The following is a 288,358-nucleotide window of genomic DNA, read 5'->3' on the forward strand; positions in this document are numbered from 1 at the left end:
TATAGGTTGATGCATAGAATTTTGCTAAACTAGACTTGGAACTAGTCTTGACTTTGAACCTGTATTCATCCTCACATTGCAAGGCAATCAGAAAACGTGTCTGCGAAAAGTTGAAGCTTTTGGTTGGTTTACAGGAAACTGTTTCAAACAATGAGCTACAGAGGCCAGACTTAACTTTATTTGGTACAAGAGGTTTCTGCTTCAATGAGTGATCGTGAAGTGGTAGGAAGAAATGAAAATGAAATCTTAACAAAAACAGTGTATTTTTCAACTGTGTATTATGAAGTACAGCTTTCTTAGAAGTATTTGCCATAATACTACTTGAAAGGATACATTTTTTAATTTTTTGTTGGACTCAAAACATTACTTTTAATCTTTCAGAATTCTATGGATTCCTTTTGAAAATTTCAGACCCGCAAAATTTAATGTGGAGATTTAATGTAACAATCCATGAAAGGAGTCCTTTACACTTTGAGAGAGAGAGGGAGGAAGGTAGGACAGAAGGGAGGAAGGAAGGAAGGAAAACTGCTTATCTTATTATTTCAGCCATTTTCTTCATATCACAAAGTTGTCTGTGATGATTAGTTTTCTGTGCCAACTTGGCTAGGCTATAGCATCCAGTTATTCAATAAAATACTAATCTAGGTGCTGCTGTGAAAGGTATTTGGTAGATATGGTTAATATTTGCAATCAGTTGACTCTAAGTAAAGGCGATTATCTTTGATAGTGTGGGTGGGACTCATCCAATCAGTTGAAAGGCCTTATGAGCAAAATCAAGGTTTGCCTGGGAGAGAGTTAGCAGTTTTTCCCCAGAACGTTTAGTTTGGCTTCTTAATCATTACACACTTAGACCATTTTATGGTGACAACATGGAAGTTAAGAGCAAGGCCGGAGTTATCAGATCCAAGCCTATATCCCAGCATCATTACCACCTATATGACCTTGGACAAGCTACTCAACACCTCTAAGCCTCAGGGTTCCCAACTATAAAACGAGAACAATATCTCACTGACAAGGTGCATGCGTGCGTATGTGTGTGTGTCTGTGTGTAGGATAAAGTACTGTTAATAAAGCTTGCAGTTCAGTGTTTTATGAAAAATTAGCAATACATGGTGGTTGAATTTGATATATCTGACATTTTAAAACTACACAGTGGGGCTTCCCTGGTGGCGCAGTTGTTAAGAATCCGCCTGCCAATGCAGGGGATATGGGTTCGAGCCCTGGTCTGGGAAGATCCCACATGCCATGGAGCAACTAAGCCCGTGCGCCACAACTACTGAGCCTGTGCTCTAGAGCCCGTGAGCCACAACTCCTGAGCCCGCGTGCCACAACTACTGAGCCCGCGTGCCACAACTACTGAAGCCCGCACACCTAGAGCCTGTGCTCTGCAACAAGAGAAGCCGCCACAATGAGAAGCCCACGCACCGCAATGAAGAGTAGCCCCCGCTCGCCACAACTAGAGAAAGCCCGCGTGCAGCAACAAAGACCCAACGCAGCCAAAAATAAATAAATTTATTTTTAAAATAAATAAATAAATAAATAAATAAAACTACACAATGTCTGAGGTGACAAGTTCCTTAAGCAAAATAACCATTACGCTAAATAATACTTTCTCATAATTACAAAAGCATACCTCTAACAGGTCAGAGGAACTTCCCTTCTTTCAGGATGACTTTCAGAATGTATTCAAAACATTAGTTTATCCAAAGGAAAATCCTCAACATGTGATGGCTACACTATATCTCCATCTGGTTGACTGGAGGTTTCAGTCACGTAAGTCAGGAAAATCCAGCCCCGGGCTCTGTGCTCAGGTGGCAGGGAGTGGGGTGGGTCAGCCTGGCCTTTTGTCCTGCAGGTGATGACACAGAAGGGCAGCTCACTGGGGTGTGAGCAGAGCCACCCAACAGGAGCGCCCAGTGCCCTCTGGACCCGAACAGTATCAAAATTTTCCCAGATGGCTTTTCAAATCACTAAGGAAACGGCATTACCTAAATATCTTTAAAAGGCCACTGCCTTCTGCAGTTCTCTTTGCTAATCTGGTATGCTAAATTAAAAATCTGGTGCAGAGTGTGATAAGTGGTCTTTTCTCCTTCAGAGTTACAACAGAGTACACTGATGTCCCCTGTGGTAGTGCAGGAAGAGAATCAGGCAGGATCTCTTCCTTACACGCAGGTAACACAACTCCAATGATTAACACTTTTATAGAGCTGTTCATTTGATAAAGAGTACAGAAATTGCATTGAATTGAAATCAGAAACTTGCGTCTACCTCACATTAGCCATATAACCTAGGGCTTGTCAGTGACCCCAGAGAACTTCAGTATCTTTTATATAATGGAACTGGTTTCATTTACTTTTATTTACTTAATGTGTTTATTATGCTCATCAAATGAGAATGTTTTAGACGTGGGTGTGAAAAACATAAAGTGCTATACAAATATCTGACACTGTTGCTAGTAATCAGTAGTATCTGAAATGAAGACTTTGGGAGGTTGTTTATGAAATGCTTATCCTAGGACGTCCACTGAGGCGGAGAGGTATCAGTCCTGCATTAGATGGGAATGATACGTACCGCCCACCAAGGACACTCTTGTCACCAGTGATAAGGGGAAGCCCTTCTGTCCAGAACAGGTCACCGACTCCAGCAGAGCTGGGAGGGATTTTGAGAGATAATCATCCAGACCCTCTGATTACACACCTGGGGAACCAAAGGCTTGGAGGGACACAGGGTTTGCTCAAGCCCACCTGGCTCACCCAAAACAAAAGGGGACTGGAATTCAGCTTCCAGGGATTTCAGTCAGGTGCTCTTTCAATGTTGTTTTACTCTCTTCTGAATTTTGATTATTAAAATCTAATTTTATTTGAACATAATCCCAAAGGGGAAATTTGCATGATTAACTCTGTGGCCTCTAGTGGCCAGAGAGCATCTTCTGAAAGCCTCAAAGGAAAATCCAGAGGAGAAGAAAATTACAGCAGTGCAGCCATGAGACAAGAGCTCGCAAATCATCACCCTAACATGACAAGCATCACTCTGGTCGCTAAATGACGTAACCACAAACAGTGTGACTCTCCTCCTTCTTACTGTGGTTATTTGAGAGGTGAGAAAGCACCAGCCCTTGGGACACTTCTGGAAAAACAAAGACTAGATGAGGCATTTTTTTCCCTCAAGTTTATTTAAAACCGAAAGATGGCGATCAGCTTTTGAAGGGTATCAACCACCCTCTTTCCTTCTCAAACACTATTTTACATCCACCCACTTAACACTTTTTATACGTAAGACCACTTAGTCACAGAAGAAAAGGAAGTAACCAAGACTGGCGGTTGATCTCATATGTTAAAAAGCTTCAAGTGACTTCCATAGACACACAAATTTGCAATGGAAAATTTTAATATTGTACATAAATTCTTGGAGTTGGAAGATACACTAAGAGTTTCTCTCCTTGAATCTTGCACCTGAAGAAATGATTCTCCCTGTGAGATCCTGCACAGAAAGCCACCTGGCAGCTCCTAGAACTGATCGAGTAACGAGCACTCCTCACTGGAGGATGGGGACGAGGGTTGGGAAGTCCGCTTCATTTATGTAGAATAACAATTATTTAAATATCTGACTCCGCACATCTCCTCCCAACTGGTCCCACCGCCCTAGGCACCCACAGTGTCCTGTACCTCCTCCTGGCATACACCTCACTTCAAGTGTTACAAGCTCTCACTTTTTCCACGCAGGGGCTGTGCCGGTCTTATTCCTCCCTTCCCCCAGCATCTAGCAATAGATGCCCAATAAATCTTTCATGATTGCATGCTTAATGATTGTGGTATATTCCCTAGAGATTTGCAGAGTAAATCAAGTTATTTTTCACACGACACCCTTTACATATTGTAAGATACTTAACAGAGCTTCTGTTCTCCAGAATTAACAACCCCGTATCCTGTGGCAACTCGTGGCCTGACTGATGCCAGAACCTATTCCACTGGAGTCACAGTGCCCCGAACAGGCCTCAGTGGTCAAAATCCCCTAAAAAATGTTACAAAGGCTGAGCGCAGAGGATTCCAGCAGAACACAACGAAACCGTTACCTCCCTCGAGCCCACTTCACCTCTGTCAACGCAGTCTGTGTTTGTACCCCTTCCTTATTTAGTCACAGAACATTTTTGGACTATGCTGCATTAAATTTCTATTCATTGTCGAGTAAATTTTTTTTGAAGGACGTGCATCCTATTGTTTGAACCTAAATACAAGCTTTAAATGTATGCCTGCTAATTTTTTCCAGTTCGCATTCCATGTTATTAAGAACACTGTTCACTCTTGATTCTCTCATTTCAGCCCTGAGATGCCCCTGTCTTCCCTGCACTGTCAACAGTGTTAGTGTCACCTGCACCCTGAAAATTACTAGAATTGAAGCAAGTGATCATGTTGACAATAGAGAACCAGACTTTTTAAAACTTATCTCTAACTTCAGAGGAAGCAGTCCTTAACTATGCCCAGCATGGGTGTGAGCACATTCCTATGCAATGCCCATGGGCATGAAGCATGACCACCCTCTTCCCCTCCAGGAGCCCATCCTTCCACTCAGAATGCCCCTTCCCTGGGACTTCCCTGGTGGTCCAGTAGTTAAGACTCTGTGCTTCCAATGCAGGGGGTACAGGTTCTATCCCTGGTGGGGGAACTAAGATCCCAAGTGCCTCGCTGCCAAAAAACCAAAACGTAAAAACAGAAACAATATTGTAACAAACTCAATAAAGACTTTAAAAAAATATGGTCCACATGAAAAAAATCTTTAAAAGAAAAGAGAATGCCCCTCTCCCTCCTAGATAAACTAATAAATGAGGAATACAAGAGCCATTACCTGATTGTCAAGCAGTTGAAACTTTTTATACATGATAGCCAAGTAGATATTTTTCAAATCTAAGCTAATCAGTTTTCTATAAATCTGCATTACTTTTAAATACCCACTTGTGTTCCAGGTTTCCCCATCAAAATTCCAGATCAGAACCGATATTTATTTTTCACTATTTCCTGTGCTCACTGCCTTTATCCAATCTGTTACTCAACCCTGACATGTCATCCTTCAAAGTGTCAGCAAGAGTTTTCTTTTTATTTATATTCTAGGCTCAATTTATTTACTTTACTTAACAAACACTGATGAAATTCTTACCCTGTGCCGGGCAATACATTTATAGGTGTTAGAAGTATAATTAATTTATTTATATCCTCATCTCATTCCAGAAAGTAATATAAATGATTTATAAGTTTACAAAGAAAGAGAGAGAGAGAGAAAGGAAAGAAGGAAGGAAGGGAGGGAGGGAGGGAGGGAGGGAGGGAAACATGACATTAAAAATAGGAGCAAATGGGAGAAAATTAAGACCAAGGCCATAAAATGGAATCAGGAATTAGGTTTAAAATCCATCCCATGAAGATCTATAAATTTCCTATGGGTGGATCAGAGTTAACTTGAATTTTTTTTAGTCAAGGCAAAATGGAAAAACCTGATCAATTTCATAATCAAAAGTATCTCTAACATAAAAAACCAGAATTGCTCAGAAGGACCATTCTTCTTGGTCCTGAAAGCAGAAAAGTGTTTTTCTTCAAGTGCCCACATGGAAATAGAAATGATCAGGTGTCCCCCCTCTTTGAAAAAGAAAATGATACTGTGAGTTCCTCTCCAACGACTTTCCTATTTTCTTTTCACCCAGGCTTTCCCTTGACTCACTTCCTGTTCACTTTCAACCCACTGCATTGAAACTTGCGTCCTTATGACTTCCCTGAAACTGCCTGACAAATAAAGTTAACATATGCTGTGACTTCACACCTACACCTGCTCAAGCTCCCTTTTCACGTCACCTTGATGCTACGGCCGGAGTAGTTCACGTGGAGAGCCACCTTGACGTGGCCGCTCCCCTGAAGAACCTACGGAGGACCAACCACGTCAAACCCGAACTCTTCGCCCAGGTTCTAAGGTGTTCACACCCAGCTTTATCTCCCACACTCGAGCTCACGCTCTCAAATCCAATGAAGAAAAAGGGCATGTTGGGCTTTATCTCCCACACTCGAGCTCACGCTCTCAAATCCAATGAAGAAAAAGGGCATGTTTGGCCCCTAACCCCCTACATCCCTCCCACCCTTGAAGGATCCCTTGAAAGGAGCCCTACTCGCAGGTTCAACCTTGTCTCCAGGCTCTAAGCAATCCTACACTTAAAACAAGGGAACATGAAAATCCCATTGTTAAGAACTGACTGGTGGTATGTTGGCCTGGGCCCGCTGCTTACGTCCACTCTGACATGAGTACTTTTCATCTTTTCCTCTGATCACTAGTACCTCACGCTGACTCGGTTTACTTTTGACTAACCCCATGCACCCAGGCGCTAACACTAGACCTCCACTAAGGGATCTCCTCTAACTTCCTGCCTTCTTGGGTTTCTCATTGTTGACTGCTGCTTCACCCTCTATTGATAGTTAGCTTCTCTCCTACTTGACTTGTACTTGCTTTGGACCCTTGATTAGTGTTACCCACTTTCCTTTCTCCAGGCAAATGTCCTGATTTCACACACTGACCACTTCTCGGATGACCAAGATTGCATGTTCTAGAGCTGGATCAGACTTGAGTCCACTGATTCTAACTCCTGGCCTGTCCTGTAAATGAATGAACTCAACCTTCTCCTTACAGAGTTCACACAGTATTTATTCTACTCCCATGTATTTTTATTTGTTTCTTTTTCTTCCAGCTTATACTGAGGTATAAATGAAAAATAAAAGTTGCATATATTTAAGGTGTACAACGTGATGTTTTGATATCCATATACATCGTGAAATAATTTCCACAGTCAAACTAATTAACATATCCATCACTTCACATAGTTATTCTTTTTTTGGTGAGAACAATTATGATCCACTCTCTTAGCAAATTTCAATATACACTAGAACATGATTAACTATAGGCACCATGTTGTACATTAGCTCTCCAGACCTTCTTTATTCTGCATAACTGAAACTATGAGCCTTTTGATCAACATCTCCCCATTTTCCCCACCACTCAGCCCCTGTAACCACTATTCTGCTCTCTGCTTCTATGAGTCCCATATTTTTTTACTGTCCCCCATTTTTAGGACGTTATACCTCTCTTCTGCAAAGCCAACTCTATCCTTCAAAGCCCACTACAAGTCCGACTTCAACAAGAATATTCTAGCATTTCACTCATATACCACTTCTGAACTTTATAGTAATTATAATCCATACTACATAAAAAAGTCTTTTTTTTAAATAAATTTATTTATCTATTTATTTTTGGCTGCGCTGGGTCTTTGTTGCTGCACGCGGGCTTTCTGTAGTTGCAGCGAGTGGGGACTACTCTTCATTGTGGTGCGCGGGCTTCTCATTGCGGTGGCTTCTCTTGTTGCGGAGCATGGGCTCTAGGTGCGCGGGCTTCAGTAGTTGCAGCACGCAGGCTTCAGTAGTTGTGGCTCACGGGGTCTAGAGCGCAGGCTCAGTAGTTGTGGCGCACGGGCTTAGTTGCTCCGCGGCATGCGGGATCTTCCCAGACCAGGGCTTAAATCCGTGTCCCCTGCATTGGCAGGTGGATTCTTAACCACTGCACCACCAGGGAAGTCCCTAAAAAAGTCTTATCTTTCTCTATTCCCCCAAGTATAAAACACAATTGTTGCTAATAACATTGTAATTATAAACAAATATTTCATTTCAGCATTAATTGCATTTCATTATTCAGAATATTTCAAAATAGGAGAGTTGTGTGGAGTTTTTATAAAATAAAGTACAAAGTATTGGACTATAAATTTAACCCATATATACAGATGGGAAGATAGATAGGAAGATAAATAGATCATTTACGTGATGTCAAAGCTGTAGAAAAATTTTAGCCTCAAGCTTTCAATTATATTCCAGCATAAATTCTATTCTGCCGTTGGTGTTTATCTAAAGAATGTATATTAAGTAGATTAAAGACAAACTGGGAAGAGGAAAATATAAACTATATAATGTAAACAGATTTTAGATGAACTGCTTTAGGTTATATTCTCTCTTGAGAGATTATAATAATTGTTCCAATATACGGTGTTGTGACTTTCTTGTACATTAAAAAGAGTATTTAGCACCATGTGACCAAACTTGCTACATTTATTTGGTATTTTTTGATACACATGAACAGTTAAAATTTGGTTTTGACGGATTAGCAGAAAGGAAATATTATTACAACACAAAATAAAATGAGATGACCAGCTAAATCTCTAGGATCTATCTCACTTTACAATTACAGCATTCAATGAAATAGTGAATCATCTGTTGCCAACAGATTCTTGAGATAACTTTCATTCCAATAATATGTAGACTGTATGCAAAGAAATGGACCTGGATAGTTCTTTTTTTATGGTTTCCAACTTTATTCCAAGGCTACAGTCTTTGTGATTAGAGACTGGATTGGGCCAATAAATAGCTATGTACCTAGGACAAGTCACTTAACCTCTCTGACCTTGTTCCCTCATTTGTAACATAGTGGTAATAAAAATAATTACACTTTCTTCTTCAAGACAACATTATGAACAACATATAAGATAACATATTGGGTTGGCCAAAAAGAACCCAAATGAACTTTCTGGCCAACCCAATATTTAAATGATACACAAATAACATTTTATATAAAATTTAATTTTTGCTTTAAGAATAAACATAACCGTCTAAAAACTGAATCTTTTGGAACGATAGTCACTCAACTTGAAAGAGCTAAAATGTTGCATTAATATCAGATGACTTCTTTCTGCCTTGGTTACTAGTGAATGGCCAAGCTTGTTGCTATAAATAAATGGGCACTAAGGCTGTTTCTAAAATATACATGTGGCTCAAGATTAGCCTTCTTCCGCTTTGTGGTCTCACATGTCTGACCACAGAAACTATCTTTAATCATGGCCTGTGCTTTTTAGTGACATCTAACTCCACACAGAAGAGTCATCATCCTTACTGAGATATAGAGACGTATGATGTGATTGACTACAATGTACTTCCTTTTTTATTTATCATTCTAACATGCGTTTCTACTTGGATAATTTTGAAAATATTCAGATCACCTCACAATATTGAGGTAGGCAAAGATCACTACTTCCTCAAGTCTATGAAGTTCTGATACAAAAATGGGCTAGCCAACTGTTCTTGACCTAATTTGCTTAACTAATAAAAATGTTTCCCAAGAAAGTTTATGAAATGACAACAGATTACCATTATTGTCCACTCTAACTGAATAAAAAGAGCATTAACTGCTGAACAATAGTATTTTGATAATCACTGGGGATCCCATCTTCAGCTGTGTCTTCGGTGCTGCTTCAGAACGGATGCACGCTCTTTGCCACTTCAGCTGATTACAGTCTTGTAATCAGAAAACATGGCAAGGACTCATGAAAACATGGTCCGCTGGAGTGGCTAAAACATCATTCACATTATGGGACTACGAGTTTTGTATAGTGTTTCAGAGTGAGCAAAAAGCTTACACATACAATGCATTGTCCTATACTGAGCAACTGAGCAACAGCTTGGAGGTTCAAATCCCAATCATCCTACTTCCTAGACCTGTGAACTCAGGCAACTTAATTATTTGCATTATCTGTAAAATGGAGATAATAATATTTACCAGGAAAGATTGTTTTGAAGAGTCAATGAAAAGCTGAGTTAAAATACTTATAGCAATACTTGATGTATTAATAAAATGTTATCTTTTCTTCCTATCATCTGTAGAAATTATGAGTTTACAAAGATGGGCATTCTTATTATTCTTATTTAGGATAAGACTCGAAATTTAATGACTTGCTCAATGTCATACTGACTGCAAATAACAGAAACGGGAAAAGATCCTAAGTCTCCCAGACCAAGTCCAGAGCTCTTTACAATATGTCAGAGTGCTAACTTATTTTTCTTGAAGCAGTTTTGTCATTTGACGTCATTTAGCCCCATCACTGCCCCCCAAAAAGCTACCAGTTGTATATAACATGTGTAAGTCACTGTAAAATCTACATACGAGCAATGAATCAAAATCATGGGCAAGCCAATGCCCACTACTTTCACGGGCACGTATAGATGTAATGTAAATGGTTGTGTTCTGAATTTTAATAAAGCAATACAATTCTATTTCTATTATATTCTATTTCTAAGACTTGATACAGAAATTGTGTCTCTATTTTAGTGCTGTTGTATGACCATATAAGAAAATGACACCCATTAGAAATAAACACATCAGAGACCCAAAGGTGTTAAGGCCTAAACAAATATCTTGTTAGAGTTTTTACAATGTGTGAGAATAACCATTACTGAAATTTCATTACTAAGTGCCCTGTTAAACTTCCTGATAAAATATCTGTGAAGACGTGCTAAAAGAATAAATTTCACACACACTGAATCATATGAATTTTTTTTAATCCATGGACTATTGCAGAGAAAACTGTTCTCACACAACTGTCTGGGAAGTCAGAAAGAATCTATGACCCCAATAAAATTCCTAAAATCTGAGTCCAATCTCCCACCCATACAGTGCCACCTGTTCCTCCTCTCTTTACATACACCTTCAGAAACCACACCTCCTGGAATGCAGTAAGGCTACGAGAGAGAAGCTGGCATCCTAAAACAACTGCTCTCCACAGGTAAACACTGAGAGGAAACCGGAAAAGAGGCGCCATGTGGACCCGCTGCCCATCCCACAGGATGGGATCAGCCTCTAAGGCCATTTTAACCCTGAAGACAGAACAGGGCAAAGGTCAGGGTGTGGGGCTGTCAGTACAAAGATGTCGTCGGCCCTTGACTCTATTTCTTCAACACCGTCCTCCCAACTACTACGGCCGACCAGCCAATTTCTTCCAAATGAATACAGTGCAGTTCCAAAGAGTTGTGATGGGTAAAAATCTTTCTTACCACATATATGTGTATACCTTCTAAAGAGAATAAATGCATTTTTTAAAGACCAAACAGAACATTAGAAAAGTTGATCCCAAAGAAAGTCCTCAATAAAGTCCCCAAAGAAGAAATTACAGAGACCACAATTCAATAAAAATTTGATATTAAAAGTACACATTTTTGTGGTTATAATATTCTGCAAAAACCTCAAGTCAGAAGGATAAATTTAAAAGACTATTTGTGAAATAAAATATAGCGCTATTTAGGCAACAAATTGAGACTACGATATATTAAATCACAACTTCGTGAATTTGATACCAAGCCCAAGCTCACTCTGCTCGCCACACGACAGGCCAGTAAGTCAGGAGACGAGGTGCTGAGGCAAGGAGTACAGCTTCACTCAGAAAGCCGGCAGACGAAGAAGATGGCGGACTAAGTTCCCCCCAAAAAAACCCATTTTATCAGGGTCTGGATGCCAGTTTCTTTTACAGAATCAGAGAAGGAAGTAAAGTAAAAAGGCAGAATAGAGAGGGAGAGGCGGGGAGGAAGTAAAGTAAGAAGGGTCATCAGTCTTGCAAAACATCTCCTGGAAAGGCCAGCCTTGGGGAGGGGATGTGTTAATTTCTTCTTTCTTGAAGCCATTCACAGGTGGGTAGGGTTCCCTGAGGCAGGCCATTATGTGTGATTATAATAACAAAAGCAACGAAAAGCAAAGGCTAAGGTCAAAGAAACAGATCCAACGTGGAGTCAAAACTTTTTCTTCAGGGCTTCCCTGGTGGCGCAGTGGTTGAGAATCTGCCTGCCAATGCAGGGGACACGGGTTCGAGCCCTGGTCTGGAAGGATCCCACATGCCGCGGAGCAACTAGGCCCGTGAGCCACAACTACTGAGCCTGTGCGTCTGGAGCCTGGGCTCCACAACCAGAGAGGCCGCGACAGTGAGAGGCCCGCGCACCGCGATGAAGAGTGGCCCCCACTTGCCGCAACTAGAGAAAGCCCTTGCACAGAAACGAAGACCCAACACAGCCAAAAATAAATAAATTAAAAAAAAACAAAAAACTGGCTCTTCCCTCTTACATTTTGTTTTTTTTTTAAAAAAAGACAAATGTATTAAATATTCACATCACAAAAAGAATGAGGAAATAGCCACAAAAGAAAGCAGTTGGTCAATGAACAATGAAGGTAATCAATGAAGAAAATACTAGGTTAAAATCTGAAATTAATAAATTGTAATTTGATGAATCCAGGAAAGGTTAACTGGAAGAAAATAAAATAATTAAATAGAAAAACCTCTGTTAGTTCTAATCAAACAGAAAAAAGTGAATTATATTTTAAAGGAAATATAATAATGAGATGATTCATTACCCATTCATTTGTTTGTTCATTCAGAAAGTCTATGGGTCGTGAAGTGCTAAATCCTAAGTGCTGGGATATAATAAAAAAACGACACAGGAAAAGTCATAACCTCATTGAGCCAATATTCCAATGGGGAGAGATAATAATAATAATAATGAGAAAGAGGGAGGGAGGAAAGAATGGTGGAAGCAAAGAAAGAAGGAAAGAAAGAAAAAGAACATGAGAAAAAAAGGGAAACAATGGGCAATAAATGCTAAAATAGAAAATGATGGGATTAAAGGCATAGAGAATATGGAGGCAGAGAGGTTTACTTTGTGTGCTCAGGGAAAGTCCCTGTGATAAGACAGCCCCCGGGAGCTGAAGGAAGTGAAGAGGTGAGCTTTGTGTATTTCTGGGAAGAACAAAGAGTAAGTACAAAGGGCCCAACCTACCAAGTAGGGTTGATGGTGGGGGAGGGATATTACAAACTCTCAAGTGGTTTGGGGAATCCAGGTGTGTGCTGGGTTGAGTCTGAAAAAGCAGCATGTCTGGCCAAGACTCCCCACACCCTGCCTGATGCTGGAGCAGCCCAGGAGAACCGCCTGGGGTCTCTACGCAGCCGGCTCCGAAAGCGTCAGAAGGCCCCTCTCCCTGAGTCATGCAGGAGCATGGAAAGAGCTGGAGAGTTGGACTGGAAAGGCCTTGCAGCCAGAGATGAGGAGAACTTGGCAGTGACCTGCCTGGACCAACAACTGAGGACTAGACAGGCCCGGGGATGAGTAGGCCATCAGTGTGGCTGGACCACCAAGGACCAGAGGGCAGTGTGGAAGGATGCCAGGATGGACAGAGGACAGAAACTAGGGCCAGGTGGTCTCTTCTGCTAAAAACAAGACAACAGGCCCAACATGGAGTCAATTTTGCTAAGCTCCATGTCACCAAATCGAGACAATTAATTTTCACTCTCCCAGAAATGAAATCCTACACCAATCAATCAGGAGTCACCTGATCAGCACTAGTGAGGTCGCCTGCCTGATAGACCCATGCCATCCCTTAAAGGAAAGTGCCCTGGCAATAACCAATCCGCTTTTTTTCCAAATATAATTCCTTGTTCCTGTTCCCTTCTGCCTGTAAAAGTCTTTCATTCTGTACAGCTCCTTGGAGCTCCTTTCTATCTGTTAGACTAGATGCTGCCCAATTTGAACCAATTTTTGCTCAAATAAACTCTTAAATTTTTTTAATATGCCTTGTTTTATCTTTTAACACTCCCTACCTACCCTGATGCTACAGTTCTATGGTAACCCCCAGAACAACTAGAGATTTTGAAATTTACTTAGAGGATATGAAATTTCAGTTTCTTAAATACATGAATTAATGGACTGAAATCCATATTCACTCAACTGTTGAGGAAAACGAGAATGCAAATATACATATTTCTATACAGATATGAAATACACATTTGGCACGGAATATATACACTGAATGCCAAGACATCTTTTTTTTTTTTTTGGCCATGCCACATGGCTTGCAGGCTCCTAGTTCCCCAACCAGGGCTTGAACCTGGGCCCTCGGCAGTGAAAGCATCAAGTCCTAGCCACTGGACTGCCAGGGAATTCCCCAAGACATCTTTTTTCCTTGCTCTATTTTTCTCTGGGATTAAGGTTATCTAAACTCTGGATGTCATCAATCTTGTACAGACCAAATCCTGGACGTGCTACGTAAATGACATTCTGCTGTAACCAAGAAAATAAATTACAGCTAAGAAACTGCTATGACAAGTACAGAGTCATGAGAGCAGAGAGCAGGGAAATCTGACTTGGGTTGGAAGACTGGGGACAGCTTCCCTGGGCAGGTGGATTTTAACTCAGTTTCCCGAGTGAGGGAGCCTCACTGCAAGCCTGTCTAGCAGGTTTTTTTCACACCCATTTTGCAGGTGAGGAAAAGGGAGACAGTGTTTACCTGGGTGGGGGGGGGAGGTCAGGCACTGTGGCACTGCAGGGGTGTCAAGGAGCTTTTATTCAGCCTTATCCATAACTGTTTACTTTTCATAGGGAGAATGGTTTTGTGTATTACTTGTGTAATTAAAAATCCATTTTTATATAAGTTTACATAAATCATGCCTGAGATCACCTAGCAAAAAATTGCCAAAGCTGAGATTTCAATTCAGGTCTGCCAGACCCCAAATCTCATAACCAATATGCTCTGGAAAACATCCAAACTTCCAATAATATGGCAATGGGTATGGAAATAATAGTAAAAAGAATACAGAATGAGATATTTTAATTGGGGGTCAGAGGCTCGGTGCCCTGGGTGTGTAGAATAGGTCTAGCACGGATCTACCAGCACTGGGGACTTTAATGACTGCTCCAGGGTAGCTACCCAATGCCTTTCCGTATTTATGTTCTTCTGTTTTTCTACGTCAGAGCTGTGACATCCCCTGGCTACAGTACTATGACTCGTGTGTACTGTTCTGCAAGATGAAGGAAAGATACAGAGCTCCAACAAACAAATAAATGAACGCCAAGGGCAGGACCTGGATCCTTGGCCTCTACTGGCAGAAGTCTCTTCCTGCTGTAAACAGACACACACACGGGGCACATGTACACACCCTACTACCACCACCGCTATTTTATCCAGCTCATTACTGGCAGCTAAGAGGAAATCTATGATAATCTGGTAAGAAAGGGTGATAGGCCTTATTTTATCACAATATAAGCATCAATGTTTTACTGCCTTGGAAACTTTAAGTATGTAAGTCAGAATTCTTTGTTGTAAGCAAAAATAAGACAAAACAAAAACCTAATTAAGCATAAAAGGAAGTTATGTATTAGAGGGCTATTGGGTAGCTCTTATAATCTCTACAGGGCCCAGAGGTTGGAAACTCCATTCCAAATCCTGCTGCAAAACTGTCCAACACATTGGCCATCACCACCACACCCCCGGGGAAGAGGCCCGCGGTGCTGCTTCCAGATGCCTCAGCACCGCTGCCCCGGGAACAGATTATAGCTGCCGTCCTCCACTGCTCTCCCTGCAAGGATCTGCAGCTCCTCTTTTCCACGTGACTAACCTCTGACTCACACTGGTCAACGTGCAGGTACATCTGATCAGCAGGTACCATGACAAGCACCACGTCCTTGCTACAGGGAGTCTGAAACATTTTTAATTTTCATTTACAGAGTGGGAGGTGGGCTCTATCTTATAAAGTAGGGGGTCTTCCAGGGGTTCAGATGCCTAGAAATCAAACAGAGTGGCAAACATCCACCAACAAGTACCATGGCAGAAATGAAGAGAACCAAAAATGTCTTTTTCTATCCTCGTTTTCTTTTTGGAAACAAAGGACTAAAAAACCAAAGTCAATAATGGATGTGACAGATCCATTCCAAAAACTCTTTAACATCTTCATTTTCAACCAAAAGTGAGTATACTACCTGAAGAAAACAAGCCTTCACAGAGGTTAAAGTGTACTGCTGCAAACTGGTGTAGGAGAAAATAGATGCCTGGTTGGCTTCTGGTCACCCAGACACAATTATGTGCCCCTTAAGCACCGAAGTTGCCATTCCTGCAGAACCTCCACAGGTGACCTTTCCCCTCCTCAGCAGCCCTGCCACCCCTGCACTCCCCCTCTCGGAAATAACACGTGCATGACAAGTGGAATCCCAAGACAAGACAAACGGCATCATTATTTAACATTGCTAAAACACACTGCTTTGGTCACTAAAATCCTCTCAGTACTATAATCACAGACTATGAAAATAACTATGTGAAATCTATTACTAACTAATTTTTCTGTATCTAACCTAGGGCTTAGATACAGGATCCCAGGGGTGGAAAAAAATAGAGCTATGCAGCTAGCCCTCTAAAGGTGTCACTTAATGCTTCAGGAGAAGTGCTGCTATTGACTTTTTCTACAAAATTATCATATTGGCTTTTAATTACAGTGTGTTATGGTGACACCTAGTGGCTAACAGGCATATTTTGAAATCCCCAATTTGATCAGTTTAAACGATTTTTTTTTCCATAAATGCAGACATAATGTTTCCATTTATGGATTCCGGCACATTTAAAGAAGAAAATAAATATATGAAAGTTAGAAATGCTCCCTATCACAAAGATAGAAATGCTCAGGAGAGCTCTAATTAAGAAAGGCCACCTTTAAAAAATTCTACTTACATAAATCTCTTGATATCAGCTATCAATCGTAGTTAAAAAAGAAATACAGACAATAAAATTATGCAAGTTCAGAATGAATGCATGCATTGTAATCAGTCAACCCTCCAAAAGTATAGGAATATGAGGCAGAATTGTTTAACATAAAATTACAGGGGTACAAGTCACAGATTTATAGGCCTGACTGGGCTGCTGATTAGCTATTGTGACCTTGAGCAAACTCTGTAACTTCTCCGTGCCGTAATTACATAATTCGTAATATAATAAGGTTAGAATTTAGATGACTTTTGAGAGTCACCAAATTACTACAAATTACTGTCAGTCACGTGGTCTTCCCCGTCTTGACGACCTCTGTTCCTAACACTCCAGAGTATCTGGGTGCTCTGTTCTGACTCAGGATTAAAGGCTTAATATACGTCAGTATTTCTGGTACATGAATTTTCTTTTAGGTCATAAAATTTAGGTCCCTAAAATTGAATTCATGTATGGTCTCAACCTTGAATAAAGGTTTCATAATTTCTTTAGCTGTTGAATGAAGTGATATTAGCTTTGAATGTTTCCTCCACTTACTTCACTAAAATGACGAAGGAACCACTAGCATCCTTTACTTGGTATTTAACAAACAGATCTTTTTTCACTTGATCCATGAGATTCTTAATTCTGTGTACATCCACCAAGTCTCCTCACAGTCTTCCATTTTCTACACCTGAAAGCCCTAGTCCTGTTTGAACTCATTTTATAGTTTTCCCTCTCCCCCCAACTAGACCTCCTCGACCACTTTTCATATCTTCACTTTCTCTCTTGTTATTTTAGTTTTCATTTTCTTTAAAAAAATTTATTACTGGGGCTTCCCTGGTGGCGCAGTGGTTGAGAATCTGCCTGTGAATGCAGGGGACACAGGTTCGAGCCCTGGTCTGGGAAGATCCCACATGCCACGGAGCAACTAAGCCCGTGAGCCACAATTACTGAGCCTGCGCGTGTGGAGCCTGTGCTCCGCAACCAGAGAGGCCGCGACAGTGAGAGGCCCGCGCACCGCGATGGAGAGTGGCCCCCACTTGCCGCAACTAGAGAAAGCCCTCGCACAGAAACGAAGACCCAACACAACCAAAAATAAATAAATAAATAAATAAATAAAATAAAATAAATTTATTACTACCTATTCTGAGCAGAGAGAAATTATAAATAATAATACATCAACGACTCACGGATCCACCACTTTTTTTTTGGGTAAATTTTAATATTTTGTCATATTTGATTTAGTAAAAATAGAACACTGCGCAATTGAGACCCTGTGTACCTATCCTCCATCCCTGTATCTTCACTATCTAGATTCGCGGTTTATAATCTACCTGCATATCTTTATACTTTATTACATATAATTATAAATAATATGTGTATTAGTTTGCCTGTTTTTAGATATTATGTAAATTTTATATACAAGTATATATCATTTTGCAATCCATGCAGAAGTTGTTCATTTTAACAGTAAAATTTACTAATCTTTTCCCTTAAGGTTTATACTTTTAGATTTTAAGGATCTTTCTCTTAGCTGAAGGTCATAAAAATAGTGTCCATTAATTTTTTTTAAATTAAAGCTTTAACATTTATGTCTTGAACCCATATTTTTGTGTATACAGTGAGGTTGGGAGTTTAAATTTATGGGTTTTTTTCGCATGTGGATAATCGATTATCCCAGTACTACTTATTGAATAATCTAAATTTTCTGCTAATTTCCTCCTCTGTCATTTTATTTTCCATATGAATAAGAATGTTCTGTCCTGGTTCTTCTTTCTATTTGTCTTTCTTTGCACAGATATTGTACTCTCTTAATTTCTATAACTTTAAGTAAATCTAGATATCTGTTCTCTCCACCTTTCAGGAAAGTGCATTCACTATTTTTGAGCCTTCCTTTTACATATGAATTTATGTCCAGAACTTGTCCAATTCAAAGGAAAAAGCTCTAGTGTACCTTTGTTTGGAATTTTATGGAATGTACAGACTAATAAGGGCAGAGTTCATATGTTTATAATATTTTCCTTCATGAACACAACATAGCTTCCTATTTATTTAGGTCCTCTATTTGTTTTGCAAAATATATTATATTTTCTCTAGAAATTCTTTCCTTTTTCTTGTTAAATTTATTCCTAGGTTCTATATAGTTGTTGTCACTATTATAAATGTTATGCTTTAAGTTATATTTTTCTCATTGTTTACACTATATAAAGAAAAGCAGTTTATTTTTACATGTTAATCTTGTATTTCAACAACATTATTAAACTTTCTTTAATGTCAAATAATTTCCCTGTATCATTCTTTGAATTTTCTAAATAGATAATCCTACCATAAAATAAAAAGAATAATTTTGTCTCTTCATTGCTAATAATTATTCTTATTTTTAATTTCTGCACCGGATATGGCCTGTAGCAAAATGTTGAATAGAAAAAGTGATAGCCACATTTTATGACAATACTTTAAATGTTTCACTCTTACTATGGCATTTGTTGTTAAGTTTTGGTAGAAATTTTTCATAGGATTAAGGAAATTCTCCTCTATTACTAATTTTTCAGGAATTTTTATTGTAAATGAGTATTGCATATTTTTATCAAATGATTTTTCTAAATTTATGGAGGTGATCATAGGGCTTTTATCTATTAATGGGGTGAAATATGCTAATAAATTTCATAACAGTAAAAATTCCTTGCATTCTGGAACAAACCCAATTTAATCCTAATGTGTTATTTTACCTAATATTAGATTGGATTTGCTAATATCTTAGGAATTTTGCTTATAAATTCCTAAGAAAGATGAACCTACAATTTTCCTTTCTCATGTTGTCTTCCTTGGTTTCAATATACAGGTTTTACTAGTCTTATAAAATGTGTTTACAAGGGTACTGACTCTCTACTCTCTGTAAAAGTTTATGTATTGGGATTATCTGTTAATGACATATTTGGCAATGGATTTGTATGTTTGTGAGTGTAAGTGAAGGGGGGAAGGGATTGCACGCTGAAGATTTTCAACCCTTCCATCCAATTCCCTTAATATAGATTTATTCAAATTTTTTATTCATTTTTCAGTCAGCTCAGATAAATTACATTTTTGTAGAAATTTGACCATTTACTTCCTGCATTGATAGTACTTGCCTATGATTATGCTTAATATCTATTGGATCAGTAGATCTGTAACCCTGACCTTTATCCATCCTTAATATTGTTATAGGACAGATCTCTTTTTTTCCTCCATCACTTTTGCCAGACAGACTTTCTTATTAACTTTACATAGAAATAGACAAATTTATTTCTTAATTCTACGTTCCCTTTCTATTAAATTAGAATTACAATTTTTAAAATTTTATTAATATTTTCTACAGGTCTATATCCCTGATGAATATAGATGCAAGAATTCTCAATAAAATACTAGCAAGCCAAATTCAGCAGAACATTAAAAGAATCATTCACCATGCTGAAATGTGATTTATCCCTGGAATGCAAGGATGGTTTGACATATGCAAATCAATCTTTGTGATATATCACATTAATAAATGAAAGAAAAGAATCATATGATCATCTCAACAGACGCAAAAAAAGGCATTTGACAAAATTCAACATCCATTCACAAAAAAACTCTTAACAAAGTAGGCACAGAAAGAACATATCTCAGCATAATAAAGCTCATATATGACAAACCCACAGCTAACATCATACTCAATGGTAAGAGCTTTTCTTCTAAGATCAGGAACAAGACATGGGTGCCCACTTTCACAACTCCTATTCAACACAGTACTAGAGGCCCTAGCTAGAGCTATCAGGCAAGAAAAAGAAATAAAAGGTATCAGAATTGGAAAGGAAAACGTAAAATTGTCTCTATTTGCAGATGACATGATTTTATACATAAAAATCAACCAAAAGACTCAACCAAAGAAACTGTTAGAGCTAATCAATTTAGTAAAGTTTCAGGATAAAAATTAACATGCAAAAAGCAGTAGCATTTCAATGTACTAACAACAAATTTTCTGAAAAAGAAATGAAGAAATCAATCCCATTTACAATATCATCAAAAACAATAAGATACTTAGGAATAAATTTACTAAGAAGGTGAAAGATTTCTACTCTGAAACTATAGGACACTGATGAAAGAAACTGAAGAAGATACAAATAAATGGAAAGGTATTCCATGATCATGGATTGGAAGAATTAATATTATTGTCGATACTACCAAAAGCCATCTATAGATTGAATTAATATTAATGTCGATTCTACCAAAAGCCATCTATAAATTCAATGCAATCCGTATCAAGATATTAATGGCAGTTTTTACAGAAGTAGAAAAAAAAACACTCCTAAAATGTATACGGAACCACAAAAGACCCCAAATAGCTAAAGAAATTCTGAGAAAGAAGAACAAAGCAGGAGGCATCACACTTCATGATTTCAAGCTGTACTTACAAAGCCATAGTCATCAAAGTAGTATGGTACTGGCATTAAAAACAGACAAATAGACCAATGAAACAGAATTGAGAACCCAAAAATAAACCCTAGCATATACAGTCAACTTATATTTGACAAGGAAGTCAAGAATACTCCATGAAAAAAAGACAGTCTCTTCAATAAATGGTGCTGGAATAACTGAACATTCACATATAAAAGAATAAAACTAAACCCATATCTTACATCACTCACAAAAATTAACTCAAAATGGATTAAAATCTTAAATGTAAGACCTGAAAGGGTGAAACTCCTAGAAGAAATATAGGAATAAAACTCCTTGATATGGTTCCTGGTAATAATTTTTCTTTCTTTTTTTTTTTTTTTTTAATTGTGCCTACATGACAAGATAGATGCTGCCTGAAACTATTGTGGTTATTATTTCACAATGTAAATCAAACCATCATGCTCTATATCTTATACAGTGATGTATCATTTATTTCTCAATAAAAATGGAAAATATATATATATACTGAATTGGCATCATGGAAAAATAATAACAGCAAAATTAAAGTATCAATAAAATTTACCAATCATTAGGAACTTGAGATGTGTCAGTTATTACTAATCCTGATAATAACTTCCAGTTTCCCTTAGGAAACTAGCATTTATAATGTTAAGTAACTTGTTTGTAATCTCACAGCTAATTTGATGACTCAACTGGGAAAAAGGATCCGTCTCTTTCTGACGCCAAAGTTGGTAACCTTTCTACCTAAGAACTTCCATGTGTCATTCATGGATCATAATCAGAGAGCACTATTGCTTATTTTGGGTATTTATTTGTGAACACTTTAACTCAAGTTTACTCAAGTAAAACTCATGTTACTTTTCTCTTTATTCACTACAGTCACCTCCATCAGCTTGTATATCCAGAGCTTATTTTTTTATATGTAAACTTGTTTAAGATGTCACAAATAGAGATTAAAGTCATAAAAAAATACACAAAATGCAATCAAGGGTAGAGACTCTGTCTTATTTATCTGTGTAATCCCACATCCTCATATAGTGCCTGATTTTGCTAAATAAATAAAGTCAGAGTGATCTGAAAATATTTAATCTACTTCATAAAGTACCTTACAGTTCATAAATAAAAATTATAAATACAATTCTTCCTAGAAATTATTGAAACTTCAGCCCGTAGCAACTATGTATATATTTTTTTTTAAAAAGCCTTTTATTTCGTGTAAAAATAAAGAGGAAAAAACTGAATTTAAGATCTAAAAATTCAAAATCATACTTCTTTCATGTAGCTATTATGTCAGTCAACAAATTTAAGTGTGCAAAAACCTTCATTTTTTTCAAAGGAAACTAACTGTCTATCAATAAGTTTAGACTTACTATGAAATAAACCAATGAGACTTATTACCATAACGTGACTCAGACCACGTGGTCCCAGGAGAAGTGTGGCATCTTGCTCTTTTCCATGGCACTAACCAAAAAACAGAACACATTTCCATCATCCTTAACTGTCTATCCTTTCCAGGATCAGCCTGGGGAAGGAAGGCGCAGGCCCTGCTCGGTAACTAACTCTCATCTCCTCAGAAGGTTTTCACTGCTACTCAGACTCTCCTTTCCTTCTGTGGTACTGAGAAACTTTATTAAATCTGGGGACAGAAGTAGTCCTCAAAATCTATATTTTATATTCTGATTTAAGCATCTGAATTGTACTTGCTTGTTGCTGTTCTTCCTGTGTGTTGTGTATCATCCTTCCCTGAAACAAAGAAGGCTGCAGGCCTGATGTTTGGGACAAGTTAGGGCAGCAGAGTACAGAAGGGTAAAGAGATTTCTGAAGAAATGAGGTGAACTGTCTGCTTTATCTGCAAAGAAGAGACAAGTCTTAGAAGCCAAAAACAGTTGGCTTTAAACATGAGTAAAGACAATAGCTTGAATCATATAAAATTATTAATAAACTATAATTATTACCTTATAAAAAGACAATTTCATACGGTTTAACCTAATAGAAGAGTATACATGTTATGAGTCAGTTCATCAGCTTAACATATTTTCTCTTTAGCAGGGAAATCAAGGACCATTCTCAATCTATATAATCTATACTTCTCTGTAGAGGAGGAATATAATTCCCTTCATAAGGCCACCTAAAGAGATTAGGGTCATAAACTCTCCATCACCTATGAAATTTGATAATATAAAAGCCGTCTGGACAGATTATGAATACCTAGAAGGTGGCACCGCGTCCTTTGGCACGTAAGAGTATGTACATTGGAGCCCGACAGCCTGGATTCTAACCCAAAAGTCTCTTTTTTGCAAGCTATATGACCTTTCGGTGCCTCAATTTTTTTAATCTATAACGAAGAGCTAGGGAAGGGTAAACTGGGACGAAGTGAGAGAGTGGCACAAACATATATACACTACCAAATGTAACATAGATAGCTAGTGGGAAGCAGCCACGTAGCACAGGGAGATCAGCTCGGTGCTTTGTGTCCACCTAGAGGGGTGGGATAGGGAGGGTGGGAGGGAGACGCCAGAGGGAGGGGATATGGGGATATATGTATATGTATAGCTGATTCACTTTGTTATACAGCAGAAACTAACACACCATTGTAAAGCAATTATACTCCAATAAAGATGTTTAAAATTAATAAATAAATAATAAAGAGGAGATAATAATAGTACCCATGTCACAGGGTTTTTATGAGGCTTAAATGAGTTAATGTTTGGAAGGGCTTGGCACATTCTGTGCTATGTGCTTGCTTATTAGTATTACTATTATTAGATATTATGTGTTGGATTCTGCCCCCCAAAGGTTCATATGTTGGAGTCCTAACCCCCAGTACCATGGAATGTGATCTTATTTGGAAACAGGGTTGTTGCTCTTGCAATCAGGTAACATGAAATCATACTGGAGTGGGGGGAATTTGGACACAGACAGACATGCCCTCAGGGGAGCACCCTGAGAGGATGAAGTCGGAGACTGGGATGATGCTTCTACTGGCCGAAGAATGGCAGGGATTTCCAGCAAACCACCGGAAGCTACGAGAGAGCTGTGGGACAGATCCCCCCCCCCCCACAAAGGCCTGAGAAGGAACCAACTCTGCTGACACCTTAATCTTGAGTTTCCAGCCTCCAGAACTGTGAGATGATACATTTCTGTTGTTTAAGCCACCCAGTTTATGGTATTTTGTTACAGCAGCTCTGGCAAACTAATACATTAGATAAAGCACTCCTATCTAGAAATATGACCAAGAAGTCTAAAATAAAATCTACTCTTCTAGTGTCATGGACATATATACACTACCAAATGTAAAATAGATAGCTAGTGGGAAGCAGCCGCATAGCACAGGGAGATCAGCTCGGTGCTTTGTGACAACCTAGAGGGGTGGGATGGGGAGGGTGGGAGGGAGGGAGATGCAAGAGGGAAGAGAAATGGGAACATATTGTATATGTATAACTGATTCACTTTGTTATAAAGCAGATGCTAACACACTATTGTAAGGCGATTATACTTCAATAAAGATGTTTGAAAAAAAAAAAAAAAAAAAAAAAAAAAAAAAATCTACTCTTCTTTAAAAAGACACCCACTTTCTTTGAAACACGTGCAGTCTGACAAAGAATAGCCTCCCCAAGTATTGGCCACAGCGAGAGAGAACAGGGACCCTGTTCTGCACAGACAACCCACTGGTAGAGTGTGATATGACACCGGCAGCCCAGGAATTCTCAGTACTTGCCAAGCAGGCTTTCTGCACGTACACATATGGCCAGGATAGGATTCAATATGATGTGCACTAGGTGGCCTTCCCACTCAGAAAAACACCTATGCCAATATGTCCAACATTTAAAACCAAGATCACCTACAACTCAGGATGGACTTAACATGATCCTAATAAATATTTATTTCCTCACTGAAAAACAAAGAGAGAGATTATCACATCATTCAATCAAACATTTTTATCTAAATGAATTGGACATCTCAGGTGAACTGTCTTGGTGTCTAATTTATTTGTTTCATTTCTGCATCTCTACATGAATAGCTCTTGCCCTTTTTTAGTTCAGTATCTTTGGTCTCTATACAGAATATAACCTTTAATTTTATGATTCACTTTTGAAAGAATAATGTTAGTCTCACCTTCCTTAGTTGTCAGATTTTAAGAAACAGGAAATATGCCTTACTCTTTAAAGAAATATATATATATATATATATATTCCCCATAGTCTCTAACTCACAGAATTCAATCAAGGATAACTTACTGTGAATGCCCAGAAAAGATAAATCTATAGAGACAGAAAGTAGACTGGTGGCTGCCAGGGGCTGGGGAGAGACTACAATGGACACATGTGATCTTCGGGGAGTGATGTTCTAAAATTAGACTGTGGTGTTGGTTGACTAACTGTACATATTTAGTAAAATCACTGACTTTTACGATCAAAATGAGTGAATTTTATGGTATATAAATTATTTCTCAATAAAACTGTTGAAAATTTTTAATAAAATAGGTCTCTATATGATTTGTATTTTCATAGCCAGCAACGCTGAGCTGTAGACATGTAGAATGGTGAAGGCTTAGGGCTGTAAAAAAAAAAAAAAAGCTGTTGCCATAGTACCGCTAATTAACATCTTTACTATCCATCCCATTTTCTTCTATTAGCAAAAGTGTCTCTGGCCATTCTCAGCATGGAAACATTCCTAGTGTTGGTTTATGTATGTTACTTTATTAGCTTTACAATCTTCATCTAAGGAAAAGCTAGTTGATCCCATGCCGGACGGACTGCCTAATATTCAGACAGCACCCGCTATGTTTTACGTTCAAGACACTGCCATTTGAGAAAGGATTATTTACCATGACAAATCGTAAATGGAGAATGAAACATAATTTAACTTGAAAAATGTTTCTGTGCCAGAGTCATATGCGCGTTGCAAGAGGGAAATCAAACTTCCCTTTAAAGTGGTTTTAATTATTCAGTCTCTGACGTGATTTCAATATAATCTAACCCAAATGCTGCCTGATTCTCCTTTGCCAACTCTGATGAGTAGTGTAACAATACACTGCGCTGTTTAGGGAAAAATCCTTTCCTCTTCCCGACAGTGTGGATTCCATACTCAAGCATCCTCAGTCCCCGTGAAGACTGAGTCACTGAACCGGAGGAGTTTACGTTAACTGAGTTTTCTATGTGTCTCCAGAACCCCCTTTGGATCCTTTTTTGGAACAAACTTTTAAGGGCCAGATCAACACAATCTAAAACGCAGGCTCCTGGGCTGCTGGTCACCCATACAGGAAGTCTTTACTATCTCCCCTAGAAAGACACAGTCCCACATTATCTTTTCAACATTACCTTGCATAATTATTTCTTTTTTTAATTGAATTATTATATTAGTTTCAGGTGTACAACACAGTGATTTGATACTTTTATACAAGTGATCACCACTATGAGTCTAGTAACCACCTGTTACCATAAAAAGTTATTACAATATTACTGACTATATTCCCTATGCTGTACATTACATCCCTGCGACTTATAGCTGGAAGTGTGTACCTCTTAATCCCTTCACCTGTTTCTCCTTCCCACCTCCCCTCTCCTCTGGCACCCCTAAGTTTGTTCTCCGTATCTATGCGTCTGTTTCTGTTTCGTTGTGTATGTCCGTTTGTATTTTAGATTCCACATAGAAGTGAAATCATGCAGTGTTTGTCTCCATCTGACTTATAGCATAATACCCTCCAGGTCCATCCATGTTGTCACAAACGGCAAGGTCTCATTCTTTTTATGGCTGTGTAGTATTCCCTTGTGTGTATATATATAAAACACATCTTCTTTATCCATGGACACTTAGGTTGCTTCCATATCTCAGCTACTGTAATAATGATGCAATGGAAATTGCTTTCTCTAGTCCACTATTCTCTGGACCAATCGATGCTCACTCGGTACTCGTTTCTGCCAAGGAGTCTTACCTGTTCTTAAAAGCAGAGACCATGTCATTCATCATCTTCAAATGTCCAATTATTAGATTCCACCCATTTTTCAAGAACTATCCCAATACCACCCCTTCCATAATATATTTCTATCACCAATCACATATAATTTATTCCTTTTATACCCTTTCTATATTGAACCACTTTTTCCACATTTATTATGTCCTCTTTTATTATAATAGTACCTTGATTATTTTTCTTACTCCTCATTATACTACAAGCTTGTGAAAATAAGAGGTACTTTGTACCACCTTGTGTTCTCCATTCTGCTCCCAGCCCTCAACCTCACCCAGTATCATTCTGAGAATTAGAAAGGGCTCAATAACATCAATTAAATCAAATAGTAACGGTTATGCCATCCTTATCTATAACTACAATATCCATGTATATCAATTCAAATGGCAGAAACAGTGAACAAACATGCCTTATCTAGTTTCCTTGTCTAAGGAGCAAAAAATACTTCTCCTCAATGAAAAGAACTTCTCTGTGAAAATTTCAAAGGGGACACATCTCTTTACCAATGTCCTTTTGCCAGTGTATCCACACACCTCCCCAGCTCTCATGTTTTGCATGCTTCCGTCAGCATCTGGAGTGATTTTTATATCACTCTACCTTCTAACACACAGAGCAGTGTGGTGTAGCAGAGAAGGTGAGTGATTTGCAGTCACTCAGACCCAGCTCCAAATTATACAGCTCAGCTGGATGACCTGGGCAGGCTGCTTACCCTGAGTTCCAGATTCCTTATCTGTAATATGAAGATCAACAACAACCCTGAATGGTTACTGTGAGGATTACATGGGAAAATGTGTTTAAGACATGATTTGCAATGCCTGGCATATTAAAGGTACTAATAATATTGAATTAAAGGTATCAAATCAATTAAACAAATATTTATTTGAGTGCCCACTGAGGGCTTTGCACTAATTTGCTCTGAGGACCCAATAATGAACAAGACTGGCACGGGCCCTGCTCTCAAAGAGCTTAGAGTCTAGTGAAGGAGCCAGGCCCTTGCATATGCAAATGCGGGCCTGTGACAAGCCCAGTAAACGCAGAAGTAAGCACAGAATGCTCGTAGGGCACAAATGAGGGGCGCCGATGGCATCAGAACAGACACCGTCACTCTTCTGATACCTTCAAATTGCAGAGAAAACCCAGTACCTACAAAGTATGGCTGTTATTAACATAAAATCTATGTCATGGCCCAGTGCTGGGGGCACAGTACAGGGTGCCAGGTACCATCTAAGTGAATCACCACACCTTCTAGGGCATGCCACAGTCCAGAATCCACAAGCACAGTCACATGGAGAAACAGGAGTCAAATCTACACACAAATGCCCATCATTTAGACATACAAAAGGACCTCAAGATAAAAGCATAATCAATACACAGGTATTATATTTGCATATTTTCCCAGTTTTGGTAATAAGTTAAAACTCGGTGTGAAGAGACAGGGACTGATTAGCAGCTTCCGTAAAGCAGATGCCCTGTGATGCTTCTAAAGCCTGCTGTCTTCATTTTCTAAAATAGCATGCTAATTTTAAAAGGCAAAATAATACAAGACATACAGGCCGGTGAGTGGAAAAGTTTCAAGGCTCACAAGGTCAATTTCTCATTGTAAGTGGCCCCTGGGGAGTGATGAGAAACCTGCGCTCCACTCATCAGACAGGAACCTGTGTGGCTATTTTACACTTCACTGTACTTACAGCAGCCTTAGCCAACCGAAAAGCTTACAGGGGAAAAAACAACACGAGTTTAGGTAAATGAAGGCCGCTGGCTTTGCTGTTTAACATGAATGACAGCGGTGACAGAGGGCCTTGAGTTCGTGTCTAGGGGCCACGTCCTCTGCTTCTGAACGGGTTTGGCAAAGAGCTGCAGGAGGGGGCCCGCCATGTCTCCAGCCCTGCCCAGACGGGGGGGCATCACCACACTCCTCTTATTCTTCTCTGCTCTGCACCCGGCAGAGGGGTGAATATGCACATTCTGACTTGCGGCCTAAATCCTGAACATCTTGGGCAAGCACAACCTAGAAAAGCCTTCCATTTCTTTTCAATTTCTAGGCAGGTCTGCTTAAACTGACTTCAAATATTGTCCTTTCTTATAATCAGAATACATACGTCACCATAATATTTCCATAAAGTGGCACCCTTGTAGCTCTCCTATTCTATTTCTTTCGCCTGGATTAAATCTTCATCAACTGGAAATAATAATGAAACTAAATACCATGAATTAATGCACACCTTAGTTCTTTCTCAGCAGAGAAGGATGGAATGGAAGGGCCCCCACTAAATGCACTGGAGCCTATCAGAGATGAACAGCTGCTAAAAACTGCTAGAAGGCTGATGAAACCTAAAATCTACCTAATTAAGAGCCATATGACACTGAGTCCTGACTTCTGAAAAGTAAAAATAATAAGATCTACCTCTAAAGGTGGCTGAAAGGATTGGGTGAAGTGCAGAGCTCACTGTGCCCATCGCAGGCCCTATGTAAATGGTACTTATTACTATTATTTTTACTCTGATTAATAAGCACTCCATAATAACCTTGGGACATGTGTAAACACAGAATGCAACAGAACTCCTCAAATATAGCGATTACGGACCTGACTGCCCAGAAGACGTGTGGTGTCAGGGAAATTACCTGGACCAGAAGTAAAAGATCTGGTCGCTGGACACGGCTCTGCACACTTAGCTGTGCAACCTGGGCCACCCATGACCTTCCTCTCTTCTGATTTTGTCATTTGCAAATTTAAGGAGCTGAACTAAATTATCTGTAATACCCCTGAGAGGCCACAGGCTATTATTTTTACGAATCCTCTAGGTTAATCAGGGCCCAGCCACAGTACCTGAGAGAATGAATGTCCGGGTCTGACCCCACACTTCACTTGGTGAGGAGATACAACTAGATAATACGCAGGAGCTTTGGGGGAGGGGATGGTGGCCACTGCATACAAGTTGTCTCCCTGGACAACTGCTAAGTCGGACACGTGAACTCCGAAACTTCTTCAAACCACATCCTCCGAGGCAGCTCTGCTAGACCCCAAATTCACTTTCTGGTGCCAGGAACAGGCCACTGTACTCATTGGTAACGAACGTGCCTATCTCCCAGGGTTCAAGCACTTGACAGATGCTATCACACTAAACTGTTAGTGTTTGAGAGCAGCTAGGATAAAACATCCTTCTACTGATAAGGAATCTGAGACACTGCAAGTCAAGCGACTTTCTCTTGAGCACCGAGCAAGTCAAAGGCCATGGAACGCTGCAAACTGTCTTTACTCCTCAGGCCTCCTAATTAGGTCAACCGCAGCGGCCCAGGCCACTTGGACGGCCCGTGCTATGGCCCTCTCCCCCGGCGGCCACTGCTGCGCTTCCTCCTCTGAGACCCCCCCCACCCCCCCTAACCTGACTGCTCCCCCCACGTGACATTCGAAGCTGCCCTTCACTCCACCATAAGCGTCACCATCAGCTCCACCACGCAGCCTCTCCCCTCTCAGCAACTCCAGGGGCAAATGCCCTCCAGACATCTTATCCACATCATGATGTTTGTTAGGAGGATTATTTAAATGCCTTCTCGCTAAACCCCATTATAGAGAACAGAATTCTCCACAGCCCAGATTGGAATTTGCACAAAATTTGCCTTCTGGTCTCTACCTCCTGATCTTTTCTCTCCCCTTCCAGCAAGACCAGCTAAAGAATTTGTGAGGCCCAGTGCAAAATGTAAACAAAAAGCTCTTTGATTAAAAACAAAAGAAAAAAAACCAACTGTGAAGAATTTTAAGACCATGACAGCAGAGCATTAAAGCAAGCCCTGGGCCCTGTGTCTCTTCTTCCTGAGCTCTGAACACCTTTAAAGACGCATGCTCTGTGTCTTCCTCCACCTGGACTGCCGCCCCGCCACTACAGCAGCCCCCAGCGACTGTCTGCCAATCCCTTCGTCCCGCGCACCACTGACATCTGCGTCCTGTCACAGCCCCTCAGAGACCAAGCAGTCGGCTAGTTAACTCACCAGATGAATTGTGCGCTGTGTCACCTGGAAGGTCCTAATCCCCACATCCTCATTTCAAGCGTGGCCTCCGGAACCCTGGCTGCACTGCCCTGAGGAATTCGTCACTGATCGGCCCAGGGGAACCCTGTGTGTGTGGACAGTGTGAATCCCAGCATCTGTCAAGTAACCTTGCCTGTGGCCCGCCTAGACATGGGGCTTAAGCCTGGAGAAAGTCTCCTCAGCAGAGTAATCCGTCTCCTTTCTCCAGGAAGACAGACGAAACAGTTAATTTCTCATTCTCTAGAACCAAATGCACATTTGTCAGCTAAGAACAAACAGCTCTGCCAATTAGCAGAGGTCTCAACCTGAATCAATAAACTTCAGCCTAAAAATAAAGCCACGCAGCCCCTTTGCAGTACCACTTGACTCAAAACAGACCTAAATGGAATATTCCTTAATTACCACTGTTTCATAATAGTTTTTTTGACCCTCTTTTCTCAGGCATGTTTGACTCTCCAGGGTATTTCTAGGCATTGCAATTCAGCAATTTTAAATCCGTTTCTAATCTCCAGATAGTATCATTCATCCTACCAAACAACCCAGGGCCTTGGCAGAAAGCAAAAATAAAATAAGAAGTTTATTATTAAGTACTGTATATCATTGTTCACATCATCCAGTATAACCAGCGTTTTGAATTGCTGGCGTTATTTAGAAAAGTCTGGGTGTTTTTCATGTGTCATTGAATTCAAGTACGTTTTGCTTTATGTTCTTGAAATACTGAGCATCAGCTGTGTTTCAGAAATTTAAACTAGAGGAATTCACTAAGGGAATCCTTAAAGAATTCTTTTGTAAAATAAACCACTGTTTTCAATATGAATAATCATCCTGTAATCTATATTTTCTGCCAGATATTTTACATATTCTGGTAGTAGGCAGCATATACTGTGTTTCGTCAAAGAACGATGCCCAAACTGCATCATCTGACACAGATAACTTAGATTTAGAAGCATTACAATCTATTTATTCAACTCATGAAACCATGTTACTAACAATCCAGTGCAGACGCCAAGTTCTCAATACGAAATGAATTAATTACAGTGAATATAATGCAGCAAGAATGGGGCAGGACTTGTATAACTATAGCATCTGTGCCACATGTCCTCCTGGTAAAGAAAGAAGTGGGGGGGTGGAGGGGTAGACATCTAGACACGTGTGCCTGAAAACTCTCGGTTACTACATAAAAACTGAAATAAAAATGTAAGATATGTACAATTCTCTAGTCCTCAATCAGAAGTAAATCAGAAAAGGGATGTAGGAAGAGCACAGAGCTCAGGGCTTAAGAGGCCTGAGTTCAGTGTGATTTGGAACAATGCAAAAGAGATCACTTTCTTTGTCAATGAAATGAAAGCTTTCAACTAGATTATCTCCAAAGTTGCTTTAAACTCTCAATTTCTGGGATAGAATTTCTACTTTAAAATGCGGTTGGAGAAGCAGCTCTAGTACAAGCTCTTCAACTCCTTACATAGACAATACCAAGATTTAAAAACAGAAATTTCACCGTTGTTGTAAAAGTCTCTTTCACAAAGCTGTTCAGCAAAGGTATGAAGAAAACAACCAATTAATATAATTTTCACACTTTTGTTTACCCTCTCTGCCTACTTAGAAAAGCAATAAGAAGGGATAAATGTCCACTAACCTGAAAAAAATGCCATCTTTCCTATATTATTGTATTTGAAAGTCTTCAGTAAAGTTAAAACAAATTTCATGTTTTATTATACATTATTTTCTGTATTATTTGAAAGTATGTTTGGGAAAAATGGATGTTGTGATGACAGCCCCAAATTTTTCTTTTCCAAACTAAAGTCATACTTTCTTGTGTCTCAGTCTCCCTTGTCTAATTCCTATTCGGGCCCTTTCCTTGGCTTCATCTATAGAAATCATTCAATAATCTCTATTGCTCTGATGTCCTGTATTAAGAATGCCTTGCAGGATTCTAGGAGCCCAGGATTATATCTTTTATAATGGCAATACTGCTCATTTTCCTTTGGACATAATTTTCTTTGGGCCAAATTACTTTTCCTTTATGTAAAAATGTTTTAAGCATAGATTTTCTATATCTTTAAAAACAAAACAAAACACTTATCTGAATGACTAGTTTTACAGTTGTTAAAGCAAACCCCAAATATTCAAACTTGTGGGAGGGAAAGTATGTTTTTTTTTTTTTTTAATGGAGGAAAGCACATCAAAGTAGACTTCTAAAGGTCTGGGATTGCCATTTTTTTAATTCCTTGCTTTCCATAAAAATTAAACATGTTTTAACTCATTTTGCTTGCTTATCATGTCCTTCCAAAGGTTTTACAATGTAGTTTCATTTTATTATTTTTCAGATCCAAAGACAAACGTTTGCTTTGTGTTTTATTCTAGTTCCTTATTTGAGAGACTCATAAGGACTCCATTGTTCAAATTTGCATGCTTCATAAAAATACATATTTGAGTAAATCATACTTACAAAGCTTAGCATTTGCTGACATCTCTCATTAACTACTACACTAATTTATAGGTTATAAAAAGGCTACAGGGAAGACACAGGACTGTCTCTAAGGAAGGTTTGTGATAGGAAAACTTGTGCAATATAATCCTTCTCCCTAAACTCCACGATTTAATCGTAAGTGAAAATTGGTCAAAAGAACATTAAGGGGCTTCCCTGTTGGCGCAGTGGTTGAGAATCTGCCTGCCAATGCAGGGGACACGGGTTCGAGCCCTGGTCTGGGAAGATCCCACGTGCCACGGAGCAACTGGGCCCGTGAGCCACAACTGCTGAGCCTGCGCGTTTGGAGCCCGTGCTCCGCAACAAGAGAGGCCGCGACAGTGAGAGGCCCGCGCACCGCGATGAAGAGTGGCCCCCGCTTGCTGCAACTAGAGAAAGCCCACACACAGAAACGAAGACCCAACACAGCCAAAAATAAATAAATAAATAAATAAAGTGTAAAAATTTAAAAAAAAAAGAACATTAACGGTAGTTTTTATTTTCGATGAATCTTGTTGGAAAGGGAATATATTCATTAATTGTTCTAATATTTACTGAGCATCTACTATACCAGTCTCGGTGCTCTGTCCACATATGCAGCTGAAGCATGGGTGAGAAAAGCAGGGGATTCCTTTGGTCCAGGAGGGAGATCCATGCAGGCTGACCCCAAGTTCTCTACCCTTCGCTGTACTGCCTACCAACCAACTCAAGGACCTATTTCTTCTCAGATTGCCCTTGTCCCTGAGCCACTACCTAGCCAGCTGTTTCCCTGAGTCCCTGGACACCACACAGACCTCCTGGAGTGGGATGGAGCTATTCATCACCATTCACCACTGCCCTGGGGACAGATCTGTTTTGTTTCCAGATTGTCAGCAAGTTTTGAAATAGTGATCTGCAGAAGAGCCATTTTAATCTCTGTGATTTTTAAAAAAAAATTTTTTTTTAAACAAAACATAGGAAATGTGGCCCAGGTGTGTTTGTTCCACCCATCTATAGCTGAAAATTCATACACTTCGCAGAAAGCGCCAGGCTTATATAAAGAATAAGGGCAGTGAAGTGAATTGTTTAGGTGACGAGAAACCAGACAGGCCTCAGCTTTGCAACCACGTCCAGTGGGCCCAGTATGTCTAAGGTATTTCTCACTTAAAGAAGCACATAATGGTGGTTTCCATCTGTGATAACAAGGGACTACTGGAGTTCCAGCTTCCTTGATATTTCACTGCGTTTGACTTTGTTAAAAAATAAATATATCACATTTCATATAAAAGAAAATATGGATTATAGGAGACAAGGCATATCTTGAAAGATCTTCTCACTACCAGACACCTAGAAATGCTAGAAATATATATATATATATATATATATATATATATATATATATATATATATATATAACAAATACCCCCATTTAAATGCATAGTTGAGCTCACAGAAAGTAACAGAAATCCCCAAGGAAAACCAGAGCAGAGCCATAAACCAGCATGAAATGTACAGGTGAACTCAGCTAGAGGGCTGGCTCTTAGGAGTCCTTTGAAAGCCAGAAAAAGAGATCCCAGGCTGTATCAGGTAGGAAGGTGAGCCAAGGACCCTCAAAGTGCTGCATCTTCACTGAGAGAGTAGACTGGAAAACCAGTTACCTGCAAAGACTGAGGACAAGATGAAGCAAGCATGTTGGATTCAGCATACCAGGTGTGTGCTTTCCTGGATTTAGCATTTAAATTTACCCTACCTGTGTGGTCCAGGAACCAGCCCCCGCAACCCCAAGTCAAAAAATAACAAAGTAGTCCTGGGTTGGAAGGGCCTGGGGCCACCTGACAGAGCCTATGCAAATCTTCAAAGGGATGTACCCTCAACCCCAAGCAGAGATAACCAGATCAACGATGCAAATGTAGAAAAAAGCTAATAGATGCGTCCCAGTCCAAATTAAACAGCTGTGCACTGTCTTCTTTTTTCTAGGAAAAGAACATTGCTTTCCTAGCTAAGTTAATGTTGCCTTAAATACAGTGGGGAAAACAATAAAATTCTAACTGATTCCCTGGAAACTAATCGGAAAGGACAGGACGAGACCACTAAGTGCTCAGGAGAAAGGGAAACCAAGTTAGGGCTGCTGTTGCTTTGTAATAATGAACTGGAGATCAGGACCCCAACAGCATTACTGATTTCCTGGGAAGGCCCAGAGAATGGATTCAGAGCAGCTGTCACGTGGAGGCTATAATGACCGGGCGTTAGTGACTGAGCTTTATAGGCTGGCAGAACCATGACTGTAACAAAGGCATCTTTAGAGTCAGTCATTTGAATAAATGCAGACAAAACTGATAGTTAGTTTTAATTGCTATTTAAGTGCATTTTGTCCTGGCAACAGTGTCGGATGCTCAGTTGACTGTTTCTAATTTATGTTGTCACTATGCTTCTGGCTCACACAGGGGAGAAGCCAAAGTTAGATTGTGTCTAAGTCAGCAGCAAGCCAGAGCTGACAAGACCAGGAGGTGAGTCAGGTCTCATGGCAGATGTAGGGCCACACTCTAAGACGTGGACCTTGAGTCTATCACGACAGATCCTTGCTCTGCAAGGATGCAACATGGGAAGGAAGTGCAGGCAGAAAGGACCAAGTGCAAGGCTAAGGGGGCAGAGTTAAAGGAAAGCAGGAGCGGCCCCGGTCATCCTGAGCCAAGGGCACAGGTGGAACAAGGGGAAATCTACCCAGAAACGAAGAGGAACTTCTCAGGATCTGGGAAAGGCCACGGATCCTCACAAAATGCAGATCACAAATATCTGGTCACCTCAGGGAAAGGGCCTCATCTCTTACTTGGTGATAAAATGAGGATTGTGGCTAAGAGACTATAGTAGCCTGGGTGGTTTCTTGGAGCAAGGTACTATCAGAACAAGGTACCCAGAACTCAAATGTATCCTAAATTTTCAGTAAAAATTCTGTGTCTTTGTAAGTAAGAACTTGAATAAAATACTTTTAAATCCTTTAACGAAAGAATGTAAAGCTAAAACAATTGCTTTAAAAAAAAAAAGCTTCTGTTAAAGACTAAAGAGGCGATGTGACATTCACATCATCCAAGATTGTCTTTGACAGATTGTTTCAGTACACTTTTCTTTTTGTCTGTCTTTTTAGATTAGTAAACAGGAATTATTAGCATTTTTATACAGTACTTAAGCATCACTGTAAATGTTTTCATAATTTATTATCGAACCACTTAATTTTCAGTTTAGTTAAAGGAAATGAAAACATTCTAAATGAGTTTTCCTAAGTATTGGGTGAACACAGCTAGAAACACAGCTAGCTGCTGAATATGATTATAAAATTTGGTTTGAAAAGAAATATACCTCTGTAGGCGGGTAGAAAATAAAAGTCTGTACTTCAATCTGAACAGAAAACTTTGCACAGCAGTTAAGTGTAGCAGCCATTCTGCAGGGTCTCAAAGCAGGTGATTATATTTGTGGACATGTGGGAAAATCCCTCCTATATGGGAATGAAAACACTGCCACACACTGTCGACTACTGGATACATTTCACTGAAGAACTCACCAGTGCCTACTAGTCAAGTCACTAGAGGTTTCTTTTTGTTCCAGAATATATTATAAAGTGCTACCGTACGAACGAATGGCAACAACTATTTAAGTAGGAGGCACTGTAAATAGTAGGCTTATTTCTTAAACAACCACCACCATCAATAACCAAGTATCCAATATTTCTTTATTCTGTTCATATGAAGTTCACTTTGGATTTTAACCATACAAAAATATTAAATATTCACTGATTGTGCACATTTGAACTTGTGTTACTTTGGACTTAATTTGGCTGAAACAGAAATAGAGTAAAAGTGATTATGCAGAATGTGCAGATCGAAGTTAATCAGAAAAAAAACAGCCTCTCAAAGGCAAGGGCATTCCAGAGCTGCACCAGCCAAAGCACAAGGATCCTGGTACCTGCCCTGACATCACTGAATCAGTCACAGCCGCCTAGGCGCCAAGGATTACAATGCTCCAACCCCATCAATTGTCCTGACCTACCCTTTTCCAGAGACACCACAAATGCTAAGAAATCTGCCACAAGCATCTACACCTTGTTCTGGAATTCTTCCAGGACTGCCTTCTACCTACCCATCCTGTTACTCTTCCCTCTGTGGCTTGTTTCCCAGCCCCTGCTGACACCCAGTTTTCACTCCATAGGAAGATGCTCCAGCTTTGTTCTGTTAAATAGGCTTTGAAACTGCCACTCGTTCAGGGTGTCACTTTCAGAATCTTCCTGTCTGCTTCTTGCACCCAAACCATGAGAAAGAGGAGTCATTCCTGAATCCCAGGCTCAATGCCTGGAGAGAGTCTCAAATGCCTGGAGCTGGGGAAGGAACTAGACAACGAGAAGCCAACGAAAATGACTGCATTCAGCAAACAACCTGGATCCTTCCCAACTAATCCAAACCCCACCCTTTATTTCCTGCACCATTGCTACATCTATTCAGCTCCTGACTTCCTGAAGTTTGTCTGCCTTTTCTATTCCCCAAACTTATCCTTTAAGCTTGACAGATTCAATTTCCCTGGGTTTAAACCTCAAAATCATAGAATACACGTAAAGGTACTCTTCTACATCATCAGGCTTCTAAATACTAAGAAACACTCCATCAACCTCAGCCTGATCTTTGCTGCTGTTTTATTTAGCATTCCTCCACCGCCACCACTCTGTTTCTCCCCCTCTTATCAATCACCCTCCCCCCGCCCCCCACACACAATTAACAGGAGGCACAGGACAAGGGCACTGGCAATCCCACCAGCCTCTGCATTCACCAGTCCTCATCCACAGCACTGTGCTCAGTTAAGATTTTCACAGGTGTTTTAACAAACTGGAGAATGAAGGAAAGTCCAAAAACTGCCCTATGAGGACCAGCTGAAAGAACTAGAAAGGTTTAGCTAGAAAACAGGCCTCTTTAGATCTTTCGATTGTTGCAAGTCCTTAGTAATTTGACTATTCCAGATTGAGTTTAATGGTTCTCAATAATTTGATAACAAGTGTTTGCTGTGGTAGCCGATTTATTGGTATTCAGTTCCCTGTCTTTTTTTTAAAGGGGGATTTTACTTTAAGCTATACATTTTCTAAAACTACAAAAATGAATTATTTGGGGAAAAAAAGGCTGACTACTACATTGAAGATTTCATGGAGCTACCGCTTCCAATCATCTGATCACTTCAGATGGGCTAATAATGTTAGATAAGACCTCTTTATCAGCAACGCATTGCATCCCACAGCACTGATTTCCATATTCAACAAAACCTCTCTTTGCATAGATACGTGTGTAAAAACAGAACATTCGGTACAGAGGCCAGAATGCCATCGAAGGTAGTTATTGAGACAGTCAAGTTCCTTTATGCCAGCAAAAATAAGATGCTGGGGGTCTTAGGGAATTTCAGAACCTGACTTCAAAAGGATCATACAGGGAGGAAACAGAAGTTAGCACGGTGGACTACTCTACAGCATAGATTTGTAAGTATGAGATTCTATAAAACAGCTGATGAATACAATACTGTTCGCTTGACATAAATGACTAGTGGATGTTTATTTCAAAAGCAGAAGTGTTAGCAGGTTTCTTCTAAGGAAAACAAAGAAACGAAGTAGTAAACACACATTTGTGTGGCCTAGGCTTTGAATACTTAAAACTTAAAGTCACTCGTGTATAAACGAAGCTTCTAGATGGAGCAGTAAAGGAAATATTACAGTTTTAGAGTAGAGTATGGTCTTTCATTTTATGTGCTTTTTGTGTGCATGTGTGTGTATATGTTTAGATAAAGATACATTATGAAATCAGGAACTTCAGAATTGTTTGTTTCAAAAATTACGCATTACCAATGATTAGTTCCATCATTTAATTAGCTGTACTGATTTCAAGTGTAGGTCGTTAGACGGTTTCTATGAAGTATTAACTTGATTTTATGAAATTTCTTCATTCTTTTATGTTATGCCTAAGCACAACTATTGCACAAATTACTTGTTTTTCACTTTTATTTTTTTTAAGTTATTTATTTTTTATTTTATTCATTTTATTTGTTTATTTTTGGCTGCATTGGGTCTTCATTGCTGCGCGCGGGCTTTCTCTAGTTGCGGTGAGAGGGGGCTACTCTTCGTTGCGGTGGCTTCTCTTGTTGCAGAGCACAGGCTCCAGGTACACGGGCTTCAGCAGTTGTGCCTCGCGGGCTCTAGAGCACAGGCTCAGTAGTTGTAGTGCACGGGCTTAGCTGCTCCGAGGCATGTGGGATCTTCCCGGACCAGGGAATGAACCCGTGTCCCCTGCACTGGCAGGCAGACTCCCAACCACTGTGCCACCAGGGAAGCCCAAATTACTTGTTTTTTAAAAGGCAAGAATTTTGTGTGCTATGACAGACAAAATCTCACCAAAATAAAAAATTTTTTCTAGGTTTTTCTAAATCTTATGTGACATGTCACATTATAAAATAAACACATTCAAATGACAACATTACATATGAACAGAATATCAATTGCCTACCAGCATAATAAGAACATTTAAATATGTCAAAAGGCTCAATTTAAGAAAATTTATTTATTTTCATATCACTTTGAGAAAGATTTCATTTAAACGTTAGAGGAAACTTGAATCTATTCCTGGCATATTATACATCTAACTCAATTAATAACTAATGCATTTATAACCACTCTAAGAATTGGCTTTCATAGATAAAATATATTCTTTCTTTAAAATAATCAGGAAAAAACATTGGAGGTAAAATCATACGGAAGCCTAAACTTGTTCCAAATATTCTATGCTTAGACAGTAACAGTGCACACTAGTTTTACCACGAGGATATTGAAAAATAAAAAAAGCTAGGTAAATTAATACATAATATTAAATAAGATAAAATATTTAAAGAAAAAGCAATGGAAAACACAAATAAAAAGTATAGGAATTTTTATGATATCAATGCATGAAACTAATAAAATTCTAAATAAGGAGTTAATAAATCAAAAATGTAGATAACCATAATCCAGCACTTACAAAGTGGAAAAAATATTTGCTTAAAATGTAAGGCTGGGTATTTATAGAAATCTTTGCCAAATATGCATTCTGCAGGAAGCACACAATAATTTTTTTGTTTGTTTTTGTTATTATTTTATTTTTAGGTCAATGGAATTTTTCCACATATCATACCACCAATATGAGAAAAAAATGATTATTGTTGATGTGAAGCTTGGTGAGTTTCTCCAATTTAAATCAATTCTATATCTTATCAGTTTAAGTCATTCTTTCACAGGAAACTCTTTTCTTGCCAAAGCAGAATTGTAGTTCTGTGGAATATTTGAGGCTCATTTATATTTTTACCAGTAAATGACCATGTGTGTTCTAATTTGAAAGGTATAATTTCACTGCAAATGTTCTTAATTGGATTTAACTATAAGCAAAATAAATATGAGTTTATCAACAGGAATTTTAATCAAATTCTAATTGTGAAGAACTATATTTTAAATTTTTTTTTAGAATTTACTCCTTTTGGAATCACCAGAAATATTTCTTAAAAGTTTGCAATTGTAAATATGAAAGTGTTTCACTCTGTCACTCTATATTTTGGTAACTGTAGATGTGGACGCACTACTTAATGATAAATATTGTTGAACGCAGGACTGCAGACATTTCCTTTTAAACCACTAGCTATTTTGGAAGTTCTTTGTCCTCACACTGTGAATTATATTTTCTTCATTTGGTCAGATGAAATTCCAAAGGCTGCCTTTTCCCTTCTCCTTTTAGAGGTATGAGAATTTTAATTTCTATTACTTTGTCTGCTTTCCATCTTCCAGAATTCGTTTGAAATATTGTGTTTTCTGTCTCCTTGTTTAATCTGCCTTTTCCTTCACGTTTAAGCCTTATACATTTCTTTACTAGAATTTTAGCAGTGTCAGTTGGAAGAAGTAATAAACTCAGGAGTTCAATCTGTTCTATTACCAGAAACTGGGTTAAATAATTGTGCATTTATCTCTTGGTTTCAACGTTGGAGGCATTATGAGGACATGGGGAGTGTTCTGTGATATTCCAGCAAAGTGGAGGTGCATAGTGATAGTGAATCCAGCAGTAACTGAAAGAGGGCATGCAGGTGGGCAAGGGACGTGCGGTCCCAGGAATCTTAGAAGATGAGCAGCAGGGCTCCACTCACTGGGGCAGCAGCCAACAAGGTCCACTTCTCAATGGACTAGAAAACCAGAGAAGTTCATAAAACAAGACTATTGTGTGATCTAATTTTTCTATGCAGAATACATCTTGTACCCAATTCTGTCACTAAGTATTTAATTTAATTGTTGATGCTTTTATGTCATTATATTCTATTAGCATTCCATAATTTAATAAATCTGTGAATGTTTGACTCAGAATACAACAACATGTAAACAACTACTTATACATGATTATCAAATAGCACTTGCACATAACACCAGGAAATTTACAGTCTAGTAAGAGTAAAGTCAGAACTATAAATAACATGATTTTTATATATTTGTATATATTTTTGTATATTATATATATTTATATTTATATTCCACTCCTTTTCCAACTGATGAGCCACCTGGGCCAGAGAACCTCCCTCTGCATCAGTCACGTAGCTCAGCACAGGGCTGCTACTCGTCTACATGGAGCCTTTGCTGGAATTTAAAAAAGTAGTCTTTCCACCACATGGATGAAACCCCACTTGCGGGTCATAGCCTGGAAAGGGAAGTGTGGGTGGATCTCAACCCTTCTCTCCTCCAGACCAGGCATCCGGGTTGGGGGACAGCCTGCATAATTGTACACAAGGGGAAGCTCTGGCTGGGCTGTCCTCTCGTCCCTTCCCCTCCACCCCTCAAGCTTGCCAGGGCTCTTCTGGCCAAACGAATCCTTCCTGGCAGCCCCATCCCTTCAATAGGATACACATGCCACATGTGTCTGAAGCTCTGCCGCAGACCTCGCTAATTATAAAGCTGGAACCTCAGCTACTACCATAATACGTGAACAACAGAAAAATAGGAACACAAGAGCAAACGCAAACGAAGGAAGGAGGATTTGCAGGGAGTGTGCTGACACACTGAAGAATGAATAAGATTAATTGGAAGAACTTATGAGGTCTGAGCTGAACTTTAAAAAGAGAAAGGGATGCAGTCTGACAGAACGTGTGCTTCCTGTACATACACTAGAGCTTAGGAAATATTTCCTGAGGGACAGAGTGTAAGAAGCTGAAGGACGATCACATTAACTGGAACAGAAGGTTTTCGCACACATGCGTTTTTCTAATATGTACAGTTCCGTTTTAGAGAAGAGGAAATTAGGAAACTGAGAGTTTAATTAATATGCCCAAGTTCACACAGCTAGTAAGAGCCTGAACTCAAGCATATGTCTGTTTGGCTTCAGAGCCCAGGATTATTTTAATATACCCTGTCACCTCTCAGGAACTGCGGGACTCCCCAAAACTCTAGTGCACCCAGAAATTACTTTACCTTCGCTGTGCTGCTGACCTCCGTGGGTGTTGCACACTAAGACTGCGCTGCTTTTGTCAAACAGGTGCGTTGAATTTATAAAAGAAAATATGATGACTTATAAACAGACATGAACTTTAGATACACAGATCACCAATGCGTGCACATAGATCCAGTAGATCAAGTGAGGAGACGATGAGATATAAAAACGATTGTTAAAGTAGAGCTTGGGGGACAAGTCCAGGCCCAGGAGAAGACAGAGATGACCAGCGACACTGACAGAAATGACACATGAAAGAAAGAAGTTCTCTACCATCCTCCCGCTTAGAAGATAAGCAGAGAGCCATCGGGTATAATCCGCCGCATCTTAGAGGTGATTACAGAGATGAGGAATCTTGAAACTTGAGGGTGCAATTACACACAGGATCAGTTAAGGACAGCCAATCGCTGTTAACAGTTTTCTCAGCCTCAATTATTTCAGTGTTAATCATCTTCAGTCAGATTTGTCTTTCTAGAAAAAGACTTATTTTCATCACACTATTATTGAAATACCTCAGTGAGTTATCCCTACCAACAGGGTAGAGCCCAACATTGAAGGCCATCCAGAATCTACTTGCACAAACATATTCCCTATAATAAACTCTCCCTTTTGCTTAGACTAGTGTGAGTCTAGAATAAAGTCTCCCGTTTGCTTAAACTAGAGTGACTCTATATTTGCACTCAAGAGTCCTAATTTTGTTCCATCCTGTAGATGCATGTAGCTTCCTGTCCCTTGGTTCTCCTCACAGCAAAGACCCACACAGAAAATGAAGTCCAGCAGACCACAGCACCCATAAGTTCTTATCCGCAAACCTGCAAATATACTTAGACCTGCACCTGTGCCTTCCCTGCCCCTTCCAATGACAAGGGGACAGGAGCTTCCTCCTATGCTTCCACTAGGACATCTCCAAAGTCCGACCCCCCCCCTTCTGAATCCCACCTCCTCCTCAGTCTTCAGAAACCTGAAATTCTACGGATTTTCCCTCTTTCTCCTATGTCTTCACCCTCTGTCCATGGCTACCACGGCCAACTTCAGGCTGAATCACTCGCAGTGTAGACTTTATGAAGGATGTCCCCAGAGATGTGCAGGCCAGGTCTCCATTTCCTCTTATTTTTTGCTGCTTGTTTCTGCCCTCCCCACTCCACTAAAACCACTCTCACCGGGGTTACAGATGACCTTCTTGTTAACAAATCTGAGGGATGTTTTCAGTCCTTTGCTCTCTTAATCTCTACCCAGGTCCTAACACTCAATTAGCCTTTTTTTTTTTCCTTTTGATAACTCCTCCCTTGGTTTCTGTCATAGCATATTATTCTGATTTTCCTCCTGCAGGGCCCTCTTTCTCAGTCTCTCTCTTAAACGTGTGTGTTCATTCATCTGTCTTGAGCCACCCGCTTTTCTTGTTTTATACTGTCTCCTGGACCATCTCATCTTTCCTTTTGGCTTCTCTTATATGTTTTATGAAAACTGCCCATGTTTACCTTGAGGCTGAATTTCTTCTACCTGAACTTGTTTCCTTTCCTTCTCCCACCGGGTAGAGTCAATACATCAACAAGTTCGGATAGCTCCTCCGCTAAAACATCTGAAATCTATCCCCTTCCCACCACTGCTACTGCCACCTTCCTCACCGAAGCTTGTAACATCCCTCACCTGGACTCCTGCAGTCACCTCCTAACTGGTCTCCCTCATTCCACCCCGGCCACCCTACAATCCATTCTACTACAAAACCAGTTTCAAATGTTAACACGTCTATTCCGTATTTTAAAACCTTCAATGATTTTTCAGCTTCTTACTATGAAACTGATGGTGTGTAAGGCCTATCGTGCTTGACTTCTGCCTCTACCCTTATGGCTTCATCTCCCACCACGTTCTTGCTGCAATGAACACTTTGGAGCCTTTCTCTCCGAGCTCTCTCCCTGCCATACTCTGGACTCATGTAGTGACCACATTCCTTTCATTTCCTCAACGAGGACTCGACCCATTGCCTCCTGACCTGGGCCCAAACTGCCTCTCTCCTTCACTCAGCACATTCCTGCACACCCTGTAGTTCTAGCTCAGCTACTGCTTTACCGGGATGCCTTCTCTAACCACCCCTGGGTCCGGTTAGGTTCTCCTCCCATGTGTACTCATGGGCCCCTGTACTTCCTGTTGCAAAGTCCCCACGTGAATTTTCACTGCTTGTTAGTGAGGATGGGAAGAGGAAAGACAGGACCTATGTAGACCCCCGGCAGCCAGAACCTGGTACATAACAAGTGTTCAACAGATGTTTCCCATGAGCCAATAAAGACTGATATAATACTCACTCCTTATCCTGAATAACTCATTGCAGATAAGTGTGAATATATATTTAGCAAAGTATTTCCGGCTCTCATTGAAAAGTGTGGATTTAATCGTTTTTAACAAATGTTTGAGTTTTTGTCTCAAAGTCTTGAGTTAAAAACCTTCTACGCCATACATTGTCGATAAAGCCTGGGCTGACTAACCTCTACCTGAATTTTAAAGTCAAAGTTACACTGACCAGAGTGGGGAAAGCCAGGTAAGCAACACTCCACTCAGAATTCGCCCTTAAAAAGGCTTATTTTTTTATTTGGCTGTTTACACTATTTTGTTTGGTTAATTACAAAGAGGCCAATTCTTGTTCAGTATATTGAGAGAGCTTTCTATAAATAAGAGTTATCCAAAGTGGGAAGACTTGGGAGTTGGTGAATTCATTGCTGGGAGTTCCTACATGGAAAGATCTTTTTCAGAGAGCTGTATTTTTTGAAAGCTGTTATTAGAGAACAGGTGGGCCGGATGAGTTCTAAAATCACAACTCAAAGCACCTATATCCCTATAAAATATTTATGAGATGAGTCATTTTATTCTCTTCCCTCCTTCCCATCCCCACCAGTGGCTGTGTTCCATTAACTTCAAGAACCCATCCTTATTTCTGTATGATTTATAACTTTGTCTGTTCTTTAGAAGTTGACTCTAATATATAATCATTTTAAATCGCTAGATTATACTAAGTATATGCTGCGTTTCTTTAGAAAAATGAGCAGGCGGAATTGTTGGATCTGTAAGATGTGCAGAGATGACTCTAAGAGGCCTCCTTCAAAGTAAGTAGCATGTAAATTCTATTACCATTATAATGTATATTTATCACATGATAAGTAGGTGTATGTTTATTCAACTGCTGTCTTAATATATTTTGCTCAGAAAGTAAAATTTGCATTTACACATGAGTAATTCCACTAGAAGGGCAATCATGCGTTACACTAAGGTTCCGTTTTCATTATTCATGGTTTACACTTGAGAATTCAGCAAGTTTAATGTTTTTAGAGAGTCTTTTACGAACAAATATTCTTAGGTTTTTTTAAAGTCTTATATTGTTAAAATTTTATATGTTAAAATGAGATTCTTTGATCCAAAATATTTACATGGTTCAAACCCTCTATCTACAAAGTGCCAGACCTTCATCCGTGGTTGCAAGAGGTGAGACTGGAGGGGTAAGCGAATGCTCACCAAGCTCCCAGGTCTCTTCTACATTTTGCCATAACTCAGAATGAAGCCATTCAGATGGGGCCAGTGGCTATACTAAAACGGAAAGCGGAATGCCTGAGGAGGGTAACAAACCGTTTGACTGGATTTGCTCACCTTGAAGAATCCCCAGGCCGAGGGTCCCTGTTGGGTTAACCTGAGAGCCTGACCTCGTCTGCGTGGAGACTCAGTCGCGGCCACACATCCCTGCTACAGTCGGAGCTCCTGGTATGCAGGCTCCCGCCCTGAGGTTTCCAAATATCCAAAAACGCTAACCAGCTACTGTGTGTCTGGAGGATGCGGAGGCTCCAGTGGTGGGTGGGAGAGACAGGAAGACCCAAAGCTCAGCATTTCAACTGACCAGCTGAGGCTGCTGAACTGCCCAGGCCCGTGGGAGAAGGAAGGCGAGAAGGCTGGTTTGGGAAGAGCTTCCTTCTCTTCTGCTGATGATTCCCATAGAGCATCACATCAACGCTTGCCTTCCTTCTACCTGCCCTGACACCCACCGTCAAGGCCGGCGAAGGCCAAGGAAAGAGAATTCACATTCCTCACCAACCAGGAGATAACAGTCACTTGATAAGTGCTTTATGTTCCTGACCTAACTTAATTTTCGGGGTAACTTTGTGGATAATAAAACTGAAGCTTGGAGATTTTAAGTTAGACCAAAAGCTATTAAGTCCAGCACAGGAATCAGAACCCAGGACTGTCAGACTCCAAACACTCCTCGTTCCTCTCTCCGCAATGCTGCGATGTCTCAGAGTGCTCCCGTATCTGTTTGGTACCTGCTCTCTCTCTGTCCAGAAGAAAGGAGGGGACGCAAAAGTGGAGTCTGTTATTAGAAACTCCAGGGGATGAGGGGACAAAGGTGTTTAGAATTACCCTAAGGGAAACCGGTAGCCACGGGACAGCATGAAACTGGTGAAATACTCAGAAAAAATTACAAGCAGAAATGGGATTAAACCAAAACTAAATTTTACTTCACAGCTTCACCCCCAACCATAATTAGCCCAATCACGATGCATCTCCATAAACTCATGACCCTTAGAGGCACAGGTACTCCCTTGCCAACAGTCACCAACACCAAACTTTGAGCTAACCCAGGACGGTGACGGTATCTCCTCTCACACTGTAGCTTTTCTTCTTTCCTATATGACAGTTAGGTCTGCAGGACACCGTGCCAAGCACTTTTCGTTTCGCTGGACTGGAAAAGGTGATTTTAGGTTTCTGTTTTTAAAGTTCTAATACGAGAAAGGAACAACGAGTCTGACACGGTTTCATGGAAATGTGTGCTGAAAGCAATCTCAACGGCAGTGCACTGTTAAGCCTCAGTGCTGAAGCAAACATTCCATCTAGAACTAGCAAGTACCACCTGAACTTTCAGAAAACAAAGGATATTTGACCTTTTTAGGACTCCCAATATTTTTCTATGTCCCAGGTTACTTTTTAACCTCTTTAACTAATCTTCTTTCACTGTGTTAAGTACCTGCTAATGCAGATGGCTGTCCCCTCAACACTGAGTACTGAGCTAACTACACCAGGTGATAGCCAAAGGGCAGTGCTTGCTTGTATCTATAGTGGCTTTTGATTAGATGCGGTTATTAAAAATAGGAAAAGTAAGAAAGTATCATAAACTGAATGGCAATGAACGCACTGAGTACTTTAAAGGAGGGAAAGAAAGTGATTCTGAAGAACAGTCGCTTACCAATTCACCTCAAAAAGCCCACCAAAATGAAAGAAATGAAGTCTCGAAGCCAGTATCTTCCACAGATATTTTCAAAATGGTAAATAGCCTTTTTCATACTGTTTAAGTCAAATGTAACTTGACATATTATTCACAGTGATAAAAACTAAAACCGTCAAGGTAAAAAAATATATAGCAAATAACTGACCAAGAAAATATTTATACATAATAAATACAAAGTTATGCATGCCAATAGGTTTTGCGGATAAACTCTAAGAGTCTAATAGATAAATGAGCAAACACATTGCTGGTGGCAGCAGCATACAACGTGTAACCCTTTTAGAAGCATTGATTCTACTTCTGTTAATCTCTTAAGGAATTACCTTGACCGCTGGCATGGCAAGCCTCAATGACAGCTGGGTTTTATTTGTTTTTATTGGTGAAAAATTAGAAATGATCAAAACACTCATTGAGAATAATTATGTAAACTATGGAATGCCCCCTTGTAGAATACTTCATGGTCACTATAAATGATACTGACTCCCAGTGATTATAAATTTACAATTACTCATCTAGAGATAAAAGAATAAATATTTCCTTAATCAAAAAAGTAAATAAATAAATTTACAATTATAAATTATAACACTATAAATTGTGAAGACATAAAAGGCTTATTAAAAGGGTATATATAAACTTGTGTGTACATATACATGTATATACACACCCCACACACATATAAAGTATGCACACACACATATGCAGAGAATGATTACTTCTTGGTTAAAAGCACACAAACATGCATACAACCAAAAAACTAAAAAGAAATACATCAAAATATTAACAATGGTAATCTGGGCCACAGAGATTGTAAAACTCTGGTTCTTTATCTTTTTTAATTTATTTTATCAGATTTTCATGTTTTTTCTACTTTTATATTTTTATAATTCTAATCACTTAGAAAGTAAAAATAAAACGTAAAAGATCACTGGGAAATAAATTTCCATCCCAAACTACACACAAATAGAGTATAACTATATCTTGGCATTATTTTCAAGATAGCATATTTCTATTTAGTTCAGAAAAAGCTTGAGAATATTTTAGTGCAATGAGCACCTTTTGTTTCTTTTCAAAGCCTTACTTTGGAGGAAGCATTACAGTGGGCCCAGTCTTTTGAAAAGTTGATGGCTACGAAATGTGAGTATCATGTACATATCATTTTTTAATAACTAGTCAGTTTTATTCTTGGAGGAAAATGAGGGAACTTGATGATGTATGCTTGCTGCTCTTCTCATAGCCTTCTAAACGGCAACTGCCAAAGTTAAAAAAAGAAACCTGAAAATAGTTTGCCATGTCAACCAGTATTATTTTCTTTGGTGTTAATTAAAGCAAGATTAGTCATTGTGAATATTTATTCTTCACAAGTATATGTGTAAAATCCCTTGGAAAATATGTTTAAGTAGTAACACATACTGAAATATACTGCCTTCCTGTAGCTTTCTAAAGTTATAATTTAAAAAAAACTAACAACTTCCTCTTCTTAGTGCCTTGAGAAGTAAGAATAAATTTGAGTTTTGATATTCTAAAAATCCTCAAAGTTTGCTTCTAACTTTATCAGTGTCTGATTTAAGTGGGACTTCATATAAGTCCATATTTAGTTATGTATGTGTCAGAATTCAGATGGTATAAATGGAAGATGATAGCAGTGGATGTGAGGAAGGTAAAGTCAGAGGCTCAACACAAGACATACGAAGGAGCAGTCAACTGTGTCTGGGGTAGGAAATTGGGAGGCTGTAGGAAATGATAAACACCAGAAGACAGGTACAGAGAAAAATTAGGGCACACTCAAAGAAAATTCCTGTTTGCTGAACTTGGTACTTCTTTCAAAATGCGGTTTGTTCCCCTCAAATGTCTGCTAATGATTTGCTCTAGACCTTTTTTAATTTGAGATTCCCTGTTAGCCTCTCTGTGAACGTTTAATCTGTTTACATCTATTGACTGTGGGAGGGGAGTTAGCTGTGATACCCAAGGTTTAAATTGGCAGGGGTGCCAGCAGTTATTCTGGGCAGGGTGCTTCCCGTCGCCCAAGGCTCGCCATGTTTCTGGGGTGCTGCCTGCTCTTCTCGACTCAAGGGCCCACCCCCACCCCGGTTCAAAGACAGCTGTCGCCACCTGGCCTGGAGGGCCATGGCACAGGTGCGGACCCCTGGCTACTCCTACTGAAACACCTTAGCCAGCCGGCCTGGCTCTTATTCCACGGCACCCACAGTGCTGGGACACACAGCTCCAGGCTCTGTCACCACCTGAGGGCCCACCTCAGGTAGCAGCCCTTCCCAGTGGGCACTGAAGGCCACGCTTTCTTTCTCTGACGCCACCGTCCCCGCCTCTCACTTTTCAGGTGTACCTCATAGTTTGTGATCCGGTTTGCCAGCATGATTGCAAATTTTAAGATATGTATCCTTTTGGTCAATTTTAGGATATTGGTATAGGAGGAAGAGACTAAAGTGTATGTTCAGTTGGCTATCCTGACTGATCCTCTGTTAATAATTCAGAGTTCGTCCCAACCCCCAGTAATCCATATTGTGCAGCACTGCCAGATTAATCTCCCTCTTGGAGTTTATTATTCTTCATCTGCAAAACGGCATAATATCATGTATCCTTTCAGCATCACTGTGCAGGTTAAATATACACCCCCTCGCTCAATGCCTGGTACAGAGGAGACACACAATGACTGAGAGTTATTTCTCTTAGAAATAAAGTGCTTGTCTTGAATAGCATTCCTTTTTCTCTGCTGCCCACCCAAAAGTCCAAAGTCTCCAACTTGGTTTGCAGGACTCTGTACCTAACCCAACACACTTTCTAACACTTACCTCCAGCTCTGTCCCTACACGTGACATGCCCTTCTGCCCCTGTGATGCCTGCTCTATCTTCTACATGCCCAACTCTCCTGGTCCAGGCTTTTGCCTCTCTGTCTCCTCTATCTACTCTGCCCATCCTTAAAGGTAAAATTCAAGTCCCACTTTCTCCTCTTGGAAACCTCCTGGAAATATTTTTCTCTCTCTCTTCTATTTGACAGTATCATTATTTACTTTGCTTCTAATTATGGCAATTTTGTGTACTGGGTTTTTTTCCGCAGCTGCATTCTCACTAGATTGTAAATTCCCTGAGAGCACAGATCACTTCTCATCCACCTTTCATCTTACCTCCCAGAGGCCGAAATTGTGCTTTGTACCTAATGGGCATGCAGTAAATGTTCAATGAATAAATACAAGACAAATATTAGTAAGAAAAGATCAAAACGCCATTGTGTAAGAGTTTAGGTCAAAACTCTTATTGTGTAAGAGTTTCTGTGCCAATCCTGGCAGCCTCATAAACTGAGTGAATAAAGTTAATTACTCAGAAAAAATTTTCAAGTGGGATCTTGGCTAGAATTAGCAATTTAGAGATCTAGCATCATAAGAATAAGTAAAGTCTAAAGAAAAGATGAGGACAGGAAGACAGCATACTGCTCTTCACAAAAATCACCAAAAACAGGGTACTAATCTTACCAGAAAGTGAATTACTGTGAAATTCATGTAAAAATTCAACAATCATGTAATAAAAAGGTGATATAAAACAAATCATTCTATGGGACATGCAATCAGAAAGATAAAACTAAGAATACAAACATTAAATGTGCCAGAGAATAGACTGCGTTTACATTAACCAAGCACAGGAGTAAAACTCATCCTCTAGGTAAGACACACAGATGCCTCCACACAAATTAAAAAACAATTTCTAAGAATATGTAGTTCAGAAACCCACATGGCAAAGATTCTCACAGAAGGCAAATTTTGAGCTGGGACTTAAATGACTCAGATTGTTGTAAAATGATAAAGAGTTCTGACTGTAAGTACTTTGCTTTCTGACTGAAAGCAAACAGGAAACGGTTTTAAAAGAAGGAAGTACAGTAAAGACAAATGACTGCTTCTTTCAATGAAGAAATGTAGTGTGTAGTATTCCTCGGAATTTGGTGTGAAGACTGGTCTCATTAAAAAATCTCCACAATGAATTAAAGAGAAAGTACCCTGCAGAAGTTCCAAGTTTACAGATGATAGAAAGTCCTTCAAGTTTCCAAACATCCAAGATTTTAGGAAAAAATTATTTTCAAATGGGCATAAAAGTAGTAATAACTTTTTTTTTTTTAATTTATTTTTGGCTGCATAGGGTCTTCGTTGCTGCGAGCGGGGGCTACTCTTTGTTGCGGCGTGCGGGCTTCTCATTGCGGTGGCTTCTCTTGTTGCAGAGCACGGGCTCTAGGCATGTGGGCTTCAGGAGTTGTGGCACGTGGGCTCAGTAGTTGTGGCTCGCGGGCTCTAGAGCACAGGCTCAGTAGTTATGGTGCATGGACTTAGTTGCTCCGCGGCATGTGGGATCTTCCCGGACCAGGGCTCGAACCCGTGTCCCCTGCATTGGCAGGCGGATTCTTAACCACTGCAATACCAGGGAAGACCAATGATCACCTAAAAGCTGAAGACTCTACAAACTGGAAAGGTCAAGACTAAAAAATAATTAAAATCAAAACTCTGATTAATCAACATTTTATTTTTGATTTTGATTAAAATATCAGAAAAGAATGCCAGAAAAGAATGCAGAAGGCTCATACATAAATAATATTTTTTGGCCAAATCTCAAAAGATGAGGATAGAGGTTTCCCACTAATATTCGAGTAAAGTATGCTTAATATAAATTTAAAAAGTATAAAACGGCAACTAATGCCCTTGGATGAGTCATTCAATCCTTCCACGTGTCTGGCTGACCTTCCTGGCACTGGACAGTACATTGAAAGAGGCCTAGAGGGTCACTGTGCTCGGCTCGTGTGCACCCTCTAGAGGGAGGAGAGAGACAAACGGGAAAGCCAACTAATAGCTTAATTAATTCCACAACATAATAAGTGCTTTGAAGAAAATAAAACCAGGTCGTATGACAAAGAAAGACAGGAGTAAGAGGGAAATTCAACGGGATGATTAGAGACAAACTGTCGGAAGGTGTAAAATCTGAGCTAAGAACTGAATGACGAGAAGCGGCCGGCCACACTGGGGTCTGGGGGCAGAGCGGCCCAAGCAGAGGAAAACCATGTTCAGAAGACCCTGAGATATGAATGAGGTTAGTGTCTTCAATTAACCGAAAGAAATTCAGCATAACAGGAGCACAGGGCCTTATAGGCCACATGAACGACCTTAAATGCAAAGTGACAAGCATTAATGTGCTTTGAGAAATACCCTCTGAGGATGGGGAAGGGCAAGGGAGGGGAGGAGATTAAGAGATACAAACTACTAGGTATAAGACACATAAGACCCAAGGATGTAATGTACAGTACAGGGAATACTGCCAATGTTTTATGATAACTTTATATGGAGCATGATCTATAAAAATATCAAATCACTATGTTGTATCCCTGACACTAATATTGTAAGTCAATAAAAGAAAAAATCAATAGAAGTATGCGCTAGTTCTCTTCTGAAGAAAAGAAGCAGAGAGACTAGTTAGAAGGCTATTTCAATAAACCAGTTAAGACTGGAACTCAGTAGGGGAGACAAAACCTGGAGTAATTAGCATATAGATGCTAATCGAAGCGGAGGCTCTATGAGCTCACTTAGAGGGACAGTTCAGAGGGAGGCGAGCAGAGATCCAGACGTGGAGCTTAGATGCACACCAATATTTCCATATCCAGAGAAGAGAAGGAGTCTGTGAAGGAGATGTTAAAGGAGCATCAAGTGAGTGAAGAATAACCAGGACAGCATATCATCACGGGAGGCAAAGAAGAGAGCGTTTCAGGAAAGGAGGTGTGCACTGTGTCTAAGGCTGCTGGGAAGTCAGGTAAGATGTGGAAGGAACAGCGACCATTAGGTGTGGCAACATGAAGTCAATTGTGCTGAGGTAAGAGCAGCCTTGGGGGCAAGGTGGAGATGGATTGGACAAGAGGAAGCAAGGCAGATGATACAGGGAATTATTTACATAAATTTTGCTGTGAAGTTCATCAGAGAAAAGCCCAGACGCTGGAAGGAAGCGTGAATGCAGTCCACGCTGGGCGTAAAGAGTCAGTAGTTGTTATTGGTTTTACTTGGGAAATAAAGCAGCATATTTGCAGACGACGGCAACCACTAGAGAGGAAGAAGCGGATGACACAGAAGAGAGTGGCGGCGACTTTAAGAGCAAAGGAGAAGTGCAAGGCAACAGGGAAAGCAAAATCAGGTGGGAGCCACAAATGAACTGTTTGGCCCACCCAAAAAGCAACTGGGATCCTTTCCTCTCAGGAGGAGAGTCAGAAAGGGCAGGTACCAGCGGAGGTAGGTTGGTTGATTTGGTGGAGAGAAGGTGAGGGAATCTCCACCTAATCAAACCTGTGTTCTCAGCTAAGTTTGAAGCAGGGTCATCAGCAGCTGAGGAGAGGAAGAGTTGGCATTGTGAAAGGACGGGATAGGAAATAGTTTCTGGAGAGCTGGAGAGCCACGATATAAGGGGAGGATGGTAGGATGACAGGGTAATGCTGAGTGCCCATTTTAAAATTTGCAGTGATGATTTCAAGTGAGAAAGCACAATTGTGTATTCTTCCATGGCCTGTTGTGTGCACTCCGGCACAGACACAAGAGCAGACGTACAGTTAAGCCCTTCTGGATCGGCAAGGGTTCTGAATCCCAGAATTTGCATCAATCTTAATTTTGGCCAAAATCATCCTTAAGTGTACTGAACACTTCCCTCCCTTTCTCAGTGATCACAATCACCGTGGACAGCCTTGGAAATGCCAGATGGGAAGTGTAGGATGATCGTAGTGCTGAAGGCACCGGGGCTGCTCCACGCCGCGGAGCAGCTGCATCACGGCAGAGAGTGCACACTACAAGTCACTGAGGGATACTGTTGTCCCCTCCTGTGTGTTCCCTCGGCTCTCCTCATCTGTGAGATTCTGCGCTGCTCACTGGGGATTGGCAGCTCCCTACACCACCCTTTATTCTCAGCGCTGCTACCCACAGCTGTTGCCATGGTTCCCCTCGCCATCCCTCTTACTCCCCATGCTGCCATGCCTCACCTTTCCCGCTAGCACTTCCGTCTTCTTTAACTTCTCAGGCATGTCCTCACCTTGCAGGGAAAACAACAGAACAACAACAAACCTGGCCTTTTGTAGACCTCAATGTTCAGTTAGTACATTTTCTGTCTCGCTCTCAAGAAACCAAAAAGTAACAACTATAATCCTCTGGTCTTTGGTGCTTCCTGGACGCTGAATAATTAGAGCCTGCCTCTTTACTTTTCAAAATCTACAGAGAGTCTCTTTAAAATACAGAAGCACGAGGGATCCAAAAGCCTGGATTGACAAACATTTCTTTACTGGGTACCCGTTACCCGTCAGGCAGCACGTAGGCGTGGGGCATGCAAAGGTGAGTGACTGCAGTGCTCGTTCTCAAAGGGCTGGCAGGCGAGGGGAGAGTAAGAGAAATAAATCAACACACAGAACAGACTGTGGTACAGAGGGAGATACGATGAGAACGAAAATAAGTGTGGACTAGGTGCTGCTTGTCAACTGACAGGAAGCACTTATCTAACCTGCTGTGGGGACAGGGGCTTCGGAGAGATTTTCTTCAGAAACTGAGCTACCAAACCTGAGTCTTAGATCAGGGTCTAAAGCCCGCCACACAGAAGGAGCTGCATATACAGCAGCATGGCAGTAACACACCACCTGGCCGGGAGGAGCAAGGCGCAAATCAGGACGGTGTTCAGGCATGACAGGATGAGGCTGGAGAGGCAGGCAGTGCGGTATCCTCATGGGCCCTGCAGCCACTGCCGAGAGGTAGGGGTTTTACCATTAGAGCAATGGGAAAGGCTGAAGGCTATAAATAAAGGGCCATGGCCAGATTTTTGTTTTACAGAAGTTTCTCTAATAAGAGTGAAGAAAAGATTGAAAGCAGATCAGATGGATGAACTTAGGCTTTTTCAGATTAGATATTTTACAAATATTCCCCCCAAATCATAAACAAAAATAACATGTAAAAGTAAAACAGAAGATAATGCCATAAATAAAACAGATAGTGTCTTTAATACACAAAGAGACCTGGAAATTCAAGAAAACAGTAACAATGCAAAAGAAAAATGGACAAAAAATTTGAGATTCACAGAAAGAAAAGAAATGGTCTGGAATAAAGAAAAAATGTTTAAGCATTAATATTTTTAAAACACAAATTTAAATAATTACAAGTCACTGGTTTTACCCAATCTGATTGGGAAGGAAGGAGTGTGTAGACATGTCAACACTGCTATTACTAATGAAAAACAATGAAATATTTCTGAAAGCAATTTTACAATAGGTATCAAGAGTCTCCAAAAATATTACATCATCAATCTAGTAATTCTACTCTTTTAATTCTAGGGAAATAATTAGAGATGCAAAGATTCATAAACCAAAATGGTCAATGTAGAATACGTCATAACATACAAAGGGGTAATAATCTAAATATTCGATAATGGTAGCACGGCTAAATATAATACAGTGTAGTAGTCCTGCAATGGACTATTACATGACCTTTAAGAGTAAACAGGAGGGAAAAAAAAGAGTAAATAAGAGAAAGTGTTTGCTACACCATATTAAGTATGAAAGAGTGATACAAAATTGCTTTCATTGTATAATGCCAGTAAGGTAATTTGAGAGTGTGTCTGTATTTGTGAAGACGAATGAATACTGTTTAGGTAGAAAGTTAAACATGAACAAAGGACTGAAAGAGTGAAAGGAAATAATATCAAGTTGTTAACAAACTTCTGTATTTAAGTTGCTTTTATAATACTACAGCAAAGAGAAGTTAGGAGAAAAACCAGAAATGATTAATATCATACAAGCCAAACCAGAGAATTTCAATAAAACAGACTTATTTTAAAACTTCACACAGAGGCTGGTAGAATTATGGAATTCATTTTCCCCAGTGGTACATATTAAAAATAAAATGGATTTAACACAGTTTTAGACACTTTTCTGGTGGCAGACTGCCACACAGACCATTTTTAGGATTTAATGCATGCCATGAGCCTTGCCGCCTTGCAGAAAACAATCCTGGAATAGATGGGCCACCATTCTGACTCAGACAAGAGGAATGTCATGTTTCCTTTCTATTTACATCAAGATACCAGCATGTGTCACCTGTGTGTCACAGAAATACTAATTTCAGTGACTAATTTGTAAGAACACACTAGGGAGTCCCAAAGGCACCACTCTCATTCTTCAAGGAAAAAGCGTACACTATGTGTGACATAAACCTAGTTCTTCCATCTTCTCAGTTTAATGAGCAATTCTCCTGTTTATCCCTATTACTCTGCTCAAGCAGAATCATGGTCTCTGGAGCGTTAGTGCTCAGAAAGGAGCATCATTTAAAACCTCAGAACGGGCCACACTGGGCTGCATCGCCTAATTTGGAAAAGGCTTTCCCACCTTGTAATCCCCTTGTTGTATGAGTCAACAGAAATTCTACAGTGAGCAATTCAGTTCTGACTTTAATAATTGCTCGGATTCCTGGAACACTTTCTTTTTCTTATAATTTATTTAATTAATTAATTTATTTTGGCTGCGTTGTGTCTTCGTTGCTATGCACGGGCTTTCTCTAGTTGCGGCGAGTGGGCGCTACTCTTCCTTGCGGTGCGCGGGCTTCTCATTGCGGTGGCTTCTCTTGTTGCGGAGCACGGGCTCTAGGCGCGGGGGCTTCAGTAGTTGTGGCACGTGGGCTCAATAGCTGTGGCTCGCGGGCTCTAGAGCGCAGACTCAGTAGTTGTGGCACACGGGCTTAGTTGCTCTGCAGCATGTGGGATCATCCCAGACCAGGGCTCGAACCCGAATCCCCTGCATTGGCAGGCGGATTCTTAACCACTGCGCCACCAGGGAAGTTCCCCTGGAACACTTTTGTACAAATATTTTCAGCTGCTTAACTTACATAAAAATTAGCCTAATGAAGATAAAATTCTATAAAACATACCAGTCATGTGAGCTACTTGTTCTCCACACCAGAGTCCTATCAGTAATAATCAGACAAGTTCAAGTGGTCCAGGTCAGCTTTCACTAGGATATGATACAGTAATACGTGGTACTAAAATCTCACTAATCTACAAGAAAGGTGCATTTCTTGTTCATGCTACACAATGACTGGGTCAACTATAGCTCTGTTGCAGGTCTTTATTCTGGCCTTCAGACTACAGAAGCAGCTCTTCCGGAATGTGTCCTTCTCACGTAATTTTTTTGGAGGGGTGGGGAGCAATGGCAGAACCCCCTGATAGTCCTCCTGAAGCCTTCTGCCTGACCTGCACATGACACTGTGCATGGGTGTCATTGGCTGACACAAGTCCAATGAGCAAGGCTGAAATAAGTGGGACATGAAAGTACAATCCTCCTCCAAGAAGGGCAGGAATAACTGAGAACAATACCACCGTCTACCACATTGGGTATCTATATAAAAATATATGTGGCAACACACGTATGGGTTCATCAGCAGAGGACTTGGGAACGTTGAGAACTGTTGAACCATTCGGCCAGCCCCAAAAGACCCTTCCTCCACTCAATCAGGAGGGAAGTTAAAGAAGGCAGGTACAGATGCAGGCAGCTTCTAGAATAAGAATCCCTAAACATTTTACTATACAGTTAAGCTAAACATAAATATAAACACAAATTCGGAATACTATAACATGTAATCTAACACTGGTTTCCAAATTATCCCCCAACCTGCTCCCTACCCCATCCGCTTAACCCATGCAAGCAGCCTGGTGGCTAAGTCTCATTCCAGGACCTGCAGATTTCATCTGGTAGCTTGTTTCTTTTCCTATTCCATAACTCATTTATTTTAGGAGCCTTATTTTCTGTTCCTAATGAAGCACTCAGTCAAAATTTCTCTAAGTACAAAGTATAAAAAATTGCTTTTTATTTTCTTAAATAGGATTCTAGTTCTTTCAATACACACTGCAAATTATTGGCTTCCAGCTTCACTTGTTAGGCCAGAAATGGCTTTCTGTTTTGATTTGTTTTGTTTTTTGGTTTGCCTACCCATTCAGCTGTTTCTCTAATAGGAGTACCAATTGCTACATCTGTATTCTCTGACCCCAGCTTTCTGTGTCTGTGATGAGGTGAGGCACATCTTAAAGTTAATTGCTGTGAAAACAAACTTCTTGTTTTAAGTGTAAGGTAAAATATATTCCCCCATTGGGTAGAAATACCAAATCCATATCCTTTCCTTGTTACATTTTTACACAAGCCCTACCCACATCTAGTCTGTCCTCTCAATTCAAACAATGCTTCTTTTGAACCCTCTCCCACCCAATGTCGTGAAGGCTACACTTGCTCCCATGATACTAATGAACCAAGCTCTAATCTTGTGTCTTCCTAGGATAGCACATTTCTTGCAGATCGCCAGCTTTCCCCAACCCTAATACCTCCTTAGAAGGTGTTATTAGAATCTGCCTCTGTTTGAGTTTTTCTCTTGAATACAAAATACCTTAATTGTTGTCTTTATTTTTGTATCAGTGCTGACAGAGCAGTAGAAGCCAAGGAGTCAAGGAGCCTGGCTTTCTGGTGCTAGGAAACTCATTAGATCCAATCTCTAATGTGAAGACCTAGGAAAATATGATTTTACTCACCATTGCTATTCCCTCTGATTACTATTATTTCTTGTAACAGTTAACAATACTAAGATATTGTCAGTCAAAATCCTATGTTTCATCACGTGTTCAATGCACCTACATACACATTTCTGTCACTATCATTGGAAAGTTACATTGTCTTATCATTTAGCAATTCAATTTCTCAGATATGCCAAGAGACTTCGTAGTCACCAAAAGAAGTTTAATATTTTTCTCAGAGGGTTCATCTTGAATCTTGAGAATACTTGATCCCCCCAAAGATTCTGATTAATGTGCCAGATGTGTGAAAACTCACTTAACCCTCTTCTTCAAACACTGGTGCCCACAAAATAGTGGCTCAATCGGGGAACTTCCTCCCACACGTTTGCCCCTATCTTCCCACTTCAGCAAAGACCAGAGCTGAGGATGACCGTCTCTGGCATCAAGCGTCACTTAATGGTTGTTCTGCACATCCTCACGGTCCCGTCCTGGATTTTGAGGCAGTTTCCAACACCCTGTCCGAATTCCATTCCCTGCCTCGTCCTTCATTTCTGGTGTGAACCATAAACCATGGGTATGAAGTTGAATTGTTCATCACCCATGTTCTCCTGCTCTAATTGCGTACGAGAAACACCCCGGGCTATACAGCCTGATCAGTTTATCATTTCTACATGGTCTGGACATTTTCCTTTCAACCCTGACCTGCCTGTTTAGATTCTAAACCTTGCTCTTACCCTCCAGTTTGTATTGAGGTTTTAGATTTTTCATGTCAGTTTCATGATCAGAGCTCTCTCCCACTGAGGCCATTTAAGTCCTGTTTCTGGGTCCTTGTGACCTAATTCCATCCTAGACCCAGCCACACTAGTGGGCATTTTGCTCTGAGTAACACGGAATAAAGGAATGAAGGAATGATCCCACCACTAACTGGCACTGTCAAAACATGCTTCAGATGCACAGATGTAACTGAGATGTGGGGTGTGTGTGTGTGTGTGTGTGTGTGTGTGTATCATTATATAATACTCACTTGTTAAATAATTTGGGAGCTCTGATTCAGATGTTAGTTTTAAACTGCATTACATATTGTTCAGATATTTTTAGGATGCTGACCCAGGAAAATAAACTGATTTCTCCTCTACTTTTAGATGGTCCGGTAGTCTATGCAGCATACTTAAAAACGGAGCACAGTGATGAAAATATTAAATTCTGGATGGCGTGTGAAACCTATAAGAAAGCTGCCTCACAGCGGAGCAGAACTTCTAGGGCCAAGAAGCTTTATAGGACTTACATCCAGCCAGAGTCCCCTAGAGAGGTAACCACACCTGACAATGCCGGCAACCGGAAATCATACACCCCAGGAAAGCGTTAGTGTCTGTCAAGCACACGTATGTGCCAGCACTTTACATCCAGTACCTCCTATAGTGCTATGTAGTCAGTATTGTTAACCTTATTTTACAGATAAGAAACCTGAGAATCTGAGAAGTTAATTTAACTTCTTCAGTGTCACACAGCAGTTAAGTAGGAAAGTTAGGCCAGACTTTAAATCTGGGATGTTGAGTTGGATGTTTACTTTTTCAAAAGCAAGTAGCTTATCTCTTATCAGTCTTTTAAGATACCAATGAAACTGCAAACAAAATTACCCTATTCCACTGAAAAGGAGAGGAAGAAAAAAATTAAACCTTTCCATTCCATTTTCATCTTCAATTATGCCTACTTATGTTCTACATGTAATTTCACTTTTCAGATTAACATTGACAGTTCGACAAGAGAAACCATCATCAAGAATATTCAAGAACCCACTCAAACGTGTTTTGAAGAGGCTCAAAAAATAGTGCATATGCACATGGAAAGGGATTCCTATCCCAGGTTTCTAAAGTCAGAAATGTACCAGAAACTTCTGAAGACTATTCAACCCAACAACAATTTTTGACCACCACTCAAAAGTTTAAATTGAAGATGGTATACTGAAAGTCCTGGCTTTGTGCTTTTAATATAAAAAAAAAAATCAGAAATGTAGCAGGAATGAAAGAGAAGAAATCAAACTATAAATTGATTTCTAGTTCTCAAAGAGAAACAGATCCTGAAAGGATGGACTACAGAACTCTTATAACATGAATAACACAATTTATGGCATACCTACATAGCTCACTTAATATATTAGGAAGGAAGGTCTTTCTTCATGACACCAGTGCGATAAAGTTTTTACTGTAGAAATCCAACTAGATGGATGTTTTCTTATTAATGAAATGTTTCTGTCATAATGCACAGATCAGTTCTTTAAAAACTGTAGTTATATGAGTTTTGTCTCTAGCTTGAATGTACTCTTTAGATAGAGTGCTCGTAATAACTTTAATTAGTAGACAAATTTGGTACTCAAAGTATAATCAATTGTATTATATCATAAGCCATATAAAAAGATGTGTTCTTGAGAGATATTTTACCTATAAAATCTTCCTACTATTACTTTTATAACTGAACTTCTATATTGCATATATCTTCTACATGTGAAAAATTCCAAATGAGTCTAAGCTATTTAAATGTATGAATTTCCTCATTTATTTTCATACTTATATTGCTATAGGGTAGAAAATTTGGTTCCTATATTTTGAGGTTTTTTTCCTCACAATTTGAATCCATCATGATGGTCTTGATAATCAATACATACAAATATAAACTAAAAACTTTATAAATATGTGATTTTTTTCAAAGACATGATAAAGTAATTTTTCCGGTAAAAGACTGTTTTTATCTTCCCTGTCATAGAAGCTTCTTAGAATCTGTCAGAATATTACAGAGGAAAGAACTCATGTCTGTTTCACTTGCTTTGTTCAGCACATAGCATAGGATAAATGTTCCTTAGTAGTGGATAAATATTCTTTACTTTTGATAAAGAATAAGATACTTAAAATATTTAATATCATTTTTCCAAAGAATTAACTGTAGGAAATTTTTGATCAAGATTTTTAGTTTTAGTATGAAAAGTGTTTCTCAGGTCTCAAATTTGACTGAAATAGCATTGCTATTTTAAAATGCCTATAAACCTAAGCTGTATCACATGAAGATAAATATTAACTGGAATTATTCTCATTAAACAAAGAATTATTATAATATAGAATCAATATTTAGGGGTTCATTTCTGGGAAAGAGAATTAGCTGTGCAAGAGAACATTTTTTGTTAAAAAGTATAAAGCTGATTAATGGGGGCTCTAGTTACTTGTAGAAGGTGTTACCACAGTAGTCCAATTTTATCTAATCCACTGAATTTAATTTATTTCTTTTAAAAATACCAGTATAAGAATACAGGTTTAAGTCTTAGATATCTGAACTTGATAAATGATCCCTAGGCACAATATGCCAGAAAAAAAAAATGTTTCCACGTGTTTCAAATAGTCTCCTCATCTCACTCCATCAGCAAATGAGTATATGCATGGGCAAGTCAGAAAGGTCATACATCCATGGCCTCGAGACACGTGGTTTCAGGACACCTTGAGCCCTTCTCACGCAAATTATACTAAATCAGCCAAACACTGATGTAACTAATAAATGGAATAACCAACATCCTTTGCTACTTATTTTTCCCCTTGCACTCCAACACAGGATAAGTCTAGAATTTTCAGTTTTGCTTATGTGCTGATTTTACCTTTCAAATACAGTCCCTCTGCCCAGCCCTCAGAGCACGTTCACCTCATGTTGGGGAAGCAAGGTGCCACATGGTGACAAGGAACAAAAAGCTTTGGACCAAGCAACTGGATTAGCGCCTATTCACGCCCCGCATGTCTCTCTCCGTACCTCTAGTACCAGTAGGCCTCAGTTTCTTCATCTATAAAGTAAAGAAATGGGGCTAGCTGATGGAGTGAGCCACATGCAGTGTGCTTTACATCCCATTACTAATGTATTCATCATTTCCTTCATGCTTGGACTCATTTTGAAGAGGAATTCCTCCAAAAATTGATGTTTTCATGGGAAGGTGGATAAGGAACTATTCTGTGTTTAACACCAACTGAGGGAGTTCTAAATTTTTTTACTTAGGAACAGAGAATTTAAACTTAAAGTGCTATCTGTTCAAGAACTCTATGTGGAAGTATGTGTTTCATGTGACTGACAGTTAAAATAGTTTTCAGATTATTTTAACTTACTATCTTAAATCCTGTTTGTTTTTCTTAGGATTTTTAAAAATTAATAAATATTTCATTTTATTAAAACAATTCAAAAATTGATTGTATTTATCAAATGGCTACAAGGTTATATTCACATTAACACATTTTTACATGATATTTGTTTTATCCTTATATTTTCATATTAATAAATTAAAAACATATTGTTAGAGTTCTGAAATCAGAACCTGGATATATTAATGATTTTTTTCCCATTTTTAGATATACATTTTCAATTTCTGGAGATGTACAAGATAAGACTTCATTGTTTCCTCATAAAAATAAAGCCTTATCTTCTCCAAAAAAAGATAGCGACAGAGATTTGTACAATTCAGATTCAAGCATCTTGGCAGAAACGAGCACTTTCCTGTTTATAACTTATCAGTCACACCACAGTTTTGGCAACTGCAAAGGACTTTTTACCAATTTTGGAAGGATGATTACAGAAAAGATATGTATGAAGCTTTCTTCAAAGACATAATGGGGTGTGATCTGAAGAAAATCATAAGATCCTACTGCCCCAAAATATCTTTCCCATATCTAGGACCTGAAATTTCCATCATGGTCATAAAAGATGAAAAATAGCATCTGAACTCAAGCTTTAAGTGAGCAGTGAAACACTGGTGCTGACACATTACCTGTTGCTTAGCAGAAAGCAAACTTGGGGAAAACAGAATACAGGCATATGGGATGGCACAGAGAAAGAGGCTGAGAGAACAAAGATATTAGAGTAAATAGAGGTCACCACATACCAAACAGGAGTGGGAACTTGGGGGACAAATGGAAATGGATTTCTTATTAAAATCTCCCTATGTTGATAATAGAAAACCAAAAGGGGAAGGAGGGGTTAGTTTAAAAAGCAAGTATTAAGAGGTACAAACTACTATATATAAAATAATAAGCTATAAGGATATATTGAACAGCACAGAGAATACTGCCAATATTTTAAGATAACTTCAAATGGAGTATAATCTATAAAAATTTTGAATCCCTATGTTGTACACCTGAAAACTAATATAATATAGTAAATCAACTATATCTCAATAAAAAATAACAATAAAATAAAGTATACAGGAAAAAAAAAAACTGTGCCTGTTCAGGCTATTTTGAAGTACTATTTCCCACTGAATAAACAGATGTTGAATGATTTTTTTAAAAAAGCAGTTACTCCCAACTGCTAAGTTTACATTTTAGTAGAAAAAAATGAATAGCATTCCTATAAAAATAAAAGAGCAAGTATTAAATTCCCCAATGAACAGTATTTATAGAAGCATTCCTTTAATAAAAACCTACCCAGCTCCTACTGAGTAGAGATATTGTAAATACGGACATTAATTAGAGGTTTCTTCTCTCAAGGATGTGTGAGCTGATAATTAAAATACAAAATAATAATGGCCAAGGTTGACGCGTGTACAGAGTGCTGTGGAATCCCAGCAGAAGCATCTACTTCCACCCTGGAGAACTTGGAAAGAGGAGAAGAGATGCTGTGTAAGATGATTCTTGAAGAGTAATTAACAGATCATTCAGAGGAAAGGAGAAGGCAGTGTGGATTGAAACAAGGGCTCAAGAAGGGGAATTCTGCGGCAATTAGGAAGATTTAAAAGATGGTGGAGGCTCTGAAATCAGATCTAAGTTCAAATCCAACAGCAGCTTTGAGAATTTAAGAAACTGCTTAACTTCTCTGAACCGTGTTTTCTCTTCGTCTGTACAATGATTAACAATAACATTAGTAACATCTTCCTCATAGGTTGTATATTTAAATGCATATCAAGTCTGTACTGTGGTCAATAAAGTTTAATCATACTATTAGGCGCCACAAAAGTCCAAATGAGAGGCCATGATCGTCAGAGCTAGGCAAGTGAGGAAAAGAGAGACATTTCTGGGGGAGAAACTGTGACTTGGTCAGATAAGGGAAATAAGGGAGAGATCAAGGCTGATGCAAAGCTTCTCATCTGAGCATCAGGGCAGGTACAGATGCCGTGAGCGGAGGAAGGCAGCCTGGGAAGGTGAGCAGGACTGGGAGACCTGCTGTGTGTGAGTGTCTACATGCCGTACTTGGGACTCCAGAGAGAGGCAGAAGTGTAGATCTGGGAGCTGTTAGCATGGCTGAGTCACTGACCAGAGAAGCTCTTACAGGGAAACTGCAAAACAGAGGGTAGAAACCCAAAGCGCTCAATCAAACCTTAGAGAAAAAAATAACATACTAATGACTCAAATTCGCGTTGTAAGCTCATCATGATATTTGCAGTAACGATAATGATCGTTTATTGAGTTTTCCTCTGTGAATATTGTGCTAACTGTCTGAATACATTATTCATTCATTCAACAAATAGTTTCAGAGCACCTTCTGAATGCCGACCTGGTTCTCAGGTGAGAACCTGAGATGCACCAACAAACCTAGCAGAAGACATGGCTGTCCGCATGGAGCTTGCATTATCTTGTGTAACAAAACAGTAACCAAGTAAAGAATATCACATCAGATTATGACAAGTGCTACAAAGAAAGGAAAGGAAACTAACATGATAGACAGCAGCAGAGGCAGGATGCGGACAACTGGAGAAAGACGTCAGGGGAGCTTCCCTGCAAAGTTCATGTGCTCCTCCCTCCTGACAGCCCTGATCGAGGCTGGGGACTCCAAGGCTTTGAGAAGTTAAATAACTTTTTCAGTGCCTCTCGGCTAGAACCAAGATCTTTCTGACTCTCATACCTTAACCACGATACGTACAGCCTCCCACAAACAAGCTAAATGGCAAGTAAATGCACAGTAACCTAATATATTAAAATACGTATTCAAATGTAAAGTGCTATTGCCTACACAGACTGTTTTAATATGGAAGGTCACTATTATAGCTACCGCTAGTTACTGCTGCTAATAAGCTCGTACAGATTGGTTTAAAACATTGCTGATGCTTAGGTTTCTGCTAGAAAGAAGAATTACCAGGCAACTGATTGATGTGATGATGCCCAAGTTCCAGTAATAAGATGAAACCTCCTCTCTTTAGTTAGCAAATACATTGTTTACTCCAGGAACTGAAACACACATGTTGAGTAGTCAGCTTATGTTTATGAAAATGATGCGGGGGGAGACAGGAGAGGAGCCAAGCCTGTCGAGAGGTTGGAGGTCATGGTACTTACCGTGCAGCATCCCACGCTGTCACCGCTGTCCTGGATGAAAAATGAGCAGGAGGTCCAGGCTCAGGACCATGGCCATGGCCGGTCAGTACTAACGGCTAAATCTTCAGATTGAGAGCCTGGAGGAAAGGTGTGGGCAGAGAGTGAAAATGTCATTAGAAACACTAAAAGCCAAAGAAAGAAAGTGCTGAAAGAATCTAGAATCAACGGCCAAAAAATTTAGAGAAAATAAAGTAGGAAATCATGAGGGTATTTTAGTTATTTTCACAAGCAGCATCTTTCTCATCTGAGGTCATTTTTTAAAAATCTATCAGCCATACATGCAGCAGCATTTGCCACTTTCTGAAGACACCACCCAACATCTGGCACCTACCACTGTCACGGTCAGTTTTGCTTAGAATTAGGAACCAGTCACTTAGGGCTTAGTTCATTTATCTAAGTATAAAGAAATGTGTTTATAGAAAGGATTTGACCAGTGGCATTTTCACATTTTAACACTTTATGGGCAGAATGCCTTAGAAAGAATAACTCATTTTCAAAAATCAATAAAGTCTTCAGAGTTCAGAAAAAATACTGATGTCCACTATTTTACTTGAGCCTCAAAACAATCCTACCAGGATGAATTTTTATCCCCGATATGTGAGAAGGAGAGTAGTGAGACCCAAAGATCACATGGGCCGGTGGTTGAGTGGTGAGGTTCTAGCATGCGAACAGAAATCCAGTAGCAGGTGGTAACAGGAACTGCCCTGCAGAGGTACGGCGTGAAGTAAGTGAGTTGATGGATTCAGACTCCCAGACCACTATACCTGGCAGGTCACCGTGAGCCTAAAAAGGTAGTTATTAAGACAGAGCATGGGATTTTAGAGAATAACGGCATGTGAGAATCAAAATGGAGGAAATCTGTAGATGGGATACAAGAGAACAATAAAATGAAATACATAAGGGGAAACAGAAGAAGCAGTATTGTAAACGCAGGGAGCAGCGGCCTCAGATGACAATCGCTAGAAGGGAGGAGGGGGAAATGAAGAAACAAGCCGCATGCAGAAGTGCTATGATAGTAAATAAGCAGTGCTTATAATGATAAACACCCTTCATTAGAGAGCTTCCATTCTTAATAAGGAAAGGAAACTTTTTGATACAAGAAAGGAATCTGCCAGATCTATAAACATACTTAGTTTGAAACTTATCCTGTAAAAGGAATGGTACACAGAAAGAGGCGGGAAAACCTACTGGATAATTTGACTTCTTGACAGGATTACTGCTCATCTTGCTGCTTCTAATTAATAATGTATTTAGCTATATTATTAGACACTTGGATGTGTTTTTCTGGCAGCAATGGTAACTGAGTTCTTTCTCACAGGCCTTTGCTAGCGAGAAGAATAATAAAAGACAGTTAAGGTAAATATAGTCTGCTTTCATGATGTAAGGCTGTCTGATAGCACCCCAGCCCTTTGGTGATTTATACACAAGTTACATCCCAAGTAACTAATCCTAAAATTGGACTGTACGTGCTAACTCAGTTTCTATGTCTCAGGGTGGCAGTTTGTTTCTAGAGTTGCCACAAATGAATGTTACTATTAGCTTAAAGCTTTGGTGAAAAGTGTCATCAATGCTTACTCTTTGAGAAGAGGAAAAAGAAAAAAGATACTAAGGTTCTGTTTCCAGAAAAAAAAACTTGGAAGCTACTAGATGCCAGGCACCGTGATAGTCATTTTGCATTTCTTATCTCATTTAAGTCTCACAATAAATGTGCAAAGAAGTTATTATTAACTACATTTTAACCTTGAGAAAACTAAGCTTCAGAGAGATTAAAAACTTGTCCAAGTTCACTCAAGGAACCAAGAAACCAAGCCAGGACTAAAACTAAGAGCTTTCTGACTCTGAAATAACCTTTCTTCCCATAAATCAAATGAGATTTTGCTGATTAAAGACCAAAATTGCAACTCCTTTCAGTCACATGCTTAAAATTAGCCTCTGAAATTGAGGAGACTCTTTTGTGACTGAGCAATGACTGATTTTCTTAATAAATCTCAAAAGAGATATTGTCATCATTCAAATTATATTGTAAGGATGGTCAGTCATCATCCTAAACACAGACAAGTTAGAAAGTTCTTTCTATGCAATATGCAACAGTTATTGATATGTGCACTCTGATGCACATTCTAAGAAAAAAAAAAACCCATAAAGACTTAATTTTAAAAGATATTACTGTCTTCAGTAATTCCCTATCTTTCCAAAGGCAAGGAAATTGTTCAGATAAACTGAACTGAATAATCTGAGTTTTCTGAAATGAGTACCCGTTCAGAAAACAGGACGATGTTAAGAAATCACCATGGCCCTTCTTGCTTGCTAGACTTCTCTGGAGCAGTCTCTCACCCACTGCAGCGTCACCGATCATCTACCCCCCGTCTGAGATCTCCACCTGAACTCCAGACAGGAACTGTGCAATGCCACCACACTTCAGAACCCCCATGTACACTCACCCTCTTTGTCAGTTATTGCACTAAAGACGTAATACATTATCATCACCCATGTTCAGTTACTCTGAAAAGCGGGTGATCTGCATCCCATTTTTCAGACGATGAAACTGTTACTTACCTGAAGTCATAAACCTAACAACTGATGGAACCAGGTAGCAATCCAAGCCCAGGTCTTTCTGATGCCAAGGCTGATTCTTGTCCCTCTCGCCCTGACTGCCTCTCTGTATAATTTCCAGTTCCCACTCGTGGGTCCAGAGCTCTCCTGATCCTTTTTGTGTCTATAACTGAATGCCACTTTTTCTCCTTATAATTCATCTCTGCTTTCTTTTTCTCCTGGATTCCTTATGAGGATGAATGGCGTCACTTACCAACTGTAATATATTTGTACGTTCACTTGTCTACCTCTTCCACTAAATTCTCAGTTACCTTTGTGTGCCTACAACCCGTTGGAGAGCCTGGCAAAACGTTTGACACATCTAATATATAAGTATTTGCTTGGTAAATGATGCTCTCCAGTCACCTTAGCCAGAACCCCGGAGGTCATCCAAGACTCATTCCTCGCCTGCCCCCGAGACCAGTACGAATCAAGTCTCATCCGTTCTACTTTAAACATCTCATGAAGCTGTCTTCAGCTTTCCACCATGACTGCCTTAGCTATGGTTTCCATTCCCACCTCTTGCTTGGATTACCACAGTTCTCTTCTGAATGATGGAAACACCCTTCTCTCTGAGGTGATTCTCGCCAAAAACATTGTCTACCAAAGGCGATCCGGTTCTTCAGTAACTCCTCACCGCCTCTACCATGATACATGTCTCTTCAGAGCTCTTACCTTGCAAACCGCTCTCATCTCGTCCTTTGCTGGCTCTCTCGTGCTCTCTCTCCCCCCACACATCCCATACAAACTGTATGGTCCAGCCATTATACACTGCTTATAAGCCCCTTAAACCTATGTGCTTTTTCTCTACTGTGGGGCTTCTTGCCCAAGAAATGCCCTTTATCCATTTATTTACCTCATAAACTTCTAATTAAAAGGCCAGTCAAAGGTTAATAATTTGTCATCCCTTTAAAGGGACAGTCTTCACGCCTGGTGGATCAAGATGGCAGAGTAGGAAGATCCTGAGCTCACCTCTCCCCAGGGACACACCAAACTACAACCACACACAGAACAACTCTGAGAGCAGCCTGAAGACTAGCAGGACAGATTTTCTACAACTAAGCATATAAAGAAAAGGCCACATGGAGCTGGGAAGAAAGGGAGGAGACGCTGTCTAGTCACAACCCACACCCCCGGTGCAGTGGCCCGCAGGCAGGAGGGACATCACAACCACGGATGCCCCCTGAGGAGCAAGGGGTCCATGCCTCACACTGGGCTCCCCAACTCAGGGGACCTGCACAGGGAAGATGAGCCCCATCATGTCAGACCTTGAAAGCCAGTGGGACTTACATCTGGGAGAGCCAGAGAGCTGCGGGACACCGAGACTCCGCTCGTGAAGGGCTCGTGCACAGACTCACTCTCACTGCGTCTCAGCACAGAGGAAGCAACTTGGAAAGTGCCTGGGTTATATGAGACGGAGATCTGTTGACTAATATTAGGGCCTGTGCTGGAGGGACAGGGATCTGGTAAAACCTTCTTCAGGGACAGAAGCGCTGGCGCGTGACATTTTGTTGTGCTCTCTTTCTACCTACCTGGCCTGGCACCGGCAGATGCCACTTCTGTCACTTGCCATCGTCTCGGCTAAAACCATGCACCCACCCTGGTGCTCTCCTGAGGACCAGCCCCGCTAACAGGCCCATCCCAGCTGGCCCTTCCAAAGCAGCTCCCACCCCCACCCCACCCCGCCTGGCAAGTGGCCTCTGTCAGCATCAGCGGCCCCTCTAAAGCAGCTCCTGCTCCAGGGGGCCAGCCCCCAGCCACAGCATGTTCACAACAGCCATGGCAAGGCCTCAGGGCCAGTCACACTGGGGGCCAGCCCCACACATCAGCATGCCCACAGCAGTTGCATGCAGACCTCTCAGCCAGCTGGCCTGAGGGCCAGCCCTGCCCACCAGCATGCCTGCAGCAATCACAGCCCAACCACAGCAAAAGGACACACACAGTCCACACAGGAGATACACCTGGAGCACCTGGCTCTGGTGACCAGGGGGGACTGTGCCACTGGGTCCCGCAAGACACCTTCTACATAAGGCTACTCTTTGAAGACTGGGAGATATATACCTCACATGCCTAATACATAGAAACAGACACAAAGAGTTAGGCAAAATGAGGAGACAAAGTAATAACTTCCAAACAAAAGAACAAGACAAAACCTCAGAAAAGGAACTAAACAAAATGGGAGATACAAAGTTTACCAGGTAAAGAGTCCAAAGAAATATTCATAAAGATACTCATTGAACTTTGGAGAAGAATGGATGAACTCAGTGAGAACTTCAGCAAAGAGACAGAAAATATAAAAAACCAATCAGAGCTGAAGAATACAATAGCTGAAATGAAAAACATACTACAGGGAATCATCAGCAGATCTGAGGATGCAGAAGAACAGATCAGCAATCTGGAAGACAGGGTAATGGAAATTAACAAAAAATTTAAAAATTAACAAAAACAGAAACATAGATCAATGGAAACAACAGAATAGGGAGCCCAGAAATAAACCCATGTATATATGGTTAATTAATGTATGACAAAGGAGCCAAGAATACACAGGGGGGAACAGACAGTCTCTTCAATAAATGGTGGTGGGAAAACTGAAAAGCTACATGCAAAAGAATGAAACTGGGCCACTTTCTTATATCACATACAAAAATAAACTAAAAATGGATTAAAGCCTTGATTTTAAGACCTGAAACCATAAAACTCCTAGAAGAAAACATTGGCAGTATGCTCTTTGATATCAGTCTTGGAAATATTTTGTTTGGATCTGTCTCCTCAGGCAAAGGAAACAAAAGCAAAAATTAAAAAATGGGACTACATCAAACCAAAAAGCTGTTGCACCATGAAGGGAACCATCAATAAAATGAAAAGGCAACCTTCTGAATGGGAGAAGATACTGGCAAATGATGTATTTGGTAAAGGGTTAATATCCAAAATATACAAAGAACTCACACAACTCAGTATAAAAAACAGTAAACAATCTGATTACAAAATAGGCAGAGGATATGAATAGACATTTTTCCAAAGAAGACATGAAGATGGCCAAAAGACACATGAAAAGATGCTCAACATCACTAATCATCAGGGAAATGCAAATCAAAACCATAATGAGATCACTTTACACCTGTCAGAATGGCTATTATCGAAAAGACAAATAACAACAAATAACAAGTGCTGACAGGGATGTGGATAAAAGGGAATCCTCCTGCACTGCTGGTGGGAATATAAATTGGTGTAGCCTCTATAGAAAACAGTATGGAGATTCCTCAAAAAATTTAAAAAAAAAACTGCCATATGATCCAGCAATTCCACTTCTGGGTATTTATCCAAAGAAAACAAAAAGACTAATTTGAAAAGATAAATGCACTCTTATGTTCACTGCAGGACTATTTACAGTAGCCAAGATATGGAAGCAACCTAAGTGCTTAAAAGTGGATAAAGAAGATTTGGTTACTCAGCCATAAAAAAGAAAGACATCTTGCCATTTGAGACATGGATGAACCTAGAGGGTATTATGCCAAGCGAAGTAAGTCAGACAGAAAAGACAAATACCATACAATTTCACTTACATATGGAGTCTAAAAAACAAGACAAAACAGAAACAGACTCAGATACAGAGAGCAAACTGGTGGCTGCCAGAGGGGCGGGGTGTGGGAAGTTGGGTGAAACAGGTGAAGGGATTAAAAAGTACAAACTTCCAGTTATAAAACAAATAAGTCACGAGGATGTAAGGTACAGCATAGGGAATACAGTCAATAATATTGTAATAACTTTGTATGGCGACAGATGGTTACTAGACTTATTGTTATGATCAATTTGTAATAGATATAAATGTAGAATCACTATGTTGTTCACCTGAAATTAATATAATATCGTATGTCAACTATACTTCTACAAAAATGATAGAAATAGAAAATAAAGTGATAGTCTTCAAACACGTGATCCTTTTGCAAAAAACTTCTAATCATTAAAATATGTACACCTGGGGCTTCCCTGGTGGCGCAGTGGTTGGGAGTCTGCCTGCCGGTGCGGGGGACACGGGTTCGGGCCCTGGTCTGGGAGGATCCCGCGTGCCGCGGAGCGGCTGGGCCCGTGAGCCACAACTACTGAGCCTGCGCGTCTGGAGCCTGTGCTCTGCAGCGGGAGAGGCCGCGACGGGGAGAGGCCCGCGCACCGTGGTGAGGAGTGGCCCCCGCTTGCCGCAGCTGGAGAGGGCCCTCGCACAGAGGCGAGGACCCAACGCCGCCAAAAAAAAAAAAAAAAAAAAAAAAAAAAATATGTACACCTGATTTTACAGGTTCAAAATATGGAAATTTCTTGCTTGCATTAAATATCACCAGTTATTTTATCTTTTCTGTTATTGTTTTTGTATTTCAGTTGATCTGACCTTCATTAGTAGGTAGCATTTGTAGCAGAAAAATAATATATGAGATATTAACCAAGATTCTTCATTTGGGCATGGGGGGGATGGGTGAGACGGGTGAAGGGGTCAAAAGGTATAAACTTCCAGGTATAAAATGAGGAAGTCACGGGGATGTAATGTACAGTATGGTGACTATGGTTAATAATACTTCACAGTATATTTGAAAGCTGCTAAGAGAATAAATCTTATAAGTTCTCATCACAAGAAAAAAAAATTTTGTCCCTACATGTGGTGATGGACGTTAAGTAGACTTACTATGGTGATCATTTCACGATATAAACAAATATCCAATCTTTACATTGTACACCTGAAACTAATATAATGTTATATGTCAACTGCATCTCAATTTTTAAAAACACATTTTTACTTTCATGTTCTCCTATTTTGTCAGCAGCAAACAGAGGCAGCTCAAGGAAGCAGAAAGAGCACGAAAAGCAAATGGTCAAAGTCTTGGCTTTGGAGTTCCAAAATAAAGACCTGAAACTTGTAGGGATGCCAAAGATCTTAAAAGATTTCTATTTGCAAGCACAGACTTTTCCTACTTTCAAAGGCTGTCTTGAAAACCCAAGCATAATGTTTATGCTGTTAGAAAAATAAATAAAGAGGTCTCTAATAAGGAGCACTTAGAATCACTCTTTACTGAAATTTTCCAAACTTTTTGTCTTTAGCATGGGAAATTTTAATTCAAGTTTATGTCGTATAGTTAATATCTATTCCCTTCGCTTTCTAGTTTTTATACTTTATTTTGCCAATAGAACTTTAGCAAACAACTCATCAGAAAAATCTGCTTTACTTTGACTGAAATCATAGCTCTCTTATAAATACTGTTTCCATAAACACACTTGGGTCTTCTCAGTTCCGCACTTTTCCCTGTTAGATTTCACCTGCGTGAAATATCTTCCCCTTTTCCCTTGGCTTTAAATAAATCCGGTGCCTCCCTCAATATCCAGTTTAAATCCCACTATGTTTTCCTAAAGTCCTTCATGATCACCCCTGGCTAGAAAGCCATCTCTCTCTCACCTCTGAATGCCCAGAGCAACCATTATCAATGAAATCCATGGGCCATAAATCTTGTGCCATTTTGCCATAATTTTTATCTTTATTGAACTACTTCTTAAAATTTTTATTATCGTATTCTTTTCAAGAATAGTACTCTTATTTCTGCAATTAGAGTATAAATTTTTGGAGTGAACTAAATATGTTTTCCACCTTTATATCCACCAGAGACCACATCAGTGGGTTGAAAGGCGTAAATGCTAAAAGCACATTTGATATGGTATTTTATCTTTGGTGATGATTATAGTAACAACAACAACAACAATAATAATAATAATAATTTATTAAGCATCTACTATGTGCCGGGTGCTATGCAAATCACTTCATGTGGATTATCTCCTTTAACTCTCACATAAACTTATGAATTTGGTTCTATTATTACCTTTATTGTTTAGCAGATAAGACAGACTTTAGAGTCTTGAGAAGTGTTAAGTCATTTGCTCTAAGCCACACAGCTAGAAGTGGAAAAACCATAACTTAGTTTAATCCTCAATGTTAAATTTCTAGTTGTAGGAATTCACATCTAGGACTTCTAGTTGTAGGAATTCACATCTAGGACTTCCTCAGATGGACAAAATTTTATTATCTGTTTTTTGATGTCATGGTTTTAGCAAATGTATTCTTTATTAAAAGCCAATCTCCATTCCAGTATCTAGATCATCTGAGAGCAATGGGAAGGCCCTCTGCAATGGTCTCCAGAAGTAAGAAGTGGATGGTGTTAAGGGTGCTTCATGGCTTTAATGAAGTGACATAAATTTTCAGGGAAAAAAAACACTAAATCACATTAATAGAAAACCTAATGAACCAGAACTCTGCAATAAATAATGATAAAATATTACACAAAGGTTTCTAAATATCAGAACTAGCGATAATTCTGAAAAACAACTAGGCAGTTAAAAAGCTCAACATGGAATAAAATAATTATTGTCAACTAAATCACTGTGAGAGAGAGAAGTGATTTTTTAAAACCTCCTAATTGGATCTGGAATTGGTGAAATCATCTGCAAGTGAAACCTAACTGAAGAAGATGAAGACAAAGAGACTGTAAAGTGCTCTGAGTACCATACTATCTGTTCCCGGTTTATTGTTTCCTACAGACAAAGAACTATTACACATGAAGGAGGATGAAATACTAAGGGACCTCTAAATAGTTAGGGTGTCTAATAAGACATTTCAAAACTAATAGTTCCAAAAATTAATTCTTGATCTTCCTCTAAAACCTATTCCTCCCCAGTTTCCCTCATCTCAGGAAACACCATTGCCTCTTCCCAGTTCTGCACTTTTCCCTGTTTCAGGCTTGTTTCACTGGCCTAAAATTCCTGCCCCCTTCCTCTTGGCTTTAAACAAACCCTGTTCCTCCCTCAATATCCAGTTCAAATCCCACCATGTTTTCCCAAAGTCCTCATGATCATCCCAGGTTAGAACACTCTCTCACCTCTGAGTGCCCACAGCAACCATCATCAATGCAATTCATGGGCCATAAATTTAGGCCCCAACCCTTGGAATCTTCCTGAACTCTGCTCTTTCTGTCACAGCCCACATGCAATGCATCAGTCAATCTGGTCATCTCTTCCTTTGAATTATACCCTGAATCCTGTTGAGCCACTACTTTGACCAAGCCACTGACACACTGTGCCTGGACTATTGCAGTAGACCCTTAGCTGGCCTTAGAGTGTCTACCTTTCCATTTCCATCATTTTCCCCAACACACACACACACACGCACACACACGCCAGAGTATTCTTTTAAAAATCAGATTATGTCACTCTTCAAAATTCTCCAGTGATTTCAATAGCACTCAAGGAAAATGCCCCAAATCCTTGCCATAGACTAATAGATCCACCGATACCTCACCATCAAGCCTAACTAATCTTCCTGCTACCATTCTCTACTGCTCTAACATCACCAGCAAAAACCCATCACCCTTCCCTCTACTCCAGACATGGGGTCTCTTTGCTCTTCTATGAACTCATCATCCTCTTCTCCCTCTACCCCAAGGCATTTTCACTTGCTAATCCCTGGGCCTGGAACACTCTCAGTTCAGTTCTCCGCTCAAATGCCTTAGGGAGACATTCTCTGATCACTCTACACAAAGTAACATTATTATCATCACCACCTCTTTCTCTTCCCCTGAACCTTATTATTCTTCACAACACTTGTCAATCCCTAACATGTTATTTTAATATATATTATAATATACAATATATATAAAATATATTTATATATTATAAAATATATTAATATATAAAATATATTAATATTTATAATATAAAATATATATAAAAGTATATATTTTAAAATAAGTTCTTGGGAGGTTCTATCTAATAGGAGCCTACAATAAATAAATAAATAATACATACTAAGAATAGTTTTTAATATATACTCAGTTGGTCATTTTGCAAACTTCTCAACAATGCAACGGTCCAAAAACGCAACTGCAAAATGCATGAAGTAGGGCTGATGAGGAGAAAGGTTAGGGATTAAAAGCAGTATTAGTGAAAACTTATGCCCATACAAAAACCTGCACACAGATGTTTATAGCAGCTTTACTCATAACTACCAAAACTTGGAAGCAATCAACATGTCCTTCAGTAGGTGAATGGGTAAACTGTGGTACATCCACATGATGGAACATTACTCAGGGCTAAAAAGAAATGAGCTCTCAAGCCATGAAAAGACATGGAGGAACCTTAAGTGCACATGACTAAGTGAAAGAAGCCAATCCCAAAAGGCTTTATACTGTATGATTCCAACTATATTGCATTTTGGAAAAGATAAAACTATGGAGACAGTAAAAAGATCAGTGGTTGCCAGGGGTTGGGGGAAGAAGGAGGGATGAATAGGCAGAGCACAGAAGATTTTTAGGACACTGAAAATACTCTGTATAATGACATGTGGCATTATCCTATCATACAGCATCCAAATCCATAGAATATATAACACCAACAGTGAACTGTAATGTAAACTGCAGACTCTGGGTGATTCTGATGTGTCAGTGAAGGTTCACCAGTTGTAACAGATGTACCATCTGGTGGGGCATGCTGATAATGGGGGAGGCTGTGTGTATGTGGGCACAGGGGACATACGGGAAATCTCTGTACCTTCCTCTCAATTTTGCTGTGAACCTAAAATTACCCTAAAAACAAAATAAAAGTAGTATTTGTGGATAAAAGTTACTTCACAGGGCTTCCCTGGTGGCGCAGTGGTTGAGAATCTGCCTGCCAATGCAGGGGACACGGGTTCGAGCCCTGGTCTGGGAAGATCCCACATGCCACGGAGCAGCTGGGCCCGTGAGCCACAATTACTGAGCCTGCGCGTCTGGAGCCTGTGCTCCACAACAAGAGAGGCCGCGACAGTGAGAGGCCCGCGCACCGCGATGAAGAATGGCCCCTACTTGCAAAAGCAAAATAACCTCATAAAAACCCAGATTATTATGGTCTTCATTACATTCTGGACTAAGTCTTCTCTCTGATATCACACCTACACAATGTCAAAGTGTTCGAAGGACCAATTTTCATGATAATTTTATTTTAGTAAATATGTTTATGTAGACAGTATCTATTTTATTACCTAATATTTCCTGGAAACTCTGATTATTTACAAAGAAATGAGTAGACCCTGTGTCAATAAGCTCAGGCTAGTATCTTCTGCCATCTAATGTGTTAAGAATTCTTGAGATTTTTCTGATTACAATTCAAATTAAATGCAAACAGTCAAGCAGCACACAGAGACCCCATTATCCACTCTCTGTGAGCTGAGAGGATGAATAATATAATGAGACATGTTAATTATTTGCTTTCCAGCAGCTGTGACTGATTAGTTTTGACTGGTACATCTTGCTAATATGATAGAGGACAGTAAATAGCAGGGCTTGTCATATTTTTCCAGGGCAAGGAAACTGTGGTCTCTAATGACTTGCTTCACTCATAGCTTGTTATGCAATTTGCCAAAGTGATGCTAGATCCCCACAAACTCTTAACCAAGGGAATTTCATGTTAGGGGACCCTAAGTTTTCAGAGCCCTCTGTCTCAGAAAAGTTGGTCTCTCTCTGTCTGTCTCTCTGTCTCTCTCTCTGTCACACACACACACACACACACACACACACACACACACACACACACACACACACACACTTTAGTTTCTGAATTGATAACATACAGAACCAAACCTATGGAGGTACTAAGAGATCCCAGCCACCATATGTACGTTTCTTTCTTTCTCCTTAAGATGCCTTTTTAAATCATGTTGCTTATTTTTAAACAACCAAATGCCTTTTGTGAGTCCACGAGTGGCAGCACCAGATCCAGTATGAGCTTTGAAATCTTTGAACTGCATGTGAGGGGTTTTGAATCATGGCCACCTAGAAGAAACCATCACTAGAGGTGTGTTTCTCAACCTTTTTTTATCACCCCCCCTTTAGATTTTTTTTCCTAATCATCCCCTCCCCATGAAATTTTAATACCTCAGATACACCACGCCTGGTTATGTACTATGGCCTTTTATAGGGCCACAGACCTGTAACATCTGAGATTTTCTTGATCCCCCAAGAACCTGCTTTCACCCCTTGGGGGCAAGATCACCCCTGCTGAGAAAGTGTTCACGAGAGGCTTCATTCTACCCCCTCTTCATCATTGTCTAAGTTACATATTCTCGCTGGACACATGAGCTCCTCAATATCTCATGTTTCTCATACAAACCGCTAGAACAGGCACCCCCAAGTCTAGGTCTTCCCCCCAAAGGAGGTGGTCAAGACAATGTACAGGGTACAATCACACTTCACCCTCTTTCTTTTCCCCCCAATAACCTAGGCTCAATCAGGTTCAAACAACTTCAAGGCAACCTTGATGGAAGAAAGAAAACTCAAAAGTGCCATGTGCAAATAGTGCTTTGCAGAAATACTGAAGGTATTTGAACCCACAGTCTACCTACTTTAATTAAGTACTTCACTTTTCTGAGCTTTAGCATGCACATCTATTAAGTGGAAACATCAATAGTTATTTCTTGCCCATTTAATAAAGATTTGTTAGCTCAGTTGAAAGCCCCCATGAAGACAACCAAAAACACTTATTGATCCAAAGAAGATAATTTTCCTAAATTTACTGCAGCAAGTAAGAACACTACCTTGACAAAATCTTAGAATCACCAAAGGGAGAAAATTAAGGACAGTTACTTATAGGGTTATAGGACCCGCGCCAAAAGATTTCAAGGTCATTTTGAAAAGCAGAGAAGCAGTCGGGATTGGGTAGAATTAAGGACAGAGTAACTTGGGATTGGTGGCCACAGTAAAGTGAGGTCTCGAGATGAGGGCTGATAAGCAAGCTGTTTTCGAGGCAGTTCTGAGGAGCAAGCTATTCGTGTTCATACGATAACCATTTTAGTTGGTCTGTGGTCTTAGCTTCCTGGAATGAAACAAAAATAATACACTTTGCTTGGTCCCAGTATCATTTAACACAGGAAGTGGAATTTGTTTCAATTCTCAGTTCCTGCAATATGTCAAACATATATATTGTGAACAAGTTCCCTAGCTTCAAGAAGCTTCTGCTCCCGCAAGAAAAATAAGCTTCAAAAAGATACTGCATGGATCAAATCTTTTAAAGAAGTGTAGGTTGCTAGGGAAGTGAAAAGAAGAGGGGGTCATTCATGAGAAAAATATAATAAAGTGTTCTTTGTAAAATGTCTAGCAAAGTCTCCAAGATAATGCAGGAAGGATCCCTGAGAATATCCACTGGCTTTTCAGTGCTTGGACCTGAGGATGAAAGGTGGGATGGAGTGGTTTACCCCATTTTTCCATTCTGAATTTGGAAGGATCTACAGATTAAGTAATTTAATCTATAAATATATATATATATATAGATTAACCTTCTGTTGTCCTTCCTAAAATCCTAAGGAAGACAGACTCTCCCTCTGAGTTTGTGAGGTCAAGCATTAAATCAAGGAATAGAAGCTATCAAGACAATAATCTAGAAACTATGAGTTCTAGTTAACCCAAATGGGCTGGGATTACAATCAGTAGAAAGCCATGCCCTGGTTTTAGTAAATGTTGCCTCTTAGTAGGTATGAATATAATATATGCATGTTTACGAATCATGACTAAATGTTTTCTCGACACAAGTCTTTGGAGGACAAAGGGTCTAACTCGTAAACCAAAATTCATCAGCAGTTGCAATCTAGAATTACTGAAGCACTGAAAGTTAAATAAATCTACTCAAGAAACCCACGCAGATCCAGGAACACCAGACACTTTAACTTCGTGAAATTATCACTTGGGCAGTGTCTACTCTGGCTCAGCTTTGACGGGTCCTCTGGCGGATCTTCCATGAGCCAACAACTCCTACTACCTTCTGCCCTCTCAGGTCTGGTGAGCCCACATGTACCCTCTTCCCTTCCCTATGGAAACTGGCTCCATTCCTACAGACCCATTTTGGAAACTGGCACCACCACACCAGGCTCACCTGGCAAACCTGTGCTAATCCCAAATGCTCTGGCCCATCACTTACTAATGTTGTAACCCTAAGGAAGTCACTTAAACTCTTGTGCTTGACTTTTCTCACCTAAAAATGGGGGTAACAATAATGTCTAGAATTTTAGAGACATTCCGAGGTTTAAGTAACATAATGCATGAAAAGGGGTAAGCACGGTAACTAAAAAACAGAGAACTATACATTTTAGCTATTGTTATTATTCATGCCTGGATGTGTCTCTCTGATTTTGTCCCTTCTCAATTGCTGCTGATTCCAACAGAATCTTAAATCTCATCATTTGATACCTCATGTCTTATTATTTTAAGAGCTTTCCCACTGGTTTTCTTACCATCAATTTTTCCTCTTCTTCATTTTAGACATTAGTAATTAATTATCCCCTACGTGCAACTTCCCATCCCATCAAGTTCCTGGCTTGAACACATTCTTGTGCCTCACTCTCAAGGTTTCCTGTAACCTGACTCTGCTAAAACAACCTAAACGCATTGTTAACGCACCATGGATTCTTTCTGGTAGTTTTCAGTAGAAACCAATGGCTAGAGGGAGTTAAAGCTATAGGTCTTCTCTCCCTCTGTCACTCAGAGTTACACCAAAATGAAAGCAAGACTGAAAGCTGCCTCTGCCACCGATGCAGTGATGTGACCCTAAAACCGCCACGCCACCTGTTCTGTAAGCCTGGTGGAGGCCCATCTCTCTATCCTTTCTGGTGTTCCAACAGCGTCTGTATAGAAAATTTACCTAAAGCAGATTCTACACCATTCTTTCTTTCCCCGGCTTCACTGAGATATAACTGACATGCAACACTGTGTAAGTTTAAGGTGTACAACAGGTTGATTTGATACACTTATATATTACAAAATGATTACCGCCATCGTGTTAGCGAATACGTCCCTCACATCATATAATTACCATTTCTTTTTTGGGGTGAGAACATTTAAGACCTACTCTCTTAGCAATTTTCAAGTGTATAATAGGGTATTGTTAGCTACAATCACCATGCTGTACACTAGGTCCTCAGAACTTATTCTTCTTATAACTGGGAGCCTGTACCCTTTGACCAGCATCTTCCCACCTTCCCCACCCTCTACACTCTTCTAATGGCAGGATGCAACTCACCTGGTCAGGGTTGAGCAACAGTATCCTCTGCTCAACAACCGAGCCCAGGTCAGGTGCAGAAACCTGAGCCCAGCGTGTCGTCCACAGCACGTGGTCAGTGGGATCTCTGGGCCTTGTCTGTGCCCCAGCTGCTATGCCTGTACAACGTTTCTCGACTGATCAGCCCTCATTTCATGGATTATAATAGCTAACATCCACTATACAAATTAATAAGGCAACTGATATTAATTGAAATAAAGACAGTGAAGCTCTCTGCCTGCCTGGGCCTCTGGCCCCAGGGCCTCTGTTTAGAGTCTTTCATACACCGACTAACCACTCCTAACGTGCGTATTCCTGACTACGGTATCTGAAATGTCGACCTTAGAGTGTAGACTAAATTAACTAGCACTTTCTATGCCGAAGCATTTGACAGTAAATTGCAGGATATAACGTCTTCTCTTTCCCTGTTTCCCACCACACACATTCATCTAGAGCAGGGTTTCTCAACCTTGGCACTACTGACATTTTGGACTAGATAATTCTCCTAGAAGGGGATGGACTGTGTATTATAGGATGTCTAGGTCAATTCTAAGACTGGGACCCACTTTGCTTACGGTGGGTCCCTGTCTTAGAATTGACCTTCTCTGCTCTCCTAATCAAACGTGACCCACGCTTTGAGACAAGATAGCTACAAGCACCTCAAAAACCACATGAAGCTCTCAGAAGTAATTTGTTTGACCTATGGGAATGCAGTTTCCAGATCCCCATGGTCCCCCACAGCTCTGGTTATCTTAGAGTTTCCCACTCCTCCCACTTTTTTCATTTATAGTACTCGCCAGGTCCTGTAAGAATAGACTTTGAAACCTCTACCTTAATATTAAACAGAAGTTATCCTTCCATAAAAGCTTCCACTCTTTATGTCCATAGTGACCTGACTTCTTTTTCTGGAGAACTTTTACACTCTAAAGCAGAGAGAGAGAGAGAGAAGGAGGAGAGAGAGAGATTCTGGTACCAAAATTTGCAACTTAATTGGTTCCTGTTAACAGAATTAAACTATTAAACCACAATATACAAAAGTCATTTATTCTTTAAATAGTCACAAAATCACAAGTAGTTAGATTGGCTAAAATATTGTTCGTGTGGATTAATATAGAATACGAGCTGTCCTGCAATTCTCAAAAGATCAAGGCCCACAGAAGACAGAGTTCTTTAAAAAATTCATGTGGGAGCGTCCATTTATGTGGCAATCTATGAAACTGTTTGTACTAGGAAAAGGTACAGGTAATAATTTTTTGTGAACTACTAGCTAAAAAAAATTTTTTTAACTCTCCTAGGTTTCTAAAAACAAACCCTATCATATTACATCAGGAACATTATAAAAGCAAATGCTGGCAAAACACAAAGTCAGGTGAACAGTGGCTGTTCTCAGCAAGGCTTAATAAACATAATAGGACTTATAACAAATTAATGATCAATAAAAGCACCGTGAAAATGCAGTGGTATATCTGTGTACACATTATCCATGTAGGTTAAATCACTTAAAAGTAGTTCTACCTGAATCCAATTTATAATATGTAAGGAAGATTTTACAGTTTTCCCTAAAATAGAAATGAGATAAACATTTGACAACATTTTATTAAAATACCTTATATCTCCACATTTGTTTTATCTCAAAAGCCTTTAACAGTGCAAAAAACATTTCCCAAACTGAAATAAATGTATCAGGAAAACATACATATGTGTCTGTGAACTATCTACTTTTTGTAGATAAACATAAACTATGTCACTGATCGTCTCACTCTTTTTCTCTTCCTTTTTTTCTATTCTTACATCAAACACCTTGCAATGTTACATCACAGCCAGACACCTCTCCCCAAAGAAAGTCTCTTTTTAAATAATATGGCCTTTTCTAATCTTCACAACTGCTGTTGGGGGTCATTATATTAAGTTTATAGAGAGGAAAATGAAATCTCAGGGAATTTGAGAATATTGTCTAACTTCCTAAGTGGAAAATGCAGAACCCAAACTCAGGCATATCTGACTCCAAGTCTGTGGTGTTTAAGCTACTCAAGCTGCTCATCAGTTTCCTCCCTCTCAGCACAGGGAGCCTGAATGTACTGGCCAGTAGGGTCCATCTAGTTCAGTTATCTATGTACAATCATTCCAAAAGGTTCATTTAAAAAAATTTTTGGCACTTTATGAGATAACCAAAACCTTATTTGAGAATGCAAAGAATGAATAACCCCTAGCCTGAGTAAGATGTATATGGATATGTATAGAGATATTACTGTATCTTAGAATGCATTAAGCAAATAAATAGTATCCATGCATAGTATTTATGATAAGTATTCAATGGATAAAAATGAGGTTCTGAATAAACTTGCATGACTTTCTCACAGTGGAACTGGTAAAACACTTTAACTAGTATGGCTGAGAGAATAGTCTCCATTCTGGTCTGGAGTTCTCTTTTATTAGCGTCTTCTTTTTCCTTAATGAATATTTCACTACTTTTGTGCCATCCTAGTCTATCATGGAATGTTGGTTTACTGAGCGCAAGGATCTTTATTTTCAGTTTAATTTTTCATGTGCTGAAAGTTCAAGTATGAGATTATTACATTCTAATAATATTTACTCATAACGACTACTCAAAACCTGCTAATCATTTTGTTAAATCTATTACTTTTATTATCTCATATCATATTTACAGAACATTGCAAGGTAGGTATTTTTACCTCCACTGTGTAGTTGAAGAAACCGAGGCTTATGGGCGGGTACGGTGTGAATTCTAAAGTCACACAGATGGGAGATGGTGGGCTGGAATTCAGATGCAGAAATGTCTAATTCCAAGCTGTGTACTCGGCCACCTTGCGGTACAGCTGAGGAGGGAATGTTTCTCTAACAAGCTTTGCAAAATGTCAGCTGCATGCTTTCCATGCTATCCCAGAGGCTTACATGGGCTAAACCTCTTCCTCTGTTTACATGGCATTCTGAGCTCTGGGTGAGGCAACTACTCTCTGTGCCAAAGGAAAGAAAGAGTACTTTATTCAGTTCCCTACGAAGGAAAGAGAGCTAATGTTGTTTTCCAGGAAGAAAACTATTACTTTCAGATTAATGATTGAGTTGAAGATGGGTCATCCATTGGGCAAATATTTCCTCTAGTGCAGCATTAAATCTTCTCCAGTATCAGTGCTCAGGGGATGTATTCAATTAATTCTATCTAAACGGAGGTTACATTTTAATCAAATTATCAATTTTATCAACTTATATATTTTATACAATTTCTATATTTAAGTTCTACAACTTATTTAGCTACTATCATTTGAATAATGTAAAATAATTTTAGCTATATAAAATAACAATTAAATTACGCAGAACTTAATTCTACCTGAAGTCCAACTTTTTGTAGATCCAAGGACATTAAAGAGCCTTAAAAAATGTTTCAAGTGGACATTTAAACTTCTAATGGGAAATGTTATAATTCACATACTGAAAAACACCTTGTCATGTACAAAGATGAAATCTGTGACCTCTTTTCAACATGCTATATTTAGTTTCCCAAGAAAGAGGAGGAGGAAGAATTTTGCAAATCTGTCCCCATTTCCTACCTGGTTCCTGCTAAAGCAATAACGGGCACTTGAAAAACGTCATTCTGTAGGATTACGGCGCTAACTGGCCAGCCGGGGCTAAACTCACACTCGACTATCTTGGCACCATGCTAAAACCAACTGAACTAGTTGGTCTTCAAAGCAAGAAAGGTTTCCTCTGCCGGTCTAAATACCTAGAGGAATCACTATGTAGTACTTTTTTAGTTTTTTTTCAACCCTAATTAAACGTAGTCTTAAAGTTTATCCTGAGAAATTTATTTCCCAGTGGAAATTTACCCCCTGGATATTTAAGTAAAGTTTTCTTGTTTTTTTTTTTTTCCCAACTACTTATAAAGCAGTATGCTAGAAGTCACATATCGGGGATCTACCATAATACAACTTTTAATAGACACAGGGGTGCATTTTAGCCAAAATCCACATACTTGGCTGAGGATGAATACATCTATTATTTACAGTTAAATACTTCCTCTACCTGGAGAGATTCCTATCCTGGAAGGATTTTAGAACATGAAGTACTAATATCTTATTTTGAAAATAAAGTGAGTGACAACCTTCTAAATCCTTGCCAGGAAGAAAAATGCTAAATATAGATTGTGAAACTCCATCTTGGGGAGATTAAATCATACCTGTATGAACACCTGAAGTCATGGCAACTTTCCACCGCAAACCAGTCAATTGTCATATTTTCAAAATTCTATACTTCCTCTGTGTTATTTTTAGTGCACTTTTGTAATCATTGTATCCTTTTTAACCATTCCCCAAATCCCCCCAATATTGCTTTTTACATGAATTGATAAAGCTCAGAAAAATTAATTCACTAGCTTAAAAAGGTAATCACAGAGTAATACACAAAACAGGATTAAAAAAAACACAGAAACTTGGGGTATTCTAATGAAAAAGAAAATAGCAAGTATCCTCATTTAAGTTTCAAATCATTAACTAAATTCAAGTATCATATAGCATTAATTCTAACACTCAACGTTTCCCTATAACATTACGTCATCTTGCATGAACATATCTGATCTTCAGAGCCACTCCTGAACGAGGAGACTATCATTATGATAATCTCCATTTTATAAATAAGTAAATAATAACTCAGAAAGCTGAAGTGTCTCCTAAGAATTAAGCTCGTGTCTCAGACTAGATCCTTTGTGTTTTCTAAGGCAGGCAAGCCCCATAAAAGTCAGGGTAAATCTTTACTGAACAATGAGGATAATCAGTTAGGACACAGGTCAAATTGCACTTTAGGAAACCCACCTGCTATATTGTATGTAACAACTATTCTGTGGTTCTGTAGAACAAGACCATTTCCACAATCATGAATGTGCCAGTATAACAGTAACAAAAAGCTTAGCTCGTCTGATTATACAGAACTAGTTCAATAACATACCCCTCATAGATTTCCGTCTCAATATTAAACATGTTACCCTCATATTTGGAGGTTTGTAGTTGCAGAGTAATAGTCATTGCTCAGAGAAGAAGCAGAAAGATAGGCTATGACTTAAGTTTCTAGGCAGAGACATTGTTTACATGTGCCATGTCTTTGCATACATAAACTATTCTACTCCCCCCATCACCAGGGATATTTTAGCAATAATAGCTTAAGTCTGAACCATCAACTAAATTAAAACAGGATTCTACCTACACTTTTAGTTTATGAATCTGACATAATGGAATTTAAGCCTTACACAGAGATTTCTGGAGCCCCTTGGACTTAAAATTTTAACTTTTAATTAGTATTAACTTGATACAGTTGCAGTAGAATGCAGCATAACTAACTACTTGATTTATTTTGAAAATGGATCAGATAGATCTATTGTCTTTCACACCTTTAACTATGGGTTTGACTAAACCACAAATCTGTACTTTGAAAGTATACACTGTTCTCTCCTTTTTAACCTTTATTGTATTAATTACCTCATGTGTATTCCTACACACTTATTTGCACGTGAACGCTTACACACATATATACACACAGAGTCTAACTGTCTACCTAAACTATTTTAAATATTTTTAAAGCTCAGTGCTTTCCCCTTTAACTTTCTGAACAATTGCATCTCCAGTCACCCATCTTCACAGTCCTAAATCTACGTCTCTCATTTTGTGCGTTCTCCTTAACTGCAAATCCACATGTCCGGTTTTCAGGTGGACCCCTTTGATATGAATGTTCCCAGAAGCAGATCAAATGCCTCATAACTTCAAACTCCTCGTCTTCCTCCCAAATGCAGTCCTCCTCCTGTATTAGAAATTCCATCTCATGGCCTCATCATACGCCCAGTTGCCTATGTTTGAAATCCCAGACTTTCAGATCATCTATCAGCCCCTTCTGTTACTCTCCTCCTCTAACCAGCTTGTCTGCTCATCTGATTACTTTCATCTAATCCGTGCTTCCATTCCCATCTCATCTAATCCTTGCATTCATTTTCTCACCGTTTCCATTAACGCTTCCCTAGTTTATCTCTCATCACTTCTCACCTCACTTCACCATGGTTTCTACTATTTATCCTTCCATGAATTTAGACCTCTTCCCCATTTCCTTATCCTTCATGAAGCTACAGTAACCTCCCCAAAATTAAGATCTGGCCATTTCATTCCTCCCCAAACCTGCAATGGCTCCCAACATCCAAAGAGTAGGATTCAGATACCTGGTTTTGGTATTTAAGAGCATTTTCTATGGGGATCCAGCACACTTCAGTTGTATCTCCCAGTCTATTCTTTTCCCTTGGTCTCTACTGTGAATTAATCTTTATTCCAATTACATACTTTCTATTACCTAAGACTCCTTCCTTTATCTTTCAAGGAATGACCTTTGTTCTCTCCTGTCCTTACTTGCATCTTGAAATGCTGCTGTAAAGTCCTCTAACTCTAAACTCTTCTCAATTCCCTGAGTCAGAATGATTGTCTTCCTCTTCTTTTCCTCATTATACTTTGCTTGCATCTCTGCCATGGTACCTATTATATACCACTTTAAATTATATTAGGTCTAGTTCAATCCAGTAAACATTTATTGAGGGTCTTCTCTGTAAAAGGCCAGTACTAGGGAAAACAAAATGATTCAGACAGTGTCTCTCCTCAAAAATTTACAATCTAAACAATCAACTGTAGCAGGCAGATTTTGCATCACAAAAAGATACAAACAAGGTGCTGGGAAGTCTTAAATGAAGTAAACCTGTATATGTCTTCCTTTCCCAGAAAAGGCCAGGAACCATCTTTCTCTTTCTCTTTCTTTCTTTTTTTCTCCCTCTCCCCCCACCACCGCACGCACACACACGCACACACACGCACACACACAGAGTAACACACAACATACACATACCATTGTGAGTGTCATGCAGTAAATATTACTGCAAGTTGATCAAAGTAGATTTAATGCATATTATGGGCTGAACTCTGTCTCCCCAAAATTCATGTGTTGAAGTCCTAACCCCCAGAACATCAGAGTGTGAATGTATTTGGAGACAGGACCTTTACAGAGATGATTAAGTTACATGAGATTCAAATGACTGAGTTAGAGTGGGCCCTAATCCAACCTAACTGATGTCCCTATAAGAAGAGAAAGTTTGGACACACACAGGGACACCAGGGATGTGCACTCACACAGGGAAGACGGCGTAAGGACACCGTGGCCATCTGCAAGCCAAGGAGGGGGGCCTTAGAAGAAACCAATCTTAATCTTAGACCTCTAGCCTCCAGAACCGTGAGAATCAAATTTCTGTTGTTTAAGCCACTCAGCCTGAGGTCCTTTGTTATGGCAGCCCTAGCAAATTACTACACTGCATATCCAAAGAACAACAGGGAAAATGGGGGAAGCTGATACCCTGAAAACTAACTAGAAAATAAGCACATAATTGAAAAGTAAGCTATGTAATTTGTACAGGTCTACACATTATAAAAGCAAAAAAAATATTCTGATTGGATGAGGTTTATGTAACCAAAGAGGAGAGTTATGACACTGCGTATACCAAAGCATGGACTTGATTAGGGATTCCCAGTTATTTTGCTACAATGTACTCCCTTATTATTTATCCCCTACATTGCACTCCAAGTACATGTTGCTAACTGCATTTGCTTGCTTGCTTGATCTGTCAAACAAAGCATGTATTATTTTCCTGTATACTAAAGAAAATGTGGGTGTGTGTGTGTGTGGGTGTGTGTGTGTGTGTACCTGAGTGTATTTTTCATCAAGGTGAGAATAGCTTGACATTTCAGTTAATCCATGAAATCATATTGCAGGTAAATACATGATTCTGGTAGACTTTTAGAAACACTGGAAGCAGCTTGAACAACATACCCCTTTGCAACTTTCTTGGATCATTAATAGTTTGGATCTCTATACCCAAACTGATATAATTGGATCACTAAACTCTACACTCCTCAGTGTTTGGCATAGGTTTTTACTAATGTAGATCTGAATTTGAGTTTTCTTGGAAAGTACATTCCCAAGCAATCTTCCTGAATGACTTTATGATAAAATGGTATTTTTTAATGTTTTTATTACTATGACCTTATAAAGTATATATGCATGACTTTCTGGTTTCTTGCCAAAATTAAATAAACAAATTAAATACAAATCCATTGCTTCATAGCACGACCTATGTTATAGTACATGCCACAGAAAGAATGTTAAGCAACGTTATTTATCTACAAAGTCTTGCATAACAAATTAGTTGTAAGTGAAACTAAACATAACTTACCAAATTAGTGACACTGAATTACCATGGAGGATTTATTTGACAAACTGACTAAGGTAAGCACTTACTGCTATGATTGTTGGAAATAATGAAGAGCACCCACTCACGTGAGTTCACTGGCACCATGTTCTAGTCACACAGGATGGATGTTTATGAGCAAGGCTCTACCGTGGTCAAAATTCTCAACTGACTGTGTGTAATTCACTAGCGGATGGAATAAATTATTAAGGGAAAAACAAAACAAAACCTAGACCGTTAAGTTGACACTTTCTGTTAGTTCACTTTCTTGATTATAATAGTTGTATATAAAGCAACTGATTTAAGTGTCACATAATTAACCTATCTTAGACATTACAATAGTGCAAATAAAATCACATTAATGGTTAAAGTAGTTTGCTCAAATGATCAAAGGAGTCAACTAACAGTGAGAACACAATTTTTCGGTTTCTAAATGAAGCTGGTCAGGGCCACTCCAAAGGGTTCTACCGGTTGTTCTCTGTACAAAGGCACAAGGCTGAGGCAGTCAGCGGAGGCTGAAAGCCAGCCTGACGCGATCCCCCAAGCCATGTACCTATAGGCACCAGAGGAGGTGCCTGTGACTAACTCACACAAAGGGGTCCTTTGGACCCCAGCAGCCCTGCGCCTGTCACTATTTTCTTCAACTAAACGACGCTAAAAATCCCACATGTTCTTAGAATCCACTCTGAAGAATATCTAAATAGAATGTGACTCATGAACCAGTTAAACCGTAGAATTCTTTTGAACGTGATTTGAACTTAAGCAATTGTAAACAGTTTTAAATTTCTGAATGACTATCCTTTCGCAAAAGATAAATATTATATTCTAACTACTTTCCAAACATTAAACTGCCAACGTAGAATTCAGCAAATTAATGGAATAGAAAGGCAATTTGTTGACTGGTAAGATATTATCTCAATGACAAATATAATTAACAAATGCACCTCAAGACTGTTCAAAACTGGGAATTCCCTGGCAGTCAAATCATTGAGTCCTACCTTCCTTCTATTTGTGTCCTCTATGAAAAGAAGCTAACTAAACAAAAAATTTAGGGTCACAAGATTAAACCATGTGCCAAATGAAAATTAAGATGATTTGGAAGTGAGAACTCACGAAAGAAGCAAATTGAGATATTCTTTTTCAGTAATTCCTTATTTCAAAATTCTTCTTAAAAATTTTCAACCAGGTTAACAACCTAAGGACAGTTTGCAACCACTTCGTAGATAGTGAGGATATCTATGAGGTGGGGGAAAAAAGGTGGTGAATTGCTGCCTTTCAGTTATGCAAGAAGCATGTATTTTTTGAGCATTTTCTATATGTCTTGGAGCACGTAAAGACAGTGTGTGTGACCTTAGCCCTTTAGAAGCATTCTTATTCTACGGGAAACTAAAATTCTTGTCATACATCAAGATTTTTACAAGAGCAGTAGAATAACATTTTATTTCTTTTTAATCATCAGCCTCATGGAATTCTACTGACAAATTTGGTCTTTGGGTTATTTTTGCTCAGAGAATATATTTTCAGGATGTAGTGTTGCTTATTATCCTTTTGTGCTTCAATTTGCTCTTGGGCTTCCTAGTTACAAAGCATTCATTCCACTGGCATTCTCTTCATCATTAATTGTTCAAGTAGCCTTAAATACCATTGTATTCTTAAGCAAAGGAGATGTGGTCATTATGGGTATATGTGTATATATTTTCATTTTTAAAGCTCCTTCAAATAGAGCCAGTAATAAAGTACAGATTTAAAACTACACCTCAGAGGTCTGAGAACCCAGTCAACCAGATTATATTGATTAAGAGTGGATTAAATCATCTGTGATTAAAAAATGCTTGCATTCATATACTCGCAGAAAAAAATCAAATTTCTGCTTAATAAAAGCAAAATTTCTAATGAATTCAAGTTAACATTCATATGATGGTATTCCTTAAATAGTAATATGCAACTGACACTCGTTTGAGTTTCTATCTGTGGAGAACAAACACTATAAGCGTATTCTGGTATATATTCCCCTTAGGTTCTATTTTGACTGTCTTTGCTAAGGTTAAATAACATTTCTTTCATCAAAACTGTATACACTCATCATAAGTAATCAAATAAAATGATGTAGTACAAAGCAAAAAAATTTTAAATCCCTTAAAATCCTAACATGTAGAAATCATTTTCTGAATATATTTTGACTTGCACTGTGGATATTTTTCTATATATAAACATTGAAGAGAGGATAGAAAAGTACATAGACGATAAATACACAGGCTTTTTAAAAATGGGATTCTACATACATGACATTTTAAATAGAAATTATTATTTAATTATACTTAGATTTAATGAAATAAAAATAAACTGAATTGATATATTAGGCATTAAAATAAATATTTCTTAAATACCTAAGTTCACAAAAGAGTTCTCTAGATCTGAAAAAAGGTATAAGAAATCATACTTTTAGCCTAGATTTTAAAAATTTAAACAGTATCTGTTAACCTTGTGCTCCATAAGATGAGAACACTGCCCCTTCTACTTCTTCTTACCTTTTCTTCCCACTCATGTTTGTTAAGTATATTAGGAGATAATTAATATAAATTCTATTTGTTAAATTATTTTCATATTGCCCTGAGGCACCCATCCAGCCTGCTAGTTGGATTTATGGCATCAATAAGTGAGTGGGAAAATTCTACCTCTTAAAAAAAAAAAAGTTAATTGAGTTGCTAAATAAATGTATTTTAAATTTACAGCATGAAAAATTGTCTTGAAAGACAAACATTTTTGTTTCAAGAGCCAGGCACTTAAGAGACAGAAGAGTTTTTCATTTTCCAAAAATCTGGGTTTTGAAATTCAAGAGGCAAAGCCCTGAAGAAGGAGCAGGGCATAAAGTTTATACCATAAACAAGACAAAAGTATGATGAAACAATAGCTAGTAGCAGCACAAATACAGAAAAACCCTCATCAACTGATGAAAAAGAGAATCAGAGGGAATGGAACTCTAGCTTGAGTATTTCCTGGCTCTCTGAGATACGGTTCACTCCATTCTGGAACAAGAACTATGGTTTGAGATGGATAACTGTAGCAGATGCTGTAGGTGCCCATCCCATACCCTTTTAACATTCACCATTCCCCTGAACGCTGTCCGAACAGTTTCAAGATGTAATCATCTGTTGACTTTGCCTCCGGGCTTCCTTTGGCTGCCAGATCCTGGTTGGCCCTCTCTCTCTAGTTCCTGGAGTTAACCCAGGAGCAGCTTTCAACCAATATCTGATGGGAGGTGGTGGATAAATACCTCTGCTCCTCTGCCTTTGGGTGGGGTTAATTTTAAGGTGTGTTCTATACTATCTCCTAAATTTCCTCAGAGTAATTGAGCCCCATTTACCTATGGTATTGATAGTAACCTAAGTAATGAGGCATCCTTTGTTTTCTTCCCTTCTCTGCCACTTCTCCACCCAACCGATGCTTTCTGGAATCACATCTCAAATCACCTCCCAAATACTTGCACCCACATCTTTATCGCAGGGTCTGCTTCTGTGTGAACCCCACCTAAGAGTGTAAAGAACAATAAAAGAGGTGTATGGGGAATCTGAGAACAGAAATGGGCCACACTTCTCTGTTTAAGAGATAGGTTCTCCTTCAGGTTCTCCAGAAAGCAGACTCTGAGATGAAGTTTAGAGTATATGGTGTTTAATAAAGAGTCTTGGAATCAACACCTGTGTAAAGGAGACAAGAGCAAGACTGAGCCAAGGAGGAAGGTCAGCAGAAGCTCAGTGAGGGTCAGCCAACCTCACAGGGCGCTCTGGAGCTAAAATGACTTCTTACCCTGCCTCAATTAGGATGTCACTGGATGTGGGCTACTTTGGAAAGTGTGTGACCTAGGGTGAGAGAGATGTCTGTGGCTGAGCCAATCTGAGAAAGGGATAACAGCTGAAGACTGTATACCCTCAGTACAGCAGGAACAGGGGTAGAGGGTCCTTCCTGGAAGAGGATCCTGAGAAGCACATCTTGGTGTCCACCATGGACCCCTTCTGCTACTCAGACCACTTCATGTAGTTTGGGGAAGCAGATCCTTCAAAATTTTCAAGGTTCAAGCATGTATATGTTAAATGACACCTTTCTCAAACTTGTTTTGGCTTTTATAACAGCTACAGATACATAATAGACAGATGGTAGGTAGGTAGGTAGATAGAGAGATAGATACATAGATAGACATATATACGGACAGATAGAAATTTGTCAGAGTTCTTCAGTGAAACAGAACCAATAGTATATATACATATAGAGAGAGGGACTGAGATTTATTTTAAGGAATTGGCTCATGTTATTGTGGAGAATGGCAAGTCTAAAATCTGAAGCGCAGGCCAGCAGGCTGGAGACCAAGAGAGGAATTAATATGGCAGTTCAAACCCAAAGGCAGTCTGCAGGCAGAATTTTCTTCCTCAACTGATGTCCGATTTTTTTCTCTTAAATTAAACTGATTGGATGAGGCCCATCCATATTATGAGGGTAACCTGCTTTACTCAACATCCAGTGATTTAACATTAATGCCATCTAAACAATACTTTCAACAGAAACATCTAGACTCATATTTGACCAAAGAGCTAGGTACTGTGGCCTAGTCAAGTTGACACCTAAAATCATCACAGATGTGTAGGCAGATCTATACATATCATCACAGATAGATGTTAATAATATTACTATCATTTTGCCTTTTCCTTCCCACTTAGCTCTCAGGTATTGCTTTTTTACTGAAGGCACTGTACATGCCTCTGTCACCTCACTTTTCTCTCTGCTTTGATTTCCCATTTCTAATCTTCCGAGGGATGGATAAAAAAGAGAAGCATACTTCTGAGTGTAAAATGGAAAGAAAATGCCTGTAAATGACAGCCAGAGCACTTACCCATGAGTAAGAGAGGACTTTAGTCTGGGCATGTGGATTTTGTGTTACTGTACTTGGCTACCCAGAAGTCTTTATTATTTATTTTTACATACCTATTTATATTGGTGATTGAGTTTGCCGAACATGTGAGAGGTAACAACAACGAGACTTTCTAAGAAGTTATTATGTACCCATTTTTAACATAGAAAATGTATAGAAAACTTTTTATTAATCTTATGAAATCTGATAATTCAAAAATAATACGAATGTTTTAATTAATGGAAGGGTCTCATTAATATTTGATATAATTTCCAATCAAATATTTAGAAGATGATTAATATTTTTATTTATTCTCTTTTGTAAAACTAACTTCCCAAGTTTCTGTTTCAACACTAGAGACCATAATCAAGATGGAAACTAGTCATCTTTTCAGCTTCCTGGAATTTATCATAATTAATCTTTGAATACATTAAGCCAAAATGTTAGAGGCATTTAATAGGGAAAGTAACATAACAATAAAAATGTTGAATTAATACCATCACTATTTCCAAATCAATAATGGAAAAATAATTCAAATGATCTATAAGTAAAGTCCCTTGTGGTTAATATCTGGAAGTATTGCTTGTAATCAATATCTGGTTTATCTTCTCAGCTTTGGTCATGCCTATAAAGTAATAGACAAGAAGCCAGACACAGCCTTCCTCAAATCACTGATATGAAGAAAGCTCTTTGTTATGAGCTGAAACTTAACATGCCTCATCTTTGGTATTTGTTTGCCCTTAATTGTGTCGTTTATTATCTATTGTAAGCAAGTCAGGCCCGGTTACAAATTCTTCGCTTTCTGAAATGTATGCTACTTACTGCTCTACACATGACTCAAGAACACGTTTACTTAATAACAAATCTTTTCCTGTTTCTCATGTCAGAAAGTACCAAGTAAGCAAATGGAAAGTCCTAACAGTAGGAGAATGCTTGCCAAAATCAGTGAATGTGACTTCCAATGGCACTCCAGATTCAAAAATAGAGTGGATTTTAATTATTTCCTTTGAGGGAAAATAAAACCACCACGGCACTTAAAAAGATGTCTCAAATAAGGCATCTTTCCTCAGAAATAAGAAATAACAGAGTGCTATCTGAAAATACCCCCCAATGTCCAGTCAGGCAGTGCTGTGAACACTTAAAATCAGAGCTTCTGCCTCAGACACTGTAAGGACCAAAGAGAGGACCTGTCGGCATAGGACATCTAGCCCTCATAGACCATTCCTGCCATTCTCTCCACAGGGCTGACAGGCACCAGAAATCTTGATCTCACCAGCAGGTGCCCATAATGTCAGCTTTCAACAACAGGCATTTTATCATAAGCACAGTGTATTTTTAATTCCTGGCAGCTAACTTTTCTGAACCAGCCTTGATCTAATGTTAAGAGAGCTGGGCCATTCTTTGAGCTTCACTTCTGCTCTGAGATGCAGGAACCTATTCACGACAACCCTCGATCTCTGCCGGCACTGTGTGTTTATCCTCCCTGCAGAAGTGATGGCTCCTGGACCCCAGTCTGCTGTGCCCACACCTTGGGGCACACTCTGACCCATGAAGTTTATTCCTCCGACTCTGACAACGAACGGTCCAAAGTGCATTCAAGCTGGTGTTAATTTATATCACGGCCCTTTCCCATACACATAACATAGAGTTGCAGCCAGAGTTCTTGCTGTAGAAAGCTATACGCTTTTTCCCCTAAGAGGGATCATTTAATTCCCCACAGGGAAAGATATGCAGAATAAGCCCCCAGCAAAATTACCAAGGCTGGAAACTGTCCCCCGCATCCGTTTTCAGGCTGTGGCCCAAAGCGTCCCTTTTTCCATATTCCAAGAAGGACTCTAGGCAGTGCAGAGTTGAAGGTCTCAGGCTCACAGAAGCCTGGTGTGAAGCCAGCTCCGAGGGGCCCGGGCACTGCCCTTGCAGTCAGGCTGCCTGGGCAGATCCTGGCTCCGCCAGCCGCCAGCTCTGGGACCGTGGGGAAGTCACGTAAAGCCTCCACACCTCGGTCCTTCCGAATGCATGGAGAGATGAGGGTAATAATGGGGTTGTTCTGAATACTCAAGGAGCTTGCCCACATGAAGTCACTAGTAAAATGCCTGAAACAGTGCAATGCTGATCCCTCATCAAACTGTCTACTCACAGCTTTAAAAAAAATAAATAAATTTATAAAAGGAAAAGGACCTGTGGGCGTAACTTGGGTTCTTTTTCGTCGTTACTTTCGTGAGGATGACTGAGACCAACACCACTCTGCCTTCAGCACAGGCGCCTCCTGGCGTTTCTTCAAACTCACCAAACACCGTCCTGGCGCCTGCTGCTCCTCCTGCCTGGAATGCTGGGTCCCCAGGTGGCCACGCCGCTCCTGCCCGCCCTCCAGGGTTCTGCTCAGACGTCACCGCCACAGAGAGAACGTTCCTGACCCCTGATCCGTAACAGCACCCGGTACGGCTCTCTGTTCTTCTAAGCAGCTTTACTTTCCTTCATGGCATTAGGGCCATCTGATGGTTCCTTATGTACTGATCTCCTTAGTGTCTGTCTCACTGCGTGTGAAGGCAGGGACTTCCATTCACTGTGCTCCCTGACGTCTGTGACAGTGACTGGCACATTACAGGTACTCAAAATTATGTGTTAAGTAAAGAAGTGTTGTTACTGAATGATTCCGCACCCAGCAGGTTATACAGAGGAACAGGGATGCGTGGTGTATGTCAGACAGAGGTCAGGGCTGCAGCTCCTCTCGTGGAGCTCAGTCCCCGGCCAGGACCCTCTCAGCTGCATGCATGCTAAGATGCCGAAAGGTAAAATGGACATTTCTCTCCACTATCTGACACTAGGCTGTTTCAATTTATTTCCAAAGAGACAATGTTTAAGATTTTCAATTGTTTCTATACATGTGGCCATAAAGAGAGATTGGAATTAATATATATTCTACTACAATCATTTGTCAAAGTATCATGGGCTCAGCAGACACAAAAGAACACAACTAGGCTTGAAACACCAGTTGCTCCCAGCTGCCAATTGGGTTGTTTGCTTTACTTAGTTAGGTGCACGTATCTTTTTCATTTCTATCCTACAAGTCTTGCCATAAAAACCATGGTGTCTAAGATCCAGCTCAGGTTATGTTCTATGTGGTTAAGTTTGCAAACCAGTGGAGGTCAAATCTGCACTACACTTTAACTGATTTAGATCTTGTTATTTCAACAAGCAAACAACTTAAGTGTACCGTCGTGGGGAACTCAGGGACAAGAGTGATCACATCATCGTCTGTGTACTCCGGGCCAAGGGGATGCTTCGCGAGGCTCAATCATATTGGTAGAATGGGCGCACTCTCTGCTCTTCTCAAAGATTAAACAGCTTTTTTATAAGTGGTATCCTAAATCAATATTTGTGATGCATTTTTTTAATGCAACAAGCAGAGTATGATTCAGAAAGATGCTTGTAATAATTACATGGAACTCCTCTCCTTTTCCAGCTTTCTTTCGTTTGAATAGCAGCCTAGTGACTCCTTAGGAAATCCTTATAAAGTAAGGGTGGTAACAAGAAAACCCATTTTACAAATGAGGAAGTGGTGGTTACTTACCCTAGGTTCAGGTTCTAACTGAAAAGTCAGGACAGAAGACTCTGTATCAGAGTCTACTGTTAAAGCTCCAAAAAGGGAATGATTTCTTTCCTAGCATGATTTTCAAACTTATCAATTGATCCCAAGGTAACGTAATAGTTTTTACAATTTCTCTTTAGCTTTGCGCCAGCACCGATTGCTATTTGTCACCAGCCTTGGAAAGGGAGCAAGAGGTTGGAGAGATGGCACGTGGATTTTTTTAAATTGAGATGTAATTTTCTCATAGCATTGTATTGGTTTTAGGTATACAACGTAATGATTTGATATATGTACATTTTGGGAAATGATTACCTAAATAAATCTAGTTAACATCCTTAACAATGCATAGTTAGCAACCTCCAAATATTGGTATATAATATAGTATTGTTAACTACAGTCACCGTGCTGTAAATTACAGGATTTATTTATCTGATAACTGGAAGTTTGACCACCTACTCCCATCTCACCCATCCCTCCACCCCACCTCCGGCAACTACCAATCTCTGTATCTGTGAGTTCAGAGTTTTTGTTTGTTTTTAGATTCCACATATACATGAGATCTTATGGTATCTTGTTCTGTGTGACTCATTTCATTTAGGAGTCCTCAAGGCCCCTATTCATATTGTCAAAATGGCAGGATTTCCTTCTTTTTTATGGCTAAATAATAATTTTCCATTATTTTCTTTATTCATTCACCCACCAATGGACAATTAGGTTGTTTCCATGTGTTGGCTATTATAAATATGCTGCAATGAATAGGGAGGTACAGATGTTTTCGCGTTAATGTTTTGTTTCCTTTGGATAAATACCCAGAAGCGGAATTGCCGGATCATGTGGTAGTTCCATTTTTACTTTTTTAAGGAACCTCCATACTGTTTTCCACAGTGGCTGCACCAATTTACATTCCTGCCAACAGTGCAAAGTTTCCCTTTTTTCCAAGCCCTTGTCAACATTTGCTACTTCTTCTCTTTTTGATAATAGCCATTCTAACATGTGAGAAGTGATATTTCATTGTTGTTTTGATTTGCACTTCCCTGATGATTAGTGATATTGACCTCTTTTTCATGTACCTGTTGTCCATCTGCATATCTTCTTTGGAAAAATGTCTACTCGAGTCCTCTGCCCTTCTTAAAATCAGATTGTCTGGGTTTGGGGGGGTTCTGGGTTTTTGTTTTTTTTTTGCTATTGAGCTGTATAAGTTCTTTGTATATTTTGGATATTAGCTTCTTATCAGGTGTATGATTTGTAATTCTTTTCTCTCATTCAGTAGGTTGTCTTTTCATTTTGTTGATGGTTTCCTTTGCTGTATAGAAGCTTTTTAGTTTGATGTAGTCTCACTTGTTTACCTTTGCTTTTGTTGCCTTTGCTTTTGGTGTCAAATCCAAAAAACTCATTGTCAAGACAGATGCCAAGGAGCCTATCCCCTATGTTTTCTTCTAGAAGTTTTATGGTTTCAGGTCTTACATTCAAGTCTTTAATCTATTTCAAGTTCAGTTTTGTGTATGGAGTATACAAAATGAATAAACAGAAACCTCAATTAAATAGAGTTGGGAGACTAAAATGGGGAGCTCTCATGGCCTGCAATGACAGCAGAGCCCAACAGGAAGAAAGACCCCTATTCTTTCCTGGCAGGACTCAGCCAGTGAAAAGCCATGAACTCTTTGTTTACTATCACCCTCCTTACTTCCTTTTCCCTTCTATAAAAGTGTTCTTCCTCCCTTGTTGTGTGGGGACTTGCATATGGCTCACCATGGTTGCAGAAGCCAAATTACAATTCTCTGGTGATCCCAAATAAACCCATCTTTGCTAGAGCAATATCTGGCAGTTATTTGTTTCAGGTCAACAGGGGTAACATAGTGGTCCAGTTTCATGCTTTTGCATGTGGCTGTTCAGTTTTCCCAACACCATTTATTGAAGAGACTGTCCTTTTCCCACTGTATATCCTTGGGTCCTTTGTTATAAATTAGTTGACCATACAGGCATGGGTCTATTTCCGGGCTCTCTATTCTGTTCCATTGATCGATGTGTCTATTTTTGTGCCAGTACCATACTGTTTAGATTACTATAGCTTTGTGGTATAGTTTGAAGTCAGGGATCATGATATGTCCAAGTTTGTTCTTTTTCAAGATTACTTTAGCTATTCAGGGTCTTTTGTGGTTCCACACAAATTTTGGGGTTCTTAGTCCTATTTCTGTGAAAAATGTCATTGGAATTTTGAGGGGGATTGCACTGAATCTGTAGATTACTTTGGGCAGTATGGGCATTTTTTTAAATTATTTATTTATTTATTTATGGCTGTGTCGGGTCTTCATTTCTGTGCGAGGGCTTTCTCTAGTTGTGGCAAGCGGGGGCCACTCTTCATCGCGGTGCGCGGGCCTCTCACTACCGCGGCCTCTCTTGCTGCGGATCACAGGCTCCAGACGCGCAGGCTCAGTAATTGTGGCTCACGGGCCAAGCTGCTCCACGGCATGTGGGATCTTCCCAGACCAGGGCTCGAACCCCTGTCCCCTGCATTGGCAGGCAGACTCCCAACCACTGCGCCACCAGGGAAGCCCCAGTATGGGCATTTTAACAATATTAATTCTTCCAATCCATGGGCACAGAGTATCTTTTCATTTATGTGTGTCTCCTCCAATTTCTTTCATTGATGTCTTACGTTTCCTTGGTTAACTTTATACCCAGTATTTTATTCTTTTTGATGCAATTGTAAATGGGACTGATTTCTTAATTTCTCTTTCTGATAGTTCGTTATTAGTATATAGAAATGCAACTAATTTTTGTATGTTGATTTTGTATCTTCCAACTTTACCAAATTTGTTTATTAGTTCCAATAGGTTTTTTGGTGGAGTCTTTAGGGTTTTCTATGTATATACCATGTCAGCTACAAAGAGAGACAGTTTTACTTCTTCCTTTCCAATTTGGACGACTTCTATTTCTTTTTCTTGTCTAATTGCTGCGGTAAGGCTTCCAATATTATGTTGAATAAAAGTAGTAAGAGTGAGCATCCTTGTCTTGTTCCTGATCTTAGAGGAAATACTTTCAGCTTTTCACTATTGAGTATGATGTTACCTGTGGGCTTGTTATATACGGTCTTTATTATGCTGAGGTACATTACCTCTATACCTCTTTGTTGAGAATTTTTGTCATGAATGGATGTTGAATTTTGTCAAATGTTTTTTCTGCATCTATAGTGATGACTGTATTGGGTTGGCCAGAAAGTTCATTTGGGTTTTTCTGTAAGATGTTACAAACTTTTTGGCCAGTCCAATATGATTTTTATCCTTCATTTTGTTAATGTGGTATATCACACTGATTTGCAGATGTTGAACCATCCTCATGTCCCTGGAATAAATCCAGTTTGATCATAGTGTATGATCCTTTTAATGTACTGTTGAATTCAGTTTGCTGATATTTTGTTGAAGATTTTTTTGCAACAATGTTCATCAGGGATATTGGCCTATAATTTTATTTTCTTGTAGTGTCTAGTTTTGCTGTCAGGGTAATGCTGGCTTTGAAAAATGAGTTTGAAATTGTTCCCTTCTCTTCTATTTTGGTGTTTGAAGTGTTTGAGGAGGATTAGTATTAATTCTTCTTTAAATGTTTGCTAGAATTCATCAGTGAAGCCATCTGGTCCTGAACTTCTGTTTGTTGGGTGTAATGCATTTTTAAATGTTTCAAAGAGCACTCTGTGTCTTAATAAATAGACAATATGAGAGGTGTGCTTACCCAGACAATCATTCTCTTAGGGAACATCAGTTTAATTTCAACATCATAATTATTTTGGCACTAAATCAATAAAAGCTCTTTCTCCTTTACCTCAGTTATGATACTTAAATGTTACTGAATTGAAACAATCATAAAATTGAGGAAAATACTGTATACCGACAACCTACAACAAATATGTCAAAATATCAACAATTTGTCCAATTCTTCCTGGCCTATTGATCGGTAAATGCCATGTCACTGCTCCAGCAGATCCCTGGGTCATTGTAGCTTCATGACTGAGAATTGAGGCTGGCCAAACTCCCCATCAGGGACCGCACAATCACATGCCTGACCCTCTTCCAAAATTTTAACATGCCCAAAACATTAACCCAAGTAAGAATGAGAGCACTCTTCTTCTTAAAGATTAAAGATCAACAGCTCCTGTTGCCTTTGGTGCCACAGTCACTGAAACTGGGGTCCTGGGTGCCTCCACCACAGCTGGGGTACAACTCCTAGCAACATCCTTAGACTGTCATCATTCCTTAAGGTTTGATAAATGTACCTTGTTTAAAAGACAAGCTCAGACTGGAGTACTCTGTGACAAAACTGGCCTGGGTGCCAAATGGGATAAAGTCTCTTATTCAATAACACACACACTGCTCTTGGTGAGAGAGTCTGGACTGAAATTATGTGCTTCCGAAGTCAGCTAATTCACGGTCTCACAACCAGAGCTTCCCTTTAGCCTCCAGCCCTGAGACAGAACCTCACCCACTAGACACATATACTCTGGTAGGGATGGATTCACTCTCAAGAGTGTCACTGCTCTTCCCTGCAGGCAAGAAAAAATGAAGGCTATGTAAGTTAATTTAAAATGTTTAACAACTTTGGATTCCAAAAGAAAGGCATCATTATGGGCCCCTTTCCTCAGAGGAAACTCCTCTACTTCTATGCAAATTTACGGTTACAGATGGATTCATAATGGAGGGTTTCTCCCTCTGCCCCTAGGGCAGCAACTAAACTCCAACAGATATAAGAGAAAAGGGGTAAAGTCTACTCCCTACATCCTAAGCAGATACCCTGGCATGGCTAAAATGTCTTTTTCAAAAACAACATATATATATATATATATATATATATATATATATATATATATATATATATATATAAAATGCCTTGCACATGATAACTATTTATCAACAAAAGGTACCTTTCGTGTTCAATGAAAGGTAACTATTGTTATTAAAAACATAATCACACAATGCACAGATTCTGCTGGGCCACTTCTCAACTGGAAAAACCACATGGAATGGCAAACAGTATTTAATTCCACTTTCTTAGTCATCTACATATTCACTTCAAAATTAGAGCTGAGGTCAATAAAACACAGACTTTTGTAACAGTCCAGATCAAACTCTTTTTTTTCCCCATCCCTAAATTTTACATTTGCAAGTAAATGACCAGAGTGTGTTGACTAACAACCTAAAATGATAACAGTATGTATTTTCATCAATAACTAAAATTGGCTTGGCTGTATAGATTCTTGAAAATCAAAGAAAAAAGGCAAAACTCATAAAAGGAGGATAAATTGGAATCAAATATTGTCCCCTGGATAAATTCCTTAATTGTGTGTATGCTCTCACCACTTCACAGACAAGTAAAACAGATAAACACACGTTCCTTTTAAGCCAAGAGCCTAGAGATGAATACTAACTCCTTTTCATTTGTCCGAAGAGACTGAGGATGAGAGATGCTCAAGAATGGAATGTGCTTCTATTCCCAATAGCCAAGACATGGAAACAACCTAAATGTCCACTGACAGATGAATGGATAAAGAAGATGTGGTACATATATACAACAGAATACTACTCATCCATGAAAAAAGAATGAAATAATGCCATTTGCAGCAACATGGACAGACCTAGAGATTTTCATACTAAGTGAAGTAAGTCAGAAAGAGAAAAACAAATACCATATGATATCATTTATATGTGGAATCTAAAATATGACACAAAGGAACCTATCTATGAAACAGAAACAGACTCACAGACATAGAGAACAGACCCGTGGTTGCCAAGGGGGAGGAGTGTGGGGGAAGGAAGGATTGGGAGTTTGGGATTAACAGATGCAAACTAGTATATATAGGATGGATGAACAACAAGGTCCTACTGTATAGCACAGGGAACTATATTCAATATCCTGTGATAAACCATAATGGACAAGAATATAAAAAAGAATGTGTATATGTATAACTGAATCACTTTGCAGTACAGCAGAAATTAACACAACATTGTAAATCAACTATACTTCAATTTAAAAAAAAAGAAAAAGGAATGTGCTTAATCAGTGGGAGTCATGCTGGCATCAGTATCCTGGGCTCTGGTCCACCTGTAGATATACAGAAAAGCAGATGACAGGGACACACATTCACAGGCCTGTCTCCCCAAATGAATAATAACAACAGCTTACATTTACATAGCACTTACTGTGTGCCAGAGACTGCTCTAAGCACTCACCAAGTGTGTGAGAGAGACTGTGTGTGTGTGTGTGTGTGTGTGTGTGTGTGTGTGTGCATCATTTAATCTTCACAACCACTCTATGAGAAAGCTACTTATCCTCACTTTAAAGATGGGAAAATTGAGGCCCAAGTTCACACAGCTCGCAAGTGGCAGAGCTGGCATTTAAACTCAGGCCATCTGAACTCTGTAGTCTGTGTTTTTAACCACCACGCTCTACTGCCTAGAGTGGAATCATCTCCCCTGAAGTGCCACCAGAGACAGTGCTATTCTTTCTGAGAACAGTGGTGGTGCTGCTGTCTCTTAGTTTTTCAGGTGTTCCTGGAACCTTAGGATTTTTCTGACTTAGCATGTCTGCAGTTCACAATAAGTGGAGTTCCTGTGTAACTTTGAGAAGTTCAGAGATTGAACCGGTCACTTAATTAGGCAACAGTACAGTGTGACTTCCTGTCCCCTGAGCAGCCCTGCACCGGGCACTGACAACTTACAAGGGAAAGGGAGGATGGCCCTGCTGAGGCCCAACCTAACGTGACAGTATTAGAGAATGGGCCTTTGGGAGGTAATTAGGTTTAGGAGAGGTCCTGAGGGTGGAAACCTCATGCTGGGAAGAGTGCCCTTATAAGGAGAGACACTAGAAAGCTTGCTCTCGCTCTCTCTGTCATATGAGGACACAGCAAGAAGGTGGCAGTTTCTCAGCCCAAGGAGGGAGCCTTCACTAGAAACCAATCATGCTGGCCCCTTGATCTTGGACATCTAGTCTCTAGAACTATGAGAAAATAAGTTTCTGAGTTTTGCGGGGTTTGTTTTTCTGTGTTTTTTAATTTATAAAGAAAAAAAAGCTCAATTCATTTTGTACTTTCTTTTACATCAACATCTTCTTCTTTCCTGCTTTAAAAAGGCTCACAGTCTCAGCTGAAACCCCAAATGTCAGTTTGTGGGGCACAATGTTATTTTATGGGTAAAAACGGAAGTGCTGATATTAATTAACTATTAATTAATCTCGATTAATTACAAAGCAGTTCAAAAATATGGAATGCTTCACAAATTTGCGTGTCCACCTTGAGCAGGGGCCATGCTAACCTTCTCTGTATCGTTTCGATTTTAGTATACGTGCTGCCGAAGCGAGCTCAGATTCCTGTTTTTAAAGCCACGCAGTCCGTGGTATTTGGTTATGGCAGCCCAAGCTGAGATAGACATAGACAGCGTTTAATGACAAAGACAGGATAGACACTTAAATCTGTGTTCATGGAAGAGAGACAGGAGCGAGAAACCATATTTAGAGGTTTACTAGAAGAAATATTTATGCATTTTAATAAAGAAGGTAAACAGGGAAGGATGGGTGTTTATCATGGTGGCAGATAATTATTATCATCATTGCTCTTGCTACCACTTACCGAACATTTAACATACTTTCTCATTTAATCCTCAAAAACAACCCTATGTGAAACTGAAATTTAGAGGGACTAGGTCATTTCCCCAGAGCCTATAGCAATATTGTCAGGACAAAGACGGGATCCTGGCTGGCTCTGACACCAAGGCCCCTGACTCTGCCTTGCATCATGCAGAAGGTGGGCAGGACAGGTCTGGGTTTTTACGACAAAGCTTCCAGAGCAGCTAAAATCCACGAGGGTAGAAACCCAGCAAACAATATCTAGAATTAAGGCTTTCAAAAAAAACAACAAGGTACTTCTTTTTAGCTCCTGCCAAGACAAAGGAAAAGAGCAGCTTCTTATCTGTACCATGATTCTCCCTTTTAAATTAATCCAGGATGAATAAAAAGATAGCATCAGCCAAAGATGCACATGGAGACCATATGATCAATCTCAAAATATCCTAAAAGGGACTTTGTCTGATCTGGATAACCATGTGCTTGTGTCAATCTTAGATCACATTCCCTTTCAGGTAAGTGTGAAAACTGGGAAGGATTTGATGCTTAAAATTTAGTAACAATATAGTATTATCAAGATTTTGGATTTGAAATCCAACGTACTCCTTTCTCCCTTCACTCAGAAAGCCTGTGCTCTAAAGTGAATTAATCGAGGAAGGAAAAGTTGGGTAACGCCTATGGAATCATTACAGTATGGCTACATTTTTTGTCTGAAGCTCTCTGCTCATTTGAGCATTTTGTTCTCAGGAACAGCCCAGTACTTAAGAAAAATTGTCCCACAAATTAGTGAAGGCATTCTTTGTCAACCATCTGGCAGGCTGTTAAACGGATACTTTTTTCCTTTTTTCCCCAGCCAAATGATTTCAGCACAATCTACTACCAGATGTCTTCTGTTTCTGAACAAATGATGATAGAAAGCAATCTCTGTCTAACAACAAAGGTATAAATAGTGAATAATCTTGGCTCCATTTAAAATGTAATGCAACAAACTGTGGAACCCTGAGCTCAAAGACACGCTGTTCAATTTTCTCTCAATTTTCCTAAGGATATTTTCTATCTCCCAAGATTATTCTAAACAATAAGGGGAATGATGCATTCAGAGATAAACAGATGATAAATGTTGGCTCTATTTGTTTTAGTATAAGAATAGTCTGCCTCATGAATTATAAAGGATTTATATGTGTGAGCAGAATTCAATAGTATAATCAAATAAGCCTTAAGAAAATGTTCTATTGATTAGCATTCTAAAATATTCATAATTATTGTTGCTCTGCATGCTAATTAAGCAAACTCAAATTTATATTAAGAAGTGTAATGTTTAATTCTTACACAAATTACTTTTATGTGTCAAATGACTTATATCCCTCCTATTCCCAAAAGGATTTAAAATAGATTACAATGAAAGATATAACTAAGAAAAGTAAAAAATGTTTAAGTCGAGGACTAAAAAGAAGATGTAAACATTCTGACTACAAGATAACATCATTGCTGCCACTGAGGTTCTGCATACCCTCGTACTAAGGTCTAATACATGATAGATGATAGATAGATAGGTAGATAGATAGACAGACAGACAGGCAGACAGGCAGACAGACAGAGAATAATAAATTGTGTGGCTGCCATTATGCCATAATTGCACAGTAAAAAACATGCCAACTCTTTAAAGAAACAGGATTTTTCCTGGCACTAGATTCAAACCAAGAGTTTATAGGTTAAGGGAAGAGAAGTGGTGAATAAAAAAGAAATACGTTATTAGAGTCCCTTTGAATAATCTTCAAACCATAAACTAGAAGTCTCTATGGAGATGGACCACGATGACAACATTCCAGGAATTCCAAGATGATGGGATCACCCCCCCCAGAGATGCTGAAACAAAGGCAGGATGGACACTACTTTCTCGGGGCTAGAACAGATGAACGGCACAGACTGGGGCGGCTCCAGGATCCAGGCAGTGGACAGAGGCTGTGGTGCAGCCGGGCACAGCACAGCCGGGGTGCGCTGGGGCCCGCGGCAGACAGCGAGAAGGCAGCCCCGCAGAGAGTACACACCCAGCCCGGAAGGAAGGGCACAAACAACACCCTCTTTTTGAGGAAATCCAACCCACAGGCCATGTGCTCCCAGCTGCAGGCAAAGAAAAATTATGTGTGAAATACTTCCTGTCAGATACGCTGTCGGTAATTACATGCGACATCAAGGTGAGGTTTTAAGCACAGCCTGCAGGATTTCCCTTCCATGAAAGATGTGATAGGTCACGGCAAGGCATCTCTTGCAACAACTAGAAAAAGCCAAATAAATTACCAAAAAGCATATCTTTAGAGACACTGAAGACCTATGGGGACAATGAGGACCAAATATACTACAATCACAGGAAGGGCAGGTTCCCTCCCAGGTGATCTGATCATCAGAGAGAGAAGGGATGGCAAGAGTGCCAAGCTCAGAACTCCCAGAGGGTGAAACTGACCTCCTACTCTTTCAGGGCACAAGAGACAGGACACCAGGTGCTCCAGGAAAAGCCTGAGAAGGTCACACCTGAAGAACATGGATACACCTGTCCTGGGAAATATGCAGTTATCATGTGACTCAGTGTTTCAGCCCTGAAAATATAATCTTCTATGATTTAGGAATACAGCCCAGATCTCATGACTTTCCTTTATAAGGCAGTACGGGTCTTCCATCTATGCATTTATCTAAATTCTTTGTTCACTTTGTTCACTCATTTGTATTGTTAGCCTGTGCTGCCGCTGGGAAAAATGAGATCTATAAGCTTACTCTCCACTATGTGAAGAGATATATATATAAATATATTTACAATTCCACTTACTAACTAATCCATTTATAATAGATTTTTAGAATAGTCACTTCTAATTTTCCATTTCTAGGCTTCAAGACACTAAAATATTTAGTCTGTTACTGACTATATTTGTTTTTGCATCTTTTTGAAACATATTTTTAAATACACAGTTAACACCTGAAGACATTCTCCATGTTGAAACGTTTTGAATCAGATTTTGTAGGTGGCCCATCCAATCCCATTGTCTTCCTCAGAAGTAAATGGTTTGATGTGAATCTTTTCAGTCCTTTTAAAGATACATTTATAGTCATATAAATGCAAATGGAGATATATTTAGGTTTTTATATGAAATATTTATGCAAGTATTACATAATGTGTTGCAACTTGGTTTATTCAAGTAAAAAGACAAATTCCTCATATATACAGATACCCCATACATATGTTATTTATTTTTATTTTGAAATGTTTTTCAAAACACATTTTAATCCTTTGTTATTCAGCTGAAAGTATTATGTTATAATTTATAATTAGGACAGAGTCTGTACTTTTACTAATAAAATTCTGAAATGAACTTTAAAATAACTAGAAATGTATCTTCATTACAGTCAAATTTTTGTAAGATTTTTTTTGTCTTAGGTTGTATTTATAACTCTGAATTTCCAAAAGTATTAATAAGAATTGAGGGGTACCACATGTTATTTAATAATAAGAACTTTTGAGTAGAAAGTGATCTGTGTCACATAAGAAAACAATCATCCTCCCTGTAGAAGCTGGTCATGGAAAGTTCACTCATTTCATTACTTTCCTTAAAAAGGAAACGGTTCCAACTGTATCTCCCACTGCTGTTCTCAATGTTCTGTACCGTCACTAACAGTCTTGTCCACACGCTTTTTGCTCTTTTTGCTTCTATGCCTCGCGACCTTCCTCTTCCGGCTGCGAGGCGCGTCCCCACGGCAACCCGTGTCCAAGCTCAGCTTGCCTTCAAGAGCAGCTCACTGACCCCCTCTCCAAAATCACTTGCTTTCTTTAGTTTTCCAATCAATAGCTGCGCTCTCTTGGACAAGTCACTAGAAACTGTACATCTATTTTCCTAGAGTATGAGAGAATCTCTCAATTTCCCCCCAGTCCCCATGTGCGGTGGTTCTAAAAACGCTCCCCCTTGATGGGCCCTCCACTGCATTTATCACATGTTCCTCTTTGGGGGGCTAATACAAGTCTCCCCTGTGGGATGGAGCCTGGCTCACCTCCCAGGCTAGAGGGCGGAGGCGGAGGGAAGGACTCGCTGGTGAGCACTTTACTTGAAGGCCTCCCTGTGATTTGGATCCTTACGATTTTTTTCTTTTTAACAGCTTTATCGAGGTGTCACTGACATACAACAACCTGCATGCGTTTACAGTGTAAAATTTACACTTAAATGTGTTCATACGTGTTCTCACACATTTATGCAACAGAGAGACCATTAGCCCAATCGAGACAATGAACATATATATCCACCACCCCCAAAAGCTTCCTTGTGCCCTTTTGCATACCTTTTATTCAAAATTTCTTCCTTCAATTAGGTGGCTATATAATTACAGATTCTTTTGTATGTAAATGATATTTAACTACCTCAGACTTAACCTTGGTTGCCTTAATTAAATTTCAGCTTGGCCCTCATCTTCCAGCTTTGACTAAGAATCATCTTATTTCCTGAAGCACTGTTTTTCAACCTTTTTTCCAACGCAACCAATCCTATCAGTGACTCTTCTCATTATGGGGAGTGATTCTAACACAGCCTTATGGTCAAAATCCTTAGTCTTGTATATGGCTTAACTGAGAGAAGGGTTTCAGCAGATTTTTCCACACAGACAGTCTTTAAAAATAAAAAGCAACTCTTTATAAAACACTCACGCATAAGCAAGCACTATACTATGATCATGACATTCTGGAACAAGAGGCACTAATAATCTGACAAGTATTTAAAGAAACAGAAGTTCCCAGGAAAATCAGGCCCATTGATGGTTCACAAAATAACTCACTCAGCAAGCACTAACCCCACCCTATTAGCCACCTCACACACACCCATCCTTGAAGATCACTTCCAAAGAAACCTTCTCAGCCATTACATCTTCAACGACACTGTGAATACCAGAATACCTACCTAGAGACTGAACACTTTAATATTCAAGGAACAGAACTGTTTGAAACAAACCTTTTACGATCATATATTTTTAAAATGATGACCTTATACAAAGTGAAGAATGGTGAGCACAGAGAGCACCACATGATAACGATGTAATTCATCAGGCAACAGAAGGCCAGGCCACAAGATGCAGATGAGAGCACGCAGATTTGACTGGAAGATGGCAGGGACATCACCACAAATCTCTGGTGATGCGCGAACTGTGACAATTTCCAGTTGTTGATGGAGGGAGGCGGGTGGATAAATGTGTGCATGTGTCTGTGTGTGTGTGACTGATGAGCTTTTTGAGAGGCTAAAATATCTGTAAACAATGGGGAAAATGTCTTAATCTAGAACAGACCAGTCCCAGACGTTCTGAGAACATTATCTTCCCAGTGAAATTTAATTCCTAGATGATGAGCTGACCTTAAAATCTGAGAATAGTCACACAGCTACTTGGCACTGCTTTCAGAGTAAGTTCTGTGCCCAACTTATCTTGTACCTCCCAGACTGAACAGTCTGTATCCAGACGCCATTGGGTGAGGAGTGACAGAATTCATAAATGCAGAGGAGAATAAGCCCAGCTGTGATCACAAACACATGAACTGACGAAATAGGGTTATTGCTTTCAAAACAGGCACTTCTGTTTCGTCTGCTCATTTAATAATTGTGAGATGACACTGCAGCCAGAGTGGGACAGACAGAAGGCTGGGAGGGAAGGAAAGAAGCACACCAGTCAGAAGCAGAGACAGTAGTGGTTACAGCATGGCAGGGCCAGGCCATCTGGGTTTGAATGTTGGTGCTAATATATACATATAAAGTTGGACAAATTCTTTAATCTCACTGTGCTTCATGTATAAAATGGAGATATTACCACAGGATCTTCACTGGATCATTCTGAGGATTACATAAGTTAATATAAGTAAAGTGCAAAAAATAGTGCCAGGCATACTATAAGCACAATTCATTGCTATTATTGTTCCAGTATTTCTTTCATGTTAATTTGAATTTAACATCCAAATAACTGGAGAGAAATAGGTGAAAATAAAATAATTTGGATCCTAGGTTGCAGGGGATACAAACCCAGCTCAGACTGGATTTTTTAACAGGACTTATGCTAAGAGAACTTAAGGAAGGTGTGCCTCTCAGGAACACGTGGACGGGACGGTGCCTGGTGAGCCTCGTACAGAGCAGAACCACAGACAAGTCGAACACCCTCAGCCTGCCCCCTCGCTCTTCTTCACGACAGCTTCCCTCTTCTCTTTCTCTTTGCAAAGCGGCTTCCTCCCCTCTGAAACCGTGCTGGGAAACACGTTGCTGACACACCATAGGCTGTACATGCTACATTTTAGGAACTCAGAGACGGGTTTACTTTTCTCAGTTCCAGTTTTAAAAACTTTCCCAGGGAAGGCGTCCTACAGCCCATTCCCCAGGCAGCCCCCGAAAGGTCCAGACGGATGAGGGGAGGAAGAGCTCCCAGTGCGGTGAGGCTGCGGGGCACTCCTGAGCACGCTGGAACTTCTTCTAAGAGGTCTCTACATGAAAAGGAGACAATATGAGGGCAAAAACAGAGTTCCTCCTCTGAATCAGCGCCTGCCTTCTTCTCTACCAGGTTTCCTCAATTGGCTTTTCTTCTCAAGCTCAGTAAGACTCCAGGAACAAAAGGAAATCTCCCAACTTCCTGATACTTTCCCACACTTGGAACAGAACTGTGTTTGTATGATACTCATTTCTGAATGGGTCTTGCTTGCTGTATTATTTGTTTGGTCTAAATTCCAACTGTTGATGCCTAAATTAGTTAGAGGAATCTCATTCTGGGTCCTAACCACAGGTTTCTGTTTTTAAGTTTCAACTTAGAAAATCCTGCCATTTGATTCATGTAGTTGAAATGTTGCGGCTATGTATCATAAACTCTGAAACAGAGTTTTAGGAAATACAAACCACTTTATATTCTGTTTGTTGCAACAGATAAAGAAGATGTGGCACATATATACAATGGAATATTACTCAGCCATAAAAAGAGACGAGATTGAGTTATCTGTAGTGAGGTGGATGGACCTAGAGTCTGTCATACAGAGTGAAGTAAGTCAGAAAGAGAAAAACAAGTATGGTATTCTAACACATATATATGGAGTCTAAAAAAAAAAAATGGTACTGATGAACCTAGTTGCAGGGCAGGAATAAAGAGGTAGACATAGAGAATGGACTTGAAGACACGGGGTGGGAGGGCGAAGCTGGGGTGAAGTGAGAGTAGCACTGACATATATACACTACCAAATGTAAAATAGTTGGCCAATGGGAAGCATCAGCATAGCACAGGGAGATCGGCTCGGTGCTTTGGGATGACCTAGAGGGGTGTGATAGGGATGATGGGAAGGAGGCTCAAGAGGGAGGGGGTATGGGGACACGTGTATTCATATGGCTGATTCACTTTGTTGTGCAACAGAAACTAACACAGTATTGTGAAGCAATTATGCTCCAATAAAGATCTATTAAAAAAAAATTTTGTTGCAATCTGTTTAGCATGTGGGTATGTGTGTGCCTGTGTCTGTGTATTTTTTTAAATAACATTTTCAGAACTTTTATTTTCATTAATAAAATGATATGCTTCCTTTAAAATAACTCCTGATACACCATAAGGAAGACACTGTTATCCTCTTATAGGTGCAGCTTTAAGTGCAGTGCCTGGCACACAGAAGTGGCTCAACAAATAATTCTTTAAAAACTGAATGAGGAAGAGTGGCCAAGATGTCAGAGTAGGAGGACCCTGAACTCACCTTCTTACAGGCATAGCAAAATTACAACTACTTACAGAGCAATTATCTATGAAAAAAGTGAAAGAAACAAAAAAAAGGAGAGAAGATAAATTCTGAGTGAAGAATTTGGCTTTTAAACCACTACTCCAGCAAGATCCTTTCATTTATGTAGGAAAATTCCATTATAAACTCTAAGTTAAGACAGAATATTAACACATTATATCAAGGGTACTAATAGTTATAAGACAATTATAAAAGTGGGGTTGGGCTAGGGGTTTGTTCCACAGCACAACTGGATCAGTGATAAAAAAGGACATTTGAAAAAGAAAGGGTCACACAACGGGGCCAAAATGCAAAAAATATACAGATGAATGGGTAGACTTACTCATGTAAACTAGGAATAGGAAAACAAGAATGAATTAAAGTTAATGATCTTGTCCAGCCCCAAAGAAGATACAAGGGAAATTTAACACAGAATCTGGGCTCTCTAATGATTTTTAAATAGTGGAAAGTGATAAAAACACAGAAGACGGTATATCATTCTGGATCTAGTAAACAAACTGGAATGTAAGGCAGTGTTTTGCTGTTCAAGTCACTAAGCCAGCAGACAACCTAGAGATATGCATAGAATGCTCCCTGGAAAACCATCTTGTCAGAGTCAAGCCCCTCCCATCCCTCCACCCCCATCTCTAAGGATGCATGCAGCAAATGTCTTTAGGCCATCTTCAATCACAGCTTCCACCTCTACTATAAAGGTAACCACATTCTCTTAATTGAATAGTTGTTATTCATTAGTTTCATAATGAGGAGTTCAGTTGTCATAATAAGGGAGAGAGAGTAAGGGGCTGGGTGGAGGTGTCCTGATATCTGGGAAGCTGCACCAGAGGAGCTCAGCTGATACCCTCCACCCCAAGCTTTCCACACTAAAGCAGAGAATCTGATAGGCCCATGTCCAAGACATATCCCCTGGGCCAAGTTTGTGCCCACTGGGCTTGGATGCCTGCTTGTATGTCTTTTCTGACTTATATTTGATCAACACACGACATTGTCCCGTTTCTTCTTGGTTATAAAATTACTCTTTCTCTTCTTTAACTGCTATTTATCCTTCTTTTTTAGTCTTTTTTTTTTTTAATTTTTAAGGATGTCAAATGTGATGTCATGATTCTTATTCTTCTACCTAGTAATCAATTAGTGTCTTTCATGACAATGATTATTCCTAATAAAACAATCTTTCTTGATTTTAAAAAAAAAAAACAAAAAAAAAAACAAGTTATAAGACAGTAACTATGGTATATATAGGTCTGCTTTGGTTTTTTAAAACATCTATGTAGAAATATAGGTACATATTTATATAAATGCATATATATATATATATTTTTTTTAATTTTTTTATAGCTACTTTATTTATTTATTTATTTATTTTTGGCTGTGTTGGGTCTTCGGTTCGTGCGAGGGCTTTCTCTGGTTACGGCAAGTGGGGGCCACTCTTCATCGCGGTGCGGGGACCGCTCTTCATCGCGGTGCGCGGGCCTTTCACTATCGCAGCCCCTCCCGTTGCGGGGCACAGGCTCCAGACGCGCAGGCTCAGTAGTTGTGGCTCACGGGCCCAGCTGCTCCGTGGCATGTGGGATCTTCCCAGACCAGGGCTCGAACCCGTGTCCCCTGCATTAGCAGGCAGATTCTCAACCACTGCGCCACCAGGGAAGCCCAATGCATATATATTTATCTCCCAAAATTTTAACAATGCTTAGAGCAAATTTTTCTTAAATCTTTTTAAGAAAAATTTATTTAAATTTTAAAAATTTCTGCTCACCTATATACATTTGAGTTTTTCTACAATAGCCTTGTATAACTGAAAAATTGTTTTTAAAAGTCACGGAAAAAAGGCCAAAGCTATCAATAAATAATTTTTTACATAAAAAAAAAAAAAAAAAGAAAAAAAGAAAACGACCTGAGGACTGGCAGAAAAGATTTTCCACAACTAAAGACATAAAGAAAGAACTACAACAAGGAGGGCAGGAGGGGCAGAGACATAGTATAGTCAGGAGTGACACCCCCTGGGTCGGTGACCCACAAATGGGAGGAATATCACAACCCAAGAAGTCCTCCCCAAGGAGCCAAGTGTTGGGCCCATATCAGGCTCCTCAGCCCAGGGGTCTTGCACCGGGAAGACAAGCCCCCAGAACATCTGGCTTTGAAAACCAAAGAGACTTATACTTGGAAGGGCTGGAGGGCTACAGAAAACAGACACTCCACTCTTAAAGAGCACATGCAAAAGCTCACGTGCCCCAAGTCCCAGTGGAGAGGCAACAGTCTGAAAAGAGCTCCTGGGTCAGACCCACATGCTGATGGTGGAGAGCCTCCCAGAGAGGCAAGAGGCAACTGGGACTCTCCCTGGGGACACAGATGCTGGCAGAGCCATTTTTAAGAGCTTGTTTTACCATGATGACACTGACACTGTCAAGCACATTTTGGAATGCTCCCTCTTGCCTATTGGCACAGGGAGTTTACCTGCTCATCAGTGGGCCAGCAGAAGCCCCAGGTTCACGTGGGCCACACAGAGAGCTGTTCAGGGAACCAGTTCCACCCACCAGCAGCCCCATGCTTCCCAGGCACACAGCCAACCACAAAGAAAGCCTACCTCGCTTTCCAGTGGGACCACAGTCACTCCAGGAGGCAGGGCCTTACATCCAACTGGGTCGGGGCTTTCAGCCCAACCTACCACTGCAACCACAGCAGCTGGCCTCACAACAGAAGGGCACAAGCAGCCCACACAGCGGGCAACACTAGAGCATACAGATCTGGTGACCAGAGCGGAGTGTGCTCCTGGGCCCCAAAGGAGGTCTCCTACATAAGACCGCTTCTCCAAGACTGCGAAATGCAACTTACCCACCTAACACATAGAAACAAACACAGAGAATCAGGAACATGAGGAGACAGGGGAATGTGTTCCAACAAAGGAACAAGATATGACCTCCGGGAAAAAAAAGAAAAAAGAAACAAAGTTGAAATAAGCAATCTACCTGATAAAGAAGTCATCATAATGATCATAAAGACGCTCACTAAACTCGGAAGAATAAATGAACACAGTGAAAATTTCAATAGAAAGTTAGAAAATATGAAGATAGACCAAAAGGACTGATGAATACAACAACTGAAACAAAAAATACATGAGAAGGAATCAACAGTAGATTAGATGGCAGAGGAATTGATCAGAGGACTGGGAAACAGAGTAGGGGAAACCACCCAAGCGGAACAGAAAAAAAAAGAATTAATAGAAATGAGGATAGTTTAAGAGACCTCTGGGATAATATCAAGCCTACTAACATTCACATTATAGGAATCACAAAAGGGAAAGAGAGAGGGGAAGGGACAGAGAACTTATTTGAAAAAATAATAGCTGAAAACTTCCCTAACCTGGAGAAGGAAACAGACATTAATGTCCAGAAAGCAGAGTCCCAAACAGATGAACCAAAAGAGGTCCATGCCAAGACACATTATAATTAAAATGGCAAAAATTAAAGATAAAGAGAGAATCTTAAAAGCAGCAAGAGAAAAGCAACAAGTACTATACAAAGACACATAGGACCATCAGCTGACTTTTCAGCAGAAACCTGGCAGGCCAGAAGGAAGTAGCATAATACATTCAAAGTGATGAAAGGAAAAAACCTACAACCTAAAATACTCTACCTGGCAAGGTTATCATTCAGATTTCAAGGAGAAGTAAAGAATTTTATAGAGAAACAAAAGCTAAAAGAGTTCAGCACACTACTGGCTTTACAAGAAGTGTTAAAGGGACTTCACTAAGCAGAAAAGAAAAGGTCACAACTAGAAATATAAAAATTACGAAAGGAAAAATCTCACAGATAAAGGCAAATATACAGTAAAAGTAATAGATCAACTACGCATAAAGCTAGTAGGAAGGTTAAAGACAAAGAGTAGTAAAATCATCTTTATCCACAAAAAGTAGTTAAGAGATACACAAAACAAAAATATTAACTATACATGTTGTTATATGTGAGTCACATGGCAACCACAAACTAAAAACCTATAATAGATAAGGGAAAAAAAAGAGAGAAAGAAAGGTATCCAAACATAACACTAAGATAGTCATCAAATCACAAAGGGAAGAAAGCAAAGAAGTAAGGAACAAAAAAGAATTACAAAAACAACCAAAAAACAATTAATAAAATGGCAATAAGTACATACCTATCAATAATTACTTTAAATGTACTGGACCAAATAGTCCAATCAAAGTACAAAAAGCAAACTAGAAAAAAACACATTCATGTGGAGTCTAAACAACATGCTACTGAACAACTAATGGTCAACAAATAAAAGAGGAAATCAAAAAATATCTTGAGACAAATGAAAATGGAAACAAAACATACCAAAATCTGTAAAACACAAAAAAAACAGTTCTAAGAAGGAAGTTTATAGCAATACAGGCCTACCTCAGAAAATAAGAAAAATCTCTAACAATCTAATCTTAAGATTTAGGTTTAACTTAAGTTAAACCTAAAGGAACTAGAAAAAGAAAAACAAATAAAACCCAAAATGAGTAGCAGAAAACAAATAAAAAGGTCAGAGCAGAAATAAATGAAATAGAGACTAAAAAAGCAGTAGAAAAGATCAATAAAACCAGAAACTGGTTCTTAGAAAAAATTTTAAAAATTGATAAAAGTTTAGCCAGACTCATCAAGAATGAAAAAAAAGAAAAAAAAGAGGGCCCATACAAAAGCAGAAATGAAAGTGGAAACCTTACAACCAACACCACAGAAATACAAAGTACCATAAGAAAGTACTACAAAGAATTATACGGAAATGAAATGGTCAAATGACAAGAAATCAATAAATTACTAGAAACAAAAAATCTCCCAAGAATGAACCGGGAAGAAATAGAAAATATGAACATACCAATTACCAGTAATGAAACTGAATCAGTTAAAAACAACAACAAAAAAAACCTCCCAAAACAAAAGTCCAGGCCAGATCCAGATGGCTTCACAGGGGAATTCTACCAAACATTTAAAGAAGAGTTAACACTTATCCTTCTCCAACTATTCAAAAAAACTGAACAGAAAGGAGTGCTTCCAAACTCAAACTATAAGGCCAGCATCATCCTGATACCAAAACCAGAAGAAGACACCACAAAAAAAGAAAATTACAGACCAGTATCACTAATGAACCTAGATGCAAAAATCCTCAACAAAATATTAGCAAACTGAATTCAACAAGACATTAAAAGGATCACACACCATAATCAGGTGGGATTTATGCCAGGGAAGCAAGGATAATTCAAATCCGCAAATCAATCAACATGATAGACCATGTTAAAGCACTGAAGAATAAAAATCATATGATCATCTCAATAGATGCAGAAAAAGCTTTTGACAAAATTCAACATCCATCCATGATAAGAATCTCAACAATGTAAGTATAGAGGGAACATACCTCAACATAACAAAGGCCATATATGAAAAATCCACAGCTACAATCATACTTAATGATGAAGAGTCAAAAGCTTTTCCTCTAAGATCAAGAATGTCAACTCTCATCACTCTTATTTAGCATGGCATTGGAAATCTTAGCCACAGCAATCAGACTAGTAAAAGAAATAAAAATAATCCAAATTGGAAAGGAAAAAGTAAAACTGTCACTGTTTGAAGATGACATGATACTATATATAGAAAATCCTACAGATGCCACCAAAAAACTACTAGAATAAGTGAAATAAGAAGTTTCAGGATACAAAATCAATATACAGAAATCTGTTATATTTCTATACACTAATAACAAACGATCAGAAAGACAAATGAAGAAAACAATCCCACTTACAACTGCATCAGAAAGAATAAAATACCTAGGAATAGACCTAACCAATGAGGTGAAACACTTATACTCTGAAAACTATAAGACACTGATGAAAGAAGTTGAAAATGACACAAATGTAAAAAAAAAAAAGAAAAAAAAGAGAAGAAAATGACGCAAGTGTAAAGATATACCATGCTCATGGATTGGAAGAATTAATATTGCTAAAATGACCACATTACCCAAGGCAATCTACAGATTCAATGCACTCCTTATCAAAATACCAAAGGCATTTTCCACAGAACTAGAACAAAAAATTCTACAATTTGTATGGAAACACAAAAGACCCTGAATAGTCAAAGCAATCTTGAGAAAGAACAAAGCTGGAGTTGTCATGCTCCTTGATTTCAAACTATACTACAAAGCTACAGTAATCAAAAACAGACATGTAGATCAATGGCATGAAATAGAGAACCCATAAATAAACCCACACTTATATGATCAATTACTCTATGGCAAAGGAGGCAAGAATATACAATGGGGGAAAGACAACCTCTTCCATAAATGGTGCTTGGAAAACTGAACAGCTACATGCAAAAGAATCAAACTGGACTACTTTCTCACACCATATACGAAAATAAACTGAAAATGGATTAAAGACCCAAAACCATAAAACTCCTGGAAGAAAACAAAGGCAGTAGGCTCTATGACATTGGGCCTAAGCAATTTTTTTTGGATCTGACTTCTCAGGCAAAGGAAACAAAAGCAAAAATAAGCAAATTGGACTACATCAAAATAAAATGATTTTGCACAGCAAAGGATACGGTCAACAAAATGAAAAGGCAACCTACTGAATGGGAGAAGATATTTGCAAACAATATATCCGATAAGGGGTTAATGTCCAAAATGTACAAAGAATTCATATAATGCAACATCAAAAAAAACAAATAACCCAATTAATAAATGGACAGAGGAGCTGAATAGACATTTTTCCAACGAAGACATACAGATGGCCAACAGACACATGTAAAGATGCTCAACATCACTAATCATCAAGGAAATACAACTCAAAACCACAATGAGAATGGCTAACATCAAAAAGACAACAAATAAAAAGATGTGGAGAAAAGGGAATCCTAATATACTGTTGGTGGGAATGTAAATTGGTGCAGCCACTATGGAAAACAGTATGCTCCCTCAAAAATTTTAAAATAGAATTGCCACATGACCCAGCAATTTCACTTCTGGGTATTCATCCAAAGGAAATGAAAATACACACCCATGTTCGAAAAGAGATACACACCGGTGTTCACTGCAGCACTGTTTACAACAGCCAAGATATGGAAGCAACCTAAGTGTCCACTGAAGGATGAATGGACAAAGAAGGTGTGGTATATGTATATAATAAAACATTACTGAGCCAGAAAAAGATAAAATGAAATAAAACCTTGCCATTTGTGACAATGTGAATGCATCTAGAGGGTATTAGGCTAAGTGAAATGTCAGACAAAGAAAGACAAATACCTTACGATCTCACATGTGGAATCTAAATAACAAAACAAATGAACAAACATAACAAAACAAACAGCTGCACAGATACAGAGAACAAACTGGGGGTTGCCAGAGGGAATGGCCTTAGGGGGTGGGGGTGAAATAGGTAAAGGGGATTAAGAAGTACAAACCCCCGGTTATAAAATAAATAAGCCATGGGGCTATAATAGACAGCCTAAGGAATATGGTCAATAATACTGTGATAACTTTGTATGGGGACAAATGGTTACTAGACTTATGGTGGTGATCATTTCATAACATATGCAAATATCAAATCACTATGTAGTATACTTGAACATATTATTGTATGTTAACTATATTTCAATAAAAATAAATAAAATTTTTAGAAAGTAAATGAGTGAATGAATTAAATGATTGGAAAAATGGAAAAGGAGGTAAGATCTCTTCAATCCTGTTACAGTTCAGAAGTTGTCATGCAGAGGAAAAAGAAGGGCACTTGGTCAGGGAGAAGTAGTCTTCTAGATTAAAAGCAACTTCAGAACCAAATGCCACGAGTGGTGCTTAACTGGATCTTGTTTTGGGGGAGAAAAAGGCAGCTGAATAAAACAATCTGGTATAACTGGGGAAATTGTTGATAATATGAGACAAGTACATTAATTTTTAACAGTACTATGGTTATGTAAGAAAATATCCTTCCTTCTTTGATATGTACAGTGAAGCATTTGGGATAAATACAATATTCAGTATTTATTTTAAAATACCTTAACAAAAAAAAAAAGAGGGAGCAAAGATAGCAAAAGGTTGTGGTACATGTATATATGGTGTTAAAAAAAAATTTCAACCTAGTAAATTTAAAGATCTAATTGGCTTTATTAGGTGATTCATGAATCGGGCAGCATCCCATCTAGGAAACAGAAGGGCCCTCCAAGGCATGGTAGGAAATGGAAGATTTTTTAGAAACGAGGGTGGGGCAAGGAAGTCATTAGCAAAAGAAAAGAAAGGGTTATATTGAGCCAGGGCAACTTCTTTTTGGGGGGAAGTAAATGACAAGGGTTTTATCATGCAGATTACCTCTTCTTCCTGGGAGGGAGGGAGGGATGGAGAAGACCCACATGACAGATGACCTCACTGGGGCTGAGCAGAAAATTCCAGACTGGCCGATTAAGATTACATTTCTGGTGAAGGTTGAAACTGTAATTAGTATAGGTATTAAACTTAGGGTTGGCATGGGCTTTAGCACAAGTGATACCATTTTGGGCCTATGGTTTTCCTCTTTAACAATGCCTCAGACAATAAAGGTGATTAAGTAGTTCTAAAACTAGTCTATGATCTTGGAGGTTTATTGTCAGCAGGTGTAACATACACGCTTTCCTTTTTTTTTTTTTTTTTTAATTTTTGGCTGTGTTGGGTCTTCGTTTCTGTGCGAGGGCTTTCTCCAGTTGCGGCGAGTGGGGGCCACTCTTCATCGCGGTGCGCGGGCCTCTCACTGTCGCGGCCTCTCCCGTTGCGGAGCACAGACTCCAGATGCGCAGGCTCAGTAGTTGTGGCTCACAGGCTTAGTTGCTCCGCGGCACGTGGGATCCTCCCAGACCAGGGCTCGAACCCGTGTGCCCTGCATTGGCAGGCAGACTCTCAACCACTGCGCCACCAGGGAAGCCCCCTCCTTTTTATCTACGGAAAAAACTAAAGGCCCTTTTAAAATGACACCAACTTGATTTCCCAGTATTTTTTAAACTTTTATCCTTCTGATACATCATACCCGAGACAAATCAGAATACTCACTCTTTCTCAAAATGATAAAATTTCAGGCTATTCACATCCCTCTATCCTCTTGGAATATCCTTTACTCTCATCTCAACCTCTTAAGATCCAATCTTCCACTGAAGGTCCAGGTGAAGAATCATGCAGACAAAACAGTCCCAGCTACAAGTAACCTAAGACTGCTCTACTATTCTAGAATCATGGGGTCAAGACTTTGGTGAGTATTGGAACCATCTCGGGTGTCTTTCAACATCCACAACCCCAAAATCACACTTCAAGAGATTGGGATTCAAAAAACAGGTAGTGACTGGAGCCAAGAAATCTGTATTTTTAATAAGGGTCCAGGTAACTCTCTCTGATACAAGTGCTCTAAGGACTTCAAGTTGAAACAAATATTTGTCTAGGCATACTTTTGAACCTTCCTAATTGTTTTGAATACATGTTTTTTCCACTATAGATTTAGTAACCTTAAAAACAAAGATCGCAACACAGCATCCTCTACATATAAAGCAATATTAAATATTTGTTAGAAAAAAGGTTGAGTAAGAAATTCTAATTGTTCCTAAATATTTACATTTCTTTAAATATTGTCCTAGTTGATTTTTTAAAAATATTTAAAGTTGCTGTACTAATACCCCTAGATTTACACATACACACAAATACACACACACAATTAACTTTAAACACACAATAACTTTATAACATAGACTATTCTATTACTGTCAGTGTTTGTACTTTTGTGGCTTTTTGATACAAAATCATATAGTTATAGCTTAAATAATGACTAATCAGCCTTTCACAGATTTTAGTTTTTACTAATAATGTCAATTTTTCTTTTAAAAATGTTATATTTTCAGTAAAGTTTAGAAAATATTGAGGCAGGAGGTAGATGGGCTCCAGGCTAGGCATTTACAAATGGCCTCCTGTTTACATTTCTTGGAGCAAGAGAAAGATGGGCTTCAGGCCGGACACTTACAACTAGCCTCCTGTAAGCATTTCCTGAGACAGGAGATAGGTGGGCTCCAGGTTAGGCATTTACAATCAGCCTCCTGTTTGCCCTCTGAAATGGAAGTAACAACAGAAACAGGATAAATAGCCAGGCTTTGTCGCTTGTAGACACCTTAAGATAACAGTCATGGCAGGAACAGAGAGGGGCAAAACCTTGTTTGAGTAAAGGATCAAGAGATCACATATCCTCCCCCTCCTTGAGGCAAGGGAGACACTGCACATATGCAGAAAGGCTCCTTGGGGGGTCAAAAGTCAGGGGACAACACCAGGCCATAATGAGTCTTGCTTCTCCCAGACACCTTTGCCTGGAGATCCATCTTGGCTGAGAGGTGTCTGCGCACCTAGGGGGAGGGTCCTGAAACAAATTGGCCAGCGGGGACAAAACAAGACAATTGGCCAGAAGGAAGACAAAGACCCAGAAGAACTCCCTACATAAACGACTTAACCGCCTCTTTACCATGTTTCTCCTCATTAGGGAGGGTGCCCACACCCTTCCTCTCTGGGCGTGCATCTCTGCCTTGCTTCTGTCTTAACTAAACAAACTGTTTCTCTGTGTGCTCTCCCACTTGTTGTTGTGCTATGTCTCTAATAATAAACTTTGTACCTGTTTTTACAGTTTTTGCCTACATGAGAAATGCATTTTTCACTGGAGGCAAGAGCCAGGGAAAAATAGCTTCTAGCCACTAGTCCTTGGTGGTCTAGTGGCTAGGACTCCTGGTTTTCATCCAGGCTACCCAAGTTCAATACCTGGGCACAGAATTAAGGTCTCGCTTCACGCCACTGCTCACTGCTGCCTCTCCGAGATCAATATGATGATTTCTTAAATTATAGAGGAAATGTATATAAATATATAAGCATATTTATATATTAAATACATATATAAATTTTCTCCACAATTTAAGGAATTATCACAATTCCGAAAGTCTACCAATAATATACAAACACACACATACACAGATGTATGTACACACATATGTGTACATGTGCAGAGAGAGAGGAGTTGACTTCAGCTATGACTGAAGTTAATTGACTTCAGCTAATTAATATATGATGTAAATGAGGTAATGAATCCAAAGTAACTATCCTCCTGGTATTCCACCCTAATTATTATTAAGTAGCTCACAAGTGTCAATCAGCTTGGACACCAAGGAAACTAGAGGAGGGCAGGCAGACATCTACACTCATCTTTCCTTTTTTTTCCCCGTGTACCCTCTATTCTTACTACTACTGTTGTCCCCTATATAACATGACTATGATGTGTTCAGGAGTAACATGCTGTGTTTATCTTGCTTTGGGTTTAAGTTTTTTGAAATGTAAATTAAATTAACGTTTTTCATTAAATTGGGAGAAGTTTGGGCCATTTCCTCAATTTTTCTGGTTCTTCTCTCCTTCCTCTCCTTCTGGAATTCCAATTCCATATGTTAGACTGCTTCATAATGTCTCAGAGGTTTCTGAGATTCTGTTCAGTTTTCTTTAATCTTTTTTTTCCCTTTGTTCTTGGATTATTTATTTGTATTGATCTTTTTATAAATTCACTAATTCTTTTTTACTCTATTTTTAATCTTCTGTTAAGTCCATCTAGCATTTTTTAAATTTCAGTTACTTTATTTTTCAGCTCTAGAACTTGCATAATTTTACATAGTCATCATTCCTCTGTTAAATAAATAAATATTCCTTTAAATATTTTGAACATTCTTTTAATTTTCAAAACGTAAACAGTTACCTGGAAGGCTTTATCTAGTAAATCCAACACCTGGGCCAACTCAGAGTAAGTTTCTATTGACCGCCTTTTATTCCCAAGTATGGGTCACAATTTCTCGTCTTTTTGCATGTCTTGTAAATTCTTGGTTGAAAATTGATATTGTAGCTAATATGTTGTAGCTACTCAGAGTTCTGATTTGTTCTTCTGAGAATTACTGAAGTTTTATTCTACCAGGCAGTTAACTTTCCTGGATTCTAACCAAAAATATTGCTTCCCCTACACACCTGTAGTTTCTTACAGCTTATTTTTTTAAGCCTGATCCCTTTAAGTCTCCCTGTTTCTATAAAATTCTCTAATAAACCGAAGATTTAGGCAGGGATGGGGCTCATTCTCTCTGTGAATTCTTGACTCTAGGGATCCCTCCTTATTTTCCAGCAGCTCTGCTAACCTTTGGACTTTGTATCATGATATTCCAAATCCATCCAGTTTCAGCTTTCTGCCACCCGTGCTGTGCAGAGTAGAAAAATGCACTCAGTTAAGAAAAGTGTCCAATTCACAGATCTGGATCTATATACTTATATTTTTCAGAAGTAGATTTCTCTCTAGTGTCTGCTTAATTTTCACTAAGCCCGTGTCTGTACATATGTAGCTCAGCAGTCAACCATGGATTTAGACAGTTTATGCTCTGAATTTGTGTCTCGCTTCTGTGGGTCTTATGTTACCAGGATTTTCCTTTAAATTTCTAGCTGCTTCCCCAATTCCAAATTCTAATCTTGGTATATTTAGCTGGTAAGTCTGCAGTTTATTTCCAGCACCATTTTCCACAACCGTATCTGTGGGAGGTGGCCATTGCCCTTGGACTACAAGCTGCAAACTCACAATTCTTAGCCATTTCAGCTACAGGTTTTCAAAAACTCTTACAGTTACATGTTTTTGTTTACTTTTTAATGACTTGCAGTGTCTTTCTATAGATTTTTTTAATCCAGTATTTTATAGGTGTCATCTGCAACTATTTTACTCTCTGCCATTAACTACATTTTTTTTTAATTGGAGTAAAATTGCTTTACAACGTTGTGTTAGTTTCTGCTGTACAATGAAGTGAATCAGCTATATGTATAGCTATATCCCCTCCCTCTTGGACGTCCCTCTCCCCCTCCCCCCCCCATCTAGGTCATCACAGAGCACCAAGTTGAGCTCCCTGTGCTTTACAGCAGATTCCCACTAGCTATCTGTTTTACACATGGTAGTGTATTTATGTCAAGCCTAATCTCCCTATTCGTCCCACCCTCCCCTTCCCCAACTGTGTCCACATGTCCATTCTATATGTCTACGTCTCTATTCCTGCCCTACAAATAGGTTCATCTATACCATTTTTCTGGATTCAACATATATGTGTTAATATATGATGTTCCTTTTTCTCCTTCTGGCTTACTTCACTCTGTATGACAGACTCTAGTTCCATCCACATCTCTACAAATGACCTAGTATCGTTCCCTTTTATGGCTGAGTAATATTCCATTGTATATACATACCACATCTTCTTTATCCATTCATCTGTCGTTGGACATTTAGGTTGCTTCCATGTCCTGGCTACTGTAAATAGAGCTGCAATGAATATTGGGGTACATGTGTCTTTTTGAATTATGGTTTTCTCAGGGTATATGCCCAGTAGTGGGACTGCTGGGTCATATGGTAGTTCTATTTTTAGATTTTTAAGGAACCTCCATACTGTTCTCCATAGTAGCTGTACCAATTTACAGTCCTACCAACAATGCAAAAGGGTTCCCTTTTCTCCACACCCTCTCCAGCATTTATTGTTTGTAGATTTTTTGATGATGGCCATTCTGACTGGTGTGAGGTGATACCTCATTGTAGTTTTAATTTGCATTTCTCCAATAATTAATGATGTTGAGCATCCCCTCATGTGCCTCTTGGACATCTGTACATCTTCTTTGGTGAAATGTCTATTTAGATCTTCTGCCCATTTTTGGATTGGGTTGTTTTTTTGATATTGAGCTCCATGAGCTGTTTGTATATTTGGAGATTAATCCTTTGTCCATTGCTTCATTTACAAATATTTTCTTCCATTATATAAGTTGTCTTTTTGTTTTGTTTATAGTTTCCTTTGCTGTGCAAAAGTTTTAAGTTTAATTAGGTTCCATTTGTTTATCTTTATTTTTATTTTCATTACTCTAGGAGGTGGACAAAAGAGATCTTGCTGCAATTCATGTCAGAGAGTGTTCTGCCTATGTTTTCCTCTAAGAGTTTTATAGTGTCTAGTCTTACATTTAGGTCTTTAATCCATTTGAAGTTTATTTTTGTATGGTGCTAGGGAGTGTTCTAATTTCATTCTTTTACATGTAGCTGTCCAGTTATCCCAGCACCACTTATTGAAGAGGCCGTCTTTTCTCCATTCTATGTTCTTGCCTCCTTTGTCATAGATTAGGTGACCATATGTATGTGGGTTTATCTCTTGGCGTTCTATCCTGTACCACTGATCTATATTTGTTTTTCTGTCAATACCATACTGTCTTGATGACTGTAGCTTTGTAGTATAGTCTGAAGTCAGGGAGCCTTATTCCTCCAGCTCCGTTTTTCTTTCTCAAGATTACTTTGGCTATTCGGGGTCTTTTGTGTTTCCATACAAATTGTAAAATTTTTTGTTCTAATTCTGTGAAGAATGGCATTGGTAGTTTGATAGGGACTGCACTGAATCTGTAGATTGCTTTGGGTAGTATAGTCATTTTCACAATACTGATTCTTGCAATCCAAGAATATGGTATATTTCACAATCTGTTTATGTCATCTTTTATTTCTTTCATCAGTGTTTCACAGTTAGTTCTAAGTACAAGTCTTTTGCCTCCTTAGGTAGGTTTATTCCTAGATATTTTATTCTTTTTGTTGCAATGGTAAATGGGATTCTTTCCTTGATTTCGCCTTCTGATTTTTTGTTGTTAGTGTATAGGAATGCCAGAGACTTCTGTGCATTAATTTTGTATCCTGCGACCTTACCAAATTCATTGATTAGTTCTAGTAGTTTTCTGGTTGCATCTTTAGGATTTTCTATGTAGAGTATCATGTCATCTACAAACAGTGACAGTTTTACTTCTTCTTTTCCAAACTGGATTCCTCTTATTTCTTTTTCTTCTCTGATTGCCGTGGCTGGGACTTCCAAAACTATGTTGAATAAGGGTGGTGAGAGTGCACATCCTTGTCTTGTTCCTGATCTTAGTGGAAATGCTTTCAGTTTTTCACCATTGAGTATGATGTTTTCTGTGGGTTTGTCATATATGGCCTTTATTATGTTGAGGTAGGTTCCCTCTATGCCCATTTTCTGGAGAGTTTTTTTATCGTAAATGGGTGTTGAATTTTGTCAAAAGCTTTTTCTGCATCTACTGAGATGTTCAGACGGTTTTTATTCCTTAATTTGTTAATATGGTGTATCACATTGATTGATTTGTGTACACTGAAGAATCCTTGCATTCCTGGGATAAACCCTACTTGATCATGGTGTATGATCCTTTTAATGTGTTGTTGGATTCTGTTTGCTAGTATTTTGTTGAGGATTTTTGCATTACGTTCATCAGTGATATTGTTCTGTAATTTTCTTTTACTGTGATACCTTTGTCTGGTTTTGGTATCAGGGTGATGGTGGCTTCGTAGAATGAATTTGGGAGTGTTCCTCCCTCTGCAATTTTTTGCAAGAGTTTGAGAAGGACAGGTGTTAGCTCTTCTCTAAATGTTTGATAGAATTTGCCTGTGAAGCCATCTGGTCCTGGACTTTTGTTTGTTAGAAGATTTTTAATTACAATTTCAATTTCATTACTTGTGAAAGGTCTGTTTATATTTTCTAATTCTTCCCGGTTCAGTCTTGGAAATTTGTACCTTTCCAAAAATTTGTCCACTTCTTTGTGGTTGTCCTTTTTATTGACATATAGTTGTTTGCAGTAGTCTCTTATAATCCTTTGTATTTCTGTGGTGTTAGTTGTGCATACACATGCACAACTGTCTACAAGAGACCCACTTCAGACCTAGGGACACATAGACTGAAAGTGAAGGGATGGAAAAAGATATTCCATGCAAACAGAAATCAAAAGAAAGCTGGAGTAGCAATACTCGTATCAGATAAAATAGACTTTAAAATAAAGACTGTTACAAGAGATAAGGAAGGACACTACATAATGATCAAGGGATCAACCCAAGAAGAAGATATAGCAATTTTAAGTATTTATGAACCCAACATAGGAGCACTTCAATATGTAAGACAAATGCTAACATCTATAAAAGGGGAAATCGACAGTAACACAATAGTAGGGGACTTTTAACACCCCACTTACGCCAATGAACAGATCATCCAAACAGAAAATAAATAAGGAAACACAAGTTTTAAATGACACAATAGACCAGTTAGATTTAATTGATATTTATAGGACATTCCACCCAAAAGGGGCAGAATACACTTTCTTCTCAAGTGCACACGGAACATTCTCCAGGATAGATCACATCTTGGGCTACCAATCAAGCTTTGGAAAATTTAAGAAAACTGAAATCATATCAAGCATCTTTTCTTACCACAACACTATGAGACTGGAAATCAATTACAGGAAGAAAACTGGAAAAAACACAAATACATGGAGGCTAAACAGTGCACTACTAAATAACCAAGAGATCATTGAAGAAAACAAAGAAGAAATTTAAAAAAACATAGAAACAAATGACAACAAAAACACCACAACCCAAAACCTATGGGATGCCACAAAAGCAGTTCTAAGAGGGAAGTTTATAGCAATTCAATCTCACCTCAAGAAACAAGAAAAATCTCAAGTAAACAATCTAACCCTATACCTAAAGCAACTATCGAAAGAAGAACAAAGAAAACGCAAAGTCAGTAGAAGGAACGAAATCATAAAGATCAGACCAGAAATAAATGAAACAGAAATGAAGAAAACAATAGCAAAGATCAATAAAACTAAAAGTTGGTTCTTTGAGAAGATAACAAAATTGATAAACCTTTAGCCAGACTCATCAAGAAAAAAAGAGAGGGGACGCAAATCAGTAAAATTAGAAATGAAAAAAGGAGAAAACTACATTCCTTTTTGAGCTGCCATTTATCATATCTAATCCATCCAAAAGATGTGCTAAGTTACATGAGATAAACTTACCCAGTACAACAATCCTATTATATTTATGCTAACACTGAGATCAAAAAGGTTAACTAACTTGTCCAAGGTCACTTAACTGATAAGTCTAGGATTAGGAATTAAACCCAGATCTCTATGACTCCAGCATTATTGGGTAATACAGTCTTTATAACCAAGTAATAATGATAATTGTTTAATGCCCTCTTACTATGTATCTGGCACAACAGGAAGAGCTTAGGGTAATTCATTATTGCTAATTAATACATTTACTCCTCACAGTAAGCCTATCAAATGGGTACTATTGTCAACCCATTTTACAGATGAGAAAACTTAGCCACAGTTTAGCTTGTTTGAAGTGACACTTAGGTTAAGTGCAACAGCCCAGATTCAAATGTAAGTAAACTTACTCTAGATTCAGGAACTGATTACACTTTCTAGAAATGAAACAAAATATAGTATATATACCTATAAAGATAATTGGCTATAACTTCCTAAACTGTGAATTGTCATAAAAATGACATCTGTCCTGTATCATTAAGAAATCGGTATTAAAATCAGGAGCATTATAAAATAATAGAATGTCTAGCCCTATTAATATACTGATATTAATATCAATCGATAGACTTTTCAAAAACTTTATAATTCATTTATTCAAATAAGTATACCTTAGAACATTGGCTAAAGAGCTGGGTTTTTAAATCTATAACAAGTAGAACTTTCTTAAAAATAGTTTTATTTTAAATCCAAATGATGTACTTTTACAAAAACTAAACACTTTCTTAAGTATATACCAAAAATATCAATGATTTAAATGTTGCTTCTGTATATAGTTTTTCCAAACATGAGCACCACCATGATCATTACCATTACAACTACAGCATTCTTTTTTTTTTTTTTTTATTCATTTATTTATTTATTTTTGGCTGCACTGGGTCTTCATTGCTGCACTCAGGCTTTCTCTAGTTGCAGTGAGCAGGGGCTACTCTTCATTGCGGTGCGCAGGCTTCTCATTGAGGTGGCTTCTCTTGTTGTGGAGCATGGGCTCTAGGCGTGCGGGCTTCAGTAGTTGTGGCACATGGGCTCAGCAGTTGTGGCTCGCGGGCTCTAGAGCGCGGGCTCAGAAATTATGGCGCATGGGCTTAGCTGCTCTGCAGCATGTGGGATCTTCCTGGACCAGGGCTTGAACCTGTCCCCTGCATTGGCAGGCAGATTCTTAACCACTGCACCACCAGGGAAGTACCACAGCATTCTTTTTAAAACTTGTTTTTCATCCAGAATTTCACACTTTGGTTTTTCAGTTGGATATTTAAATTCCACTATTAATCATGAGTCACTTTAGAAGCTATGATGATATTGAAAATGATTAATGTCATGTAACAATTTCATTTAAAAAATAAACTGTAGTCACTTTTGAGAAAGCAAATTTTAGGCAGTAAAGCTACGTGAAATCAACTTTTGGAAGAGGTGGTAATTTACTTAAAACTAGGGAAGTGACAACTATCTTAAGGTAACTGCTAAATTTTTGATCTCTTAGAATAGGCTCTTTGGGTAAGTTTAGAAACTCTCCAAGGTGAGTTGTCTGCTTCAGGTAACTATTTTCCTAATGTATACATAGCAACAGCTATCATATGTGGATTTCCCAAAATTAAATGGAAAACGGACACTGTTTCCTTTGTCCTACCCAAGCCTGTGAGGCAGACTGTGATCAGATAAGTTATTTCTGTAATTGCCAAACACTTTTGATTTCCAGTAAGGAAACGACTGAGGGAACTAGTAACAGAAATACAAAGCATTTAACACACCAGGAAAGTATTAGTTAAGCTTCTTGGCCTGGCAGATGCCAATACAAAATCAAAGCAGTCAATCCTCTGAAGAAATCAACTCTAGTCATTCCTATCTATAAGTAAATCCAAACCAAATTAATAAGGACATTTACTCCAAGTAAAGTAGCTCTAATTTTTCATTTTGTGACATGACATTTAAAAGGCAATACAATGGGTAAGACTTCCTTAAACTGTGAATTAGGTGAAATTATTTTGACTACTCCCATTTCATTTTCTGTCACATATCGTATCTTTCATTCTTGGAAAAGTAATTGCTTTAAAAAAAATCAAGCAACACTTTAAAAAAAAAAAAACAGAGTAGAAGGACTTCAAGGTGTTTCTCAGAGCCACTGAAAAAATTCTAATTAAAAACAGTTACAGTATTCATAGAAGAATCATGAAAATAGTCCCTCAAGGCAATCACCTCCCTTTTCCTAGAATGTTTTACTCTCAAAGAGCTCTCAGGTCTCCACTAGGCCAAAGCTAGTTGGTTAAGCAACAAACAAACAAACGACTCCTTCCAGGAGTAATTACATTTCAATAACAGACTCTTGAATGTGAAGTTCGATTTAAAGAAATAGATCTCATGTCTGGGATGTAGGCACTATGACAGAACAATGAGTTAGGTGTCTTTTCTGAGCAGAGGGTATTGCTCAGTAGTTTCTCCAATCACACAATGTGGGTGACTCTCTAATTTATCGGCTCCCTAACCTGGCTGACACAGGACCTACTCTGGTGAGGTCTGTTTTTGCTTTGGACCTATTTGTCACTTCATTCTCACTCAAGGAAGGAAAGCTTCAGAGTTTTGACTTCTTCTGAGATAGACTATAAACAAAAGGAGACCGGAAGGAGGAACCCAGAAACAGCTGGTGGTCGAAATAAGATGGTGGAACATACTGTAAAAACAAAACAAACTGCTAAATTGGAACGACAATATCCCACAGATAAAACTCCCACTGGTGCTCCAGTAAACAAAAGCCACACTAGGCACTGTGTCACCAGCATGTTACCAGATGCTCAGCTTTTATCTCATCACATTTCAAGGAAAAATAGAAGTCAGTACGGAAATCCTACTAGTTTGCTTCATTGAAATACTTCTGTCAGCCAACTCTGCTGTAATAAATCTGTTCTACAGAATAATATCTTTCTACCATCACCATACATACTTGCATTACTCTTCTTTCACAAAATCTATCCCACTGACATTTTTCTTAAGGATTGCATCAAATGAAACATGTTGATCTAAGGTTTTGTCTATGTAACTCATAGGTAAAAAAATGTCAGCATTTAAAGTATATGAAGTACATGGAAGCACCAGATGAGGTCTAAAAACGGCTCTTTCCTGCCAGCTTACTTGCTGGGTCATATGACTTTCATCAGCTTTTAAGTGAGTTGGATACCACCTAACCTTACACACAGGATATCTGAGGATGAATGATCAAACCTGAAACTGCTTTAAATCCTGAAGGATAGCCTCGTACTCAGTAAAAGGCAGTTTGGATGGGTTTTTAAATTTTTTTTCTTTGTTTTATGAATTAAATGAAGGGCAAACTCAAGGTTTCTTTTTACTTCTTTCTTACCAAATATGGCAAAGTCACTCATAACAAAGCTAAAATGTGAAAATCTGCCTATCCACCACGGCCTTTAATGGTCACAGATATTTGTTGAATGATCCTGGGATGAAATTTCAAAGACAAGGGTTGTGGTAGGACCTGGCCCCGCCCACCAATGGGCCAGCACCAGCCATGAGACTCCCCCCGGGGCTGCACACCAAGCTGGATGGGATCCAACCCTGCCCACCAGTGGGCATGCAGCCACTGCACAAGGGAGGGCCTGGCAGTCAACTGGGCCAGGGGCCAGCCTCACCTACCAGCACACCCATAGTAGTCAGTCCCAACACAACAGAAGGACCCATGCAGTCCACATAGGGGGCACCCCAAGAGTGTACAGCTCTGGTGACAAGAGGGGAGTGTGCCGCTGAGTCCCACAGGACATCTCCTATATAAGGTCATTTCTCCAAGATTGGGACATGTAACTGACTGACCTAACACACAGAAATAAACACACAGAATTAGGCAAAATGAGGAGACAGAGAAATAGTTTCTAAAGAAAGGAACAAGACATAACCCCAGAAGAAGAACTATGTGAAGTGGAGGTAAGCAATCTACCTGATAAAGAGTCTGGGGTAATGATCATCAAGATGCTCAACAAACTCGGAGAAGAATGGATGAACGAAGTGAAAAGTTTAACAAAGAGTTAGAAAATGTAAAGAAGAACCAAACAGAGCTGAAGAAAACAATAACTGATATAAAAAATACACTACAAGGAATCAACAGTAGACTGATACAGAGGAACAGATAAGCGAACCAGAAGACAGAGTAGTGGAAATCACCCAAGCTGAACAGAAAAAAGAAAAAAGAATTTTTAAAAATGAGGATAGTTTCAGACACCTGTGAGACAACATCAAGCCTACTAAAATTCACGTTATGGGGATCCCAGCAGGAAGAGACAGAAAAAAAGGGCAGAAGAAATTTATTATTATTTAAAGAAATAATAGCTGAAAACGTCCCCAATCTGGGGAAGGAAACAGACCTCCAAGTCCAAGAGGAACAAAGAGTCCCAAATAAGATGAATCCAAAGTGGTCCATACCAAAACACATTATAACTAAAATGGCAAAAATTAAAGAGAAAGATAAAATCTTAAAAGCAGCAAGAGGGAAAGCACTAGTTACATACAAGGGAACTTCCACGAGGCTGCTAGCTGACTTTTCAGCAGAAATTTTGCAGGCCAGAAGGGAGTAGCACAATATATTCAAAGTCATGAAGAAACTACAACCAACAGTACTCTACCCAGCAAGGCTATCATTCAGATCTGAAGAAGAGATAAAGAATTTTACAAACAAGCAAAATCTATAAGAGTAGGGAACTTTAACACTCCATTTACATCAATGAACACATCATCCAGACAGAAAATCAGGAAGGAAACACTGGCCTTAAATGATGCATTAGACCAAGTAATTATTTATATATATATATATATATATATATATATATATATATATAAATAAATAAAACATTCCATTAAAAAGCAGTAAAATACATTCTTTTCAAGTGCAAATGGAATACTCTCCAGGATAGATCACTTGTGAGGCCACAAAACAAGTCTTAACAAATTTAAGAATATTGAAATCTCATAAAGCATCTTTTCCAACCAGAACAATATGAGATTAGAAATCAACTACAAGAAACAAACTGCAAAAAACACAAACACGTGGAGTCTAAACAATATGCTACAAACCAACCAACTGGTCAATGAAAAAATCAAAGAGGAAATTTTAAAATATCTTTAGAAAAATGAAAATGAAACATAATGTTCCAAAATCTATGGGATGCAGGGCAAGTAGCTCTAAGAGAGAGGTTTATAGCAATACAAGCCTACCTCGGGAAACAAGAAAAGTCTCAAATAAATAACCTTATATCTAAAGGAACTAAAAAAAAACAAACAAAACCCAAAGTTAGTAGAAGGAAAGAACTAACAAAGATCAGAGCAGAATTAAATGAAACAGAGACTACAAAAACAAAAGATCAATGACACTAAAAACTGCTTCTTAGAAAAAAATCTAAAAAATTGATAAACCTTTAACTAGACTCAAGAATAAAAAAACAAAGAGAGGGCCCAAATAAACAAAATCAGAAATGGAAAAGGAAACCTTACAATCAATACCAGAAATACAAAGGAGCATAAGAGATTACTATGAACAATTATACTCCAATAAAATGGACAACTAAAGGAAATGGACAAATTCTTAAAAATGGACCTTCTTCCAAGACTGAATCAGGAACACACCAATTACCCTAATGAAATTTAATCAGTTAAAAAAAAAAAAAAACTCCTACCAAAAAACATCCAGGACTAGACAGTTTCACAGCTGAATTCCACCAAACATTTAAAAAGGAGTTAACATCTATTCTTCTTCAACTATTCCAAAAAAATTGAAGAGGAAGGAATACTTCCATACTCATTCTATGAGGCCAGGATCACCCTGATACCAAAACCAGACAAAGATATCACAAAAAAAGAAAATTATAGGCCAGTATCACTGACAAACATAGATGCAAAAATTCTCAACAAAATATAAGCAAACTGAATTCAATAGTACATTAAAATAATAATACACCATGATCAAGATGGCTTTATCTACAAATCAATCAATGTGATACACCACATTAAATAACTGAAGAAAAAATCATATTATCATCTCAAAAGATGCAAAAAAAGCTTTTGACAAAATTCAACCCATGTAGGGTAAAAACTCTCAACAAAATGGGTATAGAAGAAACATACCTCAACATAATAAAATGAAAATGCAGCCTACTGAATAGGAGAAAATACATGCATATGATATATTCGATAAGGGGTTAATACCCAAAATAGACAAAAAACTCATACAACTCAACATCAAAAAACAACCCAATTGAAAAATGAGCAGAGGACCTTAATAGACATTTTTCCAAAGAAGACATACAGATGTCCAACAGACACATGACAAGATGCTCAACATCACTAATCATAAGGGAAATGCAAATCAAAACCACAATGAGATATTACTTCACATGTGTCTGAACAGCTGGCTGTCTATTATTAAAAAAACAAGTGACAAGTGCTGATAGGATGTGGAGAAAAGGGAATCCTCATACACTGTTGGTGGGACTGTAAATTAGTACAGCCACTACAAAAAACAATATGGAGAGTCCTAAAACAATTGAAAATACAACTACTATATTATTCACCAATTTCACTTCTGGGTATTTACCTGAAAAAAACAAAAACACTAATTCAAAAAGATACATGCACTCCTATGTTCACTGCAGCATTATTTACACTAGCCAAGATATGGAAGCAACTTAAGTGTCCATCAATGGATGAATGGATAAAGAAGATATGAGATAGACACACATAATGGAATATTACTCAGCCATAAAAAAAGAAGGAAATCTTGCCATTTACAATAACATGGATGGACCTAGAGGGTATTATGCTAAATGAAATAAGTCAGACAAAGAAAGACAAATACCATATGATTTCACTCACATGTGGAATCTAAAAAACAAAATAAATAAACAAACATTATAAAACAGAAACAGACTCATAGATACAGAGAACAAACTGGTAGTTGCCAGAGGGGAGGGTGTGAGGGATAAATGAAGTATTCGAGGAAGATTAAGAGGTTACAGACTTCCAGCTATCAGATAAGTCACTGAATGTAATGTACAGCATAAGAAATATAGTCAATAATATTGTAATAACTTTGGTGACAGATGTTAACTAGACTTATCATGATCATTTTGTAATCTATAAAAATATTGCATCACTATGTTGTACACCTGAAACTAATATTGTAAGTCAATTATACTTCAGTAAAAAATTAAAATCAATTTAAAAACAAAAACAAAAACAAGGGGCCTGTAAATTTCAGCTGTGGTAAATATGTTTAGTAAAAACCCTTGGAATATTAATCTAAAACAAGAGTAATGACAGATAATTATGACTTTAATTCTTATGTATATGACTCAAGTTCAAAGAATCGAATATATATGTGTTGGTAATTGAAAAGTTTTTCTTCTACATGAACTAAGAAATAGCTAATCACAATCACAAACAATTTCTATTTACAGTGGGCCTGTCCAGTGAAAATAAAAATAGAATTCATTGAACATATTTGGACCCTCCTTTTTAAAAAGCAGTTTGAACAGATATCTAAGGAAACATTAGTTTTAAATATTATTTAAGAGAGGAGAGCAGTTGAATAAGAATACATATCCAATTTCATTTTATTTATGAATTCTGAATTTTTGCTTTATCATAATGTCTTTCCAAGGGAAGTCAGGTGGCATTCCCATAATCAAGTAAGGTTTCACTCTAGTGCCCTCAATGAGGAAGTTTCTAGTCATCCCAGCAGGAGGACTAACAATGAAGATTTTTCTATCTGGTGGTGCAAACAGAGAGGATTAAGAATAGGAACCAGAGATAAGGTTCTGAGCTTAACCACTCCCAGTGAATATAAATGAGACCTACACCTTGTTTCTTCGAGTATATGATTTCCTTCACTACCATGGGTTTATCAATTTAACTCATATCTAGCCAGATGACAAGCTAGTTTTTACCTCTAAAATTATTGACAATGATGTGTACGACCTAGAAGTAATCCAACAGAAATCTCTGGCATTTGAGTAGAGTTAGTAGTGCATGTGTGAATTAATGATGCATCCACAAATAATGTATTACTAGCCAGAAAGCATTTTCAACACAAATTGTTATATGAGAATCTTTTAAGAGACTTTAATGTTTTAACTCTGGAGCTGAAATTAAGACAGTAAGCATGTTTGTGTGTACGTGAAACGCCTTGCCATGGTAGCTTTTATATCTATCTATCTATTTTCATGATAGCTTTTAAAAACTGATTCTCCCCACCCCTCCCCTAGACCTTCTAAATAGCCTAACACATTCATTCAATTTGGAAATGTATCTTGGCAAAAAGTTCTCCCCACCCACCCAATTTATAACCAAGCCTCAAAGTAAAATTGTTTAGAAATCAGACCCATGAGGGAAGATTATTCTATCTGCCAAGGTAATGCTATGTGCTATTGTTTACACACACCTTTTTGTTGATAGTTACCCTGGAACTCAGGAAGCCACACTGTCCTCTGGGGAAATAAGATTAACCACGTGTGATGATATGCTGACATGCTGTTATAGAGTATTTCAGTGATACCAGAGCTATAACCATCTGAACTTTCAGATGAATGCATTTTGTTCCTACATTTTGTTCCTAATAGGTTTTAAAGGGATGATATAAGCATGGTATCAAGGTTTTATTTAGCAATGGACACTAAAAATAGTTACATGCACAGACATTATCCCATTTTTAATATCTTTGGCAGCAAGGCCCTGCTGTAGATTTAGTTCTCATTCATTCATTTATTCAATTTTCTTTTTCTACTAGAGAAAAACTAAGACCTTTTAATGAAAAAACACAGTACACTTATAGTATATAGACATCTTTAATGTCCATTTCTTCTTTCTCTTCACCTTCAGCTTTGCCCACTCACTCACCCCTCCATGTCTCAACACTAAAGTGATGAAATCATAACCACAGAGACTGAGAAAAATATTCAAGGTATTGAGGACTCCATGGACATTTCTTCCCCTTGTGCTGATTCCTAGTTCTTCTCCATGGAAACAGTTTCATTTTTTTTTTTTTCAACAAACATTGGTTGGCATACGACAATGTAAACAAAATTTTGTCCCAGGTTTCTTGTATACATTCAAAGTCTATCATATGACTATATCAATAAAGTGCCCCAGAGTTGAGAATACCTCAATGTTCCTGGGGTTAAAAATTCGGTAACATTTCTAAGGCACTTATACACTGAATATCTCACATCACTGAGGTATCTTAATAAATCATTGTTTATTACAGAGAAAAGTATATGTTTGCAAAAAAGGTAAGGAAACAAGATATAAATCTATGGTAAAAGTACATTAATATATGTTTTTCTTTCTTTAATGAAAAAGTATTTATCGAGATTCAACCAAATGTAGATCATTATGCTAGGAACCACGTGCAGGAGAAGGTCAGCATCAGAGAGGTTGAAAATATCATTGTAACACTGAAAAATTCCAAAATAATTTACAGTCTGGGGTGGGGGAGAGATTAAAATGGATGAAAGGTTAATTATTAATGTAACATAACATTATTTAGTAGATAAGAATATGTATTTGAATTCGGGCTTCACCAATTTTAGCTGGTGGCTTTCATTTAAATTTCCTGAGATGCTTCCTCACCTGCAAAATGAGGATAAGAAGAGTACCCTTCCCATGGAGTTCGAGGATTAAGTAAGAAAAAGCTCTTAGCACAATGCTTGGCACTTAGTGGGCACTAATGTAGACAAGCTCTTAGCACAATGCTTGGCACTTAGTGGGCACTAATGTAGACAAGGTCATAAGAACTTGGAAATGGAGTAGAGGTACACTGGAACAGAGCAGTTCAAAGAGAACTTCAGACATGAGGGAAGGCTTCAACAGGAACTTGAAAGATGGTTAGGATATGAGAGGGCAGAGGTGACGGGGTACTGTCACAGTCCGGGGGGATGGAGCAATAGAGGAAGGACAAACATGTCGTGTGCTGGACCAGTGCAACGAGAGTGAAGGTGTGCACTGAAGTTTACTAGGATGTAATACTGGAAAAGAAAGCAGAGGCCACATGAGGAACTTTGAATGAAAGGCAAAATAATCTGGACTTTATCGATAACAGGGAGTAATCAGAGGTTGCTGACTTTGCATATTTATCAAAAGTATTCACGTAAATTTATGAAATTTATCCTTTGACAACAAACTTCCAAAAATAAAATCCAAGATGGTAATTAGAATAACTGACCTGTTTAGAAGCTTGTTTAGATTTTCTAAACCATAAATCAGTCATGTCTCTGCTGTGTCTCGTTCCATTTCAGATAGATGCACAGGGCTCTTTGACTTTCAATGGAAAATATGATAGTTACCCTACTTTTACCTAAGAAACTAAACATGTCTGGCCTACTGAGGTCTCTAAGTAGAGGAGAATAACACAATGGTAAATAGAAATTACTTAATGAGTCAATTGTGTGCCTAGTCTTGAAAAAAAAGTCTTCAGCATTACATCACTCTGAACACAAGCCAGCTATCATCAGATCTCATTAATTAGATAAGCAGACCAAATTAAATTTCGCAATACTTAACTCAAGGTGATTTTAGGGTATACCAAAGATTCCGATGTATAGTTTGTGTCTTTTGAAATATTTTAAAAAATAAGGGCTTCCCTGGTGGCGCAGTGGTTGAGAATCTGCCTGCCAATGCAGGGGACACGGGTTCGAGCCCTGGTCTGGGAAGATCCCACATGCCACGGAGCAACTGGGCCCGTGAGCCACAATTACTGAGCCTGCGCGTCTGGAGCCTGTGCTCCGCAACAAGAGAGGCCGCGATGGTGAGAGGCCCGCGCACCGCGATGAAGAGTGGTCCCCACTTGCCGCAACTAGAGAAAGCCCTCGCACAGAAACGAAGACTCAACACAGTCATAAATAAATAAATAAATAAATAAATAAAAGAACGTGAATTTCTAAAAAAAATAAAAAAAATAAAAAAATAAACTAATGGAAGTTTTCAGTTTTAAAATTCCAGAACTCTTAAAAATTTCAAATCCAAAACCTAATACAAGCTTCCATGTAGAGCATTTCAGATTTTAAAATATATTCTTTTTGATTGTGATTAACAATAAATATTAAAGTATGGCATATATGTCCTTCTTCAGACATCATACTGAGATAAATGAGTCATTTGGGGTCTTGGTAGAAATTCCTCTATTATTCTAAACTAAAAGTTCAGTAGTAGATGTACAGAATTATGGATCCTCTCTGACCTGCATTCATTATTTTCTTTTCCTTCAGTATAGATATGGCTCAGGACCAAATCTAAAAATTTATATGAAGCATACCCTTTGCATACCCTTTGCAAATCTAAAAATTTATATGAAGCATACCTAAATATAGATATGGGAAAGCATTTATCATCTTTTACCAATGAAAACAGCTTTCAACTCCAGTGCCCAGTCTTGCAGCTGGGAACTGTAACACTGAAAGTTAGAACTGGCAAGAGACAAAACCGTGGAGGAAACAGTTTGGGGTTTGGGGTGTTTTTTAATACCTCTAATTCCATGCATCAGCCTCCTGAAAGAACAAGGCTACATTTTACAGTATCTTAGATCTTTAACGCAGAGAGCCTTGTGTTCGGGAAGCACATTTCTGCCTTTCTTTCAATCAGTCCTAGTTATCAGATTCTCTGTAAATTAACTGAAGTCAATCTGATGAATTAAATAATACAAGATTCAAAGGAGCGATGATAACATAAGTTATCAATACACCTTGGGAGGGCATGGGGACTGAGGGATCCGTATTTTAATAGATATGTTTTCAGACGAACTGCTTTAACCATTAGTGAAAGAATTTAAGTGCTGACTCTAAAAGCCAGGAGGGCACTTGGGGAGAGATGCTTTCTAACAGAATCCCCTCGAATCAACTCATTCAGACGACCCAGTCATCCTACCAGGCAGGTCAGCACTGCCTGAGGCTAAAGGAACCCTAACCCCACCCGCCGACTGAGCACTAGGTGAAGGGTCATCACCGCTTCCTCGACTCCAGGCACCTCTGTATACATAGCTTCATGGTCTGTATGGGCAGGACCTCTGTTCCTATTCAGTTCAGTTCCACGGCCATTTACTAAGCAGCCAAGAGCAGTAAGTAAAGCACTACGTGAGCTAATTCGGGGCTGCAGTTCTCGGCCTGGCTACCCAGTGACACGATGACCTGCTGCTGTCAATCGTGGGAAAGGAGAGGAGTTGTGATTAATACAAAAGGCACTGCTCATCCCTGGAAAGTTATTTAAGTTCTTCTTCACCTGGATGGCCAAAATCTCAGTCAATTCCCGGCACGGCTTGTGTGTGAACATGCAGTACTATGAACAAAGGTCAAGTCCCACCCACGGGCAGGGTCAGTGGTCCACACTCTCCCGAGCCCACAGCAACCACTGCTCCTGACTGCCCCTCCACCAGCCCACAAGTGTGCCCTTGAACTGCAAGAGGAATGTCGGAAGAGGCTTTGCAGAACAGCTGTAACCTGGTGGAGGTCACCTCAACAGCTCTCATCTTAAAATAGTTGAGCAAAATATTACTAGATTAAAAACTTCTTGAGTGCAACGACTATATTTTATAATCCATTGTGACATTCAGCATAATCCCTGATGTCTAATGTTCATTGAGCAAATAAGTGAAAACTTGAAGAGACTGGAAAAGGAGGACTTGTTGAGAGCAGTTAGGCTAACTGGATTGTGAATTTTAAACTGGTTTAGCATCCAGATCTTTTATGCAACTGAAATCTTATAAGATCAAAGGGTAAAACAGAGAAAGAGCAAGTGTGGAAAAAAGATGAGCCAGGAACTTCTGGCCCCTCTCCTCCCATCCCACTCGCCTCTACTGGTGGCCCTGAGGCATCCCCTGAAACCTTCAAGATCTCTCAGAGCACAGATTAAACACAAGCACACCAAACTTCCAATTCGCTAACTGCAAGGATAACATTTAACCTGGTTTATCATTGCAATTCTAGCACATGCCACAGGTTTTGGCAAACAGTAAGTACGCGGTAAACATGAATGAATGAACGAATGAATGAGCACAGGATTATAACATTTAATGAAATGTAGGATTATAACATTTAAATAAACTGCTCAAGGAAATGGAGTAAAGTTTAAAAAGACTCAATAGTGACCAACTCACTCATCCTAGGATTCGTATATAATTACCTTTAAAAAATTTTTAAGTCTAAACAACAAAAAAAATCCTCAAAATATATTCAGAGAAATTTTATTTTACTGTAGTAAATATAATATTCATTGGTGAGGGTCTTCAAGTACAGAAAGCTAATTAATTAACTAATTAAGAAACAAACTCCATTTCAGAAGGCGCTATTCCATTGTGCTTGAGTAGAATGAACAATTCACCTCCAAACTCGCTCATGCTCATTGTTACTTTGAAATTGAGCTGCGCATTATTTACTATTCTTTCAGAGAGTTATCTTTCCCTGGTCACTGGCCACAGCTGCTGAAGTGAGTGATTCTTTCCTCAGGTTCCTGATCTAGCTTTGCTCCAATTTCATGCTGCCTTTATGCTACTCAAAATTCATCTTCAAGTTACAGCTTACAGGATGTTTTCCCCCAACCCAGAGCATTATACTCATGTTTCAATCACAAACACAAGTATACTTGCCTGAAGGTTCCTCAAATGCAGAACCCTCCTAGAAGCTTATCAGGGGCATTTCTTAATTAGAACAACATACACTGGTTGCTAAAAGACAAAGAAGTGTATAATGCTTGCTGACAAACTGCATTGAATTTATAAAGCAAATTTATCCAAAAGCAAAAACAAAAAACAACTCTGTTCTTCCCTGCAGTCAAATGAATGTTTTCTACAGCAAGCTATACATTCAAAAATCTTTTGACAGGGGAGCCTTTTGTACATTTCCAATTTCTGGAAATAATGCAAAAGTGGTTCCAAAAGTTTAATTAAATTTATGCATACAAAAGTACTCAGTTATAAGACCAATACTGTTTATACTGATCAAGTTTAATGAAAATATTAACAGACTAAAATATTTTGAGACCTGGGAGCAGATTGGGAAGGTAGAAAAAACTGAGTTCTATTAGAGAATATCTCGTCTATAACCCAAGGTTTCCATCAGTCATTATTAGCTTTCACTTGATTTTAGAAATTCCATGAAAGAGATTATGTAAGCCATTGGACTTAGGTCTACAATTTTGCCGTATGTTCCAAATCATAAGGATATTCTAAGATTGATACACTCGGTTCCAAAGTTTAAAATTCCAGGAATTCAAAGATTCACTTTGTCCCCTCTCTTGAAGGATGGGTACTTGGTAACTCAAACAACTTCTAAGGTTAGCTCACGAAATATATCTGCAAAAACTTGAGCATAATTGATACTCAAACCCCGTGACTCATCTCTAAAAGTGCGGTTTTGTTTCCACTGGAAAGCTCTGAAATTCTCCAAAACCTATCGTTTATTTGAGTCAGAACATTCAAGCAATGGAGGTAAATTCAGCTTTTAGCATCTGGTCTATCCACACACTCAATTTTAGCTTAAATACCTGTACTTCCTTGAACAAATTAGGACCACTCATTTTTCTCTGTTCTCAAAATTTCAATATGCTCAGATTTCTGGTCATAACATACAAAGGTACAATTTGAGATGCACTCATATGCATCAAATTGGTTCTCTCAAAATCTTTTAACTGATTAAAAAAAAAAAAAACTTGATCTAAAAAAAGCAGCTCAATGAATATCTTCAATAACTTCCCATCCCCTACCCATCCAGCACCACATTCTACTTCAACTTCTTCCAAATATGCCATAACCAGGAGTCCCCAACCTTTGCGGCACCAGGGACTGGTTTCGTGGAAGACAATTTTTCCCGGGAGGCGGGGAAATTGTTCACGGATTGTTCAGGCGGTAATGCCAGCGACGGGGAGGGCAGATGAAGCTTCAGTCGCTCGCCTGCCGCTCACCTCCTGCTGTGCCGCAGCCAGGCTCCTAACAGGCGGCAGACCTTTGGGGACCCCTGCCATAAACTACTTCAGGGCTAAGGGGAAGAGAACAAAAGAGAGCTTCAAACTTGATCACTTTCTCCATCTGTGCTATTAACCTGGCTTGCAAAGTTTATTGCATAAACTCTGTTAGTGTATAATACAATGAAAGATGTGCACAAAAATAACTGTTAAAGACAATTATTAAATAAATGATTAATTTTGTTCTTTTCCTTGCAGATGCCCTGTGACAAATGAACTCAGTTTCTACTGATTCTAAGGTGATGGACATTTTCTGTCTCTTGATCTTGGTTGTAGTTACAATGTTTAAGTTACATTTGTAACAGGTTACAAGGCATACACTTAAGATTTGAATTTTTTACCATATGTTCATTACCCCACTGTAAGAATATGTTCAAATAGAGCAGCTAGATCTTCCCAAAATTAACCTGGGTCTCAGCTCTCACATATGTAAAATACTGATAATAATGCTGCCTTCATCTCATGGTTGTATAATTTATGTAACCATGTGAAGAGCTATTTTCTATACAATAAAAATTTTCTTTGCAAAAAAATAATAATAACGCCAGGCACCACTGAATTTACTAAACAAAGGTTAAGAGCATTTCGGTTATTTCCAATTGTTTGGAAATGTCTGCAGAGCTCTCGTTTCCTTCCTGCCTCTTTTCTCCTCGCCCTGGGAACGCATATTGCTCCAACCCGCTCCAGTACCTATTCAGCCAAGCAGAGCCTGGCCTGACCCCTGTAGTACCCTTGGGATTTGAGGCTGCTTTGTTGCAGTGCTGATGCCAGACTCTGAATACTGGGCAGGGCACCAGGAACCTTTTTTGCCTTTTCAGAAAGCAGGCATTGACTTTCTAAGCCTACTCTTAATGGAAAACCCCTTTACCCAAAGGTTTGTGTCTAAATGATTCTCTGGGTCTTTTTCCTTGTATTCTCATTCCAAAAGAGAAAGAGAATGAAATCTAAGTAGAAGGCTACCCTGGTGACAAAGCTTCTTCCCTTTATTTTGAGATTGGGAACTAGCACCGTGAAAGCAATTTTGTGTTGAATGCTAAAGATTGTTTTAGGCTTTAATACAGAGGTTTGCCATCACATTCTGATGAGCACTATTAATGACTTCTTTTCGTAAGAAAACAAGTCCTCATGTCCTCAGCAAAGCTTAAACAAAAACTTACATAGAACAGAACAAGATTTAAGGAGAAATATGCAGCTCTTTCTTCGTGGAGTGCAAACGTTTTAAGCCATGTCAGTTTATAGGATAGCTGCTACTCTTAAGCACTCTCCTTTGAGCAAGAAAAGTCACACTACAAGAAAAGTCTTTATAGAACAACTTCCACACTGGATGCTTTAACAGTATTTTCAACGTGGTTTTCCTAATCGTCGGTTTAATTTCACGAAACTGGTTTTGTGGCACACTGCCAGACACCACCACAATTTTCAGCAAATACACTGAACCCCTCTTGAAGCTGCAGCCAGAGAACCAATAATCTTTTTGCATAAATATATCAGTCTTATCAAACAGGAACTTTTAAGATCATTTAAAACAGCTTATTTCCTAACATGGCATATTCAAAATATCATTAAAAGCTATTTAAATTATTTTTATTTCCTCAGCTATTGATTCTATGGATAGGAAATGGTATGAGTCATGTATGAATTAAACATAAATATTAGGTAATATTTACTGAGTCCCTACTATGCCAGACAGTATGCTTAAGTTAACTCATTCAATCCTCAGAAAAGTGCTATAGATATATATTATTATTATTATTAGCCCTGTTCTACAGATGAGGAAAATTAGACTCAGAGAGGTTAAGTAAGTTGCCCAGAGTTACACAGTCATTTTCATGCAGGAAGTATGGCTCCAGAGCACACGCTCTTAACTCCATGATATGCAGTACAACTAACTCATCCACCACTTACTTACACACAACTCAGCAAGATAGCTTCTTGACAGGTAAGTAGGAAATTTAAAAGGGAGGAAAACATTCACGTTCTGGCTTCCATTTTTTTATCAGTGCTTCCTATCGTTTCCTGGGCGACCCCCATGCACCTGGCACTGTGTCAGAAGCTGCACAAACGGCATGAGACACAATTCCGGTCCTCAAGGAGCTTATTTCTAGTAGGCGCAGGAAGAGACAGAGAATAAAACTTTAAACAAGACAGACTCAGAATCCATTACACGCTGTGAAGGAAAACTGGATACTATGATAGCGAGTACCTCTGACACAAGAAGAGGGTACTTTGAGTAGAATGGCCAGGAAAGGCCTCTCTGAGGAGATGGCATCAGAACATAAAAAAAGTCTTTAGAAGGCAATTAACAGAAACCAGCTACACAGAGTTGAGAGATTAGGATCCGGGCAGAGGGAATAACAAATGACAAAGGCCCTGAGACAGGAAAGCCCTTAACTTGTGCAAAGCACTGAGAAGAAAGAAAAGGTGGCCCAGATGACTGAAACCCGGTGGGCAAGGGTATGAGTGGAAGAGGCTGAACTCAGGCAGAAAGGCAAGCTCAGACACAGCCCTGCCGGCGGAGCACAGGTTTTTCCTAAGCGCAGCGGGAGGCCCCTGGAGGGAGTCCAACAGGGTGGCGCTGACCAGGCTGGCTTACCGCGGACTCAGCAGGGGCACAGGCAGAAGCAGGGAGATGGGTGAGCAGCTTGCCGCAACAATCTAAGTGAGGAGGGAGGATGGCGTGAGGTACAGTGACACAAGCGGAGAAGAAAGGGAGTCAACAGTTCTTGAGAGCTGTTTTGGATGTGCGTTGACAAGACTCTGGGCTAAAAGCAAGTGAATGGATGGTGGTGACATCTACTGAGATGGAGGAGATGCAGAAAGGAACCGGACGGGCGTGGCGGTGCGGAGGTGGGGAGGTCGGGGAGAACAGATTCAAGAAGTTGGTTCTGGAAGTTCTATTCATATCCAAATACAGACGGTTTACATAAATTTTAAATTCTTTCTTCAGCCCTTCAGCATGGTGCTGATGCAATGCGTGAGCTCAACAAATATTTCCAGTTATAGCACAGACAAACCCTGCAGTGATAGTTAAGGTTGACAGAAGTTCAGTCTCGCGAGAATGTTACTGTTTCAAGACTTTTGAAACCCTTTGGATGATCCGGAAGGCTGAAATGTTTATACAAAAGAAAAGAACTAACCTCCTGTGTGTTCTAACCACTCCTGGATGGGCCTCTGGAACTGATCACCCACGACACCGCACCTCCTTCTCTCCTGGATACTATTTCAGAACTGCCCCCTCTCCCCACACTTCTAACACTCCTTCCTAGACTCGCTCTCAGCCCGCAACCTTGCTTCCTGTGTCTGTGCCCACATGTCCTTCCTTCTCACCAGTTACCATCTAGCAAAGTCTGCACTCCCGGCAGAGGTAACCGAGATCCCCTCTCCTGCAGCTGCCTGAGGACCGGGCCCAGCGTTTCTCCTCTCTCCTTGAACAGCAATCCTTCCTTTCATACCGGATCTCTGGGTCTCTCACATCACACACCAACACTGCTATTTTTCATTGCCTAAAAAAAAGGATTTTGATCCCCACTTTTTCTGCCAGCTACAGTCCTAGTTCTTTGCTCCTCTTTGCAGCAAACTCCTGAAAACTTTGTCTATATCCGTCATCTCATTTTCCCACCTCTTACCACTCTTTCGGTCTTAAATCCATTGCTAACTTTATCCCCACCACTCCTCTAAAAACAATTCTACTCAACATTGCCAATAACCCAGTAGTTTAATCCACTTGGCATCTCTCAGTCCTCATGTTACTTAACGCAAGTGATGACTCTCTCCTCCTTGGAATATTTTATTTCCCTTGGCTTCCAGGACACCAACTCTCTTGACTTCCTCCTCCTTCACAGCCAGACTTTCTCAAGTTCCTTCATGCATTCCTCCTCTTCTCTCCGACCTCCTAGCCTCAGAACATCTCCTTATCTTCACGCACTCCCTTCGTGACGTTTTTGAATACTGTCCACATGCTGTCAACTCCCAAATATTTATCTCCCTCCCAAGCCTCTTTCCAGACTTTTACATCCAACTTCCTACTCAACGTCTTCACCTGTATATCTAAAAGGTGTCTCAAATCTAATACGGCCAACGATGAGCATCACCTCCAAACCCTTCTTCCCGCCCCACAAACCCCCATCCCTACTGATGGCAACTCTGTCCTTCCAATCGCTCCAGCCAAAAAATATAGCACCATCCCCGATGCCTGTTCTCCTCTCGCGCTCCACGCCCAATCCACTGTTGTCTGTCTCTGACAGCTCAGAGAAGCTAAGTGACCTGCCCAAGATTCCTCAGCTAGCAAGTGACTGTTGAGATTCAAATCCAGTTCTCTCCAGCACTAGATAGAGCCTAGCTTGAATATTAGCCTGAAAATGAGTCATCCAGCTAACCACTAGAATAGACAAGGAATATATATGGTGTACGCAAATATTCCAAAGATTCTCTGTGTGGTAACTCTACACTAATACATTGTCTATATAATACATTACACTTTCACAGCTGGTAAAAGAAATCCGTTCCGCAGTTTTGTAAGCACACTGATGGAAGGACAATTTATCAAATATTTAATAGGGACTTCTTTTGCTCTCTGCGTTGAGATCAAATCACCAGACACAAAACCTTCCTTGCCACATTTGCCCAGAATTCAGATGAGCAGATTTTCCAATGCCCTTACCAGAAATGACTGTCAAAGATATCCTCTGATCCTCCTGACTCTGACTCGCTCTCTTTTCACATGGCTTTCTGAGTTTGGCAATCGTCAACAGATTTACAGAGCTGCAGGAAGACGCCGATGACCCCATTTCATTCTTCCTTTCCTCTGTAATTCTGGAACACAAGCATTATCAGATTGTCTCAAAGATGTTATCTGTCTAAACTGTTTTGATTCTTTGCCCCCAATGTTTTTGTTCCACATACTCTACATGATGTCAGGACCTATCATTTTCAGAAAAGGGCTTGGAGAAGCCACTTAGTTCACTGGGCATAAACATTGTTTACAAGCACTATAATGGGTCAGTTCCTTTAACAGAGACGCTTCCAGAGTCCTTGGTGGCCTCCCTAAAGTTTTTGCAGCGTTTCGTTTTAAATCCCAGTATGCAGCTTTTTGATCCTTTAGGCTTTCAGGAGACAGTGGTCTGTATCTTTTAGGGATGGCAGTGGGATATTGGGAGAATAAGTTTAAAGACCAGTCATTTTCATGACTCAGAATCCTTTCTCATATGGTAAATTGCAAATAGTGGCAATATTTATGTTATGGTTTTTAAATAATCTAACAATTTCTCCATTCCCCCACTAAGAGAAACTGTCATCTCTACTTTTTCCTTATGTTTTCAACTTGCTCATGCACCCCTGGGAACAATACTTCACTGTTAAAGCCACATGGGTCTGGCTGCTAGTTTTTACTTTCCTATGTGTGGAAGGAGTCAGAGCCAATAAATCCTTAGAGCTGCTGCTAAAAGAAAATCAGTCATAAGAACCTCAATCTATGCACAATCTCCCCTTAAGTTCTCCCATCATTAGTTGCACTCAATAGTACCTACTGCCATGGTCACCATCGGTTATTAACAATACGTAAAACACAGATAAACTCTTACCAAAAACTTGGCTTAAGAACATGAACTGGACCAAATATTTCAGGGTACGTTTATTAAACATTAAGTGTGTAGGCAATCAGAACTGTTAAATAATCTGTGGCTATCCAACCAATACACCTAAAACACTGTCTTTATCCATCCACAGGACCACACGGAAAACTGCGGAGTGCTGGCTGCTTCACGTTTCAAGTCTCAAACCTTCCATCCTCATCGAGGTCCTTACTGGAAGCATCTCTGTCATTCATTCCTCCCCCCAGGCTTGCTTCCACATGTGGCTCACACCGAAGCTCGGAGCCAGGCAAAGAACTTCCTCTGAATCACTCCAGCATAAGTGCTATTGACGTGCAACCCTGTGAGAAGCTACAGGCCACATAGAAGCCATTAGCCGCTTCTCATCTTCCTTGTTCTGTCTTTAAACACTTGGCAATCCTATTCGAGAGGAGGCTGCTTCCCCCGCCACAATCTCCTTTTCTATTTTTCCTTATGGCACGTTTCTGAGACTGCCACTCCTCGAGCACTCCTCTTTAGTATATCTTTATATTTCAGTCTGTTCTACACCAAGATGCTTTCGCTCATCAGATTCTAAACGGGACATGGCAAGTATAATGCCTAACAGCAATGACAAAACTGGAAGAAAGTTTTGGTTAGTCTATAGTCTAATGACCATGGAGATTCCAATGTTATAAAATACAGCAAAACAGAGAATTCCTAAAGAAAAGTACTTAAGGAAATAGAATGAACAGAACAGAGAATCTAAATTAATATTGTGGGGTAACAGATAAAGTTTAGAATCGGACTAAAGTCACCCAACACCACAGACCTCAGAATGTGGGACTCAAAGTCTACTGGAGAAAGGTCAGTTCAGGTGTGCACAGAGTTTAAGGCCCAAACTGCTTTTATTATATTTTGATGTTCGACATTATTAGAACATCTCTCGTCACTGAAGTGCTCTTGATCAAGAGTTCAGGTGTTTCAGCTGGTGACTTAGGCTCAATGGAAGACCTAGATTATCAGAAGGAGAGCCTGGCTGTAGGTAGCCTATGGACCTGACACAGCTAATGCAGCATGTGGACATGCCTTGGGGTTAACAACTGAGACTGTAACAATAAAACAAATGCTGTAATGTGCGGGAGCCAGAGCACAGGGACTTGGGGCAAACAAAGCTGGGCCTAACCCTAGGCACAGAGTTTGCTTTTCCCTACATTCTGAGAAGCTACTGTCTGATCAGAAGAGATATCACTGCTGCTGTAAACAAGGATGGCATCTAATCTCCTGTTTTCATGGCAACGCCAAATGGCCGTGACTGCACATTCTCCAAGAAGAGAAACTCCGTTAGTTGCAACAAGAATCTCATTTCTGTACCAAAGCAAAAATCATTGAAAACCTAGTCAAACCATGCTTCCATAACAGCAGTTTAAATCTCCAATTACAGAAAGAATTGCGTAAGCATTAAAAAAAAAAAAACCTCTAAATAAAAAGATAACAGCTACTGCTTAAAATTTCTTCTTATAGGAGGAACTATTATTTACACTCGTAGCAAAAGGATAAAATTTCCTAAATTAAAAGTCAAACGGGGGGCTTCCCTGGTGGCGCAGTGGTTGAGAATCTGCCTGCCAATGCAGGGGAGACGGGTTCGAGCCCTGGTCTGGGAAGATCCCACATGCCGCGGAGCAACTAGGCCCGTGAGCCACAACTACTGAGCCTGTGCGTCTGGAGCCTGTGCTCTGCAACAAGAGAGGCCGCGACAGTGAGAGGCCCGCACACCACGATGAAGAGTGGCCCCCGCTTGCCGCAACTAGAGAAAGCCCTCGCACAGAAATGAGGACCCAACACAGCCAAAAGTAAAATTAATTAATTAATTTAAAAAAAAAAAAAGTCAAACAGAAGGATAATTGTCATCTTATCTACAAATAATACTTTCTTGTACCTGTTGTCATGATCATATGTTAATCTGTAGACAATGTATAAATATCAAATCATAAATCAACTTCCTTATGTGGAAAAAAAAAATACTAAGAGAAACTATACTAAGAGTAGTGATATTTCCAGGATTTTCTAACTGGGTAGAAGGACAGGACAAATTCTAAGGCATTGCTAATTTTCAAATCTATGCATTAGGCACAAATTTATTAACTTATGTATGCCGTGCATTCGTTTCTTAGAAGTCTTTCCCCAACAGAAGGCCTTCCCTTACTTTGAGACAGAAGCATTTCCTACTTTGCCCATTGGTTACAAGATCCCTTGTAACACCACGCATCACTACTAGGCCCAGTAGTAGCTACAGGAAACGTCACGGAATTTTCTAATTTAGGGTGACCTAAATGCTCAATTATTAATATGCAGTAGCTGTTTGCTACATGGGACAGTACTTGGCCTGTTGGCCCAGGTCTCAGTGTTTACATTCAGTAGCATCAATGTAACTTGCAAATGCAAAGTACTTCCAACTGTCACATGCTCCCTCCTCCACACCCACTTTCTAGCTTGAGGTCCCTGATATTGACATCAATTCACACAGACTGTGCAAAAAGGGTTAACTTTTTATTCCCCCTTAAAAGAATGTTGAAGTGACATAAATATCAACTTATATATATCATAACACATACATATGAGGAGGTGGATACATGCTCAAGGTCATGAAGAGTATTTATGGCCACAGATGCTGCCCATAAGAGCTGAATGTAAATCATCAACAAAACGTACTGAAGAGACTCCAGCCCTGCATAGATACACATTATGATTATTATTTATATTTATACTGTATATTTTACATATATTATTTAATATGGTAAAAAATACCCATGAAGTCTGATGGACACAACCTTAACCAAACGATCAAGGTTACGATTACCGGATTTAAGCCACACTAATGTCATGTGGCCCCTGATATAGTGCAATGAGAAGAACACCTTACCTTAGGTGTTTTTTGCAAAAATCCATAATCCTAGTGTAATCATAAGAAAACATCAGACAAACCTAAAATGAGAGACCCTTTACAAAATGCCAAACCAGAACTCTTTAAAATTTGTCTCAAGGTCATGAATGGCAAAGAAAGACTAAGCAACTGTCACAGACTGGAGAAGGCTTAGGAGACCACGGTTAATGCAGTATGTTAGCCTGGGTTGGATACTGACAGCAAAAGGACATACGAGGGAAAACTGGTAAAATCCAGATGAAGTCTGTAGTTTAGTTAATAACACTGTACTAGTGTTAATTATTCCTTTGTTTTGACAAAATGCACTGTGATTGGGTAAGATGTTAACACTAGGTGATACTGGATGAGGAGCACACAGAAACTTTCTTCTATCTTTGTAGCCTTTCTGTAAATCTAAAATTTTTCCCCCCAAAAAAAAGTTACTTAAAAAAAATTAACGTATTACTAAATGTTACCAAATGCCAGCCACAGAGACCAAGAAATAATATGTATGTTAATCTCCTGAAATTCACACAAGAAAATGTTGCAAATTTGGTACCTAAGACTTAAGATTCTTCTCTCCTTCCTTATAGACAGCTGGATGTAATTAACGATAACCACCTGTATTCCAGCAACCTATCTTTAAATTCTAATAACTTAGCTAAAATTAAGCATATTCCAAACAGAATAAAATAAAAAATGAAAAATTTCCGAATATCTTAAAACCCCAACTGACTGCCTGGTTTCTTAATCTTTCAATGTATTTTATAAAAAGAAAGGGCTACTTTTTTTTTTTTTAAAGATTTATTTTTTTATTGATTGATTGATTGATTGATTGCTATGTTGGGTCTTCGTTTCTGTGCTAGGGCCTTCTCTAGTTGTGGCAAGCGGGGGCCACTCCTCATCACGGTGCGCGGGCCTCTCACCATCGCGGCCCCTCCTGTTGCGGAGCACAGCTCCAGACGCGCAGGCTCAGCAATTGTGGCTCACGGGCCCAGCCGCTCCGCGGCATGTGGGATCTTCCCAGACCAGGGCTCGAACCCGCGTCCCCTGCATTAGCAGGCAGACTCCCAACCACTGCGCCACCAGGGAAGCCCAGAAAGGGCTACTTTTAATTTTTCTTTAAATTTTCTCTTTTTGCTTACCTAATAAAACCAATCTTTCCTTTTCCTTTTAGTTTTCTTATATACATTTTAATGGAGCATCAAATTTGACAAGGCACATTTCACTTCTAAGAACTATTTATCTAGCTTACAAATTGAATGTTTAATATGTTTTGTCTTACAGTATGACGCCACTTTTGTCAAAAGAGTGTGTGTTTGAGTCTAGAGATAGTAGTCTGGAGAGACACACATCAACAGCGGTATGAAAGACAGCAAGCTGACCTTCAAAGATCCACACTCTCCTTCTCTAGTGCAAAGTTGCTGCCAGAAAGTGATGATCTAATTTCCAAGCCCCCTTTCTTCTAAGTGAAGCTATGTTACTAGTTTGGGACCATATAATGTGAATGTGTATCATTTCTAGGCCAAAGAGTTTAATCATGTGTTTCCTCCACACTCTCTTTGCTTTGCATGATAATCTTGAAGGCATACTCTACAGCAAAGTAATTCTTTGAAAGCAAAGTTATAAAACAGTAAGAAAACTAACACATTATTAATTTTATATTAAATATCACGCACCCTATGTCTGTGTAAGGATAGGCTATCCACTTCAATATAAGTCTTGCACACGATGTTCTACACATATATTTTTGTATATTTATTGAAAAAAATCCGTGTATAAATGGACCCACACAATTCAAACCCATGTTGTTCAAGGGACAACTGAAGGTCCTGCATGGAGAAAAAAAGAACAAACTACTTAATCTTTCAATCCCAATAATCTTCCTCTTACGTCTTGTGACTTTGAAAAAGTTACCTCTTCCTACCAGATAAAAAAGTTTTCCTCTTTAGGATAAAGTTATCTGGAAATGCTAGTAAGTATTCTGCTATGTTTTAGATCCAGTATCACAAATACAGTACCCCAGGGCAGATGTACATGTCATTTTAAAAATATTACCTAGATGCATGACAACCAAAAGTCAAAAGGATGTAAAGATTCCAGCAGATGTGAGAACTTAGAAAAATTAAAAGTCATAGAAACAATGAGCACCTTTAACCTGGGGGTACTCATTATTTTGTTTATATGTCCACAGCATACTTTAAAAACAATCATATATTAAAACGAAAGCAAAACCAACAAAACTATGCCTTTGACCCCACAAATATTTCATTATTTTATGCCTTTATCTCAGCCATAACGACATAACAGCCATGGCACAGACATGCAATTCTCCCCTAATATCTACACGCTTCTTCACGATTCTGGTCCTGCTAGAGATAGGTATGCTATATTACTAGCTTTGACCAAAAATTGTGAGAAGTAATGTGTGTCACTGCCAGGCCGAGGCAGTGAAAAATCCCAGAGGGATACTGCACAGATTTTCATTCCCTGCCTCAGTGAATGGAAAACTAGTGTTGAGATGACAGAGTCAAGATGGAACCTTGAATCACTGCTTAAAGTGAGCTGCCTTGGAGACCTGGCAGGCACACTGAAAGCTTTTATGTAATAACACACTGAGATTTCTGAGTTGGTTTGTTACTGAGGCATAGCCCAGCCTGCCTAAAACAGCACCTCCCAACTTTCTCCCTCCTTTGAATTCCACAGCATTTCAATCCATTTACTACAAAGGTACTTACCTCTAAGTAAGCTTTGGGCACTGTTATTTAAGCAAAGTCTTTGCTTAGTCTAACTCAAAGACTTTCAGTGAGACAAGTATATTCTTGAGACCTCTCATTCATTGCCTTACAGAAAGCATGGTATAAAAGAACGAATCTTAAAAAAATAACTGCACATCACAGACTAGTATTTAAATTCATGAACATAAAAGAGACACTGACAATGTGCATCTATAGGAAACAAAACATAAATGAGAGAACTAACTAATTGTATCTATTTTTTCTCTGTCAGCCATAGTGAAGAGGCCTAAATGTCATTTGCTCATTTACGGCAATACATATCAGAAGTACCAGAAATCAGTTTCTTCGCACTAAAAAAAAAGTGATAAGATAAAAATATCTTAGATTTACATATTAAAAGCAACAGCACTCGCTGCCAAGAAGGACTGCGGATAAGGCAGAATCTTCTCAATTATAATCAGTAGAACAGGGGAAAATGTTAGTGTAATTTCACCTGGCATCTAAATCCACTGGGGTAAGTCTATAAATACAAACATGTAAGTTAATTACTAAATGACTCACTTAGCTAAACAAGTCAGTATGTTCGGAATCTAAGTTATCCAGCTCTGCGCTGCCTCAGTGAAGCTGAAGTGGCTGTAATGGAAGCACACTCAGGTTTCCCAGGACAACCAAAACCAGTGCTTGCCCATCATTTGATGGATTCCTAACAAAATATAAACCCGATTTAAAACCAGAGCCCAGCAAAAATCTATGACACATATATTCAGATGTACATAAGACTACATTTTCCAGGTCAGCACCTTTTCACAACATATATTCCTAAAGGTCTAACTACATGCCTCTTTTAGCACACAGAAGGGTTGCGCTTAACTATGTGCATTAGAACAGTGATTTTTCAGGGACTTCCCAGGTGGTGCAGTGGTTAAGACTCCACGCTTCCAATGTAGGGGACCCGGGTTCAATCCCTAGTCAGGGAACTGGATCCCACATGCATGCCGCAACTAAGAGTTTGCATGCCACAACTAAAGACCCAGCACGACCAAATAAATAAATAAAAAAGAACAGTGATTTTCAGGATGGAGCAGGGAGTGAGACAGTAGAAGGAGAGTGAAGGCGTATTAGAATCACCAAGGGAGGATTTTCAAACCAGCTCACATGCCCGCCCCAGTCACCTTGGGCATCTGACAAGCCCTTAGAGTCTCAGGCCCTGTGGGGTTCGGGGAACAGGCGTACAGGCTGTAGGGGCCTCAGGGATCCTGCTCTATCCTCACACCTTCCCCCATCTGGAACTCCTGAAATGAAGACAGATACGTTTCTTTTTCTGTAAGACTTTTTAAAGGTGGACTCCTGAGAGAATAAATTCAAACAAAATACCCAGCAGAACAGTCTCAATGTTCCTGGTGGAGACTGAACCAAATGTTTCCTGAGCATCTCCTTCACACTTCTCGTCATCTCGGAGAAAAACAGATGTTCCAACTTTCTCACTTATGCTCACGCTCTAGGAAACAGAATGTCTCACAATACTGAATAGAACTGGAGGGATTATACTAAAATCTCTCAACAATGGCTTCATAGAGTTTTAATGCAAATGTAAAATTTAAGAGTATGGTCCCAATATAATGCTCTGCATCCTCCCAAAATTTCTTTTCTTCACAAAATTTTACTCTTTCACTGAAACAAATTAATACATACCTATGGTGTTCTGTGTAGTATCAACATTTGTCAGAAATATTTAACCAATTCTATTTGATTGAATTGTGTAATTTGACTCTTGGGCTTCAAATCCTACTGATTCAACTTCAAAAATATCTTAAATTATACCCATCTCCCCATCTCTACTACTGCAGAAATAAATCCAACTCATCACCTCTCCCAGGAGAGCATCATTTTCAGACTACTCACCCATCAGACTATACCATAAGACTTGTTGTCCTCCAACCCAGATCTCATCGTGCTGGGGTAGATTAAAACCTATTGTTGCTTCTGCATGACCTTAAAGACAAAGTCTAAGCTTCTTAGCTTTGCAAAAAACCTTTCACAAGCTTTAGACTCAATTCATGCAGCTCCCCACTGTGTAGTATTCTTGGGTCTCATTAAACTCATTAGATATTTTAAATTATTCCTGAATACAACATAACTTTTCTTTGACTTCACGTATGACATCTACTTCGCTTAGAATGCCCTCCCCCAAATTCTTTATTAAAAAAATAAAAATAAATTTTCCTACTGGGGGGCTTCCCTGGTGGCGCAGTGGTTGAGAGTCTGCCTGCTAATGCAGGGGACACGGGTTCGAGCCCTGGTCTGGGAAGATCCCACATGCCACGGAGCAGCTGGGCCCGTGAGCCACAATTGCTGAGCCTGCGCGTCTGGAGCCTGTGCCCCGCGACGGGAGGGGCCGCGATAGAGAAAGGCCCGCGCACCGCGATGAAGAGCGGTCCCCGCACCGCGATGAAAGAGTGGCCCCCGCTTGCCGCAACTGGAGAAAGCCCTCGCACGAACCGAAGACCCAACACAGCCAAAAATAAATAAATAAATAAATAAATAAATAAATAAATAAGAAAATCCTTTAAAAAAAAAAAAAAATTTTCCTACTGGTCCTTCAAGAACCGACTCAAATTATACTCTCTCCTCAAAGTGTTCTGGTTATCAGATGAGTGTAGTTAAGTTACTCTAAAACAGGGCCACTGTCAAAACAAGAAACATTTATTATCTCATAGTTTCTGTGGTCAGGAATTTGGATGGAGCTTAGCTGGTGGTTCCAACAGAGGGAATCTCACGCAGTCAGGACGCCGACTGGGGCTGTAGGGACCTGAAGCCTTGACTGGGCTGGAGGATCCCCTTCCAAGACGGCTCCTGCACGTGGCTACTGGCAAAACCCCTTGCTGGCTGTTGGCAGGATGCCTCAGCTCCTCACAACGTGGACCTCTTTATAGGGCGGCTTCAGTGCTGTGATTACCTGGCAGCTGGCCTAGATGAGAAACCTGTGAGAGAGAGACAGAGACAGAGACAGAGACAGAGAGAGGGAGGGAGGGAGGGAGGGAGAGGGAGAGAGGGAGAGAGCGTGCGCGCAAGGAGAAAACTAGTGTTTTTTATCTATTCGGCCACATTCTATTCACTGGAAGTGAATCACTAAGTCCTGATAATGCTCAAGAAATGCCTCCACCTTTGCAGGGAGGATTGTCAAAGAATTTTGACATACTTTAAAACAATCACAAAAGGTTTCCAAAATTTCCCCGGAAAGTCAGCTAGCTATTCCTTCTTCCGTATTCCCCTAGTATTTTTTCTATCTGTATTGCAAAACTGAACATATGGTGTAAGGAATTCATCTGAAAAGACATTGTGGGGCTTTAATACATAAACAGTAAACTTCTACTTTGCTATTTCCATATGTTTAAATCCCAAGACTCCTAAAATTAGATTACTCAAAAAATAATATAGGGATAACTGGCTAGTCATTTGGGAGGAGAAAGCTGTAACTCTATATTAATCTTTATATAAAAATAAATTCCAAGTTAAAGAGTTAAAGAATTTCAATTTTTAAATAAAACTACACATGTACCAGGGAAAAATATGAACATTTTTATCATCTTGGAGTAGAAAAGGACTTCTTGAGAATAACGTAAGAGCCCAAAGCCGTGAGAAACTGATAAAGATGACTAGTTAAATAGTAAAACAGCTGTATAGAAGAACAAAAGATTTAAACAAAAAGAAAATATACAAAAGACAAACAGGGAAATATTAGTAACATATGTAACATATGTATAATAAACAGAAAATGAATTTTCTTAATATACATAGAGTTCTTATAATAAGGAAAAGTGGACAGATGACAGATGGGACTTCCATTTCAAGAAAGCGGAGCACAGGCTATAATCTCCACATCCTATAACAAATCCTAAAATTTATAAAATAATTTTTAAGTGAGATTATACAAGAGATCACACATATACAAGTGATACACACACACATTTCTCTCTCACATAAAAGTGCAGGGGCAGAGTACAGGGACAGTAGGGCAGTTCTACCAAAGTCTTCATTAAATCAGGTTCCCTGCAGCTCCCAGTGTGTGGATGTAACTCTTTTGTCTCAAATGTCAGTTAGATCTCCAGCCTCTACATCTCCATTCCAGGAAGTATCCAAAAAGGAGCCACTGACTGAAGAAAGTTTCTAAAAACCACCATATGCATTTCTGCTTACATCTCTTTGACTAGAACTTTGTCATAAGACCACATCTAAGCCAAAGAGGTTTGGGAATATAGTCTTCATTGTTTATGTTCACATACTAAAAATCAGGGATTCTATTTTTCCGAGAGAAGAGGAAGAATACATATTTGGAGATATGAGTGGCTTCTGAATTCACTAGAAGTCAAAGATATGACAGAAACAGATTTAAGAAAAACCTCAGTGTAAAACATTTCTGAAAGTTAGAATTGAAAGACATGAAGACTGAGATCATTAGAACCATTCTATAGAAAATGTCCATGACTTATATACACTACCAGATGTAAAACAGATAGCTAGTGGGAAGCAGCCACACAGAACAGGGAGATCAGCTCAGTGCTTTGTGACCACCTAGAGGGGTGGGATAGGGAGGGTGGGAGGCAGACACAAGAGGGAGGAGATATTGGGATATATGTATATGTATAGCTGATTCACTTTGTTATAAAGCAGAAATTAACACACCATTGTAAAGCAATTATACTCCAATAAAGATGTTAAAAAAAAAAAAAAAGAAAACGTCCATGAGCTCCTGGTACTAAGCCTTGGAGCTGCCCCAGTTCTTTACCTTTCCACAATTTAATCACTTACTCTTTAGATTGTAAGATGTACCCCAATATCAAACCAATGGATGATGATACTTTTCTCTCCCTTAAATTAGCCAGAATCAGTTCCTGCTGTTCACAACAAAAATAATCTCAAGCAATATATTTCAAGATATTTATTTCAAAATCTTCAGTCAAATGCACGTGCATGTACACAAACACACACACACACACACCCACAACGGACGTGTCTCTTGAGAAGTAAAGGCTGGATTGTGTAGCTTATTAGCAACTATCTATCTCAACAATAAAGGGCAGATTTCTCTCCATCTCATTCCATCCTTCTGAATATCACCTCAGGGGTTCAATAAAGATTACAAAATATTTAAGGCTAATTCATTTTGAATTTCATGTTTTAAATGCAGATCCAATTATATTATTTGCCTACTTAAAACTCTGGGATGAAGCTCTATCATTTTTCAGGAAAAAGTCCAAACTCCTTATGATGACATAGCAATCTCTCTATAACCTGGCCACACACTAATCCCCACCCTCTTCTGTGTTCATCTGTGCAATCTCTTAGTCAACACAATTATTTATTGACAGCCTACTGTGTGCCGGCCACTGTTCTGGATGCTAGATATACAGTCAGGAATGATATTTAAAATATCTAGGGAGATTGGTTCAAGATGGTGGAGTAGAAGGACGAGTTCTCACTCCTTCTCACGAGAGCACTGGAATCACAACTAACTGCTGAAAAATCAACGACAGGAAGACACTGAAACTCACCAAAAAAGATACCCCACATCCAAAGACAGACAAAGGAGAAACCACAATGAGATGGCAGGAGGGGCGCAATCACAATAAAATCAAATTCCATAACTGCTGGGTGGGTGACTCACAAACTGGAGGACAATTATACCACAGAAGTCCACCCACTGGAGTGAAGGTTCTGAGCCCCATGTCAGACTTCCCAACCTGGGGGTCTGGCAACAGGAGGACGAATTCTTAGAGAATCAGACTTTGAAGGCTAGTGGGATTTGACTGCAGGACTTCAACAGGACTGAGGGAAACAGAGACTCCACTCTTGGAGGGCACACACAAAGTAGTGTGCACGTCAGGACCCAGGGAAAGGAGCAGTGACCCCATAGGAGACTGAACCAGACTTACCTGCTAGTGTTGGAGGGTCTCCTGCAGAGATGGGGGGTGGCTGTGTGTCACCATGGGGACAAGGACACTGGCAGCAGAAGTTCTGGGAAGTACTCCTTGGCGTGAGCCCTCCCAGAGTCCGCCATTAGCCCCACCAAAGAGGCGGGTAGGCTCCAGTGTTGGGTGGCCTCAGGCCAAACAACTAACAAGGAGGGAACTCAGCCCCACCCATCAGCAGACAAGAGGATTAAAGTTTTACTGAGCTCTGCCCACCAGAGCAACACCCAGCTCTACCCACCACCAGTCCCTCCCATCAGGAAGCTTGCACAAGCCTCTTAGATAGCCTCATCCACCAGAGGGCAGACAGCAGAAGCAAGAAGAACTACAATCCTGCAGCCTGTGGAACAAAAACCACATTCACAGAAAGACAGACAAGATGAAAAGGCAGAGAGCTATGTACCAGATGAAGGAACAAGATAAAACCCCAGAAAAACAACTAAATGAAGTGGAGATAGGCAACCTTACAGAAAAAGAATTCAGAATAATGATAGTGAAGATGATCCAGGACGTCGGAAAAAGAATGGAGGTTAAGATCGAGAAGATGCAAGAAATGTTTAACAAAGATCTAGAAGAATTAAAGAACAAACACCTAGAAGAATTAAAGAACAAACAAACAGAGATGAACAATACAACAACTGAAATGAAAAATATACTAGAAGGAATCAGTAACAGAATAACTGAGGCAGAAGAATGGATAAGTGACCTGGAAGACAGAATGGTGGAATTCACTGCTGTGGGACAGATTAAAGAGAAAAGAAATGAAGACAGCCTAAGAGACCTCTGGGACAACATTAAATGACCCAACAATCACATAATAGGGGTCCCAGAAGGACAAGAGAGAGAGAAAGGACCCAAGAAAATATTTGAAGAGATTATAGTCAAAAACTTCCCTAACATGGGAAAGGAAATAGCCACCCAAGTCCAGGAAGCACAGAGAGTCCCAGGCAGGGTAAACCCAAGGAGAAACACACCGAGACACATAGTAATCAAATTGACAAAAGTTAAAGACAAAGAAAAATTATTGAAAGCAACAAGGGAAAAACGACAAATAACATACAAGGAAACTCCCATAAGGTTAACAGCTGATTTCTCAGAAACTCTACAAGCCAGAAGGGAGTGGCATGACATATTTAAAGTGATGAAAGGGAAGAACCTACAACCAAAATTACTCTACCCGGCAAGGATCTCATACAGATTTGATGGAGAAATCAAAAGCTTTACAGACAAGCAAAAGCTAAGAGAATTCAGCACCACCAAACCAGCTCTACAACAAATGCTAAAGGAACTTCTCTAAGTGGGAAACACAAGAGAAGAAAAGGACCTACAAAAATAAACCCATAACAACTAAGAAAATGGTAATAGGAACATACAAATCGATAATTACCTTAAACGTGAATTGATTAAATGCTCCAACCAAAAGACACAGGCTCACTGAATGGATACAAAAACAAGACCCATGTATATGTTGTCTACAAGAGACCCTCTTCAGACCTAGGGACACATACAGACTGAAAGTGAGGGGATGCAAAAAGATATTCCGTGCAAATGGAAATCAAAAGAAAGCTGGAGTAGCAATTCTCATATCAGACAAAATAGACTTTAAAATAAAGACTATTACAAAAGACAAAGAATGACACTACATAATGATCAGGGGATCAATCCAAGAAGAAGATATAACAATTATAAATATATATGCACCCAACATAGGAGCACCGCAATACATAGGGCAACTGCTAACAGCTATAAAAGAAGAAATTGACAGTAACACAGTAACAGTGGGGGACTTTAACACCTCACTTACACCAATGGACAGATCATCCAAACATAAAATTAATAAGGAAACACAAGCGTTAAATGACACAACAGACCAGATAGATTTAATTGATATTTATAGGACATTCCATCCAAAAACAGCAGATTACACTTTCTTCTCAAGTGCGCATGGAGCATTCTCCAGGATAGATCACATCTTGGGTCACAAATCAAGCCTCGGTAAATTTAAGAAAACTGAAATCATATCAAGCATCTTTTCCAACCACAACGCTATGAGATTAGAAATAAAATACAGGGGAAAAAATATAAAAAACACAAACACATGGAGGCTAAACAATACCTTACTAAATAACCAAGAGATCAAAGAAATCAAAGAGGAAGCCAAAAAATACCTAGAGACACATAACAATGAAAACACGATGATCCAAAACCTGTGGGATGCAGCAAAAGCAGTTCTAAAAGGGAAGTTTATAGCAATACAAGCCTACCTCAAGAAACAAGGAAAATCTCAACTAAACAATCTAAACTTACACCTAAAGGAACTAGAGAAAGAAGAACAAACAAATCCCAAAGTTAGCAGAAGGAAAGAAATCATAAAGATAAGAGCAGAAATAAATGAAATAGAAACAAAGAAAACAATAGCAAAGATCAATAAAACTAAAAGCTGGTTCTTTTTTTTTTTTTTTTTTTATTTATGGCTGTGTTGGGTCTTCGTTTCTGTGTGAGGGCTTTCTCTAGTTGTGGCAAGTGGGGGCCACTCTTCATCGCAGTGCACGGGCCTCTCACTATCGCGGCCTCTCTTGTTGCAGAGCACAGGCTCCAGACGCGCAGGCTCAGTAATTGTGGCTCACGGGCCCAGTTGGTCCGCGGCATGTGGGATCTTCCCAGACCAGGGCTCGAACCCGTGTCCCCTGCATTGGCAGGCAGATTCTCAACCACTGCGCCACCAGGGAAGCCCCTAAAAGCTGGTTCTTTGAGAAGATAAACAAAATTGATAAACCATGAGCCAGACTCATCAAGAAAAAGAGGGAGAGGACTCAAATCAATAAAATTAGAAATGAAAAAGGAGAAGTGACAACAGACACCGCAGAAATACAAAGCATCCTAAGAGAATACTACAAGCAATTCTATGCCAATAAAATGGACAACCTAGAAGAAATGGACAAATTCTTAGAAAGGTATAACCTTCCAAGACTGAACCAGGAAGAAACAGAAAATATGAACAGACCAATCACAAGTAATGAAATTGAAACTGTGATTAAAAATCTTCCAACAAACAAAAGTCCAGGACCAGATGGCTTCACAGGTGAATTCTATCAAACATTTAGAGAAGAGCTAACACCCATCCTTCTCAAACTCTTCCAAAAAATTGCAGAGGAAGGAACACACCCAAACTCATTCTATGAGGCCACCATCACTCTGATACCAAAACCAGACAAAGATACTACAAAAAGAGAAAATTACAGACCAATATCACTGATGAATATAGATGCAAAAATCCTCAACAAAATACTGGCAAACAGAATCCAACAATACAATAGATCATACAACATGATCAAGTGGGATTTATCCCAGGGATGCAAGGATTCTTCAATATATGCAAATCAATCAATGTGATACACCATATTAATAAACTGAAGAATAAAAAACATATGATCATCGCAGTAGATGTAGAAAAAGCTTTTGACAAAATTCAACAGCCATTTATGATAAAAACTCTCCAGAAAGTGGGCATAGAGGGAACCTACCTCAACATAATAAAGGCCATATATGACAAACCCACAGCAAACATCATTCTCAATGGTGAAAAACTGAAAGCATTTCCTCTAAGATCAGGAACAAGACAAGGATGTCCACTCTCGCCACTATTATTCAACATAGTTTTGGAAGCCCTAGCCATGGCAATCAGAGAAGAAAAAGAAATAAAAGGAATCCAAATTGAAAAGAAGAAGTAAAACTGTCCCTGTTTGCAGATGACATGATACTATACATAGAGAATCCTAAAGATGCCACCAGAAAACTACTAGAGCTAATCAATGCATTTGGTAAAGTTGCAGGATACAAAATTAATGCACAGAAATCTCTTGCATTCCTATACACTAAAGATGAAAAATCTGAAAGAGAAATTAAGGAAACACTTTTGCAACATTTACCATTGCAACAAAAAGAATAAAATACCTAGGAATAAACCTACCTAGGGAGACAAAAGACCTGTATGCAGAAAACTACAAGACACTGATGAAAGAAATTAAAGATGATACAAACAGATGGAGAGATATACCATGTTCTTGGATTGGAAGAATCAATATTGTGAAAATGACGCTACTACCCAAAGCAATCTGCAGATTCAATGCAATCCCTATCAAATTACCAATGGCATTTTTTACAGAACTAGAACAAAAAATCTTAAAATTTATATGGAGACCCAAAAGACCCCAAATAGCCAAAGCTGTCTTGAGGGAAAAAAACGGAGCTGGAGGAATCAGACTCCCTGACTTCAGACTATACTACAAAGCTACAGTAATCAAGACAGTACGGTACTTGCACAGAAACAGAAATACAGATCAATGGAACAGGATAGAAAGCCCAGAGATAAACCCACACACCTATGGTCAACTAATCTATGACAAAGGAGGCAAGGATATATAATGGAGAAAAGACAGTCTCTTCAATAAGTGGTGCTGGGAAAACTGGACAGCTACATGTAAAAGAATGAAATTAGAACACTCCCTAACACCATACACAAAAATAAACTCAAAATGGATTCGAGACCTAAATGTAAGACTGGACACTTATATATAAAAGTCTTAGAGGGAAAACATAGGCAGAACATTCTTTGACATAAATCACAGCAAGATCTTTTTTGATCCACGTCCTAGAGTAATGGGAATAAAAACAAAAATAAACAAATGGGACCTAATGAAACTTAAAATCTTTTGCAAAGCAAAGGAAACTACAAACAACACCAAAAGACAACCCTCAGAATGGGAGAAAATATTTGCAAACGAATCAACGGACAACGGATTAATCTCCAAAATATATAAACAGCTCATGCAGCTCAATATTAAAAAAACAAACAACCCAATCAAAAAATCGGTAGAACGCATAGCACAGGGAGATCAGCTCGGTGCTTTGTGACCACCTAGAGGGGTGGGATAGGGAGGGTGGGAGGGAGGGAGACGCAAGAGGGAAGAGATATGGGAACATATGTATATGTATAACTGATTCACTTTGTTATAAAGCAGAAACTAACACACCATTGTAAAGCAATTATACTCCAATAAAGATGTTTAAAAAATAAATAAATAAATAAGTAAAAACCAATTCTCCTTCTAGTCAAAAAAAAAAAAAAAAGATACGTGCACCCCAATGTTCATTGCAGCACTATTAACAATAGCCAAGACATAGAAAGAGCCTAAATGTTCATCGACAGAAGAGCATTTAGAAGATGTGGTACATATATACAATGGAACACTACTCAGCCATGAAAAGAATGAAATTACGCCATTTGCAGCAACACTGATAGACCTAGAGATTATCCTACTAAGTGAAGTAAGTCAAAAAGAGAAAGACAAATGTCATTGATAGCACTCATGTGTGGAATCTAAAATATGACACAAATGAACTTATCTATGAAACAGAGACAGACTCACAGACATAGAGAACAGTCTTGTGGTTGCCGAGGGTGGGGGGGATTGGGAAAGGATGGATTAGGAGTTTGGGATTAGCAGATGCAAACTGGTATATATAGAATGGATAAACAACAAGGTCCTACTGTATAGCACAGGGAACTATATTCAATATCCTGTGATAAACCATAATGGAAAAGAATATGAAAAAAATGTATATGTATGTATAACTGAATCACTTTGCTGTACAGTAGAAATTAACATGACATTGTAAATCAACTATCCTTCAATAAAATAAATTTAAAGAAAAAAGGAATAATGAAAAAAAAAAAAAATCGGCAGAAGACCTAAATAGACATTTCTCCAAAGAAGACATACAGATGGCCAAGAAGCACATGAAAAGCTGCTCCACATCACTAATTATTAGAGAAATGCAAATCAAAACTACAATGAAGTATCACTTTACACCAATTAGAATGGGCATCATCAGAAAATCTACAAACAACAAATGCTGGAGAGGGTGTGGAGAAAAGGGGACCCTCTTGCACTGTTGGTGGGAATGTAAATTGATACAGCCACTATGGAGAACAGTATGGAGGTTCCTTAAAAAGCTAAAAATAGAATTACCATAAGACCCAGCAATTCCACTACTGGGCATATACCCAGAGAAAACCATAATTCAAAAAGACACATGCACCCCAATGTTCATTGCAGTACTATTTACAATAGCCAGGTCATGGAAGCAACCTAAATGCACATCGACAGACAAATGGATAAAGAAGATGTGGTACATATATACAATGGAATATTACTCAGCCATAAAAAGGAACAAAATTGGGTCATTTGTAGAGACGTGGATGGACCTAGAGACTGTCATACAGAGTGAAGTAAGTCAGAAAGAGAAAAACAAATAACGTATATTAACGCATATATGTGGAATCTAGAAAAATGGTACAGACGAACCCGTTTGCAGGGCAGAAATAGAGACGCAGGTGTAGAGAACAAACATATGGACACCAAGGGCAGAAAGTGGCGGGGGGTGGTGGTGGTGCTGTGATGAATTGGGAGATTGGGATTGACATGTATACACTGATGTGTATAAAATGGATAACTAATAAGAACCTGCTATATAAAAAAATAAATAAAATTAAATTAAAAAATTAAAAAATTAAATAAAATAAAATACCTAGCAACTAGTATAACATTACATAGACCAATTATAATGGATACTCAACCAGCAGACACCAGCTATAAACAACTGATAAAGCTTTCCCAGTGTGTATTATTAGAATACCAACCTGAAAACAGCAATAAATACAACAGAACCCCTCCCTGCAAGGAGTTACATTTTTTTAAATAGGAAGAGAGACAACAGATAAAACATTAAACTAATTAGTAAGAAAATTTCAAGTACAAGAGTATAAAGAAGATAGAGAAAATGTCATCTGAGGAGGTGACATTTGAGTTGAGATGTGAATTAATAAGATGTAATAAGATGAAATGTGCCCCCCCCCAATATGTCCATGTCCTAATCCCTAGAACTTGTAAATGTTGACTGTGTTTAGAAAGGGGAGCATTATAGATGTGATTAAGTGAGCACCTTGAGATAAGGAGGTTATCCTGGACTATCCAGATGGGTACTAAATCCAATGACATGTCTTTATAAAAGAAAGGCAGATGGAGATTTGAGACAGAAAGGAGACAAAGACACAGAGGAGTAAGCAATGTGAAGACAGAGGCAGAGATTGGAGTGATGCAGCCGCAAGTCAAGGAGTGCTAATAGTCACCAGAAGTTGGAAGAGGCAGAGAATGGATTCTCCCTGTCCTAGTCAGCCCAGGCTGCCGTAACAAAATGTCACAGATGTGGTGGCTTAAACAACTGACATTTATTTCTCAGAGTTCTGAAGGCTGGGAAAGCCAAGATCAAGGTGTTGGTTGATTCAGTTCCCCAATGAGGGCCTGCTTCTTGGATTGCAGACGGCCACATTTTCTGTTGTCTTAATTCACAATTCATAGTAATTTGTTACAGCAACCCTGGGAATCTCATACAGAAAGCAACTATGGAGAATCTGATAGAAGTATATTCTAATCAGAATGAACAGCAAGTGAAAACTTCCAAGGTCATCTATAGAGAATGTACCACTTATCAAAGGTCATGAAAGAAGATTTTGGGGAAATACACCATGTTCATAAAGATGCCATTTTTCTCCAAGGTAATCTATAAATCCAATGCTATTCCAATCAGTATCCCAAAAGATTTCTCATATAAATTTACAAACTGATTTTAAAATGTATAGGGAAGATCATAGCCAAAACAATTCTGAAAAATAAGAGAACAACAGGTATAATATTTACTTAACATATATTGTCTTATAAAGTTAGAGTAATTAAGAGAATGTGATATTGCTATAAGGATAAACAGATCAAAAGAGCTTAATTTCAAAACCTAAAAACAGACCTCTATTTATGAACATATAAACAATAACAAAATATATGTATACATATATATTATACACACACACACATATATACATATATTTGAAAAGTCAACACAGGTGGCATTTTAGATCAGAGGAACAAAGAAAATTTACTTAAATAATGCAGGTGCACATTATTATATTATAAATACATATATATTATACATAAATAAATATATATAATATATTATATATAACATATTTATATTATATATTATGTTATAGTATATGTTATATATAATTTATATTATATATAAAAGGAAATTTATATTATAAATTTATATTATATATAAAAGGAAATTCCAGGTAGATTTAAAAACTAAATATAAAAAAATCAAACTTTACAAATTTTAAAAAACAATATTGAGAAATACCTTTATGACCTCAGAGTTAAAAATTTCTTAAATAAGACCCCCAAATCCAGAACTGTAAAGAAAAGTATTTCATAAATTCAATTACCTAAAATATTTAAAGACAATATTATAATGGTGAAATGAAAAGGCTCAGAGTTTACTTCACTTGGAATTTATATAACTGACAAAGACTGAGTGTCAAGAATATATAAAGAACACCTACAAAACCAGTAAGAAAAAGACAAACAATTTTACGATTTGCTTTTCCACATTCAACATTCCACAGGTATACAACAGAGGTCTGCAGCTGCTGCATGATACACAAACACCCTTGACGCCTTAGTCGGGAGAATGGTCCCTCCTGGGGGAGGAGGTGGAATGGGGACCAGAGGGACCCACAGGACAATAATCATGTGTGCACTGCTTTCCTTCTTGACCTTTCTATTTCTATTTACATGGGTTTTCATGTTGTTACATGTTTCTATACCTGAATTACTCCATAATAAATAAAAACCCAACACAGTTAAAAACAGCAATAAACTGATCAAGCATAGGGGAAAAGAAAAGGACCTCATAGAACTGATTCATTACCTTCCCTGTAATCATGAACAGAGGTAAAATACTCATTATTAGCTTTTTGCAATTCTTCTTCCTGGATCACATATTAAAGAGTTAAAGTCTCCTATTCTGTATTTATATTAAAAAACTATATTTACCAATTTCACATTATGTTTAAACAATAATTCTTACAGTAATCATAAATTCTTCTGCTACTGCCTATAGCTCTTTTGAGTCAAAAAAAAATGAAAGAATTTAAAGATAATAGGTAACTCGGCAGAGGACAAAGCACAAAAGTCTTGGATGCGAAAGGCCTAGATATGACGTTCAGCCATGCCTATTACTTACTGAGAGGGCCTGCAATTTATACAACATCTGCGAACCTCCCTCCTCCATTCCTGATTTGTCAAACGAGAACACTAATTCTTCTTAGAAGGAGCTGTACATATAGGAGGTGCCTGGCAAAAAGAGGATTCAAAAATTTTTTTAAGCCAGACATGGCCTTTTGGGGTAGGAGATTTGTTTTTCTCTTTGGATTCCTTGGTTAATTAATATAATCCTCCTTTCCTTCCTTTGTAAATAGTGGCCCAGGGAAGGTTCACGGCGGGAGTCATCCTTCCCAGGTACAAGCAGGAAGGGGTGCTCTACCTAAACAGAATTTTAAAATGATAATGAAGCCCACTAAAAGCCTGCCTGTTGTTGACTGCTACCCTGTGCTGGCGATTTAAATAATGTCAATGCTAAATACTCCTCTTCTGCTATGGTAGACCACTCCCACTGTCCTCCCCCTTGGTAGGTCGCTGCTCTTTTACGCCTTCCTCTCTTTGTAGTACACAGCAGTTTAAATTCTGACAGCGGTCTGCCTGCTCTGTCTCTAACTCTGAAGCAGCTGAATGTGGCTGAAAAAAAACACACAACCAAGCTAACAATTCCAGTTTTGCATTCGTGACCTCAAATCCCAAATGGGCACTAAACACTGGTGAGTATTTTACTACACTTTCTTGGAATATTTGTTTTCTCACTATCCAAAATCACCATATCACACCTTTTTCTTCCTTCTCAAATCTACAACACCCTGCCCCTGCCATTCCGCTCATTATCAGCTGATGACTGACTCTTACTTCAATGAGCAAGTAGAAGGACTGAGATGAGAATTCCCTAATCTTTCCACCATCAAGCATACCACTTCTACCAGTGAAATCTACCTTCCTGCCTCCTCTTCCAATAGGTGAGGTATTCCTGCTCCTATATGCTTCTCCAGTGGCGCTTTGGATCACATCCCCTATCACCATTCCAAGGACTTCAGGCACACAAAAACCCCCTCTCTCTCAAGTAATAATTTTTAAGTAATGAAAGGATGGTCATGGATGGATGGATGGGTGAATCCATGAATGGGGAGAGAGAAAAAGAAAGAGAGAATTATGTTCCCATGATCACACCTCCTTAGAGCTACAACCCCACCTTGTTTTAGTTCCTTTCCCAGTAATAGTTTTCTAAATTGATGTCTAAAATCATTCTCTCCACTTCCTCACTTCTTAGCCTCTCACCAATTTGATCTCACTGGACTTGGTCACCACCATTCTGCAGAAACTATAGTAAGCAAGATCACCAAAAATCTCCATCACGTCCAAACCAACGTCATTTCCCTGCCCTTATCTCAAACTCCCCACAGCGCTCAGCTACTTACTGCTCCCCTCTCCTTGAGACGTTTCCTCCTCTTGCGGCAGCCCATTGTCTGGTGTCCTTCCTGCCTAACCATCTGCTTGTTCTCGGCTCATTCGCATCTTCAGATACTACCTGTACACTCCCTTCTCACAAATCTCTATCTCCAGCTCCCCTGAACTCTGTCTAAAAGGCATTTATTTCCATTTTACCATGTCCAGAACGGAACTCTTGATTTTCCCCCATAATGTTCATCTACCACGTTCACCTTATTAGCAACGGACACTACAGCCCACCTAGTTACTCAAGCCAGAAACCTAATAGTTACTTTTTATTCTTTTTCTCTCACACCCCAAATTACCTCATATCGTAACAACAGTCGTAACTCTGAAATATATCCTAACTCTAACCATTTCATTCTGTGAGATAAAATTCATATTTTATGGCAAGACAAGAAAAATTTAAACATAAAACATCTTCCCTGCCCCTTGGCCTCCTCTCTCCCCCCGCTGTGTGTTGCGTATCTGCATCATGCATCAACCATACCTCCACCATCAGCAAGAATACCTGGTCAGCCGTAAAGAGCAACATCCTCCCAGCATCAACAAGACAACTCCTTAAGAGGTAACGTTCCTTCTTGATCTTGTAAGGGGTCACATGACCTACCAGGACGACGCTTAGATCTGGATTATGTAAAATGTCAATAATATGTTATTTGATGTACAGCTCTCAGTCTCAAAAACAAACAAACAACCTCATATAATTGCGACCTGACTTCTAACCCACAGTTCTCAGAGCTTTCTGAGATGCTCTTCCTGGGCTATAATCCTCAAATTTGGCTTGAATAAAATTTTCCATTTCTTTCTTAGATCGACTGATTAATTTTTCGATGACAATTCCGTTCTTTATCATCTAAGCCACCTTCACCTGGGCTACTAAACTCTCCTTCTGCTTGCCCACACCTCATTCTTGCACCAAAAATTCTATATTCCATAAAAAAAAAAAAAGCGTAGACTTTTAAAGTGCGTATCAGATCACGTTGCTCCCCTGGTGAAAACTCTCCAAGGACTTTCCATTATACCTAAAATAAAATCCAAAACCCTCACCGTGGCCTAGAAGCGCCCACACCGTCTCGTTCATCTCTACCTAAGCGATTTTGTGAGGCCCTCCCCGTCGCTCAATACACTTCGGCACCTTCTTTTTCTGGATGCGATCAAGACCCTTCTCCTTAGAATAAGTTCACATCCCCGTTTGCCTGGGTGGTCCAGGTCTGCATCTGTTATCCTGATGTCCTACCCACTTTTGTATTTGTCCCAGACTTATCTTTTACTTTAATACCAAGGCTTATTAATAGTTACAATAAAATAAGCCAGGATGAATTTGGTAGATCCTCATTTTGTACTTCTAGCTACTACCCTGGTCTTGCCTAATAGTATGTGAGACACGTGCAGTGAACTGAGTTCTCACTTCAACTGGTGAAATCTGAAAGGTGACCTCAGTGAGGATCCTGTTTCCCAGACCCTTTCCAATGGGAAAGGACCACACAAGCTTCCGAAAACAAAGTGCGCTGGGACAAGAGGCTACGGAGAGCCAGCTCTTCCAGTTCCTGGTGGTGTGGGAGACGTCGTAAATGTCTCTGCCTCTGGTGTCTGAACACCAGAAAGAGACAAATCTCCTGGTGATTTGTGTGACCTTGGGTAATACCCTGTGGACTACTGGACTTGCTTGTCCGGGTGTTGGAGTCTCAATTAGCAGTGTTTGGGGGTTCCCATTTTGTGGGAAGCTAGTAAGAGAGGTCTGATTCTGAGCACAGATTATGGCCGATGACCTGAAAAACCACTGTGCAGACAGGCAGCAGCTGCAGTGAAAGGGCACTTGCTCTGGTCTGCCCAGACTACCTGGATTTTGGAAGGGACACCCAGAGCAGCAACGTCTGCAACAGCAGCTCAGAACGATGCCATTCAGCATACTCTCCCAACTTTAGGAGACAGAAACTTGGGACAACTTCATTGGACTAAGCAACCCTGAGGACCCATAGGGATATCTGGAGATGAGAGAAAAAAAAAAGATGGGCTGCCAGAGATTGTGAAATAGAGATTTAGAGTCATCTACATCTTCTGGTAAATAGTAGGAGCATTTTTTTGAACTCTACTCTGGGTCATTTAACTCTCTTCTGGGTCTCCAAAATGCATAATAAATCTGAACAAACTCATTGCTTGCAAGATAACTCCTACAAAGCCCTTGATGCCTTGTCCATGCTGGGTAAACAGTAGCTAGTATCACTGATTACCTAAGCAGTACCCAGATAATGTAAGGCTCCTAGAAGTTTCCAAGAAGTTATAGACCCTGATTTACACACTCTTAGAGTTTATACTCTACTTCGGTTATAACGAAATACATACGAATTTCAATGACAACAAAAGTCAAAATGAAAGTAAGCTCAAAGTTAAGTATTCCAACAATAAATGCTGCAGGCCTTCAAAGAAAGGGCATTATTTTGAGCTGGGTAATATCTTTTTATATAAAAATGACTGAGTCCATGATGGCAATAGGCTATACAAATCTCGGTCAACAAAAAGTAATACTAACAACACATCCCAAAAAAGAAGGTTGTAAGTACTGAGAACAAGTTGAATATTTTCATTTACTCTAAAAATAAATAATTTACTGTTGGAAGGTCAATTAAGGTACATACTGAAAAACGGTAGGAACTCAGGAAAAGAATAACATGGCCACCCATGCAGTGCCCACAATGCTATATGTACCTCAGTAAACTTCTTTGGCACTCAACCACACAGGACCAGAAACTACATTAGCAATGTCTCAGAGTAATAAAACTCAGGGATGCTAATTTATACAAACCAGGCCTATAGAGATTAATTGCCAATGGACCCTTTACACAGAGGAATGCAACTGTCATTTGGTCTAAATAGTGCACTTTTGGACACATGCTTCATGGAAACAAAATTTTCAGATGAGCTTGGTGAGGATGGACTCAGAATGGCGATAGGGCAGTTAATTTTATGGCTGCATATTCTATGACTTTAGATCTAACGGACTTACGGGTCCATCCTCTTAATAAGGAAAGAGTCACCAAATAGCCCCATACTTCATGTTGAACACCTAGAACGTGGTCTGGCTCCCAGCAGGCATTTAGTAAATATTTGCTAAATGAATGAATGAATGAAAGTTTCCCTGTGCTTGGATAGTTATTGCCAAACTTTGTCTTTCTGTTTTTCTACAATTTTTCCTGAAATGTTCTGAACTGCATTATTCCAATCAACACGTTTTTTGAATGACATATTAATACCTTCAATCCTTATAGTCAAGAGTCACTAGCTGGAAAGTCGGTTGTTCTATTAAAACAGGGTTTTTCAACCTCAGCGCTATTGACATCTTTACCCAGATAATTCTTTGCTGTAAAGGGCTGTCCCGCGCACTGCAGATAGTTCAGCAGCATCGCTGGCCTCTACCCGCTATGCCAGTAGTGCAGGCACGCACGCGCACACGCGCGCGCGCACACACACATACACGCTGTTTCTCCTGTGTTTCCCATTAATATTTACTTCTGCGATGCATGATGATGCTTTGTTTCATGGTTTTGAGGTAGTTCATGGCAACAGGACTAAGGAAAAGAGGATTGGCTTGGGGTGGAGTGAGGCAGGGTGGAAGGAGTTTGAGAGGAAAGAACAGTTGCTAAGAACAGCTAAGTCAATCAGAAATGTCCCCAGGCATTGTCAAATATCCCCTGGGGACAAAATCAACCAGTTCTTTAAAGTGACATCTCTGCTCTTATCTATTAAGTACTAATTTCAGAATTTAACAGTTAGAGACTACGTCACTGAGTCCTTAGTCTTCATTGCTGTCTCTCCTAAACGTCACCCTTCCCCCCACAGGTCACCACACCTTTACATAGATACACCACCTGCAGCAGTGATTTCAAGGGAGAGGGGAAAGAAAATAATCTGGAAGGAAATTAGGTCCCTCACTTCCACCTACCGCATCCAAATACAGTAGCCCTCCACATTCGAGGGTTCCATATGCACAGATTCAACCAATCATGGACTGAAAATATTCAGGGGGAAAAAAAATCCCAGAAAGTTCCAAAAAGCAAACCTTGAATTTGCCAGGGTCAGCAACTATTTACATAACGTTTACATTGTATTAGGCATTATAAGTAATCTAGAGATGATTTGAAGTATATAGGAGGGTGTGCACAGGATATATGCAAATACTGCACCATTTTATATAGAGACCTTGAGCATCTTCGAGTTTTGGTATGGGGGTGGGGGGAGATACGTGGAACCAGTCCCCTCACTACCCTGCAGATATGAGGGACCACTGTAATGCCAAGGGTCCTCGGAGATACAGTGAATGTGGGTCCTATTTTATCAGTTGACTCTTACCAACACACTTTGTCAGCTTTCATGCAGCACAAAAGAAAAGGAAACAGGAATCAAGTCCCCCCAAAAAGATGAAGAAGTTTGACTACAATGACCATCCTCCCAACAAAGACTGATGTGATTTTATCAGGTTTTCTTTAAAATCCAAACGCTTCTGGCTTACCTATTCTAATACAAAGTTACTGGAAAGAAGGAAAAACACTAAAGAATTTTGAAAAGTCAGAATTCTTGACTCATTGATCCTAAAAACAAATTTATGAAACAAATATAAGCAACATATTATGACTTTTTATAATTTAAAAAGCCTATTAACTTATATAATCATATTTTATAAGCTAATATAGCACATTAAATACGTAAGAAGGCAGAAATTAATACATATGCCAAATACCATCTGAGGTAAAGATTATTTTATAATTGAGAGAACAGGGACCCAGACTAACCCAAAGTTATAAATAACAGAACCAGGATGATGCAAACCTTGTGTTTTTTCCCCGACGCTACAGCACCTCCCTTGTGAGTGTAGGGGAGCAAAACCTGCCACCTCAAAATGTCTCTTTGGCATGCGGATTATTTTGAAATGAAAACAATCAAGGCCCAAAAGACTCAGGAAGAAACTTTGACCTTCCCCATAACTGCCTAAAAAACATTTCGATAGAGGGCCTATTCCAGGAAGGGAGCTATCCCCCATATCCCCGTATATAGTAGTAACTAGTATAGTAGGAACTAGAGTAGGAACTATAGTAGGAACTAGGTGTGTAGACAGGGAGGAACCTAGCAAATTCCTCTCTGTGTCCTATGTCTCTTCCTGGCCCAGCAAACATTTATTCACCAAACATTTGTTTTTCCATCTCCATGTGCATTGCCTTCCTCCCCTTTAAATCCCAAACCACAACCCCCAACATCCTCTTTTGTCTTTAGCTGAAGACGGTATTTAAGGGTGAGGGTTTCAGCCATTTGAGGAGTTATTCAGTTTTTTGGGGTCTCTCCCATTGTACATATGTTATTAAAATTTTGTTTGATTTTCTCCTGTTGATGTGTCTCATGTCACTTTAATTCTTAGACCAGCCAGAAGAACCTAGAAGGGTAGAGAAAAATTTCTTCCTGCTCAACATGAATATATCTCATTATTCTTTCTTTGATTTCATAAAACCTTAATAACTATCGTAACTTCTATGTATGCCTAAATTGTTGATACAGCAAATACCACTTTATCTAAAATATTTTAAAACACTATACAAATTTAAATATAAACATTCTCAATGATTTCAATTGGTTAAATTAAACTTTGTTTGGGAACTCCCTGGCAGTCCAGTGATTAGGACTCTGCACTTCCACTGCAGGGGGCAATGGTTCGATCCCTGGTCGGGGAACTAAGATCCCACAAGCTGTGTGGTGCGGCAAAAAAAAAATTTTTGAATAAAAAAATTAAACTTTGTTTAATTTTAACATTTTGATGGTCTTAAAATATAAGATAATAATATACAAGAGTGAAAAAAAAATTGAACACTTAGCCAGAAATTCTATTTAGTCATATGCTGGGATGATTCAGCTACATAAAGTTAGTTAAATCAAACATATGACCAAAACCTAATAAATATTTTTATAAAATAACTATATATAAGATGTTAGTATATTTGAGCCATGTTTGGTCCTATTCAGGGGAATGGAATGTTTTTCTGGGTGTTTTTCTTGACAAGACAGGAACTTTAATCCCATAGAAACTCTGGGAGCCTGATGGTCTCCTCTCCCTGGCTATAGATCAGGTCTCAGAAAGTCACAGATATTTTTCTGTTTTAAAGTCAGACATGGTATTTCAACAGCTTTTTATTATACCTTAGAACCAGATACACCTGCCTTCAGAGACATTTTTTCCTTCATCCTGAGTCTTCTCTTAATTTGTCCTCAAATGACCAGTCAGGAAAATCAGAAAAGTATAATGTGCCAAGAGTCACAAAAACACCATTCTGATAAGCACTGGGAGCAAGGGCATGTCTAAAAAAAGCTTTCATCTATTTCAGGAGCTCTCTAAAAGAGGCTCCTAAGCTAAATTTTTCAGTCAATAAATTTGGTTTAAACATGAAGTGGGTAACAGGATAACATCAGTCCAACCTTCAGGACTTTTCCACTTCAAATAATTACCTACAACAAAACCGCAGGTTAATTACACTTATCACCAGTAACCAACCTTTCTGCGGAAACAACTCTTTCATAAATACTTAAGAATAATAAAGGGCAACAGTCAGAAATGTAAAGACTCACAAAAATTTTGAACACTGTTCTTTGCCTAGCACCCACAGAAAAACCCTTAAGCCTAAACTGTGGTTACAAGTAAAGTATACCATTAATTTTGAGCAGAAGAAACTATTAGCATATGATCAGCTATCAATCACCCCAAGACTAAGCTCTCCTGACTGGAGTTGTCTTGTTTTGTTTTTGACTTATTTTTTTAAGTAAATGCTTAGGATCACATATTATTTTTCACAAAGAGAAAAGTACAAAAACTGTACTGACCTATGTGATTTATCATGGTTAACAAACCAATTTTAAAAAAGAAAAAAAAATTGCAACAAAACACATTGCTGATTTTGGTATTAGGGTGATGGTGGCCTCATAGAATGAGTTTGGGAGTGTTCCTTCCTCTGCAATTTTTTGGAAGAGTTTCAGAAGGATAGGTGTTAACTCTTCTCTAAATGTTTGGTAGAATTCACCTGTAGAGCCATCTGGTCCTGTACTTTTGTTTGTTGGGAGTTTTTAAATTACTGATTCAATTTCGGTAGTTAATTGGTCTGTTTGCATTTTCCATTTTTTCCTGGTTCAGTCCTGGGAGACTGTACCTTTCTAAGACTTCGTCCATTTCTCGTAGGTTGTCCATTTTATTGGTGCATAGTTGCTCATAGTAGTCTCTTATGATGCTTTATATCCTGTAACTTCTCCTTTTTCATTTCTGATTTTATTGATTTGGGCCCTCTCTCTTTTTTTCTTGATGAGTCTGGCTAAAGATTTATCAATTTCGTTTATCTTTTCAAAGAACCAGCTTTTAGTTTCATGGATCTTTACAACTGTTTTTTTAGATACCACTGTTTGCAGACAACATGATACTATACACAGAAAATCCTAAGGAAGCTACCAGAAAGCTACTAGAGCTCATCAATGAATTCAGTAAAGTTGCAGGATACACAATTAATACACAGAAATCTGTCACATTTCCATATACTAACAACAAAATAGCACAAAGAGAAATTAAGGAAACAATCCCATTTACCAATGCATCAAAAAGAATAAAATACCTAGGAATAAACCTACCTAAGGAGACAGAAGACCTGTACTCCAAAAAACTATAAGATGCTGATGAAAGAAATTGAAGACCACACAAACAGATGGAAAGATACACTGTGTTCTTGGATTGGAAGAATCAGTATTGTCAAAATGACCATTCTACACAAGGCAATCTGCAGATTCAATGCAATCCCTATCAAATTACCAATGGCATTTTTCACAGAACTAGAACAAAATTTTTTTAAATTTCTACAGAAACACAAAAGACCCCGAATAGCCAAAGCAATCTTGAGAAAGAAAAACAGAGCTGGAGGAATCGGACTCCCTGACTTCAGACTATACTACAAAGCTATAGTAATCAAGACAGTACGGTACTGGCACAAAAACAGACATATAGATCAATGGAACAGGATAGAAAGCCCAGAAATAAACCCACGCACTTATGGTCAATTAATCTATGACAAAGGAGGCAAGAACATACAATGGAGAAAAGACAGTCTCTTCAATAAGTGGTGCTGGAAAAACTAGACAGCTACATGTAAAAGAATGAAATTCGAACATTCTCTAACACATATACAAAAATAAACTCAAAATAGATTAAAGACCTAAATGTAAGACCAGATTACTATAAAACTCCTCAAGGAAAACATAGGCAGAACACTCTTTGACATAAATCGCAGCAATGTTTTTTGGATCTGTCTCCTTGAGTAATGGAAATAAAAACAAAAATAAACAAATGGGGCCTACTTAAAAGCTTTTGCACAGCAAAGGAAACCATACACAAAATGAAAAGACAACCTACAGAATGGGAGAAAATATTTGCAAACAATTCAACTGACAAGGGATTAATTTCCAAAATATACAAACTGCTCATACAGCTCAATATCCAAAAAACAAACAACCCAATCAAAAAATGGGCAGAAGATCTAAATAGACATTTCTCCAAAGAAGACAGACTGATGGCCAACAGGCACATGAAAAAAAATGCTCAACATTGCTAATTAATTACTAGAGAAATGCAAATCAAAACTACAGTGAGGTATGACCTCACACAGGTCAGAATAGCCAGCATCAAAATGTCTACATATAATAAATGCTAGAGAGGGACTTCCCTAGCAGTCCAGTGGTTAAGACCCCACGCTTCCACTGCAGGGGGCGCGGGTTTTACCCCTGGTCAGGGAACTAAGATCCTTCATGCCACACAGTGCAGCCAAAAAAAGAAAAAAAAGAAAGCTAGAGACAGTGTGGAGAAAAAGGAACCTTCCTACACTGTTGGTGGGAATGTAAATTGGTACAGCCACTACAGAGAACAGTACGGAGGTTCCTTAAAAAACTAAAAATAGAGCTACTATATGATCCAGCAATCCCACTCCTGGGGATATATCTGGAGAAAACTATAACCTCAAAAAGATACATGCACCCCCATGTTTATACATTTATAGTTATAAATAACCATGAAATGAGATAATGTACGTGAAAATAATCTCGAATTGTAATATCCTATATAAAAGTAAGATGCTATTAGCAGGACTTTACAGTGAAAGCCAAAGACACCATTTGGGCCTACTAATAGTCAACAGCTCCATCATTTATAGATCTTAGATGACCCTCAGTTTTTAAGGACTCCAAGTATTCATGTTTCCCTAACCCCATGAGCATATATCAGTCAAAAATCACTGACATTATGTTCCAGAAGCCTAATTCTTATTCCATGAAAGCCTGACAGACCTGAAAAGGATAAAAATCTGGCCTACGTTAATGCCTACACTCAATTATATAATAGTGCACATACCAAAGATTTCCAAAATGTATTTCAGAACAGCAAAACTAGTTCTCAAGCAGCAAAATTAACACAGACCTTGTCGATTTCCTCTTCTCTAACTGTTAACTGGCCACACTCTCAGGCGGTCTTTTACCAATGACTTTCCTATTGACATCGACCTTGTGACATTCTGCATCTTTTGCAAATTTTGCTATTAGGCTTTGCATTACATGTGCATTGTATGTTAGTGATTGTTAATTACCAAGACTACTATGAAGTGGGGAGAGGGTTTTGAGTGTAAAATGCATTGGTTTTCAACTCGTTAGTGGATGTTTTCCTATTCTGATGGCCTCAGCATCCCTGTGCACTCAGTGTGGAGACTATAGTAATGAACAGTCAGATAAGAAGGACACCCTATTCCTACCTCAAAGGGTTGTTCTGAGAATAAAGGTGAAATTCTGCTTGGCACACAGTAAGCCTCAATAAATGTTGCTTACTGGTATTTTTAAAGACAGAAGGCAGTAAGCAGAAGCCATTAGGCAGAAACAAGGAGAGGCAAAAGTAGTAACCAATTATGGAATAGGAAGACATCTACAAAGGGAAGCAAGGAGAGGAGTGCTGAGTCACAAGCATGATAGACAAGTAGAATCACCCTTGGCTCCCAGAGCTGGGCCAGATTTTGAGCACTGCAGCCTTGCTCAGAGTTTCCTGGCTCTCCCTTCAGACTGTGTGTACATAGTGACAATACACTGCTATCACCTGGGGTAACCGAGGATGCCTTAACCGAGAACTAACCAAACACACCCATGGGATCTCTTTGTTAAATTTTAGTCAACCAGACTTGCTTCTGGGGGAGATACTGACAAAAGAAACATTCCTTTCACTGAATGAAAGAGCCCCTTTCTTTTCTGATTTAACTGAGTCTCTTAACTGTTCTCTTCCTTCACTTTCAACAGATCCCAAAGGATACTTTCTCCACCTTCATGGGAAACATACACACAGACACACACACACAGTTTCTTGGTAATATATTAAGTGTGTACAGCACTCCACAATTTACAAAGCATTTTATTTCACATCCACAAGAGGAGAGTATAAAAATAACAAACTCTGGGAAAGGAATATAGGGATTTTCATTTTTAATGAGATCCCCAGATGACTAGCCAATCCTTTTATTTCACGTTTTTTCACTCACTAAATGAAAATCAAATTCCAGTTTTACCTTCCTGGGAATATTTGCACGTCATCTGAACTGAAGTTGTGGGTGTTTAAACACTCTTGAATCACACATATATAAACAGTCTCTTGGTTTATTACATAAATTACTAAGAATAACATTCATGGGTTTTCTATTAATTAACTAATTCATTATTTCATTCAACAATTATATTGAGCATGCAATTACCATGTGCCCAGCAAAGTATTCAAGGCTGGATTTCACCAGCTCAACTTTCACGATCGACCTTTTACAGACCATAATTACACAGCCAAGGTACCCATGAGGAGACCTACTGACGACAACCCAAACTGAGCTTCCCATAGAAACATCAATTCTACAGTGGAACAATTACAGACTTGGGATTCAAACCCTGGCTCTGCCGGACTTGCTTGCTATCTAGTTGGGGCAGCTTCTTCACGTCTCCAAGCATCTGTAAGATGGAGATAATAGCACCTACCTCACAAACGTGGAATGATAAGAGAGAATGATAATAATACACAGTGCCTGGTCAGTGTCTGGCACATATAATAGGTGTTCAATAAACAAAACCTACTGCCTTTCTTATGAAAGGGCTAGATTTTCTAAGGAAGATTATTGAAAACCCCATTCTCATGTATTATTATTATTTTTTTTTACAGCAGGTTCTTATTAGTCATCCATTTTATACACATCAGTGTATACATGTCAATCCCAATCGCCCAATTCAGCACACCACCATCCCCACCCCCCCACGGTTTTCCCCCCTTGGTGTCCATACGTTTGTTCTCTACATCTGTGTCTCAACTTCTGCCCTGCAAACCGGTTCATCTGTACCATTTTTCTAGGTTCCACATATATGCGTTAATATAAGATATTTGTTTTTCTCTTTCTGACTTACTTCATCTCATGTATTATTAACGTTCGCATTTTTCAAATGGAGAAAAATTAAGTTCAGGGAAGTTAAATCCTTTGTTCATGTATCAAGTGTGGTCAGCCCTTACTGTGTCCAGACGAGGGCTGTTCTCTGCAGATACAGGGATGCAAAGCACAGAGTCTCTGGCCTCAAGCACCACTGTCTCACAGAGGAAACACAGGAGAAGCGAACCGCCCCAGAAGAGGGAAGCACGGGGCTGTGGCAGCACACAAGTGAGCTCGCTCAGGATGCGGGGGCATCGAGGAGGCTCCCCAGAGGGGGTGTCCCAGCCGAGTCACGAGGGAAGTAACGTGACAAAAGCAGATACCCACTAGCAGCCTGGCTTGAATGAAACCAAATCCTTGTCTCCAAGACCCGTGAGTGTCCCACTATTCCACAGCTCCTGTGATTAGATTCAATTAACAAGGATTTTCTTAGCGCTTGCTTTATGGAAATGTCTGTACTAGATGGCAACAAAGGTGAATCATTATAGTTCTTATCTCATGACAAGACAGACATACAGATAACCAGCTCAACCAATACCAAATGTAAGTCTGACCTTCAAAATCAGGTGCTGGACTTCCTGCCTGAGCTCTCACCTAGTTCTCCGACTCCTGGTGGGGATGCTGGTGATTCCTCCCAGGCCCTGGGGAAGCAGGTCAGCAACACTGCCCACCCTGTGAACCGCCCCACGCGGCAAAGCCGGGCGGATGTTATTCACCACCTCATCTGTGAATTATAAATCTTCAATTTCTGCAAAGGAGCTTCTTTTATCACCTGTAGGTACCACGAGTTCTGTATTTCACTGTGCACAGTGTTTCTGCTTACTTGAAACTGTTTACAGTGGAAGTATTTAAAATATTTTACTTCAGGTATCTACATCTTTATAATTGAATTTTTTCTTTAGTTTTCTTTTGAGTGCTTTCTTCAGCAAATTTGGGGACCAGAATTATGCCTGCCTCAAAAAAATTACTGGGGAAACTTCCTGGCATTCTGTGCTTTGGAGCGATATAGGAATTATCAGACCCTTAGCAGTTTTCTTCAGCTCATCTGAAAAATCCGTTGAACCCTGAAGTCACTACTCACTAACAGCAGAGCTCCCCATTCAGTACAGACTCACCTTCACACGCCTTCTCAACACTGCACTCGATATAACCACTGAGTGACAAACGTGGATGAGTTCATTTATCTTCAGTCTTTCTTCTACTATATGTGGAATCTAAAAAATAAAACAAACGAATGAATGTAACAAAACAGAAACAGACTCACACATACAGAGAACAAACTGGTTACCAATGGGCAGAGGGAAGAGGAATGGGGCAAGACAGGCGAAGGGGATTAAGAGGTACAAACTACTAGGTATAAAATGAGTAAGATACAAGGATGTAATGTGCACCACAGGGAATATAGCCAATATTTCATAATAACTTCATATGAGTATTATCTATAAAAATACTGAATCACTATGTTGTATACCTGAAACTAATGTAATAGTTGATTGTAAATCAACTACACTTCAAATTTAAAAGAAATTAAGACAAGTTATTTTCTGTGTATGACTTTGACCACATTCCACAGCTTCTCGTAGGTGACTGTCCCATTTTAATAATTTCTAAATACCTTTGACTTTTATTTTTATTTCCTCCTTGGCCTACAAGCTCTTCATCTCGTACACTCTCCGTGTAAAACAAAACCCAGGGAAACACAGCATGTGGATCACTGGTACACCTTCTAAAATAATGTAATATCCCCGTCACCCATGACCCCTATAGCACACCCTTGTTCAAACCTGATGCTCCAAAAAGGAAACTTTTTCAGGTTACCCTGAGGACACTGTCCACTTACTTCTCAAGAGGCACCAACTTACCTGCTATTCAAGTCTGATAGGTTTCTGCTTCCACTTGGTCCTTTCTGCTTCACATATTCCCCAAGTTCCATATTTCTTATACGTCAGTGGTACACTTTCCTCTTTTACAGCAGTCCTACAAAGTTTCCTCTTTTCTTTTCTTCTCTCTCTGTTTAATTTCTTCCCATTTCAGTGGATTGTGGGGACGAAGAGGAGGTAATTGCACGGGCTCAAGACAAGACCTCAAAGCAGAAATCCAGAAAATTCTTTGAACTCTTTTAAGTGCTACCCAATTGATCATACTCTTAATAAGACTTTCTTACTTGTTTTCCTCTTCCTGAACCTAAGAAAATTATCTAAACTGATAATTGTACATATTATATATTATAATGTTATAATAAGTTGAACATTACAATCCAAATAATGCAATACTGCTTATATGCGAACAGAAATTCAGAGTTTAAAAGCAGTGAAAGTATAAAGGAAATTATTTTCTATCATTATGCAAGTTTTAAAACCATTAGGAAATGTTCTGTTTTCTAAAATCTACAATGCATTAGGCCTCAGTCCATTTGTCTGACAGAAGCAAAAAAGAGGCAACCTATTACATAATGGTCCAAACTGGAAATTCCTAAAAACAAGAAACAAGCTACTTTTATATTAGATCTAATTTACTATTAAATTGTCTAATTAAGACAAATACACACACACACACACACATATACACATTTATATGGCTTCATTCAAATATATATGGTAAGAGACAGTGAAAGGAAAACAAATGATAATACCATGTGACCTTTTTAATCCTGTGGGATTTGTTTTTCTTTTAAACATTTTTATTAGAGGAAATGTGAGATTTTTCACACGTTCATAATGTTTTAAATGAATAGCCTCTAAACCTGTAAACCTATTCACAATAGGTAAAAGTCAGATTTTTAAGAAAACCAACAAATAGATTATTTCATAAACTGCACACAGAAAAAATACCAACAGAAAGAACAGAAAACTTACAAACACTGCAAAGTTCAATGTCAGTATGGAAAGTTTATAAGGTTACAACAGGAATTCGATTACAGATGTGGAGAACATATGAACCCCTGGCACAAGTCTCACTGGTAACAGATGTCAAACGCCCTGGGAAGGTTACCATGCGTGCATTCATTCACTCATTCACTCATGCGCATGTCCACCCATCCGTTCCCCCAGCAAATATTTACTGAGGGTCCTCTGTGTTCCAGGATATAACAATGTTTAAAAAGAAGAAGAAGAAGAAGAAGAAGGAGGGGGAGGGAGAGAGAAGAGGGAGGAGGAAGAGAAACTGTCTAGTGACGAATAGTGACAAGAAACCAGGCAATTACAATTCATCATGGTAAGTAAATTAACAGGTGCTGTGACAGCACTTAAGAGGAGCACCTTATCCAGATATGTCAGTGGAGGGAAGAAAAGTGTGTAGGTGGTGTACACAAAGAAAATTCATTTAAGCGATACCTGGAAGAGTATGAATCATACAGAAGTCAGATAAAGAGTGGAAAGAATGGAAAAAGGTCCAAGTAGAGGGAACAGCATGAGCAAGTGGCTAAAGCAAAGAGGAAGCATAGCACGTGGAAGGAACTACAAAATATTCAGTAGGTAGGGGCATAGAGAGCAAGGCAGCGGTAATAGAAGATCATGTAATAAATGAAAGGCTTTCAGGGGCCAGATAGAAAGGATCTTGTACGGCAATTTAAGGAATCTGGAACTTATCTTAAGGGTAATGACAAGCCATTAGCGGTTTTAATCAGAAAAGCAATAATGACCAGACAAGTGTTTTAGTAGAATCATGCTGCCTGAAAACAGATCATTCATTAGAGAGGATCAATTAGCAGGTGAGAGATCAATTAGAAGTTTTGCCTGGATCCATAAGAGAGATGAAGAGAGAATCAGGAAAGTGGAAATGGAGTAAAGAGAAGTTTATAGTCTCAAGATACATTTAAGAAGTAAAATTAATAGGCAGGATAAACTTGATATGAGACTGGGAGAGGGTGGAACTCAAAGATAAACTCAATTTGTCTTTGGTAACTGAGATAGAGAACAAAGGCCAAGAAACAGGTTTAGGTGCAAAGATGGGAAATGCTGTCTTCAACAAGTTCACTTGAACCGCCTGTGAGTCATCTAGGTGAATCAAGCTAATGGACAATTAGCTAAAAAGGTCTGAGATGAGGAGAGAGACGAGCACGGACATTCATCAGCACACAGACCGCAGCTGAGTTTTGGGAGTGACTGCATAGCGTGAACGTGCAGAGCCAAAACAAAAGACATCTAAGGAACTTCAGCATTTAAGGGACAAACAAGCAGATGCTGCAAAGAAGGCTGACAGAAAACCCTCTTCCCAAACAGAAAGTCCATTTGATATCCCTATAAAAATTCCCTGGCTTAGATCTGGGAGACCCACAGAGAAAGTTCTCCTGACCAGCTGAAACTCACGCCTTTGCTAAGCTTTCTAACATCTGATAGCCACCATCACCTGCCCACTTCTCTACCCTCCCCCAAAACAACGGACACACAAACACTCTTACCTTTTCATCCAGTTCATAAGCTCTTCTCTCCTTAAAATAAAAAAACAGTCTGCTAAGAAGGTCTGTTTATATATTATACGACAAACAAACATTAAGTATTTAATGTTTAAAAAAAAAAGGGAGACACTCCACCCAGGTGGTAGTCTCCCAAAGCAGAGACACCTCCCTCCAGCAGTCCCTCAGGTTTGCTACAGTCATCCACCAGCCCAAGGGGTCATGATGTTCCCCGAGGGGCAGGGCAGCCAGGGTCTCCCAGAGGTGGGAGAGAGAAGATACAGAACAAACTGACAAGCTGACTGAAATTCTGTAGCTCTCAGCTGCAGCTGGGTGTTTCAGGACAAGAATTAAAGGCTTATCACCTTTTGGAAAGACAGCAGGAAGAATGACTCAGAGCATAATTCCTTGCACCTTGACATAAATGTTGATTTAGTCTTTCAAGAAAACTCTACAATATGTTAAAAAAAAAAAAATTAGCACTCTTGGAAAAAAACTGTCTCAGTCCTGCCAAAGATGAACTTTTCACACCAGCTTGAGCCCCACCAGATTCAAAATATGGAGTTTACTCACATATTTCCTGCTCTTCAGAGAGAGAGAAATGGAGACCTGCAAATACGAAGAGGCTTCCCTGGAATCCTGCAGTTACTCAGCATCTGGTCCTGCTGAATCAGTGCCTTGGACACCCAAGCCGTCGTCATTCCCACTGGACAGTGTATGCTGCGAGGGGTTTCTCCTCACCTGGTCAGCCGAGTGCAGGACTGCGGGAATGCTCGTTTAGCCGTCTCTGGGTTGGTGTGCACTGCAGTAAGAGTTCATCTCTGCCAACTCACGTGTCCCAACTTCACAGTGACCTGTGAACCAAGCCACAGAAAGAGAAGAAATGGGTGACTGTATCAATGCCTACTCCATATCCCAATTCCGGAAAACCTACAGTCTCCCTCAGGATCATGCCTTCAAGAAGAGAAAAGGCCACCAAATGAAATGCCGACATCTCACAGTCAGGGTGAATTTTTAAAAATGCAAATTGGGTAACTGCTCTCACAGCCAAAACACTGGCTGTTCTGTGCTCTGCCATTAACATGGGAAGGACAGACCAGGTTTCACCACAGATCACAAGACAAGGATGAGAGATTCAAGGGCCAGAGCCAAGCACTGAGCGACACCAGCCTGTATCAGCTGAGCTCAACACACATGAGAAATCCAGCCAAGACCTGCAGAGCCACCCAGCCTCACCGCGCCGGACTGACCAATCTCTAGCCTACTCCAAGCCATAGAAGTGAGCCCAGCCGAGTTAGGTGAAACGCCCAGCCCAGCCAAAGCCAGCGAACTCCCAGCCAACCTGCAGGCTCATCGCCAAAAGACTGACCTGTCACGTGAGCCAGACAAAGTTTGGATCTCCCACGGCCTAAGGGTCAACTTCTGTGAGGAAAAGCTGCATCCAACATCTAATACCTCCAGAGATGATAATTCTGAACAGAAGCACCCTGAAGGGCTTCTGTATCATCCAACATTTCGCCACATGCAAGAGTTTGAAAAAATCATGTTTTCTCTGATCACAGTTAGACTGCACATTCTTGAGGAGTGAAAACTTTTTAAAATTCCAATTATTTATTTCTTATTTTTCAAAGGTGAAACTGGTGAAGTTGAAGCCTCTCTAGCGTCCTCCATAATCTGTCCCGCATCCTTTCCCACATACGTTCAAGGCCATCCTGACGTGGAGGGGCTCTGAGAGCAGGAAGTTTTCTGTGGCCTGTTTGGGTAACATAAGACCTCCAGGGCCACAGAATGAAAAGGTAGTCAAGAGAAAAAAAAGCATTAGCCAATAATTTATTGTACTTGTCCCCTCTACCTCCCCTGCATTGAGGTCTACCCTAGTTACCAGACACAGGACTCGTTCCGGGCACACACTCGCAGGTGTTGTCTACGCTCTGTGCCGCCATCAGAGTCCTGGGTACCTGCATGGGCTCAGAGTAGCCTAGGGGGTCTGCTCATGGCCATGATGCTATGTGTTGCCCTGGTTCTGGACACGCTGTACCAGCCAGTGTCCGCCCTCCTAGAGAACATTAAACTAGACCTAGAGCCCACGGATTACTGTGGGAGATGGTGTTATTTATAGTCAGTCAGATTTTTAATAATTAAAAGCCTACCTTACGCAAATAAAGACAGAGAGCTAGCTACTGAAGTTCCTGCCCTTCTGGAGAAAAGACATCAAAATTTTGCCAAGTTTAACCTAATTCAAAAAGAATTTGAAGCATTTGAACCAACTTTAATGGAGGCCAGACTCAAGAACCAACTATCAGCAACAGAAAAACTGGAGGCCAATAAGAAGGAGGTGGAAATCTCCAACTCCTTGCTTAGGCTTAAAATACAGACCTTTACAAAAGAACTTAGCAAAGAGAAATCTAAGCATTTAGAACAAGTTGACATTCAAGAAATATTCAGTCTTTGAAAGATTCATCGAAACCCATCCAATATAAGTAACTACAAGCAAAACAGCCTTTAAAGTGCACCAGAAAAGCGAAGAACAACTTCAGACAGCACTAAAAAGATGCTTCAGATGACAATTCCCATCTTCGGGGAAGTATATAACTGCTTTCACAAGAAGCTAAAGAATGGACAGGAAGAGTGAGCAAACTTATTAATCAGAAAAAAAAAAAAGTTAAAAAAAAAACCTAAAATTCTACTGCATCTGGAACAAGTTCTAAATGATTAAGAAAGATTATTACTCAAGATGAGAGATCAGTCTGCAGTTCATGAAGAAAGCAACAAGGATGCAGAACCTTGAAACTAGATATAAACAAACATATCAGAAAATGAAGACTTCTAATAAGATGAATTCAAAGCAGTTTTGATGAAACTGACTCATGCTGCTGGGTTAAACATGGCTGATCTAGGCTTGGCTAGGCCAGGTGACTATGCTCACCTTCACTAGGTTTATTTTAAAATTTAATTTAAAACTCTTGAAGAATATGAAACCAAATGTACACTGCATTAACTGAAAGAGATAAAATAATTGAAGCACTGAAAGTCTGTAAGTCTCCAAATAAGAAAGCTTCACTATGATGAGAAAGGGGGACGGTAGTGGGGAGAGGGGAATGTACTTAGAAAGGAACAGGGAGAACCACCAGAGGCAACTTAACATCCTTCCTACACTGCACTGAGAAAAATAAATGAATTTTCACCAAATATCTAATGTAGAGAGAACTCACCCTGTGAAAATAGTGGAGAATTCTTTCAAAATATCAACAGATGGAAATGTCAGCATGTGAAGAGCTAGACATTTCCAAAACATTTTTCAGGAAGAACTTAAAACATTTCAAAAAGTAACCTTATATCCCTGATGTTCCCAATGGGGCATTTGGAAGAGCAAAAAGGGAGCACCAGGGAACCCAATGGATGAACAGACACCCAGAAAGCAGTGGCATCAGGCAGTGATGGCGCAGAGGCCAGGGCCTAGCGCCTGGTGGAGAGCAGATGCATCCTCCCAGGGACAGGACCACAGACGGAAGAGAGCCCTCCACTGGCCACCCCCATCCTCAACACAGTGCGTCCTACGCTGAAGCAAGCCAGAACTTGTCCTGGTGCTCCTTGACTGGTAGATGCTCAGGGCCTGCTGATTCAACCCTTCCACCTGAATGGAAGACCTGCCACCCTAAGAGCAGCAGGAAACAGTGGGTGCTAGGAAAGCAACAACAAAATGGGAAAAAGAGTCACCTGGAAGAAACCAGTCCTACTACAAAGTTCTGCTGAACACCGGGCCTGGGCACTATGAGCTATCATCAACCCAGACACTCACGCAGTCCCCGCAGTGTTTTTTTTTCACTTCCTCGCAAAGGAAGGCTGCTATAATTACTTCCACCCTGAAGATATGAAGCCTAGGCACAAGAAGGCTAAGCAATTTGCCTGGGGTCATAACTAAAATAATCCCAGGAACTGGGAACTAAAGGCAAGTATCCCAATTATGGACAAACCCTCCAACCATCCTGCTCTCCTAAGGATAATTTATGAAAATAAAGGCAAAGGTACTGTGTCTTTTGAAGCTGAGGACGTGAGCTCAGCATTGAGGACTTGAACATTTATAACTTGGCAGTTGGGTCAGGGCCTACTGGTATCTCCTTGAAAGCATTGTTCTTTTACCAGTTAATCCGGTTAAGATTTGGGAATTTTTGTTGGTTTAAAAAAATGTGTTTGGGAGAGAAAATCCACGAGGTTTTAGGTTCTTGCGAAGTAGTCCATGGATCAAAGACCTTTGAAAGCCAGTGTCTAAAATGAATTAATACTCCCTACATAGGAACAGTCAGCAAGCTGGAAATACCAGTGCAAATGGATTCCTTATTTACTAGATGAAAAGAAGCCTTTCTTCACACTTAAAAAAAAAAAAGATTCTCTGCAACTGATATCATATAGACCTTTGAAATCTTGTATATTATGATGCCAATATCCCAAGATTTCAAAACAATAATCAATAGACTTGACATTTTCATGATTTGACAAAATTCTGTGCACAGAAATTAAAATCCCAGGAGAACAAATGCCAGGAAAGAAACCCCTAGTTTTACCTCTGCAGTTAATAAGGCAATATGCCATCTATGTAACTTATTTCATCAGAAAGTGTTTCTAACCGCTTCCTCTCCCCTGAGATTCCATGTGGTCCACTGTCACAGAAGAGAGCAGTAAGAGGCAGATACTGGAAATGGTCCCCCAAACCTAGACTTCATACTAAGTGTTCTTCAACTACAGGAACCTACTAGAGGTATTTCAATATACGTTAGGATTTTTATTCGGGAAGAAAAAAAAAACTTGTGATGCTCCTGTTGTTGGTTTCCAAAGAGAATCCAGGTGCTTTACTTAGTAAGAGGGAATTATTAAATTTAAGTAGGCCCTGCCTGCATTTGAAGTATGACATACTTCATACGATGGGTGAATTTAAGGCAGAACCATGGAAATGCTCTTACTGAAATTACCAATACAAGGACCAGTGAAATCATTAACTCCTCTATAATACGTGTCAAGTATTTGGTTGAAACTCTGATTCATTCCTGACAAAAACACTTTCTCTCTTAACAATGCCTAGGTATGAAAATTACCTTCTAAGAAAGAGAGCAATTATGAATTTTAAATCTCAGACCATATTAGGAGTGAAGAGTAGAGTACATAATCCTGTGGGGTCATAAATTCATTCACTGTGGGGTCATATGTTCCGTCTGTTAAAAGAATATTCCACCCATTAAAGTTAAATGAGAATAAGACCAAAAAGAAAAAAAGGACAAAAAAGACAGACAAAATGACAAGACAGGTGTCACACTTCCTCAAATACACTCAACAATTAGGATACTAAAAGTTTTCATTATTTCCAATTACTCATCACACCGTTTGACACAGGGCACTTAATTTCCTAATTTTTTTTCCTTTTTTTAAACTTGTCACCAATTTAAGATTTCATGAGGTAAGCAACAGGTTTACAGCTTTTACAAATTTAGGAACTAAGATATCTTACTGACGAACAAAGTAAAGCACAGAGTAATACACAGAATGATCCTTTTCTTTTAAAGCATATATCTTGTTTCCTAAATTTCTAAAGCATAAGTATGAAAGTTATTATGTATAATTATTTTCAGATAATAATAATTTTTATTAATAATAACATACAGTGGGTGTGGAAGAGAGAAGTATGGCAGGGGACACTTCTGCTTTCCATAATCTCCTTTTGGTGTTACTAAAAACTTGTATTTTTTGTTTGCCTTCTTCTGTAACTTAAATTTTTTTAGATACAAAAAGTTCAAGAACCACCGTGCAAGCTTCCACCCCTTATGCGCTCAGCAGACAGCCTCTCCAGTAAAGGGCACGGTAGACTCAACATGGGAAATGTATGTGTAGTTCATCAAGCCACTCTCAAGCTGAGGTCTGGCTGTGCAGTATTTACATCCTACTGCATTGTTTCTTCCTCCAACAGAAGAATGGAAAGCATGTGTCATCTTCATATTAAGCAATCCCATTTACCTAAAAGCCACTCGCAACAACAGCAAAAAAGGGAAGTCATCAAACACTGCAGTTTTCACTTTAAATGTACGTCTGCCTGCCTTAACTTCAGTTGTCACTCGGAAATGGTTTGCAAAAAAAGCAAATAGTTACATTAAAAACTTACAAGAAACATCTGGAATAGTCTATATTTAAACCAGTTACTTACACGGATATACATATACCTTCACGACATACATTCACTGTCGTGAATGTATTGAGATGATTAAACTTTTCTGGCTTGAAGATCTCCGAAAAAGTTCAAATCCTAAACAGCTTACTTATTTTCTTATTTGTTTTTTACCCAGAGAACATTTATTAAGTATCTATTACGAGCTTGATACTCCACAAAGCTGTGACGTTACCTTGAATTTTACTAGTACTTACACATTTATAACCTAATAAACCCTGAATTAATCCTTTAATGATTTTTCTACCTTGAATAGCTATGCTTCCAGATATTTCCTTCTTCCACGCACACGCAAATTTTAAAGAAAAAACAAACTTTTGTATAGTACTTTAAAATTTGCAAAGGCCTTTCACGAAAGATTCCCATAATATACAGTGAGGCTGGCAAGAAAAACACATTCATTACTCTTAATAGAGATGAGAAACTGGTGCTCAGGGAGGTGGGATGCGACTGCCCCAGCAGTTACTTAGCATTTACTGGTGAAGCTGAGACTCTGTAACTACGTATCCTGACACAAGCCCAGCTCTCTCTCCTTGCTGCCTCTGAGTCAGAACTCCTGTCTTTTCCACTATGAGTGAATTCTACCATCCAAGGTTCTAAGTGAAAAACATACTGAGGTTTAAATTAGCAAGGAAAAGCAAGTGTCTGCATATTACACATATTTAATAAATAAGTACTGAATCATCAGAAAGTGAAAATAGCTGTAGGAAATATGCAAAGTTCTTTCAGAGATGAAGAGCATAAGGCTTGAGAAAAACTATATTCTTACATTTCACAAACACGCTTTCAAGTATTTATTACTGAAATCTAAATGATTTTCCTTTCCATAACTGAGTACATGGCTCTCCTCTTTAGTAATAATTGCAGGTTTTACTCTCCAAGTCAAACTGGGAGCTCCAACTACTGGCAGCTCATCTTAAGAATATGGTAAACTAGTCCCCATTTTCTTTTAACAGTTCTAACGCAAAGCAGAGAGAATATTTGCAGTCTTATACCTTGCTGTTAATCTCACTGTCTACTTAGACGCTTGAGGGAAAACCACTAGAATATTCCACTGCACGGTTCTAATCATGTTATCTGATATCAAATCATTTTCGAGTTGAGGTTATCTTCTTGTCCTTACCAATCAAACCGTTTAACTCGTGCTACAGCAAGATGATTTTTGAAGACTTCACAGACTAAGCTTATTCAAGCTAACTGTTAACTTCTCCCTCCCTCCACCGCCACCTCTCCTTTTTGCCAATTAAGTGTTCTGGTAAATTCTAAGGCAACTAAGAATGACTCAGAAGGAAATCTTGCATCCTTGCACTCTTACACTAAAATGATTCAGGTGTATGACAGCTGCGAGGTCTTGGTGTTTCCCTCTATCTCATCGTAAGGAGGTCTGTGATTTCTCTTTCTGCTCTGGAAGGACAGGGCAGCCAAGGACTCCTGAGGGATAGTCTACAACCCCACGGACAGACCCAGCCACGTGCCTGCTGGTGATCAAAACTGCACACCCAGTGAAAGCACTTTCTCCTGTCCCTTCCCTGACTAACGTTCATCCCCCAAACGTGCTACGAGACGCCCAGGCAGAATGCAAAATCAGTCACACCACCTGCCTCTGGACCGTCGCCTTTCCTCCCATTGGCGGTTTCCTTCCCCAAATTAAATGGAGTCGCAAAGAGGAACAGATGAGGGTCTCCCCACGGCCTCAGTTTGCAGACCAAGAAAGGAGGCGTGGGGAGAGGGCGTGCGCTCCAAAAAGGGGGAAACACATCCTAATTCAAAATAAGGTAATTGTATTCGGGTTCCCAGCAAGCAACCTTTACCTGCTGGGCAATCGTCTTTCGCTTTGGGGTCAGGAGCACGTGAGCGTGGGGGAGGGGAGGGGATGGAGAAAGGGAGGGGGAGGGCGAGCGTCCCGGCCGGGCCTGCAGCCGACCTGGCTCCCTGCCTCCACAGCCCTGCGACCCCGCCCGGCCGCCACAACTCGGCAGAGGTGTCTGGCGACCACTCGGCGGGAAACTTCTCTGCTCCCACACCAGCCCGAGCCGGTCGCCGCTCTTAGCCCGACTGCGCACAACGCAGCGGCCGCAGACGTCAACAGCCCCCTCGCTTCCAGACCCTTCGCCGGCAGCCGTGACTGCGCAGACGGGCGCTGACCTCGCCCCCATGCCCGGCTGCAGCTGGCCAATCGGCGTCCGCTGTTGGTGGGCGTGGCGTCGTCAGGCCCCGCCCCCGCGCCTCCGCCTTTTATAAATACGGCTGCGCACAGCCGGTTATTCAGAGTAGTAGTCTCAGTCGGAAAACGATAATGCCTAGTGCTATGTTCCTGGCTGTCCAGCACGACTGCGGACCCATGGACAAGAGCGCAGGCACCGGCCCCAAGAGCGAGGAGAAGCGGGAAAAGATGAAGCGAACCCTGTGAGTAAGGCTTTCTTCTCTCCCCCCGCCACCCCTGCGGACCCAGCTGTCCTGGGCGGCTGCAAACGCGGTACATTTGCGCTTGGAACTGGGTAGCGTGCACCTCTGCAGAAAAAAAAAAAAAAAATGTGGAAAAGGTTAATTTGTTAAGTAAGGTTTAAACCTGCGTGGGTAGGTATTTATTTTGTGACGTGAGCGAAGGACTCTCGGGTAGAGTTTAGAAACTGCAGAAAATTCTTGATGCAGAGGCGGTGGTAGATGCTGGTTGGCTTTTTGTCCCCCTGCATCGAAAATGACTTCAGGGAATCCTGCGGCCGAAGCGCGTCCCCGGCATTCGTACGTTGCATTGTAAATTCTGATCAGCTTTACACGGCTGCTGCGATGTAGATATTTTTTTGCTGATTCCGAATATATTCTTTTAAAATCTTTTCTTTTTTAAAATTGAACAGCAGATCTCACCCACTCAGGACTGTGGAACAAATAATTGTTCTGCATCATCTTCTTAAAATGAGTGTTGTAGTTGGGGGAGGAGGACGGGCAATCTCACACACACACATTCATTATGCACAGCTTCTAGGGTGGTCCAGAGCCTCCTGCTTGAAGGGTAGAAGGGAAGTGAGCACGGGCTGGCTCAGGGCAGTTCCACTGTGGGTTTCATCAAGTGTGAAATGTCTCAGAATTGTAATTAACGTTGCAGAAAAACTGCTGCCTTCTGTGGGCCAGAAATAACATCTGCTTTTTGAACTATGCAAACTAGATTCCTAAAAATACCCTATAATTGTAGGTAGTTCTACCCTTAGTTTTAAAACTAGTCATTATGTTCAGATGAGTGGATGAAACTAGTGTGTTTAGTATATAGGTGCTGGGTTTAAATGTTAAAGGTGTAAGACTGACAGGAAGAGTTGTTTTGTCTTATTTGGTTTGTCTGTAGCCACAAGGGGCAACTTCATTTGGTAAAAATGCCTTCAGCTGCATTGGCGATTTCAAGTGTGGCCACTAAGTGAATATCCTTTTTCTTTTTTCTTTTAAGATTGAAAGATTGGAAGAGCCGTTTGAGCTACTTCTTGCAAAATTCCTCCTCTCCTGGGAAGCCCAAAACCGGCAAGAAAAGCAAACAGCAAACCTTCACCAAGTAAGTTGAAAATCTTGTACTTGCGAATGAGCTCACTGCTGAGCTGAAAAGGGAACCTCTGACATGCGTGAGCTAATACGCAGAACTTCTCTTGCAGGCCTTCTCCCGAGGAAGCCCAGCTGTGGTCAGAAGCATTTGATGAGCTGCTAGCCAGTAAATGTAAGTTAAAACCTCTTGAATTTGATCCATTTCAAGTATCAGGAGAGTCTAGAAAGGTTGTGTCCACACAGCAAGAGCAGCTTGCCCAAGGGGAATTTTACTTTACAATCCCCATGACACGAGGCGTATTCTTTTCCTTTACTTGCCAGTGATTAACCAGGGAAATGCATGGCTTTTTCACTCTAGGTGGGAAAAAAATTAGCCCCAAACTGTAACGGCAGTTGCTTTTTGTTAAGGTTGAGTCAGGTTTTCCATTGCAAACAGTGTTTTCAAGAGACGTCGTTCCCAGAGAACTTATGGCTCCCCTATAAATATTTGCATTAACAGCGAAGCTAAGTATTTATGTATTTTTGTAGTAGTGTGCCAACTTAAGCGTTTTGCTGACTGGCATCTTAGTCTTTAAAGAGCTAAATTCTGAGGATTACAGGTTGACTGAAATCTAGAAAATTGCTATCATCTAGAAATAATAAAATATGGGGCCAGGGGAATGGGAGTTCTAGAAAAAACAAAAGGGATTATTTGGTCACTCCGTTCACTGTATGCATGCTTTCTTTCTCCCCCCCGCCACCCCCAGATGGTCTTGCTGCATTCAGGGCTTTTTTAAAATCTGAATTCTGTGAAGAAAATATTGAATTCTGGCTGGCCTGTGAAGACTTCAAAAAAACCAAGTCACCCCAAAAGCTGTCCTCAAAAGCAAAGAAAATATATACTGATTTCATAGAAAAAGAAGCTCCAAAAGAGGTAAGGGGAGATAAAAAGTTCCTTGTTTTAGCATGTTTTAAACATTCTCAGCACCGAAGTGAAACGGAAAGAATTGAAGAGACCTCAAATTAAAAGGGGAGTGGGGTAAATGTTTTTCCCCTACTTCTAGCTTTCAGGGAGGTTAATTACATTTCTTCAGTGACTTGGCTGGTGAAGCTAATCACACATTATAGTTTTTTTGTTGTTGTTTTCAAATATTAAATCGATTAATCTCTTAACTCTGAATATGGAATAAACCACTTTTTATGTTTTATTTCAGATCAACATAGACTTTCAAACCAAAACTCTGATTGCCCAAAACATACAAGAGGCTACAAGTGGCTGCTTTACAACTGCCCAGAAAAGGGTGTACAGCTTGATGGAGAACAACTCTTATCCCCGTTTCTTGGAGTCAGAATTCTACCAGGACTTGTGTAAAAAGCCACAGATCACCACAGAGCCCCATGCTACTTGAGATGAAAAAGGGAGCCCAGAAACGAGGACATTTCATTTTTTTCCTAAGGGGAAAGGCTGTCACCTGCCAAAAAGACTGACCTTGAATTCAGCCTGGGTGTTCAGGAAACATCACTCAGAACTATTGATTCAGAGTTGGGTAGTGAAACGAAGCCAGTAGCCGTCTAGGAGAAGCTGGTACTGGGACAGCTTCCGTAACTGATGGAGCACAGGGAAAGCGTGGTCTAAACGTGGCGTGTCTCACGCTGGAAAAGCAGGAGCTTGCGACTGAAAGATAACGATGTAACACTATTGGTCCAGAAGCATTTACAATCAATAGGTCTGGGGTTATGTGGCCTTAGTGAGCTGGCTGTACATTTTTCCCTAAATCAGTCCTTGTTACCACATAGTGGTTTAGCTGTAGTTTCTTTAGTACTAGGTAACCTATGTTTACTATGTGCAAGGGTATTGAAGTTCCTATGACTACAGATCATCAGTACTGTTGTCTCACGTAACTCTAAAACTGAAACAGTCTGTTTGAATTGTCAATTGGTGTGTGTAATAGAATGAGTGCTGTTGTGTAGAAAACGACAATGTCCATTATGAGTGCCAAAACTGTCCTGATGGCAGCTAAACTTTGAAGTGGTTTTTGAATACTTTTAATAAATTTATTTTGATACATAATGTTATTGAATATTTGGTCCAGATGTGGGTTGGGGTAGGTTTTTTTGGTAATTGAATATGGCAGGTACAAGGTGAAATATCTCCTCTCTGGTAAAGAAGAGGTGTCAGTTGATGGGCCCTGTTTAGTGAGAATTGACAATCCTCAGAACTGAGAAATTACAGCTGCAGGGAAGATCTACTCCCATCTCTAATGCTTTCGTAGGTCAAAGGAGGTCAGGTCACATCTTTAGAGCCCCCCTAAGATCAACCTTTCTAATACAATCTTGTAAAAATCAAGCTTGTTATTGAAAACATGGGAACATTGGCTTTAAAGCCTTTCATGAGTATTAAAGATCAGCTAAATATGAGAAGTAAAATGATGTAAGAGACAAAGCACCAAAATTATTCACACAACTAAGCTGCTCAAATGAAGAAAGAAACCAAATAAAGAGGAAAGTAGGCCTTTTTTATTTCCCTTGGTTCCAAGTTCCCCCGCAGGGTAATGGCATGAGCTTCCAAGATCCATGCCTGAAACTGTTCACTTCCATGATGGATCAGTACAAAATCAGAATTTCCCTGATTTGCCAGCCTTCATTTGGCCAATAAAGAATCTGGGGACTTCCCTGGTGGTCCAGAGGTTAAGACTCCATGCTCCCAGTGCAGGGGGCCAGGGTTTGATCCCTGGTCAGGGTACTAGATGCCGCATGCCACAACTAAAAGATCCTGCATGCGGCAGTGAAGATCCCGAGTGCCGCAACGAAGACCTGGTGTAGCCAAATAAATATTTTTTTTAAAAAAGAATCTGGTTGTGTTACGGCAGCTAATGATGAAGGCAAGAAGCACGATTTTGTGGCTTAGACTTCACCTAGAAGTGTGCTCTTTCTCTGGTTGAGAGAGAGGCCTTGAATCTGTTATTTTCCAAACCAGCTACTTAGAAAAGGAATAACTCTTCTCCAGCAGGCTGCTTTTTCAACCTTCTTGATGGTGGTTTTCATTTTGAAGAGGAGGGTGAACACTCATCTTGGAAAACCTGAGCCCATGTACTGATTTCTCACACCTTTGTGACCTTGGGAGTCCTAATCTGCCCCGGCTCAATTCACACCTTCCTGCCTATCCCACCGGCTCCTGTGAGGTAGTAAGGGGCTTTAGGAAGTGTAAAGCGCTTTTTAGAACATTTATCCTGATTCGCCAGAAGAAAACTTGACCTCCCCTGGTTTAAACTGTTTGCCTGGTGCTTGCACTGAACTTCACCTTCACCCCACTTTCTGGGACCAACAGGCACAAGCTCCATGAGAGACACGAACTAGTCTACTCCTGTGTCACCAGCAGCTAAAATAATACATCACAGGTGCTCCATAAATAGTGATAGAATACAAATTCTGAAGGGTCACTGAAAGAGATTTCTTTGGAGAATAAATAGGTCTGCACAATCCTCAATTTGGAAAGGTTTTGGCCAACAGAGAAACCCGGGAGTCACGCCATGTATCCAATTTGTCACCAAGTCCTATTTTTACTTCAAGTCTCTCTCCAGCCTGCTTTCTGTCGTCACCCTGATCAAAGGTGCCGCCATCTGCCCGGGCAACTGCAACAGTCTAAACTCACCTACCCTCACTCACTTTTCCCCCCTCCAGTGTGTTCCCTGCTTTTTAACTCTAGGAAGCCTCGCAACACAGAAACCTGATCTTGTCTCCTGTTGCTTACAAACCCCTGACAGGTTTCCCAAACAATCAGGATAAAGGCATCATCCTTAATATAGTCTAACACCTGCATGGGCTTGACCCCTTCTTCCACTCCATCCATGCTCCACCACGTGTCCCCCAGCTCTCTCTGCCAGCCTCACCGACCTACTTCTATTCCCCCGTGGGTACCATGCCCGCTGGTTCCATAGGACCTTTGTGCGTCACAGGCCCTCTGCATGGAATGCAACTTTAGCTCTTACTCATCATTCACAGATCGGTGCAATCGTCACTTCCTCAGGGAAGCCTTCCCTGACCTCCTTACCTGGGTCAGATCGCCTTTTAGGTGTTCTCATAGCACCAGCTTCTCTAATTCAGCACACTTAATAGAATTCTCATTAATTTGTATCATAATTAATAATTCTATCTTTTCCCCCTGGATTTGCAGATGTCACAGTTCAAGGACTCCGTGTCTTTTTCTGCTCACTGCCAGATCCCAACACCTAGCACCTTGACGGGCACACAATGCCAGCTGCATTAATGAATGCGTGAATATTAAAAACTCTTAAATTTTGGTGAAACAGAAAGTATCTACCAATGCACAAGGAACTAAGGACAAGGTTTTAAAAGCCCCATTGCCTCAAACATCTGAAAATATCTGCAGAGCTTTCTTCTTGGCAAAAAAAAATACCTCTTACTAAGCATGTTCTCTATAACTTTTGACCTTTAATAGAAGGAGAAGCCAGATCACAGTAACAAGAAGCAAGAGTTCCGACCGTTTCAGGGCTGCTAAAAGTACAGACTTTATTCAGGTGGTATTTTCCAATGTTCTTTAGTGTAGAACAAGCTGAAATAGATTTCAGTTTAGAAACCACGTACCTCCACAAATAAATATCACTTAATGTTCCCATTTGTTGGAGTTCGTACACTTAGACTCCACAGTCCACTCACTTTGATAGTATTTCATTTTCCATATATTTTAAGTTCAGAAGCATTTCAAAATGTAATTTCATACAGTCCCACTGAAAAAATTAGAATTGTGTATTATCTGTCATGTGAGCCCAGAGAGGAAATACATGAGTTTCAACGTGGTGATTTAAAATGATCACCCAAAATTTTATAGGAAACCGGTCTTTGGTAGAGGGTTTGTTTGACCACATTATTTGATCGTTTCTGGCAGTGATTCTTACCTTGTGGGGTTGGAGAGTGAGGAAGCTGTGTTTTTGTCAATGGCAAGAAGATGAGGTTGATCTACATTTCGGCATTGTATCCAAGGAGTAGCTTGGAATTGCTTGAGGCAACAATAACAGCCCCAAAAAGCTTCTCCTATGACCTGCTTTTAAAATCTAAAACTATATCTTTCATGTTTTCCAGACTCTCTATTATTGAAGACCATTATTTTTAAGAACTGCGTAGTGTTCTATAACATGTGCTTATTATAATTAATTCTCCTCCATTCAACATCGTAGTTTTTCTATTATATATGTTTTATAAACACTGTGGTTAATTTCCTTAATTATGTGAGTGATACACATTATGTACTTGTATACATATTACATATATGTGTCTGTGTAAATGATATATGTATATTAAAATTTTTCATCTTAAAAAAAAAAAAAAAAAGAATCACTAGAGGAGTAAGGAGTACATGCTAGCCTAAGGCAAGAGCATTGAACAAAAGCCTGATACTACCCATTGGGGGCCCATGATTCAGCATCACCAGAGTACCTGGCAGGATAAGGCCGGGATGGGTGTAGAAGCATGGCCCAGAACCAGGTGATAGAGGACGGTCTTGAACACGAAAGGTTAGGATTTTATTCTGAGGCGATGGATACCAATCTCAATTTAAATGTACAAAATAACCTGGGCAGCAAATGAAGGATGAATTGGAGTCAAGCAGATGAATTAGGAGACTGCAGTTATAGCCCAGAGGAGACATGCCATGTTGCCTAAACCAGGACGTTGTCACCAAATAATTCAATGTATTGGGTTGGCCAAAACGTTCGTTCAGTTAGAGACTCCATTGCGCAATAAAGTTCTTGGTGAAAATGAAAATTGTGTCTCTTATTTTTACTTCAAACCGAAAAAACTCTTTGGCCAACCCAATAAGTTCACAGCAAATTATACATCTGTGCAGAGCACTGATCTCAACCACACAGGGGATGGTAAGACATTGGTCCTCTAGGAGGCACCAATTAAGTATCTGATGAAATAATGTTCCAAAAGTAAAACATGAGGCGGGCCATGATTGGCGATTAATTATCAAAAGAGAAGTGCAAGACCCTTTAGCTGGAATGAATCAAGAAACAAAGTGAAGTGGCAATTTTTAGCAGATTTAAAAACTGGGTCGATTAGCAAGGATGAAGTGGAGAGCATCAGGGTGGAGAAACAGTTTAAATAAAGGGAAAGGGGAAAGCGGGATTGCATTTTGCATTGTGCTATGATATACAACAGCTAAATAAACAGATATTGTAGGCAGATATTTTTGATGGGGATGTGTATTTGAAAACTATTGACATTTCAATGATTTATTTTTGGCAAATATTTATGAAGAGTTTCTCCGGGCAAGGGAGATGTGAAAGAACAGGAGAAATGGTCATCTCTTGAGAAGGAAAGAAACAGAAAGGCTGGAAATTCAAAATCACAACTAAAAGCTATGCTTTATTTGTCTTAAAAACTGATTTCTGTAAGATCATCAACCAGCCTAGTCATCAAGCACACCACTGTTATGGTCCTCTCGACTAGCGCGTGATAGGTCAGATCCTGTGTCCTGTTTCTCATTTGTTCCCTAGACTACCATCTGAACATTGACTTTCTCACACAAAATATATGAACTCTGGAATCTCCCAAATCAAGATAAACTCCTATATCTAAGGCTAAAACTTCTCCACCATGTGGCCTTTTGCTGCCCATCCAATCTTATTTCTCACCACTGACCAGAAACATTCAATGCTGGATTTTCTTACTGTTCCTGAGATATATTCTTTTTCTCCTGTTATGAGATCAAATTGTTCCTCTTGCATAGAACTGCCCTTTCTTTCTCTAGATTTTACTCGTTTTTCAAGGCTCAGATCAAGTTTCACCTTTATGAAATCCTGCTAAGGGAGTGTGTCTTATCTTCCAAATAAATGGTCAATAATAACTGGACCATTTTGGCTTATTCTACTTAATTTTTGGAGTAACTAGTAAAGTTCTAGACCTGGAAGATACTCAGTGCCCATTGATCATTGATTCAGTAATTAGCTCATTGACTGATCGATTCACAAACTCCTCAGTAAAAATGCATGCAGAGATATAAAGGACTTAAATTTGCTAAACTCATTTGCAAAACAATGTTTTTTCAGGAGTCAACATAGTTTTTCATTTTTTTCTTTACGTTTTTGCCTTGCAAATTTAGAAAAAAACAACTATTAACTGTGTGGATCTTGGATAAGAACCTAACATTAGCTTTTCTCAAATCCCAAATTAATCTGATATTTATATAGTTTAAAAAGCACACTGCCCTATATGGAAACTTCCCTTAAGTGAGGCCGTGTGTTTACTTAGCTGTTGTATATCTTAGACATGTACGGACGTCACACCAAATCAAAATAATGAAAAGGAGAAATGGGCCAAAAAAGAGAATGAGAAGAAACTATTGGTATCTGCTGCTGTCTGCTTTGGGGTAAGAAGGGACCTGATTTTTTTTTTTTGTTAATGCATTTGCAACTTCCAATCTCACAGGCCTCTTGCCACTTTCATCCCAAATTACTCTTCAGTCTTTCGCTTCGGAATGCAACTACAGCTTGTCTACGACAAGTGCATTTTTAAACTAGGATACTGAAAGAACTAAGAAAATGCACATATGCAGTTTATGTGAGCCATGGTGTAGTCTGAGAAAGACCAGATATAAAGCTTGGTTTGAGAAGTAGGTGGTACTTAGCAGACCTTTGCCCTGTTTACAATACAAAAACAGGAAAGTTTACAGTATTAAATCTCTGTTTGGCACAAACCTGTGCCTTCTCAGAAGTGGCCACTGAGCCTGGTAATCTAAATGTCAGGGCTTAAAGTGCTACCTCTTTCTAATTTCTTCTACTTCTGTTTTCAGATTCCAGAACTTCACAAGGCCTGTAACTTTCTACAAAAGTGATAGTACGATGATGAACATTTTAAGAGCAGCTGATAACAATAATTTCTGAAATAATTTTGATCATCAGACAACTATTTTTAGGAAAAAAAGTCAATAATTCACCCCCTATTGAAACTGTTAATAAAGTATCTCTGAACTTTGAGACATTTTTCATCCAGAGAATGTAGAAAGAACCCAGAAACAGCACTAAACATAAAATCAGTAAAGGAGTGCGCTCCAATAAAAAAGATAATGTAATATAACATAACATGCCACATAGGTAATTTTAAATCTTATAGCCACATTAAAATATGTAAAAAGAAACAAGTAAAATTAATTTAACAATATATTTTATATAACCCTGAATATTCAGAATGTTATCATTTCAACATGTGATCCATATAATAAATTATGAAAGAGAAATTTTATATGTAATTTTTCTTATTAAGTGTTCAAAATCTGGTGTATATTTTTCACTTATAGCACATCCAGGTCCACACCAGCCACATTCCAAGTACTCAGCGGCCACATGTGGCTAGTGACTCCCTTATTGCAAAGCGTAACAGTAAAAGCTGAGTCTGAGATGACAGATTATAAACCAGAATAAATTTACACTTTGCCTTATTTTTTTCCAGTCCCCAAAATATACTTTGTAGCCAGCAGTTCTCAAAATCCTTTACCACCTTGCTGCTTTGAATTAGGAAACCTGCCTTCTATTTGCTGTATAAAGGCAGTCCAGCTAGATTGCCTGAGATCAGATCCCACCTCCAACTCGCACTGGTTGTGTCACCAAGCAGGGACATATTATTCAACCTCTTAACCTCACTGCCTCTCAGCTATATAACAGCAAGGAACAGATCCCTTTAACAGGTCTTTCTGCTCTTTTGATTTTTTTCAAAATACATGGATGGATACATGTAAAATGCTTATAACAGTGCTAGCAAATGATGTTTAATAGTAACATTATTTATTTAAGCATTAGCTACTAACACTACTTGGTATAATTTTCTAGACATGATGGAGATCAGTAAATATTGTTCACTGGAAGACCACTAGAAAATCCTGACTTGAAAGAACTAGTTTCTTAAGGGAACTGACTCCTTTGCACAGAATTAGAATTAGAATTAGAATTAGGATTAGGATTTTGCTTTCAACAACATTCAACAATATTCAGCCCGGTACCCACTAAGCAGCAAACAAGATACATGGTCTCTGCCATCATGGGGATTTCTGTTGCAGTAGATATCCCCTCTACAGTCTTCTCACTTACATCTATCATAGGATGATTTTGTCTGCAAAGAGTCGGAAACCCCAATCAAGCTGGCTTGCAAAATATGGAAATTCAAAGATAGGATTGACCCCAGTCATTGTGCAATCCGGGCTCCTGCTGTGACTGGGCATTGTTTCTCTAGCCCTCCTCTATACTTCAGTTTTGTCAACAGACTGGCTTCCACCATGGTCACAAAAGGGAAGAACCTAGGGGCAGGACAGGAATAAAGAGGAAGACTAGAGAATGGACTTGACACAGGGAGGGGGAAGGGTAAGCTGAGACCAAGTGAAAGAGTGGCATTGACATATATACACTACCCAATGTAAAATAGATAGCTAGTGAGAAGCAGCCCCATAGCACAGGGAGATCAGCTCGGTGCTTTGTGACCACCTAGAGGGGTGGGATAGGGAGGGTGGGAGGGAGACGCAAGAGGGAGGGGATATGGGGATATATGTATACATATAGCTGATTCACTTTGTTATACAGCAGCAACTAACACAACAGTGTAAAGCAATTATACCTCAATAAAGATGTTAAAAAAAAAAAGGGTTGCCACTAGTGAGAGGAGCGATGGAGACAAGAGATTGCTCCTCCAAGTACAGTGAAAAAGGTTTATTAAGTCTCCTTGGGTCAACCTGTAGCAGTCCAGAGAAGAAGTCATGCACAGATTGGCTTAAGGTTGGGCTTTTAAAGGATCCTTGGCAAAGGTGTGGAATCATCACCAGGATCCAGTACTACTCAGTTCAGGAGAGGGATCATGCCTAGGGTTGAGGTGGGCTGCTGAAGGAAAGTAGGGTTTTGTTAGTAAGGAGGAACTGAAACTGTGTGGGTGATCAACAATGTCTATCACACACTGCTAAAAAGGAACTGATATTTGCGTGATTGTTCTAAAGCCACTGCAGAGGCAGTCCACGACTCAAAACAGACTTGGGGAGAATACCAGAAAATGGGCCATCGTAAAGTGAAATTTAGAACACACATGATTTTTAACCCAACTGCATGGACTATTGTCTTCATCAGTTCAAACATGACTGGAAAGTATTAGATGAGCAAATAAATATAAAACAAGGAATATATTTAGAAATTTGATTTGCAGCTCCACTGCTTACAACACTACTTTCTAGTGTATTGCCTGTTCTCTTGGAATTAGAGTTTTCCCTTTCTAACTCACCCTACATACTGAGTCAGATTACTTTTCATAAACACCAACTTTACCATATACTGTGTTTCATTCAGTTTCATTGCTTTCCTATTTCCAAAGTACCATAGGAAGAGCACTGGATTGGGAGTCAACAGAATGAGATTTCTGATTGTAACAGCATTAACCATTTAGTTACCTGTCTAGGTCACCCGTCACCTCTCAGCACCCCAGTCACTTCATCTTTTTTTTTTTTTAAGAGTTTTGTTTTGATGTGGACCATTTTTTTTTAAGTCTTTATTGAATTTGTTACAATACTGCTTCTGTTTTGGTTTTTTGGCCCCAAGGCATGTGGGATCTTAGTTCCCCAACTAGGGCTCGAACCCGCACCCCCTGCATTGGAAGGCGAAGTCTTAACCACTGGACTGCCAGGGAAGTCCCTCCAGCCACTTCATGTTTAAGGGAGTTGATTGGATCGTGAAATCTCTTCTAACTCTAAAATCCTGCTTGGCTTTGGATCTTCTCTGCAATCTGCCTCTCCCCTAACAACCTTAATTTTCCCCCAAACAATCTACCATAAAATCACTGCTTTAATCTCTCTGCTTGCCTCCTTATCCCCATTAACAAAGCCACCATCATTTCACTCATATTGACCTGCCTGAATAGGTTCCCTACTCCATTTATCCTACCCATATCCCATAGATGCTTCAAGACTTAACTCACACTCCCATGGTACACCAGTTTATTAATCTCTGCATCTAATCTCTCATTCAGCAAATACTTGTTGAGTGCGTACTCTGTGCAAAGCACTGAGGACACCTCGTTGAATAAGAGAGAGAGGTTTCCTGCCCCTGGAACTTACATTCCACTGGGGTCAATAGATAATGAACAAGTAAACAAACAAGTCAATTCTAGATTATGGCAAATGCTTACCAAAAAAAAAAAAATAAGCTAAGTGGTGAGATAGGGAGAAAACTGGGTGGTCTGGGAAGGCACATTTTAGCTGTGCAGTATTGTCAGATGTTCTGTGAATTTGTATTGACCAACTGATGGACTAAACAAAAGCCTGGTTCTGCTTTGCAATAACAAATCCTCTTTGAATAAAATAGACGTAAAACTTGTTTTAGCTAAGCCATAGCTTTCTATTAATTCCAAAATAATTTTTATCCGTAAGAAAAAGAATCTTTTCAAGAACGTATTACATTCAGTGTTTTTATATTCTAAAATGTAACAACCCCTTGAGGTATTTCTCAAATCAGTAAAGATACGAGGTTTTTGCTGGTAAAAAGTTTTTGCTACTGTTATTATTGATTTTCTAAAGTTTTTGCTACTGTTATTATTTTGATACTCCAGGCTAATGTTTCTAGAGAGCTCCTGACCCTCTGATTATTTTTTATGGTTTATTTCCTCAGGTAGCAACCTGCTTCTCTTCCTAGTATACTCTCATGTTACTGACTTTATCACATACTTTATTCCCTGGGATAAAAACCTGTCACTATATATACTTTTTATGAAAGTCAGAAACCTCAACCATTCACATTACTGAGTTACTAAAGCTCAGAGATTCTCCTCACAGCTCTACTCCTTAAATTTACAATGTGAAGACATCAATAAAACTGGAAAATAAAATAAAATAAAATAAAATAGTGGAGAAAGAATTTACATGAAGACAACCAACAACAATAGTATTCTAAGTAATTTACATGAAGACAGTATACCTTTGGGCAGGTCCTCACCACCTCTCACCTGGATTCTTCACTACAACTTTCTCCTGAAAGTTCTCCCATCTCCAGCCTGGACATGCTCAGTTCATCCTAAGAAAGGAGAGTGGAAAGGTTGTGGAGCAGAAAGAATAATCAGATTCCAGTTGTCATCTCGATTCCACCACCGTAATTGTTGTTCAGTCTTTGGCTTAGTACTGAACCTCTCTCATAGACTGTTTTCTGACTTGTAAATTGTATCAACCTCATAAATGGTTTTAAGAAATCTAAGAAACATTGCACGCACTGTACTTACCACTGTGCAGGCACTTAGTAGCCAACCACGTTTGTTAATTCCCTTTCCCTTCCTAAAACTCAAATGAGATCACTTCATTTCTTTACCTAGGAAGACGTGTTCACAACACCATAGGACTTACATTCAGCTCCAAATCTACTGGCAGGCTCCTCTCATTCTGGCTCAATTACTTTTCCAGCTTACTTTCAGAGTTTTTTAAAATTATTCTCTTCACTCTCCACTAGGGCACCCTGGCCTGCCACCAAAGCAGACATCTTTACATCCCTTGACAGGAAAAGCTTCTCCGGAGCTCCACGCCCCAGGCCTCGGCATGTATTGTTTTCTTGCCTGAAATGCCCTTCCTTCCTCCTTAGTGAGACTGAGATTTCCTTACTCCTTCTTCAAATCCTTGATAAAAATTTGCTTTCTTTAAAATTTCACGGACAAACCCCTAGGCAGAACAAATACTTCTTTTTTCTGATCACCCACATTATTTTGTTCATGCCTTCATTATAGCATTTTTATTGAGATAATATCTATCCCACAACATTAATCTCTTCCCTTGTGCACTTGCTTGTAGAGACATTTCCCTGTCAATCAAAAGCATTCTCATTGCTTGGGCAAGACGTGGAACTGTTTCCCAGGAGGAAAGAGAACTCTACCTTGTTCAGTGTCCAGTTTGTTTCTTTGTTTATTATTATTTTTTAACACTTCACATATGATCTAGAGCACAGGTTCTGAACTTGTCCACAGACATTTTGGGGGTTTGTGCCCTTGGATAGGAGGGAATTACATCTTCATTTTCACTAACCCCAGGCTAAATTTAGCATTTTCTTCCATTGTGAATCTAGCAATAAACCACAACAGTAGTAGCGAGACATGAGACTCTGTCACAAATAGAAAGCACAGATATTTTTACGTCACATTACAGTTGTTGAAGATATTTTGAAATCTTATTTACAATCATTATTACTTCCAAATCTCAAGAGTCATTAGACCTGCCAGTAGATCTTGTTTAAAGTGTTAATGAAGAAGTACATGTATTACTCTATCATAGTTTAAGTAAATATTTTATTTTGAGATATTGTAGATTCACGTATAGTTGTAAGAAATAATACAGAGAGATCCTGTGTACTCTCTACTCATTTTTCCCCAATAGTAACATCTTACAAAACTACAGTAAAATATCACGACTAGTATATTGACATGGATAGTTCAAGGTATAGAATATATTTACGTCACCACAAGGATTCCTTGCCTTGTCTTCTTTATAATCATACATACTTTTCTCCCAGCCCACCCTATCCTAAACCCCTAAAAACCACAACCTCCTATCCATTTCTGTAATTTTGTCGTTTCTAGAATGTCATACAGATGGAATCTTACAGTATGTAAACTTTAGGGACTGGCTTTTCCACCAGCATCACACTACGGAGATTCATCCAAGTTGGTGTTTGTATCAGTGAGTTCTTCTTTTTATGCTGAGTCCTATTCCATAGTGTGAGTGTAGCGTCATCTGTTTAGCCATTTACCCATTGATGATGGCTGCTTTAAACTCCTTCTCAGGTCATTTTAACATCTCTGTCATCTCACTGTTGGTATCAGCTGGTTATCTTCTTTCACTGAGTTGAGATTTTTCCTGGTTCTTTGCATGACAAGTAATTTCATATTAAAATCTGGACATTTTGAGTATTTTGTTATGAGACCCTGGATCTTATTTAAACCTTCTGTATTAGTTGCCTTCATATCTCCCTACTCCAGTAGGAGAAGATAGATGCTGCCCTATTATTTCCAGGATTAGAAGTCCAAGTTTCCCACTTGGCCTCTGTTGACACCTGAGGGGGGACAGATGCTCATTTTTACTGCTGGGGAGGGGTGGGAGTTTCAGCTCCTAACTAGATCTCCACTGAAACCTCGCTGGCTCAGAGTCTGACAAAGGTGGAAACCTATCTCCCCATTCAGACTTTGCTGGCATGGGCATGGGTATGGCCACAGATTTGTGTGCGTGTGTGTGTGTGTGTGCGTGTGTGTGTGTGGTGTTTGGCTGGAATAGAGTACTTATTGTTTAAAAGTTTTCTGTCTTGTTAGGCTGAATCCTTCCCTGGTCCTTTGGCTAAAGAAAGAAGGCTTTTGTTGAGACTTTTCTGTCTGCCTGCCTTGACATTTCTGGGTCAAGACTTTTCTGTCTGCCACCTTTTTCAGCTCCAGATCCCGGATATATGAAGCAAAAAGACAATCTAGGAAACTCATCATATTATTATTCCTTGGGCCCTAAAGTCTCCAGCTGGTCTTCTTATTCTTTCCACTTTTCAGAGTCTTTTTATGATTGTTTCATATATAATATGCAAGGATTTTAGTTGTATTTAGTGGGAGGAATAGGGGAAAGAATATCTATTCCATCTTCCAGGAAGTGGAAGTCTCCTCTATTACTGTTTTTTTAAATATTTTGATGACTATATTTCAATATAATTGGTTTCCTTTGCAATCCTATATGTTTTATTTTTGGATTTGTAAGCAATATTCTGAGAATCACCAGCCAGCCATAGAGGTCCACAGCACAGAACCACCACTTTAGAGAAAAATTTTAAAAGGAGAACCTAAGGAGGCAGCACAGAATTATTTCCAAGATATGCAGTTGGCCCAGCTCCCTTCTTTAGAGCACACACTGGCTCTTCTAACTTCCACGCATCCTCTCCAACCCCACCCAGGGTTATGTGGAGAAGAGAAACTACAACAAGAACTAGGATAATTACATGGAGAGGAGTAGGGAACTGTCCATCACCATGCAAGCTGTCGCTTAGCAGGTGACCCAAGCCGGCGGATCTTCCTCAGAACTCCAGAGGACACTGGCTGCCATCCTGGGAGAAGTGAAGTTAGCCATTCTCCCCATCACTTTGAGTATAGGTTTTCCACAGGACAGACCCTTCTTAACTGTGCTATATTGGAAATTCCCTTTTCAGTGACCTAGAATACTCACAGGCATGCCTCCCACCTGAAAGAGACGGCAGTCTTGGTCACCCTGATGGCAGGTAGAGAAGGAGAAGGAAAGGCCACACACCAGGACTTGAGAGGGACTGCTCAGCCACTGTCACATTACATAGAATGTCTATCCTTTCATTAGACTGTGAATTCCTCAAAAGAAATTATACATATATATTATATATATATATACACATACACACATAACATGTAATACATATTTTACATATTTAATTACCAGTATTTAGCACAGATTGAGGCACATGGCAGATGCCTAATAAGTGTGGTTAAATGAACACATAAGCAAATCTATCCCATAGAGAAATGTCATATATTAGAATTTACCAAAAGACCTCATGCTTGTATATTTTTATCTTAGTTGAGAAAACATTATTAGATTATTTAAGACAAATTGTAGTCATCTCTTGGGCTTTCATTCCTAATTTCTTCTTATCCATCCACTACTACTCACCGACACATAGACCATAAAGTGTATGCATGCTTTCTCCATTTCACAGACCATCTGGCACAGATGTCATGCATGCTGCTACCTCATAAATATGCTAATGAATGGCTCAAGGTTTCCAGGTCCAGTCACACCAATGCCATTCCCCTCTTCCACCTCCCCATCCCTACCCCAAGGGTCAAGGTGAACACATCCTGCAGTGACAGTCTGGATAGCAGAAATAAAATTGATTCATATAAAATTCGAGTGATCTGCCATTGACTGATGGTAATACCTTCAGTTAACTAGAGTCTGGAAACACAAAAAGATAAAAATCTTAGGTGCAGCCTCATAAATCTTTAACCCATGTAGCTCTCCTCGACAGCAAACTCTTCTTGAAAGCAAATGACAATACAAAGAAACCATTTGCGGGAGATTGGGATAGACATATACACACTACTATACATAAAATAGATAACTAATAAGAACCTACTGTATAGCATAGGGAACTGTACTCCATGCTCTGTAATGACCTATATGGGAAAAGAATCTAAAAAACAGTGGATATATGTGTATATATAACTGACTCATTTTACTGTACAGCAGAAACTAACACAACATTGTAAATCAACTATACGCCAATAAAATATTAATTTTAAAAAAAGAAAAGTGAAAACAAACTGCCCATGTGTCTTGGAAATGATGTGCTATACACAAATACATTTACAAGTAAAACATATTAAAAATGAAAGAAAAAAGAAACCATTTGCATGTTTCAGTATTAACTAGCTACCCAACCAAGTCTAAGAAATGAAACAAACATTGCCCAAGAGCTGAAAGGAAATGACTAAGGAAGAGCTGGGAAATGGTTCACAGCATCAGGAATGACAACTTGTAAAGGACGGTGACATTCTTCACCTCCTCTCTGGGCAGGGTATACACGACAGCCTATGAATGGCCATGAAACACAAACCCAGGTTGGTCTTACTAAGGCCAATAACAAAGGAATCTTGGCAGCGAATCTGACAGCTAATACTGTGAGTGAGGTTACTGCCGAAAATAATTAGTGAATACCCTGTCTGGAACTCTTCATCAGCGCAGTGGGAACCACTGAAAAATTAATATGCTCGGGTCTCAGAAAGAACACCTTCTGCATCACCCAGATAGATAAAGAAATTAAAAGAAAAGAGTATCTTTTTAAAGGCAGATTAATTGATCCCTTTGCTGAAGTAGAAAAGATTTGTTGTTTGAAGTAAAAACAAAACAAATATCTGAAGTAAATAAAAAGTTTTGATGAAATAAAAGACAGATTTTAGATATGCTATGAGCACAGGGCAGACAAAACATGGATATTTATTTTGGAATTGATGATGTTTTAAAACTGTCTTGCCTTATTGTTGTAAAATTAGCATTCCAGGGTTAGAAGTCTCAAGCTGGATAAAATCATGACAGATGTCATGTCAAATAAGTTGCCTAGATTGGTTAAACTTCCAAATGGATTGATTTCCTTTACAGGCAGGCTTATTTTGTGTGTGTGTGTGTGTGTGTGTGTGTGTGTGTGTGTGTGTGTGTGTGTATTCACCCTGGGTCAGACTGGAAATTGGGGTAAGGAGAGGCAGCTATTCAAATCTCTTCTACAATCACTGCCTAGAAGAAAAGATGAAAAACTTTGGTTGACCATTCAACTGGTCCTTGAATGGAACAGAAAATAGGAACAGAGAAATTACATAAATCTAGAAGGGTTAGAATCTCTTTTCACCTGTAAAACTTTGGAGAATTCTGAGATCATATAGTAACTGATCTCTTTACTGCATCTCAAGACTTCTACATGATACAGTTCTCTTTATCTTTTACTAGATTTTTATACTTTCCTGTTGCAAGTACTCCTCCTGGTTGTACTCAGTTCACAGTGGATAATCTCGTTAATCATTCATTTAAAGTAAAAAAAGCTTCATGATACCTGTGAAGAGGTGAACTGCTGGAAGTAAGAAAAACAATAAATAATGGCACCTATCCTCTTAGTAAGTGTGGGGTACACTACAGTAAACCGTTTCGGGGTATATTACAAGTAATTTTGCTACCAGTGCTCAATTATTATAAACAATAAATATTAGTAATTATACTGATGCTGAATAGAAATTCAGTGACTCTATTTTTAACCTAAAAATTGCTCTTGGGACTTCCCTGGTGGTCCCGTGGTTAAGAATCCATGCTTCCACTGCAGGGGTGCAGGTTTGATCCCTGGTCTCAGAACTAAGATCCCACATGTCGCGACGGTGAGGCCAAAAAAATAATAATAATAATAATTAATATGTAAACTTAAAAATTGCTCTTGGCTCCTTGTCTTTTTTCAGGATAGCTGGGGTTCCTGGTATTCCTGCCAGTGGAAGAAAGTAATAGACATGCTTCTCCTAAGCTCTTAAAGTATGAAAAACCTAGTCCTTTGAAAACCATCAACCCAGGAAACAGACAGCTTCATGATGAAAAATAAACAAATAAATAAGCTCCAACTTCAAAAGTGGTATAAGAGCTTGCATCCATTTTGACATTTAAATGTTTTAATTCAACATTTATATTTTGGGGGAAAAATTGCTCATGAACTCAAATGACTTTATAGATCCTAATAGAACCCCCAAACCTAGCAGTTCTTGATGATTTAGTCCCTCATCTTCCGTGCCAACTTTATTATTTATACTGCTAAGAAGACCTTAGAATTGTATAATATCTCACAGTTTACAAAGCACTTTCACACCCACGTGAACCTTACAATAAGATAATGGGATATAGAATAGGTCTTTTAATAGAAAGAGGAACAAATCCAATCTCCTTATTTCACAAGAGAGGAAGAACTGGGGAGGTGAAATGACTTGCCAGTGTCACTTTGCTCATTTGGAACAGAACTCAGATGAGACTTCAGACTCAAGCTACTTCCCTCCACACCAGCTGCCTCAACTAGATTAGCCCATATTTTTAAAGACTCCAAACTGAGGCCCCAGGAGTTTAGGTGCCTTTTTTAAGGTTATACGGCAAATAAGTGCCCAAGTCAAAACTAAACCCACTTGCCAACTGTCCTTCTCTCTTCTTCATCGATTATGGAACTTTGATTTACTATTGAAGATTGTTTCCATATCATTTACATACAAGAAGAATAGATTTTCTCTAAATTTAAAAATGAAATTACTTTCCACCATTGGAGATGTAGACATATGTTTTCTTCTCCAGGCATTTAGAATGCACATTTGGAGCCAGGTGGATAAGTCAGGCCTGAAGACTAAGACTCTGGAGTTCTCACTGTGTCTGTATAAGTCAATGCGTGAGAACAAATTAGGTCCCCCAAGAAGAGCCTGTAGTGTGGAGAGACAACAGAAGAGGCTGAGCATCTGTTAGAGGCTATCAGCATTTCAGAGACATGTGGAGATCCAGTGAAAGAGACTGAGAAGCAGTTAACTGAAGTAGTAGCAGAGTCAAGAGAGAATGCTATTCGAGAAGCTACGGGAGAAAAGAGTTTTGAAAAAAATAAGTTCGGGTCAAACAATTCAAAATGCTAGGGGAATGTCAAAAAAGAAGCCACTGGACCTGTGTTATTTAAAAACATCTGGACACTCCTACACTGTTGGTGGGAATGTAAATTGGTGCAGCCACTACAGAAAACAGTATAGAAGTTCCTTTAAAAACTAAAACTAGAGCTACCATATGATCCAGCAATCCCACTCCTGGGCATATATCCAGAAAAGACAAACAGAAAAGATACATAATTAGAAATATGTAATTAGAAAAGATACATGCAGCCCCGGTGTTCACTGCAGCACCATTTACAATAGTCAACATATGGAAACAACCTGTGTCCGTCAACAGAGGAATGGATAGAGAAGATGTAGTTCATATATACAATGGAATATTAGCCATAAAAAGAATGAAATAATGCCATTTGCAGCAACATGGATGGAACTAGAGAATATCATACTGAATGAAGTAAGTCAAACAGAGAAAGACAAATATTGTATGATATCACCTATATGTGGAATCTAAAAAATAATACAAATAAATTTGTTTATGAAGTAGAAGCAGACTCACAGACATAGAAAACAAATTTATGGTTACCCAAGAGGAAAGAGGGAGAGGGATAAATTAGGAGTGTAGGATTAACAGATACACACTACTATATATAAAATAGATAAGCAACAAGGATTTATTGTATAGCACAAGGAACTATATTCAATATCTTGTAATAACCTATAATGGAAAAGAATCTGAAAAATTGCACATATGCACAACTGAATCACTTAGCTGCACACCTGAAAGTAACACAATATTGTAAATCAACTATACCTCAGTTTTTTAAAAAGCCATTATCAACCCCCTGATAAAACCCACGTGGTTAAAGATTTTGTAATTTATTGTTAAAAAAAAATACAGGGAATCTTTTTAGACCATTTTTGTGCAAGAGAGTAACAAGACAAGAATTGTCCTCAACAAGTCTGACCTGGCCGGTTCATGTAGGGTAGATTGAGATGAGGAGAAATTGCAAGAAAGTCAGATTACAATTGTGCAGGTATGAAAAAATGAAAATTGAAACTAGGATGATATCAGTAGGGACAGAAATTCGAAAGGGGCTTCCCTGGTGGCGCGGTGGTTGAGAGTCTGCCTGCCAATGCAGGGGACGCGGGTTCGAGCCCTGGTCTGGGAAGATCCCACATGCCGCGGAGCAACTAGGCCCATGAGCCACAACTACTGAGCCTGCGCATCTGGAGCCTGTGCTCCGCAACAAGAGAGGCCACGATAGTGAGAGGCCCGCGCACCACGATGAAGAGTGGCCCCCACTTGCTGCAACTAGAGAAAGCCCTCTCACAGAAACGAAGACCCAACACAGCCAAATAAATTAATTAATTAAAAAAAAAAAAAGCTCCTTTCATCTCCCTCTTTCTAAAAAAAAAAAAAAAAAAAAAAGAAATTCGAAAGGAGATGCAATCAATATTTGGAAAAAGTTAAAGCAAATATATATATATTACAATTCTAGCCTTCGAGGAATTTAGTTGAGGGGAAAATAAATTCTTACACAATGAAAATATTGGTCGATGTTTCAAGTCCATATTTGCTTACTAAGAGGCAATTCTCTGATACAGTAAGTGCTGATATCAGGGAAGCCTTGATAAAGAAGTATGGGTATAAGCAGGTCACTCAAGATACATTTAATTCATATAGAAGCCAGGCAACAGTTTTTTAGAGCTGAAGAGAAAGTGATGGTTTAAAACTATGTATTAACTTCTAATAAGGAGATCAGTCATTAAGTCGAAGTGGAGTTAGTCATTTAAACAGGCACCTGGTCAAACCAGTAATAATGACTTCTTTCCATTTCTAGAGAGAAAAATTATTTTGGGCAGCTTTATAGATGTAGTTCTCTAAATACTGTGGCTAAGAGTCCAGTTTTAAACGACCGTTTGCCCACGTTCTCTAAATAGTATCTTACCACGTCCCCTGAAGTGCCTGTGAAGACATCAAGAGAAAAATGCGAAACACCAAAGTCTATGATTGACAGGCACTGTATTGCCAGATTCTAAGAGGAAATTCTATTACCCCAACATCCCATGGAGCTGATTTAGGAATCACAATCTTTTGAGGACACATGGTTTACAACCTGAAAAAGAATAGAACTGTCTGCCTGAGGCTAAGGAGAGAGATTTTGATTTTTCCCCCAGTGCCCGCCTTTAGGCACAAAAACCAGGGGACCCAAGGGAACTGCGTTAGGGTTACGGTTACCTCCCCTCATATACACAGGTAGAGACTGCAACTCCCTCCACCCACTCCTTTTTTGCTTTGCAAAAAAAAGAAAGCAAGGAAAAGATTGAGGGGCTGGTAGAGGAGCATGGAGTGCTGGGAGGAGAGTGCCGACAAGCGCAGCATGTAGAGGAGATGGTGGAAGAGGTGGTGGAAGAGAGAGGGACCAGTCCTGGAAGCAGTGCCCAGGGGTGAGTTGCAGCATCTGTGCATTTCACTGCTTCCGAGAGACAGAGGACCAGGTAATAGGGATGGACCATCTGCCTCCATACATCAAAGTCTTATGTGCAGAATACCTTCAAGATGCTAGAAATGGGGCCATGAGTTTAAATGCATCAATATACCCTCAGTATGTCACCCAAGAAATGAGATTCTCACTCCCAAATGTCCACACACCGTTAATGAACTCCAGGATTGAAGCATTGGGTGTTCTTGGCTACTCTCCTGACTCTCTGACCTCACCTTCGTGGTCTCTTTTTCTGATTTCCAGGCTCTTCTTCTAAACCTCTTTGCCTGATAGGAATGCATCTGAGAAGAATCCCTTCTGAAAAAGACCAAGAGTTCAAGTTGACATAAATCGACAGTTGACGGTGGTTCCCCAAAATTGAATGCAGGGTTGGACTGTGTTAATAGAGGTGGAGTATATAGGATGAGGGAGGTGACAGACCAACTCTGCTGTGGACCTGTCACAGCACAAGCATCACTACCGTCCTGGACCCTATGCTACACAAAGAACATGTCCTCCTTGTGCTTCCAACCAAGGGTCTCTCTTTCCTCAGTCTCCCACTTCCCTGGACCATCTCATCTCTGTTGGCATCTGGTTGGTTAAGAAGGGAGTGTCTGATACAAAGGCACCTGATCAAGGAGGAGGGGAATTTAGTCACAGCTGGAGTCCTGGTTAGTGTAGGAGCAGAGTTGACCTTGTGGGAGGGAGGGATGCAGCACAGCTTTCTAATGATTTGGCCCAGAGGGAGTGTTCTTTTCTAAACACCACGAAAGATGTGTTTGCCAGCAGGCAGCCCTGCATCTCATGCACTCTCACGGCTCTGATTATCATTTCTATATTGATATCTGCCTTCAGCCCAGATAGATCTATACCCAACTGCTATTGGACAGGAGAATGTTGGCGGGAAGCTTCTGAGAAAGTTGTACTCAATTTTGAAAGAAATATGAGAAAACGCCTTCTCTCTTTCTGCTAGATGTGAATAAGAAAGTGGGTAATCCTGATTGCAACAAGCAGCCTTCTTGTTACCACAAGAAGGACCAACATCTAGATGAAGCTGATGTGGGACTTCCCTGGCGGTACAGTGGTTAGGACTCCACACTTCCACTGTAGGGGGCACAGGTTCAATCCCTGATCAGGGAACTAAGATACCGTAAGCCGCGCAGTGCGGGCAAAAAAAAAAATCTGGGTGAAGTTGATGCTACGGACCACAGTGTAGAGGTGAAAAGACCACTGGTCTTGCTAACATCACTTAGCTGCTGAATCAACCAACCCAGAAGACCACTCTATGTCTGAACTCCTTTTATGTCAGATAACAAAAGTCTTAACTGTTCAAGCCAGTTTTAATTGGATTTTCAGTAACAAAGTCAAAAACATTCTCACCAAAACATTACGTATCAATACTAGGTATTTGATTGATTGGGGCAAGGGCTTTGCACTGAACTATACACATTTACTAAATGGGCCCCTAAAGGGGCAGACCTATCATTTAGTCTTATTAAAAAACTAGAGACATAAGACCAGTAGCGATCTTTTATGATGAATATACTTCGGTGCCTCAGAGGGGATGTTTTAGAATCCCAGCTTGAGCACCCAGTAGCTGTGTGACCCTGAGAAAGTTACTTAGATTCTCTGGGACTCAATTTCTTCCCCCACAAATGGAGATAATCACCGTACCTATCTCAGAGGGTTATGGTCAGGACCAAATGAAATGATACATGTGTCTTAGGATTGTTTCAGCTATGAATAGCATTTAAAAAATAACTGGCTTAAACAAGAAAGAAGTTTCCTGCACTCTCACGTTCAAGTGTACAAAGATATGCATCCCAGGACAGGCATGGCCTTTTGTAGCATCAGAGACTCAGACTGCATCTACTTGGTTGCCTCTGCCTCAAGCTTCCCTCATGGTACACAGTTCAGTCCCTCTTCCACGCAGGAGGACAGAGGCAGAAAAGAAGGGGATGTTCTTACTCTTTTTTAAAGGTTTTACTCCATTTATAGTTATTATAAAATATTGGCTATATTCCCTGTGTTGTACAATATATCCTTGTAGCTTATTTACTTTATACATAGTAGTTTGTACCCTACCCCTATGGTGCCCCTCCCTCCTTCCCTCTTTCCACTGGTAACCACTAGTTTGTTCTCTATATCAAACTAGTCTGCTTCTTTTTTGTTTTATTCACTAGTTTGTTGTATTCCTTAGATTTCACAGATAAGTGATATCATATAGTATTTGTCTCCGTCTGACATTTCACTAAGCATGATACCCTCCAAGTCCATCCATGTTGTTGCAAATGGCAAAATTTCATTTTTTATGGCTGAGTAATACTCCATTGTATACATGTACCACCTCTTGCTTATCCATTCATCTGTTGATGGACACCTAGGTTGCTTCTATACCTTGGCAATTGTAAATTATGCTGCTGTGAACATTGGGGGGCATGTATCTTTTCAAACTAGGGTTTTTGTTTTCTTCGGATATATATTCTCAGAAGTGGAATCGCTGGGTCATTGTTAGTTCTATTTTTAGTTTTCTGAGGAACCTCCATACTGTTCTCCACAGTGGCTGCACCAATTTACATTCCCACCAACAGTGCAGGAGGGCTCCCTTTTCTCCACACCCTGCCCAGCATTTGTTATCTGCAGTCTGTTTGATGATGGCCATTCTGACAGGTGTGAGGCTGCTACTCTTTACGACATCTCCTGGAAGCAGCACACACCACTTCTGCATGTGGGCTCAGCTAAAAACCAAGGGGGTTGCTATGGGAGACGGGGAGAAAGCATCCAACATCCTCTGCCACAACCTGAGAGGTATGAATAGCAGCATCAGTGCATGGCAGTTATTCTTATTAGAAATCTCCGCTGCTTGAAGTCCTGCCCTGTGAAACAACATGGACGAACCTGGAGCACATCCTGCTAAGCGAAGTGAGCCAGACACAGGAGGACAAATACCGCATGATTCCACTTACATGAGAAATCAAAAACAGTCAGACTCATAGAAGCAGAGGTAGAAGGGTGCCTGCCAGCGGCTGGGGAGGGGAAATGGGGAGCTGCTCTCCAATGGGTCTAAAGTTTCAGTTACATAAGCTCTAGAAATCTGCTATATAACACACACTTAAAAATTTAAGAGAGTAGATCTCATATTAAGTGTTCTTAACCCAATTTTAAAAAAAATTCTCCTCTTTATCACAAGAGCAGGTCCTCTCCCAAGCCCCCACTCCCAGCTTCACTTCCATCCAAATCCCACCCAATCTCTTAGGCCCACTGGGGGTCTATTTAAACTACAAGTTATTGAGATACCACACTGTGTAGGCACAAGACATGCAGAAATAAAGATACAATTCCCACTCTCAAGCATCTCACTGTAAAGCAAGAGAAGTTACTGTCGAGTTGCCGCATGTGAAGCTGTGCCTGGCTCACAAGAAGTGCTCAGTGAGTCTCTGCAATCCTTACTCTTGTGGCTAAGGGCCTAGATATTGGGGTCAGGAGGACTTGAGCTTGAACTCCTGCTCTGCCACTTACTGTCTGTGTGACCTTGGGCAAGCCGCTAAACCTCTCTGCGCAGTTGCCTTGTTTTCATTCTTTGACAGCTGCATCCAGCATTTCATGTATTACAGGAAAGAACATTGCATCATAAAATTCTTTTCTTTTTTAAATTTATTTATTTTATTTATTTTTATTTTTGGCTGCGTTGGGTCTTCGTTGCTGCGTGTGGGCTTTCTCTAGTTACGGCAAGCGGGGGCTACTCTTCATTGCGGTGCACAGGCTTCTCATTGCGGTGGCTTCTCTTATTGCAGAGCATGGGCTCTAGGCACACGGGCTTCAGTAGTTGTGGCACACGGGCTTAGCTGCTCCGCAGCATGTGGGATCTTCCCAGGCCAGGGCTCAAACCCATGTCCCCTGCATTGGCAGGCGGATTCTTAACCACTGCGCCACCAGGGAAGCCCATAAAATTCTTTTCTAAACTTGATGTTTCGGCCTCAAGTCTTATAGATCACAGCACTCTAAGAAGTTATTGTCTAGAATGTGACTTCTAAATGTCCCTCTATGAAAAAGGAAAGTGATTACTTTTCTCTAAATTCCCTCATGGTATCTGATAAAGAGGTTTTAAACCAGCTCTTTTAACCAGTCATACTAACAGCATGTCTTGTCAAGCATTTGAGTTTCCAATATACCAGAACAATCCTGTGACAAAGGAACAAACCGTCTAGAAAACACATAAAACATCTTTGTCCAAATTTACTCATCTTCCAAGGAAAGATAAGGCAGCTAACGCTTGTCATCATGTATCTTGGAAATCTAAAAATAGCTTTTTCAGGAAACGCCAGATCTCCAAAACATGAAATAGAGAAGTTGGTAAATGGATCATTTAGGTTTGTTTATCTACAAGATTTCTGGTAGTTGAAGTTAAGGATGAACAAAGATTTGGTTGGATGGGTTCATAGTCAATGTATTGGTTTTATCATGAGAAGCTTAAAGATAGATGGATATTTCCAGTGAAAAATATTCCCTAGGTTTGCTAGAATAAAAAACAAAGGGAGAGGGAGGGAGAAGGAGAAGTTAAAGGAGGAAGAAAAGGGAAAGGAATTTTAATTTGGTCTACGTTTACAGGAAATGAGAGTTCTGGGAACCTCCAGAGAGGAATGAGCATCCAGTGCTTGGTGCTGACAAAAGAATGCACAATTCACTCTCTCAGAGGTAGCCTCACTGGATAGGAAGACGAGCTCAGTCACAGAGTATCTGATGACTTTCTAGAGGGACAGTCTGATTTTAAGTTATCAAGAATGTTTATCATCCCTTTCTACAGCAAATGACTCTCTAAGTCAAAGACTACCATTGAACAGTTTGTGGAGCAGGTGGGCTGCTTCAGGGGGTGCAATTTTATCTACAACATGTCTTGCCAGAAGGTTTTCGAATCCTCACTCAAAGCCTAAAAACCTAAAACTGTGCGTTGACAGTATTCACAAAAAATAGCGTTCTCGAAACTAAAGCTTCTGAGATTTCTCTAAATAAGTACGTAACGCTATCTTAGGAGATGCCCAATCCAAAGAGCACATCTCCTGTTCTCTTGCTCATGTGTCCCATTCTGTTCCTCAGTGGTTACTGTGGCCCATCCAAATGGAGTCTCACTGTGACAGCCAAGCGAGAGCAATGCTATCAGATCCACGTTTCCCAAAGAACAGCCCAGAGGCGACTCAGTTTATAGATCCAGAGTCTACAGATCAGGAGGTTTTTCAGGCTCCAAGAGGTTAGCAAAAGAAGTGAAAACCTGGGGGAAATGTTCTCAATGCCTTACTGTTGGTTATGATGCTTTGGTTTAGAAGTAGCAAATCTGACTCAAATGATTCAACCAAACTGAAGAAAGAGGGAAAAAAAGGAAATGTGCAGACTCAGTGTTGTGTTCGGTCGTGATCTGATCAGGAGGCCACCCTGTATCCGCTTCTTTGTGCTCTCCCAGCTCTGCCCTCCTCCCTGTGTCCGCCTTGTCCTCTGCCTGACTTCCTTCATCACGGGAAGATCTGCAGGAATTCCAGACTTCACGTTCTCCCACCACAATGTCTAGAGGAAGTGGCAACATCTCCATCACTCTCCCATGTGTGAGTCGGGGTGTTTGTCCTAGAATCTCCTCACCCATCCACTTACGTGTGCTGGGGGGAAGGGGGGTGTTCACAGGCCCCCGCTGAAACCGACCACTGTGACAAAAGCAAGGGCTTAGCCGATTGGCAGTGAGGGCTCTTCCCTGGGCCTGAGGGTAAGGCCAGCCCTACCTACTTCACCCACCATAATCATTAAGAATGTTAAAATAAAAACTCCCCTGAAGAAATATCTAGATGCTGGTAGAAAAGGGGAAGGTGGGTGGAGTCAAGAAAGAATTCTGAGGAGGTAAACAATAGATGTTTACTACAATTATTTAGGATTCTTCTTTTTTAAACTACAGAAACCACTTCTAACTAACCTAAGTAGAAAATGGAACTTTATTATAAAAATCCCCCCAAATCTGTTAGGTTTAAAGGCACAAATGCTACTGGACTTCTGGAAGGGTCAGGAATGGAGGGTAATAAATCATTGGAATTTTCTCTCCGTCTTTGATTTCTCCTCCGTGTATGTACGGTTTCTTCTCTGGGTGTGGACTTTGTTCTAATGTCCATGTGGTGGGTAAGACTTCCACTGGCTCCTGACTAGATGTGAGGTCCAGTTCCCAGAGAAAATGCTCTGGGTCTCAGTTTTAGTATTCTAGGAAAGAGATTCTAATAGTTTGTATCAGGTGACTCCCTGGTCATGAGATGGAGTTCCATTTTATGAAAGGACTCCCAAAGATCCACTTTGGTGACTTTATGAATGGCAGGACCATAGGGGCAGATCCCAGAGAGGGGATGGCTGAGAAAACCCTCCAGTAAGTATTCAGTGTGTACCTACGACAATATGTTTTGCATGATATTGGCCACCTGAGACATTTAGAGCAGTGGTCCCCAACCTTTTTGACACCAGGGACCAGTTTTGTGGAAGACAATTTTTTCACGGACCGGGGGTGGGGGGGATGGTTTAGGGATGATTCAAGTGCATTACGTTTATTGTGCATTTTATTTCTATTATTATTACATTGTGATATATAATGAAATAATTATACAACTCCCCATAATGCTGAAAGGAGGCGGAGCACAGGCAGTAATGCGAGCGATGGGGAGTGGCTATAAATACAGATGAAGCTTCGCTCGCTCACCCACTGCTCACCTCCTGCTGTGTGGCCTGGTTCCTAACAGGCCATGGACCGGTACTAGTTCGTGGCCCGGGGGTTGGGGACCCCTGATTTAGACTATAAACTTTGTCCTAAAAGTGAAAATATATATAAAAAGAAGCAAACTATCAAACCTGGGACTTCAAAGAAAGAAGCAAGAGAAAGCTCTTATTCCTCCCCATCATTTGGCTGAAATCCTTCTGAGCATCTCTGTGCTCCAGAAACACTTGATACTGGTGCCCATGAGCACACCTGACTCCATTATCACAGTTATTTCCATGGGTGTTTCCTTGAGAACACAGCATCCTTTTAGAGTTGGAGAGAGTTTTCAATTCACTATATCCAACAACCACTGTAGTACCTATCTCAGAGCTAAAACTCATTCCTATTTATGCAACAGATGGGTTAATGATGATAAGTCTGAGATTATCTCATTCCTTCATTCACTAAGCATTTGAATACATGCTTTCTTTGAAGAACTATTTGAAGAATTATAGAAAAAGTTAAACATTGTATACCTTGCTTCTCCCACCATGACCTGTACATACATGAAAAGAAGTTCAAAATGTACTTAAATGAAAAAACAACCTATGCTCCCTTAATAAGTGTTTTCTTATTCTGTCTCAAAGTATTTAGTTGACTATTGTTAATTTAAGGTTGTCTTTTGTTATGAAACTCTATAAAAAGGAGCCCAATACCATGTACTTGGAATAGGGTAGGACTCGATAAATACTTGTTAGTGAATGAATGTTGACTCTAATCTTACCTTACAAAATGCTTCCCAACATTTTTCACATCATGGCATATCTAAAAAATTATGGTTTTTTGGTCAAGACCATTAGGTAGGCTCCATGAGGCCACTCCAGGTCCAAGGTAATTAGGGATGTATGGTTTTTAACAACCCCAGGCAAGAACTGCAGGGATCAATATCTTCGCACATCTTCATATGACAGCCAACAGGAAGAGTAAATGATGCATAGTCTGAATTTTTCATCCTAGATGACTCAACTCCTTTTAGGCTGAGTGACAGTTGCAGAGAGCTTTCTGTTTTAAAATCATCTTTTAGGTAAGTCATTTTTAGCATTACTGCCTACATCAGTATTTCTTTACAATGAGGGATTGTGATTCCCAGCAGAACTGTGGGGAAAATTGATCTGGAGTGATGTTTCCTAGTTATCTCAGCTCCCGAAGCACCAACTATTAAAGGTTTGGATTTCTAGCTGATGAAATAATATGTGCTTTTCTTCTCTCCATCTCTTTTCCTCCTCTATTTTCAGGAGTTAGCCCAGCCACAAAATCTGGGAATGTTGAATTACATTTCCCAGTGGGCAGAGACAATATACAATACCACTTAATGACATTTTCAAACACCAGAACCGTATATTCTTTTGCCTATAAAACTTGTCTTCCAGGATGATTCACAGACACTCCCAAACATAGCTCATTCCCAGCCCCTCCTCTTACAGACATTTGCTCTCTCCTCTCCAGTGCCCCCTGTTCTCCTCCTTCTCTTGCCTATTCCTGTGTCTCCACCTACAGTCACCCAGGCCCGAGTCTCATAGTCGCCATGAGTCTCTCCCTCCCATCCCACTGCCTCCTTTAGCAAAACAGCCACTCAGTCTTAGCATTTTACCGGATAAGCTGTCTCAAATTGTTTTCCCTCCACCCTCATCTTTTCTTCCTGGAGTCTTTTCAAAATTCCCCTGCCTTCATTCCCACCACCTTGACTCAATTCCCACTACTCTAGCTAGAGTGAGCTTTCAAAATATAGGAAAACACAGAAGTCCCCAAACAGCCAAAGCAATCCTGAGAAAGAAAAACAGAGCTGGAGGATTCAGGCGCCCTGACTTCAGACTATACAACAAAGCTACAGACATCAAAACAGTATGGTACTGGCACAAAAACAGAAATATAGATCAATGGAACAAGATAGAAAGCCCAGAAATAAACCCACACACCTATGGTCACCTAATCTATGACAAAGGAGGTAAGAATATACAATGGATAAAAGACAGTCTCTTCAGTAAGTGGTTCTGGGAAAACTGGACAGCTACATGTAAAAGAATGAAATTAGAACACTCCCTAACACCATACACAAAAATAAACCCAAAATGGATTAAAGACCTAAATGTAAGGCCAGATACTATAAAACTCTTAGAGGAAAACATAGGCAGAACACTCTCTGACATAAATTGCAGCAGGATCTTTTTTGATCCACCTCCTAGAGTAATGAAAATAAGAATAAACAAATGGAACCTAATTAAACTTAAAAGCTTTTGCATAGCAAAGGAAACCATAAAAAAAACAAAAAGACAACCTACATAATGGGAGAAAATATTTTCAAATGAAGCAAATGACAAGGAATTAATGTCCAAAATATACAAAGAGCTCATGCAGCTCAATACCAAAAAAACAAACAACCCAATCAAAAAATGGGCAGAAGATCTAAATAGACATTTCTGCAAAGAAGACATACAGATGGCCAAAAAGCACATGAAAAGATGCACAACGTCACTAATTATTAGAGAAATGCAAATCAAAACCACAACGAGGTATCACTTCACACAAGTCAGAATGGCCATCAGCAAAAAAATCTACAGACAATAAATGCTGGAGAGGGTGTGGAGAAAAGAGAACCCTCCTACACTGTTGGTGGGAATGTAAATTGGTACAACCACTATGGAGGACAGTATGGAGGTTCCTTAAGAAACTAAAAATAGAGCTACTAAAATTGCTGGAGTAGGATCCAGCAATCCCACTCCTGGGCATATATCCAGAGAAAACCATAATTCGAAAAGATACATGCACCCCAATGTTCATTACAACACTATTTACAATAGCTAGGACATGGAAGCAATGTAAATGTCCATCAACAGAGGAAAGGATAAAGAAGATGGGGTACATATATACAATGGAATATTACTCAGCCATAAAAAAGAACAAAGTAATGCCATCTGCAGAAACATGGATGGACCTAGAGACTGTCACACTGAATGAAGTAAGTTGACAGAGAAAGGCAAGTATCATATGACATCACTTATATGTGGAATCTTAAAAAATGGTACAGACATCGGGTGCAGAGTCAAGATGGCAGATAAGGAGGATGCGGAATTCGCGTCTCCTCACAAATAGGGCACCTACCAGGCACTGGTGGGGGGCCATGGACACCTAAGGGGACCGGAGGAATCCCCGGCAACCGGGTAGGACGTGGGGCATGGGAGGAGTGAAGGGGGAGGAGAAGTGGAGGTGGGACGGGACTGGCACCCCTGAGTGGCGGCTGGGGGAGGGGAAGGGATCCCACACCCGAAGGGGGAAATTGGGGAACCATTGGGAGGGCAGAGGATGACAAGGGAGTGTGGCCAGGTTTCCCCTGCCCACTTGGGCCCCCAGGAACCTGCTGAGATCCCGGGCCTGATCCTCTGCCCACCTAGGCCCCATCTAGCCGCACAGGTCCTGAGGGAATGGGAGGGAGGGAAGGGGGAGCAAAAGTAAAGGCTGGACCTCCAGGACTGGCACCCGAGGGGTGGCTGGGGGAGGGGAGGAGTTCCTACACCGAGAGAGACCCACCCACGGTTAGGGGTCCAGCAGGGACGGGGGAGACCCTGGGGGAGACAGTGGGGGGGGGGCGTGGAGGAATGAAAGGGAATGGGGCCAGTGCTTTCCCTGTCCACTTAGGCACCAGGGAGCCTGTTGGGCTCCCAGGCCTAATCCTCTGCCTTCAGAGCCTCCCTCCTGCTGTGCAGAGCCCAAGCCCCGCCCCTACACACCCACCCAGGGCCCTACCTCTACCCTTGAAGACCCCCTCTGAGACCCCCTGCAACATGCTGGGCCTAAACCCCACACACACACCCTCACTCAGGGCCTTACCTCCAAACTCGGGAACTCCACACTCCAGAGGCCCTCCTTTACATGTGCTGCCTCTCCCCTTCAGTGCAGGTCCTAAGCAGAGGCCCCGCTCCATGCTTGAAGTCACGCCACCTAGGCCCCGCCCCCAACACCTTTTCCGGCTGCATGGGTCCTGAGTCTAGTCCCCGCCCCACAAAGCTCACCCTCCCACCTGCCTAGGTTCCACCCGACCCTAAACCCCATCCCCGCCTAAACTCCGCCCCCATAGTCAAGGTTTTATTTTCTTCTTCTTCTTTTCTCTTTTATTTTATTTTATTTTTTTTAATTTTTTTTTTTTTTTTTTTAATGAGGATCTTGAATCAGATGCGTATGTTTGATTGATTGATTGATTGATTTTGGCTGTGTTGGGTCTTCGTTTCTGTGCGAGGGCTTTCTCCAGTTGCGGCAAGCGGGGGCCACTCTTCATCGCGATGCGCGGGCCTCTCACCGTCGCGGCCTCTCTCGTTGCGGAGCACAGGCTCCAGACGCGCAGGCTCAGCAGTTGTGGCTCACGGGCCCAGCTGCTCTGCGGCACGCGGGATCTTCCCAGGCCAGGGCTCGAACCCATGTCCCCTGCATTAGCAGGCAGACTCTCAACCACTGCGCCACCAGGGAAGCCCTCTTTTCTCTTTTAAACGGGGGTTCTGTTTTACTTTGTTGATTCATTGTTGTTGATTCATTTATATTTTCATTTTTCTAATAAATATTTTATTTCTCTAATTTTATTTTATTCTTTACACTGTTATTGTTCTCTCCTTTTGGCTCGCTCCCCCCAGCCCCCCATTTTTCTTCTTTTTTCTGTTGTGGTTTTATTTTACTTGTTGCAGTTGTTTCAATTATATTTTTACTTTTCCTAATATATTTTTTACCTTTCTAATTTTATTTTGTTTTTATTCTTTGATATTTTACTGCTCCTTTTTTTCTTTCTTTTCTTTTCTTTTGTTTTGTTTTGCTTTTTGCTGTGCCACACACCTTGCAGGATCTTGATTCACAGGCCGGAGGTCGGCCCGAGCTCCTGTGGTGGGAGCTCTGAATCCAAACCGCTGGAATAACAGAGAACCACAGACCCCGGTGAGACCTCCCAGACATCCTAATCTCAGCACCAAGACCCGGCTCTATCCAACTGCTTGCAAACTCCAGTGCTGGATGCCTCAGGCCAAACAAACAGTAAGACTGGAATACAGCACCACCCATCAAAAAAAAAAAAAAGAAACTGAAATGACAAAAAAATATGTTACAGACAAAGGAGCAAGGTAAAAAACTAAAAGACCAAATAAATGAAGACGAAATAGGCAACATACCTGAAAAAGAATTCAGAGTAATGGTAGTAAAGATGATCCAAAATCTCAGAAATAGAATGGAGAAAATAGAATAAACATTTAACAAGGATCTAGTAAAACTAAAGAGCAAACAAACAGTGATGAACAACAATAACTGAATTTAAAAACATTCTAGAAGGAATCAATAGCAGAATAACTGAGGCAGAAGAATGGATAAGTGACCTGGAAGATGAAAAGGTGGAAATAACTGCCAAGGAGCAGAATAAAGAAAAAAGAATGAAAAGAATTGAGGACAGCCTCAGAGACCTCTGGGACAACATTAAATGCACCAATATTCGAATTATAGGGGTCCCAGAAGACGAAGAGAAAAAGAATGTTTCGGAGAAAATATTTGAAGAGATTATAGTTGAAAACTTCCCTAACATGGGAAAGGAAATAGTCAGTGAAGTTCAGGAAGTGCAGACAGTCCCATACATGATAAATCCAAGGAGAAACACTCCAAGAAACATGTTAATCAAACTATCAAAAATTAAATACAAAGAAAAAATATTAAAACCAGCAAGGGAAAAGCAACAAATAACATACAATGGAATCCCCATAAGGTTAACAGCTGACCTTTCATCAGAAACTCTGCAAGCCAGAAGGGAGTGGCAGGACATATTTAAAGTGATGAAAGGGAAAAAACCTACAACCAAGATTACTCTACCCAGCAAGGATCTCATTCAGATTCGACAGAGAAATCAAAATCTTTACAGACAAGCAAAAGTTAAGAGAATTCAGCACCACCAAACCAGCTTTACAACAAATGCTAAAGGAAATTCTCTCAGCAGGAAACACAAGAGAAGGAAAAGACCTACAATAACAAACCCAAAACAATTAAGAAAATGGTAATAGGAACATACATGTTGATAATTACCTGAAATGTAAGTGGATTAAATGCTCCAAGCAAAAGACATAGACTAGCTGAATGGATACAAAAACAAGACCCAGATATATGCTGTCTAAAAGAGACCCACTTCAGACCTAGGGACACATACAGACTGAAAGTGAGGGGATGGGAAAAGATATTCTATGCAAATGGAAATCAAAAGAAAGCTGCAGTAGCAATTCTCATATCAGACAAAATAGACTTTAAAATAAAGACTTTTACAAGAGACAAAGAAGGACACTACATAATGATCAAGGGATCAATCCAGGAAGAAGATATAACAATTGTAAATATTTATGCACCCAACATAGGAGCACCTCAATACATAAGGCAAATGCTAACAGCCATAAAAGGGGAAATTGACAGTAACACAATTATAGTAGGGGACTTTAATACCCCACTTTCACCAATGGACACATCATCCAAAATGAAAATAAATAAGGAAACACAAGTTTTAAATGATACATTAAACAAGATGGACTTAATTGATATTTATAGGATATTCCATCCAAAAACAATAGAATACACTTTCTTCTCAAGTGCTCATGGAATATTCTCCATATAAACCATACGTTGGGTCATAAATCAAGCCTTGGTACATTTAAGAAAATTGAAATTGTATCAAGTATCTTTTCCAACCACAATGCTATGAGAATAGACATCAATTACAGGGAAAAAACTGTAAAAAATACAAACACATGGAGGCTAAACAATATTCTACTAAAGAACCAAGAGATCACTGAAGAAATCAAAGAGGAAATCAAAAAATACCTAGAAACAAATGACAATGAAAACACGATGACCCAAAACCTATGGGATGCAGCAAAAGCAGTTCTAAGAGGGAAGTTTATAGCAATACAATCCTACCTCAAGAAACAGGAAAAATCTCAAATAAACAACCTAACCTTACACCTAAAACAATTACAGAAAGAAGAACAAAAAACCCTCAAGTTACAGAAGGAATGAAATCATAAAGATCAGATCAGAAATAAATGAAAAAGAAATGAAGGGAGTGATAGTAAAGAACAATAAAACTAAAAGCTGTTTCTTTGAGAAGATAAACAAAATTGATAAACCATTAGCCAGCCTCATCAAGAAAAAAAAGGGAGAAAACTCAAATCAACAGAATTAGAAATGAAAAAGGAGAAATAACAACTGACACTGCAGAAATACAAAGGATCATGAGAGATTACTACACGCAACTATATGCCAATAAAATGGACAAACTGGAAGAAATGGACAAATTCTTAGAAAAGCACAACCTTCCAAGACTGAACCAGGAAGAAATAGAAAATATAAACAGACCAATCACAAGCACTGAAATTGAAACTGTGATTAAAAATCTTCCAACAAACAAAAGCCCAGGACCAGATGGCTTCACAGAATTCTATCAAACATTTAGAGAAGAGCTAACACCTATCCTTTTCAAACTCCTCCAAAATATAACAGAGGGAGGAATACTCCCAAACTCATTCTACGAGGCCACCATCACCCTGATACCAATACCAGACAAAGATGTCACAAAGAAAGAAAACTACAGGCCAATATCACTGATGAACATAGATGCAAAAATCCCCAACAAAATACTAGCAAACAGAATCCAACAGCCCATTAAAAGGATCATACACCATGATCAAGTGGGGTTTATCCCAGGAATGCAAGGATTCTTCAATATACACAAATCAATCAATGTGATACACCATATTAACAAATTGAAGGAGAAAAACCGTACGATAATCTCAATAGATGCAGAAAAAGCTTTTGACAAAATTCAACACCCATTTATGAGAAAAGCTCTCCAGAAAGTAGGCATAGAGGGAACCTACCTCAACATAATAAGGGCCATATATGACAAACCCACAGCCAACATCGTTCTCAATGGTGAAAAACTGAAACCATTTCCTCTAAGATCAGGAACAAGACAAGACAATCAGGTGAGTGCCCACTCTCAACACTATTATTCAACATAGTTTTGGAAGTTTTAGCCACAGCAATCAGAGAAGAAAAAGAAATAAAAGGAATCCAAATCAGAAAAGAAGAAGTAAAACTGTCACTGTATGCAGATGTCATGATACTATACATAGAGTATCCTAAAGATGCTACCAGAAAACTAGTAGAGCTAATCAATGAATTTGGTAAAGTAGCAGGATACAAAATTAATGCACAGAAGTCTCTTGCAGTCCTATACAACAATGATGAAAAATCTGAAAGAGAAATTAAGGAAACACTTTTGCAACATTTACCATTGCAACAGAGAGAATAAAATACCTAGGAAAAAACCTACCTAAGGAGACAAAAGGCCTGTATGCAGAGAACTATAAGACACTGATGAAAGAAATTAAAGACAATACAAACAGATGGAGACATATACCTCTTGGATTGGAAAAATCAATATTGTGAAAATGACTATACTACCCAAAGCAATATACAGATTCAATGCAATCCCTATCAAATTACCAACGGCATTTTTTACAGAACTAGAACAAAAAATCTTAAAATTTATATGGAGACACAAAAGACTCCAACTAGCCAATGCAGTCTTGAGAAAGAAAAACGGAGCTGGAGGAATCAGGCTCCCTGACTTCAGACTATACTGCATAGCTACAGTAATCAAGACAGTATGGTACTGGCACAAAAACAGAAATATAGATCAATGGAACAGGATAGAAAGCCCAGAGATAAACCCACACACATATGGTCACCTTATCTTTAAAGGAGACAAGAGTATACAATGGAGAAAAGACAGCCTCTTCAATAAGTGGTGCTGGGAAAACTGGATAGTTACATGTAAAAGAATGAAATTAGAACACTCCCTAACACTGTATACAAAAATAAACTCAAAATGGATTAAAGACCTAAATGTAAGGCCAGACACTATCAAACTCTTAGAGGAAAACATAGGCAGATCACTCTATGACATAAATCACAGTGAGATACTTTTTGACCCACCTCCTAGAGAAATGGAAATAAAAACAAAAATAAACAAATGGAACCTAATGAAACTTAAAAACTTTTGCACAGCAAAGGAAACCATATACAAGACCAAAAGACAACCCTCAGAATGGGAGAAAATATTTGCAAATGAAGCAACTGACAAAGGATTAATCTCCAAAATTTACAAGCAGCTCATGCAGCTCAATATCAAATAAAACAAAGAGCCCAATCCAAAAATGGGCAGAAGGCTTAAATAGACATTTCTCCAAAGAAGATATACAGATTGCCAACAAACACATGAAAAGATGCTCAACATCACTAATCATTAGAGAAATGCAAATCAAAACTACAATGAGGTATCACCTCACACTGGTCAAAATGGCCATCATCAAAAAGTCTACAAACAAAAAATGCTGGAGAGGGTGTGGAGAAAAGGGAACCCTCTTGCACTGTTGGTGGGAATGTAAATTGATACAGCCACTATGGAGAACAGTATGGAGGTTCCTTAAAAAACGTAAAATAGAACTACCATATGACCCAGCAATCCCACTACTAGGCATATACCCTGAGAAAACCATAATTCAAAAAGAGTCATGTACCACAATGTTCATTGCAGCTCTATTTACAATAGTCAGGTCATGGAAGCTACCTAAGTGTCCATCAACAGATGAATGGATAAAGAAGATGTGGCACATATATACAATAGAATATTACTCAGCCATAAAAAGAAACAAAACTGAGTTATTTGTAGTGAGTTGGATGGACCTAGAGAATGTCATACAGAGTGGATTAAGTCAGAAAGAGAAAAACAAATACCATATGCTAACACATATATATGGAATCTAAAAAAAAAAAAAATCAGAAGAATCTAGGGGCAAGACGGGAATAAAAATGCAGACCTACTAGAGAATGGACTTGAGGATACGGGGAGGGGGAAGAGTAAGCTGGGACAAAGTGAGACAGTGGCATGGACATATATACACTACCAAATGTAAAATAGATAGCTAGTGGGAAGCAGTCGCATAGCACAGGGAGATCAGCTCAGTGCTTTGTGACCACCTAGAGGGGTGGGATAGGGAGGGTTGGAGGGAGGGAGATGCAAGAGGGAAGAGATATGGGGACATATGTATATGTATAACTGATTCACTTTGTTATAAAGAAGAAACTAACACACCATTGTAAAGCAATTATACTCCAATAAAGATGTTAAAAAAAAAAAAAGAAAGAGAAAACCCAATACCGTATGCTAACACATATATATGGAATCTAAAAAAAAAAAAAAAACAACTGGTCTGAAGAACCTAGGGTCAGGACAGGAATAAAGACAGAGACGTAGAGAATGGACTTGAGGACACTGGGAAGGGGAAGGCTAAGCTGGGATGAAGTGAGAGAGTAGCACTGACATATATACACTACCAAATGTAAAATACATAGCTAGTGGGAAGCAGCTGCATTGCACAGGGAGATCAGCTCGGTGCTTTGTGATCACCTAGACAGGTGGGATAGTGAGTATGAGAAGGAGATGCAAGAGGGAGGGCATATAGGGATATATGTATACATATAGTTGATTCACTTTGTTATACAGTAGAAACTAACACAACATTGTAAAGCAATTATACTCCAATAAAGATGTTAAAAAAAAAAAAAGAGCCATCTGTAAAACACTAAGCTTGAGGTTCCAGGTGTATAAGCAACAGCTGGGAGCTAACATGTTTGAACTGATCACTGGTTTGCATAGAGGGTCTTGAGACCTCTACAAATATTGAGCTTATAATTTTATACCCACACATAATTTTGTACACATAATGGTTATTATAAACTTTCAGCAGATTCAGAACATAAGGAGGACATAAATTATGGCATTGAAGAGTAGAGAAACTTTATTATAGCTCATTTAGTTCCAATATATTGTATTATATTTCTTCCTTTTCAATTCATCAATAGAGAACCATACGACATTTCTATTCTACAAACATGGTGAATGATGGCCATAATATGTATTGATAGTAATTTATGAATCACCATTTTCATTATTTGTAAATTAATAAAATAATTTACAGAGATGGGGATTTTCAGTTACCTTTTATTTCTTTTATGGGTCTTGTAAATACAGTTGTCACTTCCTAGATAATTTTTCAATATTAAATTATTAAATCTGCACTAATGCAATATCAAACATTCATCATTCAAAGATTCTTGTTTCTCATAATTTATATGTGCTTTAAGGAAGGAACAGCCATGCAACTGGACTTTTTTTTTTAGCTTCTTTTGGAATAAAACATTTTTCTTAATCTCTGTTTTGTATTACATTGTGTTTTCAAAAAATTAGAAAACAGAAATTTCATAAAAATCATTAAATTTTAAGTTAAATCGCCTGACATTTTTCCAAAAAGAACCACTTTACTCATATAGTCTTTCTAACTTGTTTTCTACATGCTTGTCTAATTTAATGTTTATGTGAGTTATCACATCTTGAATTGTGAACAATTTAACTATATAACAAATGCCTTTGTATTAGTTATCAGTTTATGTACATGATAAAATCAATCCTATTATTTACTCTGCTGTTAATTAGAGCCTCTTTCGAGCTACTAATTCTGCATTTAGAAATAAAGTGATATCACTCTGAAGCATCTAGATTAGGCCCTTCGGTATTCACTGAAATATATTCAAATTAGATTTAAAGTATATCTAATAATGTTCTTATTCTCTGTAAATTACTAATACAAGTAGTATACAAATCATATTTTTAACCACACATCTTCCTCAATCAAAGGTCCAAAACACATTTACTAAGCACAGAACCCACATTTCTTTTCCATACCTAAGAGAAATACAAAAAGTGAAATTTGTGGAAAGTTTTCAATGAGCTTATGAGCTGTTCAATGAAATAAGATATTTGTGAAGATATAATTAAGAGTACTACAAAAATTTTACAATGACAGCTAAATGAGTAATGATAACTAATATCAAAGTTATTTTGACACAATCGTCTTGTATTTTATTTCAGATCTCTTCATATCACTAACTCCTCCTTGAGGTCAAATGGACTCAAAGAAGACAACATGTAAACTGTAGATCTCTATGTTTGACCAGTTAATACTGGTACATCATTTATAGGAAGCGCCTCTTGATTTATGACCAGTACCAGTTTCCATAAGATTTCATTGCTTATAACTGTTAAACACCTTAAAATTGAGTAAGAATCCTGCTGCAACATGAGAAAAAATTCTTCAGTTGACTTTAAGCAACTGTGGTCAGTTGTTTTTTTTTTTTTAATGGGCACATTCTGTTCTAGTCTTATTTATATTTAGGGAGATTTTTCTTTTCCTGCATCTCCTCAAAGATTAATTTTATTTATTTTGTTTCATTTGCCAATGACGCATTGTTTAGAGGAGGGTCAGCTATTCTAAAACAGGGATGACTTCTCTTGTTAGACAACGTCCAATCGAAACAAAGCAATTAATATTTCTATAGCAAATCTTGACATCTGAACGATTTTCAAAAATTTTTTCCTCCTGTGTAGGGATTTCTTTTTAATGTGATAAGTACAGTGCCTAGAGAAAGAAATTGAGAGATTTTTGAGTATCAATAAAATGACCAACATAGCTGAATACTGACGAGAGTTGTTCCCATGCCTCAGCTTCTCAACTATTTTCACTTATTGTTAGAGTTGCACGTTTGAACTTGTCTTCTGATTATCACCCATTAATAGAGATTACAAGTCTTGGCTCATTGTTTTACAAAACATGCTGTAATTCAAATGCCTTAATAGCAGTTAAGAAGCAAGGGCACAAATCAGGTTATTCTCTTTTCAAAGCCTTAAGTTCACTTCTTGTAAAAGGTGATATTTCTTGCCATTAAATACGTAAAGCATTTTTAGAATATGTTCTCTCTAGTCAACAGCTTGGTGTAAAAGTCAAGTATATACCAGAAATTAGAGAAGGGTAAGGGTAATAAAATCCTCAACCTGTAGAGTGGATTAGCTGTCTCCTGAAAACCAGCCCAGAAGGAATTCACTCTACGATGTGGTTAGTCATGAGCAAACCACTTGGAAAATAATCAGTCAGAAATGATATAATCTAAAACATAGACATTGTAATAGACTATAACAATATATTAAGATGAGAGAGTGAAATTGTAGTCAGTGCAAATCCAAAGTACTGATCACAAAAGAGTTTCAGGAAAATTAGAGCTGAAAAATATAAATGAATCAGTCCTGGTTTAAGATCCCAGAAGATGATTTCAGACTAATCAGAGGAGAAAAACTCTTCAGGGTATCGCAACTTGATAAAAGATATCTTTAAAATATTCAGTTCCCTTTGCTTATTCCCTATTCACCAAATTCCTAAATAATATTTTTTTTCCTGAGTGGAAATTTCCAGGAAGAGAATACCTTGGGCAGAATTTGCTCTTATAAATTAATAAATTTGTGAACTTGTGAAGCACAAATCAATTAAAACCTTCTGAGACCTAAAATCCAGACTGGGAACAAAAACATACCAATTTGTGATACTTGAGCCAGACTGCCAATTCCCCTTCTACCCTGCTGTTGCCAGTTCATTGCTAAATATGGACCATTTATAAACATTTATAAACATCACAAATAGAGTTCACATAAGCAGAATCTCTAAGACTGTGATGTGAAACCCATATAAGTGGACCTGAAGACTTTTTATTTTTAACATTAAAGGCCCAGCTACATAGAAAGTTGAAAGAACTTAAAACTTTAAAATTTCCACTTACGTAAAAAAAACATGTAAAATTATGAACTCAGACCAGAATAAATAAAACAATGATCACTTTCTGTGTGTGAGGCATATAAAAATAAATAAGACATAGTTCCTGTCTTCAGAGCAGTCACAGTCAATTTGGAAAGATAAGATCCATGAATAAATAAAAAGTTCACTAACAAAGTCAGGCATGACACCAAGGTGAAGGAGAAATCTGTGTAGATTAGGGATGAATGAACTCTAAGAAGAAGGTATGATTTGAGCAGGCCTTAAAGGAAAGGAATGGGAAAATAGGTAAGGAAAGATATTTACCTAGATAGGCATAAAGGATGCACAAAGCACATTCAGGGAGAAGATGTCCACATGTGGGACTTCAGCAGAGAGTTTATCTAAGATTGAGTGGGAGATAAATTTAGGAAAATAGAGTAGGATCAGATTTTAAAAGCCATCGAATGTAAAGATTTATCAACCTTTAAGACTGCATTTGAGGCCAGGAACTATGTCTTATTTATTTTGGTAGTTTCCTGTTAGCCTAACCTACTGCCTTTTACAAAGTAGGTACTCTGTGTGTGTGTGTGTGTAATTGAGTTGGCTTCTCTTGGAGATGTAAAACAATTAAAGTCTTTTAATAGTGACATGACATGAAAAACAATTTCATAAAAAGATTTACATAGCTAAGCCAGATGCTCTAGATGGGGAAACACTAATGGGAGGGAGACCACTTATGAATTAGGAAAGTCAAACCTACTTTATGTTTGTTTTAGTAGAAGTTAAGCACCTCTTACGGGTTTATTTTTAAAGACAAGATGATAGTTAAAGTTGGCACTTAAAAGATGCTCACATGTTAATTAACCCACCACATGACTATGGGAATGCAAGGTGTACAAAACAAATGTTATAATTATGATGTTTGTAATTATTATCAGCTGCAGCATCTAAGTTGCGGCCAAACATTTCTACCAGATTTAGAAAGTGTTAGGGCATATATCTACTGACTCTCCCTGATACGATTTTCCTGGTAGAAGAAAAGCAAAAATACTTTGACGTTTTCTGTGGAAAGTATCTGAAAATTTCAGTTCTTACAATTGATACATCATAAAATGCTGAAGCTATTTTAAACAGGGCTTTGATGGGAATTTAGGCTTAATTTAACATGTAAGGTATGTGGAAAACTGAGGCAAATATGTGAATTTGGTTCCAGATATCTGATTCATGAAAAGGAGAAAGTAAAGAAAAAGGAAGAAAATTTGATTGTTGCTGTTTTTTTAAATCACCAATTGTGTACAAATAAGTTTCATATATAGGCTTGGCTTTAGAATAAAATCACTTGTGAGGTTTTATATTTTACAGTTTTCTGTTTCTAGGAAGAATACCGTGGTCCTTCAACAGGTGTCCTAATCATCACATCAGCACAACTGAGCTTCACATGGAAATCAAATTGCACTTAGACCCCTTACCCAGTAGGAAATTAAACAACATACACTGTGCACCTGGGAGGACAAGAAGTCAAAGGCACATCTATCACCTCTGAATTACAGCGAGGCCTATTTCAAAACAAGGTTTTCCTCTTCAGGACCATTTTAAATAGTCAGTTAGTAGGTGGTTGGGAGGAGCTAAGAAAGGAGGGCCTGGGAAAGATAGGCATCAGATAATGAGTCATCCCACAGGGATTCGTATCCATTGCAATGTGCAGAATGATTTCAGTTTGAACAAAAGCCCTTCAAAAATAAAGTTGAATTCAGTGCAATCCCTATCAAAATACCAGTGGCATTTTTTTCACTAGAAATAGAACAAATAATTTTAAAATTTGTATGAAAACACAAAAGACCTCGATTAACCAAAACAACCTTGGGAAAGAAAAACAGAGCTGGAGGAATCATGCGCCCTGATTTCGCACTATACTACAAAGCTACAGCACTCAAAACAGTATGGTACTGGCACAAAAACATACACATATATCAATGGAACAGAATAGAGAGTCCAGAAATAAGCCCACATAAATCACTCCAGTAAACTGAGACTTTGTAATTTCATCAGGTTACTATTAAGAAGCAAAAGTTTCACTTAGAACAACATAGAAGTCATTAGACCTCTCAAACATTTATTAAACCATTTATTGATTTGTCAAGTATTTTTAATGCTTACCATTCTAGGTCCAGGGAGTAAAGAGGAGGATAAAGTCCCTCCTCTCATGGAATTTACATACTAGTGAGGAGAGAGACAATAATCAAATATATCAAATGCCAGGAGGGATTGGTATCAATGAGAAAAAAAAAAAAATACCAGGGTAAAGGTGATCGTGATGGTGATGGGGGGATGGGGGTACAATTGTGTATTGCAGGCTTAAGAAAGGTCTCAGAAAAGGGGACACGGGAGATGTGAAGGAGGTGAGGGAATGAGCCATCCAATTATATCTGGGAAAAGAGTGACCCCGACAGAGGAACAGCAAATGCCAAGCCCCCAAGGCAGGAGAGTTTTATACACAGCAAGTTGCCTGCTGTGCCTGGAGTGGGGATGGGGGGTAAGGGGGACACAGTGGATGACAAAGGTGCTGGGTGGGGGGATTCCAGAAGGAGGTCAGAAAGATTATAGAGCCCTTTCAGGCCACAGCAAGTATTTTAGCATTTCCTTTCAATGGAAAGCTCTTTGATGATTTTGAGCAGAGGAATGATTTGCCATTTTGGAAGGGTCACTGTGGCAGCTGTATGACAAGGAGATGGGCTGGATGGAGAAAGGGAGACCGAAGAGGCAGCATTATAATCATCGAAGTGACAGGTAATCCCCACTTGGAGTAAGGAGAAAGCAGTTGCTAAGAAGTAGTAGTGTACATGATATACTTTCCAATAGACCCATAAGATTTGTTTATGGCCTGCCTAGGGAGTGTAGAAAAATCAAAGATGAACACAATGTTTTTGGTCTGAACAACTGAAAGGATGGAGTTGCCATACCCTGGAGCACTCGGAAGGACGTACCACTGAGGGGCTGAGAGGATGGTGGAATTAAGAGTACAGTTTTGATAGGTAAAGGGAATTAAGAGGTACAAACTAGCAGTTATAAAATAAACAAGTCACAGGGATGTAACGTACAGCACAGGAAATATAGTCAATATTTTATAATATCTCTGTATGGTGCATAATCTACAAAATATAAAATCACTATGCTGTACACCTGAAACTAATATAATATTATAAGTCAACCATACTTCGATAAATTATTTTAAAAAAAAAAAGAGTACAGTTTTGAATGTGTTACATGTGAGATGCCTATTGGACACCTGAATGGAAAAATCAAGGAGCCAATTATAAATATGTATGGAGTTCTAGTGAGAGGTCGAAGGTGAAAACATAAATTTGGGAATCATCAGCTTTTGGATGATATTTAAAGGTATGGGATTGGATGAGGTTACATGGGGTGTGAATACAGAGAAAGAAGGTGAGGTTCTGATACTGAAGCAAAATCTAGAGTTTGGGAACAAGAGTAGGAACCAGCAAAGGAAGACTGAAAAAAAGTGGGCTAGTCAAGCAGAGGAATAAACAAGAATGAACGGGGTCCTGAAAGCCGAGTGAAGAAAGTGTTTCAAAAAAGGACGGAGTAACTTTCAGTGCTGCTGACTGGCCCAGGGAGCTCTGAACCAAGAATTTGACTTTCGATTTGACAATGTGTAAGTCATTAATAACCTTGACAAAGGAAGTTTCTGTGGAGAGGTGGAGAATAAATGCTAATTGGAATGGGTGAAGAAGAATCAGAGAGGGAGAATCAGAGACAGTGTAGACAACTCTTTTAAGAGCTTACTTGTAAAAAGCAGAAGAGAAACGGTAACTAGAGAGAGACATGGGGATTCAAGGAAGGAGTTACTAAAATGAAAATTGCTTCAGCATGTTTGTTTCTTGGTGGGGAGCCAATAAAGATGGGGGAAAGATAAAGGGAGACAATTATAGGAGCATGTCCTTTATAACACGGGAGAGGTGGAAGCCAACAATTAAAGATGGCGATTGCTTTAGATAAGAGCCCTGAGGGTGGTTCTTAGTTGTATCAATTGATCAAATTAGCAGCCTGTTTGAGGACTGATGATAAAGTTTTATTGAGCACTTACAGTGTACCAGGCACTGTTTTAGTCACTTGACATATTCTCTGTCTCATCCTCAAAACAACTCTATGAATCAAACTGAGCCCACAGTTCATTCATGTATTGAATCATTGAACAAAGAGTGAATAAGATCCCACTGTGTTCCAAACACTATACTAGCTGTCGGGGAATAAAAAGTGAATGATAAATTATCTGGTAAGAATTGTGTAATGTTCATGATGGACCAGGCTTTTTGTTTATAACTCCATATTTATCTCATTTACTTCTCATACCAACCCTGTGAGGTTGGTATTACTGTTCACAGTTGGTATTACTGTTCACAGTTGGTATTACTGTTCACAGTACATAGATTAGAAAACTGAGGATTAGGGAGTTTAAATAATATCTAGGAGAACATGTCAACGATTCAAACTCAGACTGTATGATTCCATTGTGTTACTTGCATGTTCCCTGCCCTCTATCCTTTACATCTGCATTACTGAGATAAACAAAAATCATGCAAACAAAAAAATTTTAAATAAAAAAAAAAGAATTGCAATGTGCCAAGCACATGACTGAGTGCTGAACCAGAGAATGACGGAGGAATAGGATTGGGGAAATCTGTAAAAAAGATTCGTCAGGGAAAGCTACTTTCTAAGGAAGCAACATTTCAGCCAAGACCTAAGAGATAAGAAATATTGAATGAGGGTGGGAAGAAACTTCCAGGTTAAGGGAAGAGTAGTAAGTGCAAAGGCCCTGAGGTAGAAAAAAAAAGCTGTGCATGCTCAAGGGAACAGACTAGAATCAATTTGGTTGGAGCATAAAGGAAGAACATAAGAGTGACTTGAGATAAAGTGAGGAACTAGGGAGAGCTCTGATTCTGCAGGGTCTTGAAGACCCAGAAAAGAGGAGTTTAAATTGCATTCTAAGTTTAGTGAGAAATCAGTGAAAATTTTAAGCAGGGGAGGAGAATTTAGCCCAGGAGAGAAAGAAGAGAGCTTTCCTGATTCTGGGGAATCAAGCAGGCTGATTCCTGCCCCACACCATTCCACTCAGTCTCTTTTTCTTGGCCATTTCATGTGATAAATTTGAAATCTAAATATTGAGCATTTCTAGGTTTTCAACTTCATATCAGCTACTGTTACTCATATCAAACTTGAAAACTGTTTCAGAGAACAATTTTTCCAAGTTACTGCTTATTAAAGCACTCTTTTCCGTCCCCAGCCCTCCTCCACCCTCTCTCCCCTCCTTTCTGTACCATTATCTTGACTGGTCCTCCCCATTTCTGCCAAGGCAACATCAAAGCTTTTCTCTCCCTCTTGCTCTCTTTCCTTGTCTTTGTCACCTACATTTTCTAATCATTCTCTAACCAGGCAATAATGTTCTTCCCATCACGATTCTCAGGTTAGCGTCCTGTGTCCTTCAAGATGGCATTTGACAGAGGCCAGACTTTGTTTTCCAGAATGGTTTCTATCAAAGTCACAGAAAAGCCTTGAATTGAAGAATTAAACTGCTCAAACTAATTCTGTTTGAAAATCCACATCAACAGGGTTCCCCTCCCTCCAAGCCATTTCAAGACTGGCATTTTTGTTATTGGATTTTCCACCCAACCCTTACTCTTGGCGCCCCTGGCTGCTCCCTGCCTATTATCTTTCTTCTCTCATTTTTCTCACAATTCCACCCACTCCTCATCATTCTCCTCAGTAATCCTGTCAAGAACTCAATTTTCTCCTTCCTCTGCTATTAAATAAAGTGGCTTACCCAGCAATTCTTCCCTTTTATGGAAGAGAAATGAGGGTGGAAGTAAGCTCTCCTCTGCTCGTCCCGAACATAGCATGACTGGGTTTCCAACACAGGTACTGTGTCATCTTAGATAACTCACAGAGACCGTGCACTTAAACCTCATTAAAATGGAAATATTCATTATAATTAGAGAGTGCTTGCTGAATTGTACATCACTTGTTCACTGAAAGCACTTACTTTTAGGGTAATGTGACGATAATAAATGCTACTGTGGGAGAAGCCTTGCATTTGCCCAGAACTAGACCAGAAACAAAGGGACCAGGAAATTTAAAAAGATTTCAGACCTGTAGGGAATTCTGGATCTTAGATGCTAAAGCAGCCTAATTAGGGCTGGGGCTGCCGTGCATTTAGTCTACCTGGCGGAAGGGAAGGTAAAGATATTGCCAGTATTTGGAAATTATACCCCAAAACTTAAAATCAGGGATTTTCCTCTGAATAATTTTAAACTGTGAAGTTAGCACACAGAGATGGAAGTTTTTCTTCAAGGTAGCGGCTGTAACCCTAAATAATGACTTGTAAGTAGGAGGCTGAAGATTCTCCTCTAATTACGTGAATAAGGTATAGATGTAATTGGGATTCTCAGTATTGAAAACTGTGGCATTGATACCGGTGTTTATATACCTAAGAAGAGAAGAAGAAAAGGGAGGGTATAGGTCCCGAGACACCCTGCATCCTGTCACGCTGTGACTCCAGAGGTCCATCCAAGGGACCCCAAAAGTGGGTTTTCCAGTAGCAAGCTCTCTATATAGAGCATTGATTCAAAATGGTGATTGCTTTTAAGTTTACATTTTGATATAATTTCATTTGTGTTAGTATTTCCTCTGTCTCTCTCTGATTTTTTTCCTGCATTATTTGCTTCTAAGTTACAGATGTAATGTCCTATTAAAAACCCCAAAATGGAGTCATTTGCCCCCATGACGGCAAACCAAGACTTAATTGCAGTTTCAACCTCTTCCAGGAATGTGACCTTTAAACAGACCATCTGAAATTTCCTAACCAGCACTAGTGAAGTAATCTATATAACAGGATCCCTGCTGTTCCCTCCCCCCCAAAAGAAGATTGCCTGTCCCCAAATAATTCTTTCTTTCCCATTGCCAATAACTTCTTGGCTCCACCCTCCTTCTGCCTTCCATCGTGTACCACTCTTTGGAGCCCCCACCAGTTGTTAGATGGGATGTTGTCTGATTCATGAATCACTTAACAAAGCCAAAGAGATCTTCAAATTTAATCAGTTGGATTTTGTTTTTTAACAGCCCTTTACGCCTAAATACTTCAGTGTGTATTTCTTATCTAGCCATGGTACGATGATCAAAACCAGGAAATTAATTTTGGCTCAATACTTTCACCTATTCTATGGGCCCTATGTGGATTTCACCAATTATCCCAGTAATGTCCTTTCTAACAACAACAAAAATCAAGGATCAAGCATTGATTCAGTTGTCATGTTAGCCTCTTACCTGGAACTCTTCCTCAGTCCTTCATGACAGTGACATTTGAAAAGTGTACGTCACTTATCTGACAGAATGGCCCTCAGTTTGAGTTTCTCTGATGCTTCCTTAGGATTAGGTTTACTTTACGCATTTTTGGCAGGAATGTCACAGAGTGATGTTCTTCTCTTCTTGGTGCTTAGTGATTTGTATCAGGAGGCACTGATGTCAGCTTGCCCTATTACAGTGATGTTAACTTCAATCATTGGGTTAAGGTGTTTTCTGCCAGGTTCCTCAACTGTAAACTGATTCTTTTTCCCTTTAGAGCTAATAAGTATTTGGTGGGGAGCTATTATGTAAATATCCTGTCACTACTCAAACTTTCATGCATGAGCATTAGAATTTAATGGTGACGTCTGCCTCAATTCATTATTATTATCATGGTTGCCAAATGGTCATTTTCAAATTCCATCACTCTCGCATCATTTATTAGTTGGCTTTGACTATAAGGAAGACCTTTCCCTCCATCCCTGTGATTTTCTTTATTTACATATCAATATAAACTCACATGGTAGATCATAACACACACATAAGATAATGGATTATATTTTTTGCTATCATTTATTTTGTTTTTTGGGTTTTTTAAATATTTTAATTTTATTGGAGTATAGTTGATTTACATTGTTGTGTTAGTTTCAGGTGTACAGCAATGTGATTCAGTTATACATATACATATATTCATTCTTTTTTAGATTCTTTTCTCATATAGGTTATCAGAGAATATTAGGTAGAGTTCCCTGTGCTATCTAGTAGGTCCTTGTTGGTTATCTTTCTTATATATAGTAGTGTGCATGGCTATCATTTATTTTGATTCTCAAATTGATGCTCAGATTTAGCCACAAACTGATGATTTTTTTTAAAAAATTCAGATTTCTGGCTTTTATCGAAATATCAGTGCTCTGGAGAAAATGGGGCAATAATTCCATGGATCAGAGTAGCTGAGAAAAATGTAAATAGGCTTGCCTTCTCCAATTTCTGGATTTTACCTCCCTCCCCCCACCAGCAGTTGACTTGACTCATGTATGTTACCTAACTTAGCATGTATGCATCTGACTCTATTATAGAAGGACTTCTCATGCACAGATACAAATTCTTTTTGATTTTAACCTCTCCAGAGAAACTCGCTGATTATGATTCCCTTGTAGATTGACTCCAGGAAAAACATGAGCTGAACACACAGGTTTTTCGTTTCTCATAACAGTTATTTCTTATAGTAAATTATTAAATTGGCATTTTGGTGCCTACCTAAGTTTTGTTTGGCTTTGAGTTATTGCTACTCAGTCTCTCGGGATCTATTTAGACCTGGACGCTAACAGGAATGTGTCTTTGGCCTCTGAAATAGAGGACAGGTTCCACAGTAGCCAGTCAAGGCACTACTGGCCTTGTCTGCCCCAATCAGACTTTCACTAGACCACACGGGCACCAAGTCCACCCCCAAGTAAGCAAGGGTAGTTTATAAAGAGCAGATACAAAGCAAGAGAAAATACAAAGAGAAATGTTCATGAAGGACTAATATGGGGAGAAAGAATGACATAAATGGAAGTTGATGACTTATTACTCAAGCAAGTAAAAGGTGGGAAAAAGAAAAGAAAATCCTGAAAGACCAGAAGCAGTGATGTGATGAGAAAGGTGTGATTGAAAAATGGAGGGGAAAATACCTAAGGAGAGACTAAGATAAATGCCAAGCAAACCAAGCAAGTCAAACTGGCCACCCAGGTTTCTTCTTGTGATGTAAGTTGTATCTAAATGGTTTATCGTCCAACGTTGCTTTTTTTAACAGTTCAGTTTAGGGTAAAGAGGCCCTGAACTGAGCTTAACGGGGATCTCCCTCTGGAAGTGTTGTGACATAAAGGTTGTTGGTAAATCTGATGTCATTTAATAATAATCTGTTCAAATTGTCTTTTTGAGCAGTATAAATAAATACAATGTTTAAACACAATTACAATTAAAATCTACAATTTAACACATATATGCCAAATAAACATGATTTTCCAAAATCATGGAAAATGTTGGAGAATTTTGAACATTATAACCAAACAGTCTTTTGTTGCTAAAGAGATGAAAGAGAGAAAAATATAGCGTTCAGCGTTTTGTTTTGCAGGAGCCCTTATAGAATGAGAGCGGCATCGCCCAGCTCCTTCCCCGGGAACCACACTCAGCATCCCCGCATAAGGCTGTCATAGCTTTAAACTGTGTCTGTGAGCATCTGTACTTTATCTCCATTTATTTTGTGCATCGTTAGCAAGATGTATCCTGAGATAATCACTTCTTCACTTTATGCCATTTCGGATAAGGAAAGGTTTCATAGGAACATTGTATTTTCAGAGAGTAGAGGAAGCCTGTATGACAACTCAGCGACTTCACGGAGAGGGTTTAAAGGTCAAATCTCCCCACCTAGAGCCCGCAATTCCAGCCTGCTGCTACCAAGCTTTTGTAGAACTTTCCTGCAATAATCCCAGAGTAGGCGAAGGGCCTGGGTTTTCCCCTTCTCCAAATCCCAGTGCCCCTCACTTTTCTCTGCCCTTGCAGTCCAAAGAGGCATAGAGCAAGACAGAAGGTGAAGTCACCTACAGCTACTTAAAAACGACTGAGGCCCATTAACCAAGCCGCCCTCTGGGGTGGGAGACAGGATTGTGGCTTTAGAACATCCATATCAGCCTTTGACTCTGAACCTCTTGTTTGTTCTGCATCTTATCCTCTCTGTGTTTCTCTTCGTCCCTGGCCAAAAACCAAAACCAAAACAAAACAAAAAAAACCAAGAAAATAGTATCATCTTTGCTCCCAAGGTGCTCAAGGGATTCAGTAAGTCCTAAAGGTAGAACACTTCAAACAGTTTTAAACAGTGGCCAATCAATGGTGATGCTGATGAAAGATTTTGACTATTTAAACATGTGTTAAGTGGCATAAACCTATTGAGGGGAAGAGGAAAGGATGATACCATCCAAACCCCCAAAGCTAGGCCTGTTCAAAGACTTCTAATTTTGATACATCCCCACTCAAATAAGGAGGGGTTATGTTTGTTTTCCCTCCCTGTCTCCCAGCACAAGGCAAGCATATAACTATTGAATCTGTTAATCTGAAAACCATTGCTCTAATGAAAAAGCCTAAGACCCCAGTCATAGGTCTGACTCTGATATTTGAGTAAAGCATTTAACTCCTGCTTGTCCTAGTTTACCTGCTAGTTGGAAGGACTAATGCTTGCCTCTGCTTAGCCAAGAGTCATGAGAAAAATGAGAAATGGGCAGACCTGCCATAGGACAAATGGAAACTAAGACATTGAAATGATAATGTTTTATTTTCTTTCTATAAGGATATTATTAAGCAAAATAGGTATAATAATACCCACTTTTCAAATGTCAATAAGTTGGTACAGCCACTATGGAAAACAGTATGGAGGTTCCTCAGAAAACTAAAAATAGAATTACCATATGATCCAGCAATCCCACTCCTGGGAACACACCCAGAAAAAACTATGATTCAAAAAGATACATGCACTCCTATGTTCACAGCAGCACTGTTCACAATAGCCAAGATACGGAATCAACCTACATGTCCATCGACAGATGAATGGATAAAGAAGATGCGGTACATATATACAATGGAATATTACTCAGCCATAAAAAAGAACAAAATAATGCCATTTGCAGCAACATAGATGCAACTAGAGATTATCATACTAAGTGAAGTTAAGTCAGAAAGAGAAAGACAAATACCATATGATATCACTTATATGTGGAATCTAAAATATGACACAAATGAGCCTACCTGCAAAACAGAAACAGACTCATAAACAAAGAGAACAGACTTGTAGTTGCCAAGGGGGAGGGGAGGAGGGAGAGGGACAGACTGGAAGTTTGGGGTTGGTAGATGCCAACTATTACATTTAGAATGGAGAAACAACAAGGTCCTAATATCTAGCACAGGGAACATACTCAGTATCCTGTGATAAACCATAATGGAAAAGAATATAAAAAATGAATGCATATATGTGTATAACTTTGCTGCACAGCAGAGAGTGCCACAACATTAAATCATAAATCAACTATAAATCAACTATACTTCAATAAAATTTTTTTTAAATAATAATAATACCCACCTTTCATAGGGTTACTTTGAGAATTAGAAATAATGCATGTAAAACCCTTGCAGTGACTGATGTAAAATAGGAGACCAGTAAATTATAGCCATGATTGTTATCATTATTACTGCTGAGGGACTTTAAAGTCATTTCTGCCTCCTGTAAAAGGAAGAGCACAGAACAGCTGTGCAAACAATATACAAGTTCCTTGGACTTAATAGAACATGTGCACGTCTCAACTTTCAGGAGTCCACTGTGTTCTTGTTTACTAAATGAGGACACCATGAGCAATGACCATGAGTCAGTTCTGCCCAGCCTTCCTTAGATGTTACAAAAATCAGCAGAATGTTAATTAGCCGGAGTCATGGCTCTTTAAGACTCACACTGGTGTGTCTCAACAGAATTGCATTACAATAGAAATAGGATGTTTATTTTTATCACCACACCTTGAAAGTCACCAAGGGTTTAGAAGTCAGTCTGTCACTGAGAAACTCCCAAAGCAAATAATATGATTATCTCTTTACAGGCTTATCATTCAGTCAGGCTGAACATGGGACCACATGCTTGGATGATCTTTTTGAAAGTTCCCTAGCTGTGTGATCTATATGAAGTATATTACACTCGCCTAACATGTTTTCATTATTCTTAGCTTAGTCAATTCTCATACTGCCTCCATATGAGAGATTTCAGTAGGTGTTATGATATCCACGTTACTGATTTAAAAACTGAGATGCTGTGACTTCCGCAGGGTCGGTGATTAAGGCAGAGCTAGAATCCAAATTTCTGGATCTACCTTCTTTCCACTGCACTTTGCTATTTCCACATACCTCCAGTGCTCCGGGAAAATAAAATGCTTCTAAGCAATTCACGCTTTTTTTTTTTAATGACCATAAACAATACAACCAGACAGGTATAATACTAATTATTTTAGGGAGTTAATCCGATCTTGCTATTAGTAACATATAAGAGGAAAATAACTTGGTGTCTCAGAAGAGAAACTTCCATAATCACTAAAGATAAGAACTAATCTGCGACTTCCCTGGTGGCGCAGTGGTTAAGAATCCGCCTGCCAATGCAGGGGACAGGGGTTCGAGCCCTGGTCCGGGAAGATCCCACATGCCGCGGAACAACTAAGCCCGTGCGCCACAACTACTGAGCCTGCACTCTAGAGCCCGCGTGCCACAACTACTGAGCCCATGTGCCACAGCTACTGAGCCTGCGCTCTAGAGCTCGCATACCACATCTACTGAAGCCCGTGTGCCTAGACCCCATGCTCTGCAACAACAGAAGCCACCGCAATGAGAAGCCTGTGCACCACAACAAAGAGTAGCCCCTGCTTGTCACAACTAGAGAAAAGCCCACGTGCAGCAACGAAGACCCAACGCACCCAAAAATAAATAAATTTAAAAAAAAAAAGAACTAATCTGTCAGAAAACTGACCCCAGCTAAGTGTGCAGGCAACGGGAGGAGCTTCAGGTGGAAGTCTGTGTTCCAGGCTAATTCTGGCTCTAATTAGCTGTGTGACTTTGGATAAATTCCTTCTCTCTCTAGGGTTGCAGTGTTATCATCTATATAATAAGGGAGTTGGAATGAATGTAGCTGCAGGATGTTGAATGATCATATTTACAAATCAGCACCACCTCCATGGAGGCGCTGAACACTTTAGCATGAACACTGATAAGATGAAGATTAGAGACTAATAAAGTTTACAGTACTGTTCTGTACAATAAAAGACGTGAATTATTCTCAAGGATAAGCTGTAATAAAATATATGGTTGCACCAATAAGTGCCTCAGAGCCTTATCAGCGTCAGAACGAACGATTATGGCCTCTGTTCACGGGGCTTACTGAAATGTCCCTGTCACTGCAATTTTCTAATTTTAAGAATATCAGGTTTTCTTTTCTGTGCCCAGTTCACCCTTGGGTGCTGGGCAGCAAGGAAAAGCAGCCTCCCTAAGGTCACCTCAGGCCTTGAGGAGAGCCTGTTTGTCCAGGAAAAGCCAGCCAACCTGACCACCCACTTCAGAAGGTTCTTCTCTAGGAGACAGGGGACTGCCTTTCCTCACTTTCCACGCACACAGTCCGCAAAATGTATTTTTTATGATTTTTTTCCCTCCTAAAGACTTCCCTGAAATTTATTCAAACCTGGTTTTACCTGACCCCTGTCCCAGAAATTTGTTTTTTCTTATCAGAATTGCCATTTAAAGTAATCAAAAATTCCTTAGGAAAAAAATGTCAATTTTCTCTAGCTTTATAAATATGAAGCAAATATATCTGTTTATCTTGAATTTTGGCGAATGTCCCTTTTAACACTTTATTCATCTTGAGAGAAATGAATTCTAATATTCCTCAGAAGTTCCTTGAGAGACCATTAATGAATAGTACATCCTTAATGCTGCCCTAGAGAAAGACAGATGATTTCAGATGTCTGAAAAATAACCTTTTATCTTTTGTTAAAATTTTGAAAAAAATTCATTATTGTACCACCGTATACCATTTTGTATATAACCTCAAAAAGAGCAGAACAAATTTTCAGAATTCTAAGAAGGGTTCTAGACACAACTCTGGTGTCTTTCCTTCAAAATTGTTCAAAATATGGGTTATTCCATAATATAGCAAGTATATGATCTAGGTTTTCTGTGACCATCTTAATTTGGAAGACTCCATCCCACCCTATAAATAAGTAAACTTCTGCCTGTCAGACCATGAATTGGATATAATATCATGATATGCACTGACCACAGGGAAAATGTCTTCCCTTAGAAATACTCTAACCTCTTTGCACAGTAACACAAAGAATTTATACAGAAATAATTTATGAATATTATTAATTAGTACATAATTAGTATATAATACTAATGTTATATAAATTAGTATACTATATTATATATAATAATTTAACATTAATTAAATTAATGATACCTTCAACTCTCTTAGGAATATGAAAATGAGAAATGGTATTTTTAATTCATGCAGTTGTCTCTTTTTTGATGTTGGTTTGCTAGCCTCAAATGGCTTACAAATGTGAAGTGGAGGTATGTTATCTTTCTACTGTATAAATATACTAGGGCTTTATACACTCCCTGGGTCTAAGCTACCATCTCTATGAAGATGACTCTTGAATCAATAATTCTAGTAGTCTGTCCTTTTTCTTTGACCTGTCTTCTGAACCCTAGACCTATATGTTCAGTTGACATATCCAACTCACATTTCGAATTCAACAAAATCATACCACCCTCCCCTAATCATCTGAGGAAGACACACTAGAGTTAATTCCTTTCCTTGGTCATCAAATTAAAAAGAACATTCAAAATTTTCAAACCAAAAGCCTCTCAAACTAGAAGTGTTATTGCAGTCAGCATAGGACAGTGGCCCAGTATGTGAATTTTGACATAAGACAGAGCTGAGTTTTAATCACCACTCTGCCACTGCTTGTATGATAGTAGGCAAATTATTCGGTCTCTCTGAATAGTTTTAACCAGACAATGGGCATAAGCAAACCAACCCTATAGGGCTGTGCGAGGATTTACAAAGGTAACACATGTTCAGGAATTAGCGTAGTCTCCAGTTCAGAGTAAGATCCTCATCTTCTCTGTCTTTTCTAGACTATCATGCTAGACTACTTGGCCGGCTCTCTGCTTTCTGTTTTCTTCTTTAGTCCTTCCTCCACAATCTTTGCTTTTCCACAATGAAGACCTAATTACAGCTTCCTGTTTTGCCAAGGAAAATCAAACTTTGTATTGGAGGAATGAAGCTGCCATCACTGCAATCCAATGGTCAACCTTGGCATCACAAACAGTGATGAAATCTGACAAGTAGTATCTCTTGATGAGATAAAATATGAAGTACCCAACATTACATGTGTTATATCAGAGCAAAAAACTGTTTCACTGGAATCCACTCAAGCCTGTAGGTGTAATTTGTACTTTATAAGAAATACAGAGGATAGAAGCTAAACACCACCAACAAATCAGACAAACCCAGAAGATGGAACACAGGTAACTGGACTGGCGAGAGAAGGGACTATTCTGAATTAAAAGATGTCAAGGACCTACCGACATAATGGTGGTCCTGGGTTGGATCCTCGTGTTGACAAACCAGCTATAAAGACATGTGGGGACTATTGGAAATGTTTAATATAGACTGAATAATAGACAATGTTAAGAAATTATTATTAATTTTAAAAGTTTCTATAGTGTTATTTTTATACAGGAAAATGTTATTTTTTAGAGATGCGACTAAATCATTTGGGGGTGAATCATGATGTTGGCAGTTTAAAGTGCTTCAGTATTAAAACCAATAATTTTTTTAAAAATCCATAATCTTGAGTACATTACCATTGTCTATAAAACAGTGCTACTAAAATAGAAATGTAATGCAAGCCACATACGTATTTTAAAATTTTCTAATAGCTACATTAAAAAGGTAAAAATAAACAGGTGACACATTTTAATAACATTTTATTTAATTTAATATATCCGAAATACTTTCATTTTAACATATAAGCAGTATAATACGTTATTAGTGAGATTGGGTAACATTCTCTTTTTTTTTTCATACTGATCTTCAAAATCCAACGTGTGTTTCACACATACAAGCACATCTCACCTTGGAGTAGCCACATTTCAAGTGGTTGATAGCCATATGCAGTTAGTGTCTCTGGTATTGGACTGTGCAAGATTATATAAGGTAAAGTTCAAATTCCTCTAGAATGGCATAACAGGCTATTTTTAATCTGCCTTTAGCCTGTGCTTTCAACCCCATCTCCTCTGTACGCCCTATGCTTCAGCCATTCTGTAATATGCCCAACTCATGCACACCACGTGCTTTTACGCAGACCACATCCCTCCAACAGACTGAGCCCTCGGCTGTTCTCAGTCTGAAGAACTTCAACTCTCATGGCGACAAAGACACTCCTTTAATGACATCTCATCGTGCACCTGCGATTCTTACCAGGGCTTGTTCTTTCCCACCCTGGTTAAATAGTAAGCTTTTTAACAGGAGGACTGTCACACTCGTTTTTGTACTCCCAGCATGTTTGATGGAGGAAGGAACAGAGGGAGGGAGCGAGGGAGGGAGGAAAGGAGGGTTTTTGTTGCTTCCAGCTCTTCATAGTTTTATCCCCATCTTACAAAACCACAACTATAGAACACAAATACTTTTTTAAATGGGAAATACCAAAATTATGACATCAAATTAAAAGCATGGGCTGCAATAATGCTGACCCTTCACTGATACTGAGATGGGGATCAGAGTAGCCATGAAGAGGAAATAATCTTTTGGAGAAAAAATAATCTTTTCTTTTCTCCTTTAATTTAATTTATTTATTTAGATTAAAAGAATGACTAGCTGTGTGAGGTTTATGAACTTGGGCAATTCAATTAATTTAGGCCTCAGATTCTTATTCTGTAAAACAAGGAGATTGAATTAAGTGATCACTAAAATTTATTTCAGCTTTAAAATTTTATGGCTTTAGGGTTTATCTATGCATATATGAGAAACATTCATGACTGCACTAAAAACTTCATGATAATACTTTAGCATAGAGGGAGGAGGGGTTGAGTAAAATCAGTGTTGTGATCAGGGCCAAAAGGAAAAAAGCAAGCTTGCACGTAGCTGCAGAATCTTTTCACACCAGAGGAGGCCCTTGCAACATGCTGGGTTATTATTAGCCCCTCTTCTCTCTAGGCCCCTCCCATTTTGGGGCTACGATTTACCACCCGCCCTATCATAAAACACTTCCAAGGAGCAAGCGTGGCACCATTAATCTCTACGACACACAGTTAAAGTCAGATATTACGTTTCCAAGACAAGACAGTGAAGACTCCCCACGTTCTTCTTTCAGGCCTTTAAGAAACCAGATATCCAGAGAGCAATGAATTAAAATATTTAAGAGGCAATTAAAGTAACTGCAAAATAAGTGTGAGTGACCACTGAGTTTTTTGTTTGCTTGTTTTTTTAGGGTTTTTTGTTATACCTTCTCTGTTTGGTTAGTTACAGAGTCTCCTAAAGCGAGGATGAGTTAAAATCTTATTAGCGCTGGTGTGATAGGTCTGCAGCACAATACAGTCTGCTCGGACAGCATATGATATCTGTAATCGTAAACAAGTGGTTAAAAAAGTCACTTTTTTTTTTTTTTTTTAATGGGGAAAGGGTGATCAGAGGCCAGAGCAGTGTTTTTCAATGTGTGGCTTGAGGTCCACCTGCATAAGAATTATTTGAGGAACTCAGCACACAGGCAGATTCCTGAACCCTATTCCAGACCTGCAGAATCACAAACCCTATGTGGAACCTGGGAATTCTGGTTTTTATCAACTGCCCCAGATGATTCTAATGCACTGGGCTAAAGATCTTCCAAACTTAAGCAAAGATTCCTATAGGAATTTCTGTAACAGGAGGTGGGAAATAAATCTACGTTGTATGTGTATGTGTGTGTGTATTTAACAAATTGGATGCTCAATGCTGACAAAAACAAACTAAAATGATTGGTCATTTGTCCTTTGATTCAAATAGTTATGGTGAGTCTTTGGCCATGTTGCTGTAGTAGTTTACAACTATCAGCAAACAGAAAAATAATAAACTAACAAGGCACCAGTTACTAGATAAAATGGATCTAGTTCTCATGGTTTATGTACCTTAGCCTTCTTTTTCATCCTTGGGAACTCTTATTCCTAATACTCTTATGACAACCAGTCATGATCAACATAATGAAACCATACTACAAATTATTTCATTATGTTGGGTCCAAAATTCTTGGGATGAACAAGCATGCTATAAGAGAAATGCCTGTATTTTATCCAATTTCTATCAAAAGACCACCAAATATCTGCATGTAACAATACAAATGCATTTATATACTTCTAGATATCTGGATATGTTTGATATTACACAAATAGTCAAAATGCCTAGATTTTTGCTTTAAAATATCCACTTTTCTTTATCATGTTTTTAAGCCCTCTATCAAAAATTATTTCTAGAAAAATCTTCTACCTTGTGAACACTATATTTGAGCTGAGCCGTGCAGATAATAATACAATTAAATAGTTTTTCTCTAATTCTGCTATTATAAGTAAAACTAATCCATCATTAAACAATTTGAGAAAGTACTACCTAAAAGGGAATTGAATTGTATTTATGCTGATTCTCTCCCCAGAAAAATTCTGTCTTGAAACCGATCTAGAGAAAGAATCTTTTTGAACGTAACATATCCTAATGATTCTTCAGATAAAACTTTGCAATAGCAAAATTTTCTTTTCAATTAACAATGTTAAACCTAAAGTGATCCACAATATCCTTTGAAAATAAAATAAAACAATCACACATTTAAGAGTTTGCAAAAAAATGAGAACCACGATGGGCATTCTTTCCCTTTATTGAATTACACAATCATTTTTTCATAAACAGCTGGTGAGCACTTTCGCAATGATATATATGACATGAGGGAGGGGAGGAGATAGATACAATTCCTGTTGTAAAGTGGTTTGCATTCTCAGTAGAGTTCAAAGACAGTACAGATATAGGTAGCTATTATAAACTAAGAAAGCATACAAGGAGAATGTCGTTTCTTCCAAATGACTCATGGAAAAACATAGACAGAAGAGGGAGAGGAGAGTAGAATTTAATGACTAACGAACAATCTCAATGATCTTCAAGGCTATACCAGTACACTAGGAGCTACCTTTGCCACTCTGGGTCCCCGTGACAGCACCCCGTTTTGGCAGTTCACCAACTTCATAACTTTCCTTACACTCATACACTATCACAACAATTACTCGCTTTGTGTTCCGGTCCTTGGGGAACTGGCATTTTTAAGCATTAATTTTAATTAATATGATCACACTTTTAGTAAATTAGGGTGTTATACCTTCTCGACAATATTTATATTTTAGTAGCACTTTTCTACCTCATTAAGTTATGTTATTAAAGAGTGTCTTAATTTGGGTTCTCTCAGAAACTGATCCTGAATCAGGATTCAAGTAGTGCAAATAGTTATTTTGGAAGATTTTCCAGGAAATGGGGGAGGAATGAGGAAGTGCAGGGCGGGGGGGGTTGGGGGTTGAGTGGAAAGTTGGAGCAAATAAAGGGTGAATTATCAGGCAATTTACCATGGTGGGTAAATAGAACGTAATCTCTCTGGGGAACTCTGGGCCCCGATGAACACACCTCCAAGTAGAGTAGGAGCTGGGGCATTTATACACCAACTACCACCTGAGGGCTGCTCCGAAGGGGCATTAATTCTTTGGCACTTTCAGCCACTTCACAAAGTTGACTCAGGTGGCCAGAGAAAACCCTCAGACAAGAAATGCAGGGGCTAACAGTTGGAGGTTGGGCCTCCCTAAAGGAGATTCACAGGGAGACAGATGGCAGCCTTAGCAGTATTTGCTCCAGAGAAGAAGAATCATTTGAAAACATTTTGAAAGAAATAATTATTTTTTCTCCTCCTCCTTCTGGCTTCACTTACACAACTCTTTGCACATAAACTTCTCTAGCTCTATTACAGAACTGAAGTCAAAACATGTATATTAGTTTACATTCTACTGTTTGTCACATAATTTATCAGCTATTTTCATATGTCTACATGTTCATAAATTTCACTTGAAAGATTACATAATATTCTTTCCTACAGATGTATTTACTATTCATCTCTTCTTATACTCACTGAGCACCCGCTGGGAGCCAGGCACTGTGCCCAGGGGCTGAGGATAGCGATGCAAATGAATGTGAAGGTTTTGAAGAATGAACTCACACATCTGTAGATGTGCACTAAGTTCAATGCTAGAAATATGTTCAACTGAAAGAGATAACTGGGAAGAGGGTGATTAGTTGAGGGCCCTCAGAAGAAGTTCCAAACTGGGGGATGTTGTATTTACATTTTGAAGGACAAACAGTGAGGGCGTGTAAAGGACTGAGGTGTGAGTATTCACTATTGTCAGAGTGTGTGCAAATAAAGAGCACAAAGAATCCATTTCACAATTCTCATTGGATATTTTCATTGTTTTCCTCTCTTGTTGTTACATCTGTTGTTACAGATCATATTGCAATACACACCTCTATGCTTCCAACTTTTTATTTCCTTTAGATTACTTTTTAAATGTGAACTTCTGAAACTGGAAATAACCAGGCCAAAGGAAAGTCTTTTTTAAATCGGGAGCTATGTCTTAACTCTGCAGTGTGGATAATGGCATTTCCAGCGAAACTATCCAGTGACCTAAAGTGACTAGACGGGGTCTGCAGTTTCCTTCCTTTCTGTCTCTTCTGTTCAGCTTTGGGCCTTTTCTTTGCAAGTTTCTACAGGGTGGCTCAGCTTTGGGGCCACGTGCTTGGAGACTCTACTCAGGCTAAACATGGTAAACAGAGCGGAACTCTACAGTTCAGACTATAAATCATCTTGTATTATAATAGGACTGCTTTTTTTGTTTGTTTTATTTTTTAACATATATCTACTCTTTTTTGCATTTCCTTCCCATTTAGGTCACCACGGAGCATTGAGTAGAGTTCCCTGTGCTATATAGTAGGTTCTCATTAGTTACCTATTTTATACATAGTATCAATAGTGTATATATGTCAATCCCAATCTCCCAATTCATCCCACCACCTCGCCTTCCCCCTTGGTATCCATAGGTTTGTTCTGTTTAAAAATTGTTTAAAAAACAATTGTTTAAACATCTGTTTAAAAATTGCTCCTTGAGGAACTTCAAGATGGCAGAAGAGTTAGACGCGGAGATCACCTTCCTCCCCACAAATACATCAGAAATACATCTACATGTGGAAATGCTCCTATAGAACACCCACTGAACGCTGGCAGAATAACTCAGACCTCCCAAAAGGCAAGAAACTCCCCCCGTACTTGGGTAGGGCAAAAGAAAAAAGAAATAACAGAGACAAAAGAATAGGGACGGGACCTGCACCAGTGGGAGGGAGCTGTGAAGGAGGAAAGGTTTCCACACACTAGGAGCCCCTTCGCGGGCGGAGACTGCGGGTGGCGGAGGGGGGAAGCTTCAGAGCCACGGAGGAGAGCGCGGCCACAGGGGTGCGGAGGGCAAAGCGGAGAGACTCCTGCACGGAGGATCGGTGCTGAGTAGCACTCACCAGCCCGAGAGGCTTGTCTGCTCACCCGCCAGGGTGGGCGGGGCTGGGAGCTGAGGCTCGGGCTTCAGTCGGATCGCAGGGAGAGGACTGGGGTTGGCGGCGTGAACACAGCCTGAAGGGGCTAGTGCGCCACAGCTAGCCGGGAGGGAGTCCGGGAAAAAGTCTGGAGCTGCCGAACAGGCAAGAGACTTTTTCTTGCCTCTTTGTTTCCTGGTGCGCGAGGAGAGGGGATTCAGAGCGCCGCCTAAACGAGCTCCAGAGACGGGCGCAAGCCACGGCGATCAGCGCGGACCCCAGAGACGGGCATGAGACGCTAAGGCTGCTGCTGCCACCACCAAGAAGCCTGTGTGCGAGCACAGGTCACTATCCACAGCGCCCCTCCCGGGAGCCTGTGCAGCCCGCCACTGCCAGGGTCCCGTGATCCGGGGACAACTTCCCCGGGAGAACGCACTGCGTGCCTCAGGCTGCTGCAACGTCACGCTGGCCTCTGCCGCCTGCAGGCTCGCCCCGCCTCTTCTGTACCGCTCCCTCCCCCCGCCTGAGTGAGCCAGAGCCCCGGAATCAGCTGCTCCTTTAACCCCGTCCTGTCTGAGCGGGAACAGACGCCCTCAGGCGACCTACACGCAGAGGTGGGTCCAAATCCAAAGCTGACCCCCGGGAGCTGTGCGAACAAAGAAGAGAAAGGGAAATCTCTCCCAGCAGCCTCAGGAGCAGCAGATTAAAGCTCCACAATCAGCTTGATGTAGCCTGCATCTGTGGAATACCTGAATAGACAACGAATCATCCCAAATTGAGGAGGTGCACTTTGGGAGCAACGACATTTTTTTTTTTTTCCTTTCTCGCTTTTTGTGAGTGTGCATGTGTATGCTTCTGTGTGTGACTTTGTCTGTATAGATTTGCTTTTACCATTTGTCTTAGGGTTCTGTCTATCTGTTGGTTTTTTTTCTTTTTTTTAGTATAGTTTTTTGGTTTGGTTGCTCTCTTATTTCTTTCTTTTTTTTATTACTTTTAAAATTTTTTTAATATTTATTTTTTTATTTTAATAATTTTATTTTATTTCATTTCATTTGATTTGATTTGATCTTTTTCATTCTTTCTTTCTTTCTTGTTTTCTGCCTTTAATTCTGAGCCATGTGGATGAAAGTCTCTTGGTGCTCCACCCAGGCATCAGGGCTGTGCCTCTGAGGTCGAAGAGCCAAGTTCAGGACATTGGTTCACCAGAGACCTCCCAGCTCCACGTAATAGCAAATGGCAAAAATCTCCCAGAGATCTCCATCTCAATGTCAAGACCCAGCTACACTCAACGACCAGCAAGCTACAGTGCTGGACACCCTATGCCAAACAATTAGCAAGACAGGAACACAACCCCACCCATTAGCAGAGAGGCTGCCTAAAATCATAATAAGGTCACAGAGACCCCAAAACACACCACCAGACGTGGACCTGCCCACCAGAAAGACAAAATCCAGCCTCATCTACCAGAACACAGGCACTAGTCCCCTCCACCAGGAAGCCTACACAACCCACTGAACCAACCTTAGCCACTGGGGGCAGACACCAAAAACAACGGGAACTACGAACCTGCAGCCTGTGAAAAGGAGACCACAAACACAGTAAGTTAAGCAAAATGAGAAGACAGAGAAACACACAGCAGGTGGAGGAGCAGGGTCAAAACACACCAGACCTAATAAATGAAGAGGAAATAGGCAGTCTACCTGAAAGAGAATTCAGAATAATGATAGTAAAGATGACCCAAAATCTTGCAAATAGAATGGAGAAAATACAAGAAACGTTTAACAAGCACCTAGAAGAACTAAAGAGCAAACAAACAATGATGAACAACACAATAAATGAAATTAAAAATTCTCTAAAAGGGATCAATAGCAGAATAGCTGAGGCAGAAAATGGATAAGTGACCTGGAAGATAAAATAGTGGAAATAACTACTGCAGAGCAGAATAAAGAATGAAAAGAATTGAGGACAGTCTCAGAGACCTCTGGGACAATATTAAACGCACCAACATTCGAATTATAGGGGTCCCAGAAGAAGAAGAGAAAAAGAAAGGGACTGAGAAAATATTTGAAGAGATAATAGTTGAAAACTTCCCTAATATGGGAAAGGAAATAGTTAAGCAAGTCCAGGAAGCACAGAGAGTCCCATACAGGATAAATCCAAGGAGAAACATGCCAAGACACATATTAATCAAACTATCAGAAATTAAATAGAAGGAAAAAATATTACAGGCAGCAAGAGAAAAACAACAAATAACATAAAAGAGAACCCCCATAAGGTTAACAGCTGATCTTTCAGCAAAAACTCTGCAAGCCAGAAGGGAGTGGCAGGACATATTTAAAGTGATGAAAGGGAAAAACCTACAACCAAGATTACTCTACCCAGCAAGGATCTCATTCAGATTTGACGAAGAAAGTAAAACCTTTACAGACAAGAAAAAACTAAGAGAATTCAGCACCACCAAACCAGCTTTAAAACAAAGGCTAAAGGAACGTCTCTAGGCAGGAAACACAAGAGAAAGAAAAGACCTACAATAATAAACCCAAAACAATTAAGAAAATGGTAATAGGAACATACATATCGATAATTACCTTAAATGTAAATGGATTAAATGCTCCAACCAAAAGACAGAGACTAGCTGAATGGATACAAAGACAAGACCTATATATATGCTGTCTACAAGAGACCCACTTCAGACCTAGGGACACATACAGACTGAAAGTGAGGGGATCATGCAAATGGAAATCAAAAGAAAGCTGGAGTAGCAATTCTCATATCAGACAAAATAGACTTTAAAACAAAGACTATTACAAGAGACAAGGACACTACATAATGATCAAGGGATTGATCCAAGAAGAAGACATAACAATTGTAAATATTTATGCACACAACATAGGAGCACCTCAATACATAAGGCAAATACTAACAGCCATAAAAGGGGAAATTGACAGCAACACACTCATAGTAGGGGACTTTAACACCCCACTTTCACCAATGGACAGATCATCCAAAATGAAAATAAATAAGGAAACACAAGCTTTAAATGATACATTAAACATGATGGACTCAATTGATATTTATAGGACATTCCATCCAAAAACAACAGAATACACTTACTTCTCAAGTGCTCATGGAACATTCTCCAGGATAGATCATATCTTGGGTCACAAATCAAGCTTTGGTAAATTTAAGAAAATTGAAATCGTATCAAGTATCTTTTCTAACCACAATGCTATGAGACTACATATCAATTACAAGAAAAAAATCTGTAAAAAATACAAACACATGGAGGCTAAACAATACACTACTTAATAACCAAGAGATCACTGAAGAAATCAAAGAGGAAATCAAAAAGTACCTAGAAACAAATGACAATGAAAACACGATGACTCAAAACCTATGGGATGCAGCAAAAGCAGTTCTAAGAGGGAAGTTTATAGCAATACAATCCTACCTCAAGAAACAGGAAAAATCTCAAATAAACAACCTAACCTTACACCTAAAACAATTACAGAAAGAAGAACAAAAAACCCTCAAGTTACAGAAGGAATGAAATCATAAAGATCAGATCAGAAATAAATGAAAAAGAAATGAAGGGAGTGATAGTAAAGAACAAGAAAACTAGAAGCTGTTTCTTTGAGAAGATAAACAAAATTGATAATCCATTAGCCAGACTCATCAAGAAAAAAAGGGAGAAGACTCAAATCAATAGAATTAGAAATGAAAAAGGAGAAGGAACAACTGACACTGCAGAAATACAAAGGATCATGAGAGATTACTACAAGCAACTATATGCCAATAAAATGGACAACCTGGAAGAAATGGACAAATTCTTAGAAATGCACAGCCTTCCGAGACTGAACCAGGAAGAAATAGAAAATATGAACAGACCAATCACAAGCACTGAAATTGAAACTGTGATTAAAAATCTTCCAACAAACAAAAGCCCAGGACCAGAAGGCTTCACAGGCGAATTCTATCAAACATTTAGAGAAGAGCTAACACCTATCCTTCTCAAACTCTTCCAAAATATAGCAGAGGGAGGAACACTCCCAAACTCATTCTACGAGGCCACCATCACCCTGATACCAATACCAGACAAAGATGTCACAAGGAAAGAAAACTACAGGCCAATATCACTGATGAACATAGATGCAAAAATCCTCAACAAAATACTAGCAAACAGAATCCAACAGCACATTAAAAGGATCATACACCATGATCAACTGGGGTTTATCACAGGAATGCAAGGATTCTTCAATATATGCATATCAATCAATGTGATACACCATATTAACGAATTGAAGGAGAAAAACCATATGATCATCTCAATAGATGCAGAGAAAGCTTTCGACAAAATTCAACACCGATTTATTATAAAAACCCTCCAGAAAGTAGGCATAGAGGGAACTTTCCTCAACATAATAAAGGCCATATATGACAAACCCACAGCCAACATCATCCTCAATGGTGAAAAACTGAAACCATTTCCACTAAGATCAGGTAGAAGACAAGGTTGCCCACTCTCACCACTATTATTCAACATAGTTTTGGAAGTTTTAGCCACAGCAATCAGAGAAGAAAAAGAAATAAAAGGAATCCAAATCGGAAAAGAAGAAGTAAATCTGTCACTGTTTGCAGATTACATGAGTACACAGAGAATCCTAAAGATGCTACCAGAAAACTACTAGAGCTAATCAATGAATTTGGTAAAGTAGCAGGATACAAAATTAATGCACAGAAATCTCTTGCATTCCTGTACACTAATGATGAAAAATCTGAAAATGAAATTAAGAAAACACTCCCATTTAACATTGCAACACAAAGAATAAAATATCTAGGAATAAACCTACCTATGGAGACAAAAGACCTGTATGCAGAAAATTATAAGACACTGATGAAAGAAATTAAAGATGATACAAATAGATGGAGAGATATACCATGTTCTTGGATTGGAAGAATCAACATTGTGAAAAGGACTCTACTACCCAAAGCAATCTACAGACTCAATGCAATCCCTATCAAACTACAACTAGCATTTTTCACAGAACTAGAACAAAAAATTTCACAATTTGTATGGAAACACAAAAGACCCTGAATAGCCAAAGCAATCTTGAGAAAGAAAAACAGAGCTGGAGGAATCAGGCTCCTGGCCTTCAGACTATACTACAAAGCTACAGTAATCAAGAGAGTATGGTACTGGCACAAAAACAGAAATATAGATCAATGGAACAGGATAGAAAGCCCAGAGATAAACCCATGCACATATGGTCACCTTATCTTTGATAAAGGAGGCAAGAATATACAATGGAGAAAAGACAGCCTCTTCAATAAGTGGTGCTGGGAAAACTGGACAGCTACACATAAAAGAGTGAAATTAGAACACTCTCTAACACCATACACAAAAATAAACTCAAAATGAATTAAAGACCTAAATGTAAGGCCAGACACTATCAAACTCTTAGAGGAAAACATAGGCAGAACACTCTATGACATAAATCACAGAAAGATCCTTTTTGACCCACCTCCTAGAGAAATGGAAACAACAAAAATAAACAAATCGGACCTAATGAAACTTAAAAGCTTTTGCACAGCAAAGGAAACAAGACAAAAAGACAACCCTCAGAATGGGAGAAAATATTTGCAAATGAGGCAACTGACAAATGAGGCAACTGACAAAGGATTAATCTCCAAAATTTACAAGCAGCTCATGCAGCTCAATATCAAAAAACAAACCACCCATTCCAAAAATGGGCAGAAGACCTAAATAGACATTTCTCCAAAGAAGATATACAGATTGCCAACAAACACATGAAAGAATGCTCAACATCATTAATCATTAGAGAAATGCAAATCAAAACTACAATGAGATATCATCTCACACTGGTCAGAATGGCCATCATCAAAAAAATCTACAAACCATAAATGCTGGAGAGGGTGTGGAGAAAAGGGAACCCTCTTCCACTGTTGGTGGGAATGTAAATTGATACAGCCGCTATGGAGAACAGTATGGAGGTTCCTTAAAAAACTAAAAATAGAAATACCATATGACCCAGAAATCCCACTACTGGGCATATACCCTGAGAAAAACCATAATTCAAAAAGAGTCATGTACCACAATGTTCATTGCAGCTCTATTTACAATAGCCAGGACATGGAAGCAACCTAAATGTCCATCGACAGATGAATGGATAAAGAAGATGTGGCACATATATACAATGGAATATTACTCAGCCCTAAAAAGAAATGAAATTGAGTTATTTGTAGTGAGGTGGATGGACCTAGAGTGTGTCATACAGAGTGAAGTAAGTCAGAAAGAGAAAAACAAATACCATATGCTAACACACATATATGGAATCTAAAAAAAAAAAAAAATGGTCATGAAGAACCTAGGGGCAAGATGGGAATAAAGATGCAGACCTACTAGAGAATGGACTTGAGGACACGGGGTGGGGGAAGGGTAAGCTGGGACAAAGTGAGAGAGTGGCATGGGCATATATACACTACGAAACGTAAAACAGATAGCTAGTGGGAAACAGCTGCATAGCACAGGGAGATCAGCTCAGTGCTTTGTGACCACCTAGAGGGGTGGGATAGGGAGTGTGGGAGGGAGGGAGACGCAAGAGGGAAGACATATGGGGATATATGTATATGTATAATTGATTCACTTTGTTATAAGGCAGAAACTAACACACCATTGTAAAGCAATTATACTCCAATAAAGATGTTAAAAATAATAATAATAAATAAAAATAAATAAATTGCAGAACACCAATATGACAAAATGCTAATAAAAAATTGCTTGTCTTTCAAAGTAGAAGAATCCCCCCCGTATTAACTGAATTGATCTAGCAACTAGAAGGCAAGTTGTTGCCTGTTATCAAAAAAAAAATTAATAACTTTGAAGACTATTTCAATTATTTATATTTTCTATTTCTAAAGCATTTAACTAATATTTTGATGAAATGAATGACAAGGTTTTCTTTCTACTCATCAAATCTTCAAATTAAAAGAAACGTGATTGACAAGAGAAAGAAAAAATCTCCTAAGTCCTTTATCAGTAGTTTTTCCATAAAACCTAGTAGTTTGGGGTAAATTACTTTTTAAAATTATACAACATGTCAGGTACAAAATTTTTGTCCATATATAGAGAGGAACAAGTATTTGAATCCATAGTCACCAAAATCTTAGTGTAAACCTCTTAGGAAGTTTTAACTAAGTCCAATAAAGGGGGGGAAATACTATATTTACACACATACTTATTTCCTTCACAGAATTCGAGACAATACTTGACTTAGTCATATCCCAGACATAAAAAAATAAAGTAAATAATCCCGATTCACACAATTCCTGGCTTTTACAGTCAGTAGTGTTGTTCATTTTCCTGTTTTCAATTTTTCTTGATTAGTTGCATACTTGCAGTCGTTATTGCTTCAGATGAAATTGCTTCAGACCATTTCCTAAATGAAATTATGAAATGTCTCTCACTCCTTTGATTTTTAAAAACAATCATTATTTCTTTTCAAAGTAGAGTAAGAAAAATATAACACAGAAAATCTCTCCTATAGATTTACCTAGTGTAGCTTCTATCTAGGGATGAAATTCAAATTATCTTTTGGGCCATCTGGTCCTCACTCAAGCAGAGTTATTCTTAAGAGGGAGTTGGAGGTGTTAACTTCTAAATCTCTCTCTCTCCCTTATTTTATATAAACAAACTCCTTGAGACAGAATCTTCATACTCACACCTGGCTACCCAGACCCACCCTGGCAGCAGTCTGTATCCTATACATCTCAAACCCATTAAAATGGCACAATTCGGGGTCCTAATAATCGGTGTCATCATCTGATAACTAATCCTTAATAAGATGTTAAAGGCTTGTGTAATCAAGTGGCTTGATGTAATCAATTGGCTTGATGTAATCAATTGCCGTATTGGAAAGAGCAATGCATTTGAAATCTGAAGATGCTCTCATAATCTTCCTCTACCACTTGCTGAGTTATCTGAGCTTCCATTTAACAGTGTAGTTCACATTATTGAGCACCTATTATGTGCCACTATTCTGTGCCAGGGACTGGGGATACAAAAATAACTGAGAAAAGCCTAGTCAATGTGCTGGGGTAGTTTGCCAGTGGTGAATGAAACAGAAAAGTGAAAAAAGATCATTTCAATACATTGATATTAGACACATACTCTGCAGGGAGAAAATGGAAAGCTAACTGACATTCAGATTTTTTCTTTTTCCCAAAAATGTGAAGCTTTGTTAAACACCTCTCAGAAAAGACAACTTTCCCCTCTTACTGGAACTGGAAAGTCTTCTTACTTTCTCTCACTAAACCTTATTTGTCCTAGTTTAAAGACAATATATGAAGCTTCCTTAGGGATGTTGCTGCTGATTTAGGAAAGATTTGCAAGCCCTGTGTCAATGAAGTCACTGCTATATTGGGCATATGTCGAAAGTAAGTGAATGAGAAGATCTAATCTAGCTACTGGAAACGAACAAGAGAACATCTGGTCCTCACTTATTTACAGGTGAGGAGATGGAGTTTGGAGAGGTCAAGGGGCTTGTCCAAGGCCACACAGCAAGTGGTTAAGAAGACTCAAAGCTAAGTCCCCTGACTTTCACTCATTCTCTCATCCATTCCCTTAATGGACACAGAGTACCCACAGCACACAAATTGTGCAAAGCACTGCAGGGAATTCAGCATGCATGACACAGGCTCTCTGTTCCTTCTCGTTCAATTTAATGCTGAATGTCAACTGCATTTTATGACCGAGATGAAGAGTTAGATTGGAGAGACCCTGTTTATCTGAAGAGATGAGATGAACAAAATTTAAAAGGCTGAATTAATATGAAGTATACAAGGTGACATGAGTCCTCAGGGTAATACAATTAATGAGCCATCGCTTATTGGTAGCAACTAAAGAATATGCACGCTCTAATCAGAACAGTAGCTCGGTTGAGTGAGGATAAGTGACCTGAACTGTGACTTTGATCTTAATCTCAGGGACAAAGAAGAGAGAGAAACAGCAGAAGGGAACCCGCTTTCTAAACAAAGGAGTAAGGAAAAGACTAAGATAGAAAATTTGCTCCTATTCATTGACCAAAGAGGGGTGGGAGTTTTATCTCGTGGGCCCTCTAGTTCAAAGTGTTAGCTCTACAGAACCAGACTATCATGGGATTCCTAGTGAATTAGAACTCCTACTGAAATCCCTTTAGGTTTAAAAAAAAAAAAGTATATGAAAAGTAAAAAAAGAAAAAAAAATTATCTCTGTGCATCCTTTATTGCAGTGTTTATTGAACTGTTCTGAGATGTGATTCAGTGGATTCAGCTGTCAGATGCGGCTGGTGTGGCAGTCTCAGTAATCACGATCTCTTTCAACGCTAAGAAACTGCATTCCAACCAGAAATCCAAACTGAGAGATGAATTTGTTGCTCCTTGTGTCTTTGGCTCCTAGAATCCCTGTAAGAACTGCCTCTCTGGTTGTCATCCTTTTTTGATGTAGGGACTCGTACAGCCCAGACTGCTGGGTGTACCACTGGTTTCCGCAGACCTCAGATGCTATAAATTTGGAAGTTGCCATTTTTCATCCTTTTTCTGCCTAAATCTTCTTTGGACACAACAACTGGTCATTTCACTGCTACGCATTCCGTAATTTCATTATGATTAAGTGGTCACAGTAAAAAGAACAAACACCCTGGTCCAAGTCTTGTTGATACCAGGTAATGTACACATTTAAGTGTATCCCTTTAAACACAGAAGAAGCTAATATCTGTTGTATACCATCTGTGACAGGAGAAAATAGCCTAAAAGAGAAGCAAGGGCCACAGGTGTGTCTTATCTTGTGTGAATTCCTCATTTTCCAGTCACTGCCAGGCAGAATATTAATATACCTATCTCCTTTTCTAAGGGAACTTGTACTTGAAGTGGGGAAAAAAGCAAGATTTGGTTTCATAGAAATACTGAGTTAATCCTTTCATAAGCAAATGAAAACAGGTTGACAATTTTAGTCCCATTTTTAAAAAATGTCTTCTTATGAATGCCTTCATTTTCTCAATGCACCACACAAGAGAAAGTGGGTTTTTATAGGCCTTTGGGGTCAGGAAGAATGTGTGCCTGGAATAAAGCATGTCAGGTTTCCAAGCTGTAACTAAAGTCATCCACAGCTGTAGGGATCTTTTTAGGTTTTCAGAAACAGGTTTTCAGAAATTGTGTGTAGAGTTACAGAGAGTAGCCTATAAATGTCCACTGCAGGTCTGCAAGGAGCACCGCATTCAGTGAATGTAACTGGTCTGTAAATCCTATACAAGAAGGTCATAGCAATATTTCCACTTTATCTTCCCCCACATCTCTGATGAAAACAAAAATTAGACAAGTGTACATTCTTTGTTTATTTGCTTTTTAGGTTTGAAGGATTTTTGTTATTTTAATTCTTGTTTAAACCAGTGCTTGGGGAACCTCTTCTGAGTTCAGTATTGGTCAAGCTTTGGGCTGAAACAAGCTGAATTAGGCCCTCTTTCCTAACACGCTTAGTTCCTCAGATTAGATACATTCTGTGCATCTAAAAATTGTGCAAGTATGAGAAAAGGGCACTCGTGGTTGACCACAAAGCAGATTGGGTAAATTACCATCATGCAAGGTTACTAGGCAGAGTCTTCAGAGGTGACTGATCCCTGTTTTTCCTATATCTGGCCCTTCTCACTACCTTATGACAATAGTACTGGAAAAAACTCAGGCTACAACAGCAGCAGACAGGCAAACCCACTGCCTTCTTTCATATTCTAAACAGTCCCAGAGCATGGATGAGACAGGAGCTTTCCCGATCACGCTGTCCACCACCGGCCCTCTCCCTTGTTCAACCATCTGTAGTATAACTATGCAAAACACTCCTTGTGTTAACTTCATTTTTTAAGTCCAACTTGGAATGTGGGGTTCATGCGACACAGTGAAGTCAGACAGACTGGATTCAAATTCTGAACTCAAGCACGTTGGACTCACTGTGTGCTCTGAGCAGGGTACTTGAACTCTCTGGGCTTTCACGGTCCCATCTGCAGCGCAGTTCGGTACAATCCCATTCAGTAGGTATTTATGAAATGCCGCAGACTGTGCTGGGCGGAGGGGTGGAATCCATGTGGACCAGCCTTGACAAGTAGGGGGAAAAACACAGCAGGCAGGTAAGGAGGCTGCAGAATCCCCACAGCATGTGTGCAGGGCCGAAGGCAAGTCACCTGGGTACCATGACGCCTCGGGGCCCGGATACTTTTGCTGCCGAAACCCACAATGGGCCACGAGGCAGGGAGGACTCACATGGCATCTCCCAGCCCTCGAGAGGGATGGGTTGCTCTCCAGCTATGACGTTCCCTAGCGGCTCGTGGAACTGAACCAGCCGGGCCCAGGAGGAAGCCACCAGGAGCTCTTGCCAAGTTCGGAAAAACTCAGACCTGGATCCTCCTCCAGAAACAACAACCCGCTTCTCTTTTGAGAAGAAGAAAGGAGAGAGGGAACCTGAGGGCAAGGGAACTTGGCAAGTAGGCAGAGGGGACACTTAGCACGCGCTTCCCTTTCAGAGGCTGAGGCAGGGAGCCCAGCAAAGCCTCACAGAGGAGAAAGGAAGTGGGGAGAAGGGCACAGTGTCCTTCAGGCAAGCGCTCTGGGGTTTTCTCTGCACAGCTGCTGTGGAACAGAGTCTGTCTTCTCATCGTCCAGACCCAGGATGAGGCCAGATTGGTGCTCAGACTCCTGAAAGCCTTGACGTGCCCCACAACGATGCCCAAGAGAGCATTGGCACATAGGAGGGGCCCGTGAAATATGTGTTGACTCCATGAAAAAATGATTGAGACAGAAATGACCCCAGTCCTCCGAGCTCCCAATTCTAGTGGGAACTCAGTCACATGTGATGCCAGAGAGCAAGCCAGGGCTGGGGGACCCAGGGCAGGAAGTTACCCCAGATCTAGGAAGCCAGATCTGGGAGGAAATGGTGTATCAAGTGTGACCCGGAAAAATGAGAAGTTAGACAAACAAAAAGCAAAAAATAAGGGTTGGGATGAAATGAATTCAGTAAAAAGAAAAAAGACTATTTCAGGCCAAAGGAATGGTTCAAAGATGGCAAACTGGCGGCGAATGAGTGGATTCCATCAGCAGAGCTGTTTCATTCAGCCAGAGAGTTGGCTCATGTTTAAAAATTAGAATTTACTTTAAATACCCGTAATTACAGTTTCTCTTTAAAGGCACGAAGGAAGCCTGTAAAGACGCTGACAGCTGAAGGAGACGTGGTGCATTTAAAGCGTTGAAGATGTGCTGTGGCTGAAACGTAATGTGTAACCCGGAGAGTGGAGATATAATCGTGTCTTGAAGGCCTTTGAATGCCATTTTAAGGAGTTTGAACTTTATTGCAAGAAAAACAAAGAGCCACTGAATCGCTTTAAGTGAGTGAGTGACAGCTCGTGTCTGTTTTCCAGGAAGGCCGCTCAGCTGATGTCTGCTGAGTGGAGGGAGTTGTGCAAGACCAGAGGTTAAGTGACCCATTACAAGATAATCGCAGGAATCCAGGCAAGACAGGATATTTGCCTAGACGTGGAAGGGGTGGGAATGGGGATGGGGAGATTCTAGAAGCATCCATTCTCCCCTTCCTCATTCTTAACATTACCCTCCTTTGTTTAGGGTGACGTTTTGCCCAGTAAAACACCTCCCCGGATTCCACTGTGCAGTCTTGTCAATTTTCCAGAACAGCTGTACCAGTCCTAGACTGTTTCCCTGCATGTTGTTTGTCAGGTGACAAAAATAAGTCTGTTTCTGATCAATATGCATTCAATACAGTGCATCTATCAGGAGACAGAATTGACAGAATTTAGTAGACATAGGAGGATACTTACTTTGTAGAGTTGTAAGGATTTAGTATGTAGAGTACCTAACACTATCCAAAATAGAAGCCGGCAACAAACACTAATTTTATAACATTCTCTCTTCCTGTGCCTGATGAGGAGTAAGCTTACGTAGGTCAGAAACAAAAATTCTGGTCCTCCTTCTACATTTATTTAGTAACTAGCATGTGAAAGGCATCTTCCACATTGTACACACCAAGCATTTGATACTGACCCGCCAGCAATTTTAATAAATGTTTAAATATTACTTAGATATACAGAAAGTAATGTTTGTAGCAAATGTCCTCAGACACAAGTAAAATCCCAAATGGATTATTCAGGCTGATGTAGCTACAGAAGATAATCGTACCAGATTTTTTTATTCTATTTTATTTAGCACTTCTAGCAATTTGATCAGTTTTGACTCATAGTCATGGGGAAAGCAGAAATGAACTTTATGTTTGAAGATTTTATTCTGATTAGATAATACTTTGGGTAATATCTGATCGTGGATGAGAATATTGAAAGCAGAAAGCAAACATACGAAGGCCGCAGAGAAATAGCAAAGTAAACAATAAACTACATACAGTTTCCTCTCTTTCAATGCAGTTTTTTTATGTAAAGAGGGATAGAGGTAAATGCATAGGTAAATGTGTCTTGATCTTCTCAATGTCTGCTGAGAACAAAGTGAAATTAAGGCAAAAACCAATCCAAAAGTAGCTCTAAATATGATCTCAATTCTATTGGGAAAACAATTACGTATCTACGTGTGTAGTGAGGAAAGCCATACAAGAGGGCTGGAAGGAAATGTACTAGGAAGTGACCATATATTCTCATGGAATAATTTAGCTGCATGTGATTTGCTGTATTTCCAAGTTTTCTGTGATGGCATTTATTACTTTTATAATCAAGAAAAAAGATGTTTATTAGAAAGCATATTGTGCAGCATTCCTTTGACTTGACAAACAGAGTCATTTCTGGGTCTTAACTTAGCAAATCTTTTCCTTAAATTAATTTTTATTGGAGTATAGTTGCTTTACAATGTTGTGTTAGTTTCTGCTGTATAGCAAAGTCAATCAGCTATATATATATATATATATATACACATATATATATATATATCCCCTCTTTTTTGGATTTCCTTCCCATTTAGGTCACCATAGTGCATTAAATAGAGTTCCCTGTGCTACACAGTAGGTTCTCATTAGTTATCTGTTTTATACATAGTATCAATAGTGTATGTGTCAATTCCAATCTGCCAATTCCTCCCACCCCCGTTTTCCCCCTTGGTATCCATATGTTTGTTCTCTACATCTGTGTCTCTATTTCTGCTTTGCAAATAAGACCATCTATACCATTTTTAACTTAGCAAGTCTTTGGAGTGGCTCCAGTTCTGTGGACGTTTACCCCCTTTCACAGGAGTATGAAGAAGGGGAAATAATATGAAGTGTGGATGAGGTAACACAGTCAGGGGACAAGAACAGAACCACGGACAGAAGCACCCAACAATACTAACTGTGAAAATTTATATTAATAAACCAACAAGTGCTTTGAGTTTGAACTTCTAAAATTATTTTGATATATACAAATCCATTACACACAATACAACAGGATTGTAATGTAAACAGATGTGATGAATAGGGTCTGTGCTTTGTCTCGCCACACTTAATAGTATACAAATGCTCTTCGGGAACCGGGGAAATCTAGTCAACTATAAATAAAGGGAACTATGATGCCCTCACACCAAAGCTCATTCAAATCAATTGGATGAGCAATTCTGTCCTAGAAATTTGACCCTTTGCTGTTAGCTAATCACATTTACCAGAGAAAAATACATTAATTGAAAAAATAAATTGGCTTCTAAAAAGAAATGTGATCTTCCAAGCATATCTGGTAAGATGTATTTTACGGTATTTGGGGAAAGGGGGTGTCTTTGGGCAAAGAGATTTGATGACTTATTATTTCCAAAGAATAAAACTGTTCCTCCAGTGGGAAGAAACTCAATGATACTAATTGATGAGCAAAATATTAAAGGTTAAAGAAATAGAGCTAAGTAAATTTTCTTTCCTTGGGTAATAGAATAAGAATAAAGGAAAGGACATGGGGTTAAGAAACCTTAGGAGCAAAGCAAATTAAGTTGGTTGGACTGGTTGACATCTCTCAGAAGTTTGCTTTTGACCTCTCAAAAAAAAAAAAGCCATGCTAAGGCAGTGAGCTAAGAAAGTGAATTGTTATGTGCATGGCTATGGTATGATGTCCTTGCAGTGTTGATAGTAAGAGGAGTATCTGAAAGTCAGGACAGTACACAGGGGCTATAAAAGCAAGAGCTGCAACAATACGCAGGATGATGAAGTGAAAGGAGAGTTAGAAAGAAGCACAACCATCCAAGAGGCAGTGTAAAGTCAGATGCCATCAAACTTTACCACAAGGAGATAAAAGAAAAGGCCAACGTTGATAACAAATGACAAACTGTAATATCCGAAGAGAAATGGGGAAAATCGAAGTCACATGTCCTCATGTGAATATCTGGATGGTTCCCAGATACACTTAGCTTAAGCAGGGTTACGTGATCTCTGAGTTCTTCCCCCCTCTGCTTGGCAAAAAATGATGGAAGGTTGTCTCCAATTCTGATTTGATTTCCTTTTTTGCAACAATAAGGCAGATTGTTTACATGCAGGAGGGGGAAGAAAAATTAGGAGCAAAAACAAACATGTTATTAATTTGGAAAACAGAAATGTAATTCTAATGATCAAGCAATCTTGCTTGCTAACAGAGCAATTTCCTGAACACTGTGATAAAGAACAAAATGTATAGAAATTGATACTGTAAACATTGGATTTTTAGCAAACCCTCTCATTTGGTGAGGTTTTTTTTGAAACAAAGCTGACCTTATTTTGTTTTAGGTCACACCAGAGAATTTCCACTGAAAATGACTAAACTGTTGCTCTTACCAAAATGGTTTTCATTCTGTGACGTTATTTTGTTTCCACCCCAACAGCTATACTGCAATCCTTTTCTGGTACTAACCACCCCACAAGTTAAGGACTTAGTCTTCCGCAAGACTGACTCCACTTCAAATGCCAGCCACACTTTTGGGGTTCCCAGGCCACCCATATTTCTGACTGCCTGGTTACAAATTGGGGGATTCCCATGACCTTCTCAGGTTCGATAATTCACTGGGATGACTCACAGAACTCCGGAAAATGCAATACTTACTGTTATCATTTTACTATAAAGGATATAGATCAGGACCAGCCAAATGAAGCGACTCATAGAGCAAGGTCTAGGAGGACCCTGAAGGCAGAGCTTCTGTGCCTTCTCCCCATCGAATCGAGCTGCATCACCTTCCTGGCACATTAATGTGTTCACCAACCTGGAAGCTCCACTAAGCTTTGGTGCCCAGAGTTTCCATTATACAGGCCTGATTAATGAAAGCACTGGCCACGTGACTGAACTCAATCTCCAGTCCCCCTTCCCTCCATGGAGGTCAGGCTGGCTCAAAGTCCCAATTCTCTAATCATGTGGTTGGTCTTTCTGGAAACCACCCCCATCCTGAAGGCATCTAGGGAATGACCAAGGGTTACCTCATTAGCATAAACTCAGGTGTGATCCAGGGGGCTCATGAAGAGCAAAAGCTCTTCTACCACTTAGGAAACCCCAAGGGTTTTAGAAGCTTCCTGCCAGGAACTGGGGACAAAGACCAGACAAATTCTTTTTAAGCAACAGACATATTAAACCAAGAACTGAAAACTGACACAAAAACAACAGATATTTGCAAGACAAATAGAAAATTCTGTGTTTCTCATTTACAGTATACATCTGAAGGATGAGAATGACAAGTCTGGTATAAATCACACAAAGTTTTTGTGACTTGAACATATACCAGAGTAAGAAAACATCAATCCTATCCCAAAGGAGGGTTGGCTTGAGCAAAAACCAAAGGCAAAATCGGGTTCTTTTCAATACACTCACTTTTTATTTCAATGCTCTCCATTTCCCTAAGTGTCAGGCTTGCTTGTAGTTCTCTGTTGACTATTTCTTCCAAAGTGTTAACTTCAATAAACATTTATTCAGCACCCCCAATACAGTACAAAGACTGTCATAACTAGGTCCCTGTCCTCACAAACCTGTCAGTCTAAAGGAGGTGACAATTATGTTAACAATTAAGCAGCATGACAAAGGTAAAAACAAAGGACTTTGGGAGCGTTTGAAGCATCAGCATTTTTGAGAGAAATCTTGGAGGTGGCTAGGAGGAGGCAGCACTTCCAAAGGGTCTTGAAGAATGAGTAGGATTTCAGTACAAGACGGAAAAGCAAGAACTTTCCCAGTTGAGTGAAGAGACACAGAGACCCAGAAGCTTAAAACCCTGTTTAGTGAACCCAGGTGGCTGCAACAAAATGCACGTGGCTGAAAAGGTGGTTGAGGCCATATCGGGGGGGGCTTTAAATTTTGAGCTGATGAGTTTGAATGTTATTCTTCAGGCAATGGAGAGCCACTGAAGGTTGTTGAAGAAGATGCTTCACTGTGCCTCAAATTCCTCTTCTCTAAGTCCTTCGGAAGCTTACAGACAAAAACTGAACCAATTTAAAAGATTATTGAAATAGTCCAGACAACCAATCACAAAGAACCACGGTACTGAAGAATGAAAGGAATACCAGAAAAGAGAACCAACAGAATTAAGTAATGGATTGTGGGAGCAGAAACAGGAGGTACTGAAGACAATTTCCAAATGTCTAGCCTGTCTTCCTGGGAATATGGTGTCATTGAAAGAAATGAGGAAATGTCTTAGTCTGCTCAGGCTGTTATAATAAAATACCATAAACTGGGTGGCGTCAACAGCATTTATTTCTCACAGTTCTGGAGGCTGGGAAGTCCAAGATTTAGGTGACAGCCAGTTCAGTTCCTGTGAGGGCTCTCTTTCTGGTCTGCCAATGGCTGTCTCCTTGCTGTGTCCTCACGAGGCAGAGAAAGAGAGGAAGCAAGCTCTCCAGTTCAGTAACAACTAGCACCATTTACCATAATTTTAAAACCTGGCATTGCACTCACCCCAAACATCCTCACCATGACCCCCAAGGTATCCCTCCCTGACCTGGTTCCTGCCTCTTTCTTCAACATCACTTATTATCACTTCATTTCGCTCTTGTCATTCAATAATATTGAGATACATATAATTCATGGAGAGGTCACAATGTTTTAAGGTTCCCTATCCTTACTCATGCTGTTCCCTGTCTAGAGTGCTCTTTTCATATCCTAGTCTTCATTTTCTTAATGATACCCCTCTTTCAAGGTTCAGTTCAGGCATCATCTTTTCATAAAACTTTGCTGGGACATATCCCATGAGCTGAATTGAAATGTCATCAAATGTCATCGTAGGATGTACTGTACCATAAAGTGGTCATTGATTCATTTGTCTGCTTTTTCCACTGGACTGTTAGTCCTTGAGAGCAGGGATTGTTTCGTTCTGCTTTCTATCTCCAACACCTAATAGTTTACAGCAGATGACTGCCTGTAAAAAAGAAAACAACAACCCCAAAGTGTGCCCAGTTAATTAACTGACTTCTCAGTACTCAAACATTCATGGGTGATTAATGTGCAAAACAGCACCCTCAAATGTTCTGCTCCTCTTTCCCTTGTGCTGCACTTGTTATTTAAGGGTCTATTTAAAGGGGCTGTGTCTAGACTAGCCAAAGAAGGCAAGAACAAAAAATTCTAAATGTAAATGTCTCAATTTCTCTCAAGTAACATGATCTATTTTTAAAACAACCCTGTGGACCATTCCCAGGAGAGCAGAGTTGAATAGAGCATCTTCTCATGAATCACCTCACTAAGCTGATTCTCTGTGAAGAACAGGGGAGAGGGTTTATTTGAAATGAAAACCCTGGAAAATGAGAAACAGAGAATTATGTGGACAAACCAGCCAAGGTTTACTAAAGGTTTAGGAATACTAACGGGAGAATTTGAGTTTGACACACAAACATAGATAAACCATTTTTCCAAAAGAGAATAAATGTGATCAAAGGAGTTAGAAGGAAAGATGATTGGGCAGAGAAATCTAGAAGACATTAAATTAGAAATTTCATTTGTTCAGACTGTACTGTATTTTCACTGAGAATGCAAGTTCCTGACCCCAGTATCATTTTTACTGAACTCCCACAGCGAATGAGGCTTTGTTCAGCTGAGTCTAACATGACACCAGTGTAAACCATTCAGCAAGCATAGCCAAAGGATCACTACACCAATAATTAATCAGGCTTTCCATTCATTCTCCTTTCCAGGGGTTAAAGAGTTGGAAGTATTATGTCTAATAAATTGAAATCTGCCAACATCTGCTAGGTCCAGAAGAATCCATTATAAAACAAAAACGTGCCCCCCAAAAAAACTATTTGGCCACTTACATTATTTTCTGAAGCATTTTCAAACACATCCAATCTAAAATTAGATATTTAAAACAAGTTGTTACCAATTTGAAAAAGAACACAAAGTTAACTACTTTATAAGCTTAGCAGAAATAAAGGGTCCATTAATTGTATAAACTTTAGCAAAACCTCATCGTGGCATCTTGCTTAACGTCCTATAAACGAGAAATAGTCAATACCTGTGATAAGAGCAGAATGAACAGCTTCAAAAAGGGCTGATACATCAACAACCATTTGAAAACCTACATAAATGAAAGACTTGTTGGGCCTAATGGAAATACTGATAAATGGAATCTTGAGTAAGAGCTATGAAACTGAGTGCTATGAATTAAAAGAGTGCTTATGATTTCTGATTTGCTGGAGGATATGTAACAAGTCAAGAAATTCTGATACATTTTAATATTTCTGAGAATTGTTTTTGTATATAATTCAGGGTTTAATTCTTCAATCTAAAACCTAACATTTTTCGGGCACCTACTATATATGAGGAATTAGATGAATTAAAACAAAAAAACTGCTCTCAAAGACCTTACACTCCAGTAGTGGAAACTGGCATGTAACTAAACAAAACTGAGGATTCATCTCAACGATAAAAGTGTTGGCGGAGAGAGGGATTATCTCCCAAGTTTGGTGTTCTGGAGGTGCTCACAACTGAAGGCATTCTTCAGAAGGGGAACCAAATGCTTTATCTCACAAACTATAAGTTCACTGAAGGCAGAGACTGTCTTTTACTTCTTTGTATAGTTCATAGTACATAGTAAATTTTCAATAATTGTATTTTGGTTAATTGCCCAAGACTGTTCTGCTTGATAAGCCTAGGTGATTTAAAATTTGAAAAACTGGAGGCATCCAATGAAAGAGGAGTCAGTGGAACAATAATAAGTAATATCTCTTCACAAGTAATTGTAATTGAGTCCTCACTGCCTTGAGGACAATCTGACTCATCTTGTAAGTAGAGATTACCTATTTTTGCTCTTTAATTGTTTTCAAGCATGAATGAGCTCGTGGATAGGTCACACAAAGTTTTGAAGTTACTATTATCATAAAATATGACTCTTTCCTCTAGATATATTTTCAATTTGTTTTATAAGCTCTGTGAAAAATGGTGCAAATTCAGGAAGCTGTTTCATTCCTCTACAAAGTTCTGAGCAAAATAATAGACTAGGAGAGGGGTCTCTGTATGTATCCATCCATCAGCTGATAGTTTATAGAATGAAAAAGGACATTGATATTGCTCTGATTTTTTCTGTTTTCTTAATGAGGAGAATTAGGTTTTTCTAAAGACATAGCTTATTGATGTAGAACGTGTTTATGTAGAACAAATCATTTCCATTAAGTCCTCCAGATAATGAGAGTCGAAAAGAAAAAGAAAAATCTAGTTATAATCCCTTAAATATTCTCCATAGGTCACCTTACCAAAATTAAATATTTTGTAAATATGGTTATTTTCATGCATGCAACGCTTGACGATACACATGTGCATGCATCACATCACACTCATCAGAGAGCCATCAGCAGATACTGAAATACTGTTTAGTGATTGTCAAATTAAGGATGCAGTCATTTGAAATAGCACCTAGGCAGTTTTCATATATCTTCACTCTATTACAGTATATAACTTAAAATTCCCGACTATCGCTCAATTCAATCAATAGTCCATCAAAAACTATTAAAAGTGTCTATTGATTTCCAGGCACCATTTTAAAATGATTTGCCAAGAGTCTGTTATCTTAAAAGCATGTGAGGAGCTGCCCCAGCGTGTTCCCCATCAGCCTCCTCCAGGACAACCGTGATCATGAAGTACCCTCCAAGGATGGTGACAATGCCATTGGTCCCTCTTCAAGCACCAAGCTTCTCCACAACAGATGGGTTTGGACCAAGATGGGTCTAACATTTCTACATCTTCCTTAGACAGCTGTGTTTGACTCTGGAAAGAGTAATGTTCATTTTTAGGCCCACATTTCCTGAGAGATTCATAGAACTAATTTATTTCAAAAGTCAGTGGGACTCCCCTAAAGAGCAAGTGGTCCATTAATCCTTGATTTAGTCACAGAGCCTACAGAGATCTCAGAGATTACTCAGGCAAGTGCTTCCCAACTTTCTTTGATGCTCGAACCCCTTTTGCACTAATATGCTATCTTGAGAACTCCCTTAGTAATTTAAAACTCTCATCATTTCTGCCTGGCATATAATAAAGGAGTAACTTAAACATATATATATATATATATATATATATATATATATATATATATATTCATTTAAAAAACATTCATTAGGGTCTTCCTAAACGCTATGCACTGTGCTAGATGCTAGGGAGACAGAAGAGAGCAAGTCATACATGGACCCTGTGCAAGGAGTCTGTCGTCTGGCTATGGAGTCAGACAATTTAATCAAGAATATTACAATAGGGCTTCCCTGGTGGCGCAGTGGTTAAGAATCCGTCTGCCAATGCAGGGGACACGGGTTCCAGCACTGGGTCTGGGAAGATCGCACATGCCGCGGAGCAACTAAGCCCGTGTGCCACAACTACTGAGCCTGAGCTCTACAGCCCGCGAGCCACAACTACTGAAGCCCCACACAAGCCTAGGGCTTGTGCTCCACAGCAAAAGAAGCCACCACAATGAGAAGCCCACTCACCGCAATGAAGAGTAGCCCCTGCTCGCTGAAACTAGAGAAAGCCAGTGCGCAGCAACGAAGACCCAATGCAGCCAAAAAAAAAAAAAAGAATATTACAATAAAGTGTGTTAAATGCTCTGGTAGCATTTAAAATAATTGCTCTAGTTTCGATCTCTCTGCTCAAGTTAAAACGGTGTTTCCAGTGTTTTCACCTTTTCCCTTGGATGCCACACAGGCACCTCACAATCAACATGTTAAAAAAGCAAGTGGATGGGGAGGAGGGATTAATTAGGAGTACGGGATTAACGTACACACACTACTATATATAAAATAGATAATCAACAAGACCTACTTTATAGCGCAGGGAACTCTACTCAATATTCTATAATAACTTGTAAGGGAAAAGAATCTGAAAAAAAATGGATATGTGTATAACTGAATCACTTTGCTGTACACCTGAAACTAACACAACATTGTAAATCAGCTATACTCCAATATATGGATAAAATAAAAATTAAATTTAAAAAAGCAAGTGGAATGTTGTAAAACAACTCTACTTCAATGAAAAAAATAAAATTAAAATTAAAAAAACAAGTTGTCTTCCTCCTTCCCTGTCCTGCTCGTCCCCCGTGTTCCCTTTGTTTAACAACGTCTTCTCCACCTGGTCAAACCAGTAGAAACTATAGTCTTTCAGCCTTTTCTTGATCTCTCAACTCCTATACTGACCTGTCCCCAAGACATCACTCTACAAACGGTCTCAAAGAAGTTATTTTAAGAAAAAATATATATAACAGTATACTGTTAATTTAAGGCAATTTTAATATATTTAAATATATGGATGATTTTTAAAACTCTCTTCCCCATTTAAAAAGTGATGCATGTTGATTTTAAATTAATTGCAAAACAAAGGCAAAACTATATACCAAATTTGCTTTGGGTACCAAATGTACATTAAAAATTGGCCATATGTTATAGTATCAAAAATAGATAAAAATTGCTTTCACGATATGATTGCATTTTTGTGCTAAAATTTTTTTAAACTTTTAAAAAAATCAGTGGGATCTTTAAAAAAAAAACCAACTTAGAGTCTTATCTTCTCATCTAACAGACAAAAAACTATGACTCAGAGTGGTAATGCAGGTTGTCTGTGATCACAACGACAGCGAGAAAAAGGCAAACCTCCAATCTCCTGACAAATCTCCAGGGAACCCCTTCAATATTGAACTCAGGGAACATCCCCAGATATCATTATGATTGCTAAAGTGAAATTCAAACCAGCTTATCAACTGGATACCCCACCTAAGGCACAGTATTACAAGCATGCATTTATTTGTAAAAGGTTTCTCATAATAGACACTGCATTATTCTACAACAAAATCACACATTAAATATCAGGCATAACCCAACAGAATTCTTTTCTTCTATCACTGAAGGTTTTAGAGCAGAGGTTGAAAATTGACATCCATGGGCTGGATTCAGCCCTAGATGTATTTGTTTGGCAAACAGTAATATGATTTTTAATTAACAGTTTTAATTTAAGAAATTTTAACCAATAATCAGAAAATTTTCCCATTAAAGAAAAATCATAGTGTGTCAACACTGGTACCATATTTCCACTTGGCAACAATCATTAAAGCTGAGCAGCTGCTCTGCCTTGAGACAGGAGTTCTCTGCTTTACCAGTGTTCCCACCCCTTCTCACTGTGGCCAATTCCAGCTGGCTCCCCTCATTTCTGTTACTTGCCTGGTCCCTAAGACATCTGAATTTGCAACATATGTTTTAGAGCCTTAGTTGACAATCTTTTGTCCATGCTTTAAAAGATACAGTATGAAAGATTCAAAGGCATTTGAAGGATGAAATGTTTGAGGGAAAGTAAACCATTAAACGTACACCAGAAACAGTAACTTGTTCAGGGTTTTCATAAGCATGTGATCGACTTACTGATATATTGCCTCTATAACATTGGCAAGACCTAGGTCAAGAATATAAATAGAAGGACCTTGGCCACAGCCTACCTCCTTTCTCTTCCCACCCCCAGCGCTGGCCCACATTGCAAGGGGCCTCTCGTGCACACGTGTGAACAACCGGCTTTAAGTCCAAGGTCTGGTGACAACCCATACTTCACGTACAAGCAGCCACGTCTTGGCCCTAGAAGTGGATGGACCCTGGTGAGAGGCCCATGCACACCATGCACACCATGGAAGTGAGCTTAGGGCCCTTTGAGGAGAGAATTCCAGGATTCCAGAACAGGAGGGAGGACCTGGGTGGGCACAACCCCTCCACCAATGAATCCTCACACCCCAGAGAGAACAGCTGAAGGAAGGTTATTACATTGTTCTCCAACTTTTGGATCTTTGCCAGCCTGATAGGTGAGAAACCTAACTAACCTCTGGATAGTTTCAATTGGCATTTCTCTTACTATGAATGAAGTTGAGCATCCTCAACTTTCTTTGAAAAGTAAATCATTCACAAGCCCAGGACCACTATCAGCAATACCGTCAACTTGAGATTACCTGGGATATTGGGTGGAGGCGGTCATTTTTCAAATTGTCAAATACTGTATAGGATGATTTAATGTTAATGTATTTTATTACATTTTACGATTCTACTTTTTTAATCCAAAAATGTTTAAAAGAATGCAAAAAAAAACTAAGCGTAGGAGCACTGGATATCACATAAAATGCTTACTCCTCCCAAAATGGCCAAGAGTTTCTGCTTCTTAATATATTATTAATATAACAGTACCCAAGTTGGGGAAAGACACAGTTCAAAGCAAATGTTCCTCCTTCCCCTTCCCGCTCTTAGAGA

The 288,358-nt window shown here is 39.3% G+C and overlaps 2 protein-coding genes, 1 long non-coding RNA gene and 1 other non-coding gene across 6 annotated transcripts; 2 read left to right on the plus strand and 2 right to left on the minus strand.

The window, feature by feature from the left end:
* Positions 1-45,808: 45,808 nt before the first annotated feature.
* On the plus strand, positions 45,809-61,515 carry RGS13 (regulator of G protein signaling 13). Its single transcript, XM_007191164.1, has 4 exons — positions 45,809-45,873; positions 49,108-49,169; positions 60,731-60,897; positions 61,330-61,515. The coding sequence occupies exons 1-4, from the start codon at positions 45,809-45,811 to the stop codon at positions 61,513-61,515; spliced, it is 480 nt and encodes a 159-aa protein (XP_007191226.1).
* Positions 61,516-66,894: 5,379 nt separating this feature from the next.
* Positions 66,895-198,558, minus strand: LOC103012279 (uncharacterized). Of its 3 annotated transcripts, none has more exons than XR_009005117.1 (6): positions 198,276-198,558; positions 190,995-191,107; positions 190,260-190,289; positions 187,723-187,943; positions 186,976-187,074; positions 66,895-66,990 (listed from the first exon to the last, which is right to left on the minus strand). It is a non-coding gene; the product is annotated as an uncharacterized LOC103012279 (long non-coding RNA). The 3 variants fall into 3 exon arrangements; XR_009005095.1 differs by lacking the exon at positions 66,895-66,990 and adding an exon at positions 113,057-113,447; XR_451850.2 differs by lacking the exon at positions 66,895-66,990 and having other exon boundaries at positions 185,784-187,074.
* Positions 106,596-106,702, minus strand: LOC114239020 (U6 spliceosomal RNA). Its single transcript, XR_003624223.1, has one exon. It is a non-coding gene; the product is annotated as a U6 spliceosomal RNA (small nuclear RNA).
* A 179-nt stretch (positions 198,559-198,737) lies between the features above and the next one.
* On the plus strand, positions 198,738-202,039 carry RGS2 (regulator of G protein signaling 2). The gene is made up of 5 exons (XM_007191163.2): positions 198,738-198,870; positions 199,901-200,002; positions 200,100-200,161; positions 200,736-200,902; positions 201,183-202,039. Exons 1-5 carry the CDS (start codon positions 198,761-198,763, stop codon positions 201,375-201,377), a joined length of 636 nt encoding a protein of 211 aa, XP_007191225.3. The 5' UTR covers positions 198,738-198,760; the 3' UTR covers positions 201,378-202,039.
* Positions 202,040-288,358: the final 86,319 nt, after the last annotated feature.

Source organism: Balaenoptera acutorostrata, chromosome 1, assembly GCF_949987535.1.
Source record: "Balaenoptera acutorostrata chromosome 1, mBalAcu1.1, whole genome shotgun sequence".
Classification (NCBI taxonomy): domain Eukaryota; kingdom Metazoa; phylum Chordata; class Mammalia; order Artiodactyla; family Balaenopteridae; genus Balaenoptera; species Balaenoptera acutorostrata.

Excerpts from the sequence above, each read along its gene's own strand:
- RGS13 (XM_007191164.1), top strand. The coding sequence starts at position 45,809 with ATGAGCAGGCGGAATTGTTGGATCTGTAAGATGTGCAGAGATGACTCT. Across the intron at positions 45,874-49,107 it reads TCTAAGAGGCCTCCTTCAAA|CCTTACTTTGGAGGAAGCAT; the intron begins GTAAGTAGCATG and ends TTCTTTTCAAAG. Across the intron at positions 49,170-60,730 it reads AAAGTTGATGGCTACGAAAT|ATGGTCCGGTAGTCTATGCA; the intron begins GTGAGTATCATG and ends CTCTACTTTTAG.
- RGS2 (XM_007191163.2), top strand. The coding sequence starts at position 198,761 with ATGCCTAGTGCTATGTTCCTGGCTGTCCAGCACGACTGCGGACCCATG. Across the intron at positions 200,162-200,735 it reads TGAGCTGCTAGCCAGTAAAT|ATGGTCTTGCTGCATTCAGG; the intron begins GTAAGTTAAAAC and ends CGCCACCCCCAG. Across the intron at positions 200,903-201,182 it reads AAAAAGAAGCTCCAAAAGAG|ATCAACATAGACTTTCAAAC; the intron begins GTAAGGGGAGAT and ends GTTTTATTTCAG.